Source organism: Carassius gibelio, chromosome B11 (assembly GCF_023724105.1).
Source record: "Carassius gibelio isolate Cgi1373 ecotype wild population from Czech Republic chromosome B11, carGib1.2-hapl.c, whole genome shotgun sequence".
NCBI classification, from domain to species: domain Eukaryota; kingdom Metazoa; phylum Chordata; class Actinopteri; order Cypriniformes; family Cyprinidae; genus Carassius; species Carassius gibelio.
In genome coordinates this window covers 3708389-3952181 of record NC_068406.1, presented here as the reverse complement: position 1 = coordinate 3952181, position 243793 = coordinate 3708389, and the positions used below count along the sequence as shown (strand labels likewise).

At 38.8% G+C, this 243793-nt stretch overlaps 6 protein-coding genes, 1 long non-coding RNA gene and 1 pseudogene across 10 annotated transcripts; 4 read left to right on the top strand and 4 right to left on the bottom strand.

Annotated features, from left to right (window-relative positions):
- Window positions 1–471: 471 nt before the first annotated feature.
- faim2b (Fas apoptotic inhibitory molecule 2b) lies at window positions 472–5772 on the bottom strand. The gene is made up of 12 exons (XM_052569099.1): window positions 5634–5772; window positions 4985–5048; window positions 4809–4885; window positions 4669–4733; window positions 4311–4364; window positions 4170–4220; window positions 3896–3935; window positions 3047–3084; window positions 2868–2955; window positions 2610–2705; window positions 1666–1719; window positions 472–1553 (listed from the first exon to the last, which is right to left on the bottom strand). The coding sequence occupies exons 1-12, from the start codon at window positions 5646–5648 to the stop codon at window positions 1404–1406; spliced, it is 792 nt and encodes a 263-aa protein (XP_052425059.1). The 5' UTR covers window positions 5649–5772; the 3' UTR covers window positions 472–1403.
- A 2449-nt stretch (window positions 5773–8221) lies between these two features.
- Window positions 8222–19232, bottom strand: nr1d4b (nuclear receptor subfamily 1, group D, member 4b). The gene is made up of 8 exons (XM_052569066.1): window positions 18641–19232; window positions 13520–13840; window positions 13342–13430; window positions 13074–13218; window positions 10006–10571; window positions 9723–9908; window positions 9202–9412; window positions 8222–9060 (listed from the first exon to the last, which is right to left on the bottom strand). Exons 1-8 carry the CDS (start codon window positions 18654–18656, stop codon window positions 8864–8866), a joined length of 1731 nt encoding a protein of 576 aa, XP_052425026.1. The 5' UTR covers window positions 18657–19232; the 3' UTR covers window positions 8222–8863.
- Window positions 19233–23972: 4740 nt separating this feature from the next.
- Window positions 23973–170926, top strand: LOC127968154 (uncharacterized). Its single transcript, XR_008155901.1, has 3 exons — window positions 23973–24117; window positions 133046–133074; window positions 169730–170926. It is a non-coding gene; the product is annotated as an uncharacterized LOC127968154 (long non-coding RNA).
- Window positions 52775–92459, top strand: LOC127968148 (retinoic acid receptor gamma-A-like). Of its 2 annotated transcripts, XM_052569091.1 has the most exons (9): window positions 52775–53230; window positions 63415–63798; window positions 84288–84436; window positions 85117–85258; window positions 85527–85690; window positions 85907–86083; window positions 86627–86831; window positions 87109–87267; window positions 88533–92459. In XM_052569091.1, the coding sequence occupies exons 2-9, from the start codon at window positions 63642–63644 to the stop codon at window positions 88853–88855; spliced, it is 1476 nt and encodes a 491-aa protein (XP_052425051.1). In that variant the 5' UTR covers window positions 52775–53230; window positions 63415–63641; the 3' UTR covers window positions 88856–92459. The 2 variants fall into 2 exon arrangements, with proteins under 2 accessions (XP_052425051.1, XP_052425053.1); XM_052569093.1 differs by lacking the exons at window positions 52775–53230; window positions 63415–63798 and adding an exon at window positions 74500–75072.
- Window positions 93741–119905, bottom strand: calcoco1b (calcium binding and coiled-coil domain 1b). Of its 3 annotated transcripts, XM_052569067.1 has the most exons (14): window positions 119812–119905; window positions 118808–118995; window positions 116822–116924; window positions 112478–112686; window positions 111819–112031; window positions 111561–111709; window positions 111352–111421; window positions 110923–111177; window positions 110661–110786; window positions 109964–110026; window positions 109799–109886; window positions 109548–109693; window positions 95459–95544; window positions 93742–95274 (listed from the first exon to the last, which is right to left on the bottom strand). In XM_052569067.1, the coding sequence occupies exons 2-14, from the start codon at window positions 118937–118939 to the stop codon at window positions 95247–95249; spliced, it is 1668 nt and encodes a 555-aa protein (XP_052425027.1). In that variant the 5' UTR covers window positions 118940–118995; window positions 119812–119905; the 3' UTR covers window positions 93742–95246. The 3 variants fall into 3 exon arrangements, with proteins under 3 accessions (XP_052425028.1, XP_052425027.1, XP_052425029.1); XM_052569068.1 differs by lacking the exon at window positions 95459–95544 and having other exon boundaries at window positions 93741–95274; XM_052569069.1 differs by lacking the exon at window positions 93742–95274 and having other exon boundaries at window positions 95517–95540.
- On the top strand, window positions 156423–158610 carry hoxc6b (homeobox C6b). Its single transcript, XM_052569100.1, has 2 exons — window positions 156423–157181; window positions 157566–158610. The coding sequence occupies exons 1-2, from the start codon at window positions 156764–156766 to the stop codon at window positions 157865–157867; spliced, it is 720 nt and encodes a 239-aa protein (XP_052425060.1). The 5' UTR covers window positions 156423–156763; the 3' UTR covers window positions 157868–158610.
- A 4286-nt stretch (window positions 170927–175212) lies between the features above and the next one.
- LOC127967927 (uncharacterized) lies at window positions 175213–184151 on the top strand (annotated as a pseudogene).
- A 5609-nt stretch (window positions 184152–189760) lies between these two features.
- Window positions 189761–196064, bottom strand: smug1 (single-strand-selective monofunctional uracil-DNA glycosylase 1). Its single transcript, XM_052569098.1, has 3 exons — window positions 195924–196064; window positions 194481–194787; window positions 189761–190910 (listed from the first exon to the last, which is right to left on the bottom strand). The coding sequence occupies exons 1-3, from the start codon at window positions 195947–195949 to the stop codon at window positions 190383–190385; spliced, it is 861 nt and encodes a 286-aa protein (XP_052425058.1). The 5' UTR covers window positions 195950–196064; the 3' UTR covers window positions 189761–190382.
- Between the last annotated feature and the right edge of the window lie 47729 nt (window positions 196065–243793).

Below are 243793 nucleotides of genomic sequence, written 5' to 3'. Positions count from 1 at the left end.
TCATCCTCCATGAGCTTAGGCATACGTAACAGCATTAATATAGCTTATCATGTTCTCTATATAATCCATTCAGTATCTGAATAAAGTGAATAAATGTGTTTTTTAAGCTGCTAAGAGACCATACACAAGGCAAAGTTTCAGGAATGAGATCTGCAGGATTCACTCTTAAAATTGCAATGATGGCACAGTGATAACCCTTAAAATGGATGGAATGAATATATCATGCATAAAGACCTTACTCATTTCAGAAACGCCCCCAGTGATTTGATTCTGGAACCGGTTACCAGCAAAACCCATCATTTTAGTCACCCACTAAATTTCAGCAAAGGAGAGATAAAAAAAAAAAAAAAAAATCTGCAATGTGCCCATAGCCGTGCTGATATAAGGTCACATTCCTCTCCTGCGTATGTGATATCATTGAGAATTCTGACCAGAATATGTTTGAAAAGATACACAACACATACACAAGACTCGCATGGTTCCTGTGTTTATTATTCGTAAGCATTATTATCAATCTACAAATTCATTTCAATTATAAATACTGACATGCATCATTATTTTCATTCTTCTTCTTATCTACTCTTTTTGTCTAGCTTTATCACAGCCATTATCCAACTACCAAGAAACGGTAGGGATTGTGTGTGGGTCACGCGTTCCTGATGTCTGATGTGTTGCACACCTCAGTTTGTAAACACAGTTTATATCTGTCTATCATTAATATCTGTGCATTTCTTTTTCATAGACAGAAATATGAATCCCTTTATGAGGACAGGCGTAAGTTGTAAACAGAAGTGCTGTAGTACATTAAAAATACAGAATAACCTGTGTGTAAAAGTTACAATACTATAGTACATTGATAAAATTGTATTGCAAAATGTGATAATCATATATTCATATAACACAGTTTGAGAATATTCCGTTATCTTAACACACTCAATGACTGCATTACATTTATATAACAAATAAACAGATTGTTGGTATGAAAATAATAGAGCTTAATATAAACTCCACATTTGAACTTTCTGAACTTTCAACTGCCAGCTGAGTGGAAATTGTTATTGACACAATTATAGATAAAATCATTTGTCATATGCATAAAAGACCTTACTTCATTGTAGTAGCTCCTTTTAAGCCAATAGTTCATGATTGGATGGGAATTTAGAATTTTAATTGTATTTTCAATTTTATTTTTATTTAAACAAATGTGGTGCAACCAAATATATTCAGAAGGATTTAGTCCTGTGATTTTTTTTTTTTTTTTGTCTTTGAATAACACATGAAGTGCATATCTCAGTCCCTGAGAATCATTCTTTCAGAGTTGGTTTTAAAAGGCCACATGTCGAGGTTTGAAACATTAGCGATCAGTATTGTACATGACGGACATTGTTCCAGCACAAACACGCTCATTCTCTCCCGTTACCAAACAACTGCAGCAGGAACGTGAACAAGTACACAATATCCAGGTAGAGACTGAGTGTTGCAAAGATATATTCTTCAGGACTCATTGCGTATTGCTTGTTCCCGATCAGCAGCTGTGTATCAAAGGCCAGGAACTGGGACAGAAGATGCGAGACACAGGTCAGTCAGCGTGACATCACCTTAATCACATGATTAAATGTTCATCATTTAAAACCATAATCCTTTCTTGACTAATCTGCTTCTCACCATGGTAAAGACAACAGCTCCTACGCTGGCGTAGACCGCATGTAACCAGGGGACCTTTCACGAGACAAAGCAGTTAGAAAGGGACTGTTAATGCTTCTGTACAGATTAGGACTGGGGCGAATATAGCTATTAGGACTATAATTATCTAGAATCTAAAAACAAAAATACAGTCCTCAGCTTGTTTGCTAAATTAGTGGAAAACTCAGTGAGGTGTTCAGGTGTTTGCACGTTTATGTTGACTGGAGAAAGCCATCATATTGCTATTCTGTTTAAACATAAAAAACTGTATCCTCCTGAAACTAACATTTTGAATTAAATACAGCCCAGCGCTGGGTAACATATGAACTAACCCAGCAAGTGGGTTGTTTTGACCCAGTGGTTAAGTTACTACCTAGAAGGTTAGGTTAAACATGTCTGGCTCAAAACAAGCCAGTTGCTGGGTTTGTTCATATTTCACCCAGCGCTGGGCTGTGTTTAACCCAGCATTGCTAGCATTGCTACTGATTTGTCTGTAACACTTTCATTTAGGGACCAATTTTAACTAGTTGCATGCATATCACTAGCATATTAGCTGTTTATTTGTAGCCTACTAATAAAGTAAATATTCTAAAAGAGCATATTCTACATCCATAATCCTACCCCATACCTAAACTTAACAACTACCTTACTATTAATAAGCAATAATTAGAAGGTTATTGAGGCAAAAGTCATAGTTAATAGCAAGTTAACACTGAGAACTAGACCTTCAAATAAACTGAGACCAAAAATTGTCGGTCTGAGAGATTGCATGGCCTTAAAACCTTCAAAGGTTGAGCTTTTAAAATCTACTTTAGAATTGTTTCAAACTTCAAAATTCTAACTTTCTGGTCAGACTTTCTCAAGCCAACTTCAAAGGTTGTTTTTTTAATTTTTAATCTAGTTTGCATATATCTTTAGATACTTACATAGCCAAAGGGAACCACAAATCCCATGACAATAGCACAGAAAAACATGACCATACACAGAATGAAGAGAAGGCCTTGGAAAGAGGTGATGTCAATCTGGAGAGTCAAAAAACAACACTTTAGAATTGAGATATTATTGTATTTAACATGTGTATATACCACTGATGACACAGCTATAATAAAATCCTCTGATGTTCACCAAAAAGTGTATTAGTATCTATAGCATATCTAGTTTATAATTGTTCGGCCTTTGCTCACCTTGCTCTGAAAGCTGAAGATGGTGACACACAGACACACTGTGGCAGTGATGCCAATGCACAGCACTACAGACTTAGTGTTGTAGAAACTGGCAGAAGGAAGCACAGATTCTGTTATGTTCAGTAGAAATTAAACCTATCTAAAAAAGATGCATGCACACACAACAGACGTGTCATTACCTAGAGATGAAACCCAACATGCAAGCCATGCTCAAAGTCTGCGCTCGCACAATGTTCACAGAAGCATGCAAAATAAACGAAAGAGGGGAAAAAGAACATTTCAAATCTAGTAATATTATTTTAATTATATGAATGCATTGATTTTAAAAAAAAATGCAATCCATAGTATAACTCTAGGAATTCTAAAATGCTAGAAATGAATTAGACCAAAGGACAACATGCACTTTACTTGGGGTACTTCTTTCTGTCTTCATGGGAACAGATTTGGTGCAATGTATCATTACATCAGTGTCTCAGCAATGGATGCCCTGCAGTGAATGGGTGCCGTCAGAATGAGAGTCTGATAAAAACATCACAATAATCCACAGCACTCCAGTCCATCAGTGAACATCTGAAGAGGCCCAAAACTGCATATTCATATCAATCCATGCAACAAAACCATCAACAATTTCTTTTTTTTTCTTTTTTTTTTTACTTCAAATATTTGCTGCTGGATAAAATATGAGTCCATAATCCATAATAAGACTTCCTTGAGTGAAATAGTCCTCTCATCTGAATCAGGAGAGAAATATGCACAGATCTAAGCAACATTTATGAACCAAAACGAAGCAATGGTTTAACGTTCAAATTATTTAATAGTAGATTTGTTTCAGCTGTTTGGACTCTCATTCTGACGGCACCCATTCACTGCAGAGCATCCATTGCTGAGCAAGAATACATTTCTCCAAATCCATGAAAAACAAAACAAAAACAAACATATTTACATCTTAAACAGTCTGAGGGTTAAGTACACGGTCAGCAGTTTTTTTGGGGGGGTGAGCTATTCCTGTAATGTATCCTGATACTCACAAAGATAGTAAGCAGAATGAGATTCCATGGAAACTGCCTCCTGCATTACAGAAATGAAAAGATGGATGCAACAATTATATTACAATTTCCCAATTATTATATATATATATATATATATATATATATATATATATATATATATATATATATATATATATATATATATATATATATATATTATTTTTTTTTTTTATTTTTTTTTTGTTGTTGTTGTTTTCATATAGAGATGAGTGTATAACCACAAATGCAATTTGTTAACAGTTTATTGACTTACCTCAAATCACCGCAGCAAGCCAATGAGATATACGTGACAAGAAACAGAAGACTGCAGAACACAAACATTGCTGGAGTTAGTGACACAGAGAGTCAAGTCATTTGAATAACTGATGAAACCGCAGGTTATACTTATACATACTTGGACATGGAGTATAAAACAGGATGTGTCTGAATGTACATCCTCACTGGAGCACTAGAGAGAGAGAGAGAGAGTTCAGATTCAGTCTTCTGCTCGCCATGGCTCGTTTATTTATTAAAGAGTAAATACAGTAAAATAAACATTATATTGTGAAAGATCATTAGTGTTTTCAGCGTCATTCCTCCAGTCTTCACATGATCACATGATCTTCAGAAATCAGAATAATATACTGATTCACTGCTCAAGAAACATTTCTGATTATTATCAATGTTGAACACAGTATTAATGTGAAAACGTCCTGTCCCCAAACGTTTGATCCACAGTGTAATTCAGTGATGAAACACCACACTATACTCACCAGAATGTGAAGAGAGCGATAACTGCTACTGTTGAGAAGAGCTGCAGCATCAGAATTGAATAAACCTGCAAGAATAGGATTATTTTATTAGATTGTCCTGTATACTTTACATAATTAAGTGGAGCTGTTTCAGCTTCTACCTTTCGTATGAAAACACGTCTGATGTACATGTCGTCCCAGGAAAAAGTTCCTTCACCATAGCAGTAACCAGGACATCCTGCAGAGAGATGATGAAACGACATCAAATTACAACAAGAAAAATGACATATGACAGATTCAGATTTAAGTTCAGATAGATAGATGGATGGATGGATACCTGCGTTTGCCTCTTCGTAGCTTGGAGGCATGTTTCCTTCAACAGTTTGGACTGTTGGTGCGACCTGTCATAAACATATCGAGACAATATTAATGTGGCCAAATGATGGCATGAAATAATCACTTAATTCACTTTAAAATGGCTAGAAAATACACTGAGCAAACTCGCATCTTTGGTAAACACATTAAAACTTCAAGCTGTCTGTCAGTTGTGGCCCAGTTTTTACTAGAAAGAAATCTAGGATCAAATGTTTGCATCGCTGCAGTGTTGTTTCTAAACTCATAAATATGATCCGATCCAGTTCAGAGATGAACAGACCTGTGCAACATAAACAGATATAGACTAAATAAAGATCATTTAGACTACATGATGCCTGACTGCAAGATTGAATTGTTTAGTTAGTGTAGGAATAAAACTGATTATGATAAGGAAGCTTGATTTATAAATAGTCTGAATAATCTCCTTAAAGCAATGTGCCAAAGTAGAAGTGGATTCTTCTTCTTGTGTGAGCATGAAATCATTTGTTCAGTTTTAACGCCACTAAAACTATTATTTTATATAGTGATATCATGTCTAACATAAATCCACTTAGGTTTGTAGAAAACTGCTGATTTCTACTCTTCTAATCATCAATAAAATGAGATCTTACCTTTTTCTGTGTCATTTTATCTGCTTGTTTATGGTTTTATTGCTGGCAGATGCCGAGGCTGATGCAGTCCTGTGTGCTGGATGTTCTCCGTGTGTGTTCCTGTGGAGATGTTCTCCCGTCTCTTATAGTGTCTATTCAGGGTAATCCCATCAGTCCCTCCTCCACGAGGGCTTTCACGCTCATTCCAGCAAAGTCTCCGTGCTGGACGGCATTAATGGGATTGAGCGGGAAAACACCACATTCAGCACAGATGCTGGGCTTTCATTTGATCTGTGACGCAACCTTTTCATTAGAAAACAGTTCTGTTATAGAATAAAGAAGCACATTATCTAGTGAGGATAAACCTGGCCTGAAGGATAAAGGTGATGTAAGTACACATCAAGACGAGAGGAAAGTGTGTGAGGTTAGTAATGAATGCATAGACATATAAGTAGAGAATAATTAATCCTCCAAAAGTTTTATATAGAGGAAAATACATCTTCATAGAGAACTGTCACATTGGGTCAAGAAAAAAAATAAAAATAAAAAAAAATAAAATAATAATAATATATATATATATATATATATATATATATATATATATATATATATATATATATATATATATATATATATATATATATACATATTTTAATTTAATATTATTTAATTTTTATTTAATTTTTAATTTAATTTTATGTGAGAAATAATAAGGTATAAGCACATCAGCAATGTTTTAGGCTATAATATGATATTGTATAATGATGACGAGTGTTTTGGGTCATGTGACAGTCCGCTTGTGAAAGAGTGACTTCATGGCTTTTGTAAGGCTGGTTTTGTAATGACCTGACAGTGCTAATGAGCTGTGGTAAGAAAGTTAAGGGTTTAAAGGTTTATTTCTAAAGTGCCTGGAAGCCTCCATGTCACTAGGGTAAACTGTCGTGTTTGTGTTGATTTAATGAATAACTCACAACCCTTCACTGTTTCAGATGTTTGAGCTGACTGACCGCTCAGGGGAATCTGAAGGACCACAGTAAACCTGACATTTATGACACTGTGGTCCCCACGAGGGAAAAAAGTGATTAGAAATAGAAAAATATGCTTGTCTGAAACAATGCAAATGCAAATGGGTTTTCTGTAAGGGGTAGGTTTAGGGTTAGGGGATAGAAAACATGGTTAGTAATAGAAGTCAATGGAAAGTCTCCATAATTAAAATAAACAAATGTGTGACAAACAATATGTTAAACTAATATCATTTGTGTCATGTTGATGTTGATGTAGAATGGCACAGTAACCTCAAGAGGGCGCACTTACTGCATATAAGTCCATATATTTGTGTGTGTGTGTGTGTGTGTAACGTTAGTTACACTTGTTAACATTAACAATGGGAAATACTTCCAAATAATTTATTATTCGTAGTAAATTTTTATTTAAACATTTATTAATACATTATTAAAAACAAAAGCTGTGGCTATTAATATTATTTAATAGATCTGAGCAACACTTTGTATGTTTATTACTTTATATGAATAAAACTAAATTGAATACATACTATAACTCATTGCTCACTGTAAATGTTACTTAATGCATTAACAAATGCTAACTAATAAGAACTGATTGTAAAGCGTTATCTATATTCTATATAATTATTCATACACACAAAAGGCTTTATTAAAACTGATGTCATTAATGTTAATGTTCATTTAAATGTAATATGACACAGTAGCCTCAAGAGGGCGCACTTATAGTATATAATTGCATATCAAGCATCATTGGTTTTATGAAATATACATATTAGTTCTGTTGCTGTAAAATCTCTCTCTCTCGCTCTCATTATATAATTATTCTTTTATTTCTGTATTTTTTCTTACGAATCATGTGACACTGTCAAGACAGTGAGAGGAAGGCGTTGCAAACATTAAGATCATATGAGACAGAATGAAAGATGTTAGTCTTCACGAACTCCACACGGCAAAGAGAAGAATGCTTTCTCTCTGTTCCACTGCTGTGAGAGGTTTTCTGGCATGTTTGCTTCATTTCTAGTGCCTCATTCTACCAAGAGCATCTTATCAGCCTAACATTTCACGTGAAGAGGAAGTATCCCTGTCACTGGAATATCACACATTATATACATTATAATTATTCTAGTCTGATTATTCTGTGCTACAATACTATACTGCAATGGAAACATAGTGATATAGTCTTCAGTCTGCTGCTTAAAAAAATGCATGATGGGAAACAAAGGTTTCCATTCCCGCTTGAACCCCTGGAGCCATTATTTAAATGAAGGTGAAAATCTTGGCATATATCATACATCAGCTCTGGATCCATTTTCCAGTTGCTAGGATACCATTGTGCACCATCAGCATCCCATGCACAACCAAACGTGCAGGACAATATGCATGCATATAAAATACTCTTAACTGGAAAGGTCATTTTTAATATCACATAATCTGCCATCTCTATGGAAAGAAAATATCATAATACATTTACCAAATAAATGAATTGCATTTGCATAGAAATGGCAAAGTCCGCTTTTGCTGCTAACCCATCCTCTTTCAGAAGAATCTGAACTGCAAAGGGTAGAATAAAGCAGATCCATGCAGAGCTGTTGTAAATTCAGTTGGTTTAACACTTTAATAGACATCGAGGAGTGCTCTCTTCATTAGCACACGAGAACACACTACAGTCTTATACAGTTATAAGAAAATATCATACAGTATATTTCAACTATAATACATGTGTTTTTACAACCCAGGTTTTGACTGCCTGACACATATAAACAATATTTATAAAGGTCCACAAAGTGATGTGTTTAATGAAATTATTGAATTGTGCAATTGAATTGAAGTTTATCTGAAAGGTTGTACAATCTGTTGAATAGGATACGATGATAAATGCATAGCATCTGGAGTGAGAACAATACTGAGAACGTCTCAAAACTTTATACAATGATCTTGCACGTTCTAGTTATAAAACAGCCATCACCTCAAAATCTACACCATCTTCCTCTGTTTTTACATTTCTTGAATACAATCCTGAAAAGCCCCAATGTCCAGCATCTGCTCCACACTTCTGTTCCTCTTATGTTGCATTAGAAAAGTTCAATGTCTGAGGTGTCTGTGTAAGTCTTAGTCCAAATCAGATGTTTAGCCTGAAATGTGCAAGGCTTCATTGTACAAGAAGAGCACCCTGAATCTATCGTTTGACCCCTCGACTTGGTTCGGTCTGGTAATCGTCTCTTTCTGTTCTCAGGGGTCAATATGGAAGGCTAGGAGTTTCTCCGAGTGCTGGTTGTTGAGGGTACGGAGGTCAGGCAGACGTAGCAGGAGTTTGGGGAAGAGTGAGCTGTCCTCTGGTCTTCGTCGAGTGATGAGAGCGCGAAGAGCGCCGATCAAATCCTCCTGGAGCTGCTCTACGGCCCCCACATCTGAGATCCCTGAACGATCTGATAGAGAGTAACAGAAATAGATCGTTACAGCTCTGGTCCAAGCTCTCTCTACCTCGCCATCCGTCTACAAAAGCAACTAGCTCAGTTTTAAAAAAATACTTTCAATAGTGCTTGCATATGATCATTTCTACAAGGTACCTGCAGAAACCAGCACCACAGCCATGAAGAGGGCCATCTCATCAGCCTCCAGACCCATGTTTCCCAGCTTCTCGCTGAACTCAAACATGGCGTCCAGAAGGCCACCCATGCCTAGCACTCGCAGGGACGCCAGGGGGTACGTCTGACCATTCAGGAATGTTACGGTACGTTCCTTGGCATCAAACAGCGAGCAGAACCTCACCATTAGAACCTGCAACAAACCAAAGTTGGATTTAGAAAAATAGCATTTTCAGTCGTGTAAACTACATCATAATAACTCTTATTCATCACAATACAAGCACTGCACATATATCGCTTTCAGGCTTTAGTTATTGAGTATTGATAAGGAAGACTAATTTGCAATGACATCGGTCTAGATTCTTGCACAGTCTGTAAATATTCACCCGTACACCATGTCTGTGTGAAACTCTTAATGAAACTGCTTCTTTTCTTCTTTTACGATTACTTCAAAAGAACTGATGTGGGGAATTGATCTGAGGACAGACGTTGGCGTTTCTCACCTGAAAGGTTCCTGACTTCAGCAGCATGACCTGATCATGTTGACTCAGGGCCTGAAACCCTGGAATGCTCTTGGCAAACTCAACCACTTCTTTAACAGCTGGAGTGAAGCACTGGGAGAAACTCGCCCAGACCTGCTGACTGGAGTGACTGGCTGGGGACACGGGACATGCATTGAGAGGACATGCCTACAATAAAGACAGAAAGAGCAAGAAAACATTTTAAGTCAGAGACAATAGTCAACGAAGACCAGCAAACAAATCATATGCCATCATCAAAACATACCAGGACTTTAGCACCAGGGCTCAGTCTCCAAGGACAAGACGTCTGAGTGGAATAATTGTTGTACTTCGATGGACAGCTTTGAGAAGGTGTAGCTCCCTGACTGGGACTCGAGGACTGTGGGAAGTTATACTGACTGTTGTCCATGACTTGTGTTGTTGGTATGCTGTCATGGTTGGTGACCGGGCATCTGGATCGTGGTAGACAGCTTGTCCTGGGATGGATGGAGTGATCTTGGGGTGAGACGCTTGGCTGAGGGTGAGGCTGGCTGTAGCCGGACTCTTGTGTTGGATTATGATGGAAGGAAGATGGATTGCTGTTATTGATGTTGCTGTCATCGTTAATCTTCACTAACAACTTCTCCCCGTTCACAAAGATATTGCGATAAGCTTGCGAGACCGCACCGATAGCCTCTTCTGCCTGGCCATCTTCAGGGCTGGGAGGAGTCTCGGTGGGTGTAGTACAGGTGATGTCCATGGACGCCGATTCATTAAGGCTGTTCATGTAACTCTGCATTTCGTCCAGTAGGCGTTGTTTCTCGCGCTTCGGAATGCGCCCAAATCGCACAGCTGGAAAAAATGGGCGTATAAATGTTACTATACAGAATGGTGATACACAAAGCTGTCCAGCTTTACAATAATGCATTGTGCATCCTGTCCTCCAACCAATACGCTTGTATAGGTCGTTTGTCCAAATCCCTGAAATACGACCCATCAGAGCGTATACTACAATTGCGCCCCTATCGGCAAAAGGTCGTTTTCATATTAATGTTTTGTACTCTTTTATTTGCCCTCTGGTTTGCGTTTCGTGTAGCTCAGTTAGTAGATTAGTGCGTTATACCTTGATATGTCATCATGCTATCGTGGGTTCGATCCCAGGGAACGGACGTGCACGAAAATGTATATGTTCAATAAATCATAATTTAGTGTGATCTCTGTGAGGGTTAGGTTTAGGGGTGGGGTTAGGTGTGGTCATTCGAACGAATTAGCCACCTACAGTAGTAAAATATGTAGGAAATAGTGTGAGATCGGTGTAAAAAGCCCATACATTGAATTTAAATAAATGTGCGTTTTGATTGGAAATGACATTATACGTCAATTCATGACGACAGACGCAACGCAATACTGTCATTATTTTTACGCCCGCTAGAGGGCTCTTAACTTTAAAACTTAAATATAGGTCGTAATAAATGCTTGCACAAACGACCTATATGGTCGTTTTTTGTTGGAGGACAGGCTCGCATTGTGATATGAGAGGCTGTGCTGTATTGTGAATATAGTAACGGTTAAATCGGATTGTTAGACAGGCAGTGGAGTAGTAAAACCTTGATTAAATCCCCTACTCTAGCTCTCAGAGCTATTTATAGATCCTACTACTGTAGAAAACACCTCCCCCATCCTTCTCTTCTCATCTCTGTGTCTCTGTCCTATTGGGAAGTGGGTCACCCAAGCAGAGGTGATGTCACTAAGGGAATGAGTGAATGAATAACAGCAGGAGAAACAGATACCGGCATGAGTTAAAAGGTTAGCAGGCTAAGGGTGAAAAGGACTGAAAGGAGAAGGCATTTGAATAGTTAAGCGCTGATACTCTGTAGGGCAGAGGAGCATGATATGATAAACTGGACTGATAAGTGTTGAGCAATGGGAGATGCCTTCAGCACGGAAAGTTAGGTTAAAACTGCTAAGACCAGCACTAATGCAAAACTAGGTCTTTATGTCTATAATATAACAATGATTTGAAGGCTTTTTGGGGTTTAGAGGTGTCATATACCCCATCACGTGAAGTCGTGCGTTAGGAGAGACGTTAAGGTTTCAGGTGACCAAATATAATGGAGGAAGAACAGTATCAATCATACAGTCAGTGTATTAGCTATGGTTTTTGCATTCGAGGGCACTACAATATAACAGTACCCTGAAAAATTTAAAAGTTCATAAACTTCCAAATTAATTTGAAATCTAGTGTAATTACAGTGTGACTGACTACTGCGGAGGGAAACAAGGTCAAGTACATCATGTGATGTTGAAATATGATGGTGCATATCACTTTACTTTCCCGCTTTTTAGGTCACCTAAATATGTACACTAGCCCCAGAAAATATGATTTATTATCAGCCCAGTTTACAAAGCTCCCCAGAGATAATACTGTCCTGTATGGCCATGGTGTGCTAGAGGACAACTCTACGATAGTTTAGAATGTGTATGCATTGCATTCAATTGGAATAAATGTCTCTTAGCTTCTGGGTTACATCGACAAAGCACTTTATTAAATCCCAGCCAGCATTCGGATCTTAATTAATCCTGCGATAAAGCAAACGAAGACCTGGAAACACATTAAACTGCAGTGTACTAGGTGCTCGGGCCATTTGTGTCCCCATTTCCCCAAATGAAGCTGAGCTGCTGCAGTTTTTACAGTGAGTGATGACTTGTGGGATCTCGGAGAGCCCACACTAATAAATCATCGGTGAAAGGAACCTGTCAGAACAAGGTGTAAGCTGTAGGTGCAAACAGCACAGAACAGATGCTGGATGTGAGGGCTGAGGAAATAAAGAGGTCTTTTTTAAATATACTGTAGTTGTGAGACTGTATTAGTAAAATTAGTGCAGCTATGCATCAAACAGCACTCACAAAACAAGCAGTTTTCTTTCTGTTGGTTCAAATATGTGTAACTGATGAAAAATCTGCCTGGGGAAATATTTAGCAGTTTTTTTTTTGTTTTTTTGTAAGTTCTGGTTGAAAAGATCACTGGATTTTAAAAAAGTGCAATTTTGCAATATGAAGTTGCTGATTTATAAGGAGTATTTTTCTAATATTGCTGAGCAGTTGCTCGGGTGCTGTATGTGATTGTTAAGTGACTTCTTACTGGCTTAAGTCCAACCAGTCAATATTCTGCTTTAACTGCTTAGAAACATGCAGTTACTAGGGTGTACTGGGAGGTTACTAGAACATTGCTAGGTGCTTGTTTCCCAACACAGCTACATCTTTAACACTTAAGAATTGGTAGCAATACTGATATTTACCAAGAATAATAACTTGTTAATATATTGTTCATAACCGTATGTTTAAAGCTCATACCATCTCTGGACATGCCGACGGAGAGGCACTTCTTAAATCGACAGTGCTGACAGCGGTTGCGGTTCATCCTCATGATCACACAGTTTTCATTCTTCACACACATCTTATAGTGGATGTTCTGCTGGATACTGCGGCGGAAGAAACCCTGAGGATAACACAAGATCAGAGTGAATGTGTGTGTTTCTGTAGGTGTGTGGCTTTAGTCTCAGACTGACACTAAACACATCAGCATTTTGAGGGTGTTTTATGTGAGTGTGTGTGTTCTCACCTTGCATCCCTCACATGCATGGACACCATAGTGAAATCCTGATGCAATATCCCCACATACTTTGCAGAGCAACACCATACCTCCTGTTTCTAGTAACACAATTGTCAACAGTAAGTAAGCAGTGGATGATGGTCACTGAATTAGAGACAATATCAAAAATGACTCTGATAATACTCACTGGTAAAGGTACCCGTGAACATACTTGGTCGCCTGCCGACTACTGGGTGAGAGTAGGTGTTCTGCCCTGACAATGTTACCGTCGGTGTAACAGGGGTAGCACTGCTTACTTCTGGAAATTGGAAAACCAGTCTGTTGCCCCCTGCAGAACTGGCTTTGCTTCCAGTTGGATGTTTTTTAAGGGCACCAAGCTCAGTGAAAGAGACCTCCTCTGGGGACGAGGGTTGAGAGGCTGGAGACTGGGATTGGTATCCACTGGATGGGCTTCCTGGACTGGGGCTGGCGCTTCCAGTTGAGCCTGCATAGAGGATCACTCCTCCACCTGTGTGTGAAGGAAAAGGAGGGGACACAAAGAATATTAAGGGAAACTGGTCTTATCATTTTTATCTAGTTCTGTTCAGAAACTCCAAATGGTGCAGACTAAAACATCCTTAATGCAATCTGCTAGTAATTAAATTGTTCACTACATGCACAACCAGATTGGTCTCTGGTACATCAGCAGCGAATGAGATTGCTTTCTTAACATTTAAAAAGTCTTGAGTTCAGTGTACACTCCTCAATAACCCTCCACCTCCCCAGCTCCACCTGTCTAGATCTGCTAGTCGGGTTAATTTCAGGTATGCTATTTGCACAGCATAGTTACAAGCTCACAACAGCTAGTCTGCATATGTATTGCCAATAACAAGTTTCTGTAATTGTGTAAACTTTGGTGGACTTACACTTGAAAAATGGTGTGTATTGACGTCTCGGTTGAAATTAAATACATTATAAATGTTAATTTGTGTTTATTTTAAAGTAAATATGAAAAGACGATCTGTTCACATGCATGATATGCCACGACACATTAAAGAGCCACAAAATGGTATTTATTGTTTGAATTTCTTAAAAAAGAAAAGGCCACATTTTGAAAGCTGAGACCTTGTTTCATAACGGAATAACCTGCTCTGTCTGTCAGCACGTTTTCATTTCCCTCTTTGCTCAGCAATGCATTTTACTGCATGAGAACATGTGTAGTGTGAGAGTGGCTTGTTGGACATTTATGAAGGGTCAATTGTTCTGTAGGGGCAACAGCAGTGTAGCAGATCTAGTATGTCAATACCAAATATACATGGTCATGTACTGTATGTGATGTTATAACACGTTATAACACATGTTAATATGTTAATGTCATGTTAATGTTAATATAAATATCTCTAATATCTTCCTAATTTATAGGCCTATGCAAAATCAGCAGAATTGGAATGCATTAACTTAGTTTTCTTCATATCCCCTTTGCATGTTTAAATTCATTCTACAGAATTCTTCAAATATGTAGCATATTAAAAAAAAAAGAAAAAAAAGCTTCCAGGCCACTAATTTCTATGTAAACTCGGAAATTTCTCAACGGTCTCATATGTTTGAAACCTCTACTGCTCCCAGTCTGTCAGCTCAGCTCATCCTTCTCCGTGAATCACATGTTTTAAACCGCGCCAGTGGACGGTTTAAACGTGAGAAATGAGCTAGGATGAGCCAGACTGACTCACGTGCGCAAGCGCAACGTTGAGGAATCGGATTTATTTTAGCGAGTCACTTCAGTGATTCGATTCGTTTGAGTCTCCAAAACGTGTTCCAACCACTGATCTATAATATATATATATATATATATATATATAGAGAGAGAGAGAGAGAGAGAGAGAGAGAGAGAGAGAGAGAGAGAGAGAGAGAGAGAGAGAGAGAGAGATCAGTGGTTCCAACGAAATGCATGTTGAATAAGTTCGTTCAGTTACTAATTTTTATTTTGTTCTAAATTCTAAATTTAGTTTTTTTAAATGACGTTTTTTTGTCAGCTCAGGTGTTGCCACTAACGCGTTTCCTTCGTGTAGGTTCGTTCCTACCGTTCAAATTATTACTGTTATTAACCTTCCCGAGTCACCCCCGCTTTCTTACTTTACCAGAAAGATTCAATGGTCTTCTTCAAATCCTTACAGCTCATGCGTCATTAAAAAAAGCCCTTAAACTATATAGTATTTATTTATTTTATTTTTTCTATTTATTTATTTATTTATTATTTTGTTACTTGGACTTCTTGAATTGTATTAAGACTGATCAAGTATTTTGTATGTTCTCTGTATGTCATTAAAATCAAACAAACCAAACAAAAACAAAAAACTTCCCAGGTCAGTTAAACGAATCTTTATAAAGAACCGACTCCAAAGAACAATTTGTTTGCGAATCGTAAACACGGATCTGAGGACTCCCACGCGCGCTGCTCGTGCTCGCTCCTCCAGAGAGATGCCAGCCACCTGACTGCCGGCTCACATGCTCTCCTGACATAGTGAACGCCCCAAAACACAAGCCCCTTTCCGCAGTCCCGTGTCTAGAACAGACGCAGTACAAGAGAGGAAAAAAAGGCACAAACTGCCAGCCTGCTCCTCACGTTTGAAGAGGACATAAAAACAGTAACCAAGGCCATATTTATGCGCGCGTGTTTACAATACTCGAGTCACCGGAAACTGCAGTGCACGCATGAACGTGCACGGTCACGTTTACTCGACATACGAGCGTGTTTGATTTGTGTTAGCGTTTCTTTTTTTTTTTAAACCCAACATTTCACTTCATCTCACTTGTTTATATAACGTGATGCCTCACAAATGGCTTGAAATATAGATTAGGCTACATTAACTGTATTTCCCAATTTAACTCCACCCGAATTATCGACTTTTGTGGCATTTTTTAGACAACATTTCCCTAAACACCACGACACACTAACCTTTGCTTTAGTGCGTCTCACATGCACATAGGTGATGAGTGACTCAAAGAGTGAATAAGTGAACAGGTTATTGAATTTCAGTTGTTTTTGCAGCTGCTATGAGGGACAACAAACCTCCCACTCAAAAGCAATCATGATAACCTACAGATCTAGACGTGGACACTATAACCATTTTATATGCAACTTAAATTTTGGTATAATCACTTTGTGAATGGATTTAAATCACAATAATATAAATGTAGGCTTACATTAATATCAATAATTAATAGCCTATGTTGTATTGCAAGTGTTCTCAGCCTTACACTTTTTTGGCTCAAGGTTGCAATCTTCCAGTGGCTTTGCTAGAAAATTACTGTTAAGTGATTCTGATCAAGGTTGATGCTAAACTCTGCAGGAAAGTGCACTCTGATGTTATTTTATATTCACCCTCAAGTTCCAAACATCTATAATGTGTTATACTGCGGAATATCAATTACAGTGTTTTGATTGCATATAAAGTAAATGGTTACATATGTACTAATAAAATATTTTCTTTAGAGTCAAATGAAAAATAATTGTATACGGTTTGAAACAACATGGGGGTTATTATGACAGAATTTTAATTTTCGGGTGAACTATCTTTTTAAGTAAATTCCATTTTGACTGGTATTGGCAGGTGAGATTTCTCAGTTGGGAGGCTTTGATTTCTCTTTCCAAGGTTTGTTCAGAGAGCTGGATGCCCTCAGACATGTGCTGCTGCTGAAAACTAGGTCAATGTTGATATATCTTCAAAGAGCCAACACACGTGTGCCATATAACTTATGCAACTCACACAAATGAACAACTATTACTATTAAGCTTTACTTTGTAATATAGTTCATTTACATCCCTTACAAAAAATGGTGTGCATAATGCAATTAAGAATTAAGGAACACTATCATATGTTGTAATGGGATGTGCATGCGTTACAGCTTGAGCTTTCTGTTCGTCAAAAAATTTTCACTCAGAAATGGCTCAGATAACACAAGTAACATAAGTTAAACAGAGATCACGCATGCAGAGGAGAGAGATCTGAGCTGAGTGAGATCTGTGCTTCTTTGACTTTGACCCAGTGACCAGCGTCCCTCCCTTCAGAGGCTGGGTGAGACACGGGCTTCCGGAACAAAAACACAAGCGAGGAGGGGGTGTGTGCCTGGGGAATCACGCGTGGCACGTGGAGCTCGGAGTTGATCCTCGTGCTGGTGAAAGTGAAAGTCTGTCTGTATGAATACCACTGCGCCTGACATCATCACGCCTGATGACTAGATGAAGGAAAACTGAGCGCTTTCTAAGAAATCCCTGGCACCAGATTCACAAAAATACATCCTGGATATGACATGCCCAAAACAGCTCGTTATATGTTTCCAGAGATATTGATATTTTTTTAAAAATGTTATAAAATACTGATACGTTGAACCGGAAATTCCTATGCATGTATCATTATTATACTTACTGCCAAAACGGATTATTTTAGCTTATTAATTTGGATATTTTAGATTTATTAAAATTACAAGTATCTAAGAGCACTTTTATGACTTTTTTATAATAAAGATTAGCCATCTAAACTACATGTCATTGCCTCATAAGGCAAGCCATGTGATGATAGTAAACAAAACATTGGATTATTGCCTGCTGTGCCATAAATGTTAACTGTTTCCTTATCTTCTCACGTGTTCATGAGCAGTTATTGACACACTTTGAGCACGTGTTGGAGTGAATGTACAGATACTGACAGTCAGTCATCGCCCCACAAGCTTGACTCAGTTAATGAATCACAGGAACCTGCCGAAAACAAAAACCTCCCAGTAGCCAAGATTGGGCTTGGATTTCACCCAGCCCCATAACTACTGGAGACGGATGTTAAAGAATTAAAGAAACGGAAAAGAATACGGCTAGATAGCCTTCTTTTTTATGACTTTATCATGGTACAAGTCTACTGGGAAGCGCGCGTGAGCACAGCGAGCTGCACGTGAGTTTGTTTACGTACGCGAGACCGGAAACATTTGACAAATCATGGTTGTCCGTTCGCGACAAATAATAATAATAATAATAATAATAATAATAATAATAATAATAATAATAATGTGTGTGTGTGTGTGTGTGTAAAAAATGATAAACATGTCAAAGTATAATGTAATTTAATTACAAATCTTGACAGGACATGTATTTATGTTATATCCAAATTCAGTACCATTATATTCGTGCCACCATTTTCTAAAGTTAAACAAGATGTTAAAATACATGACGAAGTTGGCTAAAATACTTAAACGGGTGACTGAAACATTACTATCACCCGTGCACATAATTGACCTGCATCCATTCGTGTTTAGAGACGATACATGGTTTTGAGCTCACCTGGACTGCCTTCCATGGCGTCTGATCCTGCTGTCGATGAAGGAAATGCAGCTATCGGAGTATTGGTTTCTAATTTTCAAAGTCCGTCCACACAGGCGAGAACTTATCGAAGTCTGTCAGGCAATGTCTCGAGAAAGAAGCGACACTCTAATGCCAGACGTCCTTCGAGTAAGCAGGGCAATGTGTCGTCCTCACTCTTTGAAAGATGTCCTCACAGACTGTATCGCGTGCATTACAGTAGTGCTTTTCTTCAAAACAATCAGAGCCAGTGCACTGGGCATCGTTCTCCAAGACAGAGCTGTGTAACTAGTTTGAGATATGCACAAGCCTCACACGTTTTCAGGTGTCTTTAAAATGTGACTAAGCTTTCCCCCACTAGTTCCCCCTCCTTTCTTTGCCCTTTAAATTGTTTGTGTTATTGTAGCTATGCCAAGAACTGTTGCTCGGTTTCACACGCCCTCCTTCTGTCCTCCCAGTCACGCTGCTGTAGTAGAGCTGCAGGTTCTCCTCCTCCTCTTTGCTCTCAGTGGCAGATGACCGCGCGTGGACTCGTTTGGCATCGGAATGCCCTCGGCATGCGCGCGCTGCATGTGAGTTCTGCCCTACTGACACACATTTTATGCTAATGAGCGCCGCTCTGATGAGGGGGAGGAGATCCGTGGAGGAGCACATGCAGAGGAGGAGGAGCGCACCGTGACTGCTGTTTACTTCCCTCCAGAGCTTCATGCTGCTCCTCTCTTCAGTACACTCGGCTGATAGGCTTGGAGCCACATCAGCTGTTCTCAAAGTCATTCTGGAGTTTCACTCTCACGTTTTTGCCCTGCATCACACTGGTTTGGATGTAGGTCATGTGCCGAAATTAGAGACCCATATTTGAACAACCTGAAAAAACTGATGGAAAAACCCTAACAAAACATTGATGGGATTCATTTCATTTTCATTTAGAACAAAGCACAATAAGCATCTTCTATATATATATATATATATATATATATATATATATATATATATATAAGTTTAGGGACAGGTTTGGAGAGATGGTTTAAGAGATGGATCAACAGTGTAATTATCAATGTTATTACAAAACTTAATTACAGATGTAATTACATACAGTTATTTTTCAAAATAGAAGCACAATGTGAAAGCATTTATATACACATATATTCATATATATTCATTTGAATGTCAGTACAGTAGTTAAGTCCACTTAATACAAAGTTGGACCTGTCATTTTTGGTGCAATGAATTACAGATTGGATTAAATATGATATAGTGTAGGCATGAAAAACATGTTTGTAACCCTGAGCGAACATTTATCATGTTATAGATCATATATACTGTACTACTGTACATGCACACACAGAATGGGCAGTTCGTCCTGGAAGGACATTTTATTGTATAATAAACAACATGAACCGTACAGCAGACTGTCACACCGAACAATGCTGGCATTGTGAATTCATGTGTATGAGAACAGTCATCGTCATTCTCTGTAACTGACAACCAGGGGCGGACTTAGTGATTTGTGGCTCTAAGCAAATTCCAGGTATGGGTCGGCAACACACCAACCATATGCTCTTTAACTTTTGTAACCCTTATTTCTCTCTCTCTCTCTCTCTCTCTCTCTCTTTCTTATCATTTGTAGTTTATTTACCTCTTCACAACTTGTCTATAGTGTAGCTAATGTAAGGGAAACAGGTCAATTTAGCTCAAAGGGAATCATTTAAGATTTTAAAGGGAATTTGAACAGAATCACTGTTTCACGGCTGCTCACGGAGACGCGCCTGCGGTTCAGTGAACGAGCCGTTTAACATCAAATCTGCGCTGGATACTAATATCCAAACTATAGTGAAAACACTATCAATTAGCACAGTAACAAGATCGACAGTTTAAGACATTAACTTGTAAGCACAAAACACAAGATACTTCTCTTTTCAATATGAATAAGGCTTTATTAGATAAATCTAAGACATATAAACTAATCTAACATATAAACGCACGCACGCACACATTCACACAAGTTGCAGGAAGGTCGAAAGTTAGGGAAAGATGAGTTTAAGAGAATGGAAATATGGAATCCCAAGTTAACAGCAATACGTTAAATTGCATAGACATGAACAACCATCAATCACGTAATTAGCCCTTGCATTGAGTTCCTCAATGTGACTAAAATTATATTAGATACACCAGCACAACAAATATCTGGGGATACGTTGCCTTAGTTTCCTGTGAAAGGGACTCCCGTTGAAAGGGGTATCCCGGTGTCGCTGATTGGCTGGAAGTTCAGTTGGCTGAAGTGACGTCTTGGGGAGCCCGTGCTTGGGCGTTGGCTGAAGCTGGAGTTTTGTGGCTGGTCGGAGTTCAAACGCGCAGACGAGGTCGACGTTACAAAACTTAACTCAGAACACGAAACTCTCAAACGGAAAAGAAAAGAAATAAAGTTTGACGAGACTAGGTTGTGTTCCTTCTCATTGTGGCATAAGTAGCAGCAGGCAGGCACGCTGGAACCGCGCTCAAAGAACCATGATGACTAACCACATGGCTAGATGCTACAAGCTAAAGCTAGGTAGCAAAGCTACAAGCTAAGAGCAGGCATGACTGATAGCACGAGCAAGGCTGGAACTAAAAGCCGACATGGCTAATAGCAGCAGCTAGACTAGAACTAAAAACCGACTAAAAGCAAGATTTAATCGTGTCCAAAGTTTTTAAACTTTCCTGTTGGCCACCCCTCAAATGTTGCCTTGACCAATCAGATATGTTCTTGGGGTGGGTATCATAAATCATTTGTTTATCTTACCAAGCATGTGGTTCTTGCCTCACAGGGTCTAATTTTGGACATGATTCCTATAACATGATTATGATATATTTTACAAATAAATGATTGTCAGGACAATATCAAGCAAGAAAATGCGATTATTTCAATACTAGACATGACTATGTATCCTATAGTTATCAAAAGACATACACAATAAGTGATTATACATGATAGTCAAATGTGTGGGTTACACGTAAATGAATATGGAGTTAAGCAATGGAATGATTCATTCATAAGTCTTTTTTGAGTTCATTCTGGTCCATATATAATGTATAAAAAGGGTTTCTTTGCCATTCTCTGGCAAAGGACTTTTCTGTGAAGACAAAGGTTTAAAGCCCTTCCCCCTTAGGAATTTCAGTCTGGTTTCACTGGCTGGGGGGGGAAGTCAATGCAAGTATTTAACTTGATCTCCTGGGTTTACATGTGATGTCCAGCGTTGCATTCCAATCACGAACAATAAATTTGACAATCTCTTCTTCGAATTAAAATTGTCAATAATTGTTCTATTGGTGTTAATGTTGAAAGCTGTTGTGTGAACAAGTTGGTTGGTTGGTTATCTTGCTTGGTTCCTGTGGCACTAGAACTGATTTATGACTTCCTGAGGAATTCGGCTCATGTTTCAATGCACACAGCTCTGATAGACTCTTTGATTTGTCTGATTTGACTCATTTCTGCTACACTAAATAAAAAAAAAAGCACAAAAGTGTATCATTTTAAGAAAACAACATGACTAAAGGTCTATAAACCTGAAAGGTATGTGTATACTTTGTTAACTGGGGTGAAAATCTCTGTTGTGAGACAGTAGCTGCATTCATGCCTTCTCATAATTGCCATAATTTCAAGATTATAATCTGTGAGTGTAACTCCTCCAGTTCTACTCCCCTAATTCGCTCCGAGCAGGATTCGAACCGGCTTTCTCAGCACAGCAGCAGAGGCATTAACAACGATGCTAAAGACAGCAGTCTCTTGCGTCAGCCACTAGTGTGTCTCTTGAGATCAAGGGAGCTCTTAGTCCAATGTCTTGTGTTATCATCTAGAAATTACAACATGATGTTGTATGGAATTGATGTTGATAGTGTTAAAATTATGCAGCCAAGTGATGATATCTCAGATCATTATTTAGTTTTGTGCAAACTTCATATAGCCAAAATTGTAAATTCTACTTCTTGTTACAAGTATGGAATAACCATCACTTCTACCACAAAAGACTGCTTTTTAAGTTATCTTCCTGATTTATCCAAATTCCTTAGCAAATCCAAAACCTCAGAATAACTTGATGATGTAACAGAAACTATGGACTCTCTCTTTTCTAGCACTTTAAATACAGTTGCTCCTTTACACTTAAGGAAGGTTAAGGAAAACAGTTTGACACCATGGTATAATGAGCATACTCACACCCTAAAGAGAGCAGCCCGAAAAATGGAGCCCAGCTGGAGGAAAACAAAACTAGAGGTATTTCGTATTGCTTGGTGGGAAAGTAACCTATCCTACAGAAAAGCATTAAAAACTGCTAGATTTGATTACTTTTCTTCTCTTTTAGAAGAAAACAAACATAACCCCAGGTATTTATTCAATACAGTGGCTAAATTAACGAAAAAATAAAGCCTCAACAAGTGTTGACATTTCCCAACTTCACAGCAGTAATGACTTTATGAACTACTTTACTTGTAAAATCGATACTATTAGAGATAAAATTGCAATCATTCAGCCGTCAGCTACAGTATCGCATCAGACAGTGCACTATAGACCCCTTGAGGAACAGTTCCACTCATTCTCTACTATAGGAGAGGAAGAATTGTATAAACTTGTTAAATCATCTAAACCAACAACATGTATGTTAGACTCTATACCATCTAAGTTCCTAAAAGAGGTGCTTCCAGAAGTCATAGATCCTCTTCTGACTATTATTAATTCCTCATTGTCATTAGGATATGTCCTCAAAACCTTCAGATTGGCTGTTATTAAGCCTCGCATCAAAAAACCACAACTTAACCCCAAAGAACTAGTTAATTATAGACCGATCTCGAATCTCCCTTTTCTGTCCAAGATACTAGAAAAGGTGGTATCCTCACAATTATATTCCTTCTACGAGAAAAATGGTATATGTGAGGATTTAGACCGTATCATAGTACTGAGACTGCTCTCCTTAGAGTTACAAATGATCTGCTCTTATCATCTGATCGTGGTTGTATCTCTCTATTAGTTTTATTTTATTAGTTACTCTTCATGCTTTATATGTTACCCTTGGGAGATATCATCAGGAAACATGGTGTTAGCTTTCACTGTTATGCTGATGATACTCAGCTCTATATTTCTTCGCGGCCCGGAGAAATATACCAATTTGAGAAATTAATGGAATGCAGAGTCAATATAAAAACCTGGATGAGGAGTAATTTCTTACTGCTAAATTCTGAAAAAACAGAGGTGTTAATTATAAGGACCTAAAAACTCTGGTTGTAATAACCTTGAACACTGTCTAAGACTTGATGGTTGCTCTGTCAATTCTTCATCATCAGTTAGGAACCTAGGTGTGCTATTCTTACCTTGCAAGTTTCTAGCATTTGTAAAACTGCATTTTTATATCTCAAAATATATCTAAAATATGGCCTATACTAGCCATGTCAATTGTAGAAAAGTTAATCCATGCATTTATGACTTCAAGGTTAGACTATTGTAATGCTTTATTGGGAGGTTGTTCTGCACACTTGGTAAACAAACTACAGCTAGTCCAAAATGCAGCAGCAAGAGTTCTTACTAGAACCAGGAAGTATGACCATATTAGCCCGGTCCTGTCCACACTGCACTGGCTCCCTATCAAACATCGTATAGATTTTAAAATATTGTTTTTTACTTATAAAGCTTCTGAATGGTTTAGCACCTCAGTATTTGAATGAGCTCCTTTTACATTATAATCCTCTATGTCCGCTATGTTCTCAAAACTCAGGCAATTTGATAATACCTAGAATATCAAAATCAACTGCGGGCGGCAGATCCTTTTCCTATTTGGCGCCTAAACTCTGGAATAACCTAACTAACATTGCTCTTGAGGCAGACACACTCTTGCAGTTTAAATCTAGATTAAAGACCCATCTCTTTAACCTGGCTTACACATAACACACTAATATGCTTTTAATATCCAAATCCGTTAAAGGATGTTTAGGCTGCATTAATTAGGTAAACCGGAACCGGAAACACTTCCCATAACACCCGATGTACTTGCTTCATCATTAGAAGAATGGCATCTACGCTAATATTTGTCTTTTTCTCTCTTATTCCGAAGTCACCGTAGCCACCAGATCCAGTCTGTATCCAGATCAGGGGGTCACTACAGTCACCCGGATCCAGTACGTATCCAGACCAGATGGTGGATCAGCACCTAGAAAGGACCTCTACAGCCCTGAAAGACAGCGGAGACCAGGACAACTAGAACCCAGATACAGATCCCCTGTAAAGACCTTGTCTCAGACGACCACCAGGACAAGACCACAGGAAACAGATGATTCTTCTGCACAATCTGACTTTGCTGCAGCCTGGAATTGAACTACTGGTTTCGTCTGGTCAGAGGAGAACTGACCCCCAACTGAGCCTGGTTTCTCCCAAGGTTTTTTTCTCCATTCTGTCACCGATGGAGTTTCGGTTCCTTGCCGCTGTCGCCTCTGGCTTGCTTAGTTGGGGTCACTTCATCTACAGCGATATCGTTGACTTGATTGTAAAAAAAAAAATGCACAGACACTATTTAACTGAACAGAGATGACATCATTGAATTCAATGATGAACTGCCTTTAACTATCATTTTGCATTATTGACACACTGTTTTCCTAATGAATGTTGTTCAGTTGTCTGTCCATATTAACTTCCCTTGTCCACTTCACAATAGAGAACACAGTTTAAAATGGCAGCGGGTATTCCCCCTAACTGCTAAGGTAAGTCCACATGTGTGTGTCTTAAATCAAAGTGGTACATACGCTGGAACATTTACCAAATGTGTTTCGCCGATATCAGATGGGACCCCTAATTCCCCTAGAGCCCTAAGCGATTAACTCTTATACACTTTTAAGATTTATGAACAGAAATCATCAGATAGAGATTTTACGCTCTAATGAATGACTCTCTTATGTTACACTCTGTAACGCTTCATCAATCCCGGTATACATTTACATCAACAGTACACATCATCCAAATTTGATCAACTCTTTTAACTCGTATATCATATACCACAACCTGCATTGTTCTTTACATTTCTCAATGACCTGATGATTACACACACGTTAAACTGCTGATATAATCGGATTGAAACTCTTCACAAAAAACAATGAAAATATCCATAAAACATTAACATATAATCTGCACTTAGACATCATTAGTCTTGTCTGTAAAGTTAACAATAAACAGCTGAATTATACAGCACACTGAACAACTGGTGTGTGTACGAACAGTCCTTTGGCTTTACTATCGCACCTGCTTTCACACGCCTGTGTACACTAGGACTAGGTGGAAAAATTCCCATAATTACTATTTTTTTTATTTTTTTAACTTGATTTTGTCCTGAAAATTTTAAATATGAATTGCTTATGAAGATAGGCCATTTTCAGAAATTGAATTTCCCTGCAACATTTATAAGTGAGGTGTTGAGTCTTGGCCCAGTTCTGTGAATCTGACTGTGTTGAGTCTGAGCCCAGAATCTGCCCCTCACAGATTGAGACAAGAGATCACTTTTTTTGAAAGCAGTTTATTTTATTTGCAAAGTGATAATTCCCGAGGATGCAGCACATTCTGAGATGTATGTACATTATTTGAGCTGGACGCATTACTGTCATGTGCTCACTTGAACTTACTGCTAGATCACATATAGTGAAACTACAAATGAGAGGTATACTCATGTAGTATACTGTACAAATCAAATAACATGTTTCCTGAGCAGCACATCAACATATTAGAAAGATTTCTGAAGATCATGTGACACTGACGACTGGAGGAATGATGCTCAAAAATCAGCCTGCAGGATCACAGGAATCAATGTACAATATAATACAATAAAACATTAAAACTATCATTTACAAAATGACTGTTTTTACTTTATTGTTGAGCAGATGATCTTGGATAAGCATAAGCATATGTTCTCAAACATTAAATATTTTACTGACCACAAACGTTTGAACAGTATGAGTTTAACCTGTGACAGTAATTGTTAACAAACATCATGACACATTTTCCTAGAACACACAGCCATGTTCTCAAATAGATTTATGCTTGAAAGATTTGACCAGCCTCCTAACTATTGCTAATAAGGCCTTGTTTTCCACGAGTGGATGCTATACTGTATGATGGGACTGGAGACTATAGAGTCTAAAAATAGGTCTGCTGCATACTGGCTTACTGTATGAAGAGCCTGAAACACAAGGAGACGGACACAGAGAGCTTTTAGCATCAAAGGAGAATTTATTTTAGAGAGAGAGAGAGAGAGAGAGAGAGAGAGAGAAAGGAAAAACAATGTTGGTCTCAATTATCAACATGAGAGCTGGAAGTCATCTTATCATCGAGCCAGATATACCTAGATATTTATAACATTCAACCCTTTCAGTCTGTGTACCATTTATAGTTAATCTGGGCCATGTAAAAATAATGCATTTAGTTTTTTTTTTTTTTTTTTTTTTTTTTTTTTTTTAGCATTTACAACTAATTTCAAGCCATCAAGAGAAGAAACTACTGTATTAACAACTATTTAATTAGTTAAAATAAAAGTGCTTAAGTGTTTATATAGCAAAATACATTTCCAATAAAGAAAAATATTAAGATATATATAACAATATAAAGAAAAATTGACATTAAAAGTATGCAGTTGGTTTACAAATGTACTTAAAGTGTCATGCTTTTTTCCATTTGGTGCATTCATAAATGGCCTCAGAAGTGACAGTATGTTCATTCTTCAGTCAAACAGTTTGTAGAAGTATTTTTAAAACAGTAAAAGCAACACAACACATGTAACTGTATACATGTGCAAAGAATTGGTGCACTTATGAAATAAGAAAGAATTAACATCAAAGTGTTTATGTAATAATAATAGTTACAAATGAACATTAAAAAGATAATTGTGGGACACATTTAAAGAGAGATGAAGCATAAACAATCAATCATCAATATAATCCTCATCATTTACAAAGGCAATACAAAAGTTGGACAGTTTTGAGATGTGCAAGTTATGTGAGTCTCAATGTTTGCTGTTTCAGTGTTCAGTAACACTTCAGAATAAGGTTCCATTAGTTAATGTTAGTTAATGTATTAATTAACATGAACAAACAATGAATAATACATTTATTACTGTATTTATTCATCTTCGTTAATATTAGTTAATGAAAATACAGTTATTCATTGTTAGTTCATGGTAATTCACAGTGCATTAACTAATGTTAACAAGCACAACTTTTGATTTAAATAATGCATTAGTAAATGTTGAAATTAACATGAACTAAGACTTATTAATGCTGTAGAAGGATTGTTCTTGCTTAGTTCATGTTAACATAAGTAGTTAACTAACATTAACTAATGGAACCTTATTCTAAAGTGTTACCCAGTGTTCAAACATTGTTCAGAGACCTGGACTGTGATCAGATGTGTTTTTGTGCTGCTCTGCCACCTGCAGGCTTCATCCAGCATCTCTGCCGTTCTGCTCATTCACATTATCTGCCTTCAGTGCATTAGCCTTAGATTCAACTCTCTATTCGCACTGATCACAGGAAGTGCCCAATAATATTACAAACTACTATATTTCTTTAGATATATACATTTCAGTATGTATTTATATGAGTATTCTCTGTATTTTCGTAAATCACATAGCTAAAATAATTTAGTTGAGAGAGCTTAATTAAAATCATGTATGATTTCTAATGCTCAGTCTCTGAACAAGAGATCTGTGGACACAACTAAACATGCCATGTGTGTTTTCACTGTCTCTTAGTCATTTCAAATTCAGTATTACATTCATATCAATAAGGATTCATCTTCTGTAGATCTTTTTTTCCCCTTATTGTTGAATTAGTATTCCCTGAGAATACAAATACATCAATAGATTCATCTTTGTCAATGTTTCTTTAGTAGTTTTGAAGCATTTCTTCACACTTACCATCAACAGACTATTTCCATATATTTGTATATATTTCAATAACTTTTAAAAAAGATCATAATTAAAACCTAAAAAATGTGTCCATTCTCAAAAAATATGACTTTTATAAGAATCTGAATTTAATCTGGTAACTAATTATCTAACTAATCCTTAATTAGATTAAATCACATGTTGTGTAATAACTATTATTTCACAATCATCTTTGAATAAATAGTGATGTCATAATAACTGCAAGTGTGCTTGGACTACATCTTTCTGTCTCTGGATTTTTATTTCTACTGCTTTTCTAATATCTTATCACTCATACATTTAAAACTCTGTAATGAAAAATATGTTCATTATTGAGGATTTGAAGGTTTTTTTCATGTTAACTGTAGGTAATTAATTATTATATTACTACTATTTAATATTTTCAACAAATTTTAATGGATCTATTTAAATAATTGTCTTTGCGAAGAGCTTGCAGTTGTGCTCAGTATCGAACACTGAAACCACAGTAAAGAACCACACGAGGGCGCTCTTATATCAACTGATAGCACTGGCTCTATTTCAATGAAGGAGTTAGAATCTGATTTGAAATGCCACACATGAAGATGATTTGGAATGATTGGAGCAGATTATTCATTTATTTATTTAGCAATTGACAGCTGCAACCCAAACACAATTTATTATCAACACAATCTGCCCAAAACACACCAGGGAATATTAGTTTATGTGATGTGTCTATCTTTTGTTTTAGGAGAGGGCTGAGTTTTGATATTGTTAGTGATACAATGATCACCTCAAAAAGCCCAGCTCACTTACTGCAATTACCAAAACACTGTTTCTCAACAAGGGACTTTACACCTCAACCACTAGAGGGCTGAAGAAATCTTCCGTTCTGCAGCTTTAACAGTTAACTTACTGAGTTTACTTGTTAAGACTGCTTTCTGGAACACCTGTGTTACGCATAAGAGTTGTATTCTTTGGACAGTGATGCTAGTGATGTGCAGAATGCAACATATGAGATGTTCATAGCCTACATAGAAATGAGTCTGCATAGAGTAGGAGGTGGGGGCTGCATCCAGAGAAGTAAAAGGGTTTTTGTCGGGACATGTTGTGATGGGCATGTTGGTAATTACAGAGTGAGTGTGGTGTTTGGAAACACAGCATACAGCTCTGCCAACACACACTTGCAAAATACCTTGAGCCTGAAGCATTCAACGCCCTAATTCATACAGACACTCTTATAAACACAAGCACATGTGCGCTCACACACACCAACCCATGAAATCAGCATTATTGGCAAATCACATTGAGTCGATGTATATGCAAGCACACCACAGGCTTAAGTTGATGAATGCTTTCCAAAAACAGCAGCTATGCAAAATGTAAAAAGAGAAATTGTATTTTGTTGAATCACAATCTGTAACTATTTATTTGCATCTATCCAAGTTATATTCAGTATGCAGTTTCTGAAGTAATCATTGCAAATAGAGTAAATATAACATCTTCATGTTTACAAACAAGTTTTGTCTCAAAAGCAGGAATGAATTTGCTGATCATGTCTAGAACTGTGGGCATCAGATAAAGCTCTCAGTTCACGGTGCTTAAAAACAGACTCCAGTTTCAAAACACAGAAAATATTAAATATCTTAAAGGGGTCATATGACATTGCTCTTTTTCTGTCGAGTCATTCAGTGTATCAGCATCACTGATTATAATGAGTTCTTTAATTTGTTGTCATCCGGTGTAGACATGGTGTTAGTCTTTGCAACTTTACAGATCTTCTTCATGCACCAAGAGCTTGTAACACTCCAAAGAGAAATGAGCATCTTATAACCTCTTTGTATTGCATGTGCATGCTTTTTAATAATCTTACATGTCACTTTCTAATTTGACTCTTCTGTATTTTGGATGGGTTCCTGACCTCCTGACCTGCTCTTGTTTAAGAAAATGTTTCACTACAGTTCTGCAGGAGTTTTCTCACTTTGGCAAATGGGATCAATTCATTTTATAGACAGCACAAATCTATAATTCTAACAATGATTCAAACGACGTTTTCTCAGAAATAAATTTTTTCATTGTTGTTAGCATAGCACAGAACATGGTCCAATAACTTATGTTTTAAAGTGTGGCTTGAGTGTCCATATGCATGCAAAAGGTAAAACAACAAAAACAACAGTAAGTGTATTTTCAGTATTTCCCTGTCCCCAAACAACAACAACAGTGTTTCTGAACTAAATGTGTTGCAGATCTGAGCCTGAGGCAGTTGTTAATAGACTAATGGATTAGAGGACAGCGTCTCTCTCGTGGTAATTTTAAACTCATGCTGCTGGCAGAAACAGCAGAAATTGTACAATTGTTTCCATATGTGCATCGAACTGCTTTTCCATTATTCAAACTCCTCCTTCTTGTTTTTTTTGTTCTCTCTCTCTTTCTCTCTCTCTCTTTTCTAATAATTTGGAGTTTTAAAAACTTTTATGATGTCTGTCTTAATCAGAACAACCTGGCACATTTTGGCATGGCTACAAACTTATGGTAATTCAATCATTGTGAGGGAGAGAGAGAAAAAGTCACAAAGTTACAAAGAGAGAGAGAGAGAGAACAGAGTAAAGACTGTGGTAACCATCTTTCTCTCGACTGTGAGGCGATTTAAGCAAAAATAGATGTTCCATTACAGATGGAGGAATGGAAAGTAGTGAAGGTTTAAGTGAGGGAAAATGGCAAAAAAGAAGAAAAAGAAAGAATGACTGCAAAGCAGGCTAGAATCTGACAGTAATGGCAGTTGATGGACCTGAGTTCACAGCAGGTTTATGATGACATCACTGTTTTATTTCAGAAAGTTTTATTTCATGCCAAATGAGTGTAGTTAAACATGTCACACACACACGCACACACACACACACACACAACTTTTCCCTAAATACCCATGCTGAATACTAGATTTAGATTTTCAGAAGAAAATGTGGGTGTTGTTTGCCAAAGCAAAACTCAGCCGCTATGATGCCACTGTGTTGTGGGTGGTTGCTAGGGTGTTGTTTTATCATTACTAAAGTAACGTTAGGTTGTTGCTAAAGGCTGGAATACACAACGTTCAAAATCTGAAGAGATTTTAAAGCTCTAACAATGCACTCTTTTCCGTCTTCGTAAGTAGTCACGGGGATACATCATACACTAAGCGACTGAGGATCACACACTTCTGGACTTTAAAGTCATTCCAATCACAATAAACTCATGCAGAAACACGTGCCTTGTTACTAGGAGATGCGTGACAAATGAAACCAATATGTGGTTAGTATGTGGTTATCCTGTGACTGGATGGATTCATACACACTAAAAAATGTTGGGTTAAAAATAACCCAACCTGTAACCCAACTATGGGTTGGTATAGCACCTTCCCATCTATGGGTTATTTCAACCCAACCCATTGGGTTAAAATCCTGTTGGGTTAAAAGTTACCCAACAGTTGAGTTAATTATTTATATTAATTAAGATCAGTATTTTTATTGAAAATTACTAAATACAACCAAATTTTGAAACTACTTTGTAGTAAATTACAGATTTTATTTTAATATGCAAAAAACACATTTACAAATATATTTTAAAATATTTTATTTAAATGTACAAGAATGTGTAAAAATACAACTGACATTTTCAAGATGTACAAATGTGTCAATTCATATCCATATGAACACACAAACGTGCAAATACAGTTCACAGCTGTGTCCTAATGGTTTGAGAGTTGGACCTGTAACCCGAAGGTCGCAGGTTTGAGTCTCTGTGCTGGCAGGAGTTGTAAGGGAGTGTAGTTGGAGGGAGTGAATGTGAAGTGTTCTCTTCCACCCTCAATACCCATGACTGAAGTGCCCTTGAGCAAGGCACCAAACACCCAGTTGCTCCCCGGGCACTGGATAATGCTGCCCACTTCTCCGGGTGTGTGTTCACTGCTCCAGGTGTGTGTTTACTTCTCACTGCTGTGTGTGTGCACTTGGATGGGTTAAATGCAAAGAACCAATTCTGAATATGGGTTACCAAACTTGGCAAATATTACGACTTTCAAATGAAATGAACATAACATATAACAATAAAACAGAAAATAATCATAAAATCAAGTAATAATAATAAAAACTATACCAGCAGTTGGACGTACTGACGATCAATAAAATAAAAAAGTTTTTTACTAAATACAAAGTTTTTGAGGAGACAGTGTGCAGAAGATACTATTAAATACTGTGTGTTCCAAAAACTCTCAAATAGGAGCAGAGGGCTTTAGCTAGTTGATGTCATATACAAAGAAAAGTTTGAAGCACAGATCGACTGCTTGTAGCATCTTCTCCTGTTCCATCGGCTCCCCATTTAAAATAATAAAAACTTGGGAGGAGTTTTCTTTGTCACCAAGCACCAGGACATGTGTTAAAATTACAAATGACCTGCTTCTTGCGTCAGATCAAGGCTGCATCTCATTTCTAGTCTTACTTGACCTTAGTGCTGCGTTTGACACCATAGATCATGACATACTCATAGATAGATTTTACAAAACTATAAAGGTATTCAAGGGCAGGATCTAAGATGGTTTAGATCCTACCTGTCCGATCGCTACTATTTTGTTTACTTAAATGGGGAGTCATCTCATTTATCATCAGTAAAATGTGGGAGTGCCACAAGGATCCGTCCTAGGTCCCCTTCTATTTTCAATATACATGTTGCCCCTTGGTAATATTATTAGAAAATACGGAATTAGCTTCCATTGTTATGCTGATGATACTCAGCTATATCTCAACGAGACCAGATGAAACTTATGAAACTAAATTATCTAAGCTAACAGAGTTAAAATTTTTAAAGATTGGATGACCAATAATTTTCTCCAATTAAATTCAGATAAGACAGAGATATTAATAATTGGACCAAAAAACATTACACAGAATCTTGTAGATTACAATCTGCAACTAGACGGATGTACTGTTACTTCCTCTACAGTCAAAAATCTGGGTGTTATATTAGACAGCAACTTGTCTTTTCAAAATCATATTTCCCATGTTACAAAAACTGCATTCTTCCATCTTAGAAACATTGCCAAGCTACGAAACGTTACCTGTTTCTGATGCGGAAAAGCTAGTTCATGCATTCATGACCTCTAGACTGGACTATTGTAATGCACTTCTAGGTGGTTGTCCTGCTTCTTCAATAAACAAGCTACAGGTAGTCCAAAATGCAGCAGCTAGAGTCCTTACCAGGTCAAGAAAATATGATCATATTACCCCAATTTTACATTCTCTGCACTGGCTACCTATTAAGTTCAGTATCAGTTACAAATTATCATTACTTACATATAAGGCCCTAAATGGTTAATTGTATGGCTGATACGTTAATTGTATCAGCAACAGCTGCCACTCATTACTCATCCACTATATAATGGCTTGTCTCACGTCTTGTGTTTGTGAGATTGTTGTTTAATTTTGATGTGTTTACCCTGTTCGGCTGGCTCTCTGTGTTGTTTGCGTTTGGATGTCTGTGTTTCCCTAGAACCTCATCCACTCTTTGCACGTTTACTCAGCCACGGACACTTACCTTCGGCTCTATTCCCCGCAGTTCCTGTGCCACCCTCTCCTGCTGCCTCATGCCGTCGTCATTTGATTACTCATCTTCTCTCCACCATCAGCTGGACTTCTCACCACTTCACCATCCCCTCGGAGTATCGCTGTCTCATCGTCATTGTTTGTTTATGTACCAACGCTATATCTTCTCATTAAATCAGTAAACTTGCATCTGCTTCCAGACTGTCCTTTCACCACCCGTCACACAACCTTCAAAAAATAAAAAAGAAGTTCAGTTAACATGCATTGTGATGTTATTTCATTGATACACTAACTTTACAAATGAGTGAATTTAAATGAGTTTAAAAGCTATAGCGAATTTAAATTGTTTAAAGTGATAATTCACCCAAAAATAAAAATTCTGTAATTTTTTTTTTCAAAATATATTTTTGGAATGATTTGTATTGTACAACGTGTGTCTTATACAAAATAAATAAAGGTGACTTGACAGCAGCCTCATTCACTGATCCGACTCGATAAATGGTCCATGTGGCTTTTCTAGCATAATACTAAAGATTTAATCAAATTTTCCCATTTCAAAAGACATTTTTATTAACTTTAAGTAATACTTGTCTAAAAAGTTTTGCAGCTAATCTTTTAATGTATTAATGCTGGTGAAAAAACAGGAATAGCATTCATTTACAATCGATCTGATTCTCTGGGGGAAACAAACAGACATATATATTTTTAACATATAAAAAAATAATAATTAATGTATCAGACACATTACTTAATGTTATAACAGTTATATACATCATACGATTATATTAACAGTTACTTAATTTTCATAATCATGCAGGCTGCCACTGATGTCCGCGCTGAGTAGTATCTGACTGGACCGTTACAATTTCAACGGAGTGAAGCGGGAAATATATTTAACCCAACAGTTGAGTTATAACTAAAAATAACGACGAAAAAAAAAAAAAAAATTTTAAGATAACCCAACACATTGACCCAATATGTGTAACCCAACGGTTAGGTTAAAAAACAACCCAACGTTTTTTACTGTGTGGTCTGTGACCATCATACATTAGATGAGTTTTTCTCAGCTCAAATCTGCAGACTGGCACTGACTGTTGACAGATAGTGTCAACTTCTCCAGACTGGCAGAAATCTTGGGAAAATTCATGTAATGCATTTCAGCCTTAAGCAGTGTTGGTGAAAGTTACTTTTAAAACTAATTCAGTACAATATTTGGTTACTCCCTAAAAAGGTAACTAATTACGTTACTAGTTACTTTTTTATGGAAAGTAATGTGTGACGGTACTTTTGAGTTACTTTTAAATCTGGATTGGGCTTGCTTGTTTTGTTTTTAATATAAAAAGTTCTTCTTTTACTAACGTAAAGACACCCTTTCACACCAAAAGTGAAATTAATCAGCCTCAGGCTGATGGTTGAAAAGACCAGGGCTTCCTTTCTCAAAAGCATCTATGGTTGCAGGTTCCATCATTTCCAATAGAGTTCAGTGGAACTAATGACCATAGTTAGCTAACTATGCTTTTTGGAAACACACCACAGCTTGGAGCAGCATACATTTCCAGTCTAGATTGGAACTGGTCTAATGGTGAAGCTGGTTGACTCAGAAACTGTTTCAAGCAAAGCTAGTTAAGAACACAGGTTGGGACAAAATATTTATTTGGGTCCCCATTTACTACAATAGCAAATAATGCAACAGTGCTTAGGTAGGTGGTACGTGTCAAAGTAAAATCCACATGGATGGCATTTCTCATATAATGAGAAATTAAAACAAGCCAAATTTCAATGAGATTGGACTTTGTTTGGGGTGTGGTCTTAATGACTATAACAGCATGTAATGAATAATTATACACAACCATTAGTAAACTTTGAATTAAAAAGGAGAACACAGAACAGTGTTGTTATTAACAATGTAAAATTGGGTGCTGACATGTAGCGATGTTGTGATTCACGTCTCCGAAGTCCGAGCCCTGCCTCATGAAACTTTCCCAATCCTGTCCCTCTATCTCTCCCACTTCATTTCATGTCCACTCACTGACCTATTTAAATAAAACTGCAAAAATAAAATCTTAAAAAAGGTCACACTACAACGCTGCTGATGAGAACCGATCTGATGCCATTTTCTTCAGCTGAAGAAATTGGAAATAGATCCTGGTGCTCTCTGGCAATCTGCATTATGAACTGGGTTTGTTCTTCAGCTTTTGAGAGGAGCATGCTGTACTCTTGGATACACCTCTTTGCAACACCTCTTTCTTGCATTTGCATTTTTTGTCCAAGTACCAGGATCATTATACAGAAAGAATAATGAAGAAGTTTCAACTCTTCTGCCATTGTTGTGACATGTTGCCAATTAGGGTAACCCATACTCAGAATTTCTACTAGATTTTAATAATTTTTATTAAGAGTTGGGGGTTCAGTGTCTTGGTATTGAGGGTTGAAAAGAGCACTGTACACTCCCCCCACCCACAATGCTGGTACTGAAACTCAAACCCATGACCTTCAGGTTACAAGTCTGATTCTCTACCCATTATGCCACATCTGTGATGATCCATGCCCAATACACAACAGATGCAGGTGAACAATATTTATTGAATTTGCAAATTATAAGATCCCTTACAAAATCTTTTCTTGATTTTTATTTTATTTATTTTTTGGTTTCTTGAGTGCATATGCAATTCTGGAGACCCCTTATTTTAAGGTCCATTTTTCACTATTAACTATCTATTAACTGCTACTTTTGTCTCATTAAATTCTGAATTTGCTGCTTACTAATAGTTAGTAAGTTAGTTGTTAAGTTTAGATATGGGGTAGATTAAAAGATCTAAAAATATTGTTATTTAGAATATGTGCTTTATAAGTACTAATAAACAGCTAATTAATATGCTACTATTATGCATGCTATAAGCAACTAGTTAATAGTGAGAATTGGTCCTTAAAAATAAAGTGCTACCAACAATCTTTAATGCAGAAAATCACCTTTTATAGCACTATTACACAGTTTGTATCTAATTTTTGTATGTGTAGTCTAAACCTTTATTTTCTGCTTATATTTGTGTATGGGACTGTGTGTGAGCCGCACATGGCCTTGTGTCAACATGCATGAAGTAATTAAAGGGTTTGTGTGCGTTTCCATGGCAGTGGAAATGTATAAATGACTTCACATTTGGGCGTCTGCACAATGAATGCACTCTTTCATTGGTTAGGATGTGAGCTTAACTCTATAACCCAAAACTAAAAACTCTCTCTCTTCCTCACTCTCTGTCCATTTCAATCTCATCTTCTCCTCTTTTTCTTGCCAGGTCTCTGTCAGTGTGTGTGTGTGTGTGTGTGTGTATGTGTATGTGTGTCTCTCTCTCTCTCTCTGTGTGTGTGTGTGTGTGTGTGTGTGTGTGTGCGTGTGTGTGTGTGTGTGTGTGTGTGTGTATGTGTGTGTCTCTCTCTCTCTCTCTCTCTGTGTGTGTGTGTGTGTGTGTGTATGTGTGCATGTTGTATAAAATTATGTTGATGCATATGCCGAGACACACGCAGACGTGCACACACACAACTTCACATGACATCAATCTATGTGGACTGTGTAGTGATCTTATTACAGACAACTTGCTGTTGATTAAAGCCTACTGTGTCTCACACACACACACACACACACACACACACTTCTCTTTTCTTCCTTCAGCCCGAGGCTCACTCCATTCTGCGGTTTCTCCTCCGCTCGCTTCCAAACGTGGCCCCATTTTATGTTCTCTAAAAACTCACTCAACCGTACTTTCCCTTTTCTGTTCTTTTCTTTACTCTGTTGCTCTCATGCCCTCATATATTTGTTTTACTGATCTGTGTGCATTGGATAAATTCTTATATTCCCTATTTATGACACAGGAATATAGTTAAATATGCTGATGTGTACAGGAAAGCTTCTGTCATACTTAATTAATTTACTCCTGCAGACTAGAAGGTATATACAGTGGGGTCCAAAGGTTTGAGACTGCTTTGAAAATCTGGGATTTTTTTTTCATTTAAACTTGGAAATGCACAAAATAGTTAAGGTTATAATTCAGTTATGATTTTCAAAAACTGTATAATTGACAAAAAGTTTATTTAGCTCATTCTAAGGCTTTTCACACTTGAAATAGTTTACCCTGGGTCAGTCTAAACCCCCAGTAAAAGGGAAACCTGGGTTATATTGTATAAAGTTTCACACTGCTGATAGTTGACCTAGGGTTAACAATTAATTCTGGGTATACATATGCTGTACATTACTAAAACTGTTTACATCATGTTTTTCCTGAATGGATGTTTTGAACCATGATGGTAAGAATTAAACTCTTACCAACTCCAGCTGACGCATTTTCAGGCACCATTTGACATTTTTCCCCTCAAACGATGAAACAACTGTTTATACAACACGGTGTTTCTGTAATTGTAAACACAAGGCATGCGATTGGTTGTGGGGTTGCTAAGTACCTAGTCTTAAAGGGGTAATTGTCATGAGAAATGAAATTGCTTTGAATTTTGACATAGAAATGGTCTTTGTACCATTTTGTTAATTTTATAACTTAAAACCTCCTCTTCATTATAAAAAAAATCATTTATTTAATCTAGCTTCAAAAATTGCTTGTTTTGATATCTGAAGGCACAGGGTTAAATATATTAGCACATAACTGCCTCCAGAGTAATAGCCTGATAATAAAAGTGAGTATTATAAATCAAACACCATACTTGTGATAAAATCACATTTGTTGAGCTACTGTTAAGTTAACTGTTAAATTGCTGAAGATGTAAGATATTAGACCTTGTAACGTTACAGCATATTTGTGATTTTTCTGTAAAAACACATTTTATTATGTTACTATAGTGAACAGGGGAGCTCCAGTAAGCACACATTCATCTCCAAAGTGAATTTACATATACCATATACATCCTAATGACAATTACTACAAACCCGAATCCAAAAATGTTGGGACACTGTACAAATTGTTTGTAAAAAAGGAATGGAATAATTTACAAATCTCATAAACATATTTTATTCACAATAGAATATAAATAATATATCAAATGTTGAAAGTTAGACATTTTGAAATGTCATGCCAAATATTGGCTTATTTTGGAGTTCATGAGAGCTACACATTCCAAAAAAGAAAATGTTAATTTAAAAATGAAAATGTACATATACCATTTTTATACACCATTAACTTATAAGGTCAATTGGCAACATGATTGGGTATAAAAAGAGCCTCTCAGAGTGGCAGTGTCTCTCAGAAGTCAAGATGGGCAGAGGATCACCAATCCCCCAATGCTGAGGCGAAAAATAGTGAAGCAATATCAGAAAGGAGATTCTCAGAGAAAAATTGCAAAGAGTTTGAAGTTATCATCATCTACAGTGCATAATATCATCCATTGATTCAGAGAATCTGGAACAATCTCTTTGCGTATGGGTCAAGACTGGAAAAACCATACTGGATGCCCGTGATCTTCGGGCCCTTAGACGACACTGCATCACATACAGGAATGCTACTGTAATGGAAATCACAACATGGGCTCAGTAATACTTCCATAAAACATTGTCGGTGAACACAACGCACCGTGCCATAGGTCAAAAATGCATGATCAAGAACATGATCCAGAAGTGCAAGTGTTTTCTCTGGGCCAAGGCTCATTTAAAATGGGCTGTGGCAAAGTATAAAACTGTTCTGTGGTCAAACTAATCAAAATTTTAAGTTATTTTTGGAAAACTGGGACACCATGTTATCCAGACTAAAGAGGACAAGGACAACCCAAGTTGTTATCAGCGCTCAGTTCAGAAGCCTGCATCTCTAATGGTATTGAGTTGCATGAGTGCATGTGGCATGGGCAGCTTACACATCTGGAAAGGCACCATCAATGCTGAAAGTTATATACAAATTCTAGAATAACATATGCTCCCATCCAGACGTCGTCTCTTTCAGGGAATACCTTGCATTTTACAACATGACAATGCCAGACCACATAGTGCATCATTTACAACATCATGGCTGAGTAGAAGAAGGTTCCGGATATTGAAATGGCCAGCCTGCAGTATAGATCTTTCACCCATAGAAAACATTTGGTGCATCATAAAGAGGAAGATGCGACAAAGAAGACCTAAGACAGTTGAGCAACTAGAAGCCTGTATTAGACAAGAATGGGACAACATTCCTAATCCTGAACTTGAGCAACTTGTCTCCTCAGTCCCCAGAGGTTTGCAGACTGTTATAAAAAGAAGGGGTGCCACACAGTGGTAAACATGGCCTTGTCCCAACTTTTTTGAGATGTGTTGATGCCATGAAATTTAAAATCAACTTATTTTTTCCTTAAAATTATAAATGTTCCCAGTTTAAATATTTGATATGTCATCGATGTTGTATTCTAAATAAAATATTGAAATTTGAAACTTTCACATCATTGCGCTCTGTTTTTATTCACAATTTGTATAGTGTCCCAACTTTTTTGGAGTCGGGTTTTCAAATGTCTGTTTGATTTGTGACAGGAAAATGTTCCAAGAAATGCAGATGTCAACACTGCTTACATTATGAATGTAATATACATAAACAAATCTACATAGAGTAACTAAAAATTTAAAAATTTATTTTAAGTTATCGGTTTTATTTGTTCATTAGTACTGCTGATAAATTGAAGAACATTCATGTTGGGTAAAAAGCAGTTAACACTAGCAACTACTTCGACATGTAAATGTAGTATTGAGCACATAAATAACAGAGGTGTTTTGATTCTAGCCTGGATGTTACAGGCACAGGTGAGACACTGCCTTTGGTGGCAGTGAGTACACTACTGAATTAAATAAAACATCTTTTAAATCTTAAAGGGGGGGGGGGGGGGGGGGTGAAATGCTATTTCATGCATACTGAGTTTTTTACACTGTTAACGAGTTGGATTCCCATGCTAAACATGGACAAAGTTTCAAAAATTAAGTTGTACGTTTGAAGGAGTATTTTTGTTCCAAAAATACTCTGTGTGACGTTAGATGGTGCGGAATTTCCTTATATGGGTCCTAAGGGCACTTCTCCAGGAAGAGCGCGCGCTCCCGTAGAGCAGAGCAGAGACATTTGCTGACTAGAGCGAGAGAGCGAATTGTCACCAAAGCACATCAGACCAAAAAAAAAAACAGCATTAAGGGACCAGTGGATGGATTTATTTTTACAGAGCATCAACGGAGTTGTGCAAGTGTTTTTGTTTGTACCGTGCATTTCGAAGATGCTTGTTTTACAAACAAGGCCCAGTTAGACGCCGGATTTGTGTATCATTTATTTCTTAAGGATGATGCAGTCCCAACGAAAAAGGGTCACGATCGTGTGTTGGAACCGCAGGCGGTGAGTAAAACTGCTCCAAATATCTCTGTGTTGTTAACTTAGCTATCGGCGTGTAAACACATCAAGTAGACAACATGTGATGTTGGCATCAAACTGCACTTCCCACATGTACACCTTTAAAGAAAAAAAAAAGACGACATAAAGTGGAACTTAGTCATTTTCCAAAACCGCTAAGCAAATATATACAGTTTCAATACATACCACATAGAGACGTCCTGCTGTAGTCGTTGCTGCTGCTGCTCTTGTTCAATTTCAGCCTCGGGATCTGATTCTGGATCATAAATATATGGCTGAATCTGACTGTTAGCTATGGTTTGTTTTGTATGATGGTTTTTTCCTCAGAGTAATGTCACAGCTTCCAGACGCGCTCAACGCAAAAGCTTTGCTCCGCCCACACGTCACGCCTCCAGCCACTCATGTTTTTCCGGGAAAAAATGTTACATACTATCTTTCTCTTATAAATATAATTAAACTGAATTTTTTTGAGATATGGAGGATGCAGTACTACTCTATAGGTACTCAAGATTAACTGGATATTGAGTGAAAATTTGCATTTCACCCCCCCCCCCCCCTTTAAGTTATAGTTTATTTAATGTTTTTTTATTTCAAACAGTTATTGTAACACTTGACTTGTATTTATTTATTGTAATGGTTCTTATATAAATTCTTTTACTAATTTGTTAATGATTCCTGTTTTTGTCAGTAAATAAAATATACTTGTTTCATTAACTAATGCATTAAATACTTGACTGAAAACTGAGATATATTCTATTCACCTTGGCTGCATTTGTCCAGTGTGAAGTCATTCATAGCCATGGCATATGACAAAATTACATATTTTGTTCCCTTGGAATGACAAAGTTCTATCTGACATTTTTGTCAAAATTGAGTTATTTAATTACTATTATTCCGTGAAAACTTATTTACATTATGTGATAGATTTTTTTAATGTTGGGTACATTATGCAACTTTTTCAGTCAAATGCATGAAATAACAACTATTCGTAATGCAGATAGAACCTAATAATTCCAAGAAGACGATTTTGCTTTATTGTTAGGGATTGGGCAGACCCGGTCCCAGCCAATCATCAGCGCTCACACTCCCCTGAATACTAATCACCAGCACCTGATCTCCATTAACCGGCACTATAAGACATCCACAAAAACACCAGTTCACCGTTAAGCCTCCAACGGGAATCGACCTCACGATCTTGTCTCCAACTCGCTGCATCTTCTCAGCAAAGCACCAGCCGTAACGTATACTCACATTTGGAAGTTAACCTGTGTATCTTTGTTCTCTTGTTTCCAGAACTCTCGTGGCACTTTCCATGATCTGAATTCTCCTACGTCCCTCGATATCTCCTGAGTGCCCATGTGTTTCTCGAACATTGTTCTCCCATTGCAAAGAGAAGAGACAAGTATTGATATTCACGTATTGTGTGGCTTTGACGTCTCAACACATAACGGACTCACCTGGCTTTCACAGAAGCGGAATTCCCCGGCTTTCACAGACACAAACTCCACAGACCCCGCACCAAGATTTCCCTTACTCACCTCTCACAAACTTGTCTTAATAAACACTGTGTTGGATTCACTCACCTCAGCCTCCGTGTGATAACCTGACAGAAGGCTTGACCAACAACGATGTATTCAACACAACCCGAGGACAGCATTTCTGTAAACCCCGCTTCCACACTGGTGTATATCGCGAACACGATCACTCGACCAGCGCCCTTCTCAGGCAGGGAGGAGGACTGCAATGGATTTCTGTTACAATGCTCTCTCGCACTGGAACAACATTCTCATCAGTACCCCACGGATCGATCCAAAATATCTTTTATCATATTATAATATCTTTTAAGCCTTACTGACGGTGTACCGGGAAGGGCTAAGTCCCGTGCTACAGTTATAGCTCCCCACTTACGATGATAATATGGCGTTCGAAAAATTAATGCAGCAAGCCCAGCGAGTTCACCTTAGATCCAAGTCATGTTATCAAGACGCACCTGCCCCAGCTTCAGTTAACCATCAGCCCACATCGAAAAAACCCCCTGTATCACAGCCAGAATGGATGCAAGAGGAAACCAAGAGACTGACTCCTGCCGAACTAATTCGCAGAGGAGAGAGCAGACTATGCCTTTATTGTGGGAATGAAAATCATTACATACGCACATGCCCATCTCATCCCCCGCGTCTAATGGTGAGTTCAGTCTTTCCAAAACCCTCTGTGTCCTCCCCATTAAATATCAGTGTGACTCGGAAAATTAGAGATATCATCGTTTCAGCCATGGCCAACGTGGACTCCGGATCAGCCGGCAACTTCATCTCGGGAAAACTCGCCATAACCCATGATCTCCGAATGACTAGAACCCAGAAACAATACTTCATCTACGCAGTGACGGGCAAGATAATCAATCAAGTGTATGTGATATCACAAATTGCACCTGTCACCCTCAGTATACAGAATACCCTTCATGAGTCTTTCACCCCATTCATCCTTGAAAAGAGTCAGACAGATATTATTTAGGGCGTCCGTGGCTGATCCAGCATCAACCCTCACTAGATTGGGCCACCGGAGAGATTACAAGTTGGGGCTGTGATTGCAGTGGGGTAAATTATGTACATCATCCTTGTGACAAGCCAGATTCCATGATTATTAACTCTACATCTATTGAAAGCCCAAAGGAAAATTTTATCCACTAGTGTTCCCTCATGCTATGCTTCCTTTTCTGATGTGTTTAACCCAATCGCAGCAGCCAATTACCGCCTGCATCGACCTTGGGATTGCCCTATAGACCTTATACCTGGAGAGCCCATTCCTAAGGGTAGAATATACTCTCTGTCCATTCCAGAACAAATGGCGATGTGTGAGTATGTTGAAGAAACCTTGAAACGGGGATATATTAGACCATCTACCTTACCAGGAGCAGCCAGCTTCTTCTTTGTCCCCAAGAAGGATGGTGGGCTGCGACCTTGCATTGATTACAGGGCCTTAAATAAGATCACTGTGAAATTCAGTTACCCACTACCCTAGATTCCATCCTGCCTGGAACAACTCCGTGACACTCGCATCTTCACTAAATTAGATCTCAGGAGCGCCATATAATCTGATCAGAATCCGAGAGGGAGATGAATGGAAAACAGCTTTCATCACACCAGCCGGGAACTACGAATACCTGGTGATGCCATATGGTCTTGTTAATGCCCCTTCAGTTTTCCAGAGTTTTATGGATGAGTCCTTCGAGAGTTTCTAAACCTATTTGCCCTTGTTTACATCGACGACATACTCATCTACTCCCACAATGAAGAGGAACATCAACAGCACGTTACCCAGGTACTCCAGCGACTCCAAGAATTTACCCTGTTGGTGAAGGCAGAAAAATGTATCTTTCACCAGACTTCCTTGGAATTCCTAGGATATCAGATTAGTGCCAGAGGGGTAAAAATGGATGACCGCAAGACAGAAGCTATCACTTCCTGGCCTACACCCAAGTCTGTAAAGGAGCTCCAGAGATTCTTAGGCTTCGCAAACTTCTATCGACAGTTCATCGATCAAAACAGTATCATAACCACCCCATTAACCTCCTTATCGAAGGGTAAGCCCAAGACACTCAAGTGGACTCCGGAAGCAGACCAGGCCTTGCAAGAGCTAAAGACTACCTTCACAAAAGCTCCTTTATTACAGCACCCAGACCGGGAGAAAACAAATATTGTGGAAGTGGATGCCTCCACTATGTGGGTGAGAGCCATCCTATCCCAATACTCTGAGCAAGCTAAGAAACCAATGCCCTATGCTTTCTTTTCCAGGAAACTATCCTCCACTGAAAGAAACTATGACATTGGCAACCGGGAATTATTGGCAGTGAAGCTGGCCCTCGAGGAATGGAGGCACTGGTTAGAGGGAGCCCGGTAGCCCTTCCTTATACTCACGTATCACAAGAACCTTCAGTACCTAAAGGAAGCTAAAAGACTTAAACCTCGCCAAGCTAGCTGGGTGCTATTCTTCATCTGGTTCCATTTCCTCATATCCTACCATCTTGGGTCCAAAAACACGAGAGCAGACACCTTACCCCACTTACACACTGTAGAAGAAGCCCAGGAGGAAGCGGAAACCATCCTGTCCACCAAACTGTTTGTGAACCCGATTCAGTGGGACCTTGATGAACTACTCCGTGAACAAGCCCAAAACCAGCCAGTTCAGCCAATGTGTCCAGTAGGGAAGATCTATGTACTGGAGGATTACCCTGTTCCCCTCATCTCTAACGCTCATTCCTCGGTAGGAACCGGTCCCCCAAGAATCAATAAAACATTATCAGCCCTTCAGAGGAAGTACTGGTGGCCAAGGATGCGAAAGGATGTCATGGAGTTTATTCAAGGGTGCGCACTCCCAATGACAAGGGTGCGCACTCCAAGATACCTCGACAACTACCTAATGGAAAGCTCCTTCCCTTACCGATTCCTCAGCGCCCCTGGTCCCACATTGACTTCCCAGCATCTGACGGTAACACATGTATCCTTGTAGCCATTGATTCACCAAGGCATGTAAACTCATTCCATTGAAAGGCCTACCCACAGCCTTTGAGACGGCCGAACTTCTATTCAATCATGTATTCCGTAATTTCGGTATTCCAGAAGATATTGTTTCCGACAGGGGACCCCAATTCATTTCAAGGGTCTGGAAGTCCTTCCTTGCCATGCTCAATGTCACCGTCAGTCTCACTTCTGGTTAACATCCTCAGGAAAATGGGGAAACAGAATGCAAGATCCAGGATATCAGCTGTTTCCTCAGGACATTCTGCCACCGGAACCAGAACCTATGGAACAGGTACCTAGTCTGGGCCGAATATGCCCAAAATTCCCCCAGACAAACATCAACTAATCTCACCCCATTTCAATGCATCCTTGGCTACCAACCTCCTCTGTTCCCCTGGTCGGGAGAACCTTCTAATGTTCTGGCAGTAAATGACTGGTTCCATGACAGTGAGCGGGTCTGGAACCAAGCACACCGTCACCTTCAGCAAGCGGTCAATCGCCAGCAACATTTTGCGGATACTCACCATAAGGAAACCCCTGTCTACCAGCCCGGCCAATTCGTATGACTATCCACCCGGGACATCAGGTTACGGCAATCGTGCAAAAATCTAAGCACGAGGTACATTTGACCATTCCCAATAGAACAACAAATTAACCTGGTCACCTACCGACTCCAACTTCCTGCCCAGTACCCCATCCACCCTACCTTTCACATCTCCCTGTTGAAACCACATCACTTACCTGCTTCTGTTCCCTCTGCAGACCCAGTCCCTGATGACGAACCCCCATTGCCACCCATCAATGTGGAAACATCTACACGGTTAAGGAGATACTTGACTCGCGGCATTGTGGAGGGTGGTTAGAGTACTTAATAGACTGGGAAGATTACTGACCAGAAGAGAGGTGTTGGGTGCCTCGCCAAGACATCCTTGACCCAAGTCTGCTTACTGAATTTCATGCCCAGCATCCAGAGAGACCCGCTTCACGACCTTGAGGTAGACCCCCCCACGATGCCGGAGAGTTAGGCCCGCTGGCGCGGACCCTGGAGTGGGGGGGGGAGTGGGGGGGAGTGGGTTAGTGTCATTGTCAGCCAATCATCAGCGCTCACACTTCCCTGAATACTAATCACCAGCACCTGATCTCCATTAACTGCCACTATAAGACACCCACAGAAACACAGAAGTTCTCCGTCAAGTCTCCAACAGGAATGGACCTCACGATCTTGTCTCCAACTCCTCGCATCTTCTCAGCAAAGAACCAGCCATAACGTATACTCACATTTGGAAGTTAACCTGTGTGTCTTTGTTCTCTTGTTTTCAGAACTCTCATGGCACTATCCATGATCTGAATTCTCCGACGGACCTCGATATCACCTGAGTGCTCAAGTGATTCTCGAACATTGTTCTCCCACTGCAAAGAGAAGAGACAAGTATTGATATTCACGTATTGTGTGGCTTTGACATCTCGACACATAACAAACTCACCTGGCTTTCACAGAAGCGGAATTCCCCGGCTTCCACGGACACGAACTGCACAGACCCTGCACCCAGATTTCCCTTACTCAACTCTCACAAACTTGTCTTAATAAACACTGTGTTGAATTCACTCACCTCAGCCTCCGTGTGATAACCTGACATATATAAACACACACATAATATTAATATGATATAATTAATTACTGGCCAGCATTTATTATAATTATTGTTTGTTAGTGTTGAGGTGGGCTAGCAATACAGCATTCTGGGGTAATCTTAATTTTTAAGCAGCTGCCCAAGTCTCTGTAATGGGGCTGATGAGATATGCAGATCCATGTGCAGTCTTTTATTGGTCAGAGATGTGGTCATAACAGGCATGGGTCAAACAATGGCAAACAGGTATGGTATGGGCGAGACTAGGCGTGGTCGATCTCCAGCGAACAGTATCCAGACAGGGTAATCCAAAGGTTAAATCCAAAAACACAAAATCAAGAATCAAAAACCAGGCATATAATCCAAGAACAAAACACGGAGGTAAGACAAGGCAGGAAATGAGACAACATGGGCTAAACAATAATCAGCAGTTTGAAGCTGATCTGAGGGAATGTTATATAGTGAATATATATATATATATATATATATATATAGTGCTGTTGTTTTTGTTATTTATAAGCCTAAACTTAAGCATAAGCCTAAGGCATGAGTTAAATTAAAAAAGCAAAAGCAAAACAAAGGAGATTAAAGCCAGTTTTGCCTGAGGATGAACAATTTTGCACAAACAATAAAGAAATGAACAACATATTCAAGAGATAAAGATTTTGTGGGTCATATTAATAGGGTTAAAAATAAAAAAAACTTAAATCATTCCAAATTGTATTGGTTTCTCCACAATAACAATAAAAAGTAAGCTCTTTCTTCAACTAGACCACAAAATAAGCACGTTTCATCAACATCAAACTATTTACAGCTAGTTTAGTGTCACTCATTAAGTTGAAGGCGCTTGTTTTTACATTGTAGAACACATGATAACGTCAACATGGTGGATTATGTCCAGATACTTAATGAGATTTGGCTGACTCGTACTCTTTTAGTGCTTGATAAGTAAGTTCTTATTGAAATAAAGTACCTACTCAGTGAGTATGATATTTCAAATGCGTCTTGGCAGAATAGATCTGACATGCTGCTGAATTACTGATACTGTTGGTTATCCCTGTTGGTGTAGATTATTGCTGATGCTGCAAGCAAGTACAGGGACTTGCTACTCCAAATACATATGCCGATAATGTGCTGTGAGTATTTAAGATGTACTGCCTCTGCATAAATGGCAAATATATATATATATATATATATATATATATATATATATATATATATATATATATATATATATATATATATATATATATATATATAATTACGTAATCTATACAGTTGGAGCTGGGGAAGTTGGAGAGTTTCAGAGGAACTCAGAAAACGTGAAAATGCTCTAGTTAATGCTAACCAGCCATTTAAATGCAAAGCAGCAAGCTCATTGGCTGTGTATGCAACATGAACCAATCAGCTTGTGCCAAGTAAGTAGTTTTACACTGTGAATATAATCAGTTTGCAGTAAGGACCCATCAGCCTGCACCATCTATAGTATACAATACTTTTGAAATTAATGTAAAAGATCTGATCGGCTAATAGCACTTAAAATATATACATCTCCTTTTATTGGTATTTTAATCAAATATCTTTTTATAAACTGCCTATGTATAGGTGGATCTCAACAAATTAGAATACTTCATAAGACCAATAATAATAAAAAAATATTTTTTTTTTTGTGAATTGTTATCCTTCTGGAATGTATGTTCATTAACTGTACATGTCCTCAATACTTGGTAGGGGCTCCTTTTACTTTAATTACTGCCTCAATTCAGTGTGGCATGGTGTTGATCTGTTTGTGATACTGCTGAGGTGGTATGGAAGCCCAGGTTTCTTTGACAGTGGCCTTCAGCTCATCTGCATTTTTGGTTTCTTGTTTCTCATCTTCCTCTTGACAATAGCCCATAGATTCTCAATGGGGTTCAGGTCCTGGTGAGTTTGTTGGCCAGTCAAGCATACCAACACCATGGTCATTTTACAAACTTTTGGTGCTTTTGGCAGTGTGGGCTGGTTCCAAATCCTGCTGGAAAATGAAATCAGCATCTTCCATAAGCTGGTCAGCAGAAGAAAGCATGAAGTACTCCCAAATTTCTTTGGACCAACTGGACATCTATCCAGTTCTTCTTCTCCTTAGTCCAGGTAAGACTAAGGAGACGTCTGTGGTTCAGGAGTGGCTTAACAAGAGTTACAAATTCCTTGACACCTTGTCGGTGTGGTGGCTCTTGATGCCTTGACCCAAGCCTCAATCCATTCCTTGTGAAGTTCACTCAAATTCTTGAATCGATTTTGCTTGACAATCTTCATAAGGCTGTGGTTCTCTCAGTTGGTTGTGCAACTTTTTCCTTCCACTCAACTTTCTGTTAACATGCTTGGATACAGCATTCTGTGAACAGCCAGCTTCTTTGGCAATGAATGTTTGTGGCTTACCCTTCTTGTGAAGAGTGTCAATGATTGTCTTCTGGACAACTGTCAGATCAGCATTCTTCCCCATGATTGTGTAGCCTAATGAACCAAACTGAGAGACCATTTTGAAGGCTCAGGAAAACTTTGCAGGTGATTTGAGCTGATTTGCTGATTGGCATGTCACCATATTCTAATTTGCTGAGATAGTAAATTGGTGGATTTTTGTTAAATGCGAGCCGAAATCATCACAATTAAAAGAACCAAAGACTTAAATTACTTCAGTCTATGTGCATTGAATTGATTTAATACACAAGTTTTACCATTTGAGTTGAATTACTGAAATAAATGAAAAAAAGAAAACTTTTCCATGACATTCTCTAATTTATTGAGATGCACCTGTATAATAATAATAATAATAATAATAATAATAATAATAATAATAATAATAATAATAATAATAATGAAGTAGAAAAATGCAAATAGAAAAAAAAAAAAAAAACACCCACAGGTAGTTTCCAATTTCTGAATGTTTTTTTTTTTTTCTTTCCAAATACCAGAACTTAAAATCATTACATACATTTACAAAACATACACATTTACACAACATTACAACATTTACACAACTATTTCATTTTCATCGGTCACTCAGATATGTTTCCTTTGATCTAGTCCCTTTGTTCTGCTCTAATCGATCATAAAAGTGATTTGCACATGCAAACGATAGCTACCTTTATAGATGTTTTGGACTGACAGAATATGCAAATTTAAGGGAAAAGAACAGATGCTGTTTCTAACATGCAAGCCTGGATGGTTTCTTCATCACTGCTCTTGTACTATTTCATCTTCTTTCTTCCTCTTTATTTTTTCTTTTCACATCACTCTAATAAACTTTTTTATACTGTTCATATACAACATTTTTAAATACTTTTTATTTATTATTTTATTATTCCCTTATTTAACCAGGGGAAATCATATATATATATATATAGTCTCTTTTTCAAACGGTCCCTGGCCAAGAAAGGCAGCACTTAAAAATAAAATGGAGAAACCTCATCTACAATAAACAAGGCATACCAAATTATACAATAACATATCACAAAAACCATACCACAACACCTAACATAATGCCTTCACAAGTAACACACTGATATCTACTATAGACAGATAGTTTTAAACCAATAAATAGAATTATCAGACATCCCAATTTTAGACAGACGTTTTAACAAATTAGTGTGATCAACCGTATCAAAGGATTTGGAAAGATCAATAAATAATGCTGCACAGGATCCTTTACAGTCAATAGTACCAACAATATCATCAACTACCTTTGTGGCTGCTGTGATGGTGCCATTAGTACATGGAAAACTTTTAAGGTAAGACTTTATAATAACATTTTAGTAATGCATTAACTAACAATAAGTGTTACATTTCTTCTAGTATTTATTAAATTGATTCAAATTAGTTAATAAAATTACAGCTATTTGTTGTTAATCTGTGTTATTTTAGGTCCATGAACTAACACCAGATACAACTATACAACTATTACAGTAACTGTAATAAGCTGCATCGTAATTTAGTATTATTTTTTTTAATCTGGTCGTTGAACAGTCTGATTCATGATTACAGTGTTCTCAAAGTGCCAGTGCCAATCAAAGATTTTCAGTCACTTATAAACCACGTACCATTGTTTATATGCCATTCCCACAGAGAACCATCAGTGTGTGCATGAGTGATAAAGGTAACATTTATGTGTGTGGATGCATGCTTAATAGCTTGCATTGCTGATTTAGGACAATAGGATGTCTATAAAACAGCAAGAATTAAAGAAATAGTTCTGATCAAAATAAAAATAAAGTGTATTAACTTTCATGTTATTCCAAAAACAAGACATTATATTTTATCCAAGATGCTAGAAAAGGTAGTGTCCTCACAATAATATGGAACAAAATTATAAATGCAACACTTTTGTTTTTGCCCCATTTCAATTCCCTAAGTACAAAAAGGCCTATTTCTTTCAAATATTGTTTAAGAATCTGTCTAAATCTGTGTTAGTAGCACTTCTCCATTGCCGAGATAATCCATCGAACCTAACAAGTGTGGCATATCAAGATGCTGATTATACTGCATGATTATTGCACAGTTGTGCCTAAGGCTAGACACAAGAAAAGGCCACTCAAGTCAAGATTTTTATTATTATTATTATTATTATTATTATTATTTGGCATATTCGATTGGAATTTGATAATATTAATTGTGAACCATTCATATATTCATATATAGTTTAAAATCCTATTCAAATCATTTCTCAAAATACATTTCACTGAAAAGTTCTTTGGGGAACTGAAAATGGTTCTTCTATGAAAAAAAAAACAACAACAAAAAATTACTATTTGGAACCTTTATTTTAAGAGTGTGATTCGGTGGAAAGAAAGAATAACATGAGATTTTTTGAGAAATACAATAGCCACAATATCTAGTAGACACATGAAAGGTATGGAAAAAAAGACTGACTTAAAGTAAGACAATAGACAAAAGAAACCATGATGGCATGAGAGCAAACAGAGGGAAAATAATTAGGGGGAAGAGAAAAGCAGAGCAAGCAGTTTGACGAGCAAATGTGGAAGGAGATGGAAGGATAATAGGATGTAGAAACTGACACCCAGAAGAAGGCGGGTGGTAACTGAGAGGGGATGGAGAGATGCTATAGGAGGAGACGTATAGCAGGATAATCTGAAGCAGTGGAGGGGGCAGAGAGAGGGAAACTTAAGCTTTCTGGCCCTGATTTTCCATCCCTAAAGGCATTCTGTGGCTTCTAAAAAAAGCCCTGTATATTTGAAGTATTGCGTCACGTGACCAGGGCTGTATTTATGAATCAAAGAGTTCAGTGCTTTCTGAGAGAAAGACAGAAAAAAAAAACAAAGAGAGAGAGCAACAACAGGGGGACGCTTCTCTGTTCGCAAAACTACAACGGCTGTAAAGAAGACATGCATGTCAGAGAAAGTTTGATTGAAAGAGGGAGGGCAAGAATGCCAGAGAGCGAATGAGGAGGTAGAGTGAGTGGTGGTGAAGGGGGGAGCGAAAGAGAAAAGGCGGAATGCAACAGGCTTCTTTATTCGCACAGAGAGACACATCTGACTTATACAAGTCAACAAGCTGCTCTCGTATGCTCAGTTCAGGCTTTCCCTCCAGACCTTCACTCACCATAACAGGTAAGTCTGATCTCCATCATGCTTTAACAGACCACAAAGAAATATGTTTAGAAAGTTTCAGAACAGTTTTATTGTCATTTACAGCTTTTCCCTCACAATAAAGCCCTACTCATGAAAACGAAAGAGACAGTGAATGTGAAAGGCATGTTGGAGCAAGAATAAATGTATGTTGTACAGGTTATTCCTGCATACAGATCTGTATGTGTAGTACTGGGATTTTCTGTTGATGACATTGAACTTATGGCAAGGTTACATACTATTGAATGAAAAAAAGATGTTTGTTTTTTTCTTCATGAATTTGCCTGGATTGTGCTTCTGTAATGTGTGCCATTTAGTATGGCTGAATTGGATGTTACGTGTCAGTGAGGTGAACTGGCGGCTGGAGGCAGAAAACGTCTTATCAAGTTCAGACATTGATTAAATCAACAGAAACAGCCTCAACCTGTTGCTAGGAAATGACAGACTGCTGAACTCCTCAAAGCTTCACCGATGCACCAAACAGTGCTTATTTGGGGTTCACTACTATCGAATGAAACAATTCAGATATTCTGATTAAATTGTATTTTATGACAGGAATATTATGCAATTTGATTTATATATAAAATAATGTAAAATAATCTGGTCAAAACAGTCAGCTGGTAATTTGTGTCTTATCAAAGCAAGAGCTGTTTTTCTTTTCTAAATTTGTCAAATGCTTGCTTAACCTTTACTCACACTGACTATATCCACAACAGAACAATAGGCTTCTGATGAATGTCGTATTTCGATTTGACTGTAGCCGTAATGACGCAATATTCCCAATCATACTCTCACATGCACAGATTCATGTATGAGTATTCTGGGTAGTTGCTATAAGAAAACATTGTTATTTTTAACTTTCTTTGCTTGATGTCCTTTTTAACAAAAGAGCAGCAAATGAGTAAACTGTAGTGATTAGGGTTGTTATTATTTTTATTTATTAGATGTATTAATATCTTGTCAATAGCTTTGCTGAAAGTTCTGTTATCACCTCAAACACATAATTATCCAAATATAATGGAAATATTTAAATCAGCTGTTTTGAATATCGTGAGTGATAAAATGTTTGTGTTGAGATTGCTCTTGCTTCCTTACTGGAAATGTGTTGTGTGTTTTGTATAGAGCAGTCAGGAAAGAGCCACTCCAAACCCGTTCGTTCAGACGACCTCCCAATGGAAAAATCAGAATTGAAATCACTTTTAACTGTTTCTCTTAAACAATGAGATAAATAAGGCACAAATAGAGAATTCTACCAGCCCCCCCCCCCTTTTTCAGCCAAAAACTGGATACTTTTTAATACGTTTTTTACTGTTAATTTACACAACAACGGTATTTTTGGGACTGAACACAGATATTTTTGAAAACGGTTTTCAAACTGCACGTTTTTGAAAACACCATCATTGTCGTTTCTGTGTAAACACCCAAATGGGAATCTTTGAAAACAGTGACGTCATGCGCGTGCGTAGTACATGTTAGGTATGTAGACATGAGCAATGGCGGAGTATATGGCACTGTTTTTGCTGTTTAAGAATTTGCTAACGCTTCTTCAGCAAAGTGTGGATTTATTACACCAATATTACAACCAACAGCAGAGACGCATCATATATAATATATAATACAAATAGTTTTGAAATCATTGTCGTGTACACAAGCAACTTTTTAAAAACGCAAGGGAAAAACGTTTCTGTTTTTGACTACACCGTTGTCATTTAAACGTAGCCCTAGAAGAGACCTCCAATATATGTCAAACCTTTTTCAGTACTGTACTGTATGTTCATTACTGTATGTTGAGAATCATCGTTTGCATCTATTTTTTTTTTGTTTCCAAGGAATCTGTTTGAATGAATAACATATGATTGCGATCTCCACTAAATTTCCCAAGTTTTGAAACAGCAACTCTGATCAGTGAATTTTCCCTCAAGGCTCTTAAAAATTAAGATGGCAATCCAGTTTTGTTTTACAAAATCATCTATTTGCTGCTGCTGTAAAGAACCCAGTAACAACACTGATTTGAAGAGTTCCTAATACATTTTATTTTTTAAAGTGTGGAGTTAACAATGCCATATCACGTACCGCCCACATATTTAATGATCTCCATAAGCATGAAGTAGGTTTTAGCTCACAGATTTTTCTTGTCACAGCCTGTTGCGCTGTGTGCAGCCATAGCTTTCATGTTTTTTCGTCAGCATTTATTTGGCTAACACACATTTCATTAGTAATATGTAAGGGACTCACAGATACCAGATACAGCATGTATATATTTATACCTGCTCAAAAACAACTGAACAAAATCTTTGCTGACCACAGGCCACAAACGATATATAATATCAGGCATTTATATGCCATGTGTTAATGGGGCATACAATATGTACAATAAAAAGATTCAAGAGCCAAGCAAACTCATCAAGACCTGATTGTCCACAAAATTCCATAGTTGCATTAAAACTGGTGTTCGCCAAAAACCACGCGTAGAAACTAGGCAAAGTGACAAAACAATTGCAAAAGCATCTTAAGACTTTTTTTATTCTACAGTATAATAACAACAATTGTATTTACTATGGTGAATATGTGTGTGTGTGTGTGTGTGTGTGTGTGTGTGTGTGTGTGTGTGTGTGTGTTTGTATGTGTGTGTGCTTGTGTGAAAACTCTTTAGGCTTTTATGCATCATAAGCTTAAATGTGTAAATATGTTTCCTAAAAAATAATTACTTACATTGTGATTTAAGTTAAAAGTCATGCCCTAATACCATTATCATATGGCTGAGCTGAGAAATTTGGGGGCTGGGGGGTCTAGACATAGTCTCAGAAAAATATTTGCAGGAGTCTCATTTTTCATGATATCTTATTCAGATTTGAAATACAAACTCATGAGATGTGTGGCTTTCAACCCATTACTTTTCTAGATTGCTCCAGGACTCATTTCATGTATTTTTATATCAAATAAAAAAATATTTAAGTATGGTTAAAAAAAAAAAAAAAAAAAAAAAAAAAAAAATTCAAGGCACTTCAGTGTCTATAACTTTTCATATTTTTGAGCATTATCAAATCTGGTTGATAAAAAGTAAAGCCCAAAGTGTCTTGTTTCCAAAGACACCAAAATTATGTTTGTAACACACTGAAGTAGGAAACTATTACAATTATAAGTTAGGTAGAGCACTTTCAGCTGTGAGTCCCATAATGGGGGGTGCTGGCTAACAGGTTAAATGCATCCATGTTGATAAATAAACACCATCAATCCTGATCCAAAGAGCAATTGTTAGCAGTATGGAAATGATTTATATTGATAAACACACCTTAAAATAGTTTAATGGTGCTTTTAAATTGTGTTCAGGATGTGCACAAGCACAATAATTAGGGCATGCATGTGTGATTTATAGCTCATCAGTTAATCTGTCAGTGTGATGTCTTGACTGGCGTTGTTCGTCTAGTCTAGCTGCACTTTGAACGCATTGCTCCTGTTTGCACCGGTGCAGTGTTTGTGTGTGATTAACAGAGAGAAAGCGAGAGAGCACTCTTTACTTGAATACTTTAACTGCACCTCCCTTCATTCCTTATTGTTCTCAGCTTTTGTGAATGACAGTTCCTTCAGGCAGAGAATGCTGTCTGTCTCTCGACTTCTCACCGTCTCTGCATGTCTGTCAATTCTGTGCAGCTTCCATCAGCCCCATTCTTTTACTTCTGTCCATGTCACGTAAGACACACATTTACCTATAGTTATCTAAATCAGCAGCACAGGAATCCATTGTTTTATATATTCAGTTTCACACAGCACATCCTGTGCACCTGACAGAGGAAACTGAGCAGGTAATACAATAGTGAAGTTCACTGCAGATGGAAAGGAGCTATAATTCATGCAGAAGTTGTGTAGAAGTGTTCACCATATGTGCTGGCAGTCTCCACCGGGCCCATGTTAATACTTTACTGCTGCCGCATCCGTAGTGCATTTAGATTGATTATTTGTGAGGAAGATGGTGAGAAATAGAGAAAAGGAAACATACAAAAGTTGGTGGAGATGCTGAAAAAAGAACAAAGGGAGTGACTCGAACCATTGGAATTTTAAAAACAGTTTGCATGCGGCTTATTAGAGAAATGTGTTGGGTTGAGACATAACAGATGACATGCTCATGAGGTAAAAATTATCTTTTTTAAAAACGATATAGATATTTTGTACCAGGCCACAATCTCAATTAGACATGACCTCTGACCCACACTCGTTGCTTCAGGCACTAAAAGGTGACTATAGCCCGGGACCTTTCAACTACTGGGGTCAACCACCAGAATCTGGTCAATATAACGGCACTATTGTGTGCTTCACAGTCAAAGAAGTTGTCATCTGTGTCAGAAATTGCTATAATACAAGCAATTTAACTCATTCTGTAAATGCTGTCAGAATTGAAAAAAACTTAAAAAAGAGCTCCTTACTGGTGTCAACCAACTGTATACAATATTGAGGCCATTACGGATATTTACGAATATTCTGACCACTTTTTACTACACAGCCAACGACATAATGACGTTCATAAATTGAAGTTATTGTGCACCAATAGTGACCGCACTATTTTGGAGGGAGGGAAGTCTTGTGTTCCAATTTATTAGAGGATGGAAACTTAAGCCATTACCTGCATCTGTATGTTTTAGTTTGCTTTAAGTGTCAAACTGAAAGCCCTAAAGCATATGCATGCTGTGAATAGAGTCTGAAATGTGCATGCACATGTGTGGACATTCGTGAGCTGTCTCACACCTGTGTGCATGGACATTTAAATGCACTGGTTTTGTGAAATATGTGACTCTGAGTCTCAATTTTGACACGTGCACGCTTATGTACAATAATGGCCATCTGTATTTGCTGAGCCCGTAGGCATGCATGTGAAAATCCCTGCCTTGCATATGTGTGTTAATATGTCTGTGTTTTAATGCACCACATCCTTTGGTTTGAAGTTCACAACCTCCCTCAAGGCACCTTGATTTATGGCTCATATTTCAGCAATGTAATTATTCCCTCTTAGTTCATGTTTTTCCAGACGTTTTTTGCCTTTGCGGCTGTTCGTCGTTTCTTTGGGGAACTGCAGGGCTCTTGTTGGAGGTGCCAAACCTCATTCATTAGCACGCATCAAAGACAAGCTCTCTCCAACCTGAAGCAAAGTCAGCTTTTGTCACACATGGCAGTGACCAGGTGCTGAGGCAGACCTTTTAAAATCCACGTTCATAGTGACATTTAGACCTTGTTTAACATGAACAACTCGTTTTGTGTTGAATTGTAGTGCCCGAGCAGCACTGTTCAAATCCAAAGAGAGCACTTCATGAATAGAGAACTGTTCATTTACTGAGAAGTTTACTTTGATGAATTTATGCCATCCTGTGCCAGGGTATTACATATAGTGTAATAATGTCATCATATTGCCTTTCTTTGAAAATATTCCACAGAAGGTAAATTAACACATGCAGTTTACAAGTTTATGAGTCTAGAGTAGAATGTGTGTTTTGTTGGCCAGGAAAATTACACTCTTTCATTACACACTAGATGTGTCTGACCGAGTCCAAAATCTCCTTTTAACTGCTAATTGGATGTTCCTACACAAAGTCATAAATTAAGGTGTTACTATGAGGACTTTAGAGCAATTAACAGTCTGTAAAATGGGTTCTGCATTATGTAGTTTTTGGTTTGCATTCAAAGAGCATGTCACTGTTATGAGAACAGTTTAATCTCATTCGGCCCAGTAGACTTAAAGCTGAAGCGTCAATAGTGTCACCACACTGCATGCATAAATAAATGAATAAAATAACGTAATTCTTTTCACACAAGTTTCCTGGACATTCCCCATGTCTTCCATTGGTCAGCCGGACAGAAAGTCCCGTCTCAAATTCATGTCATTGGTTGAGCCTGTGTTGCTGTGTTGAACTGGTCAGGATGCTCAAAAAATATTTTTGACAGATTTTGCTAGATCCACAGTTGTCAGGATGGCAACCACACAATAGAGGGGTTTTTAGGTGGTATAAACAAAATAATCACAAAAATCTGTTTACCATAAAAGAGGAAATTTATCATTTAAACCATCTTCATCATACATTTTTCTTTTTTTTTTACCTTAAAATCACGTTGTGCTCACTGGACATCACAAATTTACCGTTGGTCATTTAGATACTCCTATCCAAAGTGGCTTACAAATAAACATCACAAGCATTTCTCATGCCGACAATATTTACATATGGCAATGCCACACATCAGAAGTAGTAGTAATACAGAAAGCAGAGAGCAAACTAGTAAACCTGGTATCATAAAGAAGCCTAGTTTCTTTTAGCTTTAGTTTTGGTCAGTAATATTCTGCGATGAGGACATGCCATGCCACTTGCCATGTTGGCATCTACCTGTTTTGGCTAAATACTAATAAGTGGCAGAACAGTTTTGCACCTGAAAAAAAAAAAAAAAAAAAATTCTCATTCTTGTTAATTTGCTATTTTAAGTGGTGATATGTAGCTACACATAAAATAGCATATTAACAAGAATGGGAGAAAATGGGAGATAAGACTGATAGGGTGCACACACACAAACACACACACACACACACACACACACACACAAGTATGTGACAGGGTTTATATATTCTAATACTGAAGTGGACCTCCTATATTCCAAATGTTAAGGAAGATTAATTGATTTATTTGTATTTTTATGAAAGATAAACTGAAAGGAAAATTTGATGAGAACCGTTGATTATTTAAAAGATTTGACCTTCAGCTCTGACTGTGTTTATGCTGTCTTTGTGTTACCCACATGAGATAAATATTTCCCAATAATGCATCATAGAAAGTTTATGGGCATTACTTCATTGCCTCCTCTCTTTATTACCCCCCCCCCCACTCTGTTCACACTGGTAAATGAGAGCAGACCCAGACCAGGCAAACCCTGTCATATAAATGCAGCATTGAGGCAGGGCACACACAGGCGCTTTTGTTGACAGTGTAAAGGTGTGCACCCTGCGGAGGGGCCACAGGAGAGAGCAGACATACAGCCCTGCAGTATCTGGAGGCTAGGGACATGGGTTCATGAAAGAAACATTGAAACTAGATGCTTAGCATGGGTAATGGACCATAAAGAGTTAATTCATTTGGTGAAGCGTAGCATTACATCACTGTCTCAGCAATGGATGCTCTGCCGTGAATGGGTGCCATCAGAATGAGAGTCCAAACAGCTGATAAAAACATCACAATAATCCACAAGTAATCCACACCTCTCCAGTCCGTCAGTTAAGGGGCTGATGGGCAAAAAGCAAAAAAACAAAACAAAAAAAATGTAAGAAACAAATTCATCATTAAAAAATTTAACTTACCAAAATGAAGAGGGAGGTGAAGAGGAGATCTCACCTGAATCAGATCAAGCACTGTCCAAAACAGCGTTTAACCAGAGAGACTGAGAGACGATAGGGGATGGACGTTTTCACTGGAGCAAAAGTTATTATGGGACACATGCAGCTTTTCATTGCATCAATTGGATTACTATTGTTGATTTTGGTGTTGTTTTCATCAGACTCTCATTTTGATGGCACCCATTCAGTGCATTGATCCATGGGTGAGAAAGTGATTTAATGCTAAATATTTCACATTTTTTGGAGATTAATAACATTTTGGGTCAACCATTTCTTTAGTAGCTTATAATTGTACAGAATGTGGATGGAAAATGGCTTAATGAAGGAGCTAAAAATATTTTGTAAGAATGTAATTACGTTTAGAGGTTATGATTGAACAAATATAATTAGTTAAACATAAAAATAACAAACGTTCTATCATATTATTCTATAAAAATAAATGTGTGCATAAAATTTGTAATATCTTTTTCAAATGATATTTAAAAGAATGTGTGTGTGTGTGTGTGTATATATATATATATATATATATATATATATATATATATATATATATATATATATATTACTTCTGTAAATGGTATGCTCTGGGTGAATGCTGGGTACACTTACATGTCATTAACTCGTATAGGCAATTCTCCTGTATAACTGCTTTTTATTTCACCGTTTTACTGGGTGAAATAAAACCATTGCTTTTTATATGCTGCAAGGCCTCATTCCCCCCTAACACACACACACACACACACACACACCAGACTTCTCCTTATTCACAATGTGTGTCTAATTAATGAGCAACAACTGCACAACAGAGGAATGTTTCATTCCTGGCTTTGCATTTTCCACATTTGTTTACTCTTTTGTTCTCATTTGATCACTTTTTACTTCTAAGTACTTCATAATGATTCTGTTTGATTTTCTGTACTCTTAATACATTTCCACACAAAGGTTTTGCATGCAAAGTCCTATAACCTTTCTTTCTTTTTTCACCTTGCATGTTTCTGCTTTTTCTTTTCTGAAACACATCATTGTTTTCTTTTATCCTTTTCTGCTTTTTTTATAGTTCTTCTCATCGCTTTGTTGAAAACATCTTGAAAACTGTCATCTCGAATGAGATGAAGAAACCGCTGAAGACAAAAACATGTCAATAAGGGGATTTTCAAAGGACAGCGAGTCAAAAAGGGAGGGATGAAGAAAATATAAGGAATTCAGTTCTGGGGGATTTGGAACTTAATAATAATAATAATAAAATAAAATGAAATAAAATGAAATAAAAAGGTTATATAGATCAGACAGCGAGGTGTATTTGAATGTAGTTCAGTGTTTGTGTGTGATTGATTGTTGATGTGTTCTGAAACATGGCCATTCTGCACAGTCCTCACATGTGGAACAGTTTACTGCAGCCCTGCTCCAAATGAACACAACCTTACAGAGCAACAGACTGCAATTAAAAGAAAGAACCATGCAGAGAACCAAGAGACAGACAAAGACAGAGAGAGAATAGTCCACTTATAAGTAGATCAAAAGGAGTCTACTTTCAAATCTAAAGTGCAGAAAGGTACCAGGTAATGTACCTGTGAAATGAAAACAATGCCAGTGGAAACTCCTTACTATGACACATCTCAAATGTGCAAAACAGCTCTTTGAATGTAAACATGATTCTTTAAAAATGCAATCCATTACGATCACGTGTGTCAGTTAAGAAAACTTGTATTTGTAATCTGTATGAAGATATGGAAAGTCAGCTTCACCATTTATGGGTCTGTGCTCTGGAACTTTCCATCAAGTCGTGATGGAGGCAGAAGGAGGGGGTAAGCGAGCGCTGGGTGCCCTCCACCCTGGGCATGTGGCAGTAGAACAGAGGCAGCTTTATTGAGCTGTGTCTCTGATTTAAATCATATGGCATCGCCTGGAATCGCTTCATGGCTTGGAGGCCGTTCAAATGAATGCCCAACAAGAGACTCGCTCTGTTTCTCCCCCACATTTCATCTGTTTGTTGGATCTCAGTTTCTTTCACAGTGATTCTCACTAAAGCAAATGGCGTCATGACTGCTTGATTAAGATGCTGTATCTTTTATATCTCAGATGTCAAATGTCTTCCCTGAAGAAATGTGCACGCAAAATGATTAGAACTCAAAGTTTCACTGGTTTTCCTGTCACTTCTTAAAAGCATGCTATTCATGTGAAAAGTGACAGCTGACCTGGCTAAGATGTTCACCAATTCAGGCGAGATTATTCGTAAAAAGTTTTTTGCTCAGACAGGCTTAATTTTTTTTTTTTTTTTGGCTCATCCGACTCAAACCTATTTAGCTGTTTACAGACCTAACAGCAGAAAACCACATGAAATCTGGCTTTTACAAACCCAGTCCAAACCACATTCACATGTGGTCTGAAATCAGATGGCAATTTCAGGTTCTTGGAAATGTGTGTGTTTCAATCTGAATGGTCAGATCAGATTTTGTATTTTTCAGACATCATTTACATTGCTGCATCAAATGTACATTACAATAAGACTGAGCAAAAAAAATAAGTAAATTAAGGCACAACCATAGATGGAGACATTTCAGTTTTTTACTCTGGCGTTGAAGATGCGATCTCATAGCTGTCAGATGCAGACAGTTCAAATTCTGCATTATTCTTCTATATATGTTGATAACGTTCTTCTGTCTGATGCTGCCTCTCAAGTTGGATCCTGACTAATTTTATGAGAAAGCATTGGTTTGACGTCTTGTGCTAAACTGATGTTTATAGTGCATGGGGTCACATGAGTTTTAAATGCTATTTTTTCCCTCTTTGTGTTTTTCTGCAGGCATCTGTTGGATTACTGTGCATCAGTTCTGGATCACTTGCTGAGATCACCTTCCATTCAGATCAGTGCTGCGCAAATGTTTAGAATGGATTTTCGATTATTGCACACAGCTTGTTAAGAGAAATCCTTTTATAAATAGCATTGAAGTTAAAAGAAGTGGTAATTTACCATCTCAACAATAGGACGATAGGACAGTTTTTGGACACTGGAGGACCGCCATCATCACAATGGCAACCAATAGGGAGAGGCCTATGAGTCATATGACAGGGTTCTACCCTTTTGCCTTCAGTTCAATGCGAAACCACTCCCCCTTTGATCTTCTGGCCAATGGCAGCCTATTTGGACGATTTGGAGCAGACCTACCCAAAGAGATGGCAGCTCTGTGTAAGTAACAGAATAATTTCATTTTATGAATAAAACTGGAGCTAATCGTGTGTTCTTTTCTTATGTTGCCCTTAAGGTTTTTTTTTTTTATTTAATTTTTTTGTTTTGTTTTTTACAGTAACATTGTGAAATATTATTACAATTGAAAAATAACTGTTTTCTATTTTCTATTTGTATAATTTATTTGTATATTATATTTATATATATTATATTTAATAAATACTATATAGGTACTTTTTTCCTGTGATGAAAAAAAAAACAGCTTAACATTATTCACAGGAATAAAGACCATTTGACATTTTATTCACATAGAAAACAATTATTTTAAATTGTAATAATAATTCACATTTTTGTTGAAATAAAAGTGCATAAAGAGACTTATTTCAAAAATATAAAAAAATTGTCTAAATATGTATAGAGTATTTACACACTTACATATGCAAATATTATTTTGTTAAAAGGAAGAGCAAAATACATGAAGCTAATATAGAAGATTCTACCAGTGAAGTGTGCTTTGAGTTTGTTCAGTTCAGGGTTTGTTCTTGATGTCGGCTGTGTTCAGACACGCACATCCACTGTATCAGACCACATGCCAGTCACCACCTCCTGGAATAATCCTGCCGAAGCACACACACACACACACACACACACACACACACACACACACACACACACACACACACACACACACACACACACACACACATGTTTGTTTTTGGGAAAAATGTGTTCATCCCATAGGCGTAATGGTTTTTATAATGTAACTGTATATTCTATGGCTCTACACTAGATCCACTACACCAACCCTACCCCTAACCCTAACCCTCACAGGAAACTTTGTGCATTTTTACTTTCTCAAAAAAATAAAAAATAAAATAAAAATAATAATAATAATAATTCTGTATGATTTATAAGCATTTTGAAAAATGGGGACATGGGTTATGTCCTCATAAGTCACCCTCTCCTTGTAATACCTGTGTCATACCCATGTCATTATACAGAGTTGTGTCCTGATATGATACAAAAGCATGCCCACACACACACACATACACACACACACATACATACAAAAAAGAAAGGCAAATTCAAATCCTTTGCACTGTGAAGAATGCATATGAACACAAATGTCCATTTATAGCCAGAAAAGAGTGAAAGAGGAGGATACAACTTTGTTCAGCAAACTGAACAAAGATTACATTTCAATGCAAAAAAAAAAAAAAAAAGGAAAGGGAAAAAAAGTCACATAGCGGTCACAAGATGGTTGATGTATGATACCTGGGATACTGCTTCGTATTTTGTCTTCCTGAGAGATAGAAAGTAGTAAAAGTAAAATAGTTGTGTCAACAGTGCTGCAACTATCCTGTGTGATTATCTCATTATGTGGTGCCTTCATACACAGACGCTCCATTAGCTCCATTTAATAAGAGATAACATCTACCCATCCCTCAATCCATCCTTTCTTCTTTCAGAGTGGGAACATACAGAGGGAGAGACAGAGAGGCAGATGGGCTAGACGGGCGGGACAGTCTGTTTCTTTAAAAAGATGATCACTCAGCTGTTTGCATTGTAAACAACAGAGTATTTTAAAGCCTAACCCTGTTCTCACTCTTAAAATAAGGACAAAAAAAACCTTATGCAATGCACACAAGAATAATGAGACTGAACCCACTGCAAGCACAGAGTCCCGTTGCGCATAACATGGGTTGTTAAATGTATGTTTTTAAGAAACCCTAGTTCACTCAAATTGGTAACCTAAAAATGGTAGATCTCAATTAAATGGTTTTGCTTGTCAAAATATGATTTAATATCACTGAATCAATCTAAATATATCAGTTTATACCATCAAGACTCATGTATTAAATCAGATAAAAATAGGATCTTATGTGATATATAATGCAAGTGACATATAATGCACAAATATGCACAAAGTCCAGCATCTTACATCCATCCAGCTTATAATAAAAGTGTTAAGGTCAGTGGTTGAGAATACTTAATTTTTGACATGTTAAATATGTTCTTTCTGCAGTGGTGGCATAAAAACTGCTGAAGTGAGGTGTTTTTGCTTAAGAACACCTTCAATACTCAGCTGTGTGTCTGCCAGCTCATGACTTCAGCGCTGAAACATTATTCAGCCTCAGTACTGACAGCAACTCTATTAACTGTACATAAAAGACCACTTTACTGTTTTATTAGCTTCAGATTTAACGTCCTCAGATGTTACACAAATTCGGAGTGAAATCCAGTACACTCTGCACCTAAAACCTGTAACTTCTGTAGAGCTAAAACTTTTAATTTGACATTCACCACACATAAAATAGAAACAGGGAATTCAAAAGAAGCTGAAATGCACATTAATAACACATATGGAAATATAACATTTAATATTTATAATATTGAATTTGCAGTGCAAAATATTGTGTTATGTATAATTTACAATATATTAAATAATAAATATAATATTTTAAACATATAAAACTATTAAATACTTATTTAAAGTAATACTTTACCCAAAGATGTAAATGTCCTCACCCTCAGGCAATCCAAGATGTACTGTAGATGAGATTGTTTCTTCATGGGTACAGATTTAGTAAATCTATAATTCATCACTTGCTCAACAATGGATTCTGAGTTTTGAAAATGTAAACAGTTGAAAAAACAAAAGTTAAATACCAGTCACTCCTCTGTAGCTCTACTGCCCCCAAAGGACAAATGTGGTGTATTATTAAATATATCATTACCTGTAGTTCACTTAGTTCATCAAGTGTGACTGCAAAGCCTCTCTCTCTCTCTCTCTCTCTCTCTCTCTCTCTGTCTCTCTCTCTCTCTTTATTATTGTTATTACTTACAGTGTGCAATCTCACATTTTCCATTCAAATGGTAGTACACATACACATACATACATAAAATGGATTGCATCAGTCATACAAAACAAAACAAACAAAAAAATAATAATAATTAACACACACCAACCCACAAACTCACACATCTGCACATGAGGTTGTGGATCTAGTGGAGCTTCTGGTTTCAGAAATGCAGAATGTGTGATGGAAAAAGAGGTAGCATTTGAAACAAATGGCACATTTTTCTTCTTTTAAGAGCGAGGCAGAGGATGGCCAAATGCAGAGGTTACTGCAGGACTGAGGCTGTGAAAGCACAAACTTCACATTGTGCCTCTTTATTTATTTATATAGAATTGGATTGGAATTTCTGGGGTTTGGCCCAATTCTTTAAACCACCAGTGGTGTGTGTGTGTGTGCGTGTGTGTGTGTGTGTGTGTGTGTGTGTGTGTGTGAGAGAGAGAGAGAGAGATTTTTTATTGATGGATTGTTTCATGATGGAGGATTCTAGTAAAGTAATTTGAAATGAAGATTGTAAAGTTATAGAGGTTATTTTTTAAACTGTAAAAAAAGAAAGAAAGAAAGAAGAAACAGACAGACAGAAAGAGTGGGTGGTGATAGAGATCAGCCGGCTACATGCTGCAGGGAAACTGTCTCATCACAAGTTAGCTGGCATGACTTCCTGACATTAAAACAGCAGCGAGTCGTGCACTTTTATGCCAGCAGCATTTGTCAGGCTCTGCTTGAAACTTTCTCTTTGTTCATTTACAAAAATATTCAAAAATGAAAATTCCAACATCAATTCTAGACATTCTTTATGACTGACTGTCTTCTGTGGAACACTAAAGATGTTTAGAAGAACGTTTATGCTGCTCTTTTCCTGATCAACTGACAATGATATGACCTGGAGAGGTGTGTGCGACTAATCCGATTTTGATTTAATTAATCGAATTAATCCAATGGTTAATCATGCAAATTTTTACATTTTTTTTATTTATTTATGTATCGATTTATGATTATGATGATGTTGATGATTATTATTATTTATTTTTTGCAGACTGTTTATTTGTCTTCTACTTTAGTTTCTTCTGTGGAAGTGAACCCTTACTTAAGCAACAGATAATATGCTTAATTTATTTACTTATATTTAATACTACTGTGATGAATGAATGAACGAGTTAAAGAATTTAAGCATGGCAATGTATATGACAGTGTGGTCTTGGTGCTGCAAAACAAGTACAAGAGCTTGCTTCTGCCAATACATACACAGATTCAGTGCTGTGACATTGTGCTGCACAAATAGCATACAAAATAACCCCAACAAAGCTGGAATAAGAAACAAAACAGCCAAAATCTATATGTTGCTCTGAGCATGAACACATACTGCTGCTGCACATACAATAATATGCTTGAAATCATCCCCATGAGGCAGAAGAGATGAAATGATAATGCCCCCCAAAACAAGCAGATCTATTGCCAAGAAATATGTACCGCTGCTGCTCTGAGAGCGTCTGCTATCTCTGTGAGCCTGGGCCGGTTTGCCAGATGGGTGCTGTACTGTTTATCAACTAATGACCTAAATAACTATGTCTGTATGAGCCAATATAGCTCAAACTTAGGTAGAAACATGCACTACTGCGTCAATAACAAACAGGAATCACATTGTAGGATGATAGATGAAGTAACCCCCATCAATCACCCGAATTTTTTTTTTTTTTATCATTCATCAATGTCACTGTAATGAAAATATATTTACTTTTAACCTGTTAATATACTGACAAAAATATTTTGTGAAAGCAAAGTCAAACAGTATGCCCAACTAATTCTGCCTAAAAATAAAATGCAAATGTTTTTTTTTTTTTTTTGATAGTTTAGTATATTTTATTGCATATTAAATCAATAATGTGTGCATTGAATGCTGAAATTATTAGCTTCAGTGGATCTCTGAAAGCACTGTGAACTGCTCTAGTTAATGCTAACCAGCCATTTAAATGTAAAGCAGGAGGCTCATTGGCTGCATGTGCAACATGAACCAATCAGCTTGTGCCAAGTATTTAATGCTGTGAATAACATCGATTTGCGTCAACGAGCCTTCAGCCCGCGCCATCTACAGTTTCATGACAGAACTTGGCATATATATGATAGCTTTCTGAATTTTCATCTTTGGATGAACTTCTTCTTTAAGTGAACATTTGCAGATTTATTACCACTGCAAACTAAGTTAATTGGACTTTTGCAAATGTTTGTATGTGTGTACATAAGTGCCCTGTAATGAAGGAAAGCCTGTATTCCCCCTAGAGGGTCAGATTACAATTCATGACCAACACACACACACACACACTTACAGACCCCCAAGGAACCACACATTCCAATACAAGCAAATCCAGCACACATGCAGTCAGAAATCCAAACCCAAATGCTGTGTAGCCTCAACCACAAAGTACGAGAGCCAGGTTTATATTCCTCGCTGGAAGAAGAGTGAGCCGTTTGAACAGAGTAGGTTTTGTTCAGTCTGTCTGGGCATCCCATGACGCCAGTGCTTGGCAGTAAAAAACTTGCATTTGATTCTGCAAAAGCCTGTGGATGAGCCACCAACACCAATGGAGAAAGACAGAGACAATAAAAAGATACAAAAAGAGCAGAGGCACAGATGGACAGGAATGACTGGCAGATAGATGAAAAGCAGAAGGGCCTGGGAAAGAGACAGGGAGAAAAAGAGACAGAATGGGGCGCCTTTTCCTGTCTGCATTCCCCCTTCCTTTCTTCAGTCTTCGGGCCTTGGCTTGCATGTGTGTGTGTGTGTGTGTGTTTGAAGGGGGGTGTAATTGCCTCAAGGTGTGGAGAGAACAGAACTGGCTGAGATTGTGCAGTGCTGCTCCCTGTTGTGTGTCACTGTGGAGTGTGTGTGTGTGTGTGTGTGTGCAAGAGAGAGAGGGAGAACAAGAGAATGAGAAAGAGCAAGAGAGGGAGGGGACGTGTTGAAAGACAGGTGAAAACGTTGAGGCAGAGAGAGCAAAGGTATGGGGTGAAATAGGGGATAACGTATGTGCAGATTAACAGATGTCTACAAAACGGGACAACGGGCGAAAGAAAAGCAGCTTTGTAAAGCGGATTTGGTAAAATTTGGAATCACATTTTGTGAAAGCATGATCAAATGTGTTTTACTTCTCTTAGTCAGAATGTATTTCCTTCATGCTGCATTTTCCAATATAATAACACTAATTAGCAATCTATGAAACACACTTTTGTGGTCGTTCAGTGAGCTGTAAGAAAAAGCTAAAGTATTTACATTTGTTAACATTAGTTAACTAGTTACAGTTAAAGATATGTATAAAACAATTAGTAATCTTAGTTACTGTTCATTTTAACCTTTACTAATATGTTATTACAATCAAAAGTTATATCAATTATTCAACGAACCTGAACTGGCTAATCATGAACTAACAAAGAACAGTTGTGTATTTTGTTACTAACATTAAAAAAGGCTGGTAACAGTTCATTTTACACATTTCATGTAAATTACAGTATGTATAAATACATGTAAAAAACTTTAAACCATTCCCTAATCCTAACCATAATGTGGTTGCACTTTATTTTACAGTACGTGTAATAACATGTACTTATAGTGTACTTACAGTGTATTTATCTAAGAAAGTTCTGGTAATACAAGGTAACTACACTGGGGTAGGGTTATGTTTAGGGGTAGGTTCAGGGTTAGTACCTATTTATAACATAGTTATTGTAATTACTATAATAAGTACATAGTATGTACATGAGGAACAGGACTGTAAAATAAAGTGCTACCCATAATGCTATAATATTGCATGTTGTGAATAAATATGTAATTACATTGTAACAATGAAACCTTTAAATAGTGTAACCAAAGATTAGTTATTACTGTACCAAATGCATTTCTCATTGGTAGTTCGAGTTAATTAATGCACAAACTAAATGAGTAAAATGGGACCTTGTTGTAAAGTGACTTTCTTATACAGAAGTGCTGGGGAAACAAAAAAACAAATATAAAAATATAATAGAATATTGTGAAAAAAAAAGTAACACAATGAAAAGCAGACTGAGCAGAGTGAGGCAGAAATAGAGAACCAGGCGCCAGATAGAGAGAGTGGACGAGTGAGAGGGAGAGAGAGGGTGGGCAGAAATTTTGGGGGAAGTTAGCACCCCACTGGGGCTGGCTTTCAGGGTTCAGTCCTCTCGAATGAGGGGAGGAAAAGGGAAAAGCAGAGAGAGAGGGAGGGAAGGTGGATCATATAAGCTGTGGGTTTGTGTAAATGTAATGCCACACTGTTTCTCTCACACTCTTCTGAAGGAAATGTGATTATAATGAGACTCATGAGTCAGCCATGCAGATGCACTGCTGTGATTTGCTGAAGAACAAACTGCCGAAATGCAACAAAAGGCTTTTCATAAAATTGCTTAATTTAAAAGTCATATATTACATGCTTTTTTTTTTTTTTTTTTTTTTTTTTTTTTTTTTGCTCAGGAAACTGTCAAACTGCAACATCTGGAGCAAAAACTAAAAAACATGTCTGTCATCATTTAATCAAAGTTTCCTTACTGATGCAGTCTCTGTAAATATGTGGAGACAAATACGTCTGTAGACTTCAGGACTGCATTTTAAATAATGCACACAACCATGAGAAACATGTCAAAGTAAGAACATTGGATGCAGACTTTGGCTGGGTCAAGACAAGTTTGGAAGACATTGCAAAAGAATAAAGAAATACAATACGGAGTCAACGGGGACAGTTGACGTACATTTCGGCATATTTCAGTAGCAACTGTTTGGAAGAGTTACCAAAGATCTGGACAGCATTAAGTTGTGGTGCACTTGATGAAATGACAAACTGAGAGAAAAAATAAAGATGATGTAAGTTGGGAACAGAAAAATAAGAACTGAAAAGTAAAACTGTCAAGGAGAGTTGAGAGCTGGGGCCGATGATAGGACTGCCAGTGAAAACACTGCAGAAAGAGTAACTTATAAAGGGTTTAGCCAGGCTGTGAGTTGCCTAAAGATGGCAGTAGGATTCAAATAGTCACACTGTGCATCTGTAAACAACCAAACCACACTTCTTCTCTACTGGATGGAAGCGCTAACATTTTTAGTTCATTTTTGACATTTTATTGCCACTTTTATTAATATACTTTTATTGTGAAAGGAGAGGAAGAGAGAAGAAGAAAAAGCCATATAAAAATTGTTTAAAAAAAATCTTGATGTTACTGTAGGCTTTGGATCTTGGCTAAACAGGTTTTTAATGTTTTAAGACGATCTTCAATTCAAGTTTATTTATATACTGTAGCGCTTTACACAATACCAATTTTTATGAATACCATTCATAAAAAATGGAGCCTGTCCTCCAACAAAAAACGACCATATAGGTCGTTTGTGCAAGCACCTTATTACGACCTATATTTACGTTTTAAAGTTAAGCGCCCTCTAGCGGGCCTAAAAATAGTGACAGTATCTGTCGTCATGAATTGACGTATAACGTCATTACCATTACATTAAATGCAATGTGTGGGCGTTTCACACTGATCTTACAGTATTTCCTACATATTTTACTACTGTAGGTGGCTTATTTGTTCGAATGACCACACCTAACCCCACCCCTAAACCTAACCCTCACAGAAATCATGTTAAATTATGATTTATTGAACATATACATTTTCGTGCACGTCCATTCCTGGGATCGAACCCACGATAGCATGATGACATATCAAGGTATAACGCAATAATCTACTAACTGAGCTACACGAAACGCAAACCAGAGGGCAAATAAAAGAGTACAAAACATTAATATGAAAACGACCTTTTGCCTATAGGAGCGCAATTGTAGTATAATCTCTGGTGGGTCGTATTTCAGGGACTTGGACAAACGACCTATACAAGCGTATTGGTTGGAGGACAGGTTGGAGCCATAAAAATACATACCTCAGGGTAATTTTCTGAAACACAGTTTTTTCATACCTTACTGCATGTTTTGCCGCAGTTTCAAAGAGAGTTGTCCACTGAGTGGTGATAAAACACAGGTTCAATACGAGAACCCTGTCATGTTTTTAATACGCTGATATAGGTAGAGATTGCTGTGATTTTATTACGGTGCTTCAGGTACTGTATTGCAGTGGTATGTCTCCATACTCCGTGAGCTACCGATCAAACCTACCGTCTATGAAAACCCATAGATATGAAGCTGGATATATGCGATGCTAACATTCAAAGACATCAGTTTTCAAATCATAACATAATATTTTTCAAGTAATTGTGCAAAAATTATGCTTTATCAATAGAAACTGTAAATTTGTGTGAAAAGGAATTAAAGGTGTCACAGTTTTACTGCCCCTTGTGTTAATTTTTTTATTTTATTTTTTGGAAACTGCAGTGATAATGTACTCATTGGTACATATTTTGCATCTTGCAAAAAAAAAAAAAAAAAAAAGAAAAGAAAAAAAAAAAGAAAAGAAATTGCAATAAGACCTTTTTTGGATTGTATATACACCAGTGGACACTTCTCACATCTCACATTGGGAGTCAGCGATACACTGGGATTCTTGGACTGTTTTTAGGGTATAGACCTAAATTCTTTTAACATACTGAGTCTATCTAGTTTTATTGTGTTGTTTTAAGTCTCTTGTGAACATTGTAAATACATATTTGATTTTCACTTTTAACCTTGTTGTCTGACCCATCTTTTTAAACACTCAAAGCCCTCACACAGTTTAATCTTTCCCCATTTTAAATCTATGTAATGCGGCCTATTGGGCTGATTTTTACATATGTGGTTCCCCGTCTGTGAATCGAACCCCAGTCTTCCGCGTGACAGGCGGAGATACTGTCCACTATACTTACTAAACGTATTTCTGTTTTACAGTATGTCATTCTTTTAAGTATGTCATCCTGTTGTCATCCTGTTAGGCTGATCATTACAAGGATGTTAATTGCAATGATTATATATCGCGATTAAACTTTGTGATTGCTGTTAAACATTGCTGTTAAGCAAAATTTGGTAGTTTTATATGTTGTTCCAGGGTTAGCATCATCTGAGGGTCCTCTGTTGGCATCATCTCTTCTTCTCCGGTGTTTAGTAATGTCAGATCTTCATAAGGGTTGGATCCAGACTGAAGCTTGACTCATTTAAGTCCAAAGGCCCAAGACCACTAGTGAAAAATGCTTTAATTTCGCATTTTCTTTGTTTAATACAAAACGTTTCATTACAAACTAAAAAAGCTGAATCAAATGGTCATCATGAATTTCAGAGTGTATTTAATTTCACACATATATGACAACTATAATTTAATTAAATAATTTTCATATATATATGAATTGCATTTGTTTAGGTAAAATTCAGAACTGAAGTAATTTAAAGTTGCTTATCTATCGTTTTCAACTTCTAAAAGGCCAATAATATAAAAAGGGTTCAAATTAAAATTCATTGTAATTATATTTTTTTAATTATACGTATTTTACTTATTGAATACTCCAATTAGAATTACTTTCAGTGTATCAAAATTTAAACTTAGGAATAGAATTGGAATTTAAAAGACATTCTGAAGGGTGCACAGCCATCTTTATCAACACTTCAGCACAAAAGGGGGCTCCATGATGAAAAGGAAGGCGATATGTTTCATAGGAAAAGCAGATAGAGGGAGTGAGAGGAGGTCATGTTGTTTGTTTTTATTTGCAAAGGTATAAATATGATGCAGGCTGAAAGGATTGCTCTAGCAGAGAATGGAAGGGAAAGTTTTTTTTTCTTTCAGCCAACCACAAAAGCACCCGCCTCGTTCCCTCCCTCTCTCTTCCCCTCCCTCGTGCTGTAATTCTCGCCCCACTCCCTCTGTTGTGGGCCGAGCTAGCTGCGGTGAGTGAAATAGCGCAGGTTGTTGAGTCACAGTATGTTAGAGTCTTGACAGTAAGGCTGAGTTTGACAAAGCTCAAAAACACAACAGACTCCAGAGAAAAACAGGCACGGGGGGATGGTCAGCATAGAGCTGCACAGGAGCCGCTTAACTCAACGAAGAACTGTTCCAGAAAAGTTCAAGTTCCTTACAGAGAAGCTGCTGGCTACAGTGACAGCTACATCTGAAACAGAAGTCTCGAGTCCTTGAGACTTTCTCTTGCCATTGATAGCTCTGGCAGGAGTTCCAGATTGACTGGGAAACTCCAGACTCTACATTGTTGTTGTTGGTCATCGTCTACTGTGTTGCTTAACCGTATCTGCAGCTGACAGACAGCTTGAGACACAGTACAGAACAGAACATCTGGGACAGAGTTCTTGGTGAAGGCTGGACATCATGTTTGACTGCGTGGAGGCTCTCGGGATCTTTGACGTATCCACTCAGAGTTCATGCATGCTCAGGAAAGCAAGCTCCTTCTTCCCTGGCCTAGAACCTTTCTCATGGAGCAACAACACTAGCCTGCAGTGTAAGTGTGATGTCTCTGTACCTCCACTATACTCACTTTAACTGTCTCTCCTTTTAACTCTTAGCATGTATTAAAGTATTCTAGAAGTCTGAGTGACTGTAGTATGTGCTCAGCATCTTGTCATGACTTAAATGGTACTCTTGTTAACATCCCAATGGCTGGCTGCCAGAAGTTTTGCCTAGATCACAGAAAAAAAAAAAAAAAAAAAAAAACTGACTTGTGCTGATAAATAATGTATGTTTGCATATTTTATAAGCCTACCACTACAGCTGTGCACATGCTGTAAACTGTTGTTCTGTCATTTTTTTTTTGAACTAAAATAGATATGAATTGTTTCATTGTGATATATGCTTACAATTAATAATGATAATGACAACAATGACATCTTTATAAACAGTTTTTTGTCCTGCAAAAGTGCCATAATTAAGAGTGTAGTTTAAAACATTGAAATCATATACGTAGATTTACTCTAACTACATGTTTCATGCATTCATTTGGTGGAAACAATTAAAAATGAATACATAAATAAAGCACCTATGGGTTCAAGCGAAGTATAGACTTTACTGGACACTGAAATATGTGGTTATACTGTTAAACATAAGCTATTCGATTATCAGGAATTTTTTAATAAAATCCAAAACATTTATGTAAATGTAGGTAATAAACAAATATGAAAACATGCACACACTCTATAATATACAGAAAACTATTTAGTCTCTCTCATGTGCGTGAGTGTGTGTGTGTGTGTGTGTGTGTGTGTGTGTGTGTGCTTGGAGTCTCTTGTGTCACTCCATTTGGACATTAATGGATGCCTTTAATTATTCAATTATGAATACAATGAACTCAATTAAAGGATTTGGGAGCCCATAGGGACAGACAGAGAGCAGAAGAGAACTTATGATTGGGGGGTTTTTCTCATCTTTTGCTTCTTTATGGCCACAAGAAAATCCACTGGCATGTTTGTTCCATATGGAAAAGCTTTGCGTATTTATTATGAAATTTAAATGCCACATAATGAGATTCAAGTTATTTAGCACATTCACTAAACATATGATATTACATAAATTAACTGAAATAGCACAGTGACTCCATTATTTAAGTTGCCATTATTTCAAGTGCCACCATTCGCCCAAAAAAACAAAAACAAACTGAAGATCTTCCCACTTCATTCTTAACAGAATTCTTCAGTCTGCTGGTTTATGCCGAATTACTCTTTGGTACATGAAAACATATGAACTACCCTCCTCACTGTCTCCACTTTAGAGTCATTTGGAGTCTGTTACATACAGTAATTGAGTAATTTAGAGATGCATTGCAAACTCAGAGAACAGATAAGGGAAATACTGAAAACAAGATCCATATTTAGGAAAGTTAATCATAGAACAAAGCCCATGCAGATGTGTCTGTGCCTTATTCTATGTGTGACTGAGTAAATTTCACATACCCCTGCTGGAATTTGCCCCTGTGCTGTAATGCCATTTTATAGCCAGACAAGGCCAACCCTACAATGAATCCATTGACAATGGCCTGGTCTCTTTTCTCACCCCTTTTGAACCACCCTCAAGATGCAACAGCTGGGGTCTCAGAGTCGTACCTCACCAGCTAAACTTGAACTTGTTAGCTTTAGCTTGTTCAGTAGCCTTGAAATGTGTTGTGGGCAGTGTAGTCTCCAATATTAAGTGCTTAGTAACTCTTAGATCTGGGGTCTGTGCGCTTTAACTGATGCAAGTTTAGTTTTCTCATTTGATTGTTGGTTATGGCTGGAGATTTTGTAGACCTTCAGCAAGACCCCTCAAGGTCAAGTTGTTCTGAGTCTTGTTACTGAATGCAAACTGATTTACCTCAACAAGTTATGGTTTGGTAACACTGTTGTACTAAAATGGTGACTTTTTCACCACGATGGAGTATATTTTTAACAAATCATGATGTTTTGGCAGGACGGAGTTCATCTTTGCAGCTCTCCACATTGGATTCTTACTAGGATGGAATAATTAATTGGCTAAATTCTTGTCGAGATGTGATGGGTTCTTTGGTTAAGTTCTTGTCCGGAGCGGGACTACTGACACTGAGCTGTTGACCAGGAATACGTTTTTTAGCCTGATGGTTGAGTGGGGTGTTACGATGTTCACTGAGGCTGGGGAGGAGGTGGCCAAATGTTGACTCAGCTTCACCCTGAAAAGGCTAAATAAAAGGGCCGGTTTATGGGGTACTATAAAGAAGAAAGCTTTGTATGCATGCTGTTGAATGAAAGGGGCAATCCAAGTTTAACAACTTGCTTCTAAGAAAGACAGCTCCTGTTTTTGCAGTCTTCCTTCAGCCCATCAGGACATGTGTTGGTCCATGTGTGCAGAGGATCTGGAGGAGATGCTAGTTAAGGTTTAGCTTAGTTGTTCTTTAATGTTTGATTAATGAATACTTTTCAGTTAACTAGAACCATGGTTGAGTTTCACTGATTTAGTCAATCCTTATTCACTCGTTACATCTTGTCAAACAGACCAAAATGTCATATCTGATTTTACTGCATGCATAACCTGGTTTTACCTCTATGTACTGGTATTGCAAAAATCTAATATCCATATAATCCAAAATTTGTTGTCCGCTATGACACAAAGAAATATTTGGCCACTTGAGATGGACTGACTTTATATGGTAATCCAAAATCAAATAACCAATAAGTCCAGGTGCCTCGTGAGCCTCATGAAAACGTCCTAAAATTGATCTTACAATCATCTCTCAAATATGTGTATTATTCATAAAATGACCGTACATATAGAAAACGCGCGTATGTTTTCTCTCAGATGTGAAATCTATGAAGCGCAAATTGGTCTTGAACTTGTGCACAAATAAATGGTTTCAGCTCTCTGCCTTGTAAACAACTCATAATTTATGTCATTAACCCATAGCAGATGTGACGCTAAGCACCCTTGCATGTCAATGCCAGTTTTTACAAATATGAGCACTGACGTGGAATTAAGTGTACGCACACTTTAATATCAAATCTGAGCAAACGCTAGCTTTATAAATGAGGACCAGGTGTCCCCCACTTAATTTCCAGCGATATCGTCAACTTGATTGCACAGATACTATTTAAACTGATCTGAGCTGGATGATGACATCACTGGACTCAATGATGAACTGCCTTTTTGCATTATTGACAAACTATTTTCCTATTTAATGTTTTATCACAATCTGTAAAAGCGTTACATAAATAAAGGTCAAAGGTGCTTCAACCAAACAACAACAAAAAAAAAGTCTAAATGAAAATCTGAAAATATCTACGGGTTTGATCCCAGAGAACACACGTGCTCATAAAATGCATATGCACTGTAGAGTAAATCACAATCTTGCATTATTACTGTGAAAGTAGGTTTAGGGGGAGAGGTGGGGTAAGTTGAGGTCATTCGTACATATTCATATGATTTAGCCACCTAGTAAAATATCTACAAATTGCCGTGAGGTCAGGTTGGACCATGTAAAAAGTCCTCAAACTGCATTTAAATAAACGCACATTTTGATTGGTAATGACAGTCATACGTCATTTCATGACGACAGACGCAACACAACACTGTCATTTTTTTACGTCTGCTACAGGGCACTAAACTTTCAAATGCAAATATAGATCGTAATAAGGTGCTTGCACAAACAACCTATAGGGTTGTATTTTGTTGGAGCACATTCTAGAGCGATACATGCAGAAGATTCAGCCACAGGCCTTCTTCAGTCTGAACTTAACATTGCATGAATCAAACACTGTGACACATTTATCCACCAGTGAATAATACTCAATAATCAATTTTAAATAATTAATAATTTATTTATTATTTTTTTTTTTTTGATAACAGGACAGTTTAGAATTTACAGAAAGCAAGAGTTTGTGCAAGAGAGGGTGGCATGATTGGGAAATGTTCTCAATATGGGATTCACCCGTAGCACAACAGTCCTGTATGTTGGTGCACTGCCCACAAAGCTATTAGTGCCGGCCCTCTTTCTCATTTTTACCTCTATTTCTATCAACAGTATTAACATCCAGCTTCATTCATGTTCACGGTCTGGTCATGGCTGACAGCTGAACGGGTCAAGCGTAGTGTATGTTTAGTATGTAGTTTCACACAGGTGCTAGTTTGGATGGTGTACAGCTTGTTATAGGATTAAATGAGCTTTTGGTCAAGCCAAAGACTGTGGCTTTTGTTATGTGTGGGGAAAACAAGAATCGGTTTAGTTCACAGGCACGAGAATTATGTGTTTTTTAAAGCTGAAATATTTGAGGGCATTATTTTCAAAATGGTGACATGTCAGGGCAGGGAAAAGTCTGTATGTGTATCTGTGTGAATGCTAGGTGCTCCGGTTTCCCCACAATACAAAAACATGCTGGATAGGTAAACTGGAGACAATGAATTGTCTGTTGGTGTGATCGTAGTAAATGTGTGTATGTCTGTGTGTGTGTGTGTGTGTGTTAGCCCTGTCTGCACTCAGCATCCTACAGAGGACATGTGATTTGAAAAATACATGTATGTACTGTATGCATGGCTAACTCCTAAAGACTAACCCTTCATGACTTAACTCTAACCCTATCCCAAAAAATCCTCTAAGTGCACACACAGTTTGTGTGAATATTAATTAATTGCACCACTACTACTGATAAAAGACTACTATTATTGATACTAATAATACACAAACAATATTATTAAAAATAATGAATATTTTAAACATTGAGTGGAGCTTCCTTTAACTGTGCTGTATAGCAGTCATTTAACAAACACTTTTATCCGGAACCACTTATGAGGACTACAACCATTCATTACAACACACACGAGCAGTGGTGATCATACAGTTTCAGACGCTGTGTAGCTGTGTAACAAGAAATTGTAAAGTGCTCATGGAAGTGATGACTTTTCAGCTGTTTGAACATAAATTTACATCACAAAATAAAATGTTATTGTAAAAATAAATAGTATTTTATTTGTTAAACTGAAAATAAATATACTGCAATATTAATTATTCCATGGTCTCATGAACTACATATCTCAACCTGTGGTGAGAGGAGGTTTTTTTTTGACTTCTGGACTTATATATAGATATGTATACTTTTAAATATACATACATTTCAATCAGTTTCTTTAATTTGAAGACTGTGCATATGCATTAATGTCTGAAGGAACACTGGGGATATGGACAGCATTTTCCATAATTAATAAATAAATAATTAGTACTTTACAAAATAGTAAATAAATAACTACTTTCAGTGCCCTTATAGAGGTCCAGTGGAGGACTGTACACACCATGAGAGATCAGAGCACATCACTGGTTAGTTTAACAGAATATGTTTGTTTAATATGAGCGGTTATGTAAAAGTAAAACAAGCTAATCAAATAAGGTCTTAATGCCTCTTTCCACAGGCCAAAATGGTCAGAAACATTGGCATTTACAGCATTTAGCAAAAATCAAACCCCTAACATTAGGTTCTGGAGGCAAACCTGAATTGACCCAACTTGTTAAATTTCTCAGTAGCACTTCAAGTCGAATGTTGGTGAGATGTTACAAACTCTAACAACATGCAGAAAGCCTGTAAAACTGACTGCGTCAGCATTTGACTAAAAAGAGTCAAGACAAATACTGTTGTCTTTTAAAAGCAAGAAAAGAAACTATTCAAACAGCTCCACACAACTGACTATTATAGAGCTCTTGCTGATCTTTAAAATGTTCTGCTTTGCGTCTGTATAAAAAGTTTTGTTTTCACTTAAAATCAGTTTGATGTCTACTTATGACTAATCTGCGTTTGTCCAAATTTGAAGTTAAAGAGCATTAAAAGCTTCATGAATGCTTTAGTGTAACTTTTGAGTTGACTCAATCATGCAGTTCAGTCCATCCACACACACACACAACCACGCAGAAGAAATAAAAGAACTATTGTGTGTGTGTGTGTGTGTGTGTGTAGATCCTAAATATAGTGGACATATATAACAATTGTATGAGTGATTTTGACAGTGATCTCAGTGTTCGATCCATTAGTTTTCATTCAATAACTGATTCATGAATTTAATTTCGCTGTATGCTTTAACAACATTATTCTTTTTTTCTAGTTCATTCATAATGACATTTATGCATCCTTTTCTGCATGTACATGCTATTGTACTGATTACACACAGAAAATTGAAAATGTAAACCTTTTTGCTTATGTAGAAGGTTAAAGACGAGTGGCTGAAAACTTCTACAAATATACTAAAACCTAGTCATGTCCTATTGTTATTAAATAACAATATACCATCAGACACATGCTAGTCTATTGCAGGCAACACGTTGTTTGGCATGATGCTCCTCTATGAAGTGAGAATTGTGCTGTCAGAGAGACTGTGGTGACCTGTTAGTTTTGCTGAGGTTTCTGTTAAATCAGTGTTTCCATCAGCGAGTCCATGTCTCTCCCAGCACAATCTGAGCCAGTCTTCAGCTCCTTTATAATAAAACCTGCATCAGCTTTCACTGTGTTCATTGTCTAAACAGTGCAAACATACCCAATCTGCAGAAATATGGGCTGAGAGCATGCAATTAAATCATTTTCGTTCTGTGTAAATCAGTGCTTTAATGGAAGTCTAAATGTGACAAATACAACTCAATCCCATTCATAAAACAACGACTGAGAAGGAGTTAGGGTGGAATTATACATTTTTCGTTTGTTCTGAAATCTGTTAATGCTGTCAGTTGCTAATATAGAAAATCATTTCGTTCATTTAACTGTCTCTTCTGAAAGCTCCACCTGCTTTATTTCCAAATGGACCTTATCCTCCACAAGTCAAAACTAGTGTGTTAAATATAACAAAGAAAGAAAATGAAATGGGAACAGAATAGCATTAAATCTTTCTTCCGCTTCATGTCTGTCAGTCATTTCTCCGGTGGCGCCAGGTTTCCATCAGTGCTGGATGTTTTCAGAGCCGCTCTGTGTCACTCAAACACCGCTGCCACATAAACACATAAAGCCAACTCAGCCTAAGTTACTACTTAAACACAGTGATCAGGTTGCGTTCTCACCCACTCACTCGCCCATCACCCTCGGCCTTGTGTTTCACAGAACATTACGTGTAAGAACTACGTCTATCAGCATTCCAGAGAGCTAGACGTGTTGATATGCATGACAGAACTGCACAAAATACACAGAAAAACAATAGCAGTGCTTAACCCTAACCTACATTTGTTTGTGTGTGAATCATATGTGGCAGACAGATGTATTTTTCATTATTTATATTATTTTTTAAGATGCTTTGTAAAGTTAAAGTGAGTTCAACAAAAATGCAACTTGTGACTCTGTGTTCTGTTTTATTTATTTATTTATTTATTTATTTATTTATTCACACACACACATTCATTTTTTTATGATTTTTTTGGCCAAGTCTACTTTCATTCATTAATCAAAAATACAGTAAAAACAGTAATATTGTTTACAATATATTAACATTTTGAAATGATTGTTTTCTATTGGAATATATTTTAAAATGCAATTTATTCCTGTGATGAAAAGCTGTATTTTCAGTATCATTATGCCAGTTTTCATTGTCACATTATCAAAATCCTTCCAATATACTGATTTGCTGTTATTATTTATTTATTTATTTATTTATTCAGTTAATTTTTATCAGTGTTTGTATATTTATTAAGATATATTAACTGAATGCATAATTTTGCAAAAATAAATTCATTAACAATTTACACAGAAATGTGTTTTGATTTTGTCACATGAACTGGGTTGAAAATACTATATTGTCATTGTTCCTCACACAGCTTTGCTTTCATTCCAGTCAAATCATACACAACATCTACCCTGACTAAGTTCCACAAATTTTGAAATGTGAATATCTGCTGTTGGCAAAAAAAAAGAAAAGGTTTTGACTTTGGAATGTCTTGACCAAAGTTTTCTGCAGTGTTTTATAAACAAAATGTCCTTTCATACACATTGCGTATTTTAACTCATCTGAGGTTAGGTTAAGATCATTGGCAGTATTTATGTGACTCTCAGTTCACGTTCATGTCTCAAGAAGCCAAAACTGCTGTCAAAGCCAAGGTCAAAGTGAAATTCACCCTCTCTCACACATTCTTCATTTGTTTCTTCCAGCCTCCCCCATCCCCAGCTCCCCCTGTTTCTTTATGAGCTTTCTCATCTATACCTTCTCTCATTTTGCTCTTGTTAAATGGTGCCCATGGAGGGAGAGTGGAGGACAGAGGGAGTAGAAGAAAGAGAGAATGAGAGGCACATTTGGGGGATCTGCTCCATTCAGCAGGAGGAGGGGGCGAAGGCCTCTGTGGGCCGTAAAATCTGGAGTTCTGAAGACCCAGTTTTAGCTGTTTTTCTCTCATTTTTTACAAGTGGAGAGTGAGGGGACAGCTGCTGATGGTGTGAATGGCTGGCCAAGGTGACTCACTGCCAATAAACTGCCGGTCAGGCAGGCCTCAGGCCTCGGTCAGACCACAGACGGGCTTTACGGGTGATCTTGAGACTGGACCTCTAGTAAAAAGCCAGTCATCCAGGCCTGAGGAATTTAGGGTCCAGGAAACAAGAGCATGAGAGGGGAGAGGTGAAAGTTGAACAGAGTGACAGTGTGGACTTACGCAAAATATATTACACTGGATTCACATGGTGGTGTTTAAACTGGGCAAACCGTGTTAGATTATATGTCTGGTCTCTATGGCTGGATGTTTGTGAATCTGACTGTGGAACCATTTGGTGTGCGTGACAGCAAGTCGAACACATGCTGAGGTGTCAGTCAAAACATATTATCAATTCATCCATCTGTCCTGGAGCTCAGATTTTCCCATCTCTCTTCTCTTTCAACACCTCCTCCCCTCAGTGAGCACACTTAATATTTATCTTCAAACTCAGACCCCTGGGCAGACGCCTCTTAATGCATTTGACAACTTCAGTCATCAACCATCCAGTTTTTGTCTCTTTTATTCTAAATATGCTAATATTTTTAAACAGAAACACATTCCGATTCAGTCATGATTTTTGATGGTGCAGTGCTGTTAAATAATCTTGTTTAAAGTGAAAATAGATGTTTAACATATTAACGGTGAAAATTGATTTTTTATTTTTTTATTTTTTTTGAAGAGTGGTGATGTTTTCCAGTGCAGAACTTGCCTGTGTGGATAGAACGTTAAGCAAACCCTCTGAAGTTTGACCTTTCTAATCACCACTAATTGTCTGCTCCTTTTATTTCTGATTTCTGCAGCGGTGGAGACCCAGAGCACAAGCTCAGAGGAGATGGTTCCCAGTTCTCCTTCTCCACCCCCTCCTCCTCGTGTCTATAAACCCTGCTTTGTGTGCCAGGACAAATCTTCTGGCTACCATTATGGAGTCAGCTCTTGTGAGGGCTGCAAGGTACGCAAACCTATACAGTTTATATACTTTTGACCAGCTTGTTCATCCACACTAATTAGTATTTCTCAAATTATATTCAGGGTTTGGCCCAAACCTTAAAAACCTTACACTTTGATTTAAAACTGATCAAACAAAAGATGTTCCCCAAAGACAGACAGACAAACAACATACTTTTTATAATAAGACCATACCATTCTTAATCCACAGATTTTATTTGGACAAAGCCTAAATATTACTTAATGGCCAAGATAAAACTGAAAATATTATGTTAGTCACCGTTTAATTTAGTATGTCTATTTGTTTGTCCTCTGAAGAGTGGTATTTGTTTTTAGACAAGTTTCGGATGCACTTTAAAACATAAAATAAACAAAACATGAGAATGCATTTTCCAGTGTTAATCACATTTGAACCTTGAAGTGGGAAAATACATCCTAATGGGAAGACTTAGACAAATAAGACACTTCTATTTCATGTAATAACAATATAACACATCACATGGATAAAATAAGACTATGTGATGATTTGAGTGCTGCCACCTAGCGATTCTGCCAAGATCAAGACTTCTGTTTCCTTTCAAACATACTCTTTAGGGCCCTCTGCTGATTCATTTGATGAAGTTAATACAATCTGTTCTCTATTACACAAATAGAGTTTCTTTCTCTCTCCTATCTTCATAACAGGGTTTTTTCCGTCGCAGTGTCCAGAAGAACATGGTGTACACCTGCCACAGAGACAAAAACTGCCAGATCAATAAAGTGACACGGAACCGCTGTCAGTACTGCCGGCTGCAGAAGTGCTTTGAGGTTGGCATGTCTAAGGAAGGTAAAAATCAGAGCAGTACGTCACCATCTATACTATTCTCAGTTCACACAACCAATAAAGACATGCAAGCTGTAGTTTAAGTGAATTCACGACTTTGTGTAAAGCATATGCATGATTGCCTCAAAAAAGTCTTGTTCTGAACTACCTGGTATGAATGCAACCCTAAAAAAATTCACATTTTTTTCTTTTCTTAATTAATTAATTAAATTTTTTATTTTCATGTATGCTACATGGTTGACTTCATTTTGTGTTGTTCTTCATCTTTAAGCGGTTCGGAATGACAGGAATAAGAAAAAGAAGGACATCAAAGAGGAGGTGGTTCTTCCAGAAAGCTACGAGCTGAGTGGAGAACTGGAAGAACTGGTTAATAAAGTCAGCAAAGCACACAAGGAAACCTTCCCTTCGCTCTGTCAGCTCGGAAAGTACACGACTGTGAGTCCTGAGCTCCCACACTTCAATTCATATTCACATGCATGCTTCTGTCTGTCAGCTAAATAAAGATGAGCAGGACTGTGTGGGCCAAGATCATACAAACAAGCAGCACCAATGTAGTCACATTACACATCCATCCTTCTATCTATCCATCTATCTATCTATTGTATGGATAAGAATACTCAAAGTTTTTTTCCTGTTTTTCTTTTCCTTAAGAATTCCAGTGCGGATCATAGGGTTCAGCTGGATCTTGGACTGTGGGATAAGTTCAGTGAGCTCTCCACAAAGTGCATTATAAAGATTGTGGAGTTTGCCAAACGTCTGCCAGGTTTTACTTCGCTCACCATCGCAGACCAGATCACCTTACTGAAATCTGCCTGCCTTGACATACTGGTAAATACAATAAAAACGTCAAGTTTACGTTTTAGGGGGAGTGCAAACTAAATTCATCCTTGCATTAAAAGACTAGCTGTGGCACAAGGGAAGTTGGTAGAACGCATGGTCCTAAGTAGTAAATCCAACAATAGATACCTCAAGAAGATATTTTGCAGAATGAGGTTAACCAGCGTTTTGGTGTGTGTTCAGCAGAATAAACAACCTTACAAAGATTCTTTTTTATCACTTTAAAGCCATTTTATTCTGCATTGAAAAACCCAGACAAACTGCAACAGTCATATTCATCTGGTTTTGTTGGAGCAGTGTGTAGACGCCCTGTCAGTGTGTGTTTGTCATCTGACGGGTGACATACTGTAATATGGTGACTGTGAGTTTTGTTCTGTGTCTGTTTGTGCAGTGTGAATTGGCCATTGGCCCAAAATTCAGTGCACATGGTGTGGGATTCTGAGAAAAAATAAAAATAACATAGACATTGTGCCCTTTCATGTACTGTAGTTATTTATTTATTTATTTTCTTAATTGTGAAATTCAACTTTGCAGATGTTGCGGATTTGTACTCGCTACACACCAGAACAGGACACTATGACCTTTTCGGATGGACTGACCCTCAACAGAACACAGATGCACAACGCTGGCTTCGGTCCACTCACAGACCTGGTGTTTGCTTTCGCTGGGCAGCTCCTGCCTCTGGAGATGGACGACACAGAGACAGGGCTCCTTAGTGCCATCTGCCTCATCTGTGGAGGTACTGCTGTCACTCAGGGTGTCATTAACTTCTTCTCCAACTACTTACAGATAGAAACTCTATTGCGTGTGGAAACTATGACTTGTGTTATAGCTGAGTAAGTTCTGTGATGTGCTAGTCTTATCTCTGAATTGAAATTTTTGCACCTTCAGCAGTAGTTGTTCCGATTGTCCTGCTTCTTTGCTCAACATTTTGACTCTACAGTTGGTTTTATTCGTTTAGCTATCATTGAACTCTGATTGACGTCATGCCTCTCTGTGTCTGGATAAATGAGTAGACCGCATGGACCTGGAGGAACCTCATCGGGTGGACCAGCTACAGGAGCCCCTGCTGGAGGCGTTAAAGATCTACGCTCGCCGGAGACGCCCTAACAAGCCTCACATGTTCCCACGAATGTTGATGAAGGTCACTGACCTCCGAGGCATCAGCACTAAAGGTACACATTATTTATGTCTGTGTGGTATGAAGAATGTGATAAAGTCTTGGAATTTTCCATTGCGATATGTTTAAAGCGTACTCACCCAGTTGATAGCTGATGACTTCTACTCGATAAAAACTCTCCTGCACACTAAAAGTCTTCATGAATTTGCTTACATGAAAATCCAAGGTCCTACCAGAGACTCAAGCAGGTTCAGGTGCAAAACTTTGATTTAGAGGGATGCATTGGGTCAGAACATTGGGCGGTCAGAACATTTCGTGGGAGACCCGCGGGGAACGGTGGTGTGTAGTAGAAATGGAGTCAACACGAGGAGTTGAGAAGAAAATTAAAGCTGCTGTTTACGTGACAAAAGCAAAGCAAGGCAAGTCAGACATCTGGAAACAATTCTCATTTATCACTGAAAAAAATGGGAAAAAAATATTTTCTGTGCCCTGAAAATTCACACGTTTTATTTTGAGCATTCCCGCATCTAGTGTGCTGTCAGAGAGGGCATTCAGTGTGTATGGGCGGATCTTGGAGTCTTTTAGTATTATTTATTTTCTTTTTTGCAATAGCTTGTTAATGTGAAAAAAAGCATTCTATTTTGTTTTATTTATTTAGTTAAGCATTTATTTTGTTAAAATTATATCCTAGCGTATTTTCTCGTAAGTTGTCTGTGTTTATTTGTTTAATGGTAAAGTTATTTCCTATTAATGGTTTGGTGCATGTACTGTATGCAGTAGGCCTAGCCTGCATTTAAAAACTGAGGTGCCGCTAATAGCAGTTTTAATGGTTAATGTTTTATAACGCTTATAAAAAAATACCCAGTATTTTTGTCATGTGTGGTGCTTTGGTTTAGCATCGGTTACTTCATATTATTGTAATGCAATCATGGTTATATCTGTTATTCTGGATGTTAACTAGAACGAGTTTTTAGTCTGAGTACCTATTTGTGTACATTTTTCACAAGCTGTGAGATAAAGCACACGGACACAGACACACATTAGCACTGACATTAGCCTTGGATCTCAGGTTATTTTAAATGCCATGTGCTTTTGCTGAATGTACCTAAAAAGACCCAAGTTCTTTTAAAATGTGACATCTTTCCATTATTTTGTTTATTAATTTATGCATGTTGGGTCCAAGAAGTTGGGGTTGGGTACAGATCCTAGGACCTGAGAGTACCTCTGCAACACACTGATGATAAATGTGTAAAATATGGACCTAAATGAAGATATTAAAACACAAAACAGTAAGACGATCATCTTTGTGTGTTTGTTCAGGAGCAGAGCGAGCCATCACTCTAAAGATGGAGATCCCAGGTCCCATGCCTCCTCTGATCAGAGAGATGCTGGAGAACCCTGAGGTCTTTGAGGAGAGCTCTGATTCTAAAGACACTGGTGCTTCTGCCCCACCGCCTCCTGCCATCCAAGCCATCAAACGTGAGAGGGATGAGGAATCTGCTCTGGAGGATGAAGAGGACGAGGATGATGAGTGTGCAGAGGAGGGACGGGACCGAGCAGGGGACAGCGAGGATGAGGAATGGGGACTCCTGCAAGTGGACATGGGTGGAGCTAGAAAGAGTGCGACTGGAAGAGCTCAGTGACCGCCATGTGTGCGGCTCTGATACATACAGACAACAGAGGACAACATTTATATTCCAGACACCTGATCAGTTGATACAAACAAAGTCATTCAGTCAAGCAATTTCCCATAATGAACTAAAAAAGGCTTCATATGACAAAAACAAAACAACACATGCACAACTTTGCACATCTAGTTTCCTTCAACTTTTCAAAAGCAGTAAAATTTAACCATAAAAGAGAAAACCTTAAGAACATGCCAACACTGTTACTTCAGACAGTGTTTCTCTAACTAAAAAATTAGAAATTAAAAATAATGCAAGACCAGAGAAAGATACGCCACAGTGCCATATCTAGAAGTTACTTGTATGCATATTTTGTACTTCATTTGGAGATGCCAAATATTTTAGAATGTAGCCCAAAGCCTTGTTTTGTAAGGGAAAAATATATATAATGTATGACTATATGTGGATACCTTATCAGAACTGATCAATGAGAAAAAAAAATGAAAAGAAGAGCAAACAACCACATACAGTAAATGACCAATTCAACACAATGGTCTAAAAACATACATTTACTACATAATGTAACTTTGTACTCTTGATGTTGCATTGTCTCAGTTATATTTTATTGTGAATATTTTCAGCAACTCTGTGCTTCTTTCAGTGTGTTATAATGTGTTATTGATGACATGCCTCTTTAAGAAACACTCCAAATTCCCACACAGCCCTACAGCCATACAACTCTACATCCAAATTTGACACGTACACCAACTTTAAGTTTTGGGCATTAGACGATTAAAACATTTAATTTAAAGATTGGAAGAAAAAAATATAAATACATCACATTATTACATATCAAATCTTTCACTCAGGGCAAATAAAGGACCAAAGGTGATCTACATGTCTCAGAACATGTGTGCACTATACATATATTTTGTCTTCAAATATTCTATATAAATAAGCAAAAAGTAACATTAAAAGCTAAAATGTAAAATTTTTCTCTGGGATTTAGAAGAGTTGTGTGATTAGATATTAAAGCAATAACACACCAATATTTTAGATAAAAAAGGAAGCACAACTCTAGAGTGTCAAACATAAGACGAGCATCTCAGCAAAAATGAGCAGTGGTGTGCACAAACTGTTCCTTTCAGTCTCGTAAAAACTGACTACAAATACATTGGTTTCTTATGTTCAAATGATTACAGCTCCAGCAGATCAGAGAGGCTTCAGAAAGTGACTGTATTGCTTTGATGGATGTCCATCAAACTATATAATAATAATAAAAACAAAACTCAAATTTTGATAACATCAGTCAGAATTACTGGCTTCGTAAGAGTGATATAATAAGAGTGGTCACTTTGTACAGTTAATATCATAAATAATGGAAAAGTTTTCAAAGTCAACCAAAGATTTTTTTAGTTTATTTTTTTACCCTAACCAATAAGCCATTTTTAACACTACAACAGTATTCTTTGAAGTGTGTTGGATCACCATGTATTTATTAAAATTCCATATAAATATGGTAATCATTCAGTACAAAAACCTGTATGTTAATACCATGGTATTGAATGATTACCATATTTATATGCCATGGTGTTTACATTTTAAAGAAATATGTTTTAAAACTTCAAAAAGTAATATGGAATTACCATGGTATATGTCAAATAACATGCTATTACTATGTTAACAGTTATTTGTAGGTGAGAATTATCGTAGAGTAGTGTTTTTGATTAAAAAGCACTCTACAAAATTAGGTCTATAGTGAGTTCTGTAGTCTATAGCATTTTTTCAGTACCCTTTTTGTCCTTCTGCCCTGCTAAGGTCTGTGCACGCCACTGATGACAACGTTATACCTCCTCACATGACAGAACAGTGTTACCAAAACAACTCATAAGCTTCTGATTATGTTCTGATATATAGAAGCAGCACAGCAAGATATGTTTGGATAGAGCCATATGGTTTAAGGTTGTAAGCTGCATGCATGCATAGTTGTATACTATTTGCTTAAAACATGATAAGATATCTCTTTTATACTTTCATTTTTCTACTTTTGTGTCACTGCAAACCATTTTATTTTAATACGTCAAGAGGACATCTCAGACTTTTTGTCTTGTTTTGAAATGTTGTTCTCTTAAAATGTTTTCAAACACAAACACATCATAGGCTATACATATTATTTTATTTATTGCTTATTTATCCTCATCTTGTTACATTTTTGTTCTGTCTGTAGTCAGTGATGCATGTTATGAACTGGGTTTTTGACCGCTCCCATAATTCCTTGTCTATCTCTTATTGATATCCTCTCACAGTGTGGAGGAGTTTGTCTGTATGTACCGCCATTGTAATAATCAGCCAAAATGTAGATGTGCTTAGACAACAAAATGAGATCATTCCCATTGATCTCAGAACAGAATGAATGCATGATTACCACAGAGAGCGCTGGATAAATCTGCAGTGATCATAAAGTCTAGCAGCTTCATGTAAATGCACTGATCCGGATATGTGACAGGGTAAATAAGGCTTGCAGCGGCAGCAGCAAACGGTGCTATTCAACACAATTAGTTGATCTCCTCTTAGACCAAAGACAAATTAGCAGTTTTCGTTTTGGTGTGTACATGCATTCACACATGGTGTGTTTGTTATTACCAAGAGTACATAGCCATGTCTCTGGAAATATGATAAAGGTCCCTAGAAACGCATTAACCCTTCCAAGTCAGTTTAGCATTGATAAATGTATAAATGTAGCAGTCCACGGCAAAGTGTAATTTAAGAAGGCCACAGGATATTAATGTTTTTGCGAAATGTTTTTTTTTTTTTTTTTTGGCATACGTTCCCCTCGTATCGTAAACTAAACATGATATATTGGATTTAATTCAAGACTTTTTCTTTTTCTTTTTTTTTCTTAAATAGTGTTTCTCTTTTGTGCTTGTATTTTGTCATTTAGTACAGTAGAGGTCAAATGTTTTCTTCATGAAGAATTTTTTTTTTTTTTTTTGGTGGTTTGGAATAAGTGTATATTACTTGTTTGTTTGTTTTCATTATTTGTTGCTAAATGTGTCATTTTATTTGTGACTTTGTCTCTTCTGGGTTTTAAAACATAGGAAACATGGTGGGTCATTTAAGAGTTAGAACTGCTAAGAAGAATACTTATTGGGGTAAACACAAAGTTTGTGTTTTAATACATATTTTTAAACTTACAAAATTATTTGTATTGATCTTTCTTTGTTTGCATTTTCTTCTTTGTGTTCTAATTACTAAAAAAGTCCTTAAATATGGTTTCACAAACTATGTTCTTGTAAAAAGGATATCTGATTTTATATTATTATTATTTTAGCAACGTTTTAAATATAATAGCATTTGATGTTTGCTTGTATTTTTTCCCTCCATGCCTCATCTCCCAATTCTGATTTTGCATTTTCTTGTTTTAAACATTTATCTCAGATATGTGCCTTGCAAAATATGTTTCAAATACCTTGCACAATTGTTACATCTTACTGTACATGCAAGTTGAAGTCGTTAAGAATGACTGACTTTAAATGATGTCCACATAATGTCTGGCTACATTCTTTTAAAAAATACTTTGTTTTCCAAATGTTTTGATTTTATAAAGAAATTTATCATCAAATTCAGTAGTCATACTTTCCTGCTCAACTAAGAGGTTACTTTTTGTGTTTTCTTATATAGCATTTATCTTCATCTATCTCTACTATAGGAAATTATATTTATATAATATACTATTTCATAATAGAACATAATTGTGAGTTGCAGGTTCAACAATTTGTTAATATAATACAGTGAGATTTTAGAGCAAATACATACAGTTAGTATGTCTCTCTCATTGAATTCTTCTGTTGAAAATAACCAGACTTAACACACATGATGTGCATCAATTGTTTTAGACTCCTTGGCACCACACCAGTTTTGGTTAGGTGGGTCATTCTTTATAATAAATAGAGAACAAAAATGCAGGCAAAAAGAATATAACTAAATGAATGACTGCTATTAATAAATTTCTTTGAACAAGATCGATAATGTGCTTCACATTATTATTATTATTTGCAGCAGGCATGTTAGTAGGGTTCTGGTATATTGTATTCCCTTGTTTTATGTGCCTCTGTCTTCATGTATATTTGATATGTTAGAAATAAGGCTACTGTAATATAACCTCTCACCAGTGGATTTCACTGGAGGAAGCTTTATTATGGATTCTCCATTATTTGTCTGGATTCTCGTTCTGAAGGAACCCACTCCACTGGAGAGCAAGAGATGTAATGCTACATTACATCTAGATCTATTCAGAAGAATAAACATTTTACAAATTAGATGGAAGGAGGTTAATTATATTTTCAGCAAATGTTATTTTATTTATTTTAAAGCTGCAGTAGGTAACTTTGGTAAAAATTAATTTTTTACATATTTGTTAAAGCTGTCATTATCTCCTGACAGTAGAATATGAGACAGATAATCTGTGAAAAAAATCAAGCTCCTCTGGCTCCTCCCAGTGTCCTATTGCCATTTACAGGAATACATCGCTCCCGGTAAGAAGCAACCAATCAGAACTGCGGTCCGTAACTTTTTTATGTGTTCAAAATTTACAAAATGTATATAATATGCGAGTACACCATGAATCCATTTTCCAAACCGTGTTTTTAGCTTGTCCTGAATCACTAGGGTACACCTATAATAAGTGTTTATATTCAGACTATTTTAGATTGCTACAATGTCCTTCCGCAAGCCGCAAGCAGTTCTGTTTATTAACCGCTAGAGCGTCAAAAGTTACCAACTGCAAAATAATAGTAAAAGAATAAGACTGGCATAAGTATACTCATCTGGGAAAGGAACAATGCTTGAAGTGCAAGACAGGTGTAATCTATTGAGGGTCTACACACACCTTCCCTCATTTTAATTTACAAAGTTAGGGCCATCACTCTGCTTTTTTTATTTAATGGTTAAAAGTTTAGAGAAGGCAGTACAACAAGGTACTATTTTAAGACTTTACATTTATGCATTTAGCAAACACTTCTATCCAAAGCGACTTACAGTGCAGTATGTGTGTTCCCTGGGAACTGAACCCACAACCTTTTGTGTTGCTAACACAATGCTCTACCCCTGAGCCACAGGAACTTAATGTCAAACCGTCCAGGCTGAAGGACCACTTACACTTTATATCAAGAATGGATAACATAACAGCACCACAAACTAAGAACAGAACAAATAGTGATAAAATTGTGACGTGAAATAACATAACAATTAAAACACTACAGTAAAAGGGAAACTTAGCACCTGAATCACTTACGTCATGGTTAAGTGATAACGAACAGGCAACCATACCCAGCACACCTATCTAAACAAAAAATAGCATTCTTTAATGTAATCTCATAATCTCATTGGTTAAAATTGCAGCTCATTTGACTTATTCATATTACATCTAAAATATAACAATCCACAGGAAAATTTTATTTTAAGGTGTCCTTGTTAAACTTTACATGTACCTACTATTATAATACATGTAAATTATGCATAGTTACATGCAAGTAACCCTAAACCAAACCCTGATACTAACCCTAACCATAAAGTAAGTATGTTTAGTTAATTATTATTACTCAGTATTAAAATGTATAATTACACTGTAACAAAACACCTTAAAACAAAGTATAAACCAAACCACTGCCTTTATGTATGTATGTATGTGCTATAAATGGAATATCTAGAAAACATACCTAAAGTTCCTGTATATTACCATACTGGAAATTCATACCAACACAACAAACTAATTCACACTACTGGAACACCCACACCTACACTTCTAATATATGTGACTCTGGATCACAAAACCAGTCATAAGGGTCCATTTAAAAAAAAAAAAAAAAATGTTTTATACATCATCTAATACCTTTTTCATGAATGTATGGTTTGTTAGGATAGGACAATATTTGGCTGAGATACAACTATTTGAATATCTGGAGTCTGGGAGTGTTATAAAAAAATCTAAATATTGAGAAAATCGACTTCAACATTGTCCAAATGAAGTTCTTAGCAATGCATATTACTAATCAAAAATTATGTTTTGATGTATTTACAATATCAAATATCAATATATTTACAATAGTAGAACATTTACAAAATATCTTAATGGAACATGATCTTTACTTGATGTCCTAATGATTTTTTGGCATAAAAGAAAAATCGATAATTTTGACCCATACAATATATTTTTGGCTATTGCTACAACTATACCCCAGCGACTTAAGACTCATTTGGTGCTCCAGCGTCACATATATAAGATTACACACTGGCTATAAAATAAGCCATCTTGGAAAACTGTTTTGATATTTCACACTGATCAGGAGCATATGACCATGCTCTGATGTAAACAGGCTGCACACACATTCATTTCTATTCCACGTCTGGTTCACCACATGGGGGCGTCAGCAAGAACACTGTTGGGGAGACAGAAAGCACTGTTATCACTGAAGCTGTGTGAAACACACTGCAAGCAGTAACATTTCCAAATGCTTTTATTATGGTTGAAATGTGAACAAATCTGTGTTCCTGAAATACACAGACGTTAGCAGGCTTGATTTATTTCAAAGGTAAGCTCCTAAATCTGTGCATCATAATCACCTGAATACACTGTTGTTATGTTCAGAAAGCAGTAAAGTTTTGTCAGCAATGACACTGGAACATGGCTCCACTTCTAGGTCCTCTTGCTTTTTGTAAGGTGTTGGGTACAAACAAAGTTATATAAGTTTTTATTTGAATGTGCATACAGTAGTAACTGTGGACTATGTCGTTTTCCCCAAAAAAGTATTTGGACACTTGAGCCACAAATAAAAATTTGAAACTTTGTACATCTCAACAAACTTCTTTTAGAATATTAATTATGTTTATGGTTAGGGTTAGTAGAATGCACATGTACAGGCAAATTTACTCATAGAGCGTCTTTTTGGGGGACCACTAAATAAAATAAAATATTAGCAGATATTAATAGTAGACAGTCTGTTGATACTCTTGTGAGTGGTAGTTGGCAGTTGCAAATGTACCTATAGTTAAAAGAATGAAAAGATACATTGTTCAAAATATACACTTCCTGGTTGTCAATTTTCGTATGTTAATAAAAGATGAACAGTAGATATCCTGCAAGAATACCAATGTGAACTTGATGGAAACTGACTATGCATCCATGAAAAGTGTTTTAAAAAGTGTCTCTGAAGAATGAATCTCGTACTCATACTTTTGGTGCCATTGTATATTTTAAAATTGTAGTTATTAAAAGTTATTGCAAATAAAGCAAATAAATATTGCTAAATATTTGTAATAGATTTGCAGTTGTTGGAAATTGATAGATTTGGTTCGACTGATATTAGTACCACATCCTACTAAGCTTAATTCTGTTGTTCCTGCCACTCTTCTCTGTTCATTGGACTCGGTCAATAAATCCTGTTTCTTTTACTTGCTCCTGCTTCCTCACCCTTATTAACCGTTACAAGATTCTACAGAGTCTTCAGCTTCATTCATCGCACCCAAAGATAAATTGAAGTGCTTTACAACTATAGGACAGGAAGGGCTAAATAAACTTAGCACTGCATCTAAACCAACAACATGTTTATTAGATCCTGTACTCACTAAATTACTGAAAGTGTTGTTACCTGAAGCAGAAGAACTGCCTCTCAATATTATTAACTCATTGTTATCTTTAGGTCAGGTCCCAAAGCCATTCAAGCTGGCGGTTATTAAGCCTCTTATTTAAAAAACGCAACTAGATTCTAGTGAAATGGCAAATTAAAGGCCCATTTCAATTCTTCCATTTATGTCTAATATTTTAGAAAACGTTGTGTCTGCTCAATTTTGCTCCAAAATTATCTTTATGAAGAATTTCAAGAATTTGTTAGATTTCAAGCATCACCATAGCACAGAAACTGCACTTGTTAAAATGACAAATTACTTGCTTCTTCCGTCAGGTCAAGGCTGCATCTCGTTGCTAGTTTTACTTGATTTTAGTGCTGCATTCGACACCATAGATCATGACATACTCATAGATCGATTGCAAAATTTTACAGGTATTCAAGGACAGGTTTTAAGATGGTTTAGATCCTACCAGTCCGATCGCTACAACTTTGTTTATTTGAATGGGGAGTCATCTCATTTATCACCAGTAAAATATGGAGTGCCACAAGGATCTGTCCTATGTCCTCTGCTATTTTCAATATACATGTGGCCCCTTGGTAATATTATAAGAAAATATGTGATTAGTTTCCACTGTTATGCTGATGATACTCAACTATATACAGTGGGTACGGAAAGTCAGACACCCTTAATATTTTCACTCCTTGTTATATTGCAGCCATTTCCTAAAATCATTTAAGTTATTTTTTTCCTCATTAAATGTACACACAGCACCCCATTTTGACAGAAAAACACAGAATTGTTAACATTTTTGCAAATTTATTAAAAAGAAAAACTGAAATATCACATGGTCCTAAGTATTCAGATCCTTAGCTCAATATTTAGTAGAAGCACCCTTTTTGGGAAAGATGCCTCAAGTTTTTCACACCTGGATTTGGGGATCCTCTGCCATTCTGTCACGGTTGGTACACCGTGATCTCGGGGTGTTTGCACTTTGTGGTGTAGTCTGTGTGTTTCGCGTCTGCACTGATTAGTTTCTGGGCATCTCATCTCATCAGCAGCAGCTGTCACTTATTACTCATCCCCTATATATTGGCTTGTCTCACATCTTGTGTTTGTGAGATCGTTGTTTAATGCCGTTTACCCTGTTTGTCAGCTTCAGTGTTGTCTGCGTTGGATGTCTGTGTTTTCCCAGAACCTCATCCACTCTACGCACTACCACTCAGCTACAAACACTTTCCTTCGGCTCTATTCCCCGCAGTTCCTGTGCCATCCTCTCCTGCTGCCTTCTCACCGCCATCATCCGGATTCCTCACCTCCTCACCACCACCTTGGATTATCGTCGTCCCAGCCTCATTGTTCCCTCGTGTTTGTTTGTTTGTTTATTTTCATTAAAAACTGTTAACTCGCATTTGTTTCCAGCCTTTCCTTCATCCCACCATCACAGAACAATCTCACCCATAATGGAAGCAGCGAGCACCAACACCCTCACAGACTTCATGCACCACAGCGTCAAACGAAAGGATCAGCAGCAGGAGAGCATCTCGAACACCGGATGCACTCTCCAAGCGCTGGTGGCACAGGTGTCCGAGCTCACCCAGCAGATCCATCAGCTCACCTCTCCCACAGTGCCCATCGCACCGCCTGCACCGTCCGTCCCCCGGGAAACCCCCCAGGATCACTTCCGGCCAGAGCCGCGACTTCCAGCGCCTGAAAACTATTCTGGTGAGCCAGCATTTTGCAGAACTTTCTTAACCAAGTGTTCAATGCATTTTGCTCTACAGCCCCGCACCTTCGCCACCAAGGAATCAAAGGTGGCATTCACCCTCACGTTACTGTCGGGCAGGGCCGCGCAATGGGGGACGGTGGTGTGGGAGAATCAACATCCGTGTTGTTCCTCGTTCGACGCCCTCTCAGAGGAAATGAGAAGGGTATTCGACCGTGCTGCGGCCGGCAGGGAAGCCGCTCATCAACTCTCTGAAATCCGTCAAGGCTCCTCGTCAGTGACTGACTATTCCATCGAGTTCCGCACCCTGGCGGGCGCGTGCCAGTGGATCGAGTCCGCGCAGTGGGATCGATTCCTGCATGGGTTATCCGACCGTGTTCAGAAGGAAATCTACCTCTTCGAGCTGCCCCCCAAACTCAACGGACTCATAGACCTGGTTCTACAAGTGGATTCATGGATTAACCGGCTGGGTAGCCAGCCCAGTCCTACATGCCCTACCATCTCTCCTGCCAGGGGGTGCTCGAGTCGAGAGAACGAGGTCGGCCCCGTCGACGACCACAAGCCCATGCAGATGGGTAGAGCTCGGCTGTCCCGGAGGGAGAGGGAACGGTGGAGGTCCCAAGGACTGTATTTATACTGTGGAGGCTCAGCTCATAACATCTACTCATGCCCGGAAAAGAGCTAGCCCGGTAGTAAACTTGAGGCTACTATCGGGTGGGATTTCCACTGGGAAGTCCTCATCTACATCATCGACCCTCCTTCTGGTGAAACTGTGGTGGAGTATCCTTTTTTCTCATGGACTCCCCTGTTGCTCCCAATGTGTTAGGTCACCCCTGGTTAACCAAACATAATCCACGAGTGGTATGGGGTTCTAACACTGTCACATTGTGGAGTGAAAGTTGTCATGAGTCTTGTCTGGTTTCTGCTTGTGCTGTTGTCCCTGTTTCTGTCTTTCAGAAGGAGAACAGGGTTTTGCCAAACGTGCCCGTAGAGTATCTGGACCTGAAGGAAGTGTTCAGTAAGTCCCGTGCTGCTTCTCTTCCTCTGCATCGTCCCTACGACTGTGCTATAGATTTAGTGTCAGGTAAGTCTCCGCCTAAGGACAAGTTATACTCTCTGTCTATTCCTGAGAGGGAGGCCATGGAGAAATACATTTCTGATTCCTTAGCCTCTGGGTTCATCCGTCCTTCCTCTTCTCCAGCAGGGGTGGTATTCTTTTTTGTGGGTAAGAAGGATGGTTCCCTGTGACCTTGCATTGATTACCGAGAGCTGAACAACATCACGATAAAGAACACCTATCCTTTACCACTCATGTCTTCATGTCTTCAGCTTTCGAGAGGTTGCAGGGAGCATCCATATTCACAAAACTGGATTTACGTAATGCTTATCATTTTGTCTGCATCAGGAAGGGGGATGAATGCTGAATTGCTGTTGGTGTCGCTGTTGGACAGTGTTTTCTCTACTTCCTGTTGGCCTTCTGTAGCTAATCATAGCTCCGTGTAGCTGTTTTTATTTTATATTTTTTCTCTATAATCTTTCTTACTATCACTGTCTGTTTGTTTGTTTGTTTTTTAAGTTGTAAAATATAACTTAATTCACACCATATTTCTGATATTATCAATCAATCTCATCAGATTAACTTTGATCGTTCACTCTTCCGTGACTGCAGTACACCTGCAAAGCGTTAGCACCCGTTAGCTTGTCATTAGCGTTTTCTTTTCTCCTCTCCTCTCTCTCGCTCCAGTTTTTCACAAGTTCATCAAACAACCGCAGTAAGAATATTTCATCAAGCACGGTGAGTAATGGCTTCGCCTACTATCGTTATTTGCACCTCTTGCCACATGTACAGTTTATCTATCTCTGTCGCTGATGAGGGACTCACATGTGATAAATGCAGGGAAATAGTTAGGCTGACAGAGAAGATTTCAGAATTAGAGACATGCATCCAAACTTTAATTGAGGACAGTAAGAATGTTAGGGCTCTAGATACGGCTTTGGATGCGTCTAGCTCAGGGACTCCTGTACATTGTCCGGTTCCAGCAGAGCCCCTGCAGCAGGGCAACTGGGTGACGGTGAGGCAGCGTAGTCGTGGGTCAAAACACCGCTCTTCTGTTCCGATCAAAACATTAAACAGGTTCTCCCCACTCAGTGATGCACCCACTGAGAAACCTGATGAAAGTGCTCTAGTTATTGGTGATTCTATTGTACGGAACGTGAATATAGAGACACCAGCCACCATAGTCAAATGTTTACCGGGAGCCAGAGCGCCTGACATCTTGGCAAATTTAAAAGTGCTGGCTAATGCTAAACGTAAATATAGTAAGATTGTTATTCATGCCGGCGCTAATGATGTTCGAGTTCGCCAGTCGGAGATCACTAAAAATAACTTTAAAGAGGTGTGTGAACTTGCAAGCACGATGTCAGACACTGTAATATGCTCTGGTCCCCTCCCTGCTTACCGTGGTGACGAGATGCATAGCAGATTGTCATCACTCAATGGCTGGATGTCTAAGTGGTGCCCACAGAATAACATAGGTTTCATAGAAAATTGGACGAGCTTTTGGGGCAGACCTGACCTGTTTAAAAGAGATGGTCTTCATCCCTCCTGGGGTAGACTCTTCTGTCTAGAAATATGGCACATAGTCTTAGTGTTTATACTTGACTAACTGGTGTACTACTTGATCGCAATCTTTCCTTAGAAAGCCACGTTTCTAGCATTTGTAAAACTGCATTTTTCCATCTCAAAAATAAATCTAAATTACGGCCTATGCTCTCAATGTCAAATGCAGAAATGTTAATCCATGCATTTATGACTTCAAGGTTAGACTATTGTAATGCTTTACCTCTCCTTGAACTGTCACCTTATCGTGGTGGAGAGGTTAGAGTACCCGAATGATCCTGGGAGCTATGTTGTCTGGGGCTATATGCTCCTGGTAGGGTCTCCCAAGGCAAACAGGTCCTTGGTGACGGGCCAGACTAAGAACAGTTCATAAAACCCCTTATGGCAAAATTAAAATCAAGGACCGTGACGTCGCCCGGCATGGCGCAGCCGGGGCCCCACCCTGGAGCCAGGCCCGGGGTTGGGGCTCGTATGCGAGCGCCTGGTGGCCGGGCCTTCCCCCATGGGGTCCGGCCGGGCTTAGCCTGAAGGAGTGACGTGCGGCCGCCCTCCTGTGGGCTCACCACCTGGAGGGAGCGTAAGGGGCCGGTGCATAGTGGATCGGGCGACAGTCGTAGGCGAGACCCCCGACGACCCGATCTCTGGACACGGAATCTGGCTTTAGGGACGTGGAATGTCACCTCGTTGGCGGGGAAGGACCCTGAGCTTGTGCGGGAGGTCGAGAGGTACCGACTAGAGATAGTCGGGCTCACATCAACGCACAGCTTGGGCTCTGGAACCACACTTCTTGAGAGAGGCTGGACTCTCTACCACTCTGGAGTTGCCCATGGTGAGAGGCGGAGGGCTGGAGTGGGTTTGCTAATAGCCCCCCAGCTCAGCCGCCATGTGTTGGAGTTTACCCCGGTGAACGAGAGGGTCGCTTCCCTGCGCCTTCGAGTCAGGGATAGGTCTCTCACTGTCGTTTGTGCCTACGGGCCGAACGGCAGTGCAGACTACCCGGCCTTCTTGGAGTCTCTGGGAGGGGTGCTGGAAAGTGCTCCGACTGGAGACTCCGTCGTTCTACTGGGGGACTTCAACGCTCACGTGGGCAGTGACAGTGACACCTGGAGGGGCGTGATTCGGAGGAACGGCCCCCCTGACCTGAACCCGAGTGGTGTTCTGTTATTGGATTTCTGTGCTAACCACGGTTTGTCCATAACGAACACCATGTTCAAGCATAAGGGTTTCCATCAGTGCACGTGGCACCAGGACACCCTTGGCCGGAGGTCGATGATCGACTTTGTGGTCGTGTCATCAGACCTTCGGCCATATGTCTTGGACACTCGGGTGAAGAGAGGGGCGGAGCTGTGAACTGATCACCACCTGGTGGTGAGTTGGATCCGATGGCGGGGGAGGAAGCTGGACAGACTCGGCAGACCCAAACGTACTGTGAGGGTCTGTTGGGAACGTTTGGCCGAGCCCCCTGTCAGAGAGATCTTCAACTCCCACCTCCGGCAGAGCTTCGACCGGATCCCGAGGGAGTCTGGAGATATTGAGTCCGAGTGGACCATGTTCTCCACCTCCATTGTCGCTGCGGCTGCTCGGAGCTGTGGCCGTAAGGTCTCCGGTGCCTGTCGAGGTGGCAATCCCCGAACCCGGTGGTGGACACCGGAAGTAAGGGCTGCTGTCAAGCTGAAGAAGGAGTCCTATCGGGCCTGGATGGCTTGTGGGACTCCGGAGGCAGCTGACAGGTACCGGCAGGCCAAGCGGACTGCAGCCCGGGTAGTCGTGGAGGCAAAAACTCGGGCCTGGGAGGAGTTCGGTGAGGCCATGGAGAAGGACTATCGGTTGGCAAACTGTTCGACGCCTCAGGAGGGGGAAGCAGTGCCCTACCAACACTGTTTACAGTAGAGATGGGCACCTGTTGACCTCAACTGGGGATATCGTCGGGCGGTGGAAGGAATACTTCGAGGATCTTCTCAATCCCACCGACTTGTGTTCCGTTGAGGAAGCAGTGGCTGGGGACTCGGAGGAGCACTCGTCCATCACCCGGGCTGAAGTCATCGAGGTAGTTAAAAAGCTCCTCGGTGGCAAGGCACCGGGGGTGGATGAGATCCGCCCCGAGTACCTCAAGTCTCTGGATGTTGTGGGGCTGTCTTGGCTGGCACGCCTCTGCAACATCGCATGGCGGTTGGGGACAGTACCTCTGGACTGGCAGACCGGGGTGGTGGTCCCTCTTTTCAAGAAGGGGGACCGGAGAGTGTGTTCCAACTATAGGGGGATCACACTTCTCAGCCTCCCTGGGAAAGTCTATGCCAGGGTACTGGAGAGGAGAATTCGGCCGATAGTGGAACCTCGGATCCAGGAGGAACAGTGTGGTTTTCGTCCCGGTCGTGGAACACTGGACCAGCTCTATACCCTTTCCAGGGTGCTGGAGGGTTCATGGGAGTTTGCCCAACCAGTCCACATGTGTTTTGTGGACTTGGAGAAGGCATTCGACCGTGTTCCTCGCGACATCCTGTGGAGGGTGCTCCGGGAGTAGGGGGTCGGCGGCTCCCTACTTAGGGCTGTTCGGTCCCTGTACGACCGGAGCAAGAGCTTGGTTCGCATTGCCGGCAGTAAGTCAGACCTGTTCCCGGTGCATGTTGGACTCCGGCAGGGCTGCCCTTTGTCACCGGTTCTGTTCATAATTTTTATGGACAGAATTTCTAGGCGCAGCCAAGGGCCGGAGAGTGTCCAGTTTGGGGACCATATGATTTCGTCGCTGCTTTTTGCGGATGATGTTGTCGTGTTGGCATCCTCAGACCAGGACCTTCAGTGTGCATTGGGACAGTTTGCAGCCGAGTGTGAATCGGCTGGGATGAGAATCAGCACCTCCAAGTCCGAGGCCATGGTTCTCAGTCGGAAAAGGGTGGATTGCCCACTTCAGGTTGGTGGAGAGTTCCTGCCTCAAGTGGAGGAGATCAGGTATCTTGGAGTCTTGTTCACGAGTGAGGGAAGGATGGAACGTGAGATTGACAGACGGATCGGTGCAGCTTCTGCAGTAATGCGGTCGCTGTACTGGTCTGTCATGGTGAAGAAGGAGCTGAGCTGTAAGGCAAAGCTCTCGATTTACCGGTCAATCTACGTTCCTACTCTCACCTATGGTCATGAGCTGTGGGTCATGACCGAAAGGACAAGATCCCGGATACAGGTGGCCGAAATGAGCTTTCTCCGTTGGGTGGCTGGGCGCTCCCTTAGAGATAGGGTGAGAAGCTCGGTCACTCGGGAGGAGCTCAGAGTAGAGCCGTTGCTCCTCCACATCGAGAGGAGCCAGCTGAGGTGGCTCGGGCATCTATTTCGGATGCCTCCTGGACGCCTTCCCAGGGAGGTGTTCCAGGCACGTCTCAACGGGAGGAGGCCCCGGGGAAGACCTAGGACACGCTGGAGGGACTATGTCTCCCGGCTGGCCTGGGAACGCCTCGGGGTCCCCCCGGAAGAGCTGGAAGAAGTGGCTAGGGTGAGGGAAGTCTGGGCGTCTCTGCTTAGACTGTTGCCCCCGCGACCCGGCCCCGGATAAGCGGAAGATGATGGATGGATGGATGGATAATGCTTTATTGGGTGGTTGTTCTGCATGCTTGGTAAACAAACTACAGCTAGTCCAAAATGCAGCAGCAAGAGTTCTTACTAGAACCAGGAAGTATGACCATATTAGCCCGGTCCTGTCCACACTGCACTGGCTCCCTATCAAACATCGTATAGATTTTAAAATATTGCTTATTACTTACAAAGCCCTGAATGGTTTAGCACCTCAGTATTTGAATGAGCTCCTTTTACATTATACTCCTCTACGTCCGCTACGTTCTCAAAACTCAGACAATTTGATAATACCTAGAATATCAAAATCAACTGCGGGCGGCAGATCCTTTTCCTATTTGGCGCCTAAACTCTGAAATAACCTACCTAACATTGTTCGGGAGGCAGACACACTCTTGCAGTTTAAATCTAGATTAAAGACCCATCTCTTTAACCTGGCATACACATAACATACTAATATGCTTTTAATATCCAAATCCGTTAAAGGATTTTTAGGCTGCATTAATTAGGTAAACTGGAACCGGAAACACTTCACATAACACCGTACTTTCTACATCATTAGAAGAATGGCATCTATGCTAATATTTGTCTGTTTCTGTCTTATTCCGAGGTCACCGTAGCCAGTCCGTATCCAGATCAGAGGGTCACTGCAGTCGCCCGGATCCAGTACGTATCCAGACCAGATGGTGGATCAGCACCTAGAAAGGACCTCTACTGCCCTGAAAGACAGCGGAGACCAGGACAACTAGAGCCCCAGATACAGATCCCCTGTAAAGACCCTGTCTCAGAGGAGCACCAGGACAAGACCACAGGAAACAGATGATTCTTCTGCACAATCTGACTTTGCTGCAGCCTGGAATTGAACTACTGGTTTCGTCTGGTCAGAGGAGAACTGGCCCCCCAACTGAGCCTGGTTTCTCCCAAGGTTTTTTTCTCCATTCTGTCACCGATGGAGTTTCGGTTCCTTGCCGCTGTCGCCTCTGGCTTGCTTAGTTGGGGTCACTTCATCTACAGCGATATCATTGACTTGATTGCAAATAAATGCACAGACACTATTTAAACTGAACAGAGATGACATAGCTGAATTCAATGATGAACTGCCTTTAACTATCATTTTGCATTATTGAGACAGTGTTTTCCAAATGAATGTTGTTCAGTGCTTTGACGCAATGTATTTTGTTTAAAGCACTATATAAATAAAGGTGATTGATTGATTGATTGATGAATGGAAAACCACCTTTAATACCCCTAGAGGGCACTTTGTATAATTGGTGATGCCGTTCTGGCTCTCCAACTCGCCGGGGGTTTTCCAAGCACTTGTTAATGACGTGTTGAGAGATTAGGTAGATCAGTTTATATACGTTTACCTGGATGACATACTGATTTTTTCTTCATCTCTACAGGAATACGTTCAACATGTCAGACGAGTGCTCCAGAGGTTACTTGAGAATGGGCTTTTTGTCAAGGCGGAGAAATGCGTATTCCATGCAAAGTCTGTTCCCTTCCTAGGATATATTGTCTCGTCCGAGGGAATACGTATGGACCCTGACAAGGTTAAGGCTGTGATAGATTGGCCATCCCCAGATTCCCGTAAGGCCCTTCAGTGGTTTCTGGGGTTCGCCAATTTCTATCGGCATTTCATTTGCAACTTCAGCCAACTAGCCTCACATCTGACAGCCTTGACCTCCCCCAGTAGTCCGTTCAGGTGGTCAGACACAGCTGAGGCTGCGTTCGCTAACCTCAAGAGCCGCTTCGTTTCGGCTCCCATCCTTGTAGCCCCTGATCCCACTCGGCAGTTCGTGGTGGAGGTCGATGCGTCAGAGGTGGGGGTAAGAGCAGTGTTGTCCCAACGTGCTGCTTCGGACGATAAGGTACATCCTTGCGCGTTTTACTCTCATCGACTATCTCTTGCCGAACGTAATTATGACATTGGCAATAGAGAGTTGTTGGCCATCAAATTAGCATTAGAGGAGTGGCGTCACTGGCTGGAAGGTTCAGGGGTTCCCTGAACCGATCATAAGAATTTGGAGTACATTAGAACTGCCAAAAGACTCAATTCCAGGCAGGCTCGGTGGGCACTTTTTTTTCGGTCGTTTTGAGTTTACTTTATCGTACCGCCCAGGTTCCAAGAATGTCAAACCCGACTCTTTATCACACCTTTTTGAACCCTCCGCCCGCCCAGTGACTCCCGAGTGTATTTTACCTGAGAAGTTAGTGGTCTCAGCACTCGTATGGGAGGTCGAGTCAAAGGTCAAGACGGCCTTACAAGGGGTAATGTCTCCGTCCGGTTGTCCACCGAACCGTTTATTTGTGCCGGAGGAGTTAAGGTCCGAAGTTGTCCAGTGGGGTCATTGTTCTAATGTAGCTTGTCACCCAGGGATAAGTAGAACTAATGGGTTGGTTAGACAACGATTCTGGTGGCCAAGTATGGCTCATGACGTCCGCGATTTTGTTTTGGCTTGCTCAGTTTGCCCCAGTGGTAAGTCATCTAACTGACCTCCTGATGGGCTTCTTCAACCGTTGTCTGTCCCTTTGAGACCCTGGTCCCACATCGCTCTAGATTTTGTTACCGCCCTCCCACCCTCTAATGGCATGAAGTCGTTTTGACCATAGTGGACCGGTTCTCGAAGGCGGCACATTTCATTCTCTTGCCCAAATTACCTACAGCCAAGGAGACAGTGGTCACTGTCCTAGATCACATCTTTCGGCTTCATGGCCTCCCGGTAGACGTGGTTTCTGACAGGGGATCTCAGTTCATATCCAAATTTTGAAAAGAGTTTTGCAAATTGTTAGGTGAATCAGTTAGCTTGTCTTTGGGTTATCATCCCCAAAATAACGGACAATCTGAGCGAGCCAACCAAGATTTAGAGAGGACGTTGCAATGTTTGGTCTCCAAGAATCCTTCTTCCTGGAGTCAACAACTCTCTATGGTGGAGTACGCCCACAATTCGTTGCCAGTGTCAGCTACGGGCCTTTCTCCATTTCAGTGTAGTGTAGGGTACCAGCCACCAGTCTTTCCCAGTCTGGAATCTGAAGTCGCGGTCCCCTCCGCTCATGTCCCCTCCAGAGATGCGCAATTGGGTTAAAGTTATGGCTCTGGCTGGGCCATTCAAGAACAGCCACAGAGTTGTTGTTTAGCCACTCCTTTATTTTATCTGTTTGCTTAGGGTCATTGTCTTGTTGGAAGGTGAACCTTCGGCCCAGTCTGAGGTCCTGAGCAATCTGGAGAAGGTTTTCATCCAGGATATCCCTGTACTTGGCCACATTCATCTTTCCCTCGATTGCAACCAGTCGTCCTGTCCCTGCAGCTGAAAAACACCCCCACAGCATGATGCTGCCACCACCATGCTTCACTGTTGGGACTTTATTGGACAGGTGATGAGCAGTGCCTGGTTTTCTCCACACATACCGCTTAGAATTAAGGCCAAAAAGTTCCTGGGCCCGTATTCATTAAGAATCTTAATGCAAAATGTAGCTCCTAGTGACAAAATTCTAAGAAAATTTTTAGAAAAGTTTACTCTTAAAATTAAAGAAAAAATCCTAGTAAAGAAAAAAGTAATTCAGAAAGCATCTTAACCCTTAAAATAGGTCTTAAGGTCAAACTTGTCAGGAGCACAGACGAGGACTTTTAAGAGGCTTAAGAGTTTCTTTAGCAGAGGAGAATCAGGGGGAATGAACCGTTAATAGTTTGTGCTATACGCTCCCATGTCTGCTTCTTGTCCCTTGCTGTGACACCCGGCCCGAATTTTCCTTTAAGAATGGCCTTGTGTTCATCCAATAACTGGGCTAATAGTAAAAACTGTTCCTCTGTCCAGTTTAGCTTTTATCGCCCTTCTTGGTTTTGATTCCATGTTTGATACATTAAAACCGGTCAAATAGGAAAAATTATGCATGTAAATTCAAAATAAGAATTAGAATAGACACTATACTTAAAATCACTCTTTTATTTTTCTTCTTGGACAACCAACCAATCACAGTCTTCAAAAGATTGTGTCATACATAGCAACGGGATGAAAGTTTTTGTCTTCTCCTTACTCAGAGTTGCTCTCAGATCGGTCCCGAATCGCTCTAAAGCTAAGACTCCTACGTAAAAGTTTTTAAGCTAAATTAAGAGTTTTCTGAGAGGATTCTTAGAATCTTTATGAATACGGGCCCTGGTGTTTTTTTTAGCAAACTCCATGCAACTTTCATGTGTCTTGCACTAACTAACTGACATGCACTGTGAGCAGTAAGGCCTTATATAGACAGGTGTGTGGCTTTCCTAATCAAGTCCAATCAGTATAATCAAACACAGCTGGACTCAAATGAAGGTGTAGAACCATCCCAAAGATGATCAGAATAAATGGACAGTTAAATATATGAGTGTCACAGCAAAGGGTCTGAATACTTAGGACCATTTGATATTTCAGTTTTTCTTTTATAATAAAACTGCACATATGTCAACAATTATGTGTTTTTCTGTCAATAATGGGGTGCTGTGTGTACATCAATGAGAAAAAATATATTTATATATTTTAGCAAATGGCTGCAATATAACAAAGAGTGAAAAATTTAAGGGGGTCTGAATACTTTCCGTACCCACTGTATCTCAATGAGACCAGATGAAACTTCAAAATTCTAAATCACACAAAATCTTGTAGATTACAGTTTGCAACTAGATGGATGTACTGTTACTTTCTCTACAGTCAAAAATCTGGGTGTTATATTAAACAGCAAATTGTCCTGCATCTTCAATAATCAAGCTACAGGTAGTCCAAAACACATAAACTGACAGTCACCACTGATAAGCTACTAATAAATATGGTAGAAACTTAATTTTCTGTAAAGTTTATTTGCAATGAGTTGTATCGTAAAAAGCACTATACAAATAAACTGGAATTGAATTGAATGGAATTATTTGTTTCTCACTAATAAGTTAATTGATAATGACTAATCAATAAACATCAGGTGATCATAATTAATCAATCTACAGTTTAAGATCAAAGATTTATTATTGGGAACAATAGCAGACCGGACAAAAAAAAAAAATAATAATAATAAAATAATAATAATAAATAAATTCTATTCACAAACATTATACATTGTGCTATTGTTACAATTAATTAGTTTTGTCATATAATATGTTTGTCAATTACTATATAATCATTGCTACAGACCAACCTCTGGGTTTAACCTTTGTTACTTACCCTCATATTGATTTCATTATCCTTTTGGCTTTGCTCTGCTGACACATGAAAGCTGGATTGTTCATGATCTGGCACACATAAAGTATGTTCAGAAAAAGAATCTTGCAGTGGATTTTCTTCAACTGATGGAGGGCTATCAATGCTAGCTGCAAGAGATAAGAAAAATATATCACTACAATATACTGTATATTTACAAAATGAATTTGTAGGCCTATGCCTACATAATGTTTAAGAGAAACCACGCAACTGACATGTTGGAGTAGCTGCAGCCTCAGCCCACTTAGCATCTGTCTCTGTGTCTAGTCTCAGCTCCAGCACATGGATATGATCTAAGAGCTCCTGTTTGTGAATAAAACACCTCCAGTCAGCATAGCATCAGATGAGATAGCACCAGTCAGAAATAAGAATGATTTCACCTCTTTCTCCAGCTGATGCTGCTCTTGTTCCTTCTGCAGGGCTCTCAAACTGGCTCTCAGTTCCTGTACGTTTTACACACATGATTCAATAATATCCAAAGACTACAGTGAAAACTTCATGCATATAATGTTAATAAAGTCACCCTGGATGTCTTTAACTACTGTTACTGTTGAAGTTCCAGCAAGGTAACAGCTTTCCATTCCTTTCTTTTAACAAACTCCCAATTAAAATTGCTATAGAAATCTCCTTTTGTCTTAATACCAAATGAATCCTGTTTAATATGTTGCAGGCTTGGGTACATATATTTGCTTCCCATGCATCAAATTGCTTTCGATGCTGACTGAAGTATGATAAAACTTGTAGTATTTTTGACCACTTGAGGTCAAAGAATCAAATAAATGTTGATCACTCATGTCATTATCCCTTTAAGAATATCTTATTAATCAGTTTAACCAGTGTGCCTGGTATCCACTAACATGAATGATGAGGGGGAAAACATTTCTGTAAACATATACATATATTGTTTTTAAATCTATTTTGGTCAGCTTATTTACAAGCTTTTTAAAGCAACTCTTGCTTAATACTGGTGTTGCTCCAAGACCAGTAACCTGACCCACATATGAGCTGGCTATCCAAAAAGCTCTGACTGATGTCAAAGTTTAATTATAGGCCATGCATGCGTCACTGAGTATTTACCCGGTTACAGTCCTTCTCGTTCCCCAGCTCTACTTCCAGTTTTTCTCGCTCGGTTCTCTCCTCATGGAGCCACTCTTCCTTCTTCTGAAGCTCACGGCTCAGTTTCTGAATACGATCCTTATCCAACTTTAATAAGAGAGAGCACAGAGATTGAGAATCACATAATGTACTCATTAGTTGTGTTGTGGCTGGGCTGATAAAAGTGGCAATAGTAGTGTGTGAGAGAAAGATTTCTTATTATAACGTTATAACTCTCTCTTACCTCTGCACTTTGTCTTAAAGTGTCCCTCTCCTGGGCCCAGGTGGCTTGCCCCTCACGCAGTGACAGGTTGGCCTGGGACAGTTGTAAACTCATCTGTGCAGACTGAAGTCTGACCTGATGCAGCTCTGCATGACTGTGACTCTGCAAGGAGCCCAGTTCACTCAGGTCCCTGCGAAGGGCCTCAGTGCTACGTTCACTAGCCTCCAGGCGCTCCTGCAAGGTCCGCAGCTCAGCATGTGCCTGCTCATTCTCTATCTGGAGAGAAAATGTTAATTCACGTTAACCACGTAATCTACTCCATTTAATACTATTTAGTTAAAATTGTAAAAACAAATGAGTTATTCATAATTATTTCACAGAATGCAGAAAATATTCCAGTGTAGATTTATAAAATGGTTATGCTGAATACAACAATTTATTTTAATTCACCTGCAAGTATTTCTTCTCCTTTTCTTCATCTCCCCTTTGTGTGGTCATCTTTTTAACTCTTTCCTTCATTCTGCACAGAAAAATGTATGTTTTCTCTTTTCCTTAAAAACTATTTTATTTAATCAGTTGGTTAAAATTAAGAGAAATTAACAGTCCATGAACAAAGAATAACTGTATCATAGTGAAGATTGGCATGAGTCCTAAATTACCTCTCAAGCTCGGCCTCTATGTCTTGTTTTTGTTGAGACAGAGTGGCAGCATCCTGTTGGAGTTCTTTGATTTGCTGATGATTTTCATCTCTCTCTGCTAGCAGCCCACTACATTCAGCAGCTATGTTTTCATGAGTGCTTTGCACATCCTGATAGTAAATATACCAGTGTTTAAAGTTTCATATACAATAGGTTTTTGTGTCGTAATTTTTTCTGATTAGTGGTGATCCAGAAACATGACCAAAAATTGGATTCTACCTTTTGTTTTTGCTGGAGTTCCTCAATTATTTCAGTACTTTGCCTCAGGTTGCTTTTAAGCTCATCAATCTGACTCTTCATTTCATGTTTTACTCTTTCAAGCTCATGTTTTTCAGCTTTCCATCTTTCCCTTTCTGTCTCGGCCTCAGCATCAGTAGACTCAAACCTCTTACGCAGATCATGTAACTCACGTTGACATCCTTCTAAGAGATCCTGTAGAAATACCAGAAATAATTTAAAACATATGCAGGTAATTAGTCAAATAACATTTTGTACAGTATGAAAGATACGACTGGCCTAAAATGTTTTCAGACACTAACGTCACACTTAAAATATTCAATGTCATTTCTAAATACAGTAACATTTATACAGAACATATCTGTTATTTAAATTATACCAGAAATAACTCCACCTTTCCCCTTAAGTTTACACAATTGTGCTAAAAGGGTAACAATGACAGGTGTAGTTTCCACTAATAATTAGAAATGATTTCATAATTTAAAGCCTACCAAACTTTGTTTTGTTATTGTTTTGCTATCATTTTGTTATGTGTTGCATACATTTTTAAATTCCGATTGGTGTCCAAATCTTAATTATGGTAATTAAAAAGCTGTTATGGTCGAATCTGTTCTGGTCTCTTCTGTTGAAGAATGCCCCACCTGCAGGATCAGAGCCTTTGGCACCACCACCAGCAGGTCATCTCCCCCCACCTCTTCATCGCCATTTTTGTCCTGCTCTAGTGTAACAAGTTCATCCAGAGGTTTTGGAGCACAAAAAGTAAACTGAGAACTGACTGCACATATCTCGTCACGTTCATCCACATAAGCAAACTGATATGCCTCCCTACCAGGTTTTGGCAGATAAGATGCTGAAAGATGGCAGGAAGAGTGGAATAAAGATCAGAAGACCAAAACACGTGACAAACATAAACAGCTTGATACAGCCTTAACGATGTCAGGCACTTGCAGTTGTGTTGCAATAGCTATAAAGTTTCAGATGGCAACTGAATGTTCTTGTTCTACTAAGAACTGCAGTTGTTATTGCACTTGCTGTTTGTGCTGGTGCTGGACATACGACAACATTAATGCATTTATACATGTATCAAACTATAGGTTACTGCAGTATTTCCCAATCCTGAAGGCACACCAACACTACACACTTTTAAATCTAAAACAATTAATTAAAACACTATTTGAGGGGACTGTTACATGCTTAATTAGACTAATAATAATGGTTATTTAAAGTAATGTGTTTGCTACATTAATTAAATAGAATGGAGGTTACTTTAAGGGTTTGGAACAGGAAGTGATGTTGACACTTGAATGTTTTCAGACAGTTCAGTGATGTAAAAGAGTTTGACAAGAACAATACAAATGAAGGTAACACTTTATTTTAAATAAAAAATAAATAAATTTTAACCGTAAAATAAAGTGTTAACAAAATAAAATAAGCTCAAATATGAGTCATCTTCACAGACAGAACAACTAGTAACGAGGATGGTAGATGATTTTCCTGTGTTCCCATTATCTCCCCCAAGCCTCTTTTTTGCCCCATCCAGGTGAGCCTATGGTCCCATGGGAGCAATGGAAAACATCCCTTGAAATGTATCTGTAAGCAATGGGCCCAGATACTATACCAATGAAGCTCAAAATGGCATACTCCTTCACTGTCTTGGTGCCAAAAGACAGCATGTTTTTTGCACACTCTGAGATGATCAAGCCACTGAAATAACACTGTTAAATCAACACTTAGGCAACACTTAGGCACCTCACCGTAGGCACTACAATTCCCACTAGCCTTGTCCCTTCATCACAGTAATTGCACTCCTGTTAATTGCACCAGGTGCCTTCAATTATTAGTCATTAGCCTCCCTATATTTACCAGTCTTTTGGTAGATAGCACCAGCACCACGAGGCAAGATGGAAGCCAGCCCAGCACCACACCACAAGGTGGTCGCCAGCCCAGTGCCACGATGCAAGATGGCCGCCAGCCTAGCGTCCATCATGGGCCAGCTCAGTGCCACTGCCCATGATGGCCGCAAGTCCAGCGCCACTGCCCAAAATGGCCGCCGGACCAGTGCCACTGCCCAAAATGGCCACCGGTCCAGTGCCAAGGCTCAAGATGGCCACCGGTCCAGAGTCATGGCACAAGATGGCTGTTTGTCCAGCACCTCTGCACAGAATGACAGCCACAGTTGACCCTCCAGAGTGAAGTCAGGTTCCCGTTGACCCTCCAGAGTCGAGTCAGGTTCCCGTTGACCCTCCACAGTTGAGTCAGATTCCCTTTGACCCTCCAGAGTCAAGTCAGATGCTCACTGACCCTCCAGAGTTGAGTCAGGTGCTCAGTGACCTTCCAGAGTCAGGGCTAGTCACCGTTCACCTTCCAGAGTCAGGGCTAGTCACCATTGACCTTCCAGAGTCAGGGCTAGTCACAGTTGACCTTCCAGAGTCAGGGCTAGTCACCGTTGACCTTCCAGAGTCAGGGCTAGTCACCGCTCACACTCCGGAGTCAAGCCAAGTCCCCGGTGAAATTCATGGACAAGTGCAAGTCACCAATGATCTTCATGGGCAAAGTCCAGTCACCAGTATTCTTCATGAGCAAGGTCAAGTCACCGACTACCTTTATGGGCAAAGGCAAGTCAGCATTGATCTTCCCCCTGATCTTCCGCCGGTCCACCTCCCTCCTGGGTTCCTTGTCTTTGTCTTTCTCTCTGTTTCCCTCTAAGGACCTGGCCCTCCGTCCCTCCCCCTGATCCTCCGCCGGTCCACCTCCCTCCTGGGATCCTTGTTTTTGTGTTTGCATTTCTTGTCTCTGTTTCCCCATGTTACCTGGTCCTTTTGTCTCTGTTTTCCCATTTTACCCCTTAGCAGCTTGTTCAGGACTGTAATCCATGTCTTGTAACAAGGATAACTGGCCCAATTGGGTCTTTGCCTTTGCCAACTAATACTTTGTAGCACATTCAGCTTGATATCTGTGATGAACTCTGTGATGTGCCCTGCCATTTATATTACCATATGGTAGTTTATAATCTACACTCAAATAGGCAAAAGAGGTTGCACTGTAGGCTTTATCACGTCCAGTTCCATCACTGATTTGCTTTTTGCATCAAGTTGCTCTTTGCCAGCTGGGGCCTGCCAAAGAACTTGACAACTGACAATGGCCCTCAACTAGTATTTGCTGAGTTTGCCAGTTACATCCACAGCAAAATAATTTACTATCACTCTCAGTCAAATAGGGGCGTAGGGAGATTTAATCAGTCACAGAAAATTGGTCTGAGAGCTTACTTGGCTCAAGACAGCTCTTTTTTAACAAGGCTTTGTTTCAGACTCTTCTACACTACAGAGTTACTCAACATGCCACAACTGCAGACTTCGCCCTCCTATTTTTCACAGTGAAAATCCAGTGGTGTAAGCCAGGATAAGTGGACAACAGCTCAAAGCACAGGGCATATATAATGCAAAGAAAAAGTCCCTGATTTCCAGAATTATCCTTCTGAACTGGGTGTGGGTTCAGCTGCCACCCAAGAAAACATGTTCACACTTTCCAGCTATCTGATGGTTTCTGTTGACATGCCAGTTATTTGAGGAAAGTACTGTGCCCTCCTGGTGTGCTTCACACCCAAGTTCTTTATGCCCTCTGCCCCTAGCACAGCATCTGGTGACTCCGGAAGAAATGTTTTCGTACATTGCTCACTGGAAGGGGAGGGGAAATGTGGCAGGCTAGTTAGACTAATAATCTGATAGATTATGAAATAGAATGAACAGTGGTTACTTTAAGGGTTTGGAACGTGAAGTGACTCTGACACTTAGTTTTCACACAAATTAGATATGGTAAAGACGAGAACAAAACAAATCAAAATAAGCTCAAGCACCAGTTGCCTTTACAGACATAACAGGGATGGCCATTTGTAGTGGTGTCCAAAACATCACTGAGTGCACTCATTCAATCTGCATAATGCACTGCAATAGTGGGTGTACAACTGATGTACACTCAATGGCTAGATAATACCCATAACGCACTGTGAGGGTTGTGCAAATATACATATATAAAATTGTTAAATTAAGGTTCATACATTCAGTACAGACCAAAAGTTTGGATACACCTTCTCATTGAATGACTATGAAAATTGTAGAATCACACTGAAGGCATCAAGGGCTATTTGGCCAAGAACGAGAGTGATGGGGAGCTGCGCCAGATGACCTGGCCTCCACAGTCATCAGACCTGAACCCAATCGAGATGGTTTAGGGGTGAGCTGGACCGCAGACTGAAGGCAAAAGGGCCAACAAGTGCTAAGCATCTCTCTGGGAACTCCTTCAAGACTGTTGGAAGACCATTTCAGGTGACTACCTCTTGAAGCTCATCAAGAGAATGCCAAGAGTGTGCAAAGCAGTAATCAAAGCAAAAGGTGGCTACTTTGAAGAACCTAGAATATGACATATTTTCAGTTGTTTCACACTTTTTTGTTATGTATATAATTCCATACATAATTCCACATGTGTTAATTCATAGTTTTGATGCCTTCAGTGTGAATCTACAATTTTCATAGCCATGAAAATAAAGAAAACTCTTTGAATGAGAATGTGTGTCCAAACTTTTAGTCTGTACTGTACATACTAGTTTTCATGATAGATTTTAAGACAAATGTTTTCATTAACCATGGAGCTGCCAGTTTGCTAAGTTTCAAATTATTATTGAACAGCAAGCTCAAACTATGCTAAAGCAACAGCCCTTCCAACAGACTCTGTGTCCGAATTCACTTAGTGTCTGAATCCATTCACTTCTTTAACTGGACTTTATTAATGGATTATTGTAGGGCATAGTGGAAGAGGGTATGGGGGTGATTTCGAACACATCCCATTACTTGAAAATGGATGGGTTGGATAAGGGAAATATCCAAAATTGGTACTTATGTGCCTTCAGGAACACGGTTCAGAAACAGTGGGTTACTGTATATAAAGAAACACAAATAAAATAGTATATTATATAACAATTATAAACATACAATGAAAAGCCACACAACAGTTTGCATCTGTTCCTGTTTGGTACCCTTCTGGTGCTAGAGCCCAAGCAAAAGTGTAGTAATCATTCACTGTCAGCCATCCCACCTGTGAAAAAAGATACAACACTTGTTAAAATTACAAATGACCTGCTTCTTGCGTCAGATCAAGGCTGCATCTCATTTCTAGTTTTACTTGATCTTAGTGCTGCGTTCGACACCATTGATCAGGGATAGGCAACTCCGGTCCTGGAGGGCCACTATCCTGCAGAGTTTAGCTCCAACCCTAATAAAACACACCTGAACAAGGCAATCAGTGTTTTCGGGATTACTAGATAGATACAGGCAGGTGAATTTTTATGAGGGCTCAAGCTAAACTCTGCAGGATAGTGGCCCTCCAGGACCGGAGTTTCCTATCCCTGCCATAGATTATGACATACTTTTGTTTAAGATTGTTTACAAAACTGTACAGGTATTCAAGGGCAGGCTCTAAGATGGTTTAGATCCTACCTGTCCGATCGCTACCATTTTGTTTATTTAAATGGGGAGTCATTTCATTTATCATCAGTAAAATATGGAGTACCACAAGGATCCGTCCTAGGTCCCTTTCTATTTTCAATATACATGTTGCCCCTTGGTAATATTATTAGAAAATACGGAATTAGCTTCCACTGTTATGCTGATGATACTCAGCTATACATCTCAACGAGACTAGATTCAACTTCTAAATTATCTAAGCTAGCAGAGTGTGTTAAAAATTTAAAAGACTGGATGACAAATAATTATCTCCAATTAAATTTGGATAAGACAGAGATATTAATTATTGGACCAAAAAACACTACACAGAATCTTGTAGATTACAATTTGCAACTAGACGGATGTACTGTTATTTCCTCTACAGTCAAAAATCTGGGTGTTATATTAGACAGCAACTTGTCTTTTGAAAATCATATTTCCCATGTTACAAAAACTGCATTCTTCCATCTTAGAAACATTGCCAAGCTATGAAACATGTTATCTGTTTCTGATGCAGAAAAGCTAGTTCATGCATTTATGACCTCTAGACTGGACTACTGTAATGCACTTTTAGGTGGTTGTCCAGCATCTTCCATAAACAAGCTACAGGTGGTCCAAAATGCAGCAGCTAGAGTCCTTACCAGGTCAAGAAAATATGATCATATTACCCCAATTTTACAGTCTCTGCACTGGCTACCTATTAAGTTCTGCATCAGTTACAAATTATCATTACTTACCTATAAGGCCCTAAATGGTTTAGCTCCTGCGTATCTAACTAGCCTTCTACCACGTTACAATCCATCACGCTCCCTAAGGTCACAAAACGCTGGATGTTTGGTAGTTCCTAGGATAACAAAGTCCACTAAAGGAGGTAGAGCTTTTTCACATTTGGCTCCCTAACTCTGGAATAGCCTTCCTGATAATATTCAGGGTTCAGACACACTCTCTCTGTTTAAATCTAGATTAAAAACACATCTCTTTCGCCAAGCATTCGAATAACGTACCTCTTAAATTGTGAGTGTAGTTGCATCTGATCAAATGCACATTCTTATCCTTTAGCTTGGCTTAAACTAATTAATTTTACTTTGTTGGATCAGCAGCTATGCTAATGATGTCTATATTTGTTTCTATGTTTTGCCACAGGATTTACACAAGCTCCAGTCTGGATCCAGAACACCTGAGAATAGATGATGCTGACCCTCAGAGGACCTCAGATGATGCTAACCCTGAATCAACAAACAGAACTAACAAATATTGCTACAAGTGTGACTGCATCATATAATAATTATTAATTATTAATAATATTAATAGTGTTTCTTCGTCTGGCTGACTAAGTCTTGTATTATTTTTTCTAAAAATCCTGTCATACATGCACAAACTGACATGTCACCACTTATAAGCTACTACTACATATTGTAGAAACATAATTTTCTGTAAAGTAAATAAATACAGTGTTTAATTCAGTACAGGAGTTACCTTAAAAATACCTATCCAGTCATAACTGCTCCAGCTGTGATGACTGCTTATAGTGTAGCGACAATCCACCCTTGACTGTGAGAAATAGCTCTTGGAAACATCTCGGAAAGTCACAGTTCTCTTTTCCTCCATAACAATGGTTATAAATCAGGTCATATGACTGCACTGACAAAGAAATCCGTCAAACACTGTGCAAAAAAAAAACAACAAAAAAAGTATCAGTATTGAAGACCACAACACTGCTGTCCAGTGCTTCAAAATAACTAAAGTGACTGGAAATGTGAATCAACACAATCATGTTTGTGTAGTCAACTATATTTAGTGTCTTTCCATTAAACTAAAGCAATGCTTGATACTGCATATGACTGCTATTAGATTTCCATGTGTTGTGAAACTGCATGAGAGTGGGGTAACAGCATTCTTTCTTTGAATGTTTACTCAGAAGTAGCTGTCAAGTCAAATAGCCTGTACTCTTCATTGCTTGATGATCTTCAACATTTCTAATCTTTTAATTCAATCATATGCACTTAAATATAAAATATAACCTTTGGGGCTTTTACACTTTTTTATCCATTGTAGTTTTCAGATAAAAAAAAAACAAACAAACAATAAAACAAATATATATTATATATAAATAGATAAATAGATATTGACACCTTAATATGTCAGTGAATGTCTTATTGATGATCTTTCCAGTAAGTCAAATGTCACTCATTTCACACATTCATTTACATTAGGTAGACAGTTTCTCACAAATTAATTTACATTGGAATCAAGCCATACATTTTTCTAAATATATATGCTCACTAGGAATTAAACCTATGATTTTGGGTTTGGATGTTCTACCAATTCAGCTACACAAACTTTAATCATGAACAGCAGAAAATTAACATTAACAAATTATGTTAATCATTAACAAATGAACAATATATTTCTTTTTTGTCTACATTTACAATGTCAGTGCAACAACATAGTTAAAATACCAGCACAAATTTTACACTTACCTTAATACAAAATTAGGTTTATCGAAGAATCAGATCACCTGAGGGCTTCCAGGTCCTTGTATGAGTGCCTATGATCTTGATGAGACTTAAGTTGAGTGTGTGAGTGTAATAAACAATAACAAATGCACATGCCAATGATCCACCCACCTCTGTTGCACTCTGGGAAATGAAGTCCAAAACATTATAAAGCAAAACATAAAAAAAGATGATCTCTCCCAAGAACTTCCAAAATACAAACGGCATTTTACATGCTCTACCAGAGACAGTAGTATGCTTAACCACTCTTATACCACAGTAAAGGATGCATATCCTGTAAAAGGATAAATAAACTTGTAACAAGGATTATATAAAGAGGCACTAATGAAGCAGACTGGGAGCCTTGTGACATGTTGCCAAGTACGGTAACCCATTTTCTCTGTATTTGTATCTGTATTACTCTGTATTTAACCCATCAAAGTGCACATATACAGCAGTGAGTAGTGAACACACCTCACACACACACACACACATTCCATGAACACACACCCAGGGCAGTGGCCAACTGATAGAGCAGTTGGGGTTTGGTGTCTTGCTCAATTGTCTCAACTCAGTCATGGTATTGAATGCCTGCTGGTACTGAGAATCGAACCCATGACCTTCAGGTTATATATATATATATATATATATATATATATAAAGGGCCATTTGTATATAATACACACACACAGACAGCGGGTAAAATAAGTATTGTAACACATCACCATTTTTCTCAGTAAATATATTTCAAAAGGGGCTGCTGACATGAAATTTTCACCAGAGGTCGGTTACAGCCCAAGTAATCCACACATACAAAGAAAGCAAAACAAAGTTCAGAAATTAAGTTCCAACCAAACACAAAATACCAACAAAAAAATCCAGAAACAAAACACATTATATAACAGTTAGAACATTACATAACAGTTAGAAATTAATTTGCATTTCTGTAAATGAAATAAGTATTTGATCCCCAAGCAAAACATGACTTAGTGCTTGGTGCAGAAACGTCTCGGTTAAGTACGGTGACCAACGAATTGGGATCTTGTTGAGAGAGACCAATCTACTTTGAGTGTAAAATAATTAAGCCAATGCACATTGACAATTATTGCATCCAGCTGCTGCTTCATGTCTGGTCCAGGAACAGGACGCAGAGGTTCTAGGTAACCTACCCCAGGAGGTAATTTACACCATCACTTCAGCGAGAGCAGTGTCTATGAGAAATGCTTACACCTTGAAGTGGTACCTGTTCATCGAATGGTGTTCTTCTCACCGAGAAGTCCCCCAAAAATGTCCAATCAAAGCCGTGCTGTCCTTTTTGCAGCAGGGGTTGAACCAAAGACTGTCTTCCTCGACCCTTAAAGTCTATGTTGCTGTGATTGCTGCTAATCACGACCCTGGAAAAAGGTAAGTTGGTTGGGAAGCATTACATGGTCATTGGGTTCCTAAGGGGGAAGAGAAGGCTAAATCCTCCACAGCCTCCCTCTATACCCACTTGGGACCTGTCTAAAGTGCTCAAAGCACTACAGCAGGGCCCATTTGAGCCTTTGCAGGCAGTTGAGCTGAAGTTTATATCAATGAAGACTCTGCTCCTGCTTGCACTGGCCTCCATCAATAGGGTAGGTGTCCTGCATTTATTCATGGTCGACAAATCTTCTCAACAAAATTCTGCTATGAAACAGGATGTTGATTTCATACATGTCCTCATATGAGAATACCAGGATTAAAAGAATGTTTATTACACATTATAGGAGACACAATAAATGAATAGGGAAATAAATTATATTTCAATATCCCTATAAAATATTATATATTATTATGAAACTCTTGTCATTTGTAGGATTATCCTTGAACAGTCCATTTCATTAAAAGAACCCAACACCGCATTCCACAGTTCAGAACGATTCCCCATCGAACCATTAGTGCATCATAAAACACAATCATGGTGCCAAGATGGCTAAAGGAGATGTCACCCCTTCCTTTCCCTTCTGTGCCTGTCTAATCTCATACCAGCGATGCCAGGACAGCAGGAAAAGATTTCTCTTTGTTCCCCAAACTTAAGACCAAATGGCCAAGAAACCCTGTGGTGACCCCAATGCATAAATCCTCAGCCTTATCAGGAAAGGAAGGATGCTAAGGCATTACTTTGGCCCAGGATCACCTTTGTCTCCCAAAACCAACAGACTGAAATTTAACCCACTTGTGGTTTAATACAAACAACGGTCTAAAAATAGCTTCCAATAAGCTAAATTGATTACTTTTTCTTTTTTCTTTTTTTACCTCACATATATTTTAAGTATCATGTATGTTTTATATAACCTGTAAGGGAAACAGGTCAATTTAGCTCAAAGGGAATCATTTAAGATTTTAAAGGGAATTTGAACAGAATCTGAACTGTTTCACGGCTGATCACTGAGACGCCCTGCAATTCACTGAATGAGCCGTTTAACATCAAATCTGCGCTGGATATTAATATCCAAACTATAGTGAAAACACTATCAATTAGCACAGTAACAAGATCGGCAGTTTAAGACATTAACTTGTAAGCACAAAACACAAGATACTTCTCTTTTCAATATGAATAAGGCTTTATTGGATAAATCTAAGACATACAAACTAATCTAACACATAAACGCATGCACTCACACATTCACACAAGATGTAAGAAGATCGAAAGTTAGGGAAAGATGAGTTTAAGAGAATGGAAATATGGAATCCCAAGTTTACAGCAATACGTTAAATTGCATAGACATGAACAGCCATCAATCACTTAATTAACCATCGCATTGAGTTCCTCAATGAGGTTAAAATTATATTAGATATACCAGCACACATGTCTGAAGGTACATTGCCTGAAGGTGTCCCTTTAGACCGCTGCATATATGAAAATAAAATACCTAACCCTAAAAAAAATCTAACAAAAGGTTTCTCAGCTGTTTTTTGTAGTATTAGGTGTCCTTAATAACATACTAAAAGTTTACCAAAGTTTGACCACTAGAAAGGTGTAATTTTCAAGATGGCGTCCAAGATGGCCAGGGAGCCCTTAAAATATCCTTACTCCTTCATTATTTGACTTAGTCAAGTAATCTTGGTGTCTAACCCCATGTTTTCTGGGTCTGTGAATCCATTGGACTTGTCTAAATTGCACTGACATGATTACATACTTATGGAATACATGATTTTGTGAGAATATTGTAAGGTTTTATCATTGTTTGGGGTGAACCAGAGATGTAAACAATTTAGACTATATAATGTACTGTTTTGCTAAAACACAGACTTTACATTTGATGTAAAAGTTATTGCACCCAAAAGTAACTTAAATTGGAGTTGTATAACTTTGATCATAACTTTGATCATAAACAACCCTGTATTAGCCCGAACAGAGGCCTGTGTGTGAAACCTCTAAAATGGTCACTCTTTTCAATTTTAATTAGGCAATTAATATGTAATGTATCCTTTATAGATGTTTTAGAGGAGGTTAAGCCACAGAAGGTCATTTCTGAAAGGGCTGGCTGTTCACAGAGTGCTGTATTAAAATATATTTATAGAAAGTTGACTGGAAGGAAAAAGTGTGGTAGGAAAAGGTGCATAAGCAACAGGGATGACTTCAGCCTTGGGAAGATTGTCAGGAAAAGCAGATTCAAGAACTTGGGAGAGCTTCACAAGGAGTGGGCTGAAGCCGGAGTCAGTGCATCAAGAGTCATCAAGCTCAGACATCTTCAAGAAATGGGCTCACAGTCCTCTTTTCAGATGAAAGTTAATTTTGCATTTCATTTGGAATTCAAGTTCTGGAGGAAGACTGGAGAGGGACAGAATCCAAAGTCCAGTGTGAAGTTTCTGAAGTCAGTGATGATTTGAGTGCCGTGACGTCTGCTGGTGTTGGTTCATTAAGTCCAAAGTCAATGCAGCCATCAACCAGGAGATTTTGTAGCACTTTATGCTTCCATCTGCTGACAAGCTTAATGGAGATGCTGATTTAATTTTGCAGCAGGAATTTAGCACCTATGTCAGGGATCTAGGAGGGAGGACCCAACTTCATTGGGAAGTAATAAGGTCTTATTAACAAAACAGACTGATACAAGAGGGTAGTGAAGTGAACAATAGATAACACAACAGGATAACAGTTAACAGGAACAACTAGGGGAGGCAACTGGGAAAGCTTCAGGAAACAACTGGCAGAATACTTGGCAACAGAGGGGGCAGCAAAACCAGGCTGATGGAGAAGACCACACAAGGCACCGTAGAGCAGATCTCAGACACTTGTTAACCACTGACTCTGAAACAGAACAAGTGCCAGGTAGGTAGAACCGGGGCAGGACACACGGGGACAGGTCAGGAACTCGAACACAAAACTAGACAGGACAAAGCTCCACAAAAACACAAATTAAACTCAAGACAAGGAAAGATATAAGCCAATGAACTAATAAAATGTTAAGTAAGAAGATAAGAAATTACCAGTTTAACCAAAAAGAAACAAGACTAGAAAAGCCAAATAAATATTACAAATAAAAGCCAAAAGCAAGAACAAACAAATTACTAAAATAAGGAGCAAGACAAAAACATAGAACTACAAGGACTAGACAAGGGCACAAGACCAACCAGACAAGGATACATGGGAGCGTATTCAGCCACATACAGAGACAGAGAGGGTGTGAACGACCATGAACCAGGAAACAAAAAAGGGTAAGGGGCACTATAAATAAGGAGGAAAATACATGAGGGACAGTTGAGCACAATAAGACTGACCAGGCTGACAAGGGGGGTGTGGTAAACAGGAAACAAGGAGGAGGGGCTAAAGGAGCACATGGCCGAGAAAACAACAAAGCCATGTGCTGATACTAGACACAAGAAACAAAACATAAAACAAAGTGCAAAACCCTCACAACCTACCCACAGTGCCAAAACCACTTCCAAGTGATTTGCTGACCATGATATTATTGTGCTTGATTGGCCAGCCAACTCACCTGACCTGAACCTCACAGAGGATCTATGGGGTATTGTGAAGAGGAAGATAAGTAACATCTGAAAAACAATACATAGGAGCTGAAGGCCCCATCAAAGCAACCTGCAGTACCACAGACAGTAATTGCAAAAGGAGCCCTAACCAAGTATTGATAGCATAATTAAACCTACTTTGGAGATCTTGTACATTTCTGTTTTGTAAATCTTGTTTTGATTGATCTTTGAGAAAATATTCTAATTTTTTGAGATACTGAAGCTGAAAGTCGTAACCATCAGAACTCAAACCAAAACTCTTTACATACTTCAGTTTGTGCATGTGCAATAAATGTAGAATATAAAAGGTTTGCTTTTTTAAATTAAATTACAAAAAATAAATAACTTTTCCATGATATTCTATTTTCTTTACATGTACCTGCATGTACTTAAGGGAAATTGTAAATATTTTCCCCATAAATATGCTTGTAACCAATTGCTTTAATATATAATTGGACTTGTAATCACTTATCTATCATGCAAATATGCTAGTTATAATATTACATGGCAAAAACATGTATCAGGCACCAATATTTCTGGTCTAGGAGGAATACAAAGGAGTAATGGTCATTTTAAGGACCTGGTGGCAGCCATTTTGAAAAACGGGGCCTTTCTTGGAGTCAAACTTTGGTAAACTTTTAGTTTGTTTTTAAGTACATTTGATACTACTGTAAACCACTGAGAAACGTTTTGTTAGAATTTTATTGGGGTCAAGACATATTTGCGGCTGACTACTTTGTTGTCGCTGATTGACTGGAAGTTCAGTAGTCGCTGAAGTGACGTCTTGGGGAGCCCGTGATTGGACGTTGGCTGAAGATGGAGTTGTGTGGCTGGTTGAAGTTGAACGGGCACCCGAGGTCAGGCGTCGGAGGCTCGACGTTACAAAATTTAACTCAGAACACGAAACTCTCAAACGGAAAAGAAAAGAAATAAAGTTTGAAGAGACAAGGTGGTGTTTCTTCTCATCGTGGCTAAGTAGCAGCAGGCGTGCAGGCTGAAGCATGCTGCAACCGCGCTCAAAGAACAGTGATGACAAACAGCATGGCTAAAAGCTAAAGCTAAGAAGCAAAGCTAAAAGCTGGCATGACTGATAGCAAAAGCAAGGCTAGAACTGAAAGCAGGCATGACTAGTAGCAGAAGCAAAGCTAACAACTAAAAGCAAGATTTTATGGTGTCCTGAGTATTTAAACTGGCCTGTTGGCCACACCTCAAACGTTGTCTTGACCAATCAGATATTGTCTTGGCTCGGGGGTATCATAAATCATATGTTTATATTACCAAGCATGTGGTCCGAATTTTCCTCCTCTTGCAGGGTCTAATTTTGGACATGATTCCTATAACACGAATATGATACATGTGACAAATAAATGATTGTCTGTACTAATTCAAGCAAGCAAATTCGATTATGTAGATACTAGACATGACTATGTATCCTTAAGCTATCCCATACTTATTAAAAGACATACACAATAAGTGATTATAACATGATAGTCAAATGTGTGGGTGACACATTAATGAATATGGAGTGAAGCGATGGACTGATTCATTTATAAGTCTTTTTGAGTTCATTCTGGTCCATATATATGTACAAAAGTTTCTTTGCCATTCTCTTGACAAATGTTTCTGTGGAGACCAGAGGTTCAAAGCCCTTCCCCCTTAGGAATTTCAGTCTGGTTCTGCTGGGTGGGGGAAGTCAATGGAACTTGTGTAGTACTCTCATGGGTTTTCATGTGATGTCCAGCGTTGCATTTCAATTACGAACAACAAATTTGACAATCTCTTCTGCGAATTAAAATTGTCAATAATTGTTTTAGTGGTGTTAATGTTGAAAGCTGTTTTGTGAAAAAAGTTGGTTGGTCATCTTGCTTGGGTCTTGTGGCACTAGAACTGATATTTGACTTCCTGAGGAATTCGGCTCATGTTTCAAACACAGCCCTGTTTGACTCTTTTATTTGTCTGGTTCGAGTCATTTCTGTTACAAACCTGTGGAATTATTTCTGTGTGTTTAACTTTCTTTAAAGCCTATTCGTAGGGTTTTCTACCTCAGTTACAGGAACTAATCACCAGAAGTTGCCTCATTCATGTGTATTCTCTGTATTATGCATGCTTTATGTTACTCAAGTTAATTTTGTGTTGTGTTAAACACTTATCAAGGCTAAATCCTTATTTACTTCCACCTCAACTATGGGAAGTATATGTATTTTGGTACTTACTTGATTGGTAAATGATTTCTAGAATTTTGATATAAAGTAGATGGGTGTTGGATGCACCATATTTAAACTATTAAGTTTGCTTATTAAAGCGTTTAAACTAAACTCTCAGGAATTTGGACACACGCGATCACGTGGACATTACACTAATTACATCCAAGTACCGGAGAACATAGGTCCCGCCCAAGACAATATCTGATTGGCTGCCACACTAAGAAGGACGGGTCAGATGGACGCGTTTATAACCCAATGACAAGCAGCTATGCGTTGCTTTTTGCCTTTGCTTTTTGTCTTGCTTTTGCACTGCTTGCAGTAACTTGGGCTCTTGCCTATGTTTTGTGCTGACCTTTCCATTGTCCAGCTTCAAACCACCAAGAGCTACCTTCTGTTAGCATTCCATTGACTCTCATTCATTTTGGCGTCACTTTGACAGCGAATAACTTTACATCTGAGTCGTTTAAAGACTCCATTTGTCCATTAATTATTTCTAAAGAAACAAGAAAATGTGTAAAAGGCTCCATTATCTTGAATCTTATGTTATGGTCCCGTGGAAGCAGTTTTTGTAAAAAAATAGGCTAACGATTGCATCATAACCAGCGACTCTCTGTCGTGCAGTAGAGAAATTACCGTATGGACAGGAGGCACGCAGACAATCTTTTACTGTCTATGAGGCTATCGGGGGGACGTGGAGGCATAAAGTCAGGGGAGATAATGAATCAGAATACTTACCAAACTTTGCTCCTGTTCACGCTCGCCTTCTCTGGAAGATTCTGTGGGTGATTCAGTTTTCTCTTGGCACAGCGATTAGAAGACTTGCAGGTTGCTCACGTGACATCTAAGTCATCCAGCTCAGTTTGAGTCTGCGCAGTACGCCCGACCCCCAGGAAATGCGTACTTCTACTTGACTTCACTTGTCTCCGTTGAATCCAATGGGGTCGCTGTGTCCATTTCTTTTACTGTCTATGGGCAAAGCCAACCAACCAATCACCATCGAGTGCTGTCCCTCAGAACGCGTCATCAACCGACTGCCAGCCAATCAGTGCCAGAGAATCTCTCTCCAGCAACTTTGTTACAGAAGGGAACGCACGGGCCTACAAGGAGCATTCAAGCGCAAGTACACAATATCTCCTAATACTGGCTGATCTTGTGCGAATCTTATTAAGAAAACGAACAAAAGATTAAAGTGCTAATAGATTGAATCTCTCAGGTTGCAGTCAAGAAATAGTGTCTAACGCTAGACACTTGAGACTCCATTCACCCTCCGTTAATAACGTCACTTTTTTCAGTCACTGTTTGAATGAATGTTTGTGTGTTTTCGTTAGTTTAGTTTGTGTGTATTAGAGTAGTTCAATAAAGCCTTGCTTGATTTTACATACCAGTGTCATACCTTGTGCTGTGAGCTTACAACTGTAGATTCTGATACCTTGCTCATAAACCATAAATTTAATGATATTATTACCGTAGGCCACGGGATACTATTTTGTCCAGAATTTATAAAATACCCTAATCTCAATTTATCAGTGGACGAATAGTTGATAAAAGTGTTAAATATTAATTCTGAATAATTTGCATACTAATTCGGTTCTTATTCAATGTAATTCAATCCCTTTGGAGTTATATTGATCTTTATTCCCTTATTAATCTTACATATTATTACACTTCTTTTTTCCTTTACATGTTTGCAAAATTAGATTTAGTTTGTAGATACATTATATATAATCAGAAAACCTGTTTTGTGGCCATTTTACACACATTTTGCATAAAGAACAAATTTATATCAAATCATTATATGTTATTCTGTTAGAAAATAGTTGAGATTTATCTTTGTACAAAGTTTGGTTAAATAAACCAATAAATCCTGAAATCTAAAAATAGTTTTTGCCTATGCATGTTCATTAATTTCTTTTTATTTATTTTTTTTTTATTTATTTTTTATTCCCGATGTCCTGTATCAAGGACATAACATAGCTTTTTCGAAAATTAATTTTAATTTTTTTAATGCTCTATACAATGTAATAACAAAAATGTGTTTTGCTGGGTTTTAAGAGGTTACATGAAAAATTTACTATTTACAACTTTCCTATTTTTAAAGCTGCTTTACAGCAGAATTGAATTTTGTTTGTATACTGACATTATTTTTTCTTTTAGTTTAATTTTATTTGTATAGCACATTTAAAAACAATAATGGTTGACCAAAGTGCTTAACAATGTCAGAAAAAAAAGAAGAAAAAAAAAGACATATTTAATGCTGTAAAGCTGCTTTGAAACAATCTGTATTGGATAAACTGCTGTATAAATAAAGGTGACTTGTCTTGACTTTGTAATGGTTCATTGCATGACAGGAGATGCCAGCAGAACTTTGGTAAGACCAGGAAACAAACTTCCAAAGGAATCGATTCACGATTCATATGTTTTTGATTAAATTAATTCACAGTAAAATTCTATTCGATTCGATTAACGATTCGATTCTGCATTCTTTAAGTGCATTTACAGAATTATTTAAATGCTTCCCCTAAATTTGTTAAATGCTTAGTCAAGGGGCAAATTACATAACAGCCTTTATGGTTAGAGAACCATGGGTTGAGAGAGAGAGAGAGAGAAAGAGAGATATTTTGTCCATTGTTAGATACTAGTTTAATAATGCTATGGCATGACATGGCATTTGTAGAAATATATCTAAGACAAGATAAAAAAAGAGCTTTAAATGTATTATGAGTTGGCTAGCATTTTGCCCCTTGGTTTAAGCTTAGAGCTGCTGAAAGGGCAAATCCAAAAAAACTACTGACTTTTATGTGTGTCAGTCCCTCCTCTCTTCCTTCTCTGCTAAAATCTCCAATGCTAAAAAGACATACTACCGTAACAAAATTAACAATTCACCTAACTCTTGCATGCTTTTTAAAACATTTTCCTCACTCCTTTGTTCTCCTCCTCCCCCTCCTGCATCAACTCTAATAGCTGACGACTTTGCCATGTTTTTCATTAGTAAAATTAAAAACATCAGTGCAGAATTTTTCACACCACAATCCATCAAGCACATCTCACCAGCAAACATAGACTCATTCACATCCTTTTCTTCACTCTCCGAGGCATAAGTCTCCAAATTCATCCTTTCTAATCAACCTAATACTTGTCCGCTTGATCCTATTCCATCTCATCTCCTTCAAACCATTTTTCCTGCAGTTGTACCTTCAATCCTACTGACAGAGGGAATCTTAGGAACCGCACTCCAGTGGTTTGAGTCTTACCTATCAAGTCAAGTCAAGTAACCTTTATTTATATAGCGCTTTAAACAAAATGCATTGCGTCAAAGCAACTGAACAACATTCGTTAGGAAAACTGTGTGTCAATAATGCAAAATGACAGTTAGGCCCAATCCCAATTCTATTTTATATCCCTTCCCCTTCCTCTACCCCTCCGCCTACCCCTTCCCCATGTCCCTTGAAACAGAATGTCAAGGGGTAGGGGAGAAAATATTCCCCTAAGGATTGGGACACCACTACCATGACATCACACGCCATCATTCGTCGTCTAGCTCTTACAATACACACATATACTGGTGTGCATAAGAGCCTTTAATTATCGTTCTGTATTAATGAGCTGCTTACTGACACATACTGTATGACATGACACATATCTTAAATAGTGCAGCTCACACATCCAGGAGAAAATGAACTTGTCAACGCTGCCCCACAACTTTTTTTGAATACAGTTTAAATACTGAATCGCAACATTATATTTTCCAGCGACGAGAGGATACAATCGCTGTTTTTAAGTAAACTCACTCTAAAAAGATAAACGCACAGACGCGAATACACGCAACTTCCATCTCTCTCTCTCTCTCTCTCTCTCTCTCTCGGATAGGCAATATTTGAGAAAATGGTTTAGCGATTTATAATTATTGGGGGGATTAGCCCCCATCAATGTTTACGGCAGTTATCTCCCTGATCAGACATTTTCGCAAACATTTCTTTGAGTAACATGACATTAATATGAACTCACAATTGAATGCAACATAAAACAAATTATTACTTTTCGTTAAAATCTTTATTTATGCCAAAAAAGCTTTTTGTTTGCTGTAGCAGCCATGTTTCTGAGATAATTCATATCCCTTCGTTTGAAGTGTGGTCCTGAAAAAAACCTTCGTTTGGAGGGCTATCTGGCCCTTCCCCTCCAACCAAAAGAGAATCGAGACAACCCTACCCCTTTCATGTGAACGTGCGAAATGGAGCGGTAGGGGAAAGGGGAAGGGCAATTGGGATTGGGCTTTAAAGACAGTTCATCCTTGAATTCAGTGATGTCATCTCTGTTCAGTTTAAATAGTGTCTGTGCATTCATTTGCAATCAAGTCAACGATATCGCTGTAGATGAAGTGACCCCAACTAAGCAAGCCAGAGACGACAGCGTCAAGGAACCAAAACTCCATCTGTGGAGAAAAAAGCTTGGGAGAAACCATGCTCTGATGGGATGCCAGTTATTCCTTGACCAGACGAAACCAGCAGTTCAATCCAAGGCTGCAGCAAAGTCAGATTGTGCAGAAGAATCATCTGTATCAGATAGGTCCTTCAAAGTATCTTGGAGAGGTGAAGTGTCCAACTAGCAACATCTAACTACTGGGGTGCATCAGGGCTAAGTTCGTGGACCACTTCTCTTCTCTGTCTACATGGTATCATTAGGTTCTGTCATTCAGAAACATGGCTTTTCATACCACTGCTATGCTGATGACAATCAACTTTACCTCTCATTCCATCCTGATGATCCGATGGTAGCTGTTCACATCTCAGCTTGTCTAACAGACATTTCTTGCTGGATGATGGACCATCACCTTAAATTAAACCTTGCCAAGACAGAACTGCTTGTGGTTCCAGCAAAACGATCGCTTCATCACAATTTCACCATCAAGAATGGTACATCAACCATAACTCATTCAAAAACAGCCAGAAACCTTGGAGTTATGATTGATGATCAGCTAACTTTCTCAGACCACATTGCTAAAACTATCCGGTCCTGCAGATTTGCTTTATTCAACATCAAGAAGATCAGGCCCTTTCTTTCGGAACATGCTGCACAACTCCTTGTTCAGGCTCTTGTTCTGTTCAGGCTGGACTATTGCAATGCTCTCTTGGCAGGTCTTCCAGCCAGTTCTATCAAACCTGTGCGAATATCCCTTTTCTGTCCAAGATACTAGAAAAGGTGGTATCCTCACAATTATATTCCTTCTTAGAGAAAAATGGTATATGTGAGGATTTCCGGCCAGGATTTAGACCGTGTCATGGCACTGAGACTGCTCTCCTTAAATTTAAAAATGATCTGCTCTTATCATCTGATCCTGGGTGTATCTCTCTATTAGTTTCATTGGATCTCAGTGCTGCGTTTGACACAATTGACCACAGAATTCTTTTGCATAGACTAGAACACTTTGTTGGCATTAATGGAAGTGCATTAGCATGGTTTAAATCTTACTTATATGACCGCCATCAGTTCGTAGCAGTGAATGAAGATGTATCATATCAATCACAAGTGCAGTATGGAGTACCTCAAGGCTCAGTACTAGGGCCGCTACTCTTCACGATTTACATGTTAGCCTTGGGAGATATCATCAGGAAACATGGTGCTAGCTTTCACTGTTATGCTGATGATACTCAGCTCTATATTTCTTCATGGCCCACGGAAATACACCAATTTGAAAAACTAATGGAATGCATAGTCGATATAAAAAACTGGATGACGAGTAATTTCTTACTGCTAAATTCTGAAAAAAAAGAGGTGTTAATTATAGGCCCTAAAAACTCTGCTTATAATAACCTAGAACACTGTCTAAGACTTGATGGTTGCTCTTTCAATTCTTCATCATCAGTTAGGAACCTAGGTGTGCTATTTGATCGCAATCTTTCCTTAGAAAGCCACTTGTAAAGCATTTGTAAAACTTCATTTTTCCATCTCAAAAATATATCTAAATTACGGCCTATGCTCTCAATGTCAAATGCAGAAATGTTAATCCATGCATTTATGACCTCAAGGTTAGATTATTGTAATGCTTTATTGGGTGGTTGTTCTGCACGCTTAGTAAACATACTATAGCTAGTCCAAAATGCAGCAGAAAGAGTTCTTACTAGAACCAGGAAGTATGACCATATTAGCCCGGTCCTGTCAACGCTACACTGGCTCCCTATCAAACATCGTATAGATTTTAAAATATTGCTTATTACTTATAAAGCCCTGAATGGTTTAGCACCTCAGTATTTGAACGAGCTCCTTTTACATTATAATCCTCTACGTCCGCTACGTTCTCAAAACTCAGGCAATTTGATAATACCTAGAATATCAAAATCAACTGCGGGCGGCAGATTCTTTTCCTATTTGGGGCCTAAACTCTGAAATAACCTACCTAACATAGTTCGGGAGGCAAACACAGTTCGGGAGGCAAACACACTCTTGCAGTTTAAATCTAGATTAAAGACTCATCTCTTTAACCTGGCTTACACATAACATACTAATATTCTTTTAATATCCAAATCCGTAAAAATAATTTTTAGGCTGCATTAATTACCGGAAACACTTCCCATAACACCCTATGTACTTGCTACATCATTAGAAGAATGGCATCTACGCTAATATTTGTCTGTTTCTCTCTTATTCTGAGGTCACCGTAGCCACCAGATCCAGTCTGTATCCAGATCAGAGGGTCAATACAGTCACCCAGATCCAGTACGTATCCAGACCAGATGGTGGATCAGCACCTAGAAAGGACCTCTACAGCCCTGAAAGACAGCGGAGACCAGGACAACTAAAGTCCCAGATATAGATCCCCTGGAAAGACCTCATCTCAGAGGACCACCGGGACAAGACTACAGGAAACAGATGATTCTTCTGCACAATTCTGACTTTGCTGCAGCCTGGAATTGAACTACTGGTTTCGTCTGGTCAGAGGGGAGAACTGGCCCCCCAACTGAGCCTGGTTTCTCTGCTGTCGCCTTTGGCTTGCTTAGTTGGGGTCACTTCATCTACAGCGATATCGTTAACTTGAAATAAATGCACAGACACTATTTAACTGAACAGAGATGACATCACTGAATTCAATGATGAACTGCCTTTAACTATCATTTTGCATTATTGACACACTGCTTTGACGCAATGTATTTTGTTTAAAGCGTTATATAAATAAAGGTGACTTTGACTTTGACAATTAATCCAGAACACGGCAGCAAGTAAGCCTCTCCGGATGAAATACGGAAAGTTAAAGTAGTGTGGTCAGGAGGCTCTCACTAGCATCCAACAGGAACTTCGTGCTCGCTGTATCGGCTGGGTCAGCATCGCAGGCTGTAGGATGGAAGAGGTAAGTTTGGGTGGCCGTGGGGCTCTCGCCGATGTCCGATGGGAGCTTGTACTCACAGCATTGGACGGGAAAGCCTCAACGACCGTAGAAATGGAAAAGGTGGCCTTTTCCAGGCCTCCCGCGGGATCTGGATAGTGCATGGTGGAAATCACAGCTTGCGGCTGTAAGGAGAAAGGAAAGGTAGTCTGGCCAGAAGGCTCTCGCCGACATCCAATGGGAGCACACGCATCGAATAGGTAAGCCTCGCTGGCCGATGAATGGAAAAGGTAAGTTTGTCTAGCCGGGAGGTTCTCGCCTACATCCGATGGGAGCTCCCTACTCACGCCATCGAATGGGTAAACCTTTCTCGGTGTAGATGCAAAGATAAGTTGTGTGGCCGGGAGGCTCTCGCAGACATTCGATTGAAGCACCCGCATCGAATGGGTAAGTCTCGCCGGCCGTATGAAGAAAAGATAAGGTTTACCTAGCCTGGAGACTCTCGCCGACGTCCGAAGGGAGCACATGCATTGAACGGGTAGCCATGCTGGCCATAAAATAGAAAATGTAAGGTTCTCTAGCTGGGAGGCTCTCGCCGGCATCTGGTGGGCTCTCAATACTCGCCGACACCAGATGGGAAAGTCTGGACGACCGTAAGGGGGAAGTTAGTTTGTTTAGCTGGGAGGTTCTTGTTGACGTACGATGGGAGGGTGGCATCGAACGGGTAAGCCTATGTTGGCCGTAAATTGGAAAAGTAAGGTTGTCTAGCCGGAAGGATATCGCTGGCATTCGGTGGGAGATCAATGTTTGTGGCACTGAATGGGTACACCTGTAGTCTGACATGAAGGCCAAGGATGCTTGACCAAAGCTCTTGCAGCCTTTGGCGAGATGTTCAATATTCGCACGGACGTGTAAGTAACGCCATTAGTTGGAGGGAAACATCCACACACCGGGAAATGTCTTGCGGCATCTGACGGGATTTAAATACTAGCGGCATCAGACGGGTAACTGCTCCGGTAGATTGTCGGAAAAGAGCCAATCTGGTGGGAATTCAATAGTCACTGTATTGGATGGGTGAGCCTTGGAGTAGTTGGAGAATGTATTTATTTAGTTTTATTATTATTTATTATTATTGTTTTTATTTAATTTTTTTACTGGGAGCGCTTTGCAGCACCTGGCGGAGAGTTCAATACTCTAGAGTTGTCTAAAGTGGATGCTATGAGGGTTACTTGCGCATTGGTTTAGCAAATCCAATACGCTGCTTCTGATAATGTCAGAAAATCTTTGATCGGCTTGCATTCAGAGTTAAGTATACTTGATCATTTTTCTACAGTTGTGAGAGACAATTCATCAAGAGCCATTGAGATGGTTGTGTTTTAAACGGCAAATTATATGGAGCTGACGGATTGATTAAGAGTTTTCAAATTCTTGGTTAAGAATTTTCAGATTAACCACTCTAGTGGGCTAATGAGAAAACGAGAAGGCGGGGCTTCAAAAGGGTTCATGAGCAGTTTTTTTTTTTTTTTTTTTTTTTTTTTTTTACCACCTATAGAGGAAATCTGAACAAATTATTTCGGAGAACAGCTGAAATGTATAGCAACATTTAAGGTCACGACTTATGATTGCTGTAGCATGCCTGTTGTAAGAATTGCCCAATATTAAAGATGGTGTACATTTGAATTAGATGTTTAGCAAAACGAGGACTAGGTAGTACAGTGACGTGTAGAACTATTGTCGGGAATGTTTGGGCCCTTGAAGGCTTTTGATATGATTAGCATGTATGTTAGATTGTTGGCGATGCGTTACGTTAAGTTTGTTCTATGGAACAGTATGATTAAGGTTTTTTTTGTTTGTTTTTTAAGCTCCTGCGGGAGCGAGAACTGCTATGGCAGGTGCAACTGCAGCAGTGGATAAATCTTGATAGAGGCCCCTGCGGGCTGTGGCAGTGGAGAATATAGATAGGGGCTCCTGTGGGAGCAGACGCTGCTGCGGCGGTGGAGAAATATAGATAGAGGCTCCTGCGGGAGCAGACGCTCAGTGTGGATGGCTTGCCTTGAAAAAAAAATGCCTTGGCTTCTTGGTTAAATGGCATCGTCATCCAACAGAATTACATAATGATGTCGTTTAACAACTTTAGCCACGAAACCTGCGTTAGCTTCTTCACTTGAAGAATGTATTGATTTACGACCGGTGGTCTGCGCTGCTAAAGGAGGCAGCCTCAAACTGTGCTGTGGCCGGAAAAGCCGCGGTGAAAAGGCTGAGCTGCGACGGGAAGCGAGAGAGACTTGCTGTGGTGAGAATTGGGGTGTGGCCCAGGCTGGTTGAATGCCTGCTGCTGCTGTGATCCAGCGCTCGAGGAGAGCCTGGTCTTGAGCGGGAGCGAGGCTAGCTCGGGGCTTTGCATGGTCTACTGGCCACAACGTGTGGCTTTGCGAGAAGAGCAGCTGTCACGATAACGCTTAATGGTGTTCGCCAGACGTGTTTGGAGAGGTAGGAGTGATCGTGGGTCCGAAAAAAGTTTGGGTCTTTGATAAGAGACAGACAGAGCGAATCGAATGCTGATTAACCATCAAATGATAGAGGTAAGTCAGCGATATTTATACTGTGGGATTGATTAATAGATTGTGGTCCACCTGAGTTGATTAGGCTAAGTATCTGACGCGCTCCTCCTGACCTTGTTAACAAGAACATCATTTAAATGTTCTCTCCTGGTGGAATGACCTGCACAACTCAATCCGAGCCGCTGAATCCTTAGCCTTCTTCAATAATCGGTTAAAAACACATCTCTTTCATCTTTATTTGACCCTCCAACTTTAGCACTCACTATTCTAATTCTATTCTTAAAACAACAAATACAAAATCGAACTAGCTTTCTAATCTTTTTGTATTCTACATGTTTTCTCTTCATTTATTATACAATTATAAAAAAGACCTCTAACACTAGCTTGCACTATTCTTTTTCTATTCGCTCTGTTTTCTTTTTATGCATGATATTATTTAAAAACCCTTGCTATTTGTACTGCATTTAAGCTAATTGAGACTTGTTATAACACTTGTATATCATTGCTCTTTTGTTGTTTTTGAGTGCTTCCAATGTCCTCATTTGTAAGTCGCTTTGGATAAAAGCGTCTACTAAATGACTAAATGTAAATGTAAAGGTGACAGAGATTCATCAAATTAACAGCCACCTCTGTTATCACAGTCACTGGCTCCCACTCACACCAGATCCCTGGCACCTGCACTCACCAATCAAGTCAGCAACAAAACCACTCTCACCACAGTTTGTCAGTGTCCAGTCTATTGCTCACCACTCTGAACTGTTACCCAGACTCTGTGTGCAGTTACCTGTGTATACTTTCCTGTAGGACACCCAATGATCCTGAAAAGAAAACAGTCATCAACCTTCCGCTAAGACCCACTGAACTGTTTCAATAACCTAGATTCTCACCTGTCATTAGCTCCTGTCTGTTTCTCTCTTATTCTGAGGTCACCGTAGCCACCAGATCCAGTCTGTATCCAGATCAGAGGGTCAATACAGTCACCCAGATCCAGTACGTATCCAGACCAGATGGTGGATCAGCACCTAGAAAGGACCTCTACAGCCCTGAAAGACAGCGGAGACCAGGACAACTAAAGTCCCAGATATAGATCCCCTGGAAAGACCTCATCTCAGAGGACCACCGGGACAAGACTACAGGAAACAGATGATTCTTCTGCACAATTCTGACTTTGCTTCAGCCTGGAATTGAACTACTGGTTTCGTCTGGTCAGAGGAGAACTGGCCCCCCAACTGAGCCTGGTTTCTCTGCTGTCGCCTTTGGCTTGCTTAGTTGGGGTCACTTCATCTACAGCGATATCGTTAACTTGAAATAAATGCACAGACACTATTTAACTGAACAGAGATGACATCACTGAATTCAATGATGAACTGCCTTTAACTATCATTTTGCATTATTGACACACTGCTTTGACGCAATGTATTTTGTTTAAAGCATTATATAAATAAAGGTGACTTTGACTTTGACAATTAATCCAGAACACGGCAGCAAGTAAGCCTCTCCGGATGAAAAGAAAACAGTCATCAACCTTCCGCTAAGACCCACTGAACTGTTTCAATAACCTAGATTCTCACCTGTCATTAGCTCCTAATGATCTGCCTTCAAGTCTGTCAATAAATCACCCTGTCATTTCACTTTCTGTCTCTGGCTTGATTTGTGAAAGAAGACTAGACCAACACCGGCACTGATCCCGGTCTCCCTCACCTGCGGAAATCTGATTACATGGAATTCCAGGATGTCTTCAGTTAGCAGGCAGCCAACCATCTACCACCTCATTGGCCATGGAGCTGCACAATTGACTTGCAGCCTGGAGATAAACGCCCAAGGGTAGAGTTTACCCACTGTCCATCCCAGAGCGCAAGGCAATGGAGGAGTGCATCAAGGAGGCTCTTAACCAGGGATTCATGATTCATGATTGTTTACATCAATGATATTCTCATCTACTCCCAGAACCTGGCCGAACATTGCCACTGCTGTCCTGGAACTTCAGTGCCCAGCGAAGCCTTCTAAAAACTCAAGACAACATTCAGCTCCCACCCTTCATCCTCCTGATCCCCATGTACCATTTGTGTTGGAAATAGACACCTCCACCACTGGTGTTGGAGCTGTGCTGTCCCAGCAATTTGATGAGCCTCCATGCAACCAGCCTTGTGCATACTATTCCAAGAAAATAACCCCAGCTGAGCACATTTATGATATCGAGAATAGGGAGTTGCTGGCCATTAAACTAGCCCTAGAAGAGTGGTGGCATTAGCTGGAGGGTGCTAACCATCCATTCACTGTAATCATTGAAAGCCCCATTCTCTGGAACATCAACGAAGATATCAGAGCCGCCACTCAGGCTGAACCCGCTTTGCTGGGAGGCCCAGAAGGGAGAACATTCATTCCCAAGTTCCCAACGGTAGTCCTTTCTGGGATTAGTTCATAATGTACTGGGCTCTGGACATACAGACAGCCAACGGAACCTCTCGCTCCTCCAAGCTCTGAACTGGTGGCCCAGTATATCCTGTGATGTCAACCGGTACATCCACAGTTCATCAGTCTGTGCCATGTCATTAACTTCTCATCACCTTCCAGTGGGCAAGCTGTATTATTATTGTTTATCAACTCTTTTACCTCTTTTGGCTGTGTCCAGCCTGCTTTTAGGATGTAGAATTTATTTTATGTGAAATGAGGAGGCCCTAATCATATATCATATCATACCATATTTTGTCTAATGTCAAAACAGGACTTGCAAATTTACCATATACTGTATTTTTGTAATGTCTGCCCAAGGAGATTTCAATTTGTCTAATGTCCAAATACAGTGTGCAGCTCCACCATATACTGTACCCCTGCACTGTCTGCACATTATTCCATTCTCATGCAGGCCTCTACACACAGGCAAATGCATGATAATAACTGTAGAATAGCTTGATACATAAATGGCTAGATTCACATTGATTATACTTGATTCATCCATATTTTGCCCAAAAAAAATCTTCCACACCGTCAGGGAAAAGGCAGTGGACAACAAGATCATTGATATTGTAGATTTGAGACTGTGGCACTCTGAAGGAGAGTTTATGGGTTTATGGGGCGACCTGTACACTCTCCTCCCTCCGTCAGATTTGTCCCCAAATCCAGCCCGGAGAAGGCTGCTGATCCCATGTCTAGCCCAGAAGGGTCCTCAGAAACTGAGTCAAGCCCAGAGAGGGCTGCTATTTCCACGTCAAGCCCAGGGAGGGCTCCTGTTCCCGCGTCCAGCCCAGAGAGGGCTTGTGTTCCTGCATCCAGCCCGGAGAGGGCTCGTGTTCCCACGCCCAGCCCAGAGAGGGTTCCTTTTTCCACTTCGAGCCCAGAGAGGGCTCCTGGTTCCATGCATATGGAATTATATTTGCTTCAATAAAAATGAATGAAACTTTATAACTATAGAGCTGAGTATCCTCAGCATAACAGTAAAAGCTAACACCATGTTTCCTGATGATATCTCCCAAGGGTAACGTATAAAGCGTGAAGAGTAGCAGCCCTAGTACTGAGCCTTGAGGTACTCCATACTGCACTTGTGATCGATATGATACATCTTCATTCACTGCTACAAATTGATGGTGGTCATATGAGTATGATTTAAATGCTAATGCACTTCCATTAATGCCAACAAAGTGTTCAAGTCTATGCAAAAGAATGTTGTGGTCAATTGTGTCAAATGCAGCAATAAGATCCAATAAAACTAATAGAGAGATACAACCACAATCAGATGATAAGAGCAGGTCATTTGTTACTCAGTCTCAGTCCTATGATACAATCTAAATCCTGACTGGAAATCCTCACAGATACCATTTTTCTCTAAGAAGAATATAATCGTGAGGATACTACCTTTTCTAGTATCTTGGCAGAAAAGGGAGATTCGAGATCGGTCTATAATTAATTAACTAGTTCTTTGGGGTCAAGCTGTGATTTTTTGATGAGAGGCTTAATAACAGCCAGTTTGAAGGTTTTGGGGACATATCGTAATGACAATGAGGAATAAATAATAGTCAGAAGAGGATCTATGACTTCTGGAAGCACCTCGTTTAGGAGCTTAGATGGTATAGGGTCTAACATAATACAAATACCTCTAGTTTTGTTTTCCTCCAGCTGCGCTCCATTTTTTGGGCTGTTCTCTTTAGGGTGCGAGTATGCTCATTATACCATGGTGTCAGACTGGTTTCCTTAACCTTCCTTAAGCGTAAAGGAGCAACTGTATTTAAAATGCTAGAAAAGAGAGAGTCCATAGTTTCTTTACATCATCAAGTTGTTCTGAGGTTTTGGATATGCTAAGGAATTCGGAAACACCAGGAAGATAACATAAAAAGTATTTTGTGGTAGAAGTGATGGTTCTGCCATACAAGAAGTAGAATTTACAATTTTGGCATATGAAGTTTGCACAAAACTAAATAATGATCTGAGATATCATCAATTGGCTGCATAATGTCAACACTATCAACATCAATTCCATGTGACAGTATAAAATCTAGAGTATGATTTAGACAATGAGTAGGCCCTGAAACATGTTGTCTAACCCCAATAGAGTTCAGAACGTCTATAAATGCTGATCCCAGTGCATCTTTTTCATTATCAACATGGATATTAAAATCAACAACTATTAAAACTTTATCTGCAGCCAGAACTAACTCGGATGTAAAATCACCAAACTCTTTAATAAAGTCTGTATGGTGCATTTATGCAGTCCATTTACCATTTACCATATGAAGCACCATTACTTCAAACAAGTTATACTTGAAGCCTGCCCTCCTGAAATCCTGAAAACGTTGTTATAAATTGAAGCAACACCTTTTAGACCGTCGTTTATAACACTTTTATAAAACTTTTAGATCATGTTTATAACATTAATCTTGGGTGGTGGACTCATTTAAAATAATGTAACCATCAGGTTTTAGCCAGGTTTCTGTCAAACAGAGCACATCTAGATTATGATCAGTGATCATATTATTTACAAAAAGTGTTTTCGTAGAAAGGGATCTGATATTCAATAAGCCAAGCTTTATCATTTGTTTATCCACATTGCATCTGTTTTTTGTTTGTTGAACCTCAATTAAAATTGTTACTCTTAACTTGGTTTTTTTGTATTTTCTAGTTTGGGGAACAGACACAGTCTCTATAGTGAGATATTTAGGTGAAAGAGTCTCTATGTGCTGAGAATTAATTGACCTCTGTGACGTGAGGCAGCTAGCAAATGGTCGGTTTAGCCAGTTTGCATGCTTCCTGACCTGAAGCAAGAAGGTTTGAGTGTGTGTGTGTGTGTGTATGTGTGTGTGAATGTGAGTTGGCTGCTCAGCCAGGCCCATTTGCTTTTTGGCATTGAGGGCTATCTAGTTATCTCGGAATGTGTTTGAAAGTTGGATGGGGAGACCTTAAAGAAGGTCTGCTCAGTATCTTCCAAATAATGGGGGTAAACATTTCCATTAAGCACTCATATAAATGTATTCTATGGGGCCAGATTCTGTAATCTATATGCAAATGTCAAAAGGCTAAAGGAATCCCTACAACATAAAACCCAAACGATCGTACATGATCCTTGGCAGATGCTACAGAATCCCCCCCCCCCCTTTTGGCTGACTAAGTGCTACGCAAACATCGTCAGACAAGGGTTTTCATGATGGTCGGACTGCAGGTGGATCATGATGATCGGATGGCAGGTGGATCAGCATGGCCGGACGGCAGGTGCATCCTGATGGTCAGATTCAAGGTGGTCGCTAATTTTCCTCATCCATTCCGCAGAGAATAAATTTGTGAGAGAGCACCTGAGTAAACTGCATGACAGTGGTTATTACTGCACATTAATATGGATAATAGCAAACAAGCAAATACATTTATTGAGCACGGAATAATTGTTTTTTCTTTGCTCAAACTATTTTTTTTTTATTTATTTATTTTTGCAATTGTTAATTTCTGTTCAAAATATAATGTAATGTGCTTGCACAATATAGTTCTCTGTGCTCAAAACTTACAATTACTCGCTCAGGATTAAGGCACACATATAAGGCCATAGATAAGCACATCCTCACATTATGCATAGGTCAGACAGATTTGGCTGCAATATGAAAAAGAGGATACTATATTTATTTTTGAAGCAATTGGTAGCAACATTTTGGAAGAAATAGTGCAGCACCTAAAATCGTGATCCTGCTATCTTGACACACTTCCCACTTCTTTTTTTCAAAAGTTTGCTAAAACTCACTGATAACTGCAGTTGTAAAATCCCTTCTTAAAGAGCTATCTTTATAAGAACAATCTTGATACCTTTTAGAGCAATTACAGACCAATATCAACTGATCAAATGGATTCAACCTCAAATGGATACCGTGACAATTTTTTATATATAGTTTCCAACTGCATCATAGTACAGAGGCAGCACTCATTAAGATAATAAATTATATTCACTTAAGTTCTTATTCTGGCAAAATATCAGTGCTGGTATTACTAGATCTCAGTGTTGTGTTTGACACTGTCGATCATAACATACTTCTACAGAGACTGTAAAACTGGGTATGGCTTTCTGTGATGGTACTTCAGATAGTTCAGGTCATACTTGAGGTACAAAGGATAGGTTATTATGTGAGTACAAGAGACCATAAGTCTAAGAGTCCCACAAGTAGCAATTCTTGCACCACTCTTGATTAACCTGTAGATGCTCCCACTAAGTCAAATAATGAGAAAGAACCAAATTGACTATCATGGCTATGCTGGTTCTCCCTTATGCGAACCAAATGATAAGCATTACGTAAATCCAATTTTGTGAAAATGGATGCTCCTTGTAACCGCTCGAAGGATGAAGACATCAACGGCAAAGGATAAGAATTCTTCACCGTGATGTTGTTCAACCCCCGGTAATAAATGCACGGTCGCAGAGATCCATCCTTCTTCCCCACAAAAAAGAACCCCACCCCCGCTGGAAATGAGGAAGGAAGAATGAACTTGGATGCTAGAGAATCAGAAATATATTTCTCCATAGCCTCCCTCTTTGGAACAGAAAGTTAATATAACTTGCCCTTAGGTGGAGACTAACCTGGTACTAAGTCTATGGCACAATTGTAAGGACGATGCAGAGGAAGTAATGTTATGATCTCAGAGTGGTTGCCAGATGTAATGAGGGTAATGGATCCAGTAACGTGAGAAATGTTGGGGAGTTGCTGTCCATTGAGAGCATTTACAGATATCTTGTGAGTGAGGGGAAACATGGGAATATGAAGTTGTTGTGCCATTCTAAAATCCAAAAAGTTAGCTTCTGCCCCAGAGTCCAGTAAGGCTTTGGTGTCGTGTGTATTAGTTGCCTACCTTAGTCTTACTGAAAGGAGTGTAGATGAGGTCTTCTCGGAGGAGATCCCACCCGATAGTAGCCTTATAGTTACTACTGTCCCTGAACTTTTACCGGGAAGGAATGGATGAAGTGACCCGCTTTACAGCAATAAAGGCAAAGTCCTTGGGATTTCCACCTCTCTCTCTCCTCCCAGGAAAGCCAAGCTCTACCCACCTGCATGGGCTCGGGATCGGAGACCATCTCCCCTCTGCCGGTACGCAGATCCTCCACGCCGCGAAACTGATGACTCTGCTGAAACTGGCCCATTCTACTTAAGCGCGCATCAACTCTTAGTGCCAGTTTGATGAGTCCATTTAGCATGAGAGGTAGGTCCAGCATGCAAAATGCACCTTTGATCAGATGCAACTACACTCACAACTAACACCGAGCGCTCCCCCTGGCGAAGATCGGTGATTAGTCTGGCCACCTCCCTACCCGTCACCGCACGATCGAAAACCATCCTCATCTCCTTGGAAATTTCCTAGAATGAGGTGCAGAATGGATTTTGATTGCCCCACACCAGAGATGGGGACTCGAGTTTGAGACTCGGACTCGAGTGCGACTTAAGTTGCACAAACAGTGACTTCAGACTCGACTTGAGACTCGTCCTCGAAAGACTTCAGACTCGACTCGGACTCGAGCTCCGGGACTCGTGAACAATGTTAATTTTTAGTAAACGTCAGATGAGCTCGCTGTTAGAGTTGTGACGTTCGCGAACGAACCGATTCTTTTGAACGGCTCATAAACATGAACGATGGGAGCCGAGTCACGGCTGGAGGGGAGCCGTTCTTTCTGTCGCTCTTTTTTCCTATGCGTGTTTCAGAGCGCGTGTTTCACACAGATGCACACAAATGAGCTCCTCCGCGAGACAGAACAGTTATAGGGGGAGGGGCGCACCCAGCGCAGGCCAACCCTTTATAGCGTGATGATATTAGTTATTAGTTGTGCACGCATCCTTCACGTGAGTACTCCAGTGGAAAAAAACCTGCGTGCCTCTGTCATTGGGTAGGAGCGGAGCCACGACGTTTTGCACAGATATTCATTGCAGCCCACTTTGTTATTGTTCATTGACTTGAAGGGGCTGATGTCCTATTTGCAAAGTTTACAGTAGTAATAGTATGTAGACATTTCCATTTTATTTATTCTAATTTTATCTACTTTAAATATTTTTGGTTCTCTATCAAAATGTTCTTGTGTGATAACAATGTTCTTGTGTGGAAGTGTTTGTAGTAAAAGCTGTTTTGCACAGAAATTCATTGCAGCCGGCTTTGTTTTTTATGTTTATTTGTGAGTAGGTATTGTATGAATAACATAAGTCAGCGTAGCTTTGTTCATTCTTAAGCCAGACAAGAGGTGTGCAGCTATACAGCCAGGACAGACAGAAGGCCATTACTGAATCCATAAATGCAAAATAACTTAAAAGTAAAGCATTCTTGGTGTTTTTGTCATGTTGCAATAGCCTGTTTACACTGATTATATACCAAAATCATAGTTGATATTGTATGCTAATAAATAGAGTTGTCATAATAACATATTACATGCTTTGAATTCCTTATATATAGCTATGCAGTGTTCTAAGCAGCTTGGATGGGTCGCTGTATGTGATGCAACATTTATTATAACCAGAGACTTAATATAATAAAGAGACTTGAGACTTGACTTGGACTCTAGCTCAGAGACTTGAGACTTGACTTGGACTCTAGCTCAGAGACTTGAGACTTGACTTGGACTCTAGCTCAGAGACTTGTGAGCATCTCTGCCCCACACCACCGTTCCCTAAAGAGCTGCCTTTTCCAAAGGAAGAGTGAGGACAAATGCCACCTTGGTCTGTTCTTGAAACGTCTACTGCTGTAATGAGAAGTATGGGAATGAGAAGTTCATGCTGATGAGGCTGCTATGGTGGAAGGGGCTTTTCAGGTGTTGGAGTTGTTGGGTGAGCTTAGACACCTGCACCACAAGAGCTTTGATCGCCCGACCTGTGTTGGCGATACTCTCTTCTTGTTGATCCATCCTCGCTATGCTGCGAGAATCAAAATCGACCCAGGTGATTGCGCCTGCTGCATCCATGATGTGGTCAGATCGTTCTGTAACGAACACAGGAGCAGGATGCAAAAGCCGGTATCCAGCCCTCTGTTTTCAGCAAGTGCTGTGTGTGTGTGTCAGTCGCTATCTATTTGTGATATTTAGTGTCATTTGTCCACTGATAAACTCCATTTGTCAAAGCTTCAATCAAGAGAAGTTTTGGGTGAGAGCAGGCAGCGTTCAGGCAGTGTGTTTACATTTAATGTAAACTCTACATTTAATTCTGAGGAATAGAATTACATATTTGTCTGACTATGTGTTAGATGTACAGGGGCTCTTGGGGTGTAATTTCTTGTGTTAGAACACGTGTTCACCTCTCTTCCTCTGAGGAGGTTGATGTGGTCAGTGGCTGCTGGGCGGACCAGAGGCCAGTCTCGTGAGACTGGTTCCCTTAAGAGGTCACATGGCAGTGTGGGAGCCCCTGCCAAGTTTGCTTCATGGGGACCTACCCCGTGCAGGCTCTGGTTTAGTTCTCCTAGCAGACTACGTGGGTCTGAGGTCCATCTTTTTAGGAGACTTCAGCTACGAGAGTCCTGATACTGCGGCTCAGGACCTCAGAGGGCAGGCCCCTCTGAGGAAGAGTGTTGTACACGGCATTACACAGTGCCTGTCTTTCCTCAGTGCCCTCAGGAGATCAATCTGCCAACCCTGCCGATGTTCCAGGGCACAGCGGTCTCCGGCGAGTGCTTCTCTCAGGTACCACCCGGAAATGTAGCGGTGCTAAGAGGCTAACGACCTCCTGGGAGGTTTCCAGAGCAGCTAGTTCGGCCGTCTCCTGCCAGTGCGCCGCTTCAGGGCATTGAGCTAACTGCTCTGATGACAGCAGAGATCTGTCTTGAGAGGCTGACTCCCTTAGTAGACTATTTGGCAACGTGAAAACTACTGCCAAATGTGTCTCAGTGGATCCTGCACACTGTAGTGAGAGACCACAGAATCCAGTTCTGGTGGGCCCCAAGCGGGCTCTGGTAATGGAACAGAAGTAGACTCTCTCTGAGGACAGAGGCCATCGAGGTGGTCCCTCCTCGGGTTGCAGAGTCCGGGTCCTACAGTCAGAACTTCGCTGTTCTGAGGAAGGATGAGGTGTTGTGTCTTTTTTTAGATCTGTGCTTTTTGAACCGCTCAGTCAGGCGACTGATGTTCAGCACGCTTGTACAGGCCAAGTCTGAGGACTGGTGTGTCACGATCTATCAAAAATATGCACTATTCCCCATCCTTCTTCATCAGAAGTTCCTGAGGTTTGCTTTTGGGGGCCAAAGCCTACCAATACGGATCTTCCTCTGGCCTTGCACTCTCACACCACACTTCCACGACTCAACCACATTGATGATTGGTTGATATTAGCTCAATCAGAGCAGATGACGATTTGGCATCGAGGTGTCGTTCTCACTTACATGAAAGAGCTGGGGTTAAGACTTAACACCAAGGAAAGTGTGCTTTTTCCATTACAGAGAACCATTTATCTGGGTGTGGTGTGGGATTCGACCACGATGCAGGCACGTATGACACATGCTCGGATCGAGTCAATCTTCACTGCAGTCGCGAGGATGAGAGAAGGTTGGTCACTCACTGTCAAGCAGTCTCAGAGACTGCTGTATCTGATGGCAGCTGCGTCCAATGTGAATGCTATTGGCCTGCTGTACATGAGACCCCTTCAGAGACCAAGGGGTTCTCCTCGAGGAGTCATGCGGCAGTGACTACGTGCCTTAGACATGTGGAGAAAACCTTGATTCGTCTCAGGGCCCGGTGCTGGGAGCTCCTTGTCACTGCATAATGCAAGTGACGGACGTATCCCTCACCAGCTGGGGTGCGTTCATGAGTGGCCTCCCTGCCCATGGTCTGTCGAGTGGCCACCATCCGACATGGCATATCATCTGCCCGAGGATGCTGACTGTGATTCGAGCACTACATTTCCTTCTCCCAGACCTAAGAGGTCACCATGTGCACTCCAACAACACAGCAGTGGTCTCTTACATCAAGCACCAAGGAGTTCTGCGCTCACGCCGTTTATACAAACTAGCATGCCAGATCCTTGTGTGATCCCAGGGTGAACTCCTCTAACTGAGAGCAGTCCACATTCCTGGGCATCTTAATATGGGAGCAGGCATAATCTTGAAGCAGGGGACGTGGCCCGGGAAATGGCAGCTTCACGACGAAGTGATTAAGCAGAGTTGGAGAGGTTGGCCAGACTCGGGTGGATCTGTTTGCGACTCGAGAGACATCGCACTGTCCCCTATGGCTTCCTCTGACTCATCCAGCTCCACTGGGGCTGGATGCCGTGGTACAGACGTGGCCGAGGCTTCATCTGTACATTTTTCCCTCGATTGCTCTGCTCCCGGGAGTTCTGGAGAGAGTGTGCTGGGACAGAGTCTGGCTGCTGTTAGAAGCCCATTCTGGCCGGGCCTTAGCCTGATTTCTCTTTTTGACGGCACTCCATGGAAGGTTCCCATCAGGAGAGATCTCCTCTCGCAGGTGGAGGGTGCGCCCCCGCATGGAGCTTAGAGGCTGTAGGTGTTGTCTCTAAAGGGGAGGCACAACTCTTAGCTTATGATCTTTCAACCGAGGTTGTTGAGACCATTCTCCAATGCCTTGAAGTGGAAGCTTTTCAATTCTCTTTGCAGAGACCGCAGCTCGACCCAGTTAACTGCCCGGTTGTTTTAGTGCCAGGGTTCCTGCAGGCTTTCCGCAGGGTTGACCCATTCCACCCTAAAGGTCTATGTGGCGGCCATGGCGGCCTACCGTGCCCCTCTCAGTGGCCAGTTAGTTGCCAGAGACCCTCTGGTTACTTTTTTCTTCCTTGGGTGCGCTGAGGCCTCCGGCCAGAAGAAGCTTATGCTAAGCAGTGATCAGGATGCTATCCTAAGCATTGATTCCTCTGATCTCCCCTCTCTTGTCTCTTGGGGGTCAAGACTCACTCCTTCTGAAGTTGGCGATTACTGTCAGGCTCCTGTCTCCTTCACTTGCTTTAACTGTGCTCTTCCACACTAGGCAGAGATTTGAAAGTCTGGCGGCGTGGGCATTTTTGTTCCCCAAACATTCTCAATGCAGATAGAGTTCCTGAAGAGGAACGTCTGAGGTCACGTATGTAACCCTGGTTCCTCGAAGGAACAAGATGCTGCATTTCAGTGCCACACTTCTGGCATCTCTGGCTGGCGCTTGCTTCATCCTTTGAGGCTAGTTACTGGCTTCGCCGCTAATGCTTTTATGCTTCCTGGTCTCTGACGTCACCCGCCTATGACGTCTCGGCCATCCATTGGACTGATTACACATGTTATTCAGAGATGTCACGCTGGAGGTGTTCCCCAAATGTTCTCGACGCAGTGTCTTGTTCCTTCGAGGAACCAGGATTAAATACGTAACCTTAGACATTTATTGACAAGGTAAATAACAGCGGTCAGACGGGAAAAAAACACAGGAAGTCCACAACACAAATGGTAGTTCGAGACGATCACAAACTCTGATGGTGGGTGATGCAGGGACTTCGGTGGACAACCAGTGATGATCCTCGGTGATCCGTTGCTGTATCCTAAGTGACAGTGCTCATAATCCCAGTGCAGAATGCAGGAAGAACACAGCGGAGAACCACAATGATCTGATAACATGAGACAGCAATTACTGCACTAAAATGGACACAAACAATGGGTAGCAGCTGGTGCTGCTGATTAGCCGTGATTACAGACCACACCCTCAGACACACACCCAAACACTTGAGACACACACACATAAGATGAGAGAGAACAGAAAGAGAGACAGCGAATTCATGCACCGTGACAGACGTGGGTTCAGGTAAACCAGTCTAATATTGTATTATTCTGTCAACTGAAAGTTGTGGATTGCAATTATGTAGCTAATACGGCTTAGTTCCCTAAATTCTAGGTCATTTTCATTGTAATAATATTGTACAATTTATAAAACCATAGAGTAAGGACATAAATAGAAATTTATTTTGTGTTTGCCTCTTTCTCAAAAGACTATAAAGTGCACATTTATACTAAATAGTCTACCTCAAATGCATTAAAAATGACATCTAAGAGAGATCCTTTAAAAATAGATCTGCATGGCAAGATCTATTGGGACCACATTCATACTCATTACTGGCATGCATCTCGCAGTGATCAGGTAATTAATTGGTCATTTCCATTCATTCATTCATTTGGTTATTTGTTTGTTTGTTTAGTTAGTTATTTCTGTGGTTGGACATGCAGCAAATATTTAATAAATTAACCTAATTTATGTTGTAATTTGCTCAAACTAATTTAAAGTCTATGTCAACAGAGAAATGCAGACTCAAAGGCTAGAAACAAACACACACAAAAAACATAAATAAAGTAATAATAATAATAATAATAAATATTCATATTAACAACAAAAACAACCTGACCCGTAGTAATTTCTATGTGGCATATATATATATATATATATATATGTATATATATATATGTCCAGGCTTTGGATGTGTGGATTAGACCACATTTGGCCTGATTATGGACCAGAAGGTCTGGTATGATTTTTGCTGAAATATCTGCATGCATACCCATTGATTTCTGGGGGTGAGTCTCCGTTTATAATGTGCTAAATAGTGTGTAGCAGTGACACTTAAACATATTTTACTTGCCCATGTTATGTTATATGTAAGTGTTTTTTTTTATTTTTTATTCCTATTAATACATTTGGAAATTACTTATTGAATTAATATAATGAAACAAGCTTAAAGTGGTTATGGTTACCTTAACATTATATTTGCTATATGAGTTTCAAGACATGGGCAATAGCTTTGACATTTAATAACAAAACCTGACAGGCTTTTTGTGCTGCTAATTGTCAGAAGACCTGAAGAACTTCTTACCCTTGCAAGTAAACGTTTAATAATCTAACATGATTTTAACAAACAGTTCTAACTGTATAATATCAAAGTAATGTTTATTTATACTGAAGCTATAATTGTGAGTTTGCTGACATACTGCTAGAGGTTAGCTCCAACATTTAATCATTTTTACATTTAATCATTTAGCAGACGCTTTTATCCAAAGACTTACAAAAGAGAACAATAGAAGCAATCAGACCAACGAGAGAACAACAACAGTATACAAGTGCCATGACAAGTTACAGTTAGCCTAGTACAGAACACGTAGCTGTTTTTTTAAGAATAGAATAGAATAGAATAGAATAGAATAGAATAGAATAGAATCAACCACACCTGTTCCAGCTGATCAAGGTCTTCAGGATTACTAGAAACTTTCAAGCAGGTGTGAGTTGGACCTGGTTGGAGCTAAACTGTGCAGAGCTACAGCCCTCCGGGAATTGAGTTTGACACCACTGTATTGCGACTGGTCTTTATTGTTATTATTATTATTTAATTAGTCCAAATAAATGCAAGTATAGGCAGTCCATTAGAGAGATTTAAAAGTTCATAAAAAGATGGCTACTGCACAACAATGAGAGAAGAAGAAAGCAGACCCAAATGCAAACAAATTAATCCAAAGGTATGTTCCAAATGTTAACATTTACCAGATACATGTTATCAGTCTGAGATTGTCTAAATAATCATACGTGTCATTATCTGTTCCCCTTTTTGTCTCTCTTTCTGTCAATCTGTCCCTCTTTTAGGGTATGCTTACAGGTGCATCTTAGTAAATTAGAATGTCATGGAAAAGTTTATTTATTTTTATTTAATTCAACTCAAATTGTGAAACTTGTGTATTAAATAAATTCAATACACACAGAACATCAGAAACCCACCATATCTCAACAAATATCTCAACAAGTTTCCTGAGCCTTCAAAACGGTCTCTCATTTTGGTCCATTAGGCTACACAATCATGGGGAAGACTGCTGATCTGACAGTTGTCCAGAAGACAATCATTGACACCCTTCACAAGGAGGGTAAGCCCCAAACATTCATTGCCAAAGAGTGCTGTATCCAAGTTTGTTAACAGACGGTTAAGTGGAAGGGAAAAGTTTGGAAGAAAAGGATGCACAACTAACCGAGAGAACTGAAGCCTTTTGATGATTGTGAAGCAAAATTGATTCAAGAATTTGAGTGAACTTCACAAGGAATGGACACAGACGTGTCAAGGAAGTTGTTGTATGCCTCTTGTTAAGCCACTCCCGAACCACAGACAACGTCAGAGGCATCTTACCTGGGCTAAGGATAAGAAGAACTGGACTGTTTCCCAGTGGTCCAAAGTCCTCTTTTCAGATGAGAGCAATTTCATTTGGAAACCAAGGTCCTACAGTTTGGAGAAAGGGTGGAGAAGCTCATAGCCCAAGTTGCTTGAAGTCCAGTGTTAAGTTTCCACAGTCTGTGGTGAATTTGGGTGCAATGTCATCTGCTTGTGTTGGCCCATTGTGTTTTTTGAAAACCTATTTTTTTGTAGATGTTGATTTCATTTTCCAACGGGATTTGGCACCTGCCCAAACTGCCAAAAGCACCAAAAGTTGAATGACCATGGTGTTGGTGTGCTTGACTGAGGAAGCTTCTGGACTTTTTGTTGCATTTTTTTTTATACAGTACTGTGTAAAAGTCTTAGGCCACTAGCATTTTCGCCAACAAAAATGGTTTTAAGTCTGTAATATCTATGTTTTGCTGTAGTGTGTCAGTAGGAAAATATAAGTTTTTCTGTATATATATAAATTGTAACAACACTCATATTTTCATTGTGTAATTCTGTATGAGTAAATGTGTATATATATATGGGTAAATAAATATATGGGTACTGAAACTGGGCCAACACCACCGGCATTGGACCACAATCACACCGACGTCGTTGGCCAAAGTTTTAGTACCCAGGCTCGGGCCAGTTCTGGCTAAGTGTTTCAATTCTTGTTGGCAGGATTGTGGCCCAATGCCAGCAGTTTTGGCAGCTGGGACGTCATTCATCCCATGTCCATGCTGAGTCTGGCAACCAAAGCCTGGTGAGTTATTTCTTCTGGCCTGCCAGATCTGGGTCATTATCGTGCCAAACCATTGTTTTCATAATTGATGTATTTGTTTACACTTTTTAATTATATTGTTTATTATTAGTTTATTATTATTTATTTATTTCCTAACTCAAAATCATTGCTGTACTGTCAAGTGCATTTCTATGTGACAAAATGCTATGTTAAGTCAATAACCTATAAGGCCTACATTCAATAATATCTATAATTATTTGTTGTTATATCTTAAGTGAACTTGTGGGCCGGATTTGTCCAAGGCCAAATTTTAACCCTATTAAGGCCCTGGAGTTGAAAATTGGAAGATTTCTATCTTCTATATATCTATCCAAATTCATAGTTATAATTTAAATTAACAGAAACAATAAAAAAAAAACTTTTGTCTGTAATGCATCTCTATCCTTTGAGACTATTTAAAATCAACACGTAAGTGAACACTAGATGTCACTACCCTCCCATGTTAAAACCACGATTCGTTGCAAACGTTCAAATCAATAGATAATACACAATAATTTTACAGACTGCCATGGTCAATATAAAATCATTCTGGGTTTTTGTTAAATGTGAGCCAAAATCATCACAATTAAAAGAACCAAAGACATAAACTACTTCAGTCTGTGTTATTTCAATTACTGAAATAAATTAACTTTTCCATAACACACTAATTTATTGAGATACACCTGTAGTTCAACAATTTGGTGTTTTCAAGATCCAACCAGAGGCATTTCTCGTGATTTGGGGTCCCTTAACAAATTATGGGCATGAGGTTCTATTTAATTTAATTGCACACATTTAGCTTGTTTATTCTTGGAGCTTATTTTACTCTATCTGTGTTGCTTGCTGCTATAACCAGCAAGCTGTAAGAAGCTAGCTCATGTTCTATAATGAGTCTGCTCAGTGATGTTATTATAATATTGCATAATAAACATTGTTAAATTTCCAAAGAAACACTGCTGTTGGGTCACTTCTACTTTTGTGGCCAATTTTCCGTCATGGCGGTACCCCTATGGACTTTGTATATTTTTATTATATTATATTTAATATATTATTACACACATTTTTTTAAATTATTTTCATTATTATTAACCCACATATAAATTACTTTATGGTTTAATGGTATTTTATTGTTACATGACTTACACGTAAAAGCATTTCCCCTTTGAACAAGAATTCACAGACATAGTTTTCAGAGTTTTCCTGTTTTATGCCCTCCAAAAATGTCCACGTTACCCACTAATATTTTCCAGCAGCTCATAAACTGAACATAAATCTGTATGTTTTCTTTTTCTTTTGCTTCAACAACAATACCAGAGCCGAAACACAAACCTTTCCGACGACTGAAAATATTTATTGAAATTGTAACTAATGCAGCTTTAGGCTAATGTTAATCATAATATTTGATTATATATATATATATATATATATATATATATATATATATATATATATATAATTCATTTAATGCATTTAATGTTGTTCTAATTGAAAGCATGGTTTCTGGTATAAACCTGTTTCATTCATTTTGGGGGAAAAAAAGTTTTTTATCATCATCATCATCATTATTATTATTTTGTTGTTGGTTCAACTATTTTGAAAATATTTGTAAAGAATTAAGAAACAATTTTAGCAACTAAATATGAACTAACAAAAGGTTTTTAGTTTTAACTTAACAGAAAACTCTGGGGGGAAATCGCTACTAATCTTTCCTGTGTATAATAAATGTTACAACTTTATCAGCGTGACAACGCAAGACCATAAACGCTAAACGACTATAAAATGGTTATTTAAAGAGGTTTACATATAGTAGCCTATACCTTTTAACATAATGGCTTGATTTAAGTATACTATATATATATATATATATATATATATATATATATATATATATATATATATATATATATATATATATATATATATATATACTGTCAAGGACTTATTGAACACTTTTTTTTCACGCTTTTGTCTGCTTTTACGACTTTCAGTTCGCATATATATTAAGGAATTCCATTGCAGTAAAACCATAAACCTCCCCCTCCTTTAAGCATCCCTCTGAAGGTGAAATAGGCATTTATTAAGTGAACATGAACGTCGAAAATTTAATGGAGCCTGCATTTGTTTTCACCTGATATAGACTGGATTTATCCGATTTACCATTTTGGTTTATTTACAGTTGTCAAGAAAAGAAAATCAGGTTGTCAATTACCTGGTTAAAATAATAAAAATTCCAATTTAAAATAAATATGTATCAATGAAACGCGTTTATTTTCCATGTTGGCTGCACAGGTTATTTAACCGAGTGGCAAAATACAAGACATCTTGAGAAAACGATGAAAACATCGGTTTGTTCATATTTAATCGATTTAATAATCCGTTCTATTTACTTGTTATGGTTGTGAAATACAGTCGTGTAATAGAAATATAGTTGTTTATAAATTATAAGGAAAATGTTTGAGAGTTTGTTGTAGTTGTAGGCCAAAATTCACATTATATGGTCCAAAACAATAACGCACCTGCAGCGTGTGAAGAGCCTATTTTATGTATTTTCATTATTATTGCATTCATTTCACAATTTATATTTAAATACAAACCAAATAAAATGAATAGCAACCACAGCGTGCACTACTTAATTAGACGACGTCGTTGTTAGGCGAATCGATTCTTTAACCTAGCTAGGGCTATTCACTAATTACCTAATTTTATTACTAAACCTTATAATCTCGTTTATGCTATAGGGGTTGGTGCTTGTGGACATAATTCTGTATTACATGACATCACTCTGACGAGCCAAAAAAAAAAAAAAAAAAAAGAAAAAAGACAGAAAAAAAGATAAATTGCCTACCAGTGATTTGTAGCCTACTTATTTGTACAAGAAGCCTGAAATTGTTTTACTTTATATAGAGAAAGTAAACGTCGAGGGATATATAGCCTATATATATATATATATATATATATATATATATATATATATATATATATATATATATATATATATATATATATACATACAATTTGTGGTCATAACATATAGGCTATATATTATATCACTCGAGTTTTACTCTAAGCGAACTAAGTGTTTGAGAGAGAGAGAGAGAGAGAGAGAGAGAGAGAGGTGGAGAGAGAGAGAGAGAGAGAGAATCAATAATCTAATATCTCAATATAAGGAGGTGTACATGCGTTATGTTCTGCACGTTGCTGTAACGGGGCACAGAAAAGACTTTCTTATTTTCACAATTTTATTGATGCTTCCTGATTTTTTTTTTATTTTTTTATTTTTTTATCGGAAGATAAAAGGTCGACTGACATTATCATCTCACCCATCTTTTAACGAGGATTTGGAAACATTAGGCTGCGTATATATTCTCTGCCGGTTGTCCTGAAATAAGTTAAAAAGTAGGCCTATTTATACATTAGCTACTTGTAATTAAAGACACGAATAAGTTTACGTGAGGAAAAAAGAAAGCGTGCGTAAAGAGATCAAGGGGAAGGAGTGTGAGAAAAGGTGTGTATAGCCTATGTGTGTTTTAAAGAAAGAAGGTATGAATTCCTATTTTACGAACCCGTCGCTCTCGTGCCATTTAAACGGCGGTCAAGAGGTTCTGCCCAATGTTACACTCAGCTCGACAAACTATGACCCGGTGCGACACTTCTCGCCATATGGCGCTGCCGTGGCCCCAAACCGGATATACTCCAATCCATTCTATTCAACACAAGAAAACGTTATGTTCGGGTCCGGCCGAGGACCGTACGAGTATGGATCAAATGTGTTCTACCAGGACAAGGATGTGCTTCCAAGTTGCAGACAAAGCCTTGGGCAAACACAGGGTTCAATGACCCAGGATTACGCTTCAGACCAAGGCAAGACTCTGTCTCAGGAACCCAAAGGAAGTATTCAAATATATCCGTGGATGCAGCGGATGAACTCGCACAGTGGTGAGTATAGAAAAAAAAGGGGGTGACTTTAGTAAGGGGTGGATTTGTTTTTACGACTGGGAAACCCACGTTTTATCACCCCATAAAGCACTGACGAAATGTCTTTTTCACCTGCTATAAAAGCGCTTTGTGGATGGAGAATATCCATGTGGCTGGAACAAACGCTTTGCCAACAAATCCATTCAATAGAGAAAACATAAACGTAGAAGATCATTCTCCGAGAATCTACATAGTGCAAGGGACCAGAGAACTAATGTTTTAGCATGATTATTATGATGCTGGATTATGTCATCTGTCTTTAAAATTGTATTAGCCGAGCTAAACTGAACAGTGTTTTTTGGAGCCTTTTTCATGATTTTAACCAAACCATCTTTTTTCTAACAGGAGTTGGCTATGGCTCTGACAGACGGCGAGGTCGCCAAATCTATTCGCGATACCAAACTTTAGAACTAGAGAAGGAATTCCATTACAATCGTTATTTGACAAGACGCAGACGAATAGAGATTGCCAATGCGTTGTGTCTGTCGGAACGCCAGATTAAAATTTGGTTTCAGAACCGCCGCATGAAGTGGAAGAAGGAGAGCAACCTCACATCCACCCTGAATGACTGTGGCTCTATAGGGGCTGGCCAGGACACGGACAAAGAAGAAGAAGGGGAAACCGGAAGAAAAAAAGAACATAACTGACGGCCTTAACACCTCTGAAATAATGTTCCACTACATGACAACTAGGCTACCTATCGAACTTTCATAATTTGCACAGTTTATTAACACCAAAAACTGTTATCTTTCAAGTAGATGCGATGCGTGCCTCTGCTATTCCCAAAACTGTTGAAACGTTTATTTTCCAGAAATGACATTCTTACATATATACTGTTAAAAACAGACAGCTACAACATATTTTCCTTCAGTGTATTTTGATTTGCTCTTGGGACATTCTAAAAACCATCTTATTTATAATAATATCTTGGATACTGAGAAGTTCATAAGAGGCTGTGGATGCATTTGACCAATTGACGGGAAATTTCAAGTATTGCGCCACAATAATTTATTGTGCATTATATCATTAACTGTTAAACAGATACATTGAGTGCATTGTAAATGTTTGTAAATATTTTACATCCAAATACTTTTGTCTAACATTTGTGTAGCTTTGCTACAATGCTGTTTTATGCATTTATTTTCTTTGTGCTACATTCTGTAGAAACCACACGGTGTGAAAAACGTATTCTCAGATCATTTTTCAAACTTTAGAATATTAGCTAACAAACTTAATGGACACAGTGTTTGAAAACAACGCAAATAATTCGTCAATAAAGTTGTGATGCATATAACAACATTACTTCATTTCCTGTTAATTTTTGAATAAAGTCGCATAATTTCTTTTAAAAAAAAGGAAAGAAAAAAGACAACACTAGAAACCCTTCAAAAGGTGAGGTTGGCATAGATAGAGAATTGTTCTACATTCAGAACATTAATTCATTGTACATTGTGATTGTAGTAATGAGGATATGAATGTATTTATTTATTTAATCTCTCGGTGTTCTCAATCTTGTAATGATGATATGAATAATAATAATAATAATGAGGAAGAGGATGATGATGATGTAACACTCTGTCCATAACTCATCACAAAACTGATGTTGGTTAATAACATAAAAAAATTAAAAAAGAAAAAGAAAATCGAACGTTAAATCGGAACAGAGAGATTTACATTTTGTGTCTCATTAAAATACATGTACACGATAATGAACTTTATTTAGCCTTTAACAAATTAATAATAATAGGCCTACATTTTGCATCGTAAGTTGGAACATATATCTATTTCTAATCTTTGAAAATAAGATATAGATCATTTGTTTTTGCTGTGTCCTTTCACTGCAGTAAGTATTAACAAATTTAAAGGTTAGAAATGACAAATAAATTTTTTGCTAATACAAATCTTATACAAACGACATCACTGTATTTAACGAAATCAAGTTGCTTTGAAAAACATCTCATGGTAAGTTTCAAATTGCAATGCAGATTTATCGCCTGTCCATAATTATATTTAACAGCTGGTGACGCTGTCGGCCGCTTTTCCTCACCTCACCCTTCACACCCAACACAATCTTACTAAATACCGAAGCATTTCCATTATTAAGATCCAGATCCAACCCATTTTATGAGGATTATATAATAATAATAATAACAACAACAACAACAACAAAACATATGTAATGGTGCACGTGTTTATGCGGTCTACGAAAAACTAACGCAGTATTCTATTTCAATTTACTTGTGAATTCATGAGTGGTCATTCATTGTCCAATTGCAATCTCCTGGGCGCCTGCTTTCATTGTTCATAACAAGGGCTCACATCAGATCACTGCCTCTGTTTGCTTGATGATCAGTCAGGGCTAAGTCAGCACTGATTATCCCTCGATAGGAATGAAGCCTCCGTCAAAACGCCCTATAGCCATTTAATTTCATTATAACTTTTATAGAAGTATGTAAAAGGATTATGATGATAACAGCAACACAGAAAACTAATTTAGGACTCCGATTGTGTTTTGAAGACCTTATTCGGAAATTGTAAAACTAGTAACATATCCGTTCATCAGCTCATATTCGCTAACACAATCAAGACTACATTTATGACAGTGTAATTAAATAATCAATCCTTTCAAAACATCAGGCAATGATAGGCGAACCTGTTAGGAATCAATGACACAATTCGTTATTTTATAATATTTATTGAATAGCCTATATGATGATAATAGCTATAAGTGTGACTATATGTTAATTAGTGCTAGACTTTAAACACGTTCTCCAATATTAATAAAAGTGACTTAATTTGAAAAATAATTTATTGCAACCATCATTTTATCCACTGTACTTTTTAAACCTGTCAGATACTACACTCTTCACGATTCCATACAACAAGAACCCTTTTGTCTAAATGTTAAGGAACCTTTAACATCTAAAGAACCTTTCACAAAAACCTTTTTTGGAGAAAAAAGCTTCTTCAGATTATAAATCTTGGACTGAGAGGTTCTTTGTGGAAGCAAAAATTGTTATTTCTATGGCTTCGCTGTGAATAGCGCCTTTATTTTTAAGAGTGTTAGTTCTCATGCCTATACGTTTGTTAAACAACAGGAAGAAATAGACCTTTTAACAGCAACATTTTGAATTATTGTGATTCCAAACCAGAATCTGATGGGAAAAAAAAGATCAAAAAACGAAGAAAGAGCTTCATTCCAAACTACTCAATCCGTCTATACAGATCAAACTTGAATTAAAATCTGCCTAAAATGAGGATTTCAAGATACAGAGAAGTTCTCGGGTGCAGCTGGAAGAAAAGCACATCGCAGTACAAACTCCAATGACAACAAATTCTCTCATGTTCTTTACATAAATGCATTGCTGTGATGCCGTGGAACCGTTCATGCATTCGTTTACAGCAAGCAAACTGAGAAAATAAAACCTTGTTTATTTAATACCGATTTAGTGTATAGTCACTGTATTTTGTTTTGTTATATTTTTATATATTTATTATTTTGTTATAAATTCCCGTTAAATCTGAAACACAACCCAGTGCAGTGCAAAACAAAACAAAAAAGACCTGTAAAAAAAAAAAAAAAAACACGAGAGAGAGAGCACCTGTTTAAAAAATTTAATCCTTCATATTAATTCAGTAGACCTACACTTTCTTCGTGACTTTTGTCAAGGAACATGTAAAAATGTATCTCCAAGATCACGCCCCAAAATCTATATACATTATAATACAAAAATATTTTGTCCCCATATGTTTCCTGGTATGTAGTTTTATCCCATTTTGAATAATTGAATTTAAAAAAAAGAGAGCAATGTTAAGATCGTCGAACAATGTCTTCATTAACTGATGCATAAAAGAAATTAAATTTGGGATGTAGCGTAGGCTACAGCATGCAATAAATTTATACTAATCGAATGTAATTAATAGCGATTACAGCATCAAAGATAGGCTACTAACCTTATGATTTAATCATAAAACAGCCATACTCCGGCTTACAACTCAGCTACAAGCGACCTACAGGTTCTTTTAACTACCGCGAGTGAAGTCACACTTGAGTTATAAATCACTAATGCATCATTTCTGTTGTTAGTTCTTGCACTGATTATTTCATTTAGTAAATTTCGCATATTAATAAGACGAACGTTATGACGAAGATACATGTCTTGACTCTGCAATGAAATAGAAATATAATTTAAGATGAAAAAGTATGGCAGCTCATTACACATGACATTATCCATTAAGTTTTACGGGTATTTCTGTTAACTCTAAAACAGTGCAATGAAGTGTAAAATTCAAAATACTGGTAAAAACACCTGTAAATATAAATGCATGCATCTGTCCGTTTACAAAGTTATCCTAATTAATATTTTAATTTTATGCTTGTTTGAGAAATGCATTTTGTCCAAGCTTTCTCAAACCATTTCAATCACAAGGAAGACAGCTTTACAGTTTGTTTGAATGTAAGGTCTGATTCTACTCCATGTAATCATTTTAATCTACCTTTAACCGTTAATTCCTTAAAACAGGTCATCTTGCAGTATTAATATTTATTATGAATTTTCTAAATAACCAAACTTCGACAAAATAAGGGCAGATCCCTTCAGTTTAGCTGATGACACTTTGAAGTGAAGTACACTCGTTCCTGTTGGTCTCGTCAATTTGGCAACCTGTGTGTGAGGTCAAGTCTGAGGAGGAGGGGACAGGTGAAAAAAAAAAAAAAAAAAAAACCTTTCCAATAGTTTTAATTTGGACTGGTTACACTTGTATGATTCAGTCTATAATGCACTGAGAGTGATCACATAAGATAAGGGGGCAGCAAATTTATATTTAGGCTATATAAATTCATAGTTAATAAATGTTTACATTTTCTTAAAAAAAAAAAACAAAACAAAAAAAACAGCATGGCTACAAATGTGATATCGATTTTATACAACAGTTAAAGTTTTTGCTTTATTTCGCCAACAAAAACATTAATTTCCACACACAGCCAAGGCATTGTTTTAAGTTTCTGAGCAACATGATGGTGTTTCATTCCTGAATGAATCAACCATAAATTTTCTGGTTCAGTCGCAATGACTCACTTATTAACAGTGAGTTGCAGCCATCTGTTGGTAGTTTTAATTTTAAATTTCAAGCATTTTTTATATATATTTAAGGGGTAAAATATTTCATACTTCATTATTCAACATATGTTTAAAATATCAAAAAAAATATTTATGCATTTGTAACTGCCTGTTAAAACATTCCACATGCCTCTAAGCTCCCTATCAAACATTGTATAGATTTTAAAATCTTGCTTATTACTTATAAAGCCCTGAATGGTTTAGCACCTCAGTATTTGAACAAGTTCTTGTTACATTGTAGTCCTCCACATCCGCTGGATTCTCAAAACTCAGGCAATTTGATAATACCTAGAATATCTGAATCAACTGCAGGTGGCAGATCCTTTTACTCTTTAGCTCCTAAACTGAAAACTAATAAAACCTACCTAGCATTGTTAAGGAGGCAGATACACTATTGCAGTTTAAATCTAGATTAAACACCCGTCTCTTTAACCTGGCTTACAAATAACACACTAATATGCTTCTAATATCCAAATCCGTTAAAGGATTTTTAGGCTGCATTAATTAGGTAAACCGGAACCGGGAACACTTCCCATAACACCTGATGTACTTGCTACATCATTAGAAGAATGGCATCTATGCTAATATTTGTCTGTTTCTCTCTTATTCCAAGGTCACCGTAGCCACCAGATCCAGTCTGTATCCAAGTCAGAGGGTCACTGCAGTCACCCGGATCCAGTACGTATCCAGACCAGATGGTGGATCAGCACCTAGAAAGGACCTCTACATCCCTGAAAGACATTGGAGACCAGGACAACAAGATATCCAGATACAGATCCCCTGTAAAGACCTTGTCTCAGACGACCACCGGAACAAGACCACAGGAAACAGATAATTCTTCTGCACAATCTGACTTACTGTAGCTGCAGCCTGGAATTGAACTGCTGGTTTTGTCTGGTCAGAGGAGAACTGTATACTGTATATGCAACTTCTGCAAACATTCATTTTCTTGATACTGATTTAATTTGTTTAGTAACAGCCTAAATCTATTATTATTATAATTGACTGATTAAATGTAAGAACTTAGGTAAAGGGGGAGGTGTTGCTTCAAATTACAACAACATTTTCAGGATTTCTTTGAGGGCAGGCTTCAAGTGTAGCTCGTTTGAAGTAATGGTGCTTCATATAACATTATCCAGAGAAACAAATGTTAATGATAAATCATCTGTTATGTTTGTACTGGCTACTGTATACAGGCCACCAGGGCACCATACAGACTTTATTAAAGAGTTTGGTGATTTTACATTCAAGTTAGTTGTGGCTGCAGATAAACTTTTAATTGTTGGTGATTTTAATATCCATGTTGATAATGAAAAAGATGCATTGGGATCAGCATTTATAGACATTCTGAACTCGATTGGGGATAGACATTAGTTTCAGGACCTGCTCATTGTCGAAATCATACTCTAGATTTAATACTGTCACATGGAATTGATGTTGATAGTGTTGAAATTATTCAGCCAAGTGATGATATCTCAGATCATTTAGTTTTGTGCAAACTTCATATATCCAAAATTGTAAATTCTACTTCTTGTTACAAGTATCGAAGAACCATCACTTCTACCACAAAAGACTGATTTTTAAGTTATCTTCCTGATGTATCTAAATTCCTTAGCATATCCAAAACCTCAGAACAACTTGATGATGTAACAGAAACTATGGACTCTCTCTTTTATAGCACTTTAAATACTGTTGCTCCTTTACGATAAAGGAAGGTTAAGGAAAACAGTATGACACCATGGTATAATGAGCATACTCGCACACTAAAGAGAGCAGCCCGGAAAATGGAGCGCAGCTGGAGGAAAACAAAACTAGAGGTATTTCGTATTGCGTGGCAGGAAAGTAACCTATCCTACAGAAAAGCATTAAAAAACCGCTAGATCCGATTATTTTTCTTCTCTTTTAGAAGAAAACAAACATAACCCCAGATATTTATTCCATACAGTGGCTAAATTAATAAAAAATAAAGCCTCAACAAGTGTTGACATTTCCCAACACCACAGCAGTAATGACTTTATGAACTACTTCTAAAATCGATACTATTGGAGATAAAATTGCAACCATTCAGCCGTCAGCTACAGTATCACATCAGACAGTGCACTATAGACCCTATGAGGAATAGTTCCACTAATTCTCTACTATAGGAGAGGAAGAATTGTATAAACTTGTTAAATCATCTTAACCAACAACATGTATGTTAGACTCTATACCATCTAAGCTCCTAAAAGAGGTGCTTCCAGAAGTCATCGATCCTCTTCTGACTATTATTAATTCCTCATTGTCATTAGGATATGTCCCCAAAACCTCCAAACTGGCTGTTAAGCATCTCATCAAAAAAACACAACTTGACCCCAAAGAACTAGTTAATTATAGACCACTCTCGAATCTCCCTTTTCTGTCCAAGATACTAGAAAAGGTGGTATCCTCACAATTATATTCCTTCTAAGAGAAAAATGGTATATGTGAGGATTTCCAGTCAGGATCTAGACCTTATCATAGTACTGAGACTGCTCTCCTTAGAGTTACAAATGATCTGCTCTTATCATCTGATCATTGGTGTATCTCTCTATTAGTTTTATTGGATCTTAGTGCTGCGTTTGACACAATTGACCACAACATTCTTTTGCATAGACTTGAACACTTTGTTGGCATTAATGGAAGTGCATTAGGATGGTTTAACCCCTTACTAGTAACCCCCCTTTTTTGGCATGGAGACCGAAATTACATACCCAAAATAAAAAGGTTTCTGCTCATGATTCTTTCTGACTAGATACATAATCAACCTTTGTTCACAAAGCTGACACTTTAAAGTTTACTGTTCAGGAATCAGAATCACTCAGACTTTTATGATAATAGAGATATATAAGATCAAACATAAAAACTAAAATAAAAATATTAAAAACATATTTTTTAAATGTATTTTAAAAATTGTTGATGTAGGAAATTAGTTTGAAAACACAGTGTAGCTAAAGCCACAAGTCTTCCAAAACTTCATAAAAAAATTCATAATAAAATCTGTAAAACTGTGAATTTTATTACATTTTTTCTAAGGCCATGTCATGTGTGTTTTTAGAGAAGGCTAATCAGATTGATTTATGGCCCTTGTCATCTCTGTAAGATCTCACATGTAAACTCTCCAGTGTATTTTGTGTGTGTTTGGTTGTGAAAACTGCCCGATTCATTGTTTTTCAAAAATGCATTATGAAGAAGAAAAGCACCTGCTATTAGTAGCATTGGAGCTAATGTTAGCATCAAGCTACATCAGACAATTTATGAAATAATTAGTAAGTTACACTTTTACTCAAAACTCACTTTAAACCCCGATCGAGTGTTTATAATAACTTCCTTTAGCGATCAGGGGTGGAATTTGGTCGTTTACTGTTGTAAAAATATGTTATTTGTAGCCTTTTTCCATCGCTGCACAAGTTAGCATTTCCGATGTACATTTTCGTTTTTTTTTATAAAAACGCCCCAGATCTCAAGAAAATCTCATACCAAGCTTTACTATCGTAATTGCGGGTTTAGTATTCGGATATTTTGTGTGTACAGAGGTGTTTCAGTGTTTTTTTGTTTTTTTTTTATTAAATGAAAATAATTACAAACATACAAGGCATTAACCAGTTAAGCATCTCGTATACTACAGTAAAGATTGAGCAGAATCAGCAATAAAAAAAAAAAATAACAAAATAAATAAGTAAATAAAAAAACATAACAAAAAAAAAAAAAAAAAAAAAAAAAACTTAACGGGGCCATTTCAAATTAACTTAAATGTTTCAAGTAAAGTAAATAATTTAAGGGCTTTCCTTTCCTCCAAAAGTTTAAGAGATTTACTATGGCTATTTTTATAATACCTGCATATATGAATGAAAAACTTACCAAATAACAAAAGAAAATTAAGTACAAAATCCACATTCTTATTTTCAGCAAAAACATCAAAAATAATTGTCTTCACAGATAAAGACAATACAATTTCCCTGGACATTAGCCAGCTCTGCATTTCTCTCCAAAAAAATTGGACTGGGTCACAGTAAAAAAAAAGGTGTTCTAACGATTCAATGTTTTCTACACAGAAGACACAATTATTTAGATCGAAATTGAATCTCAATCTCAAGAATTCGTTTGTTGGGTAAATTTCATTTAAGATTTTGAAGTTGAACTTATTTTACTTTAGGTGGGAGTGGAAATGAAATTTAATTTTTCCTTATTTTCTAAATTTTTTCCATTTCAAAGTCCTTAAGTATGTAAAACCTTTTTACTGGGTTGGGATAATATTTTTTAATCAGAAGATTCTTAATAACTTTGTTGTTGCATTTAAAATCACAAAAATCCAAACCTTTAATGCAGAACTGACTAAGGACAGGGGAGACAGCAGAGTATTGAGTGTCTTCTCTAACCATTGCTCTCAAAGAACTTGGTATGGCTTTTAGAATTCTGTCATAATACTTAACATTACATTGAAGTTGGTATTTTTTACAGAATTTCTCATGTTGTAACATGTTTCCAGTCTCATCCATAAAATGTGCAACAGCCCAAATGCCCTTGGATCTCCATTCCTCTATATACACAGATTTTCTGCTGAGCCGTATGTACCTGTTATTCCAAACTGGAGTATTATGTGGCGTAAAATTGAGGTGTTTCAGTGTTGTTTTGGCCAGATAACTACCAGGAAGTGTGCAGGAAGCATGTGACACGATGTAGCGGTGTCCAGATATGACACTCTAAGATTGACATTGGGAAGGCCCAATCGGAGTCTGAGTGATACACAGCACGAGCTGTGACCACTGCACGCACACACAGATCGCTGGGAGAGGCTGTTTATCATCAGATCGCGTAAATCCATGGAAAATTAATAGAAATTATGATTCTGTCTGAAGAAATATGAAGTAAACATCAGTAAATATATCCATATATCTCCGCAGATATGCAACTTTTGTCTATAAATCCTTATTGATGCTGTTCAGTGAGTCTATGTGAACACAAATAAACCGCTGCTGACGTGACTGAATATGAGTGAGTGGTGAATTTATATTCAAAATGTGGCATAATACGGATTTATTATTTTGCACTTCTGACATAAATCACTAAATATCTGTCACTGCAACAATGTTAATAATTAAAATATTGGTCGAATATCGAAGCTAGAGTCTTTAAACTTTCATTTGATGCACAGTTTGTCCAGATGAAGTAAGACAGTTTGTTTAACGTGCTGTGAAAGTGAAACAATAATAAACTGGGGCCGTCGGCAATGTTTGCACGTAAAGGGGTTAAATCGTATTTATATAACCGCCATCAGTTTGTAGCAGTGAATGAAGATGTATCATATCGATCACAAGTACAGTATGGAGTTCCTCAAGGCTCAGTACTTGGGCCTCTACTCTTCATGCTTTATATGTTACCCCTGGGAGATATCATCAGGAAACATGGTGTTAGCTTTCACTGTTATGCTGATGATACTCAGCTCTATATTTCTTCCCGGCCAGGTGAAACACTCCAATCTGAAAAACTAATGGAATGCAAAGTTGATATAAAAAACTGGAATTGATGTTGATAGTGTTGAAATTATTCAGCCAAGTGATGATATCTCAGATCATTATTTAGTTCTGTGTAAACTTCATATAGCCAAAATTGTAAATTCTACGTCTTGTTACAAGTATCGAAGAACCATCACTTCTACCACAAAAGACTGCTTTTTAAGTTATCTTCCTGATGTATCCAAATTCCTTAGCATATCCAAAACCTCAGAACAACTTGATGATGTAACAGAAACTATGGACTCTCTCTTTTCTAGTACTTTAAATACAGTTGCTCCTTTACGCTTAAGGAAGGTTAAGGAAAACAGTTTGACACCATGGTATAATGAGCATACTCGCACCCTAAAGAGATCAGCCCGAAAAATGGAGCGCAGCTGGAGGAAAACAAAACTAGAGGTATTTCGTATTGCTTGGCGGGAAAGTAGCATATCCTATAGAAAAACATTAAAAACTGCTAGATCTGATTACTTTTCTTCTCTTTTAGAAGAAAACAAACATAACCCCAGGTATTTATTCAATACAGTGGCTAAATTAACGAAAAATAAAGCCTCAACAAGTGTTGACAATTCCCAACACCACAACAGTAATGACTTTATGAACTACTTTACTTCTAAAATCGATACTATTGGAGATAAAATTGCAACCATTCAGCCGTCAGCTACAGTATCACATCAGACAGTGCACTATAGACCCCCTGAGGAACAGTTCCACTCATTCTCTACTATAGGAGAGGAAGAATTGTATAAACTTGTTAAATCATCTAAACCAACAACATGTATGTTAGACCCTATACCATCTAAGCTCCTAAAAGAGGTGCTTCCAGAAGTCATAGGTCCTCTTCTGACTATTATTAATTCCTCATTGTCATTAGGATATGTCCCCAAAACCTCCAAACTGGCTGTTATTAAGCCTCTCATCAAAAAACCACAACTTGACCCCAGAGAACTTGTTAATTATAGAGCAATCTCGAATCTCCCTTTTCTGTCCAAGATACTAGAAAAGGCGGTATCCTCACAAGAGAAAAATGGTATATGTGAGGATTTCCAGTCAGGATTTAGACCGTATCATAGTACTGAGACTGCTCTCCTTAGAGTTACAAATGATCTGCTCTTATCATCTGATCGTGGGTGTATCTCTCTATTAGTTTTATTGGATCTTAGTGCTGCGTTTGACACAATTGACCACAACATTCTTTTGCATAGACTTGATCACTTTGTTGGCATCCGTGGAAGTGCATTAGCATGGTTTAAATCGTACTTATATGACCGCCATCAGTTCGTAGCAGTGAATGAAGATGTATCATATCGATCACCAGTGCAGTATGGAGTACCTCAAGGCTCAGTACTAGGGCCGCTACTCTTCACGCTTTATATGTTACCCTTGGGAGATATCATCAGGAAACATGGAGTTAGCTTTCACTGTTATGCTGATGATACTCAGCTATATATTTCCTCGCAGCCCGGTGAAATACACCAATTTGAAAAACTAATGGAATGCATAGTCGATATAAAAAATTGGATGACGAGTAATTTCTTACTGCTAAATTCAGAAAAAACAGAGGTGTTAATCATAGGGCCTAAAAACTCTGCTTGTAATAACCTTGCTTGTAATAACCTAGAACACTGTCTAAGACTTGATGGTTGCTCTGTCAATTCTTCGTCATCAGTTAGGAATCTAGGTGTGCTACTTGAGCGCAATCTTTCCTTAGAAAGCCACGTTTCTAGCATTTGTAAAACTGCATTTTTCCACCTCAAAAATATATCTAAATTACGGCCTATGCTATCAATGTCAAATGCAGAAATGTTAATCCATGCATTTATGACCTCAAGGTTAGACTATTGTAATGCTTTATTGGGAGGTTGTTCTGCACGCTTGGTAAACAAACTACAGCTAGTCCAAAATGCAGCAGCAAGAGTTCTTACTAGAACCAGGAAGTATGACCATATTAGCCCGGTCCTGTCCACACTGCACTGGCTCCCTATCAAACATCGTATAGATTTTAAAATATTGCTTATTACTTATAAAGCCCTGAATGGTTTAGCACCTCAGTATTTGAATGAGCTCCTTTTACATTATACTCCTCTACGTCCGCTACGTTCTCAAAACTCAGGCAATTTGATAATACCTAGAATATCAAAATCAACTGCGGGCGGCAGATCCTTTTCCTATTTGGTGCCTAAACTCTGGAATAACCTACCTAACATTGTTCGGGAGGCAGACACACTCTTGCAGTTTAAATCTAGATTAAAGACCCATCTCTTTAACCTGGCATACACATAACATACTAATATGCTTTTAATATCCAAATCCGTTAAATTATTTTTAGGCTGCATTAATTAGGTAAACCGGAACCGGAAACACTTCACATAACACCGTACTTTCTACATCATTAGAAGAATGGCATCTACGCTAATATTTGTCTGTTTCTCTCTTGTTCCGAGGTCACCGTGGCCACCAGATCCAGTCTTTTTCCAGATCAGAGGGTCACTGCAGTCGCCTGGATCCAGTACGTATCCAGACCAGATGGTGGATCAGCACCTAGAAAGGACCTCTACTGCCCTGAAAGACAGCGGAGACCAGGACAACTGAAGCCCCAGATACAGATCCCCTGTAAAGACCTTGTCTCAGAGGATCACCAGGACAAGACCACAGGAAACAGATGATTCTTCTGCACAATTTGACTTTGCTGCAGCCTGGAATTGAACTACTGGTTTCGTCTGGTCAGAGGAGAACTGGCCCCCCAACTGAGCCTGGTTTCTCCCAAGGTTTTTTTCTCCATTCTGTCACCGATGGAGTTTCGGTTCCTTGCCGCTGTCGCCTCTGGCTTGCTTAGTTGGGGTCACTTCATCTACAGCGATATCATTGACTTGATTTCAAATAAATGCACAGACACTATTTAAACTGAACAGAGATGACATCACTGAATTCAATTATGAACTGCCTTTAACTATCATTTTGCATTATTGAGACACTGTTTTCCAAATGAATGTTGTTCAGTGCTTTGACGCAATGTATTTTGTTTAAAGCACTATATAAATAAAGGTGATTGATTGATTGATTGATTGGATGACGAGTAATTTCTTACTGCTAAATTCTGAAAAAAAAAACAGAGGTGTTAATTATAGGACCTAAAACTCTGGTTGTAATAACCTAGAACACTGTCTAAGACTTGATGGTTGCTCTGTCAATTCTTCATCATCAGATAGGAACCTAGGTGTGCTATTTGATTGCAATCTTTCCTTAGAAAGCCACGTTTCTAGCATTTGTAAAACTGCATTCTTCCATCTCAAAAATATATCTAAATTACGGCCCATGCTCTCAATGTCAAATGCAGAAATGTTAAGCCATGCATTTATGACCTCAAGGTTAGATTATTGTAATGCTTTATTGGGTGGTTGTTCTGCATGCTTAGTAAACAAACTACAGCTAGTCCAAAATGCAGCAGCAAGAGTTCTTACTAGAACCAGGAAGTATGACCATTAGCCAGAGATGTATAAAGTACTAGAGACCCATACTTGAGTAAAAGTACAAGTGCTCTATCAAAAAAGTGACTTGAGTAGAAGTTGAAGTGCTCTTTAAGCACCACACTTAAGTAGAAGTACTAAAGTATTCAACATTTTTTATACTTAAGTATTGCAAGTAGTCTATTTTAAAATTTACTACTCAAGTACTGAAAGTAAAAGTACAAGTATTGTGTTATGTAGTTATTAAAGAAAGTAGTCAAAAGTTTGAACATATTGTTTTTACTATTTCAAATGATTAACCTAAAGGACAATCACAATTCCTTTGACTGTAACTTTTTGTAAACAAAAAAACAGATTAAAGGGTTATTTCGTCCAATTTGCAAAATTATGTCATTAATAACTTACCCTCATGTTGTTTCAAACATGTAAGACCTCCGTTTGTCTTTGGAACACAGTTTAAGATATTTTAGATTTAGTCTGAGAGCTCTCAGTCCCTCCATTGAAGCTGTGTGTATGGTTACTGTCCATGTCCAGAAAGGTAAGAAAAACATCTTCAAAGTAGTCCATGTGACATCACAGGGTCAGTTAAATAAAAAAATTAGCAAAAACTACGACTTTATTCAGCATTGTCTTCTATTCTGTGTCTGTTGTTAGACAGTTCAAAACAAAGCAGTTTGTGATATCAGTTTCGTGAACGAATCACTCAATGTAACCTGATCTTTTTGAAACAGTTCACCAAATCGAACTGAATCGTTTTAAACGGTTCGCGTCTCCAATACGCATTAATCCACAAATGACTTAAGCTGTTAACTTTTTTAATGTGGCTGACACTCCCTCTGAGTTAAAACAAGCCAATATTCCGGAGTAATTCATTTACTCAAACAGTAGACTGACTGAACTGATTCATACAAGTGCCATGACAAGTCTCAGTTAGTCTTGCACAATATATATGTTTTTAGTTTTTTTTTTTTTTTTTTTTTTTTTTTTTTTTTTTATAGAAAAGAGAAGGTAAGTGCTAGAATTAATTGGTTAAATGCTGGTGAAAAATATTTGTCTTTAGATGTTGTTGTTGTTGTTTTTTTATGTTTAAAGACTGTTAAAATTGAGATTGGGCGGTCATTCCACTGACTGGGCACATTCCAGGAAAAGGTCCGTGAGAGTTATTTTGAACCTCTTTGGGATGGAACCACAAGGCATCGTTCATTTGCAGAATGCAAGCTTCTGGATGGCGCATAATTTTGAACTAGTGAGCTTAGGTATATTCCGTGCCAGTGGTCGCCTTGTAGGCAAGCATTAGTACCTTGAATTTGATGCACGTAGCTACTGGTAGCCAGCATAACCTGATGAAGAGAGGAGAAATGTGGACTTTTTTTGGCTCAATGAAGACAACCCTCGCTGCTGCATTCTGGATCAGTTGCAGAAGCTTGATAAAACATGCAGGAAGGCCACCAAGAGAGCATTACAATTGTCCAGTCTGGAGAGAACAAGAGCTTGGACTAGAAGTTGTGTGGCTAGCTCTGACAGGAAGGGTCTAATCTTCCTAATGTTGTATAAGGAAAATCTGCAGCACTGGGTTGTTGTAGCAATATGGTCTGTGAAGCTTAATTGATGATCATGGATCAACTGATGAATTGATCATCAGCATAGCAGTGATAAGAAAAGCCATGCTTCTGAATGACAGATCCTAATGACGTCATGTAGATGAAGAAGAGAAGTGGTCCAAGCGCTGAGCTTTGAGGAACCCCAGTAGCAAGACACCCTGAAGGACCACAGGAGTGCCGTTACAGAGATGGCCATCTTTCTGAGGGTGGACAGGAGAATCTGGTGATTAACTGTGTCAAAAGCAGCAGAGAGATTCAGCCAGATGAGTTCCGATGATTTGGAAGCTGCTCTTGCCAGTCTCAGGGCTTCAGAAACGGAGAGAAGAGCAGTCACAATTGAGTGGCTGCTTTTGAAGCCAAATTGGTTGCTGTCCAGGAGGTAGTTCTGTGCAAAAAACATTGGTTGAACACAACTCACTGAAGTGTCTTTGCAATTAATGAAAAAAGGGATATTGGTTTGTAGTTTTCTTGGTGCTGGATTTAGAGAAATATATATCTGGGGTAGCGCCCATATAGTTTTCACCTAATGCAACTCATGATTCGATTCGATTCGATTCACGGTTTTGAATTCCATTCAAAATTTTATTTAATTTTTTTAACAAAATGAGATTTAAGATAAATTATAAATTAAATGTATCCTTTTATTATTGTTGTGACAAAATGCTGCATATTTCTTTGTGAAATTTAAATATAGCTATAATAATACCATGTAGCACTTCATATAAACAAAATAAGGCTTTGTCTGTGCTCTTAGAAGCAACCACTGCATTTTAATCATGAGCCAAACAAAAATGCCATTTTTAATCTAAATTAGTTTGTAGAATTTTGAATTTTTGAAGCAAAAACACAATGGTTTAAATTTAGTTTTGTGAAACTATGCAGTGGCGTGCACAAGGGGAAGGGGGGGGCGGACCTTTGAGGTCTGACACTAAAGTGCCCTTGTGGTCTGGTCTGCCCTCGGTCTGCGATTTCTTCCAAGGGAAGGGGTGTGCGATATGAATATCATTGATCGTGGACAATAAAAATGACTCCATGATCTGCTTTTGAAGAAATATCGTTGTATTTTGCTGCAGCGAACATTCTATCAGCTGCAGTTCTGGCTCTACGGAATGAATACACTGCAACATACCCTACACACAGAGTAGTCAGTTTGCGTAGGGCACTAACTCCCGGGGGGCACCCTCACAGTTGCTCAAAAAAACCTTTCGGTCTATATGTATATTAACTATTGGTGGGCATAGATACATTTTTTTAATCTAGATTAATCTCACTGTGATCTTGAAATTAATCTAGATTAATCTAGATTAAAATGGCTCATTCGAATTCTGCAGAAGGCATTCAGAATATGTGTGTTACCCAAATAAAATAGACAAACAGTAAGTCTTTGAGAAGGGGTTTATCAAGCTAGGTGGTGCATTAGAAAAGGGCCTCATCTCCTGTTTGAAAAAGTGCTTGAAAAAGCTATAAACTAATTCCACATTGCACAAGGTGCAAACAACCTTGCGCCTGTTTCACACATACTCCGTATGCAGTGCGTATGCATTGAATATTTCTTTACGCACCCATGTTAACGGATTCCAGTTGCATTCCAGGACCGTTGTGTCTGCAGCAGTGCAGCGATCATTTACGTACCGAGAAGCTAACTGCAAACGCATCCTGTGTGAAAGGACATCGAGTCCGTGCTGCACCACATACGTAACACACACGGACTGCATGCGCACTGCAGACAGAGTATGTGTGAAACAGGCGAGAGCAGGACCGTAGCTGGGGTCAGCAGGGCCCTGGTGAAGGTTGTACCAGTGGGCCCTGTTTGAAATTGTTTAATTTGTATGTTAGTTTATTTTTGTTTATTTGTGCTATTTAGACAATGTTTAATTTTTTTTTTCAAGTTTGTAGGTGTCAAGGTACAGAAACCAAATAATTAAATGTAAAATAGCACTGGATAGTCTTCAATGTAAAAATTAAATATACAATCAAACCTACATTTATTCAGACACCTTCCACATTTCTCACAGTATTAGTTTATATATATATATATATATATATATATATATATATAAAACAAAAATTATATCTGGTGTCTGAATTATTTTTGGTTTGACTGTTAAAACTACAAAGTAATTCAGTCAAGAGCATTGAGTGATTTTCATTTTCTTGGATTAACATTACAGCAGCCAGTAGCTAAATTAGGTGCGGACACTTTAAGAGACGATGAACGCATCCCATTTTTTTCCTCAACTGTTCAGCTTTTCCGCATCTTGTTTTTGGATGCTTTAATGTTTAAATCGACATTCATAATCAGCATCGCTTCAGAAAAGTTTGGGACCAAGGAACAACGCGCCACCAAGACGTCCACTGCAGCACCAATTCCAAACCGACAAGAGGTCAAGATTACCCAACATTGACAAGAGCTGAGGACACTCAGGAGCCAGTACCGAAAGGCAAACGAGGAGGAGAAGGCAGAAATTAGGGGTGTGATAAGGAAGAGGCAAATCAACCTTCGGGAGACTGAATAGCACAGGAAGAGGGGAAAGGAGAGGGCCCGTAGGTGCAGTGCCTTCATTGCGGACCCATTTGGTTCTACAACAAATCTGCTGGGAGAGAAACGTAGTGGCCAACTCTCATGTCCTGAGGAGGATATCAACCATTATATCCGTAACATCTATAGCAATCGCAAGAGGGAGCAAGACCTTGGGCACTGTGCAGCCCTGATATGCCTACCTGGACCTAGCACTCTCTTTAACATCAACGAACACATCCTTAAAGGAGGGGGTGAAATGCTATTTCATGCATACTGAGTTTTTTACACTGTTAAAGAGTTGGATTCCCATGCTAAACATGGACAAAGTTTCAAAAATTAAGTTGTACGTTTGAAGGAGTATTTTTGTTCCAAAAAAACCTCTTCCGGTTTGTCACAAGTTTCGGAAAGTTTTTTTCGAGTATGGCTCTGTGTGACGTTAGATGGAGCGGAATTTCCTTATATGGGTCCTAAGTGCGCGCTCTTCTGCCGGAAGAGCGCGCGCTCCCATATAGCAGAGCAGAGAGAGGCTGAGCACAGCCTGATCAGAGCGAGAGCGTCGCGAAAAGTCACAAAAGAAGTGTGTTTTTGGTTGCCAGGGCAAGACAACCCTGCACAGATTACCAAAAGAGAAACAGCATTAAGGGACCAGTGGATGGAGTTTATTTTTACAGAGCATCAACGGAGTTGTGCAAGTGTTTTTGTTTGTTCCCTGCATTTCGGATTGCACGTCGTTTATTTCTTAAGGATAATGCAGTCCCAACGGAAAAGGGTCACGATTGTGTGTTGGAACCACATGCGGTGAGTAAAACTGCTTCAAATATCTCTGTGTTGTTAACTTAGCTATCAGCGCGTAAGCACATCAAGTAAACAACATGCGATGTTGTCATCAAACTGCACTTTCCACATGTACAGCTTAAAAAAAAAAAAAAAAAGACGACATAAAGTGGAACTTAGTCATTTTCCAAAACCGCTAAGCAAATATATACAGTTTCAGTACATACCACATAGCATACCGCCTTTGCTGATGCTGCTCTTGTTAAATTTCAGCCTCTGGATCTGTGTCACAGCTTCCACATGCTCTCAACTCAAAAGCCTACTCGCGCTCGTGATTCTTTAGCTCCGCCCACACGTCACGCCTCTAGGCGCTCGCGTTTTTCCGGGGAAAATCGGTACAGACTATCTTTCTCTTATAAATATAATAAAAATAAAGACTTTTTGGAGTTATGAAGGATGCAGTACTACTCTATAGGTACTCAAGATTAACAGGATATTGAGTGAAAACGAGCATTTCACCCCCCCTTTAAAATATCTCTGCCTCCTTGTTAGTGCGTCCGCCTCCCATCGGAGACCCGGGTTCGAGCCCCGCTCGGAGCGAGTCCTTGCTGCTGCTGCTCTCGTTCAGTTTCAGCCTTCACAGCTGTCACATCTTCTCAACGCAACTGGCGCTCTTGATTCTTTAGCTCCGCCCACACGTCACACCTCCAGACGCTCGTGTTTTTCCGGGAAAAATCGGTACAGACTATCTTTCTCTTATGAATAAAATAATACTAAATACTTTTTGGAGTTATGAAGGATGCAGTACTACTCTATAGGTACTCAAGATTAACAGGATATTGAGTGAAAACGAGCATTTCACCCCCCCCATTAAGGAAGTCAAAGAGGTCATTAAATCTGCCAGACTGTCATCAGCACTGGGCCCTAGTGGAGTTCCATAAAAGGTCTTCAAACATTGCCCCAGGCTTCCGGAACGTCTTTGGAAAATTCTAAGAACCATCTAGAGAAGAGGGAGAGTACCTCAGCAGTGGAGATATGCAGAAAGGGTGTGGATTCCCAAGGAGGAGAATGCAAGTAACATCAAGCAGTTTAGGACAATCTCCCAACTAAGTGTTGAGTGCAAAACCTTCTTCAAGATTGTTTCCAATCGTCTGATGGGATTCCTCCTTAAGAACTCCTACATAGACACCTCGGTGCAAAAGGGAGGGGCCCCAGGGTTCCCAGGGTGTATTGAACACACAGTGGTGGTGACACAGCTGATCAGGGAGGCACGAGAGGGCAGAGGGGACTTGGCAATGCTGTGGCAACCTTGACAATGCTTATGGATCATACCACATAGATTGGTGGATTTGGCACTGAACAGATACCACATTCCAGAGAAGATTAGAAATCTCATCATTGACTATTATACCAACTTCAGTCTTAGGGTGTTCTCTGGGACTTCAGTAATGGAGTGGCATCGACTGGAGAAGGGCATCATTACAGGCTGCACAATCTCTGTGTTTCTGTTTGCACTGGCCATGAACATGCTTGTGAAGTCTGCAGAAGTGGAATGAAGAGGTCCATTGCCCAGCCGACAACCCCCGATTAGAGCATTCACGGACGATCTTACGGTCACCACAACCAGATTGCCCGGATGAAGATGGCTTCTGCAAGACCTCGAACGGATCATCACTTGGGCAAGAATGAGCTTCAAGCCTGTGAAATCCAGGTCCCTGGTCCTGAGGAAAGGAAAGTAGATGATAAATTCAGATTTATGCTGGGAGACAGAATTCCATCAGTGTCGGAAAAGCCAGTGAAGAGCCTGGGCAAGCTCTTCACTCACAACCTGAAGGACACCACGGCAGGGTACCAGCAATGACCTCGACACATGGCTCTTGGCAGTGGACAATTCAGGACTTTCTGGTAGGTTCAAGGCCTGGATTTACCAGCATGGCATCCTTCCTCATCTCCTCTGGCCACTGCTGATCTACAAAGTCCCAATTACCACCGTGGAGGGCTTCAAGTGGAAGGTCAGCAGATTTCTGCACAGATGGCTGGGCTTGCCACGAACCCTAAGTAGCATTGCTTTCTTTGGCCATAACACCAAGCTACAGCTTCCCTTTCGTAGTCTGACAGAGGAGTTCAAGGTCACATGAGCCAGAGAAGTCCTGCTCTATCGAGACTCAGTTGACACCAAGGTCTCCTCAGCAGGGGTAGAGGTCAGAACAGGAAGGAAGGGGTGCGCCCAAGCAGGGGGCCTGGACAAGGTGGGAGAAAACATCTGGCCGCAAGATCACTTGGGCAGAAATCTGAAAGCCACACCATTTTAAGTTCTTGGTCCAGTCAGTATGATGTCCTCCGTAGTCCTGCCAACCTGTTCACCTGGGGTCTGGTGGATTCACCTGCTTGCCAAATCTGCCAGAAAAGCGGATAATTAGAGCATATCCTCAGCTACTGCTAAAAAGCCTTAGGAGATGGCCGTTATCGTTGGCGCCATGACCAGCTACTGAAGGAAGTAGCAGACGCCATCTGAACTGGCATTAACATCAGCAAACAGCAAGAGACTGGCACCTCCTTGTGGACCTAGGGAGTCAATTGAAGTTCCCAGACACCATTGCAGTCACATCACTCTGACCAGACATGGTCTTGATGTCCCTGGCAAGTAAATAGGTGGTGTTACTTGAACTTCCCATGGGAAGACAGGTTGGAGGAAGCCCAGGAAAGAAACAGGGCCAAGTACTCTGATCTGGTAGCAGAGTGTTGGAGGAATGTGTGGAAGGCCCAGTTTAAAAGTGTTAAAGTGGGCTGTAGGAGATTCGCAGGCCAGTTTCTACATAGGGTCCTGGTACTCTTAGAGATTTGCAGACTGCATAGGAAAAAAGCCATCAAGAACATCCTGGGAGCTGCTGAGAAGGCTACACGGTGGCTCTGGTTGAGGAGAGGGGACGTGTGGCATAGGGCGGTACTTGGGCACAAGTCAAGTCAAGTCACCTTTATTTATATAGCACTTTAAAAAAAATACATTGCATCAAAGCAACTGAATAACATTCATTAGGAAAACTGTGTCATTAATGCAAAATGACAGTTAAAGGCAGTTAATCATTGAATTCAGTCATGCCATCTCTGTTCAGTTTAAATAATGTCTGTGCATTCATATGCAATCAAATCAACGACATCGCTGTAGATGAAGTGACCCCAACTAAGCAAGCCAGAGGCGACAGCCCCAAGGAACCAAAACCAAAACAAGTCAGGGCCTGATCACCCCCGGTTGGGTCGCCCGGGTGAGGGTGTCTGATGTAAGACCCGAAACACCCTATGACCCCGGGAGAATCACTGACAATGTGTCCAGGTTGCACTGCAAGGTGTATTTAAGTACCCAGTTATTTACTTTTATATTTTATTAAAGGTCTATTTTAACTAGGGCCGGGACTCGATTAAAAAAATTAATCTAATTAATTAGAGGCTTTGTAATTAATTAATCGAAATTAATCGCATTTTAATCGCATATAAATATTTGACCTGAGAACAGTGAGAAGTATATTTTTTTCACATGGATTTATAGTATACCATTGAATAATGACTGAATACATAAGCTTAAGCAACAAAATAGGGTTTATTTTTGTTCAACCAAGTCTAGCAGACCAGTGCAATTTTTGCCATTAAGTGTAGCAATAGCATATTTAGAAACAATTTAGAAATAGTACATTTCAGAAATTCAGGTAGCTTATAGGTGCTGGAACCTTCTGTAAAGTGTTTTTTAAGTATAACACAATACTGTCAATTACATTCAGAACGTTGGAAACCCTGACTATTAGAAAACATCTCTCTGTTGCTTCAGAGGCCATAACATACTAAGTCCAACTCTCAATAACCTTGGCACAAACAATAAAGAGTTCAACATAAACTGCCAGTTGCACCAACAAAATAATACATAGTTCAACATAAAGTGTAAAGTCCACGCTAGCTGCTATATGTTTTGCGTTGAGGTGATACTTGAGGTTCGATGTGCTGCAGTGATATGCGAACGCTAGTTGGTGCTTCAGTATAATCGGTCCGCCAAAACTCATCCAGTGAAAAACGCTCCGCGGTGCAAAAATAAGTTATAAAAAATGCGGGATTTTTTTTCTGTAACTAATTAATCTTAATTAACGTGTTATTTTTTGTGTAATTAATTAATCTCAATTAACGCGTTAAAGTCCAGGCCCTAATTTTAACCCCTATAGTATGTGTTTTTTTTTTTTTTTTTTTTTTCTACTTCCATTATAATTTGGAAAGGGAACACAACAATACAGTTCTGCTTAGGGCACCATTTGGCCAGCAGTGGCCCTGCATACATTAACATCACCAGTGTCCCTCTCATAGGACACTGCACTCATTCACAAAAGTATTATTTTTTATTTATTTTTTTGCATTTGCTTTAAAGCCCTACTGGTTTTTAAATATTTTATTGGTAACACTTTAGAATAAGGTTCCATTAGTTAATGTTAGTTAATGTATTAATTAACATGAACAAACAATGAATAATACATTTATTACTGTATTTATTCATCTTCGTTAATGTTAGTTAATGAAAATACAGTTATTCATTGTTAGTTCATGGTAATTCACAGTGCATTAACTAATGTTAACAAGCACAACTTTTGATTTAAATAATGCATTAGTAAATGTTGAAATTAAGATGAACTAAGACTTATAAATGCTGTAGAAGGATTGTTCTTGCTTAGTTCTTGTTAACGAAAGTAGTTAACTAACATTAACTAATGGAACCTTATTCTAAAGTGTTACCCTTTTATTTGTGTGCTGTTCTGACATGTGTTTTTATTTTATTTTTCTGAGCACACTAAAAGCACGGGCACAAAAACAAAGAACCCTTCAAACTGTGCCTGATTACTGAACCAAGTTATGTTTTGTATTAAAACGTTTAAAAAACACAAGGTTTATGTATAGCCTCAGTTGGTTTTGTCTAACATGAAAGTCAACAACTGAAATTAACAGATGCATGTCTGTATATTAGATGCATTCAGGTTTTAAAGGGACAGTACTGAACATGCTGCCGCTGTAATTAAAGGGATAGTTCACCCTGAAATTTAAATAATAATGATGCCAAAATAAAATGATCAGTCATTTTTTTCTTCCTTTTTTTACTGTTTATTTTTTTTCCGTTTCTGCTCAGTTTTCTACCCTTGTATTCGTTTTGTTTCCATTTTTCTCTCTCTTTGATTTTGTATCTATTTTCTCTGGTTTTTCTTCCCTTCGCTCTAGCGCCAGCTGATCTCGCCCCCTCCTCTCCTGGTGCTCACAGAGGCTGAGCGCATTACCTGTCCGCTGTGCAGTTGGAAGTTAAGAATGAGCCTTTTATCCCGAGTTGGGTTTTTGTTTTTTGGACATAAGGCCTTCGCCTTCCTTCTGTTAATAAAGTTACCATTTTCGCTCTTGGGTCCTTATCTGTCCTGACACCACACACTGACCAGGAATGTCGGGAGGACCTCAAAATCCTAGTCTGTAAATCTCTGTCTGCCCCTTTGGTATTGGGTCATCCTTGGCTCGTTCGTCACGGGCCGAACATTAACTTGGCAGACAATTTAGCTTTGTCATGGAGTCAATATTGCCATATACATTGCCTTCTGTCTGCTCTCTCCCCGATCTCTGTTTCTGTTTCCCTACAGGAGGAGGAGGCGGATCTTTCTCGAGTTCCTGCTTGGTTACCATGGTCTGCAGGCAGTCTTCAGCAGGTCCCGGGCTGTATCTCTTCCTCCCCACCGACCGTATGATTGTGCCATCAATATCCTCCCTGGTGCTTCTCCGCGTTGCGGATGACTGTACTCTCTCTCCGTGCCCGAGCGTGAAGTGATGGAGAAGTATTTCAGTGATTCTCTGGCAGCCGATATTTTTTGTCCCTCTTCTTCTCTAGCCGGAGCGGGTTCTTTTTCGTGGAGAAGAAGGATGGCTCTCTGCGCCCTCTGCATAGATTATCGAGGGTTGAATGACATCACAGTTAAGAACCGGTACCCTCTGCTGTTGATGTCTTCGGCCTTCGATGTCTTGCAGGGGGCCGAGTTATTTACGAAATTGGATCTTCACAATGCTTACCATCTAGTGCGGATCAGGGAGGGGGATGAATGGAAGACCGCGTTTAACAAGCCTCGTGGGCACTTTGAATATCGGGTTCTTCCCTTCGGCTTATCCAACGCCCCAGCTGTCTTTCAAGCACTTGTCAACGACATGTTGAGGGACATGATCGACAGATTCGTTTTCATTTATCTGGATGACATCTTAATTTTCTCTTCTTATTTTCAGGATCATGTCCAGCACGTCCGACATGTGCTTCAGCAGCTGTTAGTGAATAAGCTGTTTGTTAAGGCGGAGAAGTGCGAGTTCCACTTTCAATCAGTTTCGTTCTTGGGACACATCATCTCGTTGGGGGGGATTCACATGGACCCTGCTGAGGGCCGTCTCCAAATGGCCGGCACCTGATTCCCGCAAGGCATTACTGGGATTCGCCAATTTTTATAGGCATACAATCAGAAACTTCAGGCAGGTGGCGGCCCCTCTGACCACACTAACCTCCACCAAAGTCAACTTCTGTTGGTCAGTGGATGCCCAGGCGGCGTTCAATGAATTAAAACGTAGATTCACCTCAGCCCCCATCCTGGTGACTCCAGATACTTCCTGGCAGTTCTTGGTGGAGGTGGATGCGTCAGAGGTCGGTGCCGTGCTCTCCCAAGTGTCCTCCTTAGATAACAAACTGCATCCTTGTGCTTTTTTTCACACCGTCTGTCTCCCGCAGAACGAAACTATGACATCGGTGATCGCGAGTTGTTGGTGGTTCGACTGGCTTTGGGGGAGTGGCGTCAATGGCTGGAGGGAGCGGCCGTTCCATTTCTGGTGTGGACTGACCACAAAAACCTGGAGTACATTCGGTTTGCACGCCGGCTTAATGCGAGACAGGCTCGGTGGGCGCACTTCTTTGGGCGCTTCAACTTCATCCAAGAACGTTAATCTCTTCTCCAGGCGATGTGCCCCCCGACACTATAATACCTCCGGGGTGCGTGCTGGGGGCGCTTACCTGGGGAATCGAGAAGCTCGTCAGACGAGCGCAGGAGGGAGTCGGAGTGCCCGTTGGGTGTCCCACGGGTCTGCTCTTCGTGCCCAAGTCAGTTCGCTCCGCCATTCTCCAGTGGGGTCACTCCTCCAAAATCATGTGCCATCCAGGAGTGAGAAGGTCGCTGGCTGCCATCCGCCAGCGGTTTTGGTGGCCTGCAATGGCGGAGGATGTACGCTGGTTCGTGGGGGCGTGTCCGGTCTGTGCTCAAAATAAATCTTCTAATTCTCCTCCCACTTGTCTGTTAATGCCGCTTCCCATCCCATCCCGCCCCTGGTCCCATATTGCCCTGGATTTCGTGGTTGGACTCCCTCTATCCAGTGGAAATACTGTGATTCTGTGTGGAAAAGCGGTCCACTTCATTCCCCTTCCTAAACTCCCCTCAGCTAAAGAAACGGCCCGGGTGGTCATTGACCACGTCTTCAGAATTCACTGCCTTCTGGAGGACATTGTTTCTGACAGGGGCCCCAGTTCGTTTCGCATTTTTGGAAGGATTTCTGTCGACAGATTGGAGCCACCGCGAGTCTGTCGTCAGGCTTTCATCCACAGACCAATGGCCAGACCGAGCGTGCCAACCAGGATCTCGGTCGGATGCTTCGCTGCCTGGCATCCCATAACCCCTCCTCCTGGAGTGATCAACTCACGTGGGCAGAATATGCTCACAACTCGTTACCGGTGTTGTCTACAGGTATGTCCCCGTTCATGTGTAGTCTGGGTTATCAGCCTCCTATGTTTGCTTCCCAGGGCTCCGAGGCAGCTCTCCCCTCAGTTCAGGCTTTTGTTCAGTGCTGTCGCCACACCTGGAAGAGCGCCAGGGAGGTGCTTATCCGAGCTAGGGGACGCGTTAAGACTGCCGCAGACCGCCACCGTAGGTTGACGCCTCATTATGTCTGCGGACAAAGCGTATGGCTCTCCACCAAGGATTTGCCAATGAGGGTCCCATTGCAAAAGTTGGCACGTAAATTTGTTGGACCATACCGTATTTCCAAGGTCTGTCTCCGGTTGCCCAATTCTCTTTGTCGTGTGCAACCAGTCTTCCATGTATCCAAAGTTAAACCTGTATTGCGTTCGCCCCATTCCCCACCCACCCCCTCCTGTTATGGTTGACGGTTCTCCTGTGTATAGGGTTAGAATAAACTTAGACTCCAGACGTCGTGGGTGGGGACATCAGTACCTAGTGGACTGGGAGGGGTGCGGTCCGGAGGAGAGATGTTGGGTGCCAGCTCGGGACGTCCTGGACCACTCGCTCATCGACCAGTTTCATCAAAGCGGTCCTTTTTCATCGGGGGCGCCGGGAGGCGCTCCTGGGGGAGGGGGTACTGTCAGGACTCGGTATGATCTGTCCAATTTTTCTTCCTTTTTTTTTACTTTGTTTATTTATTTATTTAATTTTCGTTTTTGCAAATTTTTTCCCTTGTATTCGTTTTTTTCCATTTTTTCTCTCTCTTTGATTTTTTTTATCTATTTTTTGTGGTTTTTCTTCCCTTCGCTTTAGCGCCAGCTGATCTCGCTCAGCAATCTACAGTAGGCTGTTGTCTGGCGCACCTGTTCTCTCTATCTCATTACTCACCCTATTTATTTTGCTTGATTTCACTCCTCCTTGTCAGTGTGTTCTGTGATGTTTGGGCATTTTGGCTTCGTTTCTGTTCTGTTCCTCCATTCTGGTCAGTAAGCTCGTTGGTTTGTCTGCCCAGTTGGTGTAATGTGTGCTTTGCCCTCAGATGATTTCGGACTGCTCTTCTGGTTCTCGACCTGGACTGTTTTTGACCTTGTTGCTGTCCGCCGTTCTCAGCCCTGTCTACACCTCGCTTGACCCCCCTGTCTGTTCGACCACTCTCCTGCCTACTGTTTTGGATTAGTTGCCCCTCCTCTCCTGGCGCTCACGGAGGCTGAGTGCATTATCTGCCCGCTGTGCAGTTGGAAGTTAAGACTGAGCCTTTTTTCCCGAGTTGGGTTTTTGTTTTTTGGACGTTAGGCCTTCCCCTTCCTTCTGTTAACAAAGTTTTTTTAAATAAAGCCCATTGCATCTTCCTCCTCATCAAAAGAAAAAAAATATTTCTCATTGGCGCTGCTGTGTGCGGCAACGTCTCTGCTTTTATTCTCAGCCGGCTCTGCCTCATGGGGTAGAGTGCGACACTCCACAATTTTGAAGTAGTAGGAATACCTCCATCCCTCAAAAGTTAGCCTTGGCTGCTTCTCAGAATGCTACCAGCCTCTGTCAAGTACCGCGTGGAACTTGTGACTATTGCACATGGGAAAAGTAACTTTGCGCCGAATTGAAAGATGAACTATGTTTCGTTACCAAATTTTCAGAAGTAGTGCGTTACACTACCTGAAAAAGTAGTTGCGTTACACACAGCACTGATTGTGTCTATGCTTTGTCATAATCAGAATCAGAATCAGAATCAGAATGAGCTTTATTGCCAGGTATGTACACATACGAGGAATTTGTTTTCGTGACAGAAGCTCCGCAGTACAACAGAATGACAGCGACAGAACATAAAACACATAATAAAAGAATAAAAAATACAAATATGTAGACAGTGAATGACAATATACAAATGACAATTGTAGGCAAGTATATTACAAAATGAAGTTATGTATGTACATATATATTGTGTGCAAAATTTAAGTGTATACTAAGTATGTGTGTTAGATAAATAAAGTGTGTGTGTATATAAATATAAAGTGTAGTGTGTCCGCCGTTATTATAAGCTGTTCATAAGATGGATTGCCTGAGGGAAGAAACTGGTCCTGTGTCTGGTCGTTCTAGTGCTCAGTGCTCTGTAGCGTCGACCAGATGGCAACAGTTCAAAGAGGGAGTGTGCTGGATGTGAGGGGTCCAGAGTGATTTTGACAGCCCTTTTTCTCACTCTGGATAAGTACAGTTCTTGAATAGATGGGAGAGTTGAACCGATGATTCGCTCAGCAGTCCGGACTACTCTCTGTAGTCTTCTGAGGTCAGATTTAGAAGCTGAGCTGAACCAGACAGTTACTGAAGTGCAGAGGATGGATTCAATGATGGTGGAGTAGAACTGTTTCAGCAGCTCCTGTGGCAGGTTAAACTTCCTCAGCTGGCGGAGAAAGTACAACCTCTGCTGGGCCTTTTTCACAATGGAGTCAATGTGAATGTCCCACTTCAGGTCCTGAGAGATAGTGGTGCCCAGGAACCTGAATGACTCCACTGCAGTCACAGGGCTGTTCATGATGGTGAGTGGGGGGAGTGCAGGGGGGTTTCTCCTGAAGTCCACGATCATCTCCACTGTTTTGAGGGTGTTAAGCTCCAGGTTGTTGAGACTGCACCAGACAGCCAGCTCTTTTACCTCCTGTCTGTAAGCAGACTCGTCACCGTCCTGAATGAGGCCGATGAGTGTGGTGTCATCTGCAAACTTCAGGAGCTTGACAGAGGGGTCCTTAGACGTGCAATCATTAGTGTACAGGGAGAAGAGCAGTGGGGAGAGAACGCAGCCCTGGGGAGCTCCGGTGCTGATTGTACGGGTGCTGGATGTGTATTTTCCCAGCCTCACTAGCTGCTGCCTGTCTGTCAGGAAGCTGTTGATCCACTGACAGATGGAGGTGTAGCTATATAATAAATGTAGCTATAATGCGTAATAAATATAGGATACTGGGCAAACAATCAAACAAATAAATAAATGAATTTTGAGCAGTGAGTGTATTCTAACTTACTGTATAAGCCTCTGATTAGCCATTGCTTGTAAAACATGTTGTAAACAATGATAGTTTTTGTACCTTTTCTTCTGAGAATGTACTGTAATAATTCATTATATTTGGTTGTGTTTTAGAAATCACAGTTCTGTAGCATCAGTAGAACTATAGCAATCTACAAATGCACCAAATAATTTTTTAATAATTTTTAAACAGATTTATTATTTATTCATTTACATTTTGGTGCAGTTTTCACCTGAAAGGTGTAGACTACTTTTAAAAATACAAAATGATCACATTTGTTACTAACCTACTCCGAGTTCATCTTTTTAAACCAGATTTAATGCATTACAGTTGTATACTTTCAATCCAAGTGACCATTGTTTCTAGACATAAGATGTTGGTATGATGGTATGTTGCTGAATTAAAGAAAAACACTACAGTTGGTCCATCAGAAAATAAGTTTGTAATATTATCTGTCCAGTCTGTCATCAGTAATAAGTGTCACAGCTAGCTTTGTATTGTAAATTTAAGAAGACACAATAAACAGAACTAAGAAGATATACAGAATTTTTACTAAAACTGAAGAAAAGAACACAACAAACATGGCCATGGCAGGGAAAGTGAGCGGCTTGGCGTCTGTGCCTATACTATATGCTATACCGATGCATAATTTTCAGCTTTTTGGTAGAATAATATTTTTGTGTTCTATCATTATTCAAATAAACCAATAAATAAAATAAATGAAAATCCTTCTCTGTGCATTCATTTCTGTTTCACCCTCAACAGTGGATCTCTATACCTCTTCATTTGTCACTCGTTTTCCCTTTCCCTCCGGTCGAATTCTGCTTTAATAACCCTAGCCCTCATTTGTCATTGTATTGATGGCTCTGGCAAGCATCAGCCATTAAACAGGGACTAATGTTAATGCTCAGTGTCTCCACTTGTTGCCAGAGGGGTCACAAGGAGGTCACTTTGTCCATTTTAGACCATCTAAAAGGTTCTTCTTATATGGTATCTGTGAAGCAGACATAATCAATACATAAAACAGCACTGAATATTAGCTACCAGTCTTTGCTGGTAGGCAAGTATCAGAGTTAGTATGTATGTTAGTAACACCTAAATCCCATTGTCACAACACTCAAGAGGCAGAGAAAGAAGATGAACTCGACTGTGGGATTTATGCAGGACCTTATTCTCTCTGAAGGGAGAAGAAAAGAGAAGAGTGAAATGGCTGCTGCTGGGGTCTCTATGCCACAAAATAAATGCCACTGGTAAGACTTACTGAGCTAATTCATAATACAAAACAGAGAAATACCATCATTATTAGGAAGACATTGTATATTTGTGTGCATTTGACCCATTGACAGAAAGAGCAGGAAATAGGAGACTGTTTATTTCCAAAGAGCGGATGACAAGAGTTGGGTTCTCTGAAGATGTGTGAAGAACAAGAGTATTGTCCACTCAGGTTCATACTGGTATCATGAGGGAAAAAAGGCTTTACTCTGTGTATCCGGATTCAGTTCAGATACCCAAATACTTCATTCAATTAAAATAGATTTAAATATGAAAACAGCAAATGGCTAGCTTTGTAAATGAGTTTTCAGATTATCTATGAGTTGCCTTAATTAAAAAATAAATAAATAAAGATTACACTTTACCCTAGTGAAAAAAAAAACTATATATATATACTAAAATGAATTTGAAATACAACTATTTTATTGTATACTACAAATACATTTACATTCTGTATTTATGGACACTGCAGTTGTACTTTTGATATACTAAACTGGAACAACTAATTTTAATTTTTAATGCACGTTAATTGTGCTGAAGTCCAACTAAAGATACACTGAAGTGTATTTGATTGTGCTAAAGTGGAACTATTGCAAGTATACATCAGGTACACTCTAAAGTAGCACTTTAGTTCACAGTCCTGTGCCTCATGTACATACTATGTACTTATTATAGTAATTACAATAACTATGTAATAACTAGGTACTAACCCTAAACCTAACCCTACCCCATGTAGTTACCTTGTATTGCCAGAACTTTCTTGATAAATACACTGTAAGTACACTATAAGTACATGCAAGTACGCATACTGTAAAATAAAGTGCAACCACTCTAAATATATTGCATTTAAAGACTGCTAATATTCAAAGATCATACAGTTTTCATCAACAGTTACATTAAATCACATTTTATGCTTAATATTATGACATCTGTGTTGTGCACAAGTACTACTCCAAATAAAGTTTAATTGTTATTTTTAAGTAGGGCTCAAGTGATGTCAGTACATATGTTGAATGATTTTAAGTATGCTTAGTATAAACCTAATGCATTTTAAATATATTAGGATACCCAAGTAAAAGAATTAAATACTCCATTAATAAAACTGTGATTCTGTTGGTCAGAGGAGAACTGGCCCCCCGACTGAGCCTGGTTTCTGCCAAGGTTTTTTTTTTCTCCATTCTGTCACCGATGGAGTTTAGGTTCCTTGCCGCTGTCGCCTCTGGCTTGCTTAGTTGGGGTCACTTCATCTACATCGATATCGTTGACTTGATTGCAAATAAATGCACAGACACTATTTAACTGAACAGAGATGACATCACTGAATTCAATGATGAACTGCCTTTAACTGTCATTTTGCATTATTGAAAAAAGAAAAAGAAAAAGAAAGCTTCTTCTCAATTCACATTAGATTTGTTAAACATGTTTGTTTTCTTTTGAATACAAAACATTTTGGTTTACAGATGAACACAAAATGAAAGGATGGTGCTGAACATGAGATACAATTTATTACCATCACCTTTACTGTACATTCAACTCAACATTTGGGTTAAACACATAAAAAAAAAAAAAGACAATCCACAATCCAAGGGCAAAAATGAGATTGAATTCAATGTATAATAACCTCTTGAACTCATTATGGCTATGTTGCTAAGTTAGTGTGTTATAATCAAAGACTAACATAAAGTAATATCTACAGTATTTGTTTTTTCTTTTTTGCACAAATGTAATCAAAAAAATGCAGACAAACATATCTATCTATCTATCTATACACTTCTATGGTTAAAGAAAAATAAAATAAATCCTACATATGCATGCACCTTTACATCTTAACATAGAAAAGAGCTTAAAATGGCCATCTAAAGTTCTGTGTATACACACACACACACACACACACACACGGAGAGATGAATAAAAAAAAAATAAAAAAAAAAAAATGTGTGATAAAGTACTCCATTAATTTTCATAACATCTGTTATCTTAAACATGACGTTTTACTGCCACAAATGTCTCATTAAGTCACTGATAATGTCATCAGTAAGGTTCAAAAGAATCAATGAGTGAATTTTAAAATGCAGAGGTAGTAGCTGTCATCATCATCCTCATCATCAACTGGTAAGCAAACTTAACACCCCCAGATTATCTAGTTTGTCCCTGACTATGTTAGCCCATCCTTTATTAGCCAGTGGGTTTCTAGGGGACGGATGCATGATACCCTCCACTCTCACAGTGATGCCTGCTTCTGCCAGAGCCCGTCGAGCGCGCTGCTCGGCTAGCTTGCCCACTCCGATCACCAGGGACACTCCCAGTGCAGTGACCACCTGACAAAGAGCACTGTCACAGCAGGACAAAAGGGCATCTCGCTCCGCAGCCGGGAGCTCAGGCGGAGTTAGGTTCTTGCCAGACTCACTCATGAAGATGAGAGGACACAAGTTGTGCACAAAACAGTGGCGGAAGAAGTTGTGAGTTTCACCGCAGAGCTCTTGGAAAAAGCCCCAGAAACGGGCTCCGCTCACTTCACTCTGAGTGCAGTCGAGGCCTGTGATCCGTCGCTTAGGATGTTCCTCTGCTGGACGGCCGACCGCTCCAGTGATTTTCAGCCAACCGCGAACCGCCTTCACCTCGCCAAACGGTACCTTGATAATGAGGAAGTAAGAGATGTAGTTGATTTTTTTTTTTTGCTTTTTTAAAATGTTCTTCTACATTTCCATCACTTTATTTAAACTGTGAGAAATTATGAAATCTCATATGAACCGTGCCAAGTATCTTGACAACAGTGACAACTGGGTCATTCTTCAGTAGGGGTGGCAAATGAGAGGCAGAATTTGTAAAAAAAAAAAAAAAAAACCTTGTTTGCTTTTTTCTAATAAAATATATTGCTATGCATTTCAAATTAGTTTAATATGATATATCAATTAAAATGAAAAATGAATATGAATATATCAAAAATGAAATCTTAGGAACATTTTGATTTTTAAATAATGTCAACCAATCACTGGTGACACAACCACTTATGTCTATGTCATTTTGAAGTAACACCACAGACTTTATATCACAGGTTACTATAGGCTCTGTGGTGTTACCAGAAAAGACAGTAACACCACAGACAAATCAGCCTAAATCCAGACTTTTCTAAAATGGAGGCTGCCATCATGATGGTTTCAAGATCAGGAGACATTTTGGAAATATTAATAAGTATGTATTTATCAAGATTTTGATTAAAATATGTAAAAATCTGCAAGTTATTAACATAACACCACAGGCACTAATCAAGTGTGACACATGATATAGTCAGACATTTAGCTAACTTTAAGAAAATTAATGAGAAACAATGTACTCCCCATGCACCCCTCAGATCAACCAGCACCTGCAGTGACCTTTACACACAGGAAGTAGTCTAAATAGATTTCCTCCTTTGCTTAAAAGGGCAAAATCCATTGTGTTAACACCACAGACATGAATTTGTGGGACACAACTTTTTTCCTAAATATAACAAAATATGTATTTTTTTAAACAATTTAATAAAATTGTACGTTAAATTAAATCTATATACACATTATAACCACTTTATCTGTGTTAAAAATGTTACATTGTTGCAATTACATTCCATGATACTGCTCTAAGGTATGGCAGGAACATATTTTGTTAAAAAAAGGCAATCTCCCAAACTCAATTAAATATGTATGTTAAAACTAAAAGTTAACTATTAATAGTCCACGAATTGTGTTAACCCTATAGAATATAAACATGTAAACATTTTTCTAATTGATTGGTATTTAAAGTTTATTTCAACAGTAGTAAAGTAGAGGGACACCACTTGCCACCGCAATTGAAGAATGACCCAACTACAGAAACTGATCATTTTTGGTAGAACTCACAAATGCGGATGTTGCTAGTAATAAGTGACTTGTGTGCTTTTTTTATATTCTTTTATACAATCAACAATCCAGATGCTAGGACTTTCTTCTCAGATGTTGCCGTAGACTGCAACTTACCAAAATCACGAATCAGGAGGAGCGACTTTAAACATTTTCAACAGGGCAAAACGTGGCAACATTTGGTTTAAGATAGAAGAATCAAGCTTGAGATTCAAACCCAGACTACTTAATTAAATAAGCCATGATTTAAAATAAAAACTAGTATGCTTACATTGTGACATTTCAACAAAATTAGATGAACAAGCTCCTCTCAAACCCTTTTAAGCGTGCCAATAACTGGGCATATACAGTGGTCATCAAATCATCAAATATCATTACATTTCTAAATATTAATTTTGCCATTAATTGTAATAATCCAGTGCATTTTTGTCTGACAACAGCCAGTGCTCCACACAGAGATGTGATCTGATCATCATCAGTCTGTCTGGAATGACGTGAAGGAACAGAACAAACTGAGACAGACTCAATCCAGAAGAACTGTGGAGAAGTCTCCAAGATGCAAAGCTCCTTGAGAAACTCTGCGCAAGTGCACCAAGGGCAAAAGTTGCTTTAGACAGAAAGCATGGTCACACCAAATATTGATTTGAAAATAAATTTGTGACATTATTTTTGACAACAATCTCATTTTACAGAATTTTTACACAAGGGCCTAAAATTTGAACAGTACTGCAGTTTGCAGGTTTCTTAAAGCATCTTGGAGACATCGCCACAGTTCTTCTCGATTTAGTCTGTCTCAGTTTGTTCTGTTTCTTTTTATGTTCTTTTGTTTTTCAGCAAACACTTAAAGGTATAGCTTATCTAAAATGAAAAAAAAAATATGTCATCATTTACGCACATAATTGTAAAAAAGAATTCTGTGGAGCACAAAAAAATTATTTTGAAGGTAAATGTAAGAATTAAAAATAACTTTTTTTAAAGTGAAAACGTGAAGGTAAAAGTGCATTTATGCTGCGGCGCCCGGGGAGCAGTTGGGGGTTTGATGCCTTGCTCAAGGGCACCTCAGTCGTGATATTGAGGGTGAAGAGAGCGCTGTACATTCACTCCCCCCACCTACAATTCCTACCGGCCGAGACTCGAACCCACAACTTTTGGATTATGAGTCCGAATCTCTTAATATTAGGACACAACTTTTAAGGTTGAGAAAAGAAAAATGAAAGAACACCATGTCAATATGTTCTCAAAATGTAAATGTCTAAGGAGCACACAATGAGTTAAGCAAGTCTTAAACATCTAAAAATGCAACTTTCTACAGATTTCCACAGCATTTTTTTATCAGTTCACAAAAAAAAAAAAAAAAAAAAAAAAAAACTTTTGTACCCAAACACTAGAAAATTGAAATAGCGTGTACTGTAACTTCTGATCACACTGAAGTGTTTTGGTCATGTTATCCAGCTCAGAGGTTAATTTAAGGTACATTTACTTTAAACTGTTTTTTGAGTAACTGAAGTGAATTTATGATTAAAACTAAAATAAATATCTGCCAATGGGCTCAAAAAATCAACTTAATTTAAAAGTAAATAAAGTTTTCATACACCACTGATAGATATTTGTACTTGTTTTAAGCATAAACACACTTACATTTATTAAAGCAAACAAGACTTTATATCTTAATTTTGCATCTGAACCACACCGAACAAAAATGATAAACAACACTTTTGTTTTTGCCCCCATTTTTCATGAGCTGAACTCAAAGATCTAAGACTTTTTCTATGTTCACAAAAGGCCTATTTCTCTCAAATATTGTTTACAAATCTGTCTAAATCTGTGTTAGTAAGCACTTCTCCTTTGCTGAGATAATCCATCCACCGCACAGGTGTGACATATCGAGATGCTGATTAGACAGCATGATTATTGCACAGGTGTGCCTTAGGCTGGCCACAATAAAAGGCCATTCTAAAATGTGCAGTTTTATCACACAGCACAATGCCACAGAAAAATTGGGGCAAAAACAGAAGTCTTGCATTGATAATTTTGTTCAGTAATTAAATAGAGAAGTTTCCATAATTTATTTCGGGAAAACAAGACAAAAACAAACAGGAAGATATTATTATGATTATGATGATTATTATTATTGTTGTTGTGCAAGCAACATTTAATGCTATGAATTTGTGGATTTAAGACATTCTAGTCAATTTCAAGACACTGTTAATGCCTTGATTTGTGGAAAGATCAACTGAAACCCTGTTCTTTACTGAATTTATTCTCACATAATATCATTACAACAAAAATAATACTGTGAAAACATAAAAAGAAAGAAAATCTTCTGACCCCTGTTTGTGCCATGCCAAAAGGTCCTGGGTTCATGCCTAGGAAGAGTATGCTCTGCCCTTCCTGACAGTATTTCTCCACATAACATCGATGTGTGTCCCAGGCGTACTCAAGCGGGTTGTACGTGTATCGCACTGGTTTCCCAAAGGACAGCGTCCGCAACCGTGCGTTCAGTTCCAGTTCAGCCCGCAGGAACCTTGAAGCAACTGTAGAGCCATTAAACAGTTGGTCAGCACCCAGGTCAGGAAGACCGGTGAGATCTTCTCCCAGTAAATGGTCTCTCTGAGACACATCTCCATCTTCCAACCTACAAAAAAAAGAGTTTCCATAAATCACTTAAAAAATGTAAACAACTTAGCAATTGCAAAAACAAACGTATTTGTTTTAATATAGTCATGTATGCTTGTTACAATTATTCTTTATTAGGTGGGAAATTATTTAAAGTACACCTTAAAAAATAAACCTTAAATGCAGTTTTATTATGAAAAAGGGAATGAGGCTGCACTGGAATGTGTTTGTACTACAGTTATTACACTACTTTAAAATATACACTACCAGTCGTAATTTTTGTAATGTTTTTAAAGAAGTTTCTTCTGCCAACCAAGCCTGCATTTATTTGGTTTTCTTGTTAGGCTATCACAAACATTTAAAATCAAAACTCACCCCTGACAGAAACAGTTTTGGATTTAAGTCTTTATTACAAGCAATCTCACGGGTCTTAAAGAACTTTGTTTTTCTGCCTCCGTAAAAGTGCAGATATTATGTTGCCTTGTTTATTTGAAAGTGTACTTTTTCTTGTTTTAATCCTAGCCAGAAAGCCACGTGGGATTGCTTGTTATGTTTAAATGTGTTGCCGCTTGCTTGAGCAAGTTATACAAACCTAGAAGTCAATGCATGAAAAATACGTTGTTTATATTTCTTGAGTTTAAACTTATGTCTATGAAAGATTGTTACTGTACTGTGATAAGAGTATCACAATGCTGAAAAAGTTTTTTTTTTTTTTTTTTTTTTTTTTACATTATTTGAAATCAAAATAATAAACAAATGTTGTGTTTGTGGCCTAAACAGCCGTGGATCAGTAGTGGACTGCAAACGTGTCCTGTGTGAAGCACTGAGACTGTGATGTTCTGCACCGCGCGCATAACACACACAGACGTCACGCGCTGCAGTACTGCTGCAGTATTACTGCTGTTCAAGTTCAGTATTTAAGCTCATTTTAACGGCGCGTAATGGGTTTACTGTGAGTAAATGATTGAAAAAATAAAAATAAAAACATCTAGGAATTTACTCTTGCATAAAAAAGTATTTCCTTGCCATTTTAAAAGCTTCTCAATAACTCTTAGCAATACACGACTCACTACGTTAAGAGAAAATTCAACATAGTAAAGCCATTTTATCACCAGCGTTCGTAAGACTGTATTTTAAAATGTATTTGTGGTTTACCTCTGAACATCGGGGTGTGATTGCATTGTTCCAGAGGCGTTTCCGGCAACAGAAGCGCGACCAGACCGCGGTGCATACTGGGAGCTTCTTCTTCTGGGCTTTGATTATGGGTTGGCAAACAGCTTCATGGTGCATTACCGCCTGCAGTTGAATGGAGTGTGGAGCACCAATGCGAAAATAATAAAATAAAATAAAATAATGTAAAATATGTAATTATCTTTGCTATTCATTATTTAGATTCCACACACATGGTATTAAAGAATTCTCTAATTTGTAACCTCTTGTTTTAGCCAACAGATTTTATATATATATATATATATATATATATATATATATATATATATATATATATATATATATATATATATATATATATATATATATATATATAATAAAAATTTAAATACAAAAGTAAAAAAAAGTTACTTTTAAAATTATATTATTTATTTTAGCATTATTTGCTTTCAGTTTTGACTGTAATATTTGCGTTTCGCTGTTATTCTGGGCAGTCCAATAAATGTGTAATCCAGGATGCTCTATTATTTGCCATACATTTGCATTCACCTTATTCTCTGTAATCCTGTAATTATTCACATTTCCCTGCATCATATATAAATGCCTCCACTTTCTTCCCCCATTTAATAATTGCAGATTTATTAATACGCTTCTTGGCTTAGGAGGTCAATAAATCAATGTTAAAAGCCAAAACAATTCTCAACAGCAGCAACAAATCACTGCAAGCAGATTGAGAGGAAGGTTACTCACTCATTAACTCAACTGCTGTAAGAGGCGAAACAGAAAGACAGAGACAGAGAGACCGGGGCTTGCAGTGTGGCAGTGGAACTGAGCTGCAGTCCTCCAGTCTCCAATAAAGGTTTTCCTGCAACATGCACAACTCTAAGAATAAGACACAGACAAATGCCAAACAGATCAGGCTTATATTGTCAGAAAAAGTGAAACAAGTTCATATTCAAGAAGTGAAGCAACAGCCATGTTTACACATGGCAAGTGATGTAATCAATGCTATTTTTAACATCTTGCTCCATGAGCTATTTTGAGAGAGAGAAAAAAAAAACTTCAATTTCTGTTGCATTTCATAATTAGCACTCTATTGCTTTTCAGAATAATTCATACTGAGCAAATGTCATATAATAACACAATTAATTTTATATTCAATTATTTTACACAAATTAATATTATTGCCTCTAATTCATTATACTCAACTAACTTTCACCTTCGTTCAAAGACATGTTATCAAATTATATTCTGTTGTGTTTCACAGTAGAAGGAAAGACATACAGGTTTGGTTTGGTATTATACAAGAATGAGTAAATGTCACTCATTTTTCTCTATTACATAAATGACAACATGCAGACTTCAGATTTAAGAGTGTGCTCTTCATGTATAATAAATATAATGTAATAACTAGGTGCTAATCCTGAACCTACCCCTAAACCTAACCCTACCCCATGTAGTTACCTTGTATTACCAGAACTTTCTTAGATAAATACACTGTAAATACACTATAAGTACATGTTAGTACACGTACTGTAAAATAAAGTGCAACCCATTATTATATTATATTATATTATATTATATTATGTTTACAGAATATTAGTTAAAATACGTTTGATATCCTTTCATGAATATTTATTACAAAATCATATCTGGATTTCATTATTCAAAAAATACTGATCTTCTGAATTTTTTTATTTTTTATTTTTATTTTTTTTGTCAATTACTAATAGTTTATAGTTATTTTACTCTATTGTAAAATGATATGTTATAAATGATATGAACCAATGATTTGTTTATGATGCCTGCCAACAACGTATTGCCATTTCAGAAATCTCTGTCTCCTTATTGTTTGAAAGTGGAGAAAGTTTCAGAGATGGAACAGTTTTGACTCTCACTCTCTCTTATTATCAGCATTTCCTCATGAAAATTATTTTAAGAATTTCATGCTAACTGATCAGTGCTCGCTAATGTGTGCTTTCAATTTCCCTGGCTGCCTGAGTAATAGAGAAGGACAATGGGAGAGGAACAGTGGAGGGTGTAGAAAGTGTTGCATTCAACTCAACTTCCCGTTAGGGAAGAGGGATAGTGAACACACACACACACAGGGAAGAGGGATAGTGAACACACACACACACACACACAGACACACAGTCACACTTCTCTGTGCCTGACCTCCATCTGAACCTGCCTGAGGTCGGAGGGCGACAGCTTTGAGTGCTCCCTTGAGTAAGTGTGATAGGTGAAATGATAATTAGCAGATGGGGCAGAAGATTAACAGATGTGGAGGGGTGGAGTTTAACATGAAATTACCTGTAATTTAGGAGGATAAAGTGTTAGGAAGAGTGTTGTGTTTCTATATGCTTTAACTTTCTCTTTTGTGTGTGTGTGTGTGTGTGTGTGTGTGTGTGTGTGTGTGTGTGTATATATATATATATATATATATATATATATATATATATATATATATATATATATATATATATATATATATATATATATATATATATATTAAAGGTGGGCATAGATTAATTTCTTTAATCTAGATTAATCTCACTATGATCTTGAAATTAATCTAGAATAAAATGGCTCATTCGAATTCTGCCGACGGCATTCAGAATATCAGAATATGTGTGTTACCCAAATAAAATTGACAAACAGTAAGTCTTTGAGAAGGGGTTTATCAAGCTAGGTGGTGCATTAGAAAAGGGGCTCATCTCCTGTTTCCAAAATGCATCACAAACTGCTTGAAAAAGCTGTAAACTAATTCCACATTGCACAAGGTGCAAAAAACCTTACGCCTGTTTCACACATACTCCGTCTGCAGTGAGTATGCATTGCATATTTTTTTTACGAACCCATGTTAATGGATTCCAGTTGCGTTCCAGGAGCGTTGCATCTGCAGCAGTGCAGCGATCCTTTACGTACTGATTAGCGGACTGCAAACACGTCCTGTGTGAAAGCACATTGAGTCCGTGCTGCACCACATACGTAACGCACATGGACTGCATACGCACTGCAGATGGAGTATGTGTGAAACAGGCGTGAGCAGGGCCGTAGCTGGGGTCAGTGGGGACCCGATGAAGGTTGTACCAGTTTGAAATTGTTTAATTTATATTTTCGTTTATTTTTATTTATTTGTGCTATTTACACAATGTTTTTTTCAAGTTTGTAGGTGTCAAGGTACAGAAACTAAATAATTAAATTTAAAAAAGCACTGGATAGTCTTCAATGTAAAAATGAAATATAGCCTACAATTAAACCTACATTTATTCAGACACCTTCAACATTTCTCACATTATTACAGTTTTGCTATATATATATATATACCAAAAAATATATCTGGTGTCTGAATAATTTTTGGTTTGACTGTTAAAACTACAAAGTAGTCAAGAGCAGTGAGTGATTTTAATTTTAATTTTCTTGGATTAACATTACAGCAGCCAGCAGCTAAATTAGGCGCGGTCACTTTAAGAGACGATGAATGCATCAAATCTAATACACATCCCAATTTTTTCCTTAACGGTTTACTTTCACTTAAGAAAATAAGTTTTTTCGAGCATAATTTCCAAGGTGGATATTTTGACATATTTCGTATGTATTTGTCGGCACTAGAGCAAAAATAAGTTTGTTTACACTGAACACAGCGCGCATGTAACCAGCTACTCTGTTCAGCTTTTCCTTGTCTTGTGTTTGGATGCTTTAATGTTTAAATCGACAAGCGGTAAGGCTTAACAACACGTGAAAAAGATTAGCTTTCGTGACGATGCGCAGCAGTGGCCCTTCAACTGTCCTGAGCATCTTTTTAGGCTGTCCTCAGCGAGTCAGTTATATAAAATATCAAGGTGAAAGTCATCATAGCTCACTTAGTATAGACCCACAGCTCCCAACCCAACTTTGAGAATAAATTAATGGCGATATTTTTTTTATCGCCCGATAAGAGTCTCGCGTTAACGCAGCACATTAACGCAGATAACGGCCCACCACTAATATATATATATATATATATATATATATATATATATATATATATATACACCTATTCCTACATGAATAGGTATTTTTGACTTGTATCCCTTTAAGCTTTAGGATCAAGCAATGCTTAAACCATATGCAGCATTTTATTTTCTCTTGCATGTAAACGTCTTTTATGTGAAATATCTTATTCAGGACAGTAATAAATATACAATAACATGCACTCTGCATGATCCCTCTTATTTTTCTAAAATAAGTAACATTTTGCAGATTCTGCGGTGAATGTAAACTTTAGACTTCAACTGTATGTATATTTAGAACTGTACTTTTGTTTTTTTAATTATATGTGTCTTTTGGCTATATTTTATGAAGTATAAAGCTATTGCTGCATTGGCCATATTAAGAAATAATTTCAACAGTTCAACATGTTGTAGCATATGTTTCATTCTAAAAGGAATAGCAACAGGGGGGTTAAATAAAAGGAAGGTGTTGATGACTGTACTTATTTTACAGCATTCTGCCTGAACATTAGTCCAATGGCCTGCAACATTATGTGCACAAAATAAATCACCCACAAGTCTAGCTGCATAGCAACCACAACAGGAAATGCATGAGCAGATACATTTGGATGCTATATATTTATCTCTTTCATCATAGATTATTCATTCAGTGGCCAATTCCTATTTAATTTTTCTCTATATAACCTTTTAAAATGTACTGGTAATGAATGGGAAAAGAAGATCTATTAAATTTGTTGCATTACACACTAAACAGAGTTAAATCTTTCAATTAAAGTGCTTTTAATTAAATCGCTCATAAATCAAACACATGGAACCACAAAGGCTCCCTTTCTTTGTATAACAGGTATGGAGCTGATGTGTAGTATCTCAGGTGTCAGGTATCTCAGGTTCTGGTAGTATCTGGAGCAATGCCGAAAGACAGGTCAGACTCTTCCTAGAGCTGTTTAAACACTGTTAGCATGTAAATACAACCAATATATCATATACTCCATCCCATTCCTATTCTCCTTTCCTCTCTGATGAATAGCCTCCCCCTCTTTGTGAACTCTGTTGATAATACAAGACTTGCAGTAAGAGCTCATTCATCAGACCAAGCTGCAAGCCACCACACTCTGACATCCCTGTAAGCTTACTTTACTTGGTGTATGCGTTTGTGTATAAATGCACAGCAGAGTTGATTCGTTTGAATACCCCTTTCTGGCTCTGAAGTTTATAAACACTTTGCATTATTATTTAACACTTCTTAAAGCAGCCTATTTCCATTCAGAAGCTGTTTATGTATTTCCATAAAATAAAATTGAAACGGTTTACACTGATCATCCTGTTTAAAAAGATTACATCCTCTTAGTTCTTGACATTGTGTTGCCTTCCCTTTTTGGATGAGCTAAAATGTCAATGTCAAATGTCAAAATACATTGCGTCAAAGCAACTGAACAAAATCCATTAGGAAAACAGTGTGTCAATAATGCAAAATGACAGTTAAAGGCAGTTCATCATTGAATTTAGTGATGTCATCTCTGTTCAGTTAAATAGTGTCTGTGCATTTATTTGCAATCAAGTCAACGATATCGCTGTAGATGAAGTGACCCCAACTAAGCAAGCCAGAGGCGACAGCGGCAAGGAATCAAAACTACATCTGTGACAGAATGGAGAAAAAAACCTTGGGAGAAACCAGGCTCCAGTTCTCCTCTGACCAGACGAAACCAGTAGTTCAATTCCAGGCTGCAGCAAAGTCAGACTGTGCAGAAGAATCATCTGTTTCCTGTGGTCTTTTCCTGGTGGTCCTCTCAGAGGTCTTTACAGGGGATCTGTATCTGGGGCTCTAGTTGTCCTGGTCTCCGCTGTCTTTCAGGGCAGTAGAGGTCCTTTCTGGGTGCTGATCCACCATCTGGTCTGGATACGTACTGGATCCGGGTGACTGCAGTGACCCTCTGATCTGGATACAGATTGTGCATAAGAACAACTATTTGAAAATCTGGAATCTGAGTGTAACAGGGAGTCAGAGACGTTCGGATCCATATGCAGTGTTTTATTAAAGAGAATGGTCAGACAGGCAGAGATCAGAAAACAGCGTCAGGTATGTCAGGGGATATCTGAAATCAGTAACAAGCAGAGGTCGGGGCAGGCAGCAGAGACTCACAGTCGGTAAAAACAAATCAAAGGTCAGACACGGAAGGGACAAAAACAGAAAACGCTCAGAAATGCCAGACAGAACTAAACAAGACTTCGCAATCATTGAGAGTCCAAACGAAGTATATATAGGGGAGTGGTAATGGGGAACACCTTGTGGTGATTAGCCCTAAGTACGAAATTACGGGAAATTGAGTTAAGAATGAAAATGGACACAAATTGCCAGAGTCCTGAGTGGAGTGCCCACTACTGGAGTTCATGGGCACTCCAGCTGATGATCATGATGTCCCACTTCCAGATACTCCTAACTGAGAGTAGACCAGAGTTCAGGTGGGAAGTGGAGTGGAGGAGGAACAGGGGGAGGGATGAAGGGGCAAAGTCCATGTGGGAGTGGGTTGACCGTGGACCGAGGTAGTGCCGGCAGAGCAGGAAGCCGAGGTGGAGCAGGTGGAACTGGAGCCCACCTGGGCGGAGCAGAGGACCCCCACAGCCGAGCAGACAAGACAGAAGCCCACCAGGGCAGAGCAGAGGACCACCACAGCCGGGCTCCACCACAGTGGGGTCGATGGCACAGGAGAGCAAGTCTGGTCAAGTTGAATTGAAACAGAGAACATTAACAGGTTAATGGTGGCCTTCGTGGCCTTGATGAGGTGGAGAGTTCCCAAACAACCTCCATAGCCATGACAGGGCAGGCAGAGAGTTCATACATGGTCTCCATAGCCTTGACAGGGTAGGACGAGAGTTCATAGATGGCCTCCATGGCCGTGACAGGACATGACGAGAGTTCATGGATGACCTCCGTGGCCCTGACAGGACAAACAGTGAGTTCCTGAGTGGCCTCCGTGGCTGCAACAGGACAGGCAATGAGCTCATAGACAGTTCTGAAGCAGTTGCCGCCACTTCTGGAGGTTCCACAGCAGTAACGCTCTCCCCGAAAGCAACACAACAGGCTGAGAGAACATTGCTGGGTGCAACAGACAGGATGAGATGAGGCTCTGGAAGTTCAGCTGAGGTGTGATGAAATTCTGGAAGATCTGCTGAGACGTGATGAAGCTTTGGAAGATCTGTGGTGATTTGACTGGGCTCATGAAGATCAACTGTGACTTGATTTAGTTAACGAGGATTGGTGGCGGCTTGACCATGTTCACGAAGATCAACTGTGGCTTGACTTGACTCATGGAGGCACCTGACCTGTCCTTGGAAGATCAAGCAGGGCTCGAACCCGGGTCTCCGATGGGAGGCGGACGCACTAACAAGGAGGCAGAGATATTTTAAGCAGTTTTACTCACCGCCTGTGGTTCCAACACACAATCGTGACCCTTTTTCGTTGGGATTGCATCATCCTTAAGAAATAAACGATACGCAAATCCGTCGTCAAACTGGGCTTTGTTTGTAAAACAAGCATTTTAGAAATGCAGGGAACAAACACAAACACTTGCACAACTCCGTTGATGCTCTGTAAAAATAAACTCCATCCACTGGTCCCTTAATGCTGTTTTTTCTTTGGTAATCTGTGCAGGGTTGTCTTGCCCTGGCAACCAAAAACACTCTCCTTTTGTGACATTTTGCGACGCTCTCGCTCTGATCAGTGATTGTCTGTGCACAGCCTCTCTCTGCTCTGCTATACGGGAGCGCGCGCTCTTCCGGCAAACATGCCCTCAGGACCCATATAAGGAAATTCCGCTCCATCTAACGTCACACAGAGCCATACTCGAAAAAAACTTTCCGAAACTTGTGACAAACCGGAAGGAGTATTTTTGGGACAGAAATACTCCTTCAAACGTACAACTTAATTTTTGAAACTTTGTCCATGTTTAGCATGGGAATCCAACTCTTTAACAGTGTAAAAAACTCAGTATGCATGAAATAGCATTTCACTCCCCCTTTAAAGAGAATGGTCAAACAGGCAGAGATCAGAAAACAGCGTCAGGTATGTAGGGGATATCCAAAAACAGTAACAGTAACAAGCAGATTTTGGGGCAGGCAGCAGAGAATCACAGGTGGTATAAACAATCCAAGATCAGACACGGAAGGGACAAACACAGGGAAACTGCTCAAAAATGCCAGACAGAACTGAACAAGACTTCGCAATCATTGAGAGTTCAAACACACTATATATATAGGGGAGTGGTAATGGGGAACACCTGGTGGTGATTAGCCCTAAGCACAGGATTATGGGAAATGGAGTTGAGAATGCAAAAGAACACAAAATGCCAGAGTTCTGAGTGGAGTGCCCTCTACTGGAGTTCATGGACACTCCAGCTGACGATTGTGATGCTGAGCTTGTAAAAAAATCTAAATACTGAGAAAATTGCCTTTAAATTTGTCCAAATGAATTATTAGTAATGCATATTACTAATCAAAAATTAAGTTTTGATATATTTACAGTATAAATTTACAAAATATCTTCACTGAACATATATTCACTGAACAACTTTACTAGTTTTTCTCCAATGCATGTTGGGCATAATTATTGGCACCCTTAGAAATTCTTATAAGTAAAATATCTCTGAAGTATATTCCCATTAATATTTAAAAATAAAAAAATAAAATAAAATAAATAAATGAATAAATAAATAGGCACACCACTGTGACTAGGAACATGAAATTGTCCAGCCATGGACTTCCTGTTCCACATAATTTTAAATATGAGGAACATAAAGGCCAAATTCCTTTAATTATCCATCTCAGGGAGTAAAACCAAATAATATAGTTCTGATGTGCAGAACAAGATACTGAGCTTCATAAAGAAAGTGGATGTAAGAAAAGAACTAAAGCATTGCAAATCCCCATTTCCACCATCAGGGCAATAATTAAGAGGTTCCAATCAACCAAAGATGTTACAAATATGGCTGGAAGAGGACATGTGTTTATACAGTATATCACCCTAATGCATGGTGAGGAGGACACTTTGAGTGGCCAAAGACTCTCCAAGGATCACAGCTGGAGAATTACAGAGATTAGTGAGTCTTGTGGTCAGAAAGCCTAAAAAAAAGAAAAATAAAAAAGAAAGTTTTCAAATATGTTGCTCAGGAGGGTATCCAGAAAAAAATCTCCTCGCTTATCTAGAAACAAACTCCAGCATATTAATTTATCAGACACGACTGGAACTTCAAATGGCACTGGCTTCTATTATCAGATGAAAAAAAAGAAAAAGAGCCTTTTGGCAAACCCACCACATGGATTTAGTACAAACAGGGATATAAAGTACCCCATGTCCAGGTCTATATTGTCACGGATTTGCCAGGTCCTCGTGCATTCACAACCAATTATCCCAGATCACAATCACCTGACTTTTAATTTGCAGCACCTGTCACTCATCACGCACCCACTACAAAAGCCAGCCACAAATACAAAGACACTGTCCTGTCTCGTCTATGTTACCTTGAGTACATGTGTGGACTAAACCTAACTTTCTCTTGTCTATTGGAGGATTATCTCATTGTCGTTGTCATCGTCAAGTGGATACTTTGGAAAAACAACTCCCTTTCTACATCTGGTGGATCTGGAGTGTGTCTGTGAGCCTGTGGCTTTTCCCTGGACTGCCATTCATCTCTCATTTGCCAGATATTCCCATACTCTCAATAAACTGTCCTAGCTTTGAATTAACATCTGTCTCTGTCGCCTTCTGTGTGTGACAGAAGACTGGATCAAAAACTATACATGTCTCAGCCGGATTTGGAAACATTCCAGGGCCTGGTGGACATGCTACACCAAAAGCTAATACAGACACATGCCAACATCACTGCTACAAGTTCGACTGTGGCCCAATGGCCAACCCAACTCCATTTTCTGGTGAAACAGCTGAGTGTAAAAGTTTCCTACTTCAGTGTGAATTTTTTAAACGCTGCCATCTCGTTATACCACAGACCGAAGCAAAATCACCTTGATCATCTCACTACCTACTGGGAAGGCGCCCCGCTGGGCTGTTTCCATCTGGCATCAGAATGGTCCTTTTCTTCACTCATATCGAGGGTTCAGTGAGTACTTCAAAGAAGTTTCTGGCATTCCTGAAGGTCATAATTCAGTTTGTGATGAACTCTATAACATCAAGCAGGGAACATCTTCTGCTGTGGATTACTATCTCTGTTTCCGTATGCTAGTGGCTGCTAGCAGCTGGTACGAATGGGCCCTGATGACGACATCGCAATGGTCTTCAACCCGAGCTTCGACTTCAACTCTCTGCCTTTGATGATTTGATCGGGCTAAAGAATTTCATCCAGAGAGCTATTCACACTAAAATTTGGATGTCAGCATGCAAAAACACTGCCGCTACACTTCCACTCACCAGCACTGTACTCTCCAGGACCAAAACCCATTCAGCTAGACTCCACGCAAATCCCACTATCAGAGTGTCATCGGCAGCTGACCCAGGCTCTCTGTTTATATTGCGCCAGCAAGGTGCATTTTATCGGAGAGTGCCCCATCCGTCCACCTAGAGCCTTGGTGAGCTTTGGAACAAGGGTACATACGGCCATCGTCTTCCCCTTGTTACGGCTTGTGCCTTGTGAGTTTCTTATCTACAATGTCCTGATTTTTCTTTCTTTTTCTGCGTCTTGAGTTTGATTGCTAGGTCTGCCCCGTGCACCTGCGCGTCGTTGTACACCTGCGACTCATCGTACTCGTTGGTGAACGACGCTATTAAGGACGCTGAAGCAGAGCATGACGGGGTGAGGGAGGAGAGAGGAGACTCACCTGACAACAGCTTGCTTTTCTTTTCTTGTCTTTCTTAATTGGAATTTATGGTTGTTTTTTTTGTTGTTTTCATATCTTGAAGTGTCTTGTTGTTAGTTTCTGTTTATCATAGTTTGGTAATCTTTTGTAGAAGTATTTTGGTGTTTATTCCGTTATGATACGTGTTTTCTTAGTTTTGTTTATTTAAATAAATGTTCTAGCCTTTCATTTAGGTCTCACGTATCCTTCTTTATGTTATGTAACCCTTTTCTCTGAGTTCTAAAGAGGGGTTCGTAACATAAATTGGGGGCTCGTCCGAGATTAATTTGTTTAATTGATTTATGTAAGCAGAAGATTATGTTGGTGGTGGGGCTGAGCGATCTCCGGGTAGGCAGAGTAAACCAGGGGGACCGTGTTTAGCGCCGGTTCTCGCTATGGTTTACTGATTTATTATTTTCTTTATTATGTTAGTTTGTTATTTTTGGAGGTATTCCGGGGGAGAGGCTTGCCTCTCAATTGGTACCCTCTGAAGATTAGAGAGGTCTTAGTTAGGTCTTGGTTAGGTAGGTGTAGGTCCGGAGACGTTTAAAGCCTTTAGCTACCATTTTTTTTTTCTCATGTTAATTTTCTGCTCATCAATTTACCATGGCGACGTTTGATGTAAACGAGTTTATAAATCAACCTAATATTGCGGTGTTAGAAACGTGTAGAAAGGACGATTTGATCCTTATTGCTCAACATTTTGAAATACCTGTTTCTAGAACATTGCTTAAGAAAGACTTAAAAGCTTGTTTGGTAGCTGGTTTAATTAGTAAAAGGGTGTTGCCTTTGGTGGAGGATGTTCCTACATCAGCAGAATTTGTTGCAGCTGTAATGGATAAAGAGGAACAAGCTCCACCGTGTCCTCCTACCTCGCGGTGTTCTCTTGTTGGCGATCCAGTTACTCCGGGTACCAGTGACGGTGCAAAGGTAGGACCACCTCTTTCTTTGCCTAAATTCGAACCTTTTTCTCTCTCTACCGAAGCATCCCCCGCAGATCGTGGAGATTTGCGTTTAAAATTACGGTTGGCTCGATTACAGTTTGAGACGCAAGACAAAGCTCAAGCACGGAAGGATGAATTACAGCATCAGCTCGAAGTGCACCGTATTGACGCGGAGATGAAAGTTAAAATGCGGCAGTTAGAGTTGCAGGCTGTTCGAGACGATCCAGAAAGATCTAAAAAATCATCTGCGTTTGAAGGTAGGGACAGTTCCGAGCATAAAGCAGCTGCGGTAGTGTCAAATGATCCTGTTAGGTCTACAGCTGACTCTATATCTGTGTTAACAGATTCTGTAAATGCTCATTCGTCTTCTCCGTTTAATGTGGCAAAGAACATGGCGATAGTTCCACCATTTCGTGAGAAAGAAGTTGAGGCTTATTTTCAGGCATTTGAGCGAATAGCTTTAGCTTTGAAGTGGCCAACTGAGGTCTGGTCATTAATGTTACAATGCAAGTTTACAGGGAAAGCTCAAGAAGTTTGTGCTTCTCTTTCTTTAGAAGAAAGCGTTCAATATGAGACGGTGAAAAATGCGATTCTCCGTGCCTATGAGCTAGTGCCTGAACATTATAGACAACAGTTTCGTACCACGAAAAAATCTGCTTCCCAGACATATGTTGAGTTTGCCCGCGAGAAGGGTATACTTTTTGATCGATGGCTAAAAGCGTGTAAAGTCAAGGACTATCAATCTTTATGTGAACTTTTGCTCATTGAGGAGTTCAAGAATTGTGTTCCTGAGCGTACTGTTTTGTACCTAAATGAACAGAAGGTTAGTACTGTGCAACAAGCGGCTGTTCTGGCAGACGAGTATGCATTAATTCATAAACCTCTGTTTGTAAAGCGTCCGAGGGATTTAATGGGACATATTTCACAAAGGGAGAATGAAGTTAATTCTTTTGACTTTAAAGTCAGCCCTAATTCATCGAGCCCGAAAACTCGGAAGGAATGTGGCTATTGTCACAAAATGGGACACATTCTCGCTGACTGTCGAATTTTAAAACGAAAGCAAGAGCGTCAGGATGGTTCAATTCAACCTCGCGGGTCAGTTTTAGTAAAAGTTGTGTCTCAGCAGCCCACGTCTTTTGTAGCACCTGATGAGTGTTTTCAACCTTTTGTGTTTGAGGGTTACGTATCGTTGACTGGTCGTGCGGAGGATCAGAAGGCTGTGAGGATCTTGCGGGATACGGGGGGATCCCAGTCCTTTATACTGTCCGACATTTTGCCTTTGTCCGCAGAGTCCGCATGTGATACTAGTACTATTGTACAGGGTATAGAAATGGGTTTTGTAACTGTACCTCTTTATCGTGTCTGGGTGTCGTCTGATTTAGTCTCTGGATGTTTTAATGTAGCGGCTCGTTCTTCCCTACCTGTGAGAGGTATTGATTTTATTATGGGAAATGATCTCGCTGGAGGCAAAGTAATGCCAGTTGTGCATGTTGTTAATACTCCATGTATTGATCAACAACCTGATGCGCTTGCACAACATTTTCCAAATGTTTTTGCTTCTAGTGTAGTTACGACGCGCGCTCAGGGAAAAAGTTTCGCGAAGGAGAATGAAGTGAATTTGGGTGAGTCTGTTTTTTCAGAGATGTTTGAGAGAAATAAACTTTCTGAAGATTTGGATGTTAACCCAATCAAAAAGTCTGTTTGTCCAGATCCTGACGTATTTTTGCCTATTTCGTGTGATGTTCTTATTGAGGCTCAGAAAAGTGATCCTACATTAGAGAAGTGTCGTCTCAGTGCGGACAGTGAAAAATCACCGTCGCATAACCATCAGTTTTATTGGAACAACACTGTGTTAATGCGTAAATGGAATGCTCGATTATCGAGTGATGAAAATTCAGACGATTGGAATGTGGTCCATCAGATTGTGGTACCCTCGAAATTTCGACAGCATATTTTGAGTCTGGCACATGATCATCCTTGGTCTGGGCACCTCGGTATAACGAAGACGTATAATCGGGTGCTCCAACACTTCTTCTGGCCTGGGTTGAAGACTGATGTGTCTCAATATTGTAAAACTTGCCATACATGTCAAGTAGTAGGAAAGCCCAATCAGATTGTGCCACCTGCTCCACTACGTCCTATTCCGGCTGTGGGTGAACCTTTTGAACGCGTCCTTGTAGATTGTGTCGGTCCACTTCCTCGAACTAAATCTGGTTCTCAGTATATTTTAACAATTATGTGCACTGTCACACGATTTCCGGAAGCAATACCGTTACGGAATATAACTGCCAAATCCGTCACCAAAGCTCTAACCAAATTTTTCACAACTTTCGGATTGCCGAAAATTGTTCAAACAGATCAAGGTACTAATTTTTTGTCTAAAATATTCCGAAATGTGTTGAAAGCCTTGACCGTGTCACATGTCACCTCCAGTGCCTATCATCCAGAATCGCAGGGGGCTCTGGAGCGGTGGCATCAGACACTGAAATCCAGTCTGCGAAAATATTGCCTGGAGGCGGGGTATGAGTGGGATGATGGAGTCCCTTTGGTTTTATTTGCTTTGCGTGAAGCGCGACAAGAGTCACTTGGTTTTAGTCCGTCTGAATTGGTCTTTGGGCATAATGTACGGGGTCCTTTAAAAGTACTGAAAGACGAATTTTTTGTTACCGGTTCAACTGAGAAACGTAATGTGCTCGATTTATTTTCTCGTACTCGTGAACGGTTACAAAAGGCTTGTGCTGTCGCAAAAGAAGCTCTTTCTCGCTCTCAAAAGAAAATGAAACATTGTTTCGACAAGCAGGCGGTGGTGCGGAAGTTTGAGCCTGGAGAAAGAGTATTGGTGTTGCTCCCTTCACCTGGTTCTGTACTAGCTGCACGTTTTGCAGGTCCTTATTTGATTAAGAGTAAGCTGAGTGACACTGATTATATAGTTCATACCCCAGAACGACGACGGAAGACACGTTTGTGTCATGTGAATATGTTAAAATCATATAAGGCCCGAACTGAGAAAATTGAGGGGAGTAACGTGTCTGAATGTGAGAAACCGGTGTCAAACGTGGAGCGAGTGTCGTTGCTGTCCCATACAATGGATGCTGAGGATGTAGATGATGGGTTGAAAATGTCCACGGAAATGTTAAATGGTGGCCACTTAAAGAATTCTGAGGTTTTAAGAGTTTTACCATCTCATTTATCTTATTTATCTAGCGACCAGCGTCAGGATGTGATTAACTTAGTAGAGAGTTATCCTAACCTGTTTAGTGATGTTCCGTCTGGAACTTCTGTCATCCAGCATGATATTGAAGTGGGTAACGCAGTTCCAATAAAACAGCATGCGTATCGCTGTCCCGTAGGTAAGAGGGAAATCATGAAACGTGAAGTGAACTATCTGGTCCAGAATGGTTTTGCCAAAAAGAGTAGTAGCCCTTGGAGTTCACCATGCATTTTGGTACCTAAAGCTGATGGTTCATTCCGTTTTTGTACTGATTTTCGCAAGGTGAATTCTGTTACTGTACCTGATGCATTTCCGTTGCCTCGTATAGAGGACTGTATTGATAATCTTGGTACAGCTCGGTACATTACGAAACTAGACCTTTTAAAAGGCTATTGGCAGGTGCCATTGACTGAACGTGCTTCTGACATTTCTGCCTTTGTGACTCCCGATTTCTTCTTTCAGTATACGCGGATGGCATTTGGGCTACGAAACGCACCAGCAACCTTTCAAAGATTAATGTCTATGGTTTTGGGTGATGTGCCAAACTGTAACATTTATCTTGATGACGTAGTTATTTATTCTTCTACGTGGATTGAGCACATTTCTACCTTGCACAATGTTTTTAGTCGATTGACAGCCGCCTCCCTAACGTTAAATCTGATGAAATGCGATTTTGCAAAAGCCTCTGTTACCTATCTAGGAAAACAAGTTGGAAATGGTCAGGTACGTCCAGTAGACGCAAAAGTGACGGCTATTCTAGACTATCCTGTACCTACTACGAGGCGAGAGTTGCGCAGATTCTTAGGGATGGCTGGCTATTACAGGTGCTTCTGTAAGAATTTCTCGACTGTGGTCGCTCCTTTAACAAAGATGTGCAGTCCTAAGGTTGTTTTTAATTGGACTGATGAATGTCAAAGTGCTTTTCTTTGTGCAAAGTCTCTCCTTTGCAGTGCCCCGGTGTTGTCTGCTCCTGACCTAGCTCGTCCGTTCAAGCTTGAGGTAGATGCCAGCGCGACCAGAGTTGGAGCTGTCCTGCTTCAGAGTGGTGCTGATGGCATATCCCATCCAGTGTCCTATTTTTCTTCTAAATTCAATCGTCATCAGATGAATTATTGTACTATCGAGAAGGAGACTCTGGCTATGTTGCTTGCTTTGCAGCACTTCGACGTGTATGTTGGATATAGCTCTACTCCCGTCATCGTTTACACTGATCATAATCCGCTGTTTTTTTTTAAATAAAATGTACAACCATAACCAGCGTTTGATGCGTTGGGCGTTAATGGCTCAATGTTGTTTTCTTGAGATTCATCACAAGAAAGGAAGTGAAAATGCCGTGGCAGATGCCCTTTCCCGGGGCTAGGTAAACGTATAATGAAATTTCCATGTCTGGGTTGGTGTAACTCTTATGTGCTAATACTGTAGCTTCACTCAGAACCTCGTTCTTTTAAGTGTGGGAGTGTTACGGCTTGTGCCTTGTGAGTTTCTTATCTACAATGTCCTGATTTTTCTTTCTTTTTCTGCGTCTTGAGTTTGATTGCTAGGTCTGCCCCGTGCACCTGCGCGTCGTTGTACACCTGCGACTCGTGTACTCGTACTCGTTAGTGAACAACGCTATTAAGGACGCTGAAGCAGAGCATGACGGGGTGAGGGAGGAGAGAGGAGACTCACCTGACAACAGCTTGCTTTTCTTTTCTTGTCTTTCTTAATTGGAATTTATGGTTGGTTTTTTTTTTGTTGTTTTCATATCTTGAAGTGTCTTGTTGTTAGTTTCTGTTTATCATAGTTTGGTAATCTTTTGTAGAAGTATTTTGGTGTTTATTCCGTTATGATACGTGATTTCTTAGTTTTGTTTATTTAAATAAATGTTCTAGCCTTTCATTTAGGTCTCACGTATCCTTCTTTATGTTATGTAACCCTTTTCTCTGAGTTCTAAAGAGGGGTTCGTAACACCCTGCTGCTTCACCATTCTTTGTGGCAAACGATGGAGGAAGGAGGAACCCTGCATTGACTACAGAGAGTTAAATGCCATCACCTAGAAGTTTCACTATCCTCGTCCCAGTGGCGCTAGAACAGCTCCGTGGTGCTAACTTCTTTACAAAGCTAGATTTACGCAGTGCCTATAATCTAATCAGAATATGTGACGAGTGGAAGATGGCTTTTGTGACCCCCTACTGGCCTCTGGGAATATTTGGTGATGCCGTATGGCCTCATCAATTCACCCTCAATGTTCCAAGATTTTATGCACACCATATTTCGTGATCTGCTAAATCGCTTTGTAATTGTCTACATTAATGATATTCTTATTTATTCCAGTGATCCTGTTGCCCACATCCAACATGTGAAAGAAGTCTTGGAACAGCTACAGTCGACACACCCTCTTTATCAAAGCTGAGAAATGTGAGTTCCATAAGTCCACAATTAAATTCCTTGGCTATGATGCGTCAAACCGTGTAGTGAGAATGGACGAGGGGAAGGTCGACGCCTTTAACTACTGGCTGAAACCCACCACAGTGAAAGACCTTTAAAAACTCCTAGGGTTTGCCAACTTTCACCGCAGATTCATCAAGAACTTCGGTTTCATTGTCTGGCGTCTGCGTTAAAGGGTAAGCCCAAACATTTGAACTGGAGTGACGAAGTGGATACAGCATTTAATACGCTGAATAAAGCTTTCTGCAAGGCACCCGTTCTAATTCATCCTGACCAGAACAAGTCTTTTACTGTCAAAGTCGATGCCTCCTCTACAGTTGTTGGAGCTGTCCTTTCCCAGCAGCAGGGGAAACCTGTCCCATCTTCAATTATCGAGGAGTGGCGACATTAGCTTGAGGGTGCACGTAATCCGTTTATGGTACTGACCGATCATAAGAACCTGCAGTATATACACAAGGCAAAGAGACTAAACCCTCAACAAGCCAGGTGGGCCCTCTTTTTCACCAGTTTTAATTTTACCATCTCGTATCACCCGGGTAATAAGAAATGTAAGGCAGATGCCCTGTCTAGACTGTTTTCCTCAGAGGATGACACCTCACCTCCCAAAACCATCCTTCCTGAAAAGGTGTTTGTCTGTCCCATAGAGTGGAGTGAGGGAAGACACCATCCCCAACATGCCAAATGCTCCACCGGGTTGTCCAGTTGGCCTCAAGTATGTACAACATCGGACACCGCTAATAACCCAAACTCATGTCTCTCCAGGCACTAGTCATCCCGGCATCCATCAAACCCTCTCGCTGCTAAAACATCGCGTCTGGTAAGGAGTGTGTGATGGCGAAAACATCTGCCCTCTGGAAAATTCTGTCCTCTTCCTATCCCCTGTCATCCTTGGTCACATCCTCGGAGTGGACTTCACCACGGATTTGCCCCCATCTCAAGGTAACACCTGCATATTTGTGGTGGTGGACCGATTTTCGAAGATGCTGAGACTTATATCCCTTAAGGAATTGCTGACTGCCATGAAAAGTGCTGAACTTTTATTCCAACATGTGTTCAGGTATTTTGGCATCCCTGGGGACATTGTATCAGATACAGGCCCACAGTTCATCTCACGAGTGTCCATAAGTCTCTCTTCATGCTATCACCCCCAGATCAACGGCAAGACAGAGAGGAAGATCCAGGAAGTGAGTTGCTTCCTCCAAACCTTCTGCCATAGCCACCAGGACTCTCGGAGCCAGTTCCTGCCATGGGTCGAGTATGCACAGAACTCTCTTCGCCAACAGACAACTGGCATCTCCCCCTTTCAGTGCGTGCTCGGCTGCCAGCCACCCAAACACGACAAGTATAAAGCCTTGACCATTTGGGAAGGTGCGCTCGCAGTCAGCGGAGGCTTGCAAGTGGATCCAGGCAAAAGCATAAATCCCGCTTATGTAACGGCAGGTCTTGCACGATATGATACCAGACACTAGATAAGCCTCAACAGCAAGCAGTCCCAATACCCTGATAGCTTTAGGTAAAGACCTTCTGAAGTATATTGAGTGGGAGAGCATCCCCTTACAGAAGATGAATTAAAGGTGAAAATGGCCAGTTGTTTGTGGAAGCTTTGATTCTTCTGGAATATCTTGCATCTTCCAGCGGGGAAAGAGTTCTCGTATAAAGTTGTTGGGCCAGTAAAGGATTTGCCAGGTCATACTGCACTCACAACCAATTATCCCAGATCACAAACACCTGACTTTTAATTTGCAGCACCTGTCACTCATCACACACTCACTACAAATTTTCACACTCACTAATTAAAACTCACACTCACTAATTAAATTTTCTAAGCAGAGCTAAAATCTTTTAAATGGGAAATTGGAATATACATGTTGTAGTATGTTTTTTATACTATTACTCTTTTTCACCATTGCACTACCGGTGCGTGTGGTGTCCAGAGCTGTTCACGCTGATCAGCCGTGCTTCAAGAAGAATTTTAGCAACTATTTTGTGGATCATCTTCATCTTGGTATCTATCCGTGCGGGAAGTTTTCATCAAAACTTACTTGGCTATCATGCGATTTATTCATCTGTTTTGAGCCATGGACGCGCTGTGATATGCAAACAGATCGTCACACAACGGAGATCCGTTGTGTCTACTCGAAAGACTCATGGTTTCTTGCTTGTCTTACTACTGCTTTCCGGTGATGTTTAATTAAATTCAGGTCCAGTTTATCAACAAATACAGCAGGACTCTGGAGTTGAGCCTCACCTGGCAACAACAACCATGGCGGAGTTGTCTCAAAACGAAGGGAGTACCTGGGGATTTCCTGTTGATCTACTTGGCCTTCCAAACAGTGAAGTGAGTTTAATTAACAACACATTCAATGCTCCAAGGTATGACATCTCTACACTGCTTCCCAGTCATTTTACAAGATTAAAAGAAACGTCAGTGTATACTGCAAACGCTTCCCTGTGCCGAAATCCTGCAGTAAGAAGGCAGTCATTGTGTAAGATCTTTCAGACTGCAAATCATGCGAAGGTCCTATGGGATCCTAAAGTTAAACCGAGAGGACTTTTTGGCGGCCATCTGAATATAAGAAGCATTGTTGCAGAGCGAACAGTTGACACATTTATTATCCAACTCCAATCTGGACTTCCTTGGTATCTCTGAAACGTGGTTGCAACATTCATCATCTTCTAGTGTGTTTATTATGCCTGGATATCAATGTTTTAGACGGGATAGATGTTCTGGAATGGGAGGGGGAGTGTTAATATATGTTAAAAACAGTATTAAGTGTGAACTTCTCATGTTTAACACTGTTAATGATTTAGAATTTGTTGGGCTGAAAATGATTTTATCTCCTCAAATGTCATTCACTGTTTTATGTGTATATAGACCCCCTTCAGCAAACAATACATTCTATGATCAACTTACAAGAATTTTAAAAGAAATCAATCATAACAAAGAAATAATTCTTATGGGTGATTTTAATTTGAATTGGGAAGATAAATTAAAAAGGAAAAAATTTAAAATTTCTGCAGTTAAATTTCATCTGAATCAGGTAATTAAAGGACCAACAAGAATAAATCTTCAAAAACACAGTTAGATTTAATATTTTCCAATAGACCTGAAAGGATAATCAAAAGTTATAATTATAATTTGATCACTGGGTTATCTGATCACAATTTAACTTTAGTCGCATGGAAACTAACGAAAAATAGATTTAAATATAATGTAACTTCTACTAATGTTTTTCATTGTATACCTAAAGGAAAATTAGTAGCTTTTGATGAGGAAATAGCTGATTTAAAGGTTTAAAGGTGAATGATATCTTATCTTTCAAGGATATAGATTATGGTTGTAATACATTTTATAATAGAATAAATTCTGCAAGAGATAAATTTACTGTTAGTGTTCAGAAAAACACCAAGCATAAGAATGTTTTACCTTGGTTCATTGAGAATTTATGAAAGTGGATGAAAAGTACAGATTCTGCATTAAAGAAAGCTATTAAGACTGGAAGAGACACTGATAGGCTTTGTTACGAAAGTTTACAAAATAAAGTTATTCGAGAGTTGAGAGTTGTTATATCCAATTATTATCTTCATCAAATGAATGAGGCTAAAGGTAATAGTAAGTTAATCTGGAAAAACATAAATACTCTTTTACGGAAGGAACCAAATTTTATAGGATATGTTAAGCTTAAAGTTAGAGGAAATCTAATTGAAGATGATTGTGCCATTGCTAGTTTTTTTATTAACTCTGTTAAAGAATTAGGGGATCCATTTGCAAGAAAGGAAATAAATATTATTCCGAATGAGGATGTATGTAAAGGTTTTAATCTAATTAAGACAAAAATTAAAGTTATTAGCTCATTGAAAAATTAAAAATGTAAAGATGCACATTATTTTGATACTATTTTTGTTAAAACTCAAAAGATATTTTAACCCCCGTTATCACTCATTTAATTAATTTGTCATTTGAAGGTAGTGTTTTTCCTACTGCGTGGAAGAAAGCCATTGTTACTCCTATTTTTAAATCTGGAGATCATTATGAGGTTAGTAACTACAGACCCATAAGCATACTGCCAGTACTCTCAAAGGTCGCAGAGAAAATTGTTTTTGAAAAGCAGACATCCCATCTTAACATCATTGAGTCTGGCTTACATTGTATGCAGTTTGGTTTTAGAGCAAATCACTCTACCGAAACAGTGACTTTACATTTATTAGAGCAAATAAAATCTAAAGTTGACAAAGGAGGATTTGTTGGGGCTATATTTTTAGATCTACGTAAAGCCTTTGATACGGTTAATCATGCAGTGCTCCTTTCCAAATTGTCTACATTTCAACTTTCATCTGAAACTTTAGAATGGATATCCTCATACTTGCTTAATAGAGAGCAATGTGTAAAAATCAAAGGAGCTAAGTCTAGCAACTTGCATTATACAATGGGCGTACCCCAAGGATCAGTACTAGGTCCTTTACTATTTAGTTTGTATATTAATGATCTCCCGCAACAGTGTGAAGGGACTCAAATACAAATGTATGCTGATGATACTGTGATTTTTACACATGCGAGAACAGCTGAATTAACAGCTGAGAAGTTAAAATCTGTTATTGAAAGAGTTACACAGTGGCTGGAACAATCATGTCTTTGCTTGAATATTAGTAAAACTAAAGGAATTTTTTTCACAAAAACAAAAGTTAAATCTCCTGATGTTGACATATTTATTAATGGTGAAAAGATAGAAATAGTTAATGAATTAAATTATCTTGGTTTAAAATTGGACTCTAATCTTAGTTTTAAAAAACATGTAAAGAAAATGGTGAGGAATATTAAATACAACATGGCAAACTTCAGACAAATTAGACATTGTCTTTCTTTTGAGGTAGCTAAGGCTCTGATGCATGCTACAATCTTCTCTAACATGTTTGACATGTTGGGGTCAAGCTGGTGAAACTGTTATTAAACCCTTGAAATCACTATATAAACAGACGTTAAACATTTTTGATAAAAAACCTAACCATTTTCATTCTTGTAGGATCATAGAGACGTATAATTTTTTAAACTTTGACAATTTTAGACTTTATTCAAGCATGTGTATGGTTCACAAAATTTTAAACGGTCTGGCTCCTGTATTACGTGACTTTATTCATCTTTGCTGTGAAACATTTGTGAGATCAACCAGACTATCGCATATGAGTAATTGTGTAGTTCCCTTTCGCCGTTCTGCATTTGGGCTGTCATCTTTTACAGTGAAAGCCACTAATCAGTGGAATGCCCTACCAGAGGACATAAAAGTGTGTTAAACTCATGGTCTTTTTAAATTTAAGTTAAAATATTTTTTTAAATCAAACCAACTATGTAACCACTAAGACTTTTGTAGATAAATTGACTGACTGATTTAGTTGTTTTACAGCCATTTATGGCCCTGACAGTATGTGTGTATGTATCTATTGTATTTTAACATATAGGTATTTTTTGTGTTCTGTAAGTGTTGACCTGCCCGGGGACTACGGACGAAAATTAGCCCTTGGCTAAATCCGGTGCAATGCATCAAATGTGAATTTTATGTTAAAAATTGTGCATTGTCCCGTTATAAATAAATAAATAAATGAATGAATGAACAAAAGCCATGCACAAACACTAAGACACTATCCGGTCTCGTCTATCTTACCTTGAGTACATGTGTTGACTAAACCTGACTCACTGTCTCTTGGAGGATTCTCTCATCATCGTTGTCAAGTGGATACTTTGGAAAACCAACAGTTGATATCTTGGGAAAAGGACATTGAAATAATAAAGAGCCAACAATTGTGGCCAACATAAACTAGAGAAAGCATTTATTTCACAAGGAGACCCCCCATCCCCCCTTTCAATGAAAGGTTAGAACTCTGTGATTTTTTTTTTTTTTTTTTTACGAAAATCAAAAGGTTAAACAATGCAGATTTACTTTCACAGCTGCCTTTGCAAGTTAACTAATGGGACCTTATTGTATAGTGTAGTGTTACTGGAGTTTTATACTAGTGTTGCTTTGATGTAGACTTATATTCATGAAGTTTCAGCAAAGGATCAGCTAAGATATGGAATAATGATATTTTAGTGATTATAAAACAAAATTATAATGTAATTCATGCTTCTCTGATAAAGTTTAGCTGTTGGAAGACAGATATTATATATAGGCTACAACTGCAGTACACAGAAGATGCTTACTAAAGCATCAGGATTGAAACCTATTGTGTAACTGAGTATTAGTTCACTTTCAGAATGAAAATTCTGTCATTTACTCACCCCCCCCCCCCCCCCCCCATTTCATTATTTTCTGCTATGGAAGTCAAAGGTGCTCATCAACTGTTCAGATCTCAATTTTTTAATTTTTTTTTTTTTTTTTGTGTGTGTGTTCAACAGAAGAAAGAAACTCATACAGGTTTGGAACAAGTGGGGTGAGTAAATGATGACAGAATTTTCATTCTGAACATGAACTACTCATTTAATGTGTTTAGAGGGTATAAATTCGTATTAGTGCTTAAGTTTACAATACATGTTTCCAGCTGTTTTAATGCATCTGTCACGTGCTCCTCTAAAATCAATGTGACACTCTAAAGTCCCATGTTGCCACTTCAAAACGTCCGTTATTGAGTTGAATTGCCTCTCAATTTGATTTGGCAAATAAATTAACTTGCCTAATTATTTTAAATGCCACATTTTCAATGTAAATAGGCACACACAAATTCTGATTATTATGCTGTGTTAGAAGAGAAGCAAGTTAATTGTCAGTAATCAATAGTCTGTTGCCTAATCTGCCTCATCTAGGTCCACTCAAGCGTTACGATGGGGACGTAAAGGCACAAGGATTCACACTTCAGTCTTCTGTAAAACATTTTTATTTTATTTATTTATTATTTTTTAATTTTTTTTTTTTTAGTTTTATATTTTTTTCACCATTCTCTTGACTAAATTTACATCTACATAAGGCAAAAAAAAAAAAAAAAAAAAACAAGCAATCAAGCCCTTAATGGAATTTGCAGCTGCCACTAAACGATTCACACATGCCAATAAATCTGTCCAAAAATTGTTTAAAAGAGACAGCAGCTGCAATCAGTGTGTCAGCCTGAAGAATAGACAAAATGTTTAGATTTGAAGAATAATCTAATGTTCAGCCATGATTGGTTTGTGCAACAGTGCAAGACATTAATCATGGCTATTGCTGTTGCTTTTCTGTATGAAAATAGAGATATAAACATGTAAAGACTTTTTCAATTATATTTATTTTAAATAATTATTTAATATCCTTTAAAATAGGAATTATACAACATTCTCCAAATTCCCTGCTTTATTGATTCATTTGATCATTCAAAAGGACTATCATTTATTTATTTCATTAAAAGGAATTCTATTGCTGTATGTTCAAAAATGTTATTTTTTTATGAAAATAAAATGCTCATGGATTTTTACTGGGATGATCAATTGTCAAACAATATCAGTAATTTTAGGATTATACAGAATTTATGTTTGTGGTAAGATATCCTCTTTCAAAGCCTTAAAGAGAGAAAATGAGAATTCAAAAGGAAAAAGGAAAGTTCAAAATCCATCAAGACTATTTTAATCTAATAATGTTGTTTGTCCTGATGCTGAAAGGCTGAATAACAGACATCAATCTGTTACTGTTTTGTTTTTGGTCTTTATTTTATCTTTTATGCAGATAAGAGAGATGCATAAGGCAATAAGTAAAAAAAAAAAAAAAAAAAAAAAAAAAAAAACCTACAGGTGCAACATGAACTTTATGGACAGAAATGAAGATTAAAAAACAACAACAACATGAGGTATATAGAGTAGAAGGACAAGTGGCTCATTAGCGTCACCTTATGGTTGATAGAGAACTTTTGTTTTAATCATTAGGTTAAACGTGAAGCCAAACTGACTTCTCTCATTAAGAACAAAGACAAAAACAAGAAGAGTCATCTCATTTATAATAACTAATTCAGTTGCATTTCACTGACATAAGGCCAGTGGATATGAATAATTATAATGCAATTAATATTCAATTAGAAATATATAATGATGATGCATTGCATTTACAACAAGATTTACATTGGTATTTAAAAAAAATACACATTTAATAATATTAAAAAAGTAATCACACACACAGCAGATTACAGTAACTTCAAACAATTAGGATAAATTAGAAACCCAACAAAGGTCATATTTATTCCTATCGTACACAGCATAATCAAATATTGTACAACATATGATACATGTGCAGCAGTAGATATGGAATCTTGAATAACTCTTTTTGTGGCTTAGCAATACTGTAACACTGGGAAATAATAGTGCAGGTTTACCTGCTGGGGAAAACGGTCTGCAAAATGAACTTATAAATAAAATGGGGTTGTTCTGTTTTACCTATTTTAGTTTTATGGTTGATATTAAGGATTTCAGGATAGATACTGTTATCTGAGGAGGTTAAAGAGAATCATTTAAGCAGATTAATTTATAGTGAATCGACTGAATAATTTTATGTAAAACATGCCATCAGTTTAGTGCTTTCTCTTTTTTCTCTTTGTTTAGACTCCTTCCTTGAAAAAAGTACTAGTTTGGCTACTGGCTGTTGAGCAAATCAAGCATATCATGAAATGTTTGCTCACTAACAAATGATTGTCAAATGATGGACAGTTGTGGCCTAGCTAAATGTATTACCAAAATTACTGATTATTTTTGTGATTATTTTGTTTTCCCTCATTGCTTTTCAGTATTACAAATCTCAGATATAAGATTGTTTATTCATTGTCATCTAGTTTACTAAATTATGTTCTAAAGTATTTAAACCATTACAACACATGGGTTCAAAAAGGATGAATGTACAAAAAAAACAGTGCGGTATATCAGAACATTTACATGAATATAAATGAAAACATCTACGGTGTCACAGAAGGGCCTGTGTGCTGTCATAAATCCGTCACAGAATATCCAAAGCTCTTGTGTTTATATCTACAGATTACAGCAAGTGTTCTGTTGTACAAAGAAAATAGGCTTGATATGGCTTATACATTTGACTTCTGCCTAAAAAAAGTAGAACTGATGAAAAAAATCCCAAGCTACAAGGACCAAAATATCAGATGCTAAAGTCCTTACCATTTGCACAGATGTTTTTAAGAAAATGTATGAATTGTGCTATCAAACGATTAATCATGATTAACTGTATCGAAAAAAAAAAGTTTTTGTTGACATAATATACGTGTGTGTACATTTCTTATGTATATATAAATACAAACGAATGCATGTATATATTTAAGATAAAAAATGTTTTATATATATATATATATATATATATATATATATATATATATATACATACGAATATTCATATATAAATGTATAAACAAATATTTTCTAAATATATACTGTATGTGTATGTATTTATATATACATAATAAATATACACAGTGCACAGATACATATAATGTAAACAAAAACTTTTGATGTGATTAATCAAAATGAATCATTTAACAGCACTAGTAAAAATCTACATTCATTTTTCACACTAATGATCAGTTACATAATTAAATAAGGTAGAAGAATTTCCAGATCAATTTCAATTTCACAATTTTCATGAAGAATAATAAAGGAAACGTAAGTTAAAAAGAAAATAAATAAATAAATAAATAAATAAATTTAAAAAGCATATTTTTATGTCCAATATATATATATATATATATATATATATATATATATATATATATATATATATATATATATATATATATATACATATTTTTTTTTTTTTTTTTTACCAAATCTCACTGTACACGTTTTAAACTACATTTGAGATTAAAATTAACAATGTGAGATTTCTGCTACATGTGGTAACATTGTAAATGAGCCCTGTAGCAATCTTTTGCAACAACCTCAGTCAACAAACTCAATCAGAGAACAGATTTTAGCTTAGGTAACAGATTCTGTTATCTGTATTGTATGAGTTACAACAGTGGTCTGCAGGAAGTGGAGCTCTTGTTTGCCGCTGCCTGTATTTTCAGATTTAATCCTGAGCAGCGTTGAGAGTACATGGGTCGTGGTGATGGGCCTTTTGAAGAGGTGTGTTAAATTGCAAACGTCATAGATGTGTGATTACTACTGACTTCATTTCTGTCAGCCTAAGGTTGTGGATGTTACTACTACCAAAGGTACACACACACAAACACAAAGCCCATAATTACTGTGAACCTATTATTTTGCTTATTATTAAAATTAGCAGGTGATGTATTTAATATAATTTATTACTGACATCTTCAGAAATAGTTCAGCTTCTGCTCTTGACATCTGTATGTTACAAGCTAGTGAGAATATTTACTAGATGTCCTTTTGGAAATGTCATTGTGTGTTGTGTAGTTCAGGGTTTCTGACTAAAACTTGATATTAAAGAGCTTTTTCATGATTTAAGTCCTACTTCAAAACTGTAAGCTAAATGAAATAGGTTACTACAAAAATCCCAATACAGGTTTAGGCCTACTCTATCATAGCCTACCAAATAATAATATGTGGAATAAAAAAAAAAAAATACAAAATAAAAAACAGGAGCTTAAATGAACAGGGCTTATCGTTTGCATTTATGTCTTCATTATTTTCTATTTTTATTAGCTTTTTATTGATCTTTGGCGCCACCGCCTGGAAGCAATGAAGAAGGATTTTAATATTTTGGAAGACACTAGCTTTTAGTAAAATTAATAATATGTTTAGCAGCGTTAACAATATGTGACTAGTTCAGTGTTGCTTCCAGGAAACAGTAAGTGCTCAAGAATCTTGTTCAAGGGGGTGTTCAATAATTGTGCTATAATAACTCCTACATTATATAAACTATAAACATAGACATGTAGATGTTTATGAAAGATGCTTTTTCTGTTTTGAAGGGATGATCATTATTAACTTATACCCTATTTATTGCATCAAAAGTTTTAATACTTTACTATACTTATGGGTGGATCATTTAATCAGCTGTTTATTATTCATGCAACAATATATATTACTGTTATAGTATTTATTAATAACCATCGCAATATAGCTAGCTGATAACTTTGTATAGTACTCTTATGAATGTTTTAGCATGATTTGTGAAATTCTAACTAATATAATGAATGCATAGCATAGACTGATTCTTGGCTAGTGTTTTCGTATATGTCATTTCATTCTGTATCCTGCTTGTTAAACATATCTGTGTACTAGTTTTAAATGCCACTGTTTTGACAACGTTGAATGTTATATAGATTATTACTGTCTGTTTAAGTACCGGCAATGAAGTGTTGCCAAATATTGCTGACAAAAAGTGGAAAATAAATAAAAATAAAATTACTTTAACTAATTTGCTGTTAAACGCGTCATGAATGCATGCATGGAATGTATAATTCAGTTTGGACCGTTTGCAATAATGTTTAGCGTCTGTGGTATGAAAATGAGTGAATATCTTTATTTTAATAAACTAAATTACTTTTGTAGTTAAAATAATATAAAGAAATTGCTGAACATCTTACTTAATTAACATTCTAAAGTGTCAAATTAAGTGTAAAAGACAAATCCAAAAAAGTCCTCACAACTCTCTCAAGACTCGTTCACTCATTTTCATACCACAGACGCTAAACATTATTGCAATAATGTTTCGGACCTTGGTGACCTCATAGCTGGCTACGGGCCTGAATACAATTAATATTATTGTTATTAATATTCAGTCGGTTTGAATCCATAGCAACAACATAAATGTGCCAAATCATATATGCCCATTTTAACAACAATACCTCTGCCCAAATGCTGTTCTTTCTCTGAAGTCACATATAAATCTGTCATACCTGGTCCTTTACACAGTTTCTTTCAGCTTTTTCTCGTTGTCCTGGGCACATCCCTCACACACAATGTCACTCCATCCTTTTCTTTTAATTCGGTCGCAACCTTGCCTGTGGTGACAGGGTCTTTTCCCGTCTCTCACCGTGTGCTGCTGATTCTGTCCACTTCAAACGGAAAAAAGACAGACCGGCTGTTTGGGGCACGCGCTGCTTTCCCAATCATCTGATGCGCATTTAGATATTAAAAATCCATTCCCGTCATTAAGCTGGAATGGACACAACACATTTATTCTCTTATTTGTCTCTTTTAAATAATAATTTAAATGTTTAATTATTACTCTAATCCGTGGTAATTATATGTTGTTTTTATTTAGAGAAAATTTAAGATACTGTTATTAGACTAATATGGCTACAGGTAATGCAGCATAGATTTTCACATCGACTCATTTAGTTCTAACAAATGCTGTATCAAAGCAGACATCGGGCTCTATACCAACGTATATTATTTTCTATCACACATTTAAAGAATACACAAATTGGAAAATGTTTAGTTAAAACTTTACGTAAATTACTTAATCAGAATCACAAATCACCCTTTGCTTATTTACATTTCCAAATTATTAGATTAAATTATGGATAGGCTATCAAGAAAATTTATTTATTTATTTATTTATTTATTTAGTTATTATTAATATTTATTTATTTATGAATGTTATTTATTTATTTATTTATTTTTTTTTGTCAAACATTAAAAAAGTTATGGTTATATCAAAACTAAATATAATGTTCAGTTTATCGGGCCTAAATTCCCCGGGGTAAAAGCATAGACTGTCAAAGGCGCCTTTGATATTATTTTCATCTAAACCACAAACCACATAAGCGTGGCGTAGAACTTTCCAAAACAATTGCTTTTCAAGATGTTTGTCTGATCCTCGATGAGATGGCACAGCAGCGCAAAGTTGATTCTGTGCTCAATTTGTATCATTTTATGTATTGAAAATGTTGTAGACTTAAGTAGCAAATTAGAAGTGCTAAGACGAATGTGTGTACTTTGAGACAAATGTCTTTTTAACAATTGTCAGTTTTGTTTAAGATAAGTAAAAAACAACATACAAAAGAATATATAAAAGTATTGTATTTGGGGTAAAATGCGCCCCTGATGTTTGGGCTAAAATGCACAGTTATTAGCATGATAAGTGATAGATGGCTAGCTTTTCCATTTGTTAACATGACATGGTTAGATTTAGATGTCAAATATATATTATGTTGGGTGTCCATATTAGAGGTAATCACCATGTTTAGAATGAAACCATTCTATTTAAAAACATGATATTAATCATATAATTTAGATTCAAGATGAATGGCGTGGTCAATCTCTTTTGAGTTTGATTTGGGTGCTCTTTGGTCCAAGGTAGAACATCTAAAGATGCAGTGTAGAGAAAAATAAATCTCTGATAGCCAAGGCACTCTGATAGCCAAGGCATAATTGAAATGTCTTTATTGCAAAAATTACATGTCCTAAATGGACAACTTTAAAATGCATTTTGTAGCTCATTCCACCAGCCTATTTAATGCCCTGTCTTTCGTCTCTTGTTTGATTCTTCTCTGTGTCCCATCTGCTCAGCTACCTCGTGTCTTTTTCCTGTTGGGGCGTTGTGGATATACCATTCATCTCACGGATCCCTCATCATCACCCACCTGTGCACTCAATCACCTTCTCAACAGTCTGTGCTGCCATCAGGTCCCTGCGTCACCCACCATCTACCCAGCCTGACCTTACGTCTCTAATAAAGGATTGTTAACTTGCAACTTGCAACTTGCTTCCTGTCCTTTATGCGATCATGACAGAACGATCTGACCAACCATGGAAGCAGCAAGTAACCCATCTTCGGCGTTAGAGGAGTTCCTCAGCGCCAGTGCTCGAAGGATGGATTCCCAGGAACGGAATCTTAACGACACTGGTCGCGCTGTCCAGGCTTTGGTGGCGCAGGTGTCTGAGCTCACCCAGCAATTACTACTTCTGCGAGCCCCCACTGAGAACCCTTACGGATACCCGGGTCAGCGGCGGGGACGCGGCCAGCCCCTTCTACGTTCACAAGCCCATGCATGTAGGGCGAGCTCGGCTTTCCCGGGAGGAGAAGGAGAGGTGGTGATCCCTGGGCCTGAGCCTGTGCCTCTACTGCGGTGGGACCGGTCATCACGCCTACATCTGTCCGGTAAAAGGCCAATCCCGGTATTTAGTATGTGGCTACTATAGGGTGAGTGAGATCTCTACCGAGATGACCTCATCATCATCAACTACGCTCCTCCCGGTAAGACTGAGATGGTCAGCACGATTTCACGACTGTCAAGCACTTCTGGACTCCGGGGCTGAAGGTAATTTCATGGACCATGCATTTGCATGCACACTTCAATTCCCCTCAGACCCCTCACTCACCAGATCACGGTTCACGCCCTCAATGGACAAAGACTGCCGGTCATCTCACTCACCACTGGAAACATTACCCTCATCACATCAGGCAACCACTCAGAAATCATCTTATTCTATATACTTGACTCTCCCCTTGCACCCATAGTTCTTGGTCACCCCCTGGCTCCTCCGTCTCAACCCCAAAGTGGACTGGCAACTGCACTCCATTCTGGCCTGGAGTAGCAAATGTCATGAGTCTTGTTTAGTGTCTGCTTGTCCCTCTGTTTCTATGTCTATGTGTCAGGAGGAAGCAGTGGATTTGTCTAACGTGCCCGCGGAGTACCTCCACCTGAAGGAAGTGTTCAGTAAGTCTCGTGCTGCTTCTCTCCCTCTGCATTGTCCCTATGACTGTGCCATAGATTTACTGTCAGTTCAGTCTCCGCCTAAAGGTAAATTGTATTCACTTTCTGTCCCAGAAAGGGAGGCGTTGGAGAAATATATTTTTCGATTCTCTAGCCTCGGGATTCATCCGCCCTTCCTATTCTCCAGCGGGGGCGGGGTTTTTTGTGGGGAACAAAGACGGGTCGCTGCGACCTTGTATTGATTACCGGGGACTGAACAACATCACGATAAAGAATACTTACCCTTTGCCGTTGATGTCTTCAGCCTTCGAGAGGTTGCAGGGAGCATCGATCTTCACGAAATTGGACTTACGTAACGCTTATCAATGGAAGGGGGCACTTTGAATAATTGGTCATGCCCTTCGGGCTGTCCAACTCCCCAGCGGTCTTCCAAGCATTCGTCAACGACGTGCTACGAGATATGATCGATCAATTCATATATGTCCACCTGGACGACATATAGATTTTTTCCTCTTCTCTCCAGGAACACGTGCAGCATGTTCGACGAGTGCTTCAGAGGTTGCTAGGGAATGGGCTTTTTGTCAAGGCTGAGAAATGCACTTTTCATGCACAGTCTGTTCCGTTTCTAGGATACATCGTGTCGACTGAGGGAATACGCATGGATCCCGAGAAAGTCAAGGCTGTGGTAGAGTGGCTAAGTCCAGATTCCCATAAGGCCCTACAGAGGTTTCTGGGGTTTGTCAACTTCTACCAGTGCTTTATTCGCAACTTCAGTCAACTAGCCGCACCTCTGACCGCCTTGACCTCCCCCAAAACTACGTTCAGGTGGTCAGACACAGCCGAGGCTGTGTTTGCCAAACTGAAGCGCTGCTTCGTTTTGGCCCCTATCTTAATCACCCTTGATCCATCACGTCAGTTTGTGGTGGAGGTCGACGCGTCAGAGGTGGGGGTAGGTGTGGTGTTATCTCAACGTTCTCCCTCAGACAACAAAATGCACCCGTGCACGTTTTTTTTTTTCATACTGATTATCCCCTGCCAAACGTAATTATGGTATTGGTAACCGAAAATTGTCGGCAGTCCAGATGGCATTGGAAGAATGGAGCCACTGTTTAGAAGGCTCGGGGGTTCCTTTTATAGTATGGACCGACCACAAGAATTTAGAATACATTAGTACTGCCAAAAGGTTGAACTCCAGGCAGGCTCAGTGGGCACTTTTTTCAGACATTTTGATTTTACTCTCTGTACCGCCCGGGTTCCAAGAACATCAAACCCGATTCTTTGTCGCTCATTTTTGACTGTTCCGAACACCCATCTAGTCCCGAGTGTATTTTACCTGAGAAATTAGTGGTCTCCACACTCACATGGGAGGTCGAATCGAAGGTCAAGACGGCCTTAGAAGGGGTAATGCCTCCGCCCGGGTGCCCACCAAATCAATTATTTGTGCGGAGGGATTACAGTCCAACGTTCTGCTGCCGGTCCCTTCGAGACCCTGCTCCCATATCACACAAGATTTTATTACCACTCTCCCGCCCTCCCAGGGCAACACAGTAGTTTTGACCGTGGTGGACCGGTTCTCGAAGGTGGCCCACTTTATTCCTTTGCCCAAATTACCCTCAGCCAAGGAGACAGCGTTGACCATCATAGATCACGTCTTTCATTTACATGGCCTCCCGACAGATGTGGTTTCCGACAGGGGACCCCAATTTGTGTCCAAATTTTGGCGTGAGTTCTGTAGATTACTGGGAGCGACTGTAAGTCTGTCCTCGGGGTTTCATCCCCAGAGCAATGGTCAAACCGAGAAAGCCAACCAAGATTTGGAAAGGGTGTTGCGATGTTTGGTCTCCAAGAATCCTTCCTCCTGGAGCCAACAACTGTCGATGGTGGAGTACGCCCAAAATACATTACCTATATCAGCTATGGGCCTATCTCCATTAGAGTGTAGTGTAGGATACCAGCCACCCATTTTTCCCAGTATGGAATTCGAAGTCGCGGTCCCCTCCGTTCACGCCTTTGTCCAGAGGTGTCACCGCACCTGGACTAGAGCCTGCGAGACTCTACTTCAAGTGGGGGCGCGCACCAATGCTAAAGCCAACTGCCACCGGTCTAGGCCTCCCGTATACGTCGTGGGTCAAAATGTGTGGCTTTCTACCAAGAACATTCCTCTCCGTTCCGTCTCTAATAAGCTTGGTCCCAAATTTATTGGTCCGTTCACTGTCACCAAGATCATTAGTCCGGTGGCAGTCCGCCTCAAACTTCCTCCAGCGTACATAAAAATTAATCCTGCCTTTCATGTATCTAAAATAAAGCCTGTATTTAATTCTTCGATTAATCCGCCTGGCCCGGTTCTTTCTTGATGATGGACCTTCAACTGAACCTTGACAAGACAGAACTGCTTAAATCACTTTAACCCTTGTCCGTTGTCTGGGACGTTTTCGTCCAATAGGGGGTAAAGTTGAGTCTTATTTTGGCCACAGCTTTCTCTGTATTTGTGCTAATGGAATGATTTTTGGTGACAAATCTTATTTTGACCCATATTGAAATTTTTCAAAAACTCACTAAAAATTCACTACCCTTTCTGGATTTTCGTGGATGAAAACATCCACTAAATTAAACTGCTGTAAAAATGTATCAGATAAATATTTTGTTCAATTTGTTTGCATAAATCTATTAATCAACCTCAGTCCTGATCAAAACTACCAAATTTTTTAAAAAATTCCAAGATTTTAACTTTTTAATTACCAAGTTCATAAATGATGTTACTGATTTGGGAGAAAAAAAACACACAAAATTACATATTTTCAATATAAAAAGTGATTGTGGACTGGATATTTTTTTACCTTTTATCACAGTCTTGGGCATGTCAAAGATTAGTAACAATATTGGCATTGATGCATTGTTAGTTTTTGTGCAGCATTAGATTTAATTTTTTTTCTCCCTTATTTGTTGTTGGTGGCTGTTTTTGCCCCATTGACTTCCATTATAACAACAATTTTTGATTGCAAAGCCATGACACCATATAATCATGCATTCTTGATTTTTGTGGTTTTCCCTTTTGGGAAGAGGTACATTTTTTTATTTTTACAGTTGATCACTAGGTGGGACCATTAACCCTTTAGATAGGCCGTGAAAAAAAAAGTCTTAGTTTCTGGCTAATATGGAGTATGATAGCAAATTATAGTGTGTGTGTGTGTGTGTGTGTGTGTGTGATAGAGAGAGAGAGAGAGAGAGAGAGAGAGAGAGAAAGAGAGGGTGTGAAAGAGACCTTTGTGCACTTACCTTGATGTACAGTATCTGAAAAAAATCAAAATATGCACCTCATGCTCTCAGAACTACATGGAGTAAACAATAAAAAAGAAGTGTGTTTATGCACCTGCTGCCTTTTGATGGTGAAAAGTACAGATGGCCTATATGTGAAATGCTCCTCTTATCTTGATGATAAAGCCAGTTTAAAACCTTAAAATCCTGTAGAAAAAATCTACTTCACATCAAATTTATGAACATAATTTATTATGAACCAAAATGCAATACCAACTTCAAATAAGCTGCAGCTCACTGGAGGGGTCATGCTACATAATCATTTCTAAAACTTTGGTACAAGTCAAGCCCTTTCTCGTGTTGCTTGCTGCTCTTCTCACCATTAAATATCCAGCACGATGGCATGCAAGTGTTTAAATCCACGTACTTTGCTTTTGTTTAGTCTATTCTCTAGCGCTTCCGTGTCCAAACGCTCTATCAGTTACCACGAGAAAACAACAAAAGGTGCTAATATAAACTCACAATGTGATAGAATACTAGCGAAATAGTTATAATATTAACCTTTAACTCCATACCGAAGTACCAGATAGCCAGACAATGAAAATATTAATATTAAAAAAATATATAAAAATTATTTGTGTTTGGGACGCTGTGAGCACGGATCCTGTAGTGTATATCGTAAGTTTGAAAGCGTTTGACTTAAATTATCAATATGAATAAACAGTGCTCATAAACGGCTGCTGAGGTCATATTCTCAAGTGAAGTGAGTTGAGGCCTGGACCCGGAAACAGCGCTTCTTACGTCATCACTTAACAACCGAATACTTTCACCACCATTAAAGCTGCAGTAGGTAACTTTTGTAAAAATATATTTTTTACATATTTGTTAAACCTGTCATTATGTCCTGACAGTAGAATATGACACAGATAATCTGTGAAAAAATCAAGCTCCTCTGGCTCCTCCCAGTGGTCCTATTGCCATTTGCAGAAAATACATCACTCCCGTTAAGAAACAACCAATCAGAGCTGCGGTCCTTAACTTTGTTTGTGTTCAAAATGTAGAAAAATTTATATAATAAGCGAGTACACCATGAACAGAGGTGGGTAGAGTAACCAAAAACTGTACTCAAGTACTCAAGTCTTGAATAGTTACTTGAGTAAGAGTAAAAGAGTATCGGATAAAAAATCTACTCAAGTAGTTAGTTACTAGTTACTTTGGGTCATACTGAGCCTATTTATATTTAGATATATAGATACAATGTATGTAATGTATGCGTGTGTGTATAAATGTATATATTGCATCAGCCTTTACTGCAATTTTTGTAAATTTTTTATAAAACCCTGTCTGTTTACTTAAGTAACAGATATAGGTGTCATGCCATAACATATTTTTAATACGACTGACTTTATATTAAATGTGAATTTAACATTGAAAGTTAATACAAATATTGCTACTAATCTTTCATTGTTCAGAAAGAGAGAAAATAACATTTACATTATTAAAGATCAATATCAAATCTTAATTATAGATTCGTACACACATCTGCACTTTGTTGTTTCTGATGAGAGAATTCGCCAGAAAGAGGTATTCAGTCAGTGTGCGCAAGGAAGCACCGGCATTTTAGCGATGACTCATCGGAACACCTCTGATTGGCCATTGCATTCAAAAGCTCAACAGAATCGTGTGTGATTGGTTATAATGCGCAGCGCTGTAAAACGAATGTCTCTGGCTCAGCACCAGTAAGCGATCACAGATCTGAATTTAGCAGCTGATGATATGACTTGCTGAACGTACTCGCACCGGTGTGATTGTATTAAAATTAATACAATCTTAATCGGCTATTTTTTGTCTTTTGGAAGCTGCATTCAACTTGACTCCCCTCTGTTATAAGGCACACACATACAACAAACTAATGTCACAGTGGTATCGTGTACTGTAATCGAATGTAGCCCAAGTTATTACCTGATAAACAGTAGACAGCACACGCGTTGTTCATCTAACAAGGATCTCCATCGCAAGCAAATCATAGCCTTTGCAGATTTGCTTTCAATTCAGTGCAGTTCCATAGCCCCGTTTTCAATGCTGCTGATATTCTTAAACGTTACAACTGTGATTGAGGGTTAACCTTATTTTGTGGAAATTGATGTTATAGCAATGTGTACTCTTAACTTTTTTTTTTTTTTTTTTTTTTTGTGGATTAATTTTATGGTGTGCTGTGTTTTTTCCCTTACGAAAAATAACCATGGTTTTATTATAGTAAAACTGTAGTAACCCATGGTTTTTTGGCATGTTGACCACCATTTCTACAACCACAGATTTACTACAAATACCATGGTTAAACTATGGTTAATATAGCGAAACCATGGTTATTTTGTGGTTACCATGGTTTAACTATAGTAACCATGGTTTTTTGGTTTTATTTGTAGTAAAACCATTGTTAATTTTCGTAAGGGTTCTCTTGTTTGCTGTGGTGTTTAGGATTTTTGGTGCTGTTTTTCCTCCTTCACAAACTGCAACAACAAACACTAATTGACACACCTGTAGAACCCCGTTTATGTCAGCGATCTAATTTGCCAGCTGATCAAGTCATTCGGATAAAGAGGGAGCCAGATCGCTTACCGAGGATTAACCCCCGATTAAAGGGAAGTGATTCTTTCTTTTTCCCACGCTGATGCGCGCGCGCGTGTGTGTGCTTAACATGGGTTAAAGGAGTCATTCTTAGTTGTTTATCTCTGTAAAGGTGACAGATTCGGGGGAGCCGACGGCAGAGTGGCAGACGCGATAGTATTGCTGATGTGACCATTTGAAGTATAGGAAAGGAAAGTGGTTATTCCATTCATCTGAGTTTTGGCAGTTGTCAGCTAAGTGCAAACTACCCAATGACTTTTCCAATTTCCCACTGACAGACGCGGGGAGGCGCTGTGGAGATCCTGGTCCTGGATTTGGTTGAAGCCTGTCATTTGAGATCCTACTGAAACAGACTTGTATTACCAGTGGCAGGGGAATCACTGGCCTGATTTCAGACCGGACATTGGTATTACCCTGGACAGAATATTGAACAAGTTATGGTTTTATTGTCTCCGTTGGACTGAGGAGGAGATTGTGCTTTGGATATTTTTTTTTTTAAAGCTTAGCTTTTAATGAAATAAAACGCCATTTGAGATTTCTTGTCTTTCTCTCTGTGTTGGTGTGGCTGGGAAACTAAATTAGCAATTTAGTAGATTGTTAATCTGCTACATAAACTGAAGCATTTATAACATTTATTGCATTAAGATAAAGTAACGAGAGGACAGTCGCCCACAGTAACGAAGTAAAAGTACAGATTTTTCCCAAAACAATTACTCAAGTAAAAGTACCCATCTTTAAATATACTCTGAAAAGTATTAGTTACCCCAAAAAATTACTCAAGTAAATGTAATGAAGAAAATGTAACTCGTTACTACCCACCACTGACCATGAATCCATTTTCCAAACCGTGTTTTTAGCTTGTCCTGAATCACTAGGGTGCACCTATAATAAGTGTTTATATTCTGACTATTTTAGATTGCTTCGGGGGTACCGCAGCGGAGTAACCCAGTACCTTTGTGATTCTTCATAGACATAAACAGAGAGAAGTAGTTACAATTACATTTACATTTACATTTATGCATTTAGCAGAGTAGTTCCGGCTATGAAGTTCTTCCGCAAGACGCAAGCAGTTCTGTTTATTAACCGCTAGAGCGTTAAAAGTTACCGACTGCAGCTTTAAAAGGCAGCAGGTGCATAATACACTTTTGTTTACTCCATGTAGTTCTGAGAGCTGAGGTGTACATTGTGATTTTCTGAAATACATTAAGGTAAGTGCTCAAAGGTCTCTCTCACACACACTCTCTCTCTTTCTCACACACACACACACACATACACACTCAATATAAAATGATGTTAAACTCCATATAGCTTCATATACAAGTCAGAAACTAAGCTTTTTTTGCACAGGCCTATCTAAATGGTTAATGGTCCCACTTAGTGATCAACTGTAAAAATAACAAATGTTACCTCTTCCCAACAGGGAAAACCACCAACAATCAAGAATCTCTCACACACACAAACACTATAATTTGCTGTTATACTCCATATAACTCCATATGCAAGCCAGAAACTAAGCCTTTTTTGTCACAGGCCTATCTAAAGGGTTAATGGTCCCACCTAGTGATCAACTGTAAAATTAACAAATTTTACCTCTTCCTAAAAGGGAAAACTACAAACAATAAAGAATGCATGATTACATGGTGTCATGGCTTTGCAATTAAAAAAATGTCATTATAATGGAAGTCAATGGGGCAAAAACAGCCACCAACAACAAATTAGGGAGAAAAAAAATTAAATCTATTGCTGCACAAAAACTAAAAATGCATTAAAGCCAGTGTTGCTACTAATCTTTGACATGGCCAAGACTGTTATAAAAAGTAAAAAAAAAATCCAGCCACAATTTCTTTTATGTTGAAAATAAGTCATTTTGTGTGTTTTTCCCCCCAAATCAGTGACATCATTTATGAACTTGGCAATTAAAGAGTTAAAATCTTGGATTAAAAAAAAAAAAAAAAACATTTGGTAGTTTTGATCAGGACTGAGGTTGATTAGGCATTTATGCAAAAATAATATAGCAATTATGCAAAAATATTGAAAAAAAAGATGAATCTGATACATTTTTACAGAAGTTTAATTGAGTGGATGTTTTCATCCTGAACAACTCGAAAGGGTAGTGAATTTTGAACAATCCACAAGGGTTAAGTTATGACTACAAAGGTGTATCTTAATTATAGTTTCAAATACTTACTAAAATTTTTACAAAAGAAATAGCAGTGGGAGATGGCGATCTTCAGGTACGAACAAATCAAAAATTATGCTCAGACAACGTTTTGGACCTTTTTGGATTTTTTTCTGTATATTTTTTTTATTATTATTATTTATTTTTTTTGTTAAGTTAATTTGCTTTGTTTTGTTTACTTCAAAAGTAAAACTATTTTAAATATCTTCAGGTTCAGGATAGGTGAATTAAAAGGTTAAAATAAACCCCATTTCAGGCTGTTAAGTATAATAAAAACGCTGTCAAATGAACTTTATTGCTCTTTTTGACCACAGATGGTCAAGATGTTGTAAAACATGACAAATAACAATTTCTGGGGTCAGAATTGTATTGAAAAATGTGTCCATTTGTCTCCATTTGTGTGTTGTTTACATCAAAAGTTATGCCACTTTATATCATATTTAGATTTTTGGGGTTTGTTGCAAAGGGTTAAAAATAAAGCATTTTTGACATTATTTCAGCGTGGTACCCAATTTAATCTTAAAATAGACGCTTGAATGATAAAGAAATAACAGGTTGTGGGAAAAAAATCACCCTATGCACTTAAGAAAATGAAAAAATAGTTGATGCTCTAGACATCTTTGGACATTTTTTACTATTTTTGTCTAGAAGGGTCAATATGTTGTCAAATGTCAGAAATAACCATTCCAATAAATTAATGGGGTCAGAATTGTATGGGAAAATGTGTTAATTTGTTTCTGTATGTTGTTTACTTCTAATATTATGCCACTTTCTATGTCATTTTTAGATTTTTCGGGTTCCGGTCGGGTGCAGCAAAGAGTTCAAAAATAACCCTTTGGGACATTATTTCAGCTTGGTAACTGGCATATTATGCGCGTGGACCCCTATTTCCATCTAGACTAAAGTTGATGTAGAATCTTCGTTACTGAAATACCAAAAAGTGTAAACCTTCCTTTACGCTTAAGGAAGGTTAAGGAAAACAGTTTGACATCATGGTATAATGAGCATACTCACACCCTAAAGAGAGCAGCCTGAAAAATGGAGCGCAGCTGGAGGAAAACAAAACTAGAGGTATTTTGTATTGCTTGGTGGGAAAGTAACCTATCTTACAGAAAAGCATTAAAAACTGCTAGATTCGATTACTTTTCTTCTCTTTTAGAAGAAAACAAACATAACCCCAGGTATTTATTCAATATTCAGTGGCTAAATTAATGAAAAATATAGCCTCAACAAGTGTTGACATTTCCCAACACCACAGCAGAAATGACTTTATGAACTACTTTACTTCTAAAATCGACACTATTAGAGATAAAATTGCAACCATTCAGCCGTCAGCTACACTATCGCATCAGACAGTGCACTATCAACCCCCTGAGGAACAGTTCCACTCATTCTCTACTATAGGAGAGAAAGAATTGTATAAACTTGTTAAATCATCTATAACGCATATGCAGGTCATCGATTCATGGGTTAAATTCAGGCATATAACATGAATCCTTTGTACAATGCCTGGCCTGGCGCCAGCCTGGCTGGACTTAAATAATTTACGATACCCGTGCGAGCCTCAAAGGAGACACGATTCCTGAACACACACACACAAGCACACACACACACAAACAAACCTTTCTTAAGGTTCTGTATCTTCGTCATTTTATTAATATGTATTTTGAATGTTTGTGTATTGCATAAAAATGGTTAATCCTGTGTAAATGGTTAAAGTTGTTGACTTATAAATTGGAAATGTGTCTCCTAATCTTAATGTTCTCAAATAGAACCATGGGTTGTAACCCCACTCCTTCAAGTAGGGGTAACTGCAGCCTGGAGCAACGGACGTGGAAAAGGTGGGCGTGTCGAAAGGTTTCTCATTGGTGGAAAGGAAGGTAGGGGTCATGGCAAGAGGTTTAGCGAAAACTGGCTGTTCCACCTAAAGGCAAGCCATACACTTAATCGCTATTGGCCTATAGATTAATAGAAAGCGATAAATTAAACACATAATCCTATAAAACCAATTGAAATTCATTCAATGTAAAAAACTGCATTAATGATGTAAATAATATTATTTTAAATTACTTTCGAAAGTACCTTCAAAAGGGCTTACTGACGTTATCACCACCGCACTTTTAGGTCTTAGTTTATCGATAATCAAACACAGATTACAATTATTTTTGAGAATACAAACGTCTCTAAACAAGGTTAGTCGCACTTGCTGCTCTTAAATTAAAGTCATTTAAAGTCAGCAGTATTTGTAAACATTAGTGAACTAACAAGAACAAACAACGTACAGATGTATGTTTATTAACTAACAAAGTTTAATAAATACCATATCAAATGTATTGCTCATAGTTAATTTTAGTTAATACATCAGTCAACAAATGAACCTTTATCGTAAAGTGTTACACTAGAAAACCAGGTTTTGCCTGATAAAGAAAAATTAGTAAAAATTAAAAACTAATAAATTTAAAAATTAGTCTGAAGAGTTTAGTAACCTTGTGACATTAACGAATTAAGCAAACAGACACAGCTTTATCCACTAAAACATTTATTTAGCTTTCAGTTTCAGTCACCAATTCAAGTAAAAAGATAGATAGATAAAGATAGATAGATAAAGATAGATAGATAGATAGATAGATAGATAGATAGATAAACCACCCATTCATTCATTCATTCATTCTGTAGTAGCAGTCCATAGAACAGAATCCAGCAAACTTCAGTTTTCTTTGTCTGAATAGAAAGCTGTGAAGACCACAGTATCTACAGCATCACACATCTGCTGAGCTCCAGCTCCACTCTGTATTTCTTCTTCACATCTGGACTGACAGACTTCCAGTAAACCATACCTACACAAGAGAAAAACAAATGTTGAGAGATTAAAAAAATAATTAACCAATAAGTAGAATAAAATATCCAATAAAAAACGAACTGCAGCCAGACCCTTCTCCATTATATTATAATACAACTGTACTACTGACTCTTCACTGAGTACCAAAAGTACATATGCTTCCTGTGCATGGTTTCTGAAATAATGGAATAACAAAAAAGTTGACTGGCACTCATCTATAACACAGGTTATACTAATATTTACATTTACATTTATTCATTTAGGAGACGCTTTTATTCAAATCGACTTACAAATGAGGACAGAGTTGAAGCAATCAAAAACAACCAAAAGAGCAATGATATATAAGAGCTATAACAAGTCTCAGTTAGCTTAACACAGTACACATAGCAAGGGCTTTTAAATAATATAATAAATAAAAAGAAAACAGATAGAATAGAAAAAGAATAGAGCAAGCTATTTGGTTAATGTGCATGTACCACTCCAACATGTTGAGTTAACTTCAAAAGAGTGAATGTCCTTCGAGTGCACTTTGGGCAATGGTACAGTCAAGGCATGAGGATCTAATACAAGAAATACAGGTAAAGTTACTGACAGAGCTTGTCTCATCTTCTAATTTTGACAATGTCCCTCTGAAGGAAAGTCAGTGTCTTTCTCAGGTGTGGTGGATATGCAATGTTGAAAGCAGAATACATCCAGAAGGCTGTTCTGAAGCTTCATCAAGGCTGGTGCACTAACACACATCTGTTCCATCTTCTGTCCCCACACTGAGCGCTCGAACTATGATTGCCATTTTACAGTCAGTATCCATCAGGTGTATGCTAGCAAAGGTGTAGCCAGTTCCCCCTTTCATAAAATAAATAAATAAAAAGAATAATATCAACAATAATAATAATAATAATGTCACGTGAACCAGTTATGCTCTGTGATTGGGCATACGTCAGAGCTTACGAATGCGTGACGGATATGCAGGAAGATAACACAAGAGAGATTCACGTGTATGCGGTTGCTTCATGCTGAAATAAAGCGAGTAAAAGATGATCTACTGTCTCCTCATATATCTATATATATTATACGAAGATAGATACACTTCACAAATAACGAGAAAAAAATGTAAGGGAAACAGGTCAATTTAGCTTAAAGGGAATCATTTAAGATTTTAAAGGGAATTTGAACAGAATCACTGTTTCACGGCTGATCACTGCGATTCACTGAACGAGCCGTTTAACATCAAATCTGCGCTGGATACTAATATCCAATCTATAGTGAAAACACTACCAATTAGCACAGTAACAAGATCGGCAGTTTAAGACATTAACTTGTAAGCACAAAACACAAGATACTTCTCTTTTGAATATGAATAAAGCTTTATTAGATAAATCTAAGACATATAAACTAATCTAACACATAAACGCACGCACTCACACATTCACACAAGTTGCAGGAAGATCGAAAGTTAGGAAAAGATGAGTTTAAGAGAATGGAAATATGGAATCCCAGGTTTACAGCAATACGTTAAATTGCATAGACATGAACAACCATCAATCACGTAATTAGCGCTCGCATTGAGTTCCTCAATGAGGTTAAAATTATATTAGATACACCAGTAAAGGTCACAGTCTGGAGGTAAAGTTACTTGCATCTCCTGTGAAGAAGGAGCCTCGGTGAAAGGGCTATCCCGAGGTCGTTGATTGGCTGGAAGTTCAGTCGCTAAAGTGACGTCTTGGGAAGCCCGTGGTTGTTGGGCGTTGGCTGAAAGTGCAGAGTCGTGTAGGCTGGTCGAAGTTGAACGGGCACCCGAGGTCAGGCGTCGGAGACTCGACGTTACAAAACTTAACTCAGAACACGAAACTCTCAAACGGAAAAGAAAAGAAATAAAGTTTGACGAGACTAGGTTGTGTTCCTTCTCATCGTGGCTAAGTAGCAGGCGTGCAGGCTGAAGCATGCAGAACCGCGCTCAAAGAACAATGATGATTAAACTGCATGGCTAGAAGCTAAAAGCTAAAGCTATGTAGCAAAGCTACAAGCTAAAAGCTAAGAGCAGGCATGACTGATAGCACGAGCAAGGCTGGAACTAAAAGCCGACATGGCTAATAGCAGCAGCTAGGGACTAAAAGCAAAGATTTTACGATGTCCTAGGTATTTAAACTGGCTTGTTGGCCACACCTCAAATGTTGTCTTGACCAATCAGATATTGTCTTGGCTCGGGGGGGTATCATAAATCATATGTTTATCTTACCAAGCATGTGGTCCGAATGTTCCTGCTCTGGCAGGGTCTAATTTTGGACATGATTCCTATAACACGATTATGATATATTTTACAAATAAATGATTGTCAGGACAATATCAAGCAAGAAAATTCGATTATATCAATACTAGACATGACTATGTATCCTATAGTTATCAAAAGACATACACAATAAGTGATTATACATGATAGTCAAATGTGTGGGTTACACATAAATGAATATGGAGTTAAGCAATGGAATGATTCATTTATAAGTCTTTTTGAGTTCATTCTGGTCCATATATATGTACAAAAGAAGTTTCTTTTGTAAAGGACTTAAAGGCAAAGGACTTTTCTGTGAAGACAGAGGTTTAAAGCCCCCCCCCCCCCACCCCCTTAGGATTTTCAGTCTGGTTCTGCTAGGTGGGGGGGAATCAATGGGACTTGTGCAGTACTCTCATGGGTTTTCATGTGATTTCCAGCGTTGCATTTCAATTATGAACAACAAATTTGACAATCTCTTCTTCGAATTGAAATTGTAAATAATTGCGCTAGTGGTGTTCATGTTGAAAGCTGTTGTGTGAACAAGTTGGTTGGTCATCTTGCTTGGTTCTTGTGGCACTAGAACTGATTTATGACTTCCTGAGGAATTCGGTTCTCGTGTTTCAATGCATACAGGTTTGATAGACTCTTAATTTGTCTGGTTCGACTCATTTCTGTTACATATATCCCCCTTTCGATCGGCGAGGTGTTTAGGTGAAGACATCGTCGATCGCTGGAGAAACAAAGGCAGAAGAAGCAGACAAACACAGCAAACAGCAAGACAACACCTCCATGACAGTTACTGTACTGGTGCAGGCATCAGGTTATTTAGGTACACGTGGTTAAGTTCAATTAGTCAATGCAGTTTAGCACATTGAGGATAGTTTAGATCGTCTTGGAAATTGTTTTTATTTTGATTCATCAATCAAATTTGTGGTTAACTTTGTTTGGTTCTTCTAGGTTGTCTTACTTTACACATTTACCATTAGTTTTCTAGTAATTTCATTTTCAATTCAATGAATTGACCTATCATGCATGGAGCTCTCTGGCTTCCATTCAGTTTAGAGTGGCTGGCTGATATTAGGTGTTGCGAGTCAATCCTTATATAAGACCTTCGACCCTCGCAGGGTGTCTAGGCGTTTCACCTACTCAGGAAAGAGGGGAAGGAGAAGGATAGGTAAAAGAAGAACAAAACAAAACAAAGCTGCTGTGGGTTTTCCTAGCATGGGTTACAACTACTATTGAGCTAGGATGTCAGGTGCAGCTAGTGTGTCATGAACCTTAACTTAGTGTCAGGTGTTCTACCTATTGTGAGGATGGCTGCACGTTTCTTCATGGTGGGTATGTGTAACTTTGTTACACTAAAAGTTGGATATTCTACCTGTTGGAAGAATATATTTGTTGAATGTGTTATCAGTAGATGTGTTTACCTCTGGGTGTAGGTAATGTTGTGTGGGTTACTGGTGTAGTGCATGTGTGGTCAGATCTGTTCAAGTCTGTGTTGTCTCCCCCTTTTTCTAGCGTGTCACTGAAGACTGGCTCTCTGCATCCTTGGCTTGGATGAGGGCGTGTCCATGGTCTAATGAGGGTCAGTCCAGCAAGGCAGGAAGTTCTTTGGCAGACAGTCGGAGGCAGTTTGGCATGGCTGTGTGAAGCTGGGTTGCAAAACTTTGTCTCCTATGTTGCATTCTTCTTGTGATGCCTTCTGGCTGTAGCAGACTTTCTGACCTTCTGTGCTCTGGTGGTTGCTGTTGCACAGACAGGGAATGTGGTACTTGGAGTTGGAGTTCATTTGACAGTTTGTTAGTGACTGTGTTAGGTGACTGAGGTGATGTCCTTTAAAACCTCAGATTTTTTCTCAACAGTTGGCCGTGAAAGACTTGTTCGTTCTGGGTCGTTGTTGAACAGGTGCTTGTCATCTCTGATGTGGTGCACCAGGTGATCACCGGCCTTCCGTTCTGTCACTGGTCACAGCGAGCATGACTCAACTTTGTGGTCACCTGCATGTAAATTGTCTTGAAGGAACTCTCTTAATTGTTCCATGACTTGTTCCGTGTCTTCTAATGGTAAGCGGTTATGTTCTTGTGCATACTCAGCACTGTGCGTGTCTGAGTGGTGCTGAGGTGGGTTTTGTTGTTGCTTACCCGCACGAGTTGCTCTTGGATGAGTCAGCTGATTACCTTTGGATATCTGGTTAGGTTTCCAGATGTTCTTATCCTTTTGGTTTCTTGAGAAGCGTGGCTGGTCCCATGGATTTTTCCAGCAGTTGGGCTGAAAGCGGTTGTGGATATGGGCGTCACGTTCTCTGTGCTCTTGATGGAAGACTCTAGTGTTGTGATGCCACTGGGTGTCGTCCAGTGCAAGGCTTGAGTCTTTGTTGACAGAGTTCAAGAGTGTGGAGGTTCTGTTACCTTTCTTTGAGGCCAACTTCTGCTTGTTATAGGCCTTCTGTGTTAGGTCACGCACCTGCTGGATGGTCATGGAGTTTGGACAGGCCATGACACCTAGATGGTGACTGACTCCGGGGTGCAGATTCTTTAGGAAGAGGGTTTTGAAGTTCACATCCTCTTCAAGGTCAGGGCTGTTGTGTGCACCAAAGTAGGCTTGTCGGAGTTGTTTGTAATAAGCTTGTGGAGTCTCTTGACGACCTTGTTTGGTTTCCAAGGCAGTTAACAGTCCATGTTCAGA

Coding starts and splice junctions, on each gene's coding strand:
- hoxc6b (XM_052569100.1), top strand. CDS start 156,764: ATGTGTGTTTTAAAGAAAGAAGGTATGAATTCCTATTTTACGAACCCG. Junction 157,182..157,565: donor GCGGATGAACTCGCACAGTG/GTGAGTATAGAA, acceptor TTTTTCTAACAG/GAGTTGGCTATGGCTCTGAC.
- faim2b (XM_052569099.1), bottom strand. Junction 4,886..4,984: donor CTACGAAGAGGCAAACGCAG/GTATCCATCCAT, acceptor ATCTCTCTGCAG/GATGTCCTGGTTACTGCTAT. Junction 4,734..4,808: donor GACGTGTTTTCATACGAAAG/GTAGAAGCTGAA, acceptor CTATTCTTGCAG/GTTTATTCAATTCTGATGCT.
- calcoco1b (XM_052569067.1), bottom strand. CDS start 118,939: ATGGAGGAAAAGAGAACTGTGACTTTCCGAGATGTTTCCAAGAGCTAT. Junction 111,178..111,351: donor AGGAGAAGAAATACTTGCAG/GTGAATTAAAAT, acceptor TTTTCTCTCCAG/ATAGAGAATGAGCAGGCACA. Junction 109,887..109,963: donor AGCATCAGCTGGAGAAAGAG/GTGAAATCATTC, acceptor ATTCACAAACAG/GAGCTCTTAGATCATATCCA.
- LOC127968148 (XM_052569091.1), top strand. CDS start 63,642: ATGGCAACCAATAGGGAGAGGCCTATGAGTCATATGACAGGGTTCTAC. Junction 84,437..85,116: donor GCTCTTGTGAGGGCTGCAAG/GTACGCAAACCT, acceptor TCTTCATAACAG/GGTTTTTTCCGTCGCAGTGT. Junction 85,691..85,906: donor AGCTCGGAAAGTACACGACT/GTGAGTCCTGAG, acceptor CTTTTCCTTAAG/AATTCCAGTGCGGATCATAG.
- smug1 (XM_052569098.1), bottom strand. CDS start 195,949: ATGCAATCACACCCCGATGTTCAGAG. Junction 194,788..195,923: donor TCACACCCCGATGTTCAGAG/GTAAACCACAAA, acceptor TTTTTTTTGTAG/GTTGGAAGATGGAGATGTGT. Junction 190,911..194,480: donor TTGGCATGGCACAAACAGGG/GTCAGAAGATTT, acceptor CTCATTATCAAG/GTACCGTTTGGCGAGGTGAA.
- nr1d4b (XM_052569066.1), bottom strand. Junction 13,219..13,341: donor ATGCATGTGAGGGATGCAAG/GTGAGAACACAC, acceptor TGTTATCCTCAG/GGTTTCTTCCGCCGCAGTAT. Junction 9,413..9,722: donor TGAAGTCAGGAACCTTTCAG/GTGAGAAACGCC, acceptor GGTTTGTTGCAG/GTTCTAATGGTGAGGTTCTG.